Here is a 288,358-nt window from a genome sequence, read left to right on the forward strand (position 1 = left end):
TCATACAGACCAAGTACGGGGTCAGTTGTCAAGAGCTTCTCGCAGCACATTGAAAGAATCTTGTTGAGCACCACCAAAGGTAAGTTTAGCATCGGCTTTTAACAACTCTTTGAGTGGTCTGGCTTTGATACAAAAGTCTTTGATAAAATGATGGTAATAAGAACATAATCCAAGGAAGCTTCTCACATCTCTAATACTTTTAGGAATAGGAAATTCCATTATAGATCTCACCTTTTCTGGGTCTGGCCGCACACCTTCATTTGACACAAGGTATTTTTATTTCTTTTGCTCCAAAGACACACTTTTTTGGATTAAGTTTCAGTCCGCCTTGTTGGAGACACTTAAGAGCAGCCCTCAGTCTTTTTGTGTGTTCATCAAATGTCTCTGAGAACACTATAATGCCATCTAAACAACAAAGACATCGCCTACTTCAGGTGACTTAGAAAATTATCCATCAGCCGATCGAAAGTTGCTGGTGCATTACACAAACCAAACGGCGTTACCTTAAACTCATACAGGCCCTCAGAGGTGATGAATGCAGCTTTCTCATGATCAGCCTCATGTACTTCGATTTGCCAGTATCCCGAGTACATGTCCATAGCTAAGAGAAACTTAGCCCCCTTCAGACAATCTAGTGCAGTGGTCATCAAACTGCGGCCTGCATGCAGCCCAGATCATGTTTTCGTGCAGCTCGCGACACTCCTCGGCTTCGCATGAATAGTTTCAGTTATCTACTTGTCTGATAGTGGTGTTTTGTTTATGGAAACTGCATAGAATTTTGATTAAAGTTGGTGAAGTAATTAGGTAACTGAAAACCATCCACCACTTTCATTTAACGTGCCACTTGCCGGTGTTCCGCAGCGCTAAAGGCGTGAGCAGCCTGCTAGCCAACAATATGAGCCGTGCTTCAAAAGCGATGCGTGCCCACCATCGCTTCTTTTTCGGCAGCGAGCTTGTCCCGCAGCCGCCCCACTGTTAGCATTGTCGTGTCAGTCATGAACTAAGTTTCAGTGCCCCTGAGTGTTCGTCGCGTACTGAGTGTGTTTGTGCTTGTATTTGGTGATATAAATATTAGTGGAATGAATAATGTCTGATGCACCCTCAAGAACAGTGACTAAGAGGAAAATATGTGAAGAGAGAAGAAGTTTCCAAGAAATATGGGAAGAAGAGTTTTGCTTTACAAGTGGACACAAAGAAGGTACTGCTACTTGCTGAATATGCCAGGATACGATTGTGGGACTAAAGAGATACAATTTTTTTTACCACTACACAATTAAGCACAATTCATTTACATTAGCTTTTCCTTTGAATTAAAATGAAAGAAAGGAAAAAATTGCTCATCTAAAATTTACCATTCGTCATCAACAGAACTTTATGTTCGCAGCAGTTGGACAAAGTGAGGCTGTCACAAGATCACCATACAAAGTATATAATATTCTGGTAAAAAATATGAAAGCTTTCACTGATGCTGAATTAGTGAAGGAATGTATGATGATTGTTTCTGAAACCTTGTTTCAAAATTTCTCCAACAGTAAACAAATATCAGCTGAAATAAATAAGCTCACACTTTCAGAATCTACCTGTTGACATCGTATAGAAGATATTTCAAAATATATGTCTGAAGCAGTAATTAATAAAGTCAAACTATGCAAATACTTCAGTCTTGCATGTGATTCCAGTACAGATTTAGCTTTGGTGGCTCAGTTCATTATTTGTGTGTTACTGCTCAAATGATGGGGTAATAGAGGAAGATTTTTTAGCAATTATAACCATGGAAGGTCACACAAAAGGATGTGATTTTGTGGATGCAATTAAGGAATTTGTATAAAAAATGACTTATCTATGAGTAAATTAATATCAGTATGTGCAGATGGTTGTCCATCAATGATGGGCGTCAACAGTGGTTTGATAACGCTGATTAAGAAGGAATGGAATGTGCCAAATTTACTCTCCATTCTCTGTTTACTGCATCAAAGTTTGGCATGTCAAATTTTAAATAACAAATTGAAGAATGTTATGCAAACAGTTACAAGCGTTATAAATTTCATTTGTGCCTGCAAACTTGATCACCGAAAAATTAAAGAACTTCTGCAGGAATTGCAACCTTGTTACAGTGTTGTTCTCCTACACACTGCAGTCAGATCGCTAAGCAAAGGAAAAGTGGTGGAACAGTTTGTCAATTTGAAAAATGAAATTATTTTATTCAATATAATGGAAGGAAACATTCCACGTGGGAAAAATTATATATAAAAACAAAGATGAGGTGACTTACCGAACAAAAGCGCTGGCAGGTCGATAGACACACAAACAAACACAAACATACACACAAAATTCAAGCTTTCGCAACAAACTGTTGCCTCATCAGGAAAGAGGGAAGGAGAGGGGAAGACGAAAGGAAGTGGGTTTTAAAGGAGAGGGTAAGGAGTCATTCCAATCCCGGGAGCGGAAAGACTTACCTTAGGGGGAAAAAAGGACAGGTATACACTCGCACACACGCACATATCCATCCACACATACAGACACAAGCAGACATATTTAAAGACCTCTTTAAATATGTCTGCTTGTGTCTGTATGTGTGGATGGATATGTGCGTGTGTATACCTGTCCTTTTTTCCCCCTAAGGTAAGTCTTTCCGCTCCCGGGATTGGAATGACTCCTTACCCTCTCCTTTAAAACCCACTTCCTTTCGTCTTCCCCTCTCCTTCCCTCTTTCCTGATGAGGCAACAGTTTGTTGCGAAAGCTTGAATTTTGTGTGTATGTTTGTGTTTGTTTGTGTGTCTATCGACCTGCCAGCGCTTTTGTTCGGTAAGTCACCTCATCTTTGTTTTTATATATAAATTATTTTATTCTTATGACAAAGTGGCAAAAATTATCTTGAACTTTATGATGATGTATGGTGGATACTTACAGCTTTTTTTTTGACCGATATTACACAAAAATTCAACACACTTAACTTGGAATGACAAGGACCAAACAAGATAATAGGGCAAATGACTAAATATTTGCATTTGAAGCCAAACTGCAATTATATATAAATGAACTCGAAGTAAAAGATCTGTCTAATTTTCCAAGTGTTTCTATGCTCCGATCAGGCTTAACTATCGCCAAAACTATTTACCAAAACATGAAAGAACATTTGGAAGCCTATTTGGAAGAAGTATAAAACAGATTTGCAGATATTAGAAACATTCGAAGCTGTTTCATTCTCGTAGAGAACCCTAGGCATGTTGGACAAGATGATCTCAAATTATTCTGCCAATTTGGATTTCCTAAAACTAATTTGCTAAATGAAATAATCGAACTTCAGCATGACACACAGCTTAAAGCTCTTTGAAACACAACAGTACACTGAATTTTGGAAATGTCTGTGTAACAATTATAAAAATTTATGAGACTGTGCACAGTTCATTTTAACACTGTTTCCTTCAACTTATCTTTGTGAAGCTTTATTTTCTAAAATGAAGTACCTGAAAAATAAATATCGTAATCGGTTGTTCAGTCATTTAGAAGATACTTCTAGAATGTACTTGAACCGAATATAGAAATTAAAATTTTACAGTTCAGGTTAGTTTCGAACTCACGACCCTCCATGCAACAGTCTAGTATCATAACCACTACACAATAGTGACTGTGCTACTCAGCTTCTTCTGCGACAATACCAACCAACTGTCCATGACAATGAATGGCCACCGCCAAACTGTGACCAAGAGCAGAGTAGACTACCCTGTGGTACAGCATGCAGCTGAACGTAAGACACATTATTTGAATGGCTACTTCCCTACCTCAGCCATCCGAATACTTCCCTCCACCACTGGCTTTTCTCAACTGTGCAGATTGGAGTTATCCTTACAACACATTCTCATCTCCCTTAATTATCCTGTCCTCAATCTACAATAACTACTGCCCCACACCCTCCATCCAACAGCTTCCACCCCCTTTTGTCCAGTCATCTCCTCCCCATTCTCATCTCCCAACCTGTTTATTTGTCACCCTCTGCCAATGCACCCAGCTGTCTTTCCCTGCTCCTCTCTTTTTTTGTTCCTTTACTCCACACCTTACTGTCCCACAAACTTCCTGATGATGCACCTATCGATATTCTAGTCCCTGCACACTCCACCAGACAGAGTTCTTCTCTCTCCCCACCCACATCCCTTCCCCATCCCCCCCCCCAAATTGCTGCTTGCATACCATGTGATAGCTGCATTCCGGCCCGAGACCTGGAGTTGGCAGTCATGTGTGCACGAGGTGTGCTTGCTTGCGTGTGTGAATGGTTGTGTGTGTGTGTGCGTGTGTGTGTGTGTGTGTGTGTGTGTGTGTGTCTGTGTGTGTTTGTGTGTGTTTTGCTGATGAAGGCTGTGGCCGAAAGCTTTATGCTAGTGTCTTTGATTGTGTCTGTCTGCAATTTAATACACTCTTTATGGTAAGAAGCATTCTGTCTTTCCTAGAGTCTCATTTGCTTATTAACATACTATGTACCTTGCTTGACATCTGAGTCACTTCGTGCTGTCTCCAACGACAGAGCCGCTAGTCTGAAATAAATAAAAATCAGTAGAACAAAAACAGTCGACTTGTTATTTGGCCTTAAATAACTAATCAGAGGTTTTTTCAGGCATACCCATCATGTCTGAAAGGTTAATCTCTTATGTGGTGTACATTTGACAAGTGCAGAGTGATAATTTCCAGAACATGAAAGTATTGTTTACTGTATGGTATTGTTAAGTGGAAGAAGGTCCCCTGAGTAGCGCAGATGAAGATCAATAGATACAGTGAGGAGATTGAGAAAAAAATTTAAGCATCTACAGTGATTTAAATCATAAAGTCAATGATTATTTAATAAATTAATTTGAATAGTACTAGATGCCACATTTTTATTCCAGGAAAAGTTCTCTAAGTAATCACTGAAAAGAAAATAGTGCTGTTGTTCCTACCGTATTTACTCGAATCTAAGCCGCACCTGAAATTTGAGACTTGAAATTCAAGGGGAGAGAAAAGTTTTAGGCCGCACCTCCAAATCAAAACAAAGTTGGTCCATTGTAATATGAGACACAATTTAGGTCGAATGAATGACGATACAGCTACAGTAGTTTGGTTCGAGTTGTAAGCTTAACAGTTAAGCTTTACCAGGTAGCCATTGCTATGCGTCAGGTGCTCCGTCCGTATTTATACGGGTACCCTTCCTTTTTCACATGCTTCACCTGGTTTGAATCGATTGCTTATTTTTCTTTGATCTGATAAGTGCCGTTCTCTGTGTTGTAGGTATTTACGTCACTCTAAGATGAAAATGCATTATTGTACTGTGTCATCCATTGTTTGTCGCATTCTGATAATGTGTGTTTATGACCTGTCGCTGCTCGCGGCATGGCTTGCTTTTGTTCGCGCTACTGCCGCTTACAATATAAAAAGAGACGAATTGTCTCATAAGCGAAACAATGGCAAGAGACTGCTATTTGTTGTTACTTACACTGCTGCTTTCTTTAATAATGACCAACAAGAACCAAATAATAGACTGTCTATGATAGAAGATGTTCTGAACGAGAGTTTACCTAAAATATTTCTCCGTTTGAAAATCTTTGCAGACGCCTCTTTAGTACATTACATTCTGCACAGAAATTAGACTCATCTTAGATTTAAAAATCTAGTCAATTGCCGTGCTTCATTTCTGACTGTATCACTATTAGGCATAATAATAATAATAATAATAATAATAATAATACAAACATGGCATGATATGTATATTCTTCCGCGTTTGCTGTTGTCTCACACTAGTTTTGTAGTTTATTAAGCAAACAGGATTTAAATGAGATAGCAGCAAAAGAATACATGGCAAAATGTTTATATTCGTATTATTCTTATGGTGAAGAGAATACTGCACGTCCTTCACAATTCATAAAATTTCCTATCAGCAACCATCTCTTCTCACAGGTAGGAAAAAATTCAGAACATACAGTTGGCCATATTGACAAACACCCCAAACAGTCTTGCCAGTCGGATTTTCGTAGTACATTAAATTCTCCTACATTCGAAGATGAAAAATACGCAATTTGTATTTGCTTCGTTGGACAATGTATGAAAATGCAGTGGTTGAAACTCGGGGCGGAGAAAAAAGCTCATCTTCCACTTTTTTTTTTATTTATTTACTGACGCAGAGGTTTTCGTGCCAGTATTTATCTTTGTGCCTGCAAAGCATGCCTGTGTAGCGCTACATATATTCGATGGCAGAAGTTAGTTGCGGCAGCACCTACCAACATTTTTCAGAACTTCCGCTTACTTTGCGCTCTATTCTAAGCCGCAGGCGGTTTTTTGGATTACAAGTCTATTTGTACATTCAGCTTCACTTACACAACAATAATTAAAACTATAGAAGACACTGAATCTCACACAAGCACAACAAGAAGACTGCCACATGTTGAATCTTTCAGCCAAAGGGCCTTCTTCCAAAATAGGTAACATAAAAAACAAATGCATACAAACACAGCTTCCATACACACATGGCCAGTGTCTTCGGCCGCTACTGTTATTGCATCCTGGTGTTTCCATTGTTTAATGAACAAAAGTACGTGTGTAGTCCACAAGCTTATGAACTAAATGATTGAAAGCATACAGAAATTTGGTCCGTAACTTTAAATCATGAATAAATTTGTAGCCCTAAATTGAAACATTGTAGTGTCTTAACTTTCGAAACAGTTCCACCATGAATTACACCACAGTCACAATACATGGTACAGTATTGTTATGCTATTTTGTTTCAATAAATGATTAATAATTTTATTACATTTTTATTTTATTACGTTTGGACATTTCTCAAATGCTACAAAATATTTTTCTGTCAGTTTCATACACGACATGTAGACTTGATGTCAGTAGAGGGGTGGTTCTGATGCCATTTGCTGATACTGAGATGCTGGAGCAACTTGCATCCGACACTCTACCCATGCACCACAAGAAAGTACTTCCCCATAAGAATAGAAATAAATCAGTATGTTTTATGTTGCAAACATATATTGTTAATTATATCCACTACATCTTCAGCCACATTTCACTGCACACCTGTCTCAAGTAATATAACATATTACGTGGTCAGTAATGGTTCAAATGGCTCTGAGCACTATGGGACTCAACTGCTGTGGTCATAAGTCCCCTAGAACTTAGAACTACTTAAACCTAACTAACCTAAGGACAGCACACAACACCCAGCCATCACGAGGCAGAGAAAATCCCTGACCCCGCCGGGAATCGAACCCGGGAACCCGGGCGTGGGAAGCGAGAACGCTACCGCACGACCACGAGATGCGGGCCGTCAGTAATGTGTGTAGTGCAAATATGCAATTAAAAGTTATGATGTGTTAAACATTATTTAGCCATCCTAAGTTGAAATCTTATTGAAGACTTTTACTTGAAGCTGTCAATAGTTATCTAAAAAGAGAATATTTTTGGAAAGCAGTATAAGACAAGAATTGAAACTTATATGCAAATAATATGGAGAAATACTGCAGTCAAGTGATCTTTGTTCTTCTGGAAGTAAAACTATTGATTTACGTGAAAACTTTTTTCATTAGTTTTGAGCTAAAAATATCTATGAAATAACAGGTTACAAGAAATACAACATTTAATGATTAGTAACTAATTGTGAAAGATAGTTATGCAAAAGTGGAAAAATTAAATACTTTCAGTAACCAAGTTGAGTCCCATAGACAATTATGAGTTACTACTTAGTAGTTAGTGATTATCTCTGAATTTCTTCACTACATAATGAACTACACCTTATGTGTCTTTTACGGAAAATTTTAATTACCAGATATCAAGACTTCAACATGCCATTCATTCGAGAAAATTTTTATCGATTCGATCCTGCAGCTATGCACTTTCCGAAGGCCAACAACAGACGTACCCTCTGCCGCGCACTTCACTGTGGTTTGCAGAGTTTAAATGTGTGTTATGAATATCAGAAGCATCATTAATTCATTTTTTTAAATTATAAATAAAATGTCTGTTTTTAACTTCTAAAAAGAGCTGCAGATCCATTTTGAATGGAACAGTTTCTCTCTCTCTCTCTCTCTCGTACTTCAGTTAGGGTTAGGAAATGGGGAGTAAAGGAGGGAGAGGTTGCCTACATATCGATGAGTTGTAGTTTTGGACCACTGAAACACTCTACCCATGTGAAGAGGACCAATAAGAAAACAGACAACCTTGAAGCAACTAAATGTCACATTTGCATGCACAAGTAAAACCAGTAACACATCTTAGAGATCAGAAATAGCAACACAATAGTGTTTACCTTACTATAGGCAAGTGGCAAGAATAAACAGCCCTTAAAAAATACGTTTGCACCTTTCTAACTGTCCTCACACGATCTCATCTGTTCCATGATAAATTATTTTATGTACCGAGTAATTGCTCCCACACTCAGAAACAGTATCCTGACAATCATACAATAGCTATGCGGAACCCAATTTACTTTTGGAAGCTAAGTATTATCTGTAGCCTCTTCTCTTTGGTAAGGCAACTTAAAAATTGTGATGAAAGTGTTTTCACCAACAGCATCTTATTCAGTTAAATATTTCTCACAAGTTGTGACAGTTTTCTCACATCTTGTTTACTTCACATATTGTCTTGCTTCTGAAGCACACCAGATTTTAGTTCACGAAGATTTTCTGACAAACACACAATGAGCACACTATTAGCCATCAGAGACAGCAGGTAAGTTGTTACCTGGATTGTAACTAGATACAATGAATAGAAAGCAAGAAAGATCACGTCCTACTGGCAACAATTTCATTCAAGATATCGTAAGCTCATACTGGACAAGGTAAAACCTAGCATATCCTTTGCAGAGGAACTACATTGCCATTTGCTGTAAAGCATTTACGGAAAACCTAAATCTGGTTGGCCAGTAGTGAATCTGAGCCCCTGTCCTCCAGAATGATGTCTGAACCACTGTAACACTGCTCTGTTGTAATATATACATCAGTACGACTGACTTTATGTCATTTGGTTGTAACATGATGCTTGAAAGCATAAAAGGAGTGGCAGTCAAATGAAAAACTTCCACCACAACAAGACCAAGGAATGGTTCCATTCAAAAGTAATCACTGCACTCATGAAGACATTCATTCCACTGGGAGACAAGACAATCAATTCTTGTTTCATGCAACATAAGTCTACCACTGATGGATCCACAATCGCACACAATCTCCTTCTTTCTCATCCAACTGCAACTGATGCCCATACATCTTTCTCAAGGTCACCAAAGACATGAAAATCACACAGAGAATGACCAGGGCTTTATGGAGGATGCTGCTGTGTTTCCCAACCGAAATGCTGACACCTAGCCTTTGTCCAATTGGCAGCATGGGGGCAGGCATTACCTTGCAACAGGATGATTCTGTCCAACAGCATTTCTGGTTGTTTTGACTTTATGGCACATCTCAGTTTCTGCAAAGTGTCTCCATACTGCAGCACATGTACTGTGGTCTCATGATTAAGGAATTCTATAGGCAGAGGGCCCCTGCAGTCAAAGGAGGTCATCATGGTCTTACTGGAACTTGTGAGAACAGCTTTGAATTTCTTTGGCAGTGAGATGTAGTAAGTTTCTCATGCTGGCTAGTGTTTGCCCTTAGACTAGAAATGGTGGGATCAAAAAAGATAATATGAGGTCTTTCTTCAACTGCAGGAACGCTCTGCTCATTGAGTTCCTCAGGTGTGGAATCACAACCAATGTGCAGTGCTACGAATACACTTTGCAGAAACTGCTATGTGACAAAACCAAAACACCCAAGAACACTGTTGGGTGGAATCATCCTGTGGCACAATAATATGCACTCCAACACTGCCAGTCACACAAAGGCTATACTTCAGTGATTTGCTTGGAAAACACTGCAACATCCTCTGAACAGCCTAGATCATACTCTGCATGATTTTCATATCTTTTGTTACCTGTAGAAAGACATGCATGGATGTCAGTTTCAGTCATACAAGAAAGTGCAAGAATGGTGCAGTTGTGGACCCATCACTGGCTGACTACATTCTAAAAAGCAGGAACTGATCATCTCTTCTACCAGTGGGATAAATGTCTTAATGCATGTGATGATTACTTCTGAATGGAATCATTCCATGGTCCCTTTGCGGGAAGTGTATAGTTTTCATTTGACTCCCCTTATAGAAAGGCCAACAAACAATTAAGAGTCACAAGGTCACACACACATAAGAGTTATAACAACAAGATCATTTTATTTAGAGTTATTTCATAATGTCACCATATGCGACTAAATTTTTATAACAAAAATAATGTTGATATTTATATCACACACATACATTACATAATGTATCGAGGTATTACAAAAAAAAAAAAAAAAATATGTACAATAGTTACAAATGTTAAAGCTATCCATTTTGACATGAAGTATGATGATTTTCGGCATACCTCCACAATTATTTTACTGTGATTCCACTCTCATAAAAAGGCTCGAGTTTTCACAGAAGTATGTATTGGATGCAACCAATTTAAAATCAACTTCTGCACCACACTGTCACTTTCAGTAATGTTATGTTACATAATCTGCATTGGTTGGAAACAAAGTTCCCAGTGGGAGCATAGAGATAAATACATTTTTGCTTAATGACCAAGAAAACTTGTGTTACGGCTGTGTTGCATTATGTAAGCATTACCAAGAAATCAAATCCCTTTCTCTGAATTAAAAACAATACACCAGAACTACAGAGACAACATTGCACATATTCCCTTCAGTACATTCACTCTGACACCAAACAAAATACCTTTCAAAATCACTGTTCAACTGCATTGAAACACAATAAATACTGCACACAAATACTGTAAGTCTAGCAACTCAACAACAAACTGTACAATATTTTACATGAAAAATAAATATTAAAATTTGAAATCCCACAGAGAGATGAAAATAGCTTAACACAGTATTTAATTATCTATACAAGACAGCATCACCATTTTGTGCAATATATACTTGTGTTATGTGCAACATATTTTACACGTTGGCAAATATTTCAGCAGTCTGCAATAAAAACTTGTACGTTTATTTTCTCACAAAACCTGAAATTGGTGGTGGCCCTAAATTCTTATTTTCTGTCAGTGGAGCTGTTGGGTCCATACCTACAGTTCTCTCAGGCTCATTTTGTTGGGTGGATGGATACATAGGGTGGCTAGAAACTTTTGGCTGAAGTCCATCTGGATGTGAAGGATTTGGAGTACTGAACGAAGTTGAGGTACCACTGGCAGATGAAGCAGATCCTGTTGGTGGTTCTGAGCCATCAAAATATGATAGTTCATTATAAATATCTGGGTCTGTGTTAGTTTTTGGCTCCCTGTCAATCGGTATGTTTTGCTGTATTGAATGGCTGTCAGGTGGTACTCCCATTGTAGCATAGATCTCTTTCAAAATCATAAGTATTGTGTCTTCAGATTCCCTGAAACAAGTAAGAAAACATTGAAACAGTTGATATTACAATATCAAAGATTTCAGAAAATTATTCTCCAAAATTTACATTAAAAGTATTATTTTGGAAATGGTATTGTGGAGTTAGCATTGAAGAATTTCACTTCTGCTCATTTTCCCAAAGCAGAAGCTACATAAAATACCCAATAAACATTAAATAGTCTACTGCTCTCTTTCAGAAAGGTAAAAAACACTCTGTAGATAAAGTAATCACCTGTCAATTTAGTTCAAAGGTTTTCTTAACTGCTTACAACTTGTATTTGAACAGTTGCACATGTTTGTAATATATTTATGAATTTAACAATATTATGAAAAGGAAAGATGCCGCTCACCATATAGTGGAGATACTGAGGTGCAGATAGGCACAACAAAAAGACTGTCACAAATAAATAAATCTTTCGGCCAATAAGGCCTTCATCAAAAACAAATCACACACACACACACACACACACACACACACACACACACACACACACACATGCAAATCCAACTCGCACACACGACTGCAGTCTCAGGCAACTGAAACCACACTGCAGTTGGCATTTGCGTGAGGTGTCCATGTGTGTCTCTGTCGTCTATTTTTGATGAAGGCCTTACTGGCCCAAAGCTTTATTTACTTGGGACAGTCTTTTTGTTATGTCTATCTGCAACACAGCATCTCCACTATATGGTGAGTGCAACTTTCCTTTTCATAATATTGTTACATTCCATCCTGGATTTTCCATTGTTTGATAGTTATGAATTTGTAACTTTTCTTCTACATGCACTGCATTATTCGTGGTCACTGGAGACTAGTCTTTGTAGTCACAACATCCTTACATTATGTGCTGTCTGTTAGCATTCTTTGGTCACTGGTTATTTTATTATATTCATTATGTTTCATCGACACAAATACTTGCCACTGTCAAAAATTACAAAAGCCTCCACGATTGTGTTTAGCACCATTGTAGTTATTGTCTGCGAGAACAATATTTTTTTTTCACATACGAGGGCGGTTCAGAAAGTAACCTCCGATTGGTCACAGTGCGGGTTGTGGGGGGAATAGCGACGCCATCTGTGCGTTCACGCACTCAACAGGTCAGTCGGCATCAAGCCGTGGTCGAGTGAACGTCGTACCTGCGCTAGTTTAGTTTTTGTGGCAGTTTGAAATGTGTGCTGCAATAGAAAACCCCGCCAAATGTGAAGTGCGTGCTGTCATAAGGTTTTTTACAGCCAAAGGATATTCTGCAGCAGCTATTCATCGTGAGCTTTGTGCCATGTACGGACCAAGAGTTATGAGTGAAGGAGTTGTCCGTGAATGGGTACGTTTATTTAAAAGTGGACGAGAAAACGTTCATGATGAAGAGAGGAGTGGTAGACCATCATTGGTGACTGACGAACTCGTTCAGATAGTTGATGCAAAAGTTCGTGAAAATCGACGTTTCTCAATGTCGGAGTTGTCTACTGGTTTTCCACAGATTTCTAAGACTCTCTTGTACGAGATAGTGACAGCAAGATTGGGTTACCGTAAGTTCTGTGCACGATGGGTGCCCAAAATTCTTACCGACCACCACAAAACTCAAAGAAAGGCCTCTGCATTAGACTTTCTGTCACGTTATGAGGACGAAGGAGAACCATTGTTAAACAGAATCGTGACCGGTGACGAAACCTGGATTAAGTACGTGAACCCTGAGACAAAAGAACAATCAAAGATGTGGGCACATTCAAATTCACCTACCAAACCAAGAAAAGCCTCGCAAGATTTTTCTGCCAGAAAACTGATGGCAACGGTGTTTTGGGATGCCAAAGGGGTGTTGTTGGTTGAATTCATGGAACGTGGTGCGACCATTAATCAAGACGTGTACTGTGAAACAATAAAAAAGTTACGACAGGCTATACAGAACAAACGCCGTGGTATGCTGACTTCCGGTATCGTTTTTTTGCACGATAACGCCTGTCCTCACTCTGCTCGCACAACAACGGCCCTTCTTGAGTCCTTCAAGTGGGATGTTATCAACCATCCACCTTACAGCCCAGACCTGGCGCCAAGTGATTATCACCTCGGGTCACAGCGGTTTGATGACGACGAAGAGCTCAAAGATGCGGTCACCGGCTGGCTCCAGGCACAAGCGGGTGATTTTTATGCAGAAGGAATTTCAAAGCTTGTGAAGAGATATGATAAGTGCCTCAATCGCTATGGAGACTATGTAGAAAAATAGTGCAAAGATGTAGTTGTAAGATGTATATATTAAAATATTTTTATTTAACTTGGTGTATTTTTTTAAATCAACCGGAGGTTACTTTCTGAACGGCCCTCGTATTTTACAAGAACAATATTTTTTTTTCACATATTTTACTATCTCCTGTTGGTTTTCACATTTCCAAATTCCAAAATTTCTACATTTAAATTACTCCTGCACAATCTGATTGAAACAGTAGTTGCATCATTCTACATAAAATGTCAATGTGCACAAAGAATTTAATATGAAGGGTACCTCTACCACTGTGAAATATTTTACAAATGCTTTCTGAATACGATTCTACTGAATTACATTCAGTGGAGATGTCTGTCCAGCCTGAAGCTTTTTACGTTAAAAACCAGAATGCTAAATTTTAAGCACAGTAAAATATAAATTCGGTAATTCCACTAACAATAAGATGAAAAGCAACCAATGTTTTCTTATTTTAGCATGTTATGTTAACCTTATGATGTTCACTACTGCAACAATATATTACTGTATATCTTGAACCATTGCGACAAATCTGGTTACCGTCTCTCTGTATTGTACATCTATACTGTTAAATAAATACAAGTCATTGTTCAAAGTTCTTACCAAAAATCTTGGAAAGTGCAATGTACAGATGGAATCAGGCTGCTAATTTTTAATACATACTGTTTATAAATATATGTATATATTTACATAATAGAGGGAAACATTCCATGTGGGAAAAATATATCTAACAAAAAAAGATGATGTGACTTACCAAACGAAAGCACTGGCAGGTCGATAGACAAACAAACAAACAAACACAGACACACACACACACACAAAATTCAAGCTTTCGCAGCCCACGGTTGCTTCGTCAGGAAAGAGGGAAGGAGAGGGAAAGATGAAAGGATGTGGGTTTTAAGGGAGAGGGTAAGGAGTCATTCCAATCCCGGGAGCGGAAAGACTTACCTTCGGGGGAAAAAAGGACAGGTATACACTCGCACACACACCCATATCCAACCGCACATACACAGACACAAGCAGACATTTGTAAAGGCAAGAAGTTTGGGCAGAGATGTCAGTCGAGGTGGAAGTACAGAGGCAAAGATTTTGTTGAAAGACAGGTGAGGTATGAGCGGCGGCAACTTGAAATTAGAGGAGGCTGAGGCCTGGCGGATAACGAGAAGAGAGGATGTACTGAAGGGCAAGTTCCCATCTCCGGAGTTCTGACAGGTTGGTATTAGTGGGAAGTATCCAGATCACCCGGACGGTGTAACACTGTGCCAAGATGTGCTGGCTGTGCACCAAGGCATGTTTAGCCACAGGGTGATCCTCATTACCAACAAACACTGTCTGCCTGTGTCCATTCATGCGAATGGACAGTTTGTTACTGGTCATTCCCACATAGAAAGCTTCACAGTGTAGGCAGGTCAGTTGGTAAATCACGTGGGTGCTTTCACACGTGGCTCTGCCTTTGATCGTGTACACCTTCCGGCTTACAGGACTGGAGTAGGTGGTGGTGGCAGGGTGCATGGGACAGGTTTTACACCGGGGGCGGTTACAAGGGTAGGAGCCAGAGGGTAGGGAAGGTGGTTTGGGGATTTCATAGGGATGAACCAAGAGGTTACGAAGGTTAGGTGGAAGGCGGAAAGACACTCTTGGTGGAGTGGGGAGGATTTCATGAAGGATGGTTCTCATTTCAGGGCAGGATTTGAGGAAGTCGTATCCCTGCTGGAGAGCCACATTCAGAGTCTGATCCAGTCCCGGAAAGTATCCTGTCACAAGTGGGGCACTTTTGGGATTCTTCTGTGGGAGGTTCTGGGTTTGAGGGATGAGGAAGTGGCTCTGGTTATTTGCTTCTGTACCAGGTCGGGAGGCTAGTTGCGGGATGCGAAAGCTGTTTCCAGGTTGTTGGTATAATGGTTGAGGGATTCCGGACTGCAGCAGATTCGTTTGCCACGAAGACCTAGGCTGTAGGGAAGGGACCGTTTGATGTGGAATGGGTGGCAGCTGTCATAATGGAGTTACTGCTGCTTGTTGGTGGGTTTGATGTGGATGGACGTGTGAAGCTGGCCATTGGACAGATGGAGGTCAACGTCAAGGTAATCTGGCTAGGGTGAAGGCATGTTTGGGAAGGGAATGTAAATAAAACGTAATGGGGTCGTTGTGGGGGTGTTGTGAGGGTGACATGGTATTAGAAGGTGGAAAGTGTAACATGAGGCTGAAATGAAAATGAAAATAAAAATATATGGGGAGAGATAAAGGTGAACTAGAAAGCAACTGGAGATCTGGTGTGAAAAAAGGCGAAAAAGTGTTGGTTAAAGCTGGGCTATGTTGATCCTGTGGTGAACTTGGGTTGGTAGACAACGATGTGCACAAAGGTTAGGTGGTTGTGTTGCCGCCAAAACACGTTAAAGGGTGGAGAAATTCGAGAAAATTTCGAAAAAACTGTGTGTAAATGTATTAAAAGGAGTGGTTTTGTGGTGGCAGATTATGAAAATGAGGCTAACAATTGTCTGACGAAGAAATAATGACGATAAAACCTGTGGGAAGCGGCAAAAACTATGTATGTGGCTGAGGGACTGCGTCAGCTTTCAGACAACACCACATACAAAGTTTGCCAAGGTAATCCCATTCCTGATGTCCAGGCGGAGCTTCAAGGAATCCTCAGAACCTTAGGCCCCCTGCAAAACCTTTCACCTGACTCCATCAACCTCCTGACCCCATCGACACCCCGCACCCCTACCTTCTACCTAAAATTCACAAACCCAATCATCCCGGCCTCCCCATTGTAGCTGGTTACCAAGCCCCCACAGAACGTATCTCTGCCTACATAGATCAACACCTTCAACCCATTACATGCAGTCTCCCATCCTTCATCAAAGACACCAACCACTTTCTCGAGCGCATGGAATCCTTACCCAATCTGTTACCCCCCTGGAAACCATCCTTGTAACCATTGATGCCACTTCCTTATACACTAATATTCCGCACATCCAGGGCCTCGCTGCGATGGAGCACTTCCTTTCACGCTGATCACCTGCCACCCAACCTAAAACCTCTTTCCTCATTACCTTAACCAGCTTCATCCTGACCCACAACTTCTTCACTTTTGAAGGCCAGACATACCATCAATTAAAGGGAACAGCCATGGGTACCAGGATGGCACCCTCGTACACAAACCTATTCATGGGTCACTTAGAGGAAGCCTTCTTGGTTACCCAGGCCTGCCAACCCTAAGTTTGGTACAGATTTATTGATGACATCTTCATGATCTGGACTCACAGTGAAGAAGAACTCCAGAATTTCCTCTCCAACCTCAACTCCTTTGGTTTCATCAGATTCACCTGGTCCTACTCCAAATCCCATGCCACTTTCCTTGACGTTGACCTCCATCTGTCCAATGGCCAGCTTCACACGTCCATCCACATCAAACCCACCAACAAGCAGCAGTACCTCCATTATGACAGCTGCCACCCATTCCACATCAAACGGTCCCTTCCCTACAGCCTAGGTCTTTGTGGCAAACGAATCTGCTGCAGTCCGGAATCCCTGAACCATTACACCAACAATCTGAAAACAGCATTCGCATCCCGCAACTAACCTCCCGACCTGGTACAGAAGCAAATAACCAGAGCCACTTCCTCATCCCCTAAAGCCCAGAACCTCCCACAGAAGAACCACAAAAGTGCCCCACTTGTGACAGGATACTTCCCGGGACTGGATCAGACTCTGAATGTGGCTCTCCAGCAGGGATACGACTTCCTCAAATCCTGCCCTGAAATGAGAACCATCCTTCATGAAATCCTCCCCACTCCACCAAGAGTGTCTTTCCGCCGTCCACCTAACCTTCGTAACCTCTTAGTTCATCCCTAAGAAATCCCCAAACCACCTTCCCTACCCTCTGGCTCCTACCCTTGTAACCGCCCCCAGTGTAAAACCTGTCCCATGCACCCTCCCACCACCACCTACTCCAGTCCTGTAACCCGGAAGGTGTACACGATCAAAGGCAGAGCCACGTGTGAAAGCACCCACGTGATTTACCAACTGACCTGCCTACACTGTGAAGCTTTCTATGTGGGAATGACCAGCAACAAACTGTCCATTCGCATGAATGGACACAGGCACATCTTGGCACAGTGTTACACCGTCCGGGTGATCTGGATACTTCCCACTAATACCAACCTGTCAGAACTCCGGAGATGGGAACTTGCCCTTCAGTATATCCTCTCTGCTCGTTATCCACCAGGCCTCAACCTCCGCTAATTTCAAGTTGCCGCCGCTCATACCTCACCTGTCTTTCAACAACATCTTTGCCACTGTACTTCTGCCTCGACTGACATCTCTGCCGAAACTCTTTGCCTTTACAAATGTCTGCTTGTGTCTGTATATGTGTGGTTGGATATGGGTGTGTGTGCGAGTGTATACCTGTCCTTTTTCCCCCTAAGGTAAGTCTTTTTGCTCCCGGGATTGGAATGACTCCTTACCCTCTCCCTTAAAACCCACATCCTTTCAGCTTTCCCTCTCCTTCCCTCTTTCCTGACGAAGCAACCGTGGGTTGCGAAAATCTTAAATTTTGTGTGTATGTCTGTGTTTGTTTGTTTGTCTATCGACCTGCCAGCGCTTTCGTTTGGTGAGTCACATCATCTTTGTTTTTAGGTATATTTTTCCCATGTGGAATGTTCCCATATATATATATATATATATATATATATATATATATATATATATATATATATATATTAATGAAAACATAACACTATAATTGTTCACTAACCACAAACCACACCAACCGCAATTTCCCATGATAGACATTTCGGAAGATGTGTTATCAGTAGTGACACTTGGTGTGGGCCGGAAAATTGAAAAGTATTCTACGATGATGTCATTTTTTTTACACTTATCCTATTTATTTGTATCACTGTTTTAGTTGTCGTGTCCCCAAAGATTTTTTTCAGTCTGTTTTAAAGGTAATTTTCTCCTCTTTCCAATGATATCAACCATAGTTTTGCGACACTAACTACAGCCTGTACACAGGAATTTGTATTGTACATTGTGTACATTTAAAAGTAAAGTAATAGTTCTATTTGAAAGGCCCAAATGACCCTTCATAATGTGATTACAACAAATCTGATACAATATTAGAATTCCACAGGAAAGTATGGGAAATTTCAAATTTAAAATTACTTACTGAAGTCGCGACAGCCATGGATGAAATTTTTTTAGTATTTTATGCTGAAAATCAGGCTGCTCTAGTTTCTCTAGCTTTGAAATAGCTTAAGATAAGAGTTCCAAAATTTTAAACCAGTCATTACATATGCAAATGAACCATGTGTACCAAATTTCATGAAAATCCGAGTCAGTGGGTTGCATACTGTGGTTTGGTTGGTATGGAGTGACCCTTTTATGTATAACAGCAAGGCATTTAAACCATTAGACAAATTGTTTCTCCCATATATATTCGTTTTCCTTCTATATAATTTTAAACATCTCTCCATTTTCAGGATTTTGTCGATTCTGTTTCTCTGGGTGACTCTGAAAAGAGTTTCACTTCTGTATGCCCACTCTAGTTGAACAGCCGTCTTGTAATGTTTTAGTTTAGTTTTCGAACAATGAGAAGTCCAGGATGGAATAGTGACAGTATTATCAAAAGGACAGACTGCTATTCGCCATGCAGCAGAGATGATGAGTCACAGAAAAGCACAACAAAAAGACTACTAAACAAGTCAGCTTTTGGTGGTAAGTCTTTCTTTTGAAACAGATAATATATATAAGCCATTCATGCAAATGCAGTTCACATACATATGACTACTGTCTCTGGCTGTCAGGGCAATTGGGTCTGACCCTGGAAGCCACCAACAGTGGTCATGTATGTGAGCTGCGTTTACATGAATTTGCGTGTATATGTTGTCTATTTTGGAAGAAGGCCTTATGGTCGAAAGCTTACATGTTTAGTCAGCTCTTTGTTGTACCTGTCTGCAACTAAACAACTCCACTATATGGTGAGTAATAAACTATCTTTTTAATTTAGTTTTGATTAATAGATATTTTTATTGGACAAAGACTAAGTTAATTTTTTAGCTTTTATCATTTTGGTAATTCTTTCTTGCCATGCAGATTTCTCATCCAAGATGTATGTTGTAATTTCTCCTAGGTATATAAACTATTTCACTAATTTTACTTTCCAGTTATTTACTGTGATGTGGTTGATTACAAGTGGATCTACTACCATCATCTCAGTCTTTTCAAATCATATCTGGAGTCCCATTTTTTGTGCTATGTAGGCATGGTATTTGATTTCTAGCTTCATGAATGTTATCAGTAAATAATGCTAAGTCATCTGTGAATCCCAAGCAATTCAAGTTCATTTTATGTTAATTGGTCCAGTTATTTTTTTAGGATTTTTCTTGTACCACAGCACAGTTGAAAAGTAATGACAGTAAATCATCTTCCTGTCTTAATCCTGTATTAATCTTAAATTCCTCAGATATTTCTCCTCTGAACTTTACTTTACATCTGGTATTTGTTGGAATTATCATTTTTATTGATTTTAATTACAGACCGAAATTCATTACTCTCTCCATCACTGAAGATCTGTGGATACAACTGTAAGCTCTTTTTTGTGATCTACAAAAGTTATGACTTTTTGTTCTTTTCTCCTTCTTTGGTAACCCATTACTAATTTCAAAGCAATTATCTGTTCTGGGCAGCTTCTCCAGGGCCTAAATCCGTGATATTCTCAAAGGGTTAGTTCCAGTTCAAGTTGAACTTAACAATAACTGTATACAAATCTTGACTTTATATGTGATATCCACAAGAGAAATTCCTCTATAGTTGTCTGGATTTGACTTGTCTCTTTTTGTGGATGGATTATAATGGTAGTCCAATGTTCTGGTAGTAGTTCTTTGTTCCAGGTTTTCAGTATGTTTGAACATCTCCACTTGCTTTAGAGTTTTTGAGTTCTTTCAAAGCTTTGTAGACTTCCTGGACTGCATCTGCTGGTGTCTTAATATAAGTATCTCTCTTCATTTGAAGTAGCTTTGCGGATCTTCACAATTTAGTAATTTGTTTAGCTGAAGTAGCTTTGGGGACCTTCACAATTTAGTAATTTGTTAAATGTTCCTGCTGAAATTTGCGTATTTTTTTTTCTACTGCTACAGGCCATCTTATTATTTTCATCCTTTAACATTAATGTTGAAGGGACACATCTTTGTAGCTGTCTGCTAAATATACTGGGAGGGAAAAAATCGCAACACCAAGAAAGAGTTGTGTGATATAAACCATAAGTTGGTACGTGTGTTTCTACATCTGAAAGATGCCTATTCAAATTCTGCACCAGTTGCATAAAAATGGTGCTATTGGTGCCACTTTGAGGATGCAAATCAGTTTTGGTTTAAATACATGCTGTTGTGGTTATGAGCATTAGTTACCTTTCAGATTGGACGTGGTGAGTTGATGTTAGTCAAGAGTGACAAAGATACCAATATCAAAACCTCACCGAGTTTGAACGTGGTCATGTAACAGGATTACAAAAAGCTGGATGTTTCTCCTGCAATATTGCAGAAACACTTGGCAGGAATGTGGCCACTGTACACAATTACTGGCAGCAGTGGTCACAAGAATGTACAGTGGCAAGACGACCAGGCTCTGGACGGTTGGTTGGTTAAAGGGACCAAAACAAGGCCATTAGTCCCTTTTTCCTCTGAACAGACACTTCTATGATGATGTAGATCAGAGATAACCTACTGTACAAAACACATGCGAAGAAAACCCCAAGGCCTACCAATGTCAGCAAAGCTGAGGTAAAGGACAAACAGAAGACTTGGAGACAGAGGAAGAAAGGCAACCAAGGTGCCTCATTTAGGTAGCAGCTGGAACCCTCTAAAAGCAGAGTGCAAAGAGGGAACATACAATCCCCCATCCCCTGCCACTTCCCAGAGGCACTCTACTCCAAATCTGAGGGCAAGAAAAGCAGAGAGACAAAAGATGAACAAGTCTAACAGACCACACCAGAGGGGGAAGGGGCAAGAAGATTAAAAAAGCAGGTAGGTTGAGGACCAAACTGGACAGCCCAGCCATGGGAGATGCAGCCCAGTCTAGGCAGAGGAGGCAACAAAGAGTTCTGCCAATCCCTCAGCTAAGTGGCCCTCCCTTAAAGAGACTGGTAAGAGCCCACATCACAAATAAAACATAAAACTAAGCCAGCTGCTGGGGCATGTTCTCCTAACATCAAGGAGATTAAGAGTCCACCACAGCTAGGTTGGGGCCGTCCAGTAAAATGTGTCCACCATCAAATGGGAGCCACGACAATGGGGTGGGTCCTCACTACAGAGGAGATCATAAGTCAGCCAAGAAAGGCCAAAGCGGAGTCGCAAAGGATGGTAGAGACCTTGCAAGAGGCCTGCATGGAGGATCTTCACAGATTCGTAGTCTCCTTTATCACCAGCAGTTTGGTGAAAGAGTAAGCCATCCGATATTCCATGCACCCGAAACTCGACAGCGTAATACCGATTGGAGGTCTGTTTCTGGAATACCAATCCCACGAGCCAGTTTACTTGCAGCCAATTTGTCCAGGCCATCAGTGAATTCGTTCTCCAGGATCCCGATATATGTCACTAAGCATCCACACTGTTCAAAGGCCTACAGGGAATCTGGGATATTAACAACCAAGGGATGGCTGGTCGAGAGCTTGCAAATGGCTCGAGGAGTTGCTACAGATGAGAAAGGACCCCACAAGTGCAGGAATGGATATGCTCAAGAGCACAAGAGATGGCTACCAACTCCACAGTGAAAACACTATACCCATCTGGCAAGGAGAGCAGTTCAGTATGTACTGCATGGGTATAAGCAAAGCCTACATGACCAGCAACCATTGAGCTATCAGTGTAGACTACTACTGAATCCTGGGATGTGACAAGGATGGATAAAAACCAGCATCGGTGGGCCTCGGGAAAACCAAGTCTTTCGGACCTTGTTAAACGTCATGATGAAGCTGTGGCCAAGGGATGCATCACAGACTTGTATGTGAGTGGTCCCAGAGGAGACGGTGGAAGAGGAAATAACTGAAGTTCAGAGAGGATAGACTGCATGCGGTTTGAAATCGTAATCCCTGTTCGGGGCCATCATTGCAGGATTAGCATGTTTGGAAAGAGAAAACAGTAGTTTAGATGCTTCAGGGAGCTGCTAATGTGGGTAGCACAATTGACAAGCTGCTGTTGGCACCTGATTGACAATGGAGAAGCCCTAGCCTCCAGGAATTAGCTGTTCACTGGGCTAGTTCAAAAGACTTATATTGCAAGCCTAACCCCACAGTGGCGTACGAGATCCAGTATTCCCAATGCTGAGGGCAATGCCAAAACATATGCCAGACTCCCATAACCCAGGCGGAATTGTGTCAGAGCCTTGTAAAGCTGCAGAAGGGTAGTGCAATCTGCACCCCAGTTGGTGTTACTCAGGCAGCAAAGTGTATTAAGGTGCAACCAACACTTTTGCTTAGGCTGGTGAAAATGGGTAATCCACTTCAACTGAGAATCAAAGACCAGTCCCAAAAAGCAGTAAGTCTCCACCACATTGAACAGTTGGTCATCAACATAAAGTTCTGGTTGTGGCTGAATGATACGAAATCAACAGAAGTGCACAACACCAGTCTTTGCTTTCCGAAAACTCCATCCCACAAACTGACATCCAACAACCTGCAAGCACATTTACATGTTTGCATTCAACATTCTGGTGATTACACTGGTTATTAATGTAACAGCAATTCACATTTGCAATGACTTATCTTGTGCTTACTTTACTGTGCTATCTTGCAATGTTAATCATTTCAATATTTTACCTAGATAAATGTATTCCTGGAATTTCATTACTCTATATTATTTTTTGGTGTTGTGATTTTTTCCTGTCAGTGTACTTTGTAGTAATCCCATTGTTATTTGATTCTATCATTAGCAGTACATCATTTTGAAACTGGTGTTCAACCCTTTTTCCTTTTTTTTCGTTGTTCTGCGGGTTCCAAATTTGAGTCTTCTGTTTTATGACTGATACCCTAACCAGGCTTGGCGTCTATTTACCACTGTTTTATCATGCTCATCATTCCACCATTGGTGGTTTTTTCCTTGGATTTATTGGGCCTACCTGTTCAGCTAGGGTACTATTTCCTCTAGATCATCTGTTATCTTTATATTTCTTATTTATTCTTTGTGTTATTTGTTGCTTTTCAGTTTATGAAGGTCACAGGTTCTCTTCTTTTTGGTGTGAGATTTTGTTCTTTCTCAATGGAATAAATTCAATATTTTTATTTTTTTATCATGCAGTGAACTGATCCAGTATCTGTCCCTTTCAGAACTTTCACACTATAGATTTTTATCCTTACAGACATGATCCAGTTGCCTTCCTCCTTTTCCACAGTCTGGACGTTCTCAAGTTTTGAGCTTATTTGGTCTTCTCTTGAAGTATGTGGACTATGAGATCATGTCATGGTTTCCGGAAAATTCCACTAGTCTCATCTATTCCTTTTTTTTCCCCCTATTACATTTCTGTCTTTCTTTTCTCTTTGTAACTTGGTGTTAAAATTTGCAGTTAAAATTTTGGTGTGATTTTTATTTACATGTGTTACCTGATCTAAAAGCTCCCAAGATCTGTTCATATCTCGTGTGTATTCTTTCTTATTAGTTGGACCACAAGCAAGTATAATTGTATATATTTTATTTGCAGCTTTCATAGTCATTGTTGATAGCCAGTGAAATGGTGAATTAAATTCTATTACAAATTCAAGTATTTTGAGATTTACCACAAATCCCATTCCTAATTGTGGACATTGCTTCATTATTCTTTTTCCTGGTATTCCCTTATAAATTCTATTTCCTTGTGATGCTATTGGCTACTGGTCAATGTTTCTCATTTCTTTAATGGGAAATGTGAATTGACAACTGTAGACTCATTCTGCAGTCAGCTTCAAATGCTGGTACTCTAAATTTTCTCAACAGTGAATGTTGTCTTCCATCCAGGAATTCCCATTCAGAGTTCACGAAGCATCTCTGTAACACAAGAATGATGATTGAATCTCCCAGTAACAAATGTAGCAGCATGTTTCTGAATTGTTTCGATGTCTTCCTTTAATGCAACCCGGTGGGGATCCTTAACACACTAGAAGTACTGAAGAATGTGTCACACTGGTGTTCTATATGTAGTCTCCTTTACAGATGAACCATACTTAACCATTCTCCTTCCCTACTACCATCCTTATATGCTCATTCAATTTTGTATCATTTTGCAACATTACGCCTAGATATTTAACCGATATGACTGTGCCATGCAGGTCACTACTAGTTCTGTATCCAAACATTGCAGGTTTGTTTTTCCTAGTCATTCACATTACATTACATTTTTCTACATTTACACCCATCTGCCATTCGTCACGCCAACTAGAAATTCCATCTAAGTCATCTTATATCCTCCTACAGTCACTCAAAGATGACACCTTCATGTACACTACTGCGTCATCAGCAAACAGCAGCAGATGGCTGCTCACTCTGTCTGTCAGATGATTGGCATATGCAAAGTAAGAGTGGTCCTGTCACACTTCTGTAGGACACTCCTGACGATATCCTCATTTCTGATGAAAACTAGCCATCAAGAACAATGTACTGTGTTCTATTATTTAAGAAGCCTTTGAGCCACTCACATATCTGGAAACTTATTCTGTACACTCATACTATTGTTAACAGTCTGCAGTGGGGCACAGTGTTGAGTACTTTCTGCAAATCTAGGAATATGGACTCTGCTTATTGCCCTTCACCCACAGTTCACAGGACATTGTGTGAAAAGCGCGCGCTGAGTTTTGCACGAGTTGGACACACTCATTTAGGTTACCATTAACATAAACCAGAATGCTTATTCCAACATTCTACGTTAACATCTACATGATACTGAACAAGCCACCAAAGTGTGTGTAGAAGAGGGTGCTACTGGTACCATTAGCCACCAAAGTGTGTGTAGGAGCAGCAGCACCAGTGCATGATGGGAGTGGCGACTGGATGGAGGCAAGGAGGAGGCTGGGGTGGGGAGGGGGAGGGATAGTATGGTGGGATTGGCAGACAGTGAAGTGCTGCAGTTTAGACGGAGGGCATGAGAGAAGGTGGGAGGGAGTGGGAAAGGGGGGGGGGGGGGGGGGGGGGGGTAAGTAGTGGAAAGAAGAAAAATAAAAATAAATTAAAAGACTGAGTGTGGCAGTGAAATGACGGCTGTGTAGTGCTGGAATGGGAATAGGCAGATGGCTGGATGGGTGAGGACAGTGAGTAACAAAGGTTGATACCAGGAGGGTACTGGAACGTAGGATGTATTGTAGAGAAAGTTCCCACCCGTGCAATTCAGAAAAGCTGATGACGGTGGAAAGGATCCCTATGGCACAGGCTGTGAAGCAGTCATTGAGATGAGGGATATCATGTTTGGCAGTGTGTTCAGCAACAGGGTGGTCCACTTGTTTTTTGGCCACAGTTTGTCGGTGGCCATTCATGTGGACAGATAGCTTGTTGGTTGTCATTCCTACATAGAATGCAGCACAGTGGTTGCAACTTAGCTTCTAAATCAAATGACCGGTTTCACAGGTAACCCTGCCTTTGATGGGATAGTTGATGTTAGTGACTGGACTGGAGTAGGTGGTGGTAGGAGGATGTATGGGGCAGGTCTTGCATCTAGGTCTATTACAGGCGGATGGGCTATGAGGTAATGGATTGCGAGCAGGGGTTATATAAGGATGCACGAGTATATCATGTAGGTTCAGTTGACAGCAGAATACCACTGCACGAGGGGTAGTGGACAGGACATTTCTCATTTCAGGGCACGAGGAGAGGTAATTGAAATCCTGGCGGAGAATGTAATTCTGTTGCTCCAGTCCCGGATGATACTGAGTTATGAGGGGAATGCTCCTTTGTGGCCGGACTGTGGGACTTTGGGAGGTTTTGGGAGACTGGAAAGATAAGGCACAGGAGATTTGTTTTTGTAAAAGGTTGGGAGGATAATTAAGGTCAGTGAAGGCTTCAGTGAGACCCTCGGTATATTTTGAGAGGGACTGCTCATCACTGCAGATGTGATGACCACAGGTGGCTAGCTTGTACACAGCCGTCATTTCACCGCCACACCCAGTCTTTTGTTGTTGTTGTTGTTGTTGTTGTTATCTTCAGTCCAGAGACTGGTTTGATGCAGCTCTCCATGCTACTCTATCCTGTGCAAGCTTCTTCATCTCCCAGTACCTACTGCAACCTACATCCTTCTGAATCTGTTTAGTGTACTCATCCCTTGGTCTCCCTCTACGATTTTTACCCTCCACGCTGCCCTTCAACACTAATTTTGTGATCTCTTGATGCCTCAGAATATGTGCTACCAGCCGATCCCTTCTTCTAGTCATGTTGTGCCACAAATTTCCCTTCTTTCCAATTCTATTCAATACCTCCTCATTAGTTATGTGATCTACACATCTAAACTTCAGCATTCTTCTGTAGTACCACATTTCGAAAGCTTCTATTCTCTTCTTGTCTAAACTATTTATCATCCATGTCTCACTTCCATACATGGCTACACTCCATACAAATACTTTCAGAAACGACTTCCTGACATTTAAATCTATACTCGATGTTAACAAATTTCTCTTCTTCAGAAACGCTTTCCTTGCCATTGCCAGCCTACATTTTATATCCTTTCTACTTCGACCATCATCAGTTATTTTGCTCCTCAAATAGCAAAACTCATTTACTACTTTAAGTGCCTCATTTCCTAACCTAATTCCCTCAGCATCACCCGACTTAATTAGACTACATTCCATTATCCTTGTTTTGCTTTTGTTGATGTTCATCTTATATCCTCCTTTCAAGACACTGTCCATTCCATTCACTGCTCTTCCAAGTCCTTTGCTGTCTCTAACAGAATTACAATGTCATCGGCGAACCTCAAAGTTTTTATTTCTTCTCCATGGATTTTAATACCTACTCTGTATTTTTCTTTTGTTTCCTTTACTGCTTGCTCAATATACAGATTGAATAACATCGGGGAGAGGCTACAACCCTGTCTCACTCCCTTCCAAACCACTGCTTCCCTTTCATGCCCCTCGACTCTTGTAACTGCCATCTGGTTTCTGTACAAATTGTAAATAGGCTTTCAATCCCTGTATTTTACCCCTGCCACCTTCAAAATTTTAACGAGAGTATTCCACTCAACATTGTCAAAAGCTTTCTCTAAGTCTACAAATGCTAGAAACGTAGGTTTGTCTTTCCTTAATCTATTTACTAAGATAAGTCGTAGGGTCAGTATTGCCTCACATGTTCCATAATTTCTGCGGAATCCAAATAGATCTTCCCCGAGGTCGGCTTCTAACAGTTTTTCCATTCGTCTGTGAGGAATTCGCGTTGGTATTTTGCAGCTATGACTTATTCAACTGATAGTTCGGTAATTTTCACATCTGCCAACACCTGCTTTCATTGGGATTGGAATTATTATATTCTTCTTGAAGTCTGAGGGTATTTCGTCTGTCTCATACATCTTGCTCACTAAATGGTAGAGTTTTGTTAGGCCTGGCTTTCCCAAGGCTGCCATTAGTTCTAATGGGATGTTGTCTACTCCTAGGGCCTTGTTTCGACTTAGGTCTTTCAGTGCTCTGTCAAACTCTTCACGCAGTATCACATCTCCCATTTTGTCTTCATCTACATTCTCTTCCTTTTCTGTAATAATGTCCTCAGGAACATCGCCCTTGTATAGACCCTCTATCTACTCCTTCCACCTTTCTGCTTTCCCTTCTTTGCTCAGTACTGTTTTTCCATCTGTGCTCTTGATATTCATGCAAGTCGTCCTCTTTTCTCCAAAGGTCTCTGTAATTTTCCTGCAGGCAGTATCTATCTTACCCTTAGTGATATGTGCCTCTACATCCTTACATTTGTCCTCTAGCCATTCCTGCTTAGCCATTTTGCACTTCCTGTCGATCTCATTTTTTTGCCTGCTTCATTTACTGCATTTTTTGTATTTTCTCTTTCACCAATGAAATTCAATATCTCTTCCATTACCTAAGGATTTCTATTAACCTCCTTTTTACCTACTTGATCCTCTGCTGCCTTCACTATTTCATCTCTCAAAGCTACCCATTCTTCTTCTACTGTGTTTCTTTCCCCCATTCTTGTCAATCGTTCCCTAATGGTTTCCCTGAAGCTCTCTACAATCTCTGGTTCTTTCAGTTTATCCAGGTCTCATCTTCTCAATTTCCCATCTTTTTACAATTTCTTCAGTTTTAATCTACAGTTCATAACCAATAGATTGTGGTCAGAGTCCACATCTACCCCTGGAAATGACTTACAATTAAAACCTGTTTCCTAAATCCCTGTCTTACCATTCTATCTGAAATGTTCTAGCATCTCCAGGCCTCTTCCATGTATACAGCCTTCTTTTATGATTCTTGAACCAAGTGTTAGCTATGATTGAGTTATGCTCTGTGCAAAATTCTGCCAGGCGGCTTCCTCTTTCATTTCTTACTCCAATTCCATATTCACCTACTACGTTTCCTTCCCATCCTTTCCTACTATTGAGTTCCAGGCACCCATGACTATTAAATTTTCGTCTCCCTTCACTATCTGAATAAATTCTTTTATCTCATAATACATTTCATCAATCTCTTCATCCTCTGTGGAGCTAGTTGGCATATAAACTTGTATTATTGTGGTAGGCATGGGCTTCGTATCTATCTTGGCCAGATTAATGCGTTCACTGTGCTGTTTGTAGTAGCTTACCTGCACTCATATTTTTTTTATTCATTATTAAACCTACTCCTGCATTACCCCTATTTGAATTTGTATTTATAACCCTGTATTCACCTGACCAGAAGTCTTGTTCCTCCTGCCACCAAACTTCACCAATTTCCACTATATCTAACTTTAACCTATACACTTCCATTTTTAAATTTTCTAACCTACCTGCCCGATTAAGGGATCTGACATTCCACCCTTCCGATCCATTTAACGCCAGTTTTTTCTCTCCTGATAACAACGTCCTCCTGAGTAGTCCCCGCGAGGAGATCTGAATGGGGGACTATTTTACCTCCGGAATATTTTACCCAAGAGGACACCATCATCATTTATCCATACAGTAAAGCTGCATGCCCTCGGGAAAAAATTACGGCCATAGTTTCCCCTTGCCGTTCGCAGTACCAGCACAGCAAGGCCATTTTGGTTAGTGTTACAAGGAAAGATCAGTCGATCATCCAGATTGTTGCCCCTGCAACCACTGAAAAGGCTGCTGCCCCTCTTCAGGAACCACAAGTTTGTCTGATCTGTCAACAGATACCCCTTCGTTGTGGTTGCACCTACGGTATGGCTATCTGTATCACTGAGACAAGCTGGCCTCCCCACCAACAGCAAGGCCCAGTCTTGCCGTTTGCAGTACCAGCACAGCAAGGCCGTTTGGTTAGTGTCCCTCCCCACCTTCTCTCCTGCCCTCCATCTAAACTGCAGAACTTCACTGCCCACCACACCCATCCTACAATCCCTCCCCCTCCCTGCCCCAGCCTCCTCCTTACACTTACACCACCACCACCACCACCACCACCACCACCACCACCACCACCACCACCCAGTCGCCACTCCCATCATACACTGGAGCTGCTGCTAGTAGTATGGTTTCAGCTGTAAGACTGCAGATGTGTGTGCAAGTTGCATTTGCGTGAGTGAGTGTGTGCGTGTGTGTATGTGTGTTTATTGCTGACAAAGGCCTTAATGGCTGGAAGCTGTAACTGTGTGAATCTTTTTGTTGTGCCTATCGTGACTCAGCATCTCCACTATATGGTGAGCAGCAACTGTCCTTCTTTAATATTGTTACATTCCATCCTTGATTTTCCATTGTTTAATTTTTGCCTGACAGCTTTTCTTCGATCCTAATCCTGTGCTGTTTTCCTTTGTTACTACTTTCTTTTGCATTGCTATACTCAATGTGCATCCTTCCTTCTTTTCTTTTCTGTTTTTCTCTTGTTGCCTTACGAACCACACTGCACGATCTACTTACGAGCCACACTGTATCAACCATCTCTGTCGCGTGCAACAGTCTCAATACCACACTGATTGTTGGTGCAACATCTTATGTGCCACACTACTCGCACCGATATAATTAATCCTACACTCTGAAACTGATCACTTTAATGCATCAGTTCCCCTATTTTTGCATGTTATCTCCTGCACCTTTCCGGTGCCACACAATCTTGTATTACGAACCCCCCCCCCCCCCCCAACACACACACACACACACACACACACACACACACACACACACACACACACATTTTCTCCATTCTATCTCTGTTCGCACCCACTAAATCCACCTCATCCTGTCACATCTGCCGTCCCCCTTCCTCACACTTATCCAACCTCCAACCTGTTACCCACAGTAATATACATACGTTTATTAATTATTAGTTATTCTCTACTTTGAGCCTTTTGAATTCGCCAATTTTAGTGAGTTTTCGCCTGCCACTATTGTCGTCTTCCTCAGATTACATCTTGTTTTTTCCCCTTGTGCATCCATTTTGCCCTTTTCATATTTTTTCACACATATTTGGGTGTATTTATGCGTCATTTTTTAAATGTAATTTTATTTTTTACATAATTTTTTTTGCATTTTTTGCGCCACCACAGATCCTTGCTCCTTCCATCTGCGTCAATATAGAAAAAGATTCCTTATCCCTAGCCAGATCCCAGTCCCTGCATTGTTGCTTGGCTCATGAAATCCCCCCTAATGGCCTTACCATCAAATTACCCATCCCTGTTGTCACCCCTTCTTCCACAATGATCTCCACCTGTTCAGATTCCGCCAATCCTTAGCCCTCACCAACATAGTCCTGCAAAACCATAGCAACCAAGCCCAGTCCTCCTTGCAGTACTTCTCTCCATCCGCAAAATTCTCCAGCTATGTAATCCCAAATTCCTGGAACCCTGCAGGAACTTTAGCAACATGCACAATGCCACCTCAAAAAGTTCTCCATCCTGCTCACTTCCTATTCACACCCCTGAGTACCATTGTCCACCACCTCTCCAACAACCTCCAAACCACCGCCCATGTCCCCTCATAGCTGACAAACCCTGTCTTGCAGACCTACTACACTTACCCCACCCTCCAAAACTCCCTCCCACCACCACACAGAACCCAGAACCTAAACAAGACCCGCAACACAGTCATGAACCTTTCATACAGAAGCCTTAATCCCACAGAAATATCAGTCATTTCGAAATGTCTCACCTTTTGCCCCACTCCCAAATTCAATAATGCTGGACTAGTTAAAGACCTTCTCTCCTCCTCGCAGCTCCTACAGTGGAAACATTTTTTCACCACCAACCCAACTAATCTGACTCAACCAAAGAACAATATTGAACCTTGCCTAACTCAGTTCACTCCACTATCCAACCGTGATCCAATCCCACTGCCTTCACACCATCTCCTGTTAATTTTTCAGAATTTCTTAACCTCGAACCTTGCCTCACCATCATTCCCCAAATCCCTCAACATGCAAACTAACCTTACATACGCAGAAAGAACCGTGGCCCACCATGTAAAAACTGATCCCGGCTTTATAATCCCCACCGTTGTTTTGAACCGCATGGATTATGTGGCAGAAGGACTTTGTCAGCTGACGGATACTTCCACCTACAAACCTTACCACAGTGACCTCATTCCAGCATGTTACTACTCAAATCCTTAGGCCCATCCCAGAACCTCTCCCCATCATCCATCTCCCTAATTACCCCTACCACTCCCCACACTCCCAACTTCTACATGGTTCTTGAAGTCCATAAACCCAACCACCCAGGATGCCCCAATTTGGCTGGTTACTGTGCCCCCACTGAGAGAATCTCTGCTCTCATAGACCAACACCTTCAACCTATTGCCTGGAAACTATCCTCCTATATAAAAGATACCAACCATTTCCTCCACTGACTCGCCACAGTTCCTATCCCTTTACCACACAATGCCCTGCTTGTCACTACTGATGCCACCTCCCTGTACACTAACATTCCTAATGCCCATGGCCTTCCTGCTGTCTAACACTACCTTTCCAGACACCCTATGGATTCCAAACCAACAACCTCCTTCCTAGTTGCCATGACCAACTATATCCTCACCCACAATTATTTCTCCTTTGAAGGCATTACCTCCAAACAAATCTAGGGTACAGCTCTGGGCACCCGCATGGCGTCATCGTATGCCAAACTATTCATGGGCCATCTAGAGGAATCCTTCCTAAAAACCCATAATCCTAAACCCATCACCTGGTTCAGATTCACTGATGACATCTTTGCTATCTGGATTGAAGGTGAGGACACCCTATTCACATTCTTCCAGAATCTCAACAACTTCTCCCTCATTTGTTTCACCTGGTCTACTTAACCCTACAAGCCACCTTCCTAGATGTTGACCTCCACCTCAGACATGGCTTTATCAATACGTCCGTCCATAGCAAACCTACTAACCACCAGCAGTACCTCCACTTCGACACCTGCCACCCATTCCATACCAAGAAGTCCCTTCCGTACAGCCTAACCACCCATGGTCGTCACGTCTGCAGTGATGAGCAGTCCCTCTCAAAATATACCGAGGGTCTCACTGAAGCCTTCAATGACTGTAATTATCCTCCCAATCTTGTACAAAAACAAATCTCCCATGCCTATCTTTCCAGTCTCCCACCACCTCCCACAGTCCAACAGTCCTACCACAGAGGAGCATTCCCCTCATAATTCAGTACCGTCCAGGACTGGAGTAGCTGATTTACGTTCTCCGCTAGGGTTTCAATTACCTCTCCTCGTGCTCTGAAATTAGAAATGTCCAGCCCACTATCCTTCCCACCTCTCCTACAGTTGCATTAAGCCGTCCACCAAACCTCACAATATATTTGTCCACCCTTACACAACCCCTGCTCCCAATCCCTTACCTCATGTATCATACCCCTGTAATAGACCTAGATGCAAGACCTGTCCCATACATCCTCCTACCATCTACTCCAGTCCAGTCACTAACATCACCTATCCCATCAAAGGAAGGGCTATCTGTGAAACCAGTCATGTGATTTACAAGCTAAGCTGCAACCACTGTGCTGCATTCTATGTAGGCATGACAACCAACAAGCTAGTTGTCCACACGAATGGCCACCGACAAACTGTGGCTAAAAACTAAGTGGACCAACCTGTTGCTTAACACACTGCCAAACATGATATCCCTCATCTCAATGACTGCTTCACAGCCTGTGCCATATGGATCCTTCCCAACAACACCAACTTTTCTTAATTGAGCAGGTGGGATCTTTCCCTTTCCCTGCAATACATCCTACATTCCCGTAACCCTCCCGGCCTCAACCTTCATTAGTCACTGTCCCCACCCATACAGCCACCTGCCTGTTCCCATTCCAGGACTACACAGCCGTCATTTCACCACGACATCCAGTCTTCTAATCTCTTTTTATTTCTCTCCTATCCGCTACTTAACCTCCCCCCCCCCCTCTCCCCAACTTCTCTCCTGCCCTCCGTCTAAACTGCAGCACTTCACTGCCTACCACCCCCACCATACTATCCCTCCCTCTCCCCTCCCCAGCCTCCTCCTTACCCCCACCCAGTCGCCACTCCCATCATGCACTGGTGCTGCTGCTCGCAGTGTGGTTTCAGATGTCCGAGACTGCAGACGTGTGCAAGTTGTGTTTGAGTTTGCATTTGCACACATGCGCTCGTGTGTGTGTGTGTGTGGGGAGGGGGGGTTTGTGTGTGTCTATTGCTGACAAAGGCCTTAATGCCCGAAAGCTATATTTGTGTGAATCTTTTTGTTGTGCCTATCACTACTCAGCATCTCCACTATATGGTGAGCAGTAACTTTCCTGCTCTAATATCGTTACATTCCATCCTGGATTTTTCATTGTTTGACATACTCTTCCAACATGACAACAGCAGCATTCTCAAAGTTGCATTCATGCATTATTTGTCTGATGACCATCCAAGCACCCTGTCACACTGTCCGCCCACTTAATGACCCAGTTGTGACACCACAGAACATGTCTGGGGCTATTTGGAACAGCAGGTGAAAAGTAGTAATCAACATACCCGCAATTTGGTACTTTACTGAATCTAATCATCAATGACTCACTTTAGCTGGATATGGTACACCTGAAGATGCTTGTGGATGCTCTTCCTCATCAAACTGAGTCCATTATGAAGGCTAGTGGTGGTGTTTTACAGTATTAGTGTGGTGTAACCTGAAGGTGACTAATTTTTTGTTCAGTGTGCTTAGACGGCCAAAACATTCCCATAAACGAATTTTGGCGTCAAATTGACACAAACAACCACGGAAAAATGAGAAGTACCTTTGAATGCTCATGTATCAATTAAATAAGTAAGTGAGGTGGGTGAAATGTGTCAATTTATTGGGAGATTATGTGGAAAAAACTTTAAGATGTAATATTTTATTTTGTAAAACATGGTCAGTGCAAAATTTGTGGACTGGCTTTTATAGGCTCTTTTTGTCAGTATAACATGGGATACAACAAAATAATTTAGGACGAAAGATATAAAGAGAGCTTACCAATAGCAAACATGGCTGCCCATAGCAAAAATATATTCATTGATACTCTCAAAAGGTGCCTCCTGCAGCACATAGTCAACTCTTCTCCCATCATTCAGCCGGCCAATGCATAAATTTGCTGCCTCCGCATCAGCTGCCTGTGAAGCTTCAGTCTCCTTTTTCTTCATCTCCTCTTCTAAGACCTATAAAAAGTGTCAGCAAAAATTTCAGCACCAAATAAACTTAGCGTATACACGTATTACACAAATATAGTGACTGACAACACAGTAAATACCTACTTCAGTATGCAGTTTCTTATTCTTTAGTGGGGAGTACATACTGCACAGATATTGCAGGACAACTTGAAATATTCTGTTAACGGAGACACAAATCAGCCGGTGATCTTGTAACAGAATTCAATCAGAAGAGAACTGCATGTTATACATTCAATCACATTTTACCCCTGTTGAGTACATAGTTTTAACTTACTGATTTGATCAGTTGTACCACGCATCTGCAAAGACTCTCCATAGGGGCAAGCCTCGCATGTCTCGCCTTGCAGGGCACATAAGGTTGGCAGCACATTCAAGTCTCACTTGCACAAGTTCCGAGGGCCTGCTGTGGTAGGGTGGGAGCGGCATGTGTGTGCTGTAGTTGTTAGTTGCGTTATTGCGTAGTTCTTGTATAAGCTGACTCCTAGTGAGAATGCTTCCTGTTGCAGAGAGAGCATTTTTAGTGGAAGAGGTTTTCTGTGCACGAACAAATTTTATGGAGCACATGAGACGGCAATTTGGATTGCCTTTTCCTGCTTTGAGGTGTCCACATCATGACACTGTACGTGATTCAATTTGCAAACTTCAGATGACAGGTTCTGTTCAAGATGCACCACAAAGTGGTAGGCCCACAATTTTAACAGAACGGAAGCTTGACGACATTTTGGACATCATGTTGTGGAGTCCAACAAAATCAGTCCGGAGATTATAGCAAGAGGCAACCATCCCTCGTACGACAACACAGAAGGCCGTAACCAAAGAACTGGGGATGTACCCACACAAAATTAATGCTGTACAACAACTGCATTGTATAGACCATATGAAGCGAAAAGCATGTTGTGAATGGTTTCAGTGATCTGTTAACTGACATGGGAGTTGGTGTTTTAGATAGAAAATCCGCATGCCTTAAAAGGAACACCATTGCATACAGATGAAAGTGCAGTGTGGGTTGCCTTAACATGAGTGGGAATTATAGAGCCAACCTTTTTCAGGACTACCATTATTTTCTATGTATATTGTGCCCATATAACTTATCCATTTATTACCCTGCTGAAAGAAAATAAAATCATTCATTCATTCATTCATTCATTCATTCATTCATTCATTCATCCATTCATTTTCCAACAAGACAATGCTACTCTGCTCATACAGCACATCAGTCCCTTTGGCTTTTAGATGAAATCTTTCTGTTGGGGTGTGGCTAAAACCATTTGTATGTGAAAATAACAATGCCAATACATGAACTGAAGATAGCAATAATTGATTATCTGAATTTGATTACACATAAAACATTGGTAAAGGAGTTTACAAATAAATGTAAATGTGTTGAACTATGGCTTCAAGAAAGAGGAAACATTGCCAGCAACTTCTGTCATATTGGTAAGTACAGTGTATTTAGTTGTAATTAATTTATTTCAATACTTTCATTGTTTTAACTGTAATAATCTCCCAAAGTGAGTGCAGCCATTAGTAGTGAATCCCGCCATATAGCTTATACAGTGACATGAATGTGCTGCCAACCTCACATGCCCCGCAAGCCAAGACACACGGAGCTTGCTGCTACGGAGAGATTTTGGATGCACTGTATTAGTCTGCTGGCTGATGCTCTTTTGAGTCTGGAAATGCACTGCCCTGCAACACAAATCTGAAGTAGAACCAACATCCCACAGCACTATGCACAACGTCTCACCCCCAGTCAATCTGCCCAACTGCATCCCAGTATTGTGTATTCAGCTGGCGAAACATGTTTGATAATCAACAAGTCACTGCTTCTGTTACTTATGAATTGTTTCCTTTACTCCTAAATTAAAAACTATTGTTTGGTATTCACAATACATGGTGACCTTTTGATGGAAGGGCAGACAAGAGTTTTGTTCATTTCTACTCATTGTGTGAATACAATGGTAGAAGTGTTGAATACATGACAAATCATCTCAGTATCTCTCTAAATTGTCAAATACAATCTCTCTTAAGACTTGGTTTCTTTCTGTCCTCCCCACCCTAAAAAAGGGTCTTTTCTGAAGCCTATAACCACTGGTAGTTTATCACTCGTGACAGTGCCTCCCCCATTTAACTTTCCTGCTATTTTCCCAGCCAGTTTACCCTTCCCTTTCCTGTTGAGGTGAAGGCCATGCCTAGTATAATCCCACCTATTGAGAGAATCAACAGGAACCGCACCAATGTGTGAACCTACACCTGACATAAGCAGCCGTTCCAACCCCAAATTAACTCTCTTGACAAAAGAGGATCAAATGAGGTCGGTCATGATGCCCAAGAACAGATACAAACTCAACACTAGTATGCTTCGATACTGATGCAATCTTTGCCAGGTCACACACTCTACGGTACCCGGGATCTCTGTCAATACTATTACCTGGCCCACCCACTATAACCACAGTGTCTTCCTTAGTGAAATCTTTGCAAAGTGATCCTAAATCCTATGTCATCTGCTCCAGACCAGCATTACACTTAAAAAAAAATTGGTGACCTGGTATTCTGATCCTAAGTTCACCCTGCAAAAGTTGGCCAACACCTCTTCCAAGGGAACTACCTAACAACAACACTTTCTTACTCTTTCCTGATTTCCCTACATTCTTAGTTTTCAATTTCTGCTGAAAGTTTCTCGTAACTTGTCAACACCTGCAACTGCTTGAGGCTCACCAGCTTCTAACTGAAGCAACAGGTCAAATCTATTTTCCACATTCACCACAAAGGTGTCAGGCAACTGGAAATAACAATGAGTATTTTCTTCACTTTACATCTGCTCGTTGTTGCCTTTTGAGGCATGGGAACTGTGCCATATGACACTCAGAGCTGTGCCTCTGACTCATAGTAATATTTCAAAACCATGAATCATCTGCTGTTATCAACATCGATCAAAAATGTACTGTAATTTCTATCCAATTCCCCAAGTTTTTCACAAATGAGCACAGAGAAGGTGATTCTGGAACGAATTTTGTGCACACTTTCTTTGTCTGCAATTGTTCAGTCACGATTTAGTGGACAATGGTTTTGGGTATATTCAGAATCTGAGTTATCAGACAAACACTCATTCTGAAGTCTGTTTTTGAAACGTCACACACAAGAGTCACACTGTCATAACCTTTTGACGTTTAAGAGCATTCACACATTGAGTTTCATCATCAGTGTCATACCAGCCATCATGTTCTCAAACAATGATTGAATTTTGGTGAATGACAATGCGCCCCATCACTGGCCCACAACTGTTTGCGATTGGTTTAACGAACATTCTGGACAATTCGAGTGAATGATTTTGGCAACCCAGACAACTGGACATGGATCATATGAAACATTTATGAGATAATCAAAATGACACTTTGTGCACAAAATTCTGGACCAGCAACACTTTTGCAATTATGGACAGGTACAGAGGCAGCATGGCTCGATGTTTCTGCAAGTGACTTCCAACGACTTGTTGGGTCCAGGCCACATCAAGTTGCTGCACTACACTGGGCGAAAGGAGGTCCAATACAATATTAAGAGGTATCCCATGACTTTTGTCACCTCTATGTACTGAACAGTGAACAATTGGAGTACAATTGCAGGGAGGTTATAAACCTAAAAAGGCAGTCATACAAAAATGATAACTGTTGGAAACTTCCTGGTACATTTAAACTGGGTAGCGGACCACGATTCAAACTCATAATCCTGACACATGCAGATAATGCTCATACCTATTAAGCTAGCAACTCATAGCTCACAGCTAAGATGAAAGAACAGACTTAGGTCTGGATAACTCATTAGAAGAGTGCTGGCTGTGAAGGCAAGATTCCTAGTTTGAGATCCAGTCCAGTACACAGTTTTCATCTGCCGATAGGTTTCATAACAGTGCATGCACTGCTGCTAAGTGATGGATTTGTTCTGAATGATACCATTTTTGATGCAACAAAAAGAGTGAAATAAAGGGAGAAATGGAAGAAATATGAAAACATATGTATAAAACAGTATGCCGGTGTTTCAAAAATGAGAAACATAGGGAAACAAGATCAGCAATGTTGAAAGGTTGATTCAAGGAGGCTAAAGACAATCAAGAATAACAGAAAGTTATCACTGCCCTGTATAATAAAACAAGATATCATTATTTTATTGAGAAACACTATATCTAACAAATAATTTTCCTACCACTACAAAAAAAAACTGAAAATTACTTTATTCATCTCCTGCTCCAGGGCTTTGTCATCATTTTTGTGAAACATTGCCAGTTGGTAGACAGTATTCCATGTACTGCGAACAGAGTCTAGCAACATTTGTTTTAAGTCGGCTCCCATGCGGCTCACAGTCTCCTTCAGCTCTAAAGAAAATAAGCACATATAAATGTTAGTTACAATACGCACACACTCTCTCTCTCTCTCTCTCTAATGTACTGGTAACACATGCCAATTATGAAAAAAACTTTTGTAACAGAAATGGTTTCTCTTGGTGTTTTCAGTGTGTTGAATCATAACACAATAACAAAAATACAGCAAGACATTTTTTACAGTTAATGTTTAACATTTAAAAATATGTTTTTACAACTTCAGTTGATCACATTGCACATACTATTTCAAGTTTTTGTTTCTCATGTGCATATGATAGGAGAGCAAGAAAATTTTTAAAAACTGGAGAGAAGAATGTTCTGTGTATGAAACTTATGGAAAAAAAAATGTGCTGACATCTGTACTCAATAAGTTGGACCTAATAAGACAGCTTGTGAAAGTCTTATTCAAATATTAGGAGTGTTTAAAGTATATCTGTGAGAAGTTTCCTTATACAGGGTAATTCAGCTAGCCCTATTGGTTCATTTTACACAACCTGCACTATGCCTGTATCAGGAATGGGATCCAGACAGGCAACAGACCCGTAACAATGTAAGTTCCCTCTCAGAGATTTGGGTGACTGTTAGCAAATAGACTCATACTATAAAAAATACAAGTGAGGATTGGCCATGAGTTATATGGTGTTTTTGACCCAAGACATGCCTTACTTCTGCCATACTGATGAAGTGTCTCCCAACCTGCTTTGTGTAATTAGCATTGTAATCATAGAAGTTTTTGACATCTCTATAAGTTTATTCCATTTACAGCACTTAATCTTTTGTAAATGGTTCAGACACGTTGTCTTATGAAGTATGTGTCATCACAGGAAACAACAAAATTAACTGGAGATGTTAAAATGGGAAGCATGGAAGTAACAACTTTCAGGTAAATAACCCCTGAAATATATATGAAAGGTTAAGTACTATAAATTGAATAAATTTACACAGACATCCAAAACCTGTATGACTACACTGGTAATTACACAAAGTAAGATGGGAAACACTTGGATAAGTATGGCAGAAGTAAGGTATATCTTGGTTCAAAAATACCATGTAACTTGTGGTCAATGCTCACTTTTATTTTTTACAGGTGATTCTGGTTGCTAACAGTCGCCCAAAGTGCTGAGAGGGAACTAATACTGATTATGTGGCTGTCACCTGTCTGCAAACTGTTCCCAATACAACAGTGTGCATTGCATAAAACTAATTGGAAGCAGCAGCTGACTCACCCTGTATATCACATGTGAAACAAAAAAAATAGTCATTTGTTGAACCCAATATTCAAAAATGATGTTCCAGTCCAACTTCGACTAAAAAATGACTGAGTGACAGGGAAGCTTGGGTACGATTCAGGGATAGTATTATTAAGTTCTTAGGCAGCAAAAAAGACCCCATTAAGTTTCTATTGTAGCTAACATGCTGTAAAAGTAAGACAAGTTAGTCTTTTTAATAAGCCTCAAAATTCACTTTCTGAACAGTCATCTTCATTTTTCCCCACCGAAAATTTGAATGATATTATTCAAACCAATGTGCGCACATAAATCAAGACAATGAAGTGATGAAAAGACAGTATCAGGGCAACTGAAATATCAATATCAAAAGTTAGTCATTTGAAGACACTTAATGGGAGAAAAAACTATATTATATGCTTTAAGGAGAAGAGAAAAAGGAAATATAAGCCAACAGATACAAAATTCTTATCTAATAAAAAGAGGTTTTCATCTTATACTTCAATGTTACTATTCATTCAATGGAGCACTTTTTGCCACCTCATATGGAAGACGTGCTTCTTTGTGCTCAGCAATTTCAAATGCTTTGAGTGAGATAAACTGACATTACTGTGTTCATCTTTGGTAGACTAGTGTAAAAGGTATCACTAAATTAGTTAAGCAAAAAATCCATGCACTTCACACCTATATATACATATATACAACAACTGGTATCATTTCTGTTGAATATAAGTGGGATCTGATACAGTCAATCCACTTCAAAAATCTGGATCATATTGTTTTGAGTACAATTTAAAGGTGCTGTTCATATTGTTTCCCCATTATCTTTTAGTGGTTGTATCAAAATTTTTGTTTGTTGTTGCAGAATCTGATAGTGAGATACGGAACCGGTATTCTAGCAAGGACCTGTCTTCGGGAAGAAGTGAATGCATCTGCGTAATCATTTACTCAAACAGCATCAGCCTGTTGTCGAACAATCTGCAGAGTACACACACGACAATGGCAGTGTCCACTGAGCATGTGACACCAGTCCCATAACAATCCTCATCACAGAGGAGGACGCACCTCTTGATCTGCCCCAAATATGGTAAGATTCAGGCAAGTGACTGCTACATACATCAGAGAATGTGGCAACTGCTATACAGGGAGGATCCGTCCCTAGTAACAAAGAACACAGTTTGATAGTTGTCTGAAATGCTGAAATGCTACCCGTGTTGGTCAGTGCCAGGGTGTGGATTTACGATAGTGGGAGAATGTTGACAAAATATCATTACTGAGAAGACAGACATGTTTGCGAGGTTGATGGCAGCTGACTAGCAGAGCTACCTAAGCCAAAGACAGTGACAGGGTTAACTGAGTTAGAGTAACTCCATTCAGTAGTTCTGAGAATATACTTCCATTGAAACTAAGCTACTCTGAGTTTCATTGCCCTCAAGCTTCTTTGAGAATTACATCAGGTTATGTGTTTATGAACATCCTTCTAGCCTGTAGGTGCTATGCAACTGAAGTCCTGCAAGCTGCCCATGTGATAGTGTTTCATAAATTGCATCAATGAAGGTAAGCCCTTGTCAAACTTTTGTGTGTCCTCCTTACTCCATCTCAACAGTTTTCATTAAACATGGACAGGTAACATGTCAAGTGAACAGTTTCAAGACTGAGGGCAGCCACCACCACCACTACCGCCACAGCTGTGTAACCGTGAAAAGAAAGGCAGGTCAGAGGGCTGCCACCAATGCCACCACCGCAGCCATGTAACGGTAACCAAGAGGTAAGGTTACTGAACATGAGTACACCCACTGAGCCTGACAGTGTGGATTCATAACCTGGGAATCGACAATTTTTAAGCTACAGCAAAGCAACTGAATTAGCACTACAAAAGGCTCATTGTGATCAAGAGCAGTTATCTGAATTTATAAATAATTGTGACAATGCTTATGAACTGGTAGATCGTAGCTCTAAGAAAGTATTTTTAGAATTTATAATAGGACAAATCAGAGTGTCAGCTCATAGCAAACTACTAGTCCATTATAATATGGAAACCTGGTCCACAGCGCATGTGATTTTGATTGAAAACTGTGAGAATAAGCGAATGTTAGATTATTATGCTTTAAAATTGTTTGGCAGTGGGCAAGCAGAAGATGAGAGTGTGGCTCAATGGGGTACAAGAATAGACACAACGCAATTCCACTTCATGGAAGTAGTGAAACAAGTAATGAATGAGGAGGATGTTCCTGGAAGTAACGCATTAATCAGAAAACTCAGGTGCGCTGTTTACATTCAGGGACTTTATGAGGACTAAATAAAGATGATCGCTAGAACACAAAGACAATGTCTAACATTATCTGAAGCTATTGATTTTGCTTCAACTGAAGGGACTGCCATAAGCTCTAATCAAAAGGAGTTTAAGGGATCTGTCAATCCAAGGCAAGGCGTGGTGAGGACATGGATCAAGTGCAAAGTATTTTAATTGTGAGAAAGTCACTCGGCATGCAACTGCATAAGCAGGTGTCAAGTATGAAAAATTAATTATACACAAGTACTTCCACCAAGAAAATTGCCTACAACAGAGATCAATGTTCATCACTTCAGAGGGAATAGCCTCAGATCACAATGTCCACTTCCAGTGAGGTGCAGTCAGTGCAACCTAATGGGATATATGTACGCATGTACACAAGTAAAATCAGGAACATGCTTAAAACGTAATCGCTGAGGGCACTATACTAGAAACTGGTTGGAAAGCAGAGGGTTAAATATCCATAAGAGGAATGCTCTGGGAAATGAATGCAAGGCTTAAGGACACAGTCAAATTTAGGCTGTGTCCAGCTTTACACATACTGCGGACTGCACCAGCGAGAATGATTTTATTCAATTACAATGCACCAATTCATGTAAGTCCCAGATAAAGTACTAATAGATAGTTGTGTACATGTGAGTTTAATAAGAGAGAGTGGATTGAAGCTAGGGAAACATTGGGATTCTAGGAGAGCTGACACCATTGACAGTATTGCAAATGAGGAGGTCCAAACTAAAGGTAGAGTGAAGATAGTCTTGTACTAGCTGCAGGGAATGGAATGTGTGAAGAATTTTTGGTTAATACGGGAAAGTATAGACTTACCCTTTGATGGTTTATTATGATGAGACTTCCTAGACCAGTACCACTTAATTATTGAATAAGCATGTGGAAGACTTCAAATATGGGACGAGTAGGCCAAGTTGCAAGAGGCAGACAAATGTGCAACAGTAGCCAAATTGAGAATGGTGACACACACAAGCGCAAACAGAAGATATGCATGATACAAGATGGGAACCAAGAGTTGAGATCCAGTAAAATGGCATCTCAAAGAATTATGAGACCTCAGATGCATGCAAACTCAAAAGCAATAACTCAACACCGGCAGCTGCACACACACTGGCATGAGATGTACCAAGCCAAGTAAACTCAAGCAGAGCTATGCATAAGGGTCCCAGACCAAGGCAACCGCCCCAGGTGTTATAGAGAGCTGCACTTTACCTGTCAGGTGCAATCAGCATAGCAAAGAAAAGAGAATTGTGGGAAAGAATTTTCCCAGAACAAAGCATCGACAGAATGTAGAGGACAAACAGTAGTCGATAGGCAAGATTCCAGCCACATAGGCAACAAGAGGTTAAAACCGAAACTTTGATAGGACTACAAGAATAATTTTTTGTGAAAGTATGACTAACAAGAGTTAACAGGACAAACTGTAATTCCTAGACAAGAAATCTGACAAGGTGTATTCATCCCAGATGCAATAGTCACAGCGGGTGGTGGAACATATATTACCAGCATGATAAATACTCATGAGGAAGAATTGCAAATACCAACACCCAAGGTACTTGCAGAGCCTGTGCTTCCACCAGACATGTGTAAAATCACTTATGTAAGAAGAGAACCAAAGAAATGAACCAAATGCTGTAATTAAATCTAGAAAGAGCCTTTTGCTAGATAACTTGTGAGTAGACCATTTGAGCAAAGAAGAGAAACAATCTATTGAGGAATTGTGCATCACCTATAACAACATGTTCCATTTACGAGGTGATCGTGTGACTCACATGACGATAGTGGAGCATCAGATACCATTAATACCGAGGCAGAAAATACAATCATCAGTCAATGACCATACACGATCCCACATACCCAGCACAATGCACCAAAGAAACATGTCGACAGTATGCTACCTGATAGAATAATACCAGCCAGCAAGAGAGCTTGGAGCTTCCCTTTAACAATGCTGCCAAAAAATCAGATGCTAGTGGACAACATAAGCAAAGAATGGTAGCAGGTTATAGAAAGTTAAATGAGATATCTCTCTCTATAGTGTACCCTCTTCCCCACATAGATGAAATACTAGACAGCTTAGGTAAAGCAAAATACTTTTCAAAGTTGGACCTAGATAAGGGATACTACAAGTACTGACAGATGACAAAATCAGGTGAAAATAGCATTCATCACTCCCAAGGGGCATTCTGAGTACAATAAGATGGCCATGGAGTTAATGGCAGCTCCATCCACATTCGAAAGATCGGCGGTGTTGACTGGAATACAGGGTAACCTAATTTTTACACATTTAGACAATGTCACTGTTGTGGGAGATTTACTCAAGGAGCATAATGCCTGACTCAAAGCAGTGTTAGAACATTAAGACAAAACAATGTAATGATGGACAAGGGTGAGTTTTTGAGAAAGGAAGTCACCTCTTTGGATCATGTGTTGACAGCTAAGGGACTTCAGCCAGATACGTCCGAAGTTGAAGCCATCAGGTGATATCATCAACCGCATACAATGACACAAGTAAAAGTGTGTTTAGGCCTCATCGGATACTACATGTGATTTTTGAGCAACTTCAGTAAGGTTGGCAAACCAGAGTTGTTACGAGTTTCCCCAAGTGAAATTCTCTTGTATTTCCCTGATTTCCTGACAAGTTTTAGCATTATTTCCTGACAAGTTTTAGCATTTTTCCCTGACAAATTTTGAGACTTCAAGAGTGTGTAGAGATACAAGCTGACAAGAAAATGTAGGGACTTCTGTATTTCTAAATGTGTGAGCAAAAACCTTAAGTACTAACATCAACATCTTTTGTAATGAACTGTTTATAGACTTAGAAAGCAAGCCAATGTGTGTGTTTCATGAAGACCGCTGACGTCGTTTTATTTCAACAAAAATACGCATTTTCTTGGAGTCGCAAGATAGATTTAAAATGCCTTTACTGATTTCAGAAATAACCTCAGAAAAAAGTAAACTTCTTGAAAGAAGTGTATAAGGCAGGGAAGAGTTGTGTAAACCAACACTATAGGTGACCACCAATAGAATATTGGTTCTACTATGTTCATTTTGTCAGTTATTACCCACTGTGTTATGCCCATTATTTTAGAAGTATTGTGTAACCGCCTGCTTAGCTGAGTGGTAATGCATTTGGCTAACATGCAGCGGGCCTGGGTTTGATCCCCGGCCAGATTGGAGATTTTCTCCATTCGTGGACTGGATGTTGTGTTATCCTCATCATCATTTCATGATCACTGACACACAAGAAGGCCAATGTGGCATCACCTGAACGAAGAATTGCAACCCGGCAGTCAAACTTCCCTGGATGGGGCCTCATGGCCATCAATGGCACACAATCATTTCATTTTACAGATACTGTGTGCTTTTTCTTTCAAGAAATGTATGAGTACATAGCACACAAACTACCAGCGACTGACACAATTTTCTTCTGTTTATTGTCCATACTTTCTAATATATGAACTACTTTCAAAGTGCCAAAATGTGCTAGAATAATAAAATGTCTATGAAACGCCACACTGTACAATGTACTTGTGGCGAGACAGTTGCAATTCCTGAAATCCATTGACTGTGGGCTCTGGCCTGCTGAGGAGCACTGCATTCCTGGGTCCATGATGAAAATCTGCGGCATTACGCCACACACAAACAGACCCGGCCTGCAGGCAGGTTGGTGAGACTAGATCCTACAGGCAGGACCTGCACATTACTGGGAAACGATGGGCTTCAGATCAGCAGGCCTCTTCCATTAGAGATACCTGCTGAAATGGCCCGTCATTGAAGTAAACTCGTGTCCAGCTGTTCACGAGTCACACACAACATGCTGATGAAATGAAACTGCAGTGACCAATCCAAGCAACAGATAACTTGAGAAAATACTCTGAGAATCAATACTAATGATCACTGAGCTGCTGACAGGCATGTAGAGAAGACAATCACACTCTTACAACTAAATTTTCGGCCATAGCCTTTGTCAGAAAACAAGAGCACACACACTTTCACATAATAACTCTGACAACTCATGCATACATGACCGCTGTCTCCAGTCACTGTGTCAATAATCTCTCAGAATCAGATCCACATAAACCACTCAAAAAGGGAGTTCCTTACAAGTGGGAGCTCAAAAGGAAGAAGCCTTCCAACAACTAAAAGAAAGATACTGACAAATCACAAGCCACTCACATGGTTATGCAATATTTCGGATTTGTCTTCTCGTCCAAAGAAATTAAAATTAAAATTAGAGGAATATGATTAGCAGATTTTATACAAGGAAGGCAAACAGAATAAGACAGAAGATGCATCATCACACTTATGAATGCATGTGAAGTAACATGTCATCCAACAACTAGTGCAACAGGACCGCAGTGTGTGCTGAAGATTATGGTGTAGACACAAGCAGCACAGCTGAGGCAGTAACCAAGGGTGCTCGATATGAACCACAGATAACACTAAGGGACAACAAGGACCTCCTAATGTCAGAAGAGCCATTCGGAAGTCCATTGAAGGAAATGGATAATGTCAAATTAAATAACAAAGAGAAGTTAGCAATTCTGAAGCCACAGCATTCCTCCGATTGGAGGACATCAGGGTATGGGTAGAACATATGGGAGAGTAAAACAATTTTGTAGCTGGCTGGAGATGAAGACAGAGAAGTTTATTTGTGTGAAAGTTGTCAGAAAAATAAGATTACCAAAACTAAAACCGGGCAACACACACCCCAGAGAGCTAACATAACACAGAGCTCACACACCCCAGAATTTATATTCGAGAGTATAATGTCAGTCTCTTATCACAAACCCACACAGGTAACAAATACATTTTGACTTTTCAAGATTCGCTGACGAAATTTGTAGTGGCACAACCGCTAGACAGGCATGATATGAATAACACTGTACGGAAGTTGGTAGAGAACATTATACTGAAATTTGGTTTATTTATGTCACTGCAGATTGGGACATGTGGGTGCTTTTTGCAATCTTCATATGCAACACAACCCCCAGTAGCACAAGAGGGTATACGCGGCTCAGGTTATTCTTTGGCAAAAAATGCAACCTACTGGGACTTCTGCAAAGAAAGCCTGAAACTGTTATTTATAACTAATATGGTTATGACACAGAGATACACCAGATGATGTAACAGTTACATCAAGAGACCAATGTGAACATGCAGGAGAGCAAGGAAAGGAATAAAATTCACTATAGAAGAATGATGAGAGCATAAGAAGGGGCAGACAGAAGTAATTAGACAGTCAGTGTAAAGAACCCTGCCACACAGTCGAAGTGGATAGACCCAGTGTAGTAATTAGGATAAAAGGAGAGAAATGTACCAAAGTACATGCAAACAGTCTGAAAAAAATTCTCTTAATTGCAGATGGCAAGAGTACGGGATTGCTAATCAGCAGTAGTACGGTAACCAGCATAACCAGACATACACAACAAGAGACATACAACAATTCCAATCTGCACCAGGGATTTATCATGAGAATCAAGGAATGGTTAGTCTGTATAGTATTACTTGCTGTATTATAATTTACTTTAATGTGAAGGAATTACAAGGTAACACTGACAAAACCCACCAAGCCAAGAATCAAGCTGTGTTGCACTGCATAGTGAGATTGGATTCAGTAAAGTTGGTCACAGTTGACAGCAAGCACGCACAGCAAGACATAACATGGCATGCAGAAAACATATGTTGGGCTAAAGAATGGATAGGGTAGTTAGCTAGACATGAATCCATTGGACCAAAACTAGGAATTTTGAATTTTAAGATCCAAGTAAAACTCCGTTTGACACACTAGATGAGGATGATGTGTCATTTTTCAAACCTAAGATGGATGTTCTGGAGGAGGAACAAGGAGAGTTATTAAGGCTATAGAGGAAACAAGGGACAATAGTGAAGGCCTCGCTAATGAATTTCAATCAGACGATTAATGCTGTTACGAAGAATGGAAAGATAATCGCTGACAGTACATGCAAGTTAAGTAGACATGTAAAAAGAGTGTGAAAATAGTAGGATCAAGAAGCTGCATTCAGCACTGATTCTGGTAACAGTAACAGAACAGCTGGTGCAGTTGACAGCAATTTTCAATCATATAAACAGAAAGTATGATTTGCTAATCATGGGCACAGTGAATACACAGGAAGGCTTGTTGGTGCCTCGCTTAATAAACCCAGTACAGGTGACATGATACTTGCAGTTGTTCAACAATTGTTTGATTGCAGTTGTTTAAAGATGATATGAAGGACAAAAGGATTCCAATTGAATTCACCAATAACAAGGGATACCAACCACACTGTATTATAGATTTAGATGTCTTCTTTGTCAGTATTATTTTAAGTTATGTTTTAAATGTACAACTAGTGGACAGCAATGAAAGTACAGGGTCATTCCATGTCATGGGGACCAGGGGTCCCCACTCTACCATCTTCAAATCTAATGAAATTTGGTGTGAAGGTTCTACATGGTCTTTGATGCTAATATACCAAATTTCAGTTCAGTATCTTCATTAGTTGAATTTTTTTGGGCTTTTAAATGGAGGCTACTCATCTTCGCATCACTTACAAAGGTGCAAATGTGCCAAGTTTGCTACACTTTTTTAAAAGTTCTAGCACACATTTGGTCATTTGCTTTAATATACGAGGGTCACTCCAAAAGAAATGCACACTTTTTTTTTTAAATACATCTTTTATTCTACAAGTTTGAAAGTTTTACAGTGTGTAGATACACCCTTTAGGAATAATATTTCCATTTGTCCACATAATTTCCACCCCTCTCAACTGCCTTACGCCATCTTGGAACCAGCCCCTGTATACCCGCACCGTAAAATTCTGGACCAACGTGTTGGAGCCATTGCTTGGCAGCATGCACAAGGGAGTCATCATCTTCAAACCTTGTTCCACGAAGAGAGTCTTTCAGTTTCCCCCAAAGAGTTGATAGTCACATGGAGCCAGGTCAGGACTGTAAGGTGGGTGTTTCAATGTTGTCCACCCGAGTTTTGTGATTGCTTCCATGGTTTTTTGACTAACATGTGGCCGCCCATTGTTGTGCAACAGCAAAACGTCCTGCTTTTGCTGATGTGGTCAAACACGACTTAGTCGAGCTTGAAGTTTCTTCAGTGTCATCACATATGCATCAGAATTTATGGTGGTTCCACTTGGCATGATGTCCACAAGCAAGAGTCCTTCGGAATCAAAAAACACTGTAGCCATAACTTTTCCAGCAGAAGGTGTGGTTTTGATTTTTTTTTCCTTGTATGAATTTGCATGATGCCACTCCATTGATTGCCTTTTCGTCTCTGGTGAAAAATGATGGAGACATGTTTCATCACCTGTCACAATTCTTCCAAGAAATTCATCTCCACCATTCTCGTACTGTTCCAAAAGTTCGCTGCATACAGTTTCTTTGTGAGCCACTGTCAACATCCTGAGAACCCACGTGGCACAAACCTTTTTTAATGCCAACACTTTCAGTATTCTGCAAACACTTCCTTCCCCTATCTCAACGCAGCGTGACAATTCATTCACTGTGATGCGTCTGTCAGCAGTCACCAATTCGCAAACTCTCTGCACATTGTCTGGAATGTGTGCAGTATCAGGCCTGCCGCTGTGAGGACAATCCTCAATATTGCCATGCCTGCTTTCATCACGTAACCTGCTTGCCCACCGACTAACTGTACTGCGATCGACAGCAGAATCTCCATATACCTTTTCCCACTGTCTCGTTTTCACAGCACAGGAATTCTGCAACAGCATGTTGCTTCTGACGAACGTCAAGTGTAACAGCTATCTTGAAGACTTGTTGTGACGGCCCCACTCACGGGAATAGGTTGAACTAAGTTTGAAAACAAGTGGGAAGGATGCATCTACACACTGTAAAACTTTCACACATGCAGAATGAAAACTGTATTTTTACAAAAATAGTGTGCATTTCTTTTGGAGTGACCCTCATACACAGAGAACTTTTTATGCTGAATCACACCATGGCAAAAATTTGGGATTTAGTCACACCTAAATATAGTTACAAGCCTCTAAACTGGCTAAAAAATTCGTCATGTTACTCTGAGAGCCAAGATTTGACCGACCACTGCCACTTTTCATATGAACCAATCACACCAAAACATAAGAAGGTTATTCCTATGTATGAGGTCTACATATGGATCAAATTTAACTAACATTGGATGCCTAGAAGGAAAGATCTGCGTCTACAAAGTTGGTCAAAATTTTCTACGTGCAAATTTTAGGGTAGTTTTGGGGGAAATATTTAAACTGTGTCTTGTTCAATCCTCTTTTTCTTGCCACAGCTTGAAAGAGCAGGCTTTAAGCTTTCAAATCTATTTTTTCAATTTCTGGATCCAGCATACTGATGAGTAAGAATACATTTCAAAAGTTCATCGGGTTACCTTCCATTCAGAAAGCGGTTGCACTCAGCGACTGTTATATTTATTATTTATCACTTCGAGAAGATTCAAAAGTGAAATTTTTGTTCATAAAATCTCACAATTTTTTTAGTGTATGAATGAGTTTCAAATGTTAATTTAAGATGTGCCATAAAACAAGTATAATACACAACAGTGTAAATTTGCAAAACAAAAACACTAAATAGTAAGTTCCATTTCTGGTTAAATAGTTTTACAATTTTGTCAAGGTCAGATTGAGGAAAACTATATTGTCTTCCTGATGATGATGGTGCTTCTAAAGTCATGAAAATATGTTGCTCAGGAATTCAACAGGTGTCTTTAGCTGTTGGTCAGTGGAAGGAACGATCAGAACCATGTGGGTGCATAAAGCTGATGAGCACATCATCTTGTTCATGTGAAATACGCTATTAACCTTATCTGAAAGGCATGGACAGCAATGGTATCATGATGGTGACAGTCACTGGTCATACAAATGCTAATATTCTGACATTCTTTGCCATCAAAATAGATAACAAATGGATGTAATGTGGCCAGACTGTTCTCCCAATGAAATCCTTGCACAGCATCTTCAACAACAAATGAATAATTCTCAGCAACATACATGATTAGATTAGGTTTTTGTTCCATAGATCCGTGCTGAGGAGATCCTCTTGGATGTGGAACATGCCAATTTTTTTAAGTTGAAATAACAATACTAATGGTTTGAGTATATACAATACATCATTTGTTTCTATTAAAAAATTCGTCAATGGAGTGGGAGTTGGCCACTAGTAAGTCTTTCAGATTCCTTTTAAACTGATCTTTATTTGTAACTAAATTTTTTGTGTGTGCTGGCAAATTACTAAAGATAAGTGTTCCTGAGCAGCGGACCCCTTTTTGAACTAAAGTAAGTGCTTTTTCCTTGTGCAGATCATTTTTGTTCCTGGCATTGTATGTATTAAGTGAGCTGTTTGTTGGAAAAAGAGATATTATTTAGGACAAATTTCATTAAGGAGTAAATATATCGATATAATTAATTCATTTTCTGCATGATTTCTTTTTAGTTGTTCAAGATATAAACTTTAGTGATTTGCCACAAAGTGATGGTTTCTTAAAACGATAATTTCAAAATCAGTGTCTCCATGAAATCTTCAACAGTTCTGACATGTCCCCAATGTGTATCTGTCAGTATGGACCTTTGTTGGTTTTACACTGTTTCATAGTCTTTAAAAGCATCTTTGAGAAAAGCCTCTAGTTGTATTTTTCCGGGACATTCCTCACAACAATGCAGCATACAATCTTTTGATTCCAAACTCCATACTACTTTTTTCCTCAGAAACCTTGTAGTCATCCTGGATGGATGTTTCTGAAGCCAACATTAATTTGACATTTTGATGAATTGCACACACGCATACTGACTGTGATCCAGAAGCACCAACTGTAGTAAACCATTTCAGTGTGAGCTCACAAACTTTTGAGAAGCTCAGTTGATTTCCATGAACATTTCTTTCTGGTTTCAAAGGAGCAGATGTTTCTGCTTGTGAATCTTTTTCCCATTTATTTTTACTGCGACACAATCCTTTTAGCTTACGCAGAAACAAGAAAACTTATCAGCTCCAAAAAAAAAGTGAGGATATTTTCTTTTACTTCATTGTTGAGCTTTTTCCCTTTTCAGTTTGCATATATTGCCAAAATCCCATCTTCTATCTTTAGTTTCCTAGATTACTACTCCTTTGAGTCGAAACAACAAATTCTTTAGCAGTTTTCTTTTTTCAATAGTCCAGCTATTTGGGGCCAGGGTCAAAATTTGAACTTTACAGCAATTTCTTGAAGCCTGAAGTATAAGTTTTTCAATTAAGATAACCATATCTTCAAATTTTTGGCACTCTTCGATTTGTATTTGAGCATTATTTACTTGGCTCGCACCAGCAGCTGTGGCAATTACCTTAGTAATGCTACCTTGGACCATCAGAACTTTGTGCTTTATGTATCCCATTGAATCCCTTTTGCTGATCCATTGAACCGTTAATGGTAACTCTCCACATAATGATAATGAAATATTAGCAGTACAGCAACCATCAACGACATCCATGTCTTCAGTGGATGGTGATTCTCGCTTATCCTGGTGGGATGATTCTTTTTGGGCCACTCTTGTCTAAATTTGGTACAAATTTTCTGACCAGGTTGAAAAACATTAGTCAATAACTTCAACCTATCAGAAATTGCGTTGGTCACTGCTATTAAAGTCGTCTTGGTTACGTGTTTTTCTTTGCCAAATAGGTTGCAGCATGTCTTCTGTAGGAACTAAAATATTGTCATCAACTAGGCATTATGGTATGGACAAATTTGGGCATCTTGAGTAAAATCAAGCCAGGACCTACATCGTAGAAGCTCCTTGTCCATTGGTGACATTTCCTTAACTGATTGTAATTGACTTATGTCATAACAGAATGGTGATGACTTAGGACAATCAGCTCCATCTGATCCACCAAAGCAGGTGGGTGAAACGGTCTCTTGGTTCATTTTATACAGTAGTTTATTAACCTATAACAAGCAATTTTGAAAGCTTATGAATATCCAGGTTTGATACATAGACGATTCAGTCTTGTTTACATATAAAATATACAGATTAGGCCATCAAAATATATTGTTTTAGTGCTTACCTTCAGCTACGTTAAGACCGCACAATGTCAATAACAAAGGTAACACCTCACAGAAGACTGACACAGAGAAAATTGCCAATAATGAAAGCAAAAGTTAAAAGCGGTATTTCAGCAATGTATCATTGCTGTGAGGATAGAGCCTTAAACTATTGCTGCTTTATAATGTAGATGGAAACTGAGTGACAATGTACACATGCAACATCATGCGTTGTAGGGTTAAAACATTCCAAACATAACATAACATTCCATTCCATTATGATCATCTAGATCTTATGATCTTAAGAGCATTTCCTGTGGTTTTATTACATTTATATTCTATACTGTAAAATAATGTAAAAACACTTATTAGCACAGTTGGATTCCCTGACCTGCCAGCAAATCTTATACTATTAAAAGACACTACAATTACACATTTTTTGATTTACAACTTCAAATTGTATTAATTTTTTGTATTTACCAATAATCCGTCTTCCCTAATTTTGAATAGGTAGTCTTACTCATCAATATGCAAGGTCCGGAAATTAAACAACATAGCTCTGAAAGCTTAAAGCATGCTCTTTCCACCTTTGGTAAGTAAAAGAGGATTGAGCAAGACAGTTGAGATATTGTCCCCCAAAAATACCCTAAAATTTGCATGTAAAAATTTTGGCCAACTTTGCAGATGCATATCTTTTCTTTTAGGCATCCAATGTTTGTTAAATTTGATTCATGTACAGACATCATGGGTGGGAATAACCTTCTGAAGTTTTGGTGTGATTGGTGCATATGAAAAGAAGCAGTGGTCGGTCAAATCTTGGCTCTCAGAATAGCATGGTGGATTTTATACCCACTTTAGAGGTTTGTATCTATATTTAGGTGTGTTAAATCTCAAATTTTTGTCACGATGTAATTCAGCATAAAAAGTTGTCAATGTATGTTAAAGAAAATGACCAAATGTATGTTAAAGAAAATGACCAAATGTATGTTAAAGAAAATGACCAAATGTATGTTAAAGAAAATGACCAAATGTACGTTAAAGAAAATGACGAAACGTATGCTGGAACTTTTAAAAAGAACCTAGCAAATTTGGCATATCTGCATCTTCGTACATGATGCAAAGGTGAGTAGCCTCTCTTTAAAAGACACTAAAAATTCAACCACTGCAGATACTGGACTGAAATTCGGAATATAGCCTTCGAAGACCATATAGAACCCTCACACCAAATTTAATTAGATTTGGCGATGGTCGAGTGGGGACAATTTTTTAATATTGTTCAAAATGGCTCTGAGCACTATGGGACTTAACATCTGTGGTCATCAGTCCCCTAGAACTTAGAACTACTTAAACCTAACTAACCTAAGGACATCACACACATCCATGCCCGAGGCAGGATTCGAACCTGCGACCGTAGCAGTCGTGCGGTTCCGGACTGAGCACCTAGAACCGCATGGCCACCGCGGCCGGCGTTTTAATATTGTATTAGTGTATTTGATGTAGAATGACCTTATATATAAGGTATGGCCATTACCAATGGAAGTTAACGAAACTAGAAGAATGTTTACCTTTATTGCTCCAGTAAGAACTCTTACTAAACGACGAGACCAAAGGGTAGTATACGCAACTGTCCTTTGAACAGTTTACTTATAATAATATTAAGATCAAGCATCAGATATGTACACACAATTTAGTGCTCATGTCTACCTTTAATCATGACAGATGTGTAGCATGAATGCTGCAGACTGCAATGTAAAATACATTGTGTTACATGAAGGTATCTGGATGCAGATATGGGACAATTAATGGTTATTTACCTCCAAAGTATGGGGGATTAACAGTCCTGTGTAATGAGTTATATCCAACTGATATAATAGTATGTAGTACCAGCAAGTTGACATTTTTGGGGAAAATGCAAGGACTATGGAGCCCAGATCAGGTTACAATTGAAACATGTTATACGTACCAATGTAAGTAATGCGGATGTAGTACCAGCGTTAAATATAGAAATAAACTGATGTATCATAGGGGATGAGAAGCATAAAATCCCAGAAATACCTGTAATTTTAGCTTTAAAGCATGCAGTTCACCTGTTGGACAACTTAAAAACCACTGGGCATAAGACTGATAAACTACAAAAGGTCAAGGGATGGTCACTGAGCGAGTATTTCACAAGGGGATACTCAGGATCCGCTATTTTATGTCTACTAATAATCTTATGAATAATGAATAAAAAAATAGGAGTTCGGGTAAGCTACTAAAAACAACATAGTGAATGCATTATTGTGGCCAAGATAGACATGAAGCCCACGCCTACAACAGTAGTATAAGTTTATATGCCAACTAGCTCTGCAGATGACGAAGAAATTGATGAAATGTATGACAAGATAAAAGAAATTATTCAGGTAGTAAAGGGAGACGAAAATTTAATAGTCACGGGTGATTGGAATTCGAGAGTAGGAAAAGGGAGAGAAGGAAACATAGTAGGTGAATATGGATTGGGGCTAAGAAATGAAAGAGGAAGCCGCCTGGTAGAATTTTGCGCAGAGCATAACTTAATCATAGCTGCAAAAAGGTGGGAATTTGAGGAGATGGGACCTGGATAAACTGAAAGAACCAGAGGTTGTAAAGAGTTTCAGGAAGAGCATAAAGGAACAATTGACAAGAATGGGAGAAAGAAATACAGTAGAAGAAGAATGGATAGCTTTGAGGGATGAAGTGGTGAAGGCAGCAGAGGATCAAGTAGGTAAAAAGACGAGGGCTAGTAGAAATTCTTGGGTGACGGAAGAAATACTGAATTTAATTGATGAAAGGAGAAAATGAAGGAGGCAAAAAGGAATACAAACATCTCAAAAATGAGATTGACAGGAAGTACAAAATGGCTAAGCAGGCATGGCTAGAGAGCAAATGTAAGGATGTAGAGGCTTACCTCACTAAGGGTAAGACAGATACTTCCTACAGGAAAATTAAAGAGACCTTTGGAGAAAAGAGAACCACTTGTATGAATATCAAGGGCTCATATGGAAAAACAGTACTGAGCAAAGAAGGGAAAGCAGAAAGGTGGAAAGAGTAGATAGAGGGACTACACAAGGGCGATGTTCTTGAGGACAATATTATGGAAATGGAAGAGGATGTAGATGAAGATGAAATGGGAGATATGATACTGCGTGAAGAATTTTATAGAGCACTGAAAGACCTAAGTCGAAACAAGGCCCCGGGAGTAGACAACATTCCATTAGAACATCTGACAGCCTTGGGAGAGCCAGTCCTGACAAAACTGTACCATCTGGTGAGCAAAATGTACGAGACAGGTGAAATACCCTCAGACTTCAAGAACAATACAATAATTCCAGTCCCAAAGAAAGCAAGCGTTGACAGATGTGAAAATTACCGAACTGTCAGTTTAATAAGTCACGGCTGCAAAATACTAACGCGAATTCTGTACAGACGAATGGAAAAACTGGTAGAAGCCGACCTCGGAAGATCAGTTTGGATTCCGTAGAAATATGGGAACACGTGAGGCAATACTGACCCTACGACTTATATTAGAAGCTAGATTAAGAAAAGGCAAACCTACGTTTCTAGCATTTGTAGACTTGGAGAAAGCTTTTGACAATGTTGGCTGGAATAATCTCTTTCAAATTCTGAAGGTGGCAGGGGTAAAATACAGGGAGCGAAAGGCTATTTACAATTTGTACAGAAACCAGATGGCAGTTATAAGAGTCGAGGGGCATGAAAGAGAAGCAGTGGTTGGGAAGGGAGTGAGACAGGGTTGTAGCCTATCCCCGATGTTATTCAATCTGTATATTGAGCAAGCAGTAAAGGAAACAAAAGAAAAATTCGGAGTAGGTATTAAAATCCATGGAGAAGAAATAAAAACTTTAAGGTTCACCGATGACATTGTAATTCTGTCACAGACAGCAAAGGACTTGGAAGAGCAGTTGAACAGAATGGACAGTGCCTTGAAGGGAGGATATAAGATGAACATCAACAAAAGCAAAACGAGGATAATGGAATGTAGTCGAATTAAGTCAGGCGATGCTGAGGGAATTAGATTAGGAAATGAGACACTTAAAGCAGTAAATGAGTTTTGCTATTTGGGGAGCAAAGTAACTGATGATGGTTGAAGTAGAGAGGATATAAAATGTAGACTGGCAATGGCAAGGAAAGCGTTTCTGAAGAAGAGAAATTTGTTAACATCGAGTATAGATTTAAATGTCAGGAAGTCGTTTCTGAAAGTATTTGTATGGAGTGTAGCCATGTATGGAAGTGAAACGTGGATGATAAATAGTTTAGACAAGAAGAGAATAGAAGCTTTTGAAATGTGGTGCTACAGAAGAATGCTGAAGATTAGATGGGTAGAAAACATAGCTAATGAGGAGGTATTGAATAGAATTGGAAAGAAGGGAAATTTGTGGCACAACACGACTAGAAGGAGGGATCGGCTGGTAGGACATGTTCTGAGGCATCAAGAGATCACCAATATAGTATTGGAGGGCAGCATGGAGGGTAAAAATCGTAGAGGGAGACCAAGAGATGAATAGACTAAACAGATTCAGAAGGATGTAGGCTGCAGTACGTATTGAGAGATGAAGAAGCTTGCATAGGATAGAGTAGCATGGAGAGCTGCATCAAACCAGTCTCAGGACTGAAGACCACAACAACAACAATGATCTTATTGCCTGTGTATATACTGTAAATGTTGACGAAATTGTGGTCACAGAATGTGTCACATAGTGAGTTCAGACCGTTGTGCCAGAATTTGTGTGACAAATGATGTTGTGAATGAACGTGCCCCAAGTACACTTGTTAGATAAACCCTAGCTCACCAAACTGATACAGACTATGGTGAGAAAGAGCTGTGCCATGTATTAATTAAGATCAATAAAGCATTCCCCTATTGATGTCCGGAGACTGCGGAGGACAAAGAGACCTCTACCAAGGAGAACTAGGGACACTGAATCCCTCTCTCCAGTACCACATTCCCCACAATTACGTAATGATAAACAATAAGTTCCCAGCAAGGGCTGGAAAATAATGGAATGTAGTGTTAAACTGGTGATATTTTTGTAAATATATATATGGTTCTTAGACCGAAAAGTATCAGAGTATTAAAATACTAATGAAGTCATATTGGAGACCAAATGTAATGTTGTAAAATTAATATAATTCTGATGGAAATGAAGAATTATGCTAGTCACAATTTTGTGAAGTACCGTAAGATGTAACAGTGTAAAATGAATGTAATGAACAGGAATAATGTTCCAAAGGCACCAATATCTATTGATAGGATGAGAAAATTTTGTACTCTCTGAGGGAAGAGTTCGTGAAATTTTGCCTAGATGATGGGAGATGACGTGGAATCGAATACTGAGAGATGAAAATGGCATTAAATTCCCTTTGTAGCTAGGAGCTGTCTTAAGAAGGCAATGGATGCATTTGCATAATCATTTACTCAAACAGTGTCAGTCTGGTGCCGAACAATCCACAGGCTATACACACATGAGGGGGGGGGGGCAGCATACAAAAGTGCAAGACTCCAGTCCCATAACAGAGACAGTGGAAGATGTGCCTCCTAATCTGCACAAAACATGTAAGGTTCACGCAAGTGACTGCTATGTATGTCAGAGGGAATCTTCCAGAACATGGGAAGTGCCAAAAAGTAGGACCTACTCTGTGTAAGGAAGAACACAGATCGGTGATCATCTGGGACACTACCCCTTTGTTGGTCTTCGGCAGGTTGCGGACCTAGGGTAGTGGGAGAATAGTATCCTCGTTGAGGCGAATGTCCCCCTGTCATTTCAGTGTATGAACTTCCAGCATGCTGGAATAATTGCAGATCAGAAACTTCTGTCAACCAGTGTAACAAAAAAAACAGCCAATGCAAATTTCAATTTTTTTTTATTCACTCAATGACTAGTTTTGGGCCGGGACCCTTTTTCAACTGATACCAGATAGTCAAAATAGTATTTCCAAAAACACAAAACCCATGTCAAAAATATATACATATTATGAAGTGCAAATCAACAGTTACAGTGCACACCATCTATTTGTATGATGATGTAACTATTCATTTGCACTTCATAATAAGTATATACTTTTGACATGGTTTTAGTATTTTTTGAAATATCATTTCGACTGTCTGGCATGATGATCTGAAAATGGTTCTAGCATGAAACTAGTCATCAAGTAAACAAAAACAGCGAAATTTCCAGCTTTGGCAGGTTTTTCATTGTACTGATTTTAGGGTACATCCACATGTATTACATTGTACTGCTGTGACTTTTTTGGGGTTCGAATGTCATATGTAACATTTTCTATGTAATTCTACAAATTTTGGCAGCAGTATCTGTTTCGGATAATCATTTCCACTTAATTGCATCATATGTGCTTATACAAATACTGCAATATTTCCACCTCCTACTGTTTTTTGGAAAGTTCACCCTACGGAAGAGTTTTAAGGTTTACAACTGCAACTGAACATAGCTATATTTTGAAACAATTAGCAACTACCTGCGTAAAAGAAATTTTATTTCCGAACTGCTTTGGGCAATTAGTGCCCTTCTTCAGAAGGTTAAAACTATCACATTATTTCCAAGTGACAACAATAAGATGCATGTGGCATATTGCTATGGTCATGTGGTTTACAGTGCCTGTCCAAAAATGGCATAAAGAAGTCAAACAACAAATGCATACATCATTACAGAACTGAAGCTAATCGGCTCGCCTGATGTTTGACTTTTAACACTGTGACCAAGTCCGCCTGAATGTGGAGTTACTGATTTTTTAATTTCATGTTTGAAGTCAAGATGACAAATGACAAATGAAATACTTTTTGTGTGTGATATAACTACAGAGTAAAAATTTTCAGATTTATTCCTTTACTTGTACCACAAAACCTTACTTCTTGCCAAATTCTATGATTGTAAGTCAACAGGAAGTACCCTTTAAGTCTCAATGAGCAAGTTCACGACTATCATAAATGGCCATACCTATTGATTGCACTGACTTAGAAGCTACTGTTCACTGTATCACCAAAAGACCATAGACCTTAATATGTGAGAAATTTCAATTGGATACATCCACATATTCCTGAGAAACAGGGTTTTTAACAGTTGGAAATACAGACAGACAGACGACAAAGCAACCCTATAAGGAGTCTGTTTTTACCGATAGATGTGTGGCAAATTAAAAAACAGTTGTTCTGCTTCTGAAAGAATAAATTTTTATCTTTCATGTTGTCGCAGAAGAAGCTGAGTAGTAGCACCGTGGTGTAGTGGTTATGATGCTAAACTGTTGCATGGAGGGTCGTGAGCTCAAAACTCACATGAACTGTAAAATTTTAATTTCTATATTCAGTTCGAGTACATTCTAGAAGTACCCACAAATGTCAAGAATCATTGTACTTGAATGTTCTGTAGCTGTACATATATTGTATGTGTTCTGGCCAGAGGCAGTCCACTCCGTGCTCTTGTATGTTCAAGTCTTGAATGAACCTTCATTAAGTGAAGTTAGTGATCACCATTTGTCTAATTACACATTCCTCTACGTGACATTATTCAGGTGGAGGCAATGGATATTGGAACTTTTGATAGCACACATTACTGGCGACACAGTGGCTCCCATCAGGCCACGACAGAGCCACTGTTTACATGGCGAGAAACCCGAATTTGAGCCATATTCAACAGATCGCAATCTATCGGAGACAGAAGAAGAGCAGGACATGACAATGCAGCAATTGTATGCCACCACACGAGATATCCTTCTGGGTTCTCTGGTGATGATGGCCAAGATCCAAAAAAGTGGCTGAAGGTATGTAAGCGTATAGCTAAATTTAACAAACGGGATGCCACCGTGTGTTTGGCTACCACATTTTTCTACTTGGAGGGCCCTGCCAAGCAATGGTATGGGAACAACGAGGAGAAGTTCACAAGCTGGGAAGTATTCCAGGTGGAACTGCGCAAGTATTTCAGTGACACATGACGGCAGAAGTGCAAAGCTGAAGATAAATTGAAGCGCAGGGCACAGTGTCCAGGAGAAACGACAGCATCCTCCATTCAAGACGTGTTGGAGCTGTGTAAAATAGTGGATCCTAGAATGAAGGAGGAAGATAAGGTTGCACATCTCATGAAGGGTGTTGCTGAGGACATGTATCGAGCCCTACTCCTGAAGGAGGTTTCAACAGCATATGACTTCATAAAATGGTGCCAGTGCATCAAAAAAGAATTACACTCAAGCAGTTTGATCGGCTTCCAAACATCGTATCGATGTCTGTGATGGTGGAAGCAACTGATTTCACAAGTGTTCTTCATCAGATAGTGAGAGAGGAAGTTCAGAAGGCACTTACACTGCACAGCGATCAAAAAACCAAGACGCTTCAAGAGGTCATATGGGAGGAAGTGGAACAGACATTGAACCCAATCTCTTGACCTTCATTTCCCTTTAGAATGGTGAAAAAGTCAAGGCCATGAGGAATTACGTTCCTACAATGCCATATGAGGAACCAGTTTGGTCACCAGATCTGATGTCTGGAGGACCCAGGATAACCAACCACTATGTTCCCACTGCGGACGACCGGGACATGTGGTGCGCTATTGTCAAGAAAGGCGGTAGATATTTTATGACGCCTGCACCAGAAGACAGCAGACTGATCTCAGCCGAGACCAACTATGGGAGACGAAGATGAACAAGAAAATTTGTGGACGATGTAGGTCACCATCGCTGCAAGCTAGCCGCTGGAGAGGACGCTACCCAACACGCCAATCCAGGTCTCCATCGCTGTTTAGAAGCTCCAGCCAATCACATAGGCACCGCAACCTGGAAAACTAAAGGGTGCGACCTTCCTTGGAGGTGAGGCCACTGAAGAGAAAAATCCTCTGCCGTCGATCACTACAAAAAGGATAGGAAACTACTTCGATATCCTCATGGATGACCGACCAGCCCAAGCTCTTGTGGACTCTGGAGCATCATATTCAGTCATTTCGGAGAAGTGCCATCACCAGTTGCAGAAAACCGTATTCGTTGGCAACAAAACATCTCTGCTGAAAGTGGCTAATAGGAAATATGTAAAACCTATGGGAAGATGTACCATTTGTGTGGGTGTAAGTGGCCATACACAGCTGTTAGAAGTCATCATCTTACAAGAGTGTAGTCATGACATCTTTCTCGGATGGGACTTTTTGAAAGCTTCTTAGGCAATTATAGATTGTAGTCACTCGAAGATTATGCTAGACGAGATGTGATATTGTGGACAGAAAGATGTGCATCCAAGTGTGTGGAGACTGTGTGCTGGATTAAATGATCATTCCTGCAGTCAGCACCAGATACGTAACTGCAACTTGTCATGTCATGCATCAACCCATGGATCTTTTAGTGGAATGTGAGAGAAGCATACTACTGAAGAATAACTTAGTCATCCCAGGCTCCGTCGTCTCGTTTAAGAATGGATTTGGTGAATTGTAGATAGTTAACTGTTGATGAGAACCGCAGACCCTTTCAAGATGCATGTGTGTGGCAAACGCTGAACCGTTAATTGCAGAACAGCTGAGTGTCATAGAAACCTCCCATGCCGAGTCTGTGTGCGAAATTAGCGCTACCACTACAAGACAGGATTGTATAGCTCGACTATCACCAGATCTCACTAAGAAACAACAGGAGAAGCTACTTGCCATTCATCAAGAGTTGTTCTGAATGTTTCCATCCACTGGTGAAGAGCAAATTAGACAAAATGATGGTGAAGCACCAGATTAGCACTGGAGACCATTAACCAATAAGCCAAAGCGCATATCATGTGTCAGCAATGCAATGCCGAATAATTGGGGATGAAGTAGAGAAAATGATGAAGAACGACATCATTTAGCCTTCGAAGAGCCCATGGTCATCACCAGTGGTCCTTGTCAGGAAGAAGGATGGCAGTTGGTGCTTTTGTGTTGATTATAGGAAGCTTAATGAGATATCTGAAAAGGACATTTACCATCTTCCACAAATTGATGATACACTAGGTTATCTGAAGGGGGCGAAGTTTTTCTCAACCATGGATACGCACTCAGGATACTGGCCAATCGAAGTAGGTGAAGCTGATCGTGAAAAAACTGCATTCATCGCCCCTGAGGGCCTGTAAGAGTTTAAGGTAATTCCGTTTGATTTGTGTAATGCACCAGCAACTTTTGAACAGGTGATGGATAATCTCCTAAATCACCTGAAGTGGACGATGTGTCTTTGTTATTTAGTTGACATTATAGTGTTCTCAGAGATATCTGATGAACACACAAAAAGACTGAGGGCTGCTCTTAAGTGTCTCCAACAAGGCGGACTGAAACTTAATCCAAGAAAGTGACTCTTTGGAGCAAAAGAAATAAAAATACTTGGGCAAAGGTGTGCGGCCAGACCCACAAAAGGTGAGATCTATAATGGAATTTCCTATTCTTAAATGTATTAGAGACGTGAGAAACTTCCTCAGATTATGTTCTTGTTGCCATCATTTTATCAAAGACTTTTGTATCAAAGCCAGACCACTCTAAGAGTTGTTAAAATCTGATGCTAAATTTATCTTGGGTGGTGCCCAACAAGATTCTTTCAATGTTCTGTGAAAAGCTCTGATGACTGACCCTGTACTTGGTCTGTATGATAGAGCACCTACCGAACTACACACAGATGCCAGTGGGTACGGGATCGGTGCTATTCTGGTGCAAATTTCAGATATTTGCAAAAGCCAAGAGAAACTACTAAACTACAGAAAGAGAATGTCTTGCTGTGATCTGGGTCAATGCAAATTTCGACAGTCTCTCTATGGAAGGCCATTAACAGTTGTTACAGACCATCATTCATAACCATGAATTTTATCAACTCAGTGTATATCAAACCTCTTCATGTTATCCCCACAGCTAGCTATCTCATCATGCCCAATCTTATATGTTTAAACAAATGCCCCTTATTACACATTTTATGTACCTCAGACAGCAATAGCTTAAATGAAACTAATGAACTAAAATGTAATGTTATTCGTAAGCATGTTTACTTTGTCATAAGTCATTGCTATCATACTGATAATTTCAATAATATGTTGATCTACCTGATTTCCCCCCCCCCCCCCCCCCCCCCCCTCTCTCTCTCTCTCTCTCTCTCTCTCTCTCTCTCTCTCTCTCTCTCTCTCTCTCTTCCTCCAACTCACTTTTCTTACCTAAGTGCATTCTCTTCCTTCCTTTGTGATGAGGAACCAGCACAGGTTTCTGATTTTCAAATTCTGGATTGATTAATGTCTCTATACGATATGCAACTGGATCAAATGGATGGAATATATTGAAAAATGCTGGGCAAGTTGGAAAATGAAAATCTTCTCCCAGTGCATCTATGCCTCTCACTGTTACAAACATTCCTATAAGAAAAAAGAAATGAGACTGTGTTACATGCTTGAATACTTTTCACTATAAAGTCTTCATTTCATAAACACTTACCAATTGGAGATCCAAGTGCAAAAAATGCCGTTGGGGTAAACTGTAAATGGGGATATGAGATGTATGGTTGCCCTGTACCAGCATTTCCCATAACATAGCTTATTCGTCTACTCAACCTCCTCCGCAGGAGCGAGTGGTTTGATTCTGAGACAGGAGTTGAATTACCTTGTCCTTCAGTATCCTGTAAATTCAATAATTTTATGTTGTAAAATTATATTCATCTAGACTTTAAATATTATAAACTGATAGAATGTATGTCTTTTTTTTCATACTTGTCTTTGTTAGTGATGATAAATGATTTTCTACTGTGAGTCATACCATTTCACTGCAAAAATTAAACGAATATGGGATATGAGGAGTCACCTTAAAACTACTTACTCCTATTTAAAAGACAGGAAATGGTGTGTTAAGCTAACTTATAAAAAGAATGTGCCTGAAGGAAGTACAGTGGGGCCTTTTCTGTTCCTCGTGTATGCTAATGCTTTAACTGAACCTTTAAGACTTCATGGTCATAAGCTATGGAGATGGCTTATCCTCTGTCAGTTGGGGCAGTGATATGCAAACTGCTGCCAACAGCAGTGAAATGAATTACAACAATCTGTTAACTTATATTAATGCAAATAAGCTCCTTCTAAATACACAATAACTATAATCAAAATAACTACACTCAAGACACAAATGTTATTACAGTTACACTGGTACTTAGCTATACACAAACTTTTGGAGATTAATGTGGATAAACATCTGTCATCAAAATAGTACATAGATCATATTTATAAGAAAGTCAATATATTTCAGTTTAATCATCCGCATCTTTGGTATGATATTGAGATCTGGGTTGGGGCACCAGCACTCTATACAGGTAGTCTTTTTGTATCACAAAAATGAGAGAGAGAGAGAGAGAGAGAGAGAGAGAGAGAGAGAGAGAGAGAGAGAGAGAGAGATGATGGGGAGGGGGGAAGGAGATAAGAGAGGGGGATGGGGGGAATGAGAGAGGAAGGGTAGGACACGGTATGATGGGGTAGGACACGGGATGATGGGGTAGGACAGGGAGGGGGAAGAAGAGAGAGGATGGTGAGGAGAGGGTGAGGATGGCGAGGAGCAGGCAAGGATCAGGCGAGGAGTGGGGCTTGGGAGTGGTGGTGGGGACAGGGGGTGGAAGGAGGTCAAGGGGTATGACGAGTGAGGAGAGTATGGGGTAGGAGGGGAAGCACTAATAGTGATAGCTGACGTCAAAAAGATAGAGCATTGTAGAGAAATTTTCAGAAAATATAAAATACTTACATCTACTCTACATACACCTTGCAGGCAATCATGTTTATGAAAGTAAGTTCAGAACATAATTTAATAGACAGTAATGTACATAACTGTAATATATGAGGAAGGGAAAACTTCCACAGAATTACAAGTACCAAACAGACCGCAGACCACAGTTCGCATATGACAGAAACAACTTTTTACAACAGACCTTAAGATAACTGATCTAAATGCCTTAAAGAATAAACTTAAGTATTTATTAATACAGTGATGCTGTTATTCAATAGACTATTTCAAATTGTAAGGTCTCCTTGTAAAAGTGTTAGTATATATAGCCACTGGCTAGTTTTTGCAACAAAACACTGATAAATTCTGATCTTCACTTTTTTATATCACTGTAGGCATTTATCTTTCACTGGTAAGAGAAGTTCAATTAGTACAACCTTCTCTCTCAATGAGTTGTACCTCTATGTATACGTGAACTAAATAGATGACAATGTCTAAAAAGTGACTGTTATACAGATAACAAGCAAGTAAGTAAGTAAGTAAATAAATAAATAAATAAATAAATAGACATCCATGATGATTCAAATATGTCCCTCAAATTACTTTTCCATGTAAATCACAATGTGCAAATACTGCAGCATTAACTTACACAGTTTCTGCCTTCTGATCCTTCCCTTGATTCAGAGTTGGTTTCTTCTGTGTTTTTGCCTGAACGATCCTTTTGGTTGTAAAGAAGATCAAACAATATTACAGTCCCAAGACTATGGCCTCCAACTGAAACTCCACCCTTGAAGTTAGGATTTCTTTCTTGAAATAAATCATACAAACGGTTCAGCTCTTTTCCTACAGTATCCATAATAGTCTGAAATCAAGAATGTAATTCTATTTTACTTGTACTCCTTAGAGAAAGGAGTGTTAAACCTAATTTATTTAATCATTTGAGATAGTGTAATTACCCTGCTACAATCAAATTAACAGCAAACACATTGTTTAACCTATATTTAATGCACTCATTTTACGATCAAGGCATTTTTAATGCTTTGACATACTACAACAATTTATACACGCTGATCCAAAAATATTGCACACAAATTGAAGGAGCTAGCTGATGAGTCAAAAGTCAACAACTTTGGAATAGGAACTTATCATATTGGAAGTAATCCTGAGCCAGTGAAAGCTTTGGAATGTCGGGAATGACGAGGGAAATAAATGAACACACATTTTAAATTCAGCAAAGATAATACACTGTTTGCTCAACAATGTTGTATATTACAGATGGTATTCAAATATTGGCCAGGTAGGGGTAGGACTCAGGTCCTGAGGATTACAAACAGACTTAATTACATATATGACAGTTCATCCATTCCAGTAATCAAGAATCTCAGCAATTTTTGCCTGTTATTGACACTGATACTTGCAAGGTATCATTCCAAGACTTTCAAGAATGTTTTAATTTCAAGTTTGAAGTTGGATAACTAATGACATAAGAAATATTTCTTGTGCATGACATAATTACAAATTAACACTTTTCAGATTTCTTTTCCATTGATTCTACTGCGAAACCTTGCTTCTCACCATTTCACTGTTTTAGGTCATTAGGATGTACCCTATAGGTTTCAACACGTGAGTTTGCAAGTCTCAAATTATGTGATAATAAATGGCCATATTTGTTGGTTGCATCGACTTAGAAGCGTACATTTATTATGCCGCCATGAGACTAAGGACCTTAGTATGCGACATCCTTTTCAACTTGATACGTCTATCTATTCCTTTAAAAAAAAAAAAAAGGAAAAAGTCTTAATAGAAAGATGGGCATTCGGATAACAAATGACCTTTTTTGTGTGATGTAATTACAAATTCACAATTTTTTGATTGTTTCCTTTGCTGTACTTTTAATCCTTACATCTTACTTCTTGACAAATTTCATTATCCTATGTCAATAGAAGTATCTCATAGTTTTTGATGAGCTAGTTTGTAAGTATCAAAATTTGTGACAAAAATGACCGTATCTTTTGGTTGCACTGGGAAGCTTCAATGTTTACAATGCCAAGGCACCATAGATATTAGTATGCAACACTAATTTCAACTTGATACGTGTACCTGTTCCTAAGAAGAAGGGTTTTTAACAGTCTGACAGACTGACACACATACGAAAAACAAATAATCCTATGAGGGTTCCATTTTTACTGATGGAGGTACTGAACCCTAAAAATGGCGACCACCACATTCAATACAGACATAAAATCTTTGTAGAACATTCTTGCACACACTAGCAAGTATATCAGGCATCACAAGAATCTCATAAGACACTGCAAGTACCCTGGAAAAAGTGTTGGTCAGAAACTAGTGTCAGGCACACAAGGTTTGAATGACAAGCAATTATATGAACATAAGAACAGTACATTATCTTTGCTGAACTTATGGCGCACGTGCACCTAGCATTCCAAAGCCTTCCCCGGCTCAGAATTTATTCCAACACAATTAACTCCTATTGCTAAGTCGTCGTGTTTCGATTCCTCCTTCAATTTACATGTAAACTTTTTAATCGTCCCATATATCACTGATATCTGCAATCTTGTAGACACATTTCTGTCAGTGTAAAACAACATGTAACATCAGAAATACCAAAACCTTTCATCAAACAAATTTTCTTGAAAATTAATTTACCATATGCTGAATACAGATAAAGTCTCACAAATGTCCAGAAAAAAAACCTGTATTCAAATAACCACACTTGAATTTAAAAATAATTTTTCTTTAGGCCACATTCAGTTTCAGAAGGGTTACATAGAGAAAAATTAACCAGAAAGACAGCAAATGATGGAAGGGAAGAAGAAAAAATAGGGCTCAGCATACCATCAATGACAGTGTAATTACAAATGAAGCAGTAGCTCAAAATGCAGGAAGATGGGAATTGACAATGTCCTTTTTTTTCAAAGGAACCATGTCAGAATTTGCCTTCAGCGATTGATGGCCACAATATTATCACAATCAATTCTTCTTTAAGGTTATTTAGAGCACAATATCAAGCAAAAGCAGCTGAACAGATATATTTTGTTATAACTGTACTTTCATCAAGACACAGTGAAATATAAGGAGAGAACTTGAAGTCATTTTTTGTTGTTCCTTCACATTTTCCATTGCTTTTAGGATTCTGTCTTTTAATTAGTTTCTAAATAAAGGAATGTCTTCGATACACTCGGATATCTCACTTCTATTTCCAAAATCTTCCAAAAGTCATGGGGCACACACTAACCAGATTTGTTTTAAAAGTTCCCCGGCGCCAAAAGATTTACCATGCCGGGCAATGACATTTGCTGTCAAGAAACTTTTGGCACTGGAATGACACTCCTTGCTAACACACTTAATCATAGATGTCAACTGTCAATTCCCATCTTTAACAGCAGTACATGCAATATAGTCCTTTTGCTATGATTCACTTTTTTGACAAAGAGATTCGTAATTTGTCGTCGTCATGTTGCCTTTTGAGTGTAAGGGCACTCTACAGTGATGTTATCCATGCCCTTACAAATATTAAAAGAAATGAATATGGATGAAAGGACTAAAAACACATTGGAGCAAGCATGCATGTTGACCCACAAAAATCACTCCATATCACATGCTGTAAAACATGGAGAAATAGTGTAAGGTGCAGCACCTGGGATGAAAAAAGAATGAAAAACGATAAAGGAGCTAAAAGAAAGGCACAGGAAAATTTCACTGGCTGACCACTTACAAAAAATCATGGGTGAGCCAAAAAAATCATGGGTGAACCAGTCATCCTGTTACTGTTGACACATTAAGAGCATGTCCTCATAATTTTTAGAAACAAGTTGGATAAATCACAGAACCTTAAAAGTCTCACCACATTTGTTTGAACATCACTTAAAACATAGGGCAGATCTGCCACTGCCCTCTGGTTCAACACATTCTAGTTCAATGTGATCTACAGTGATCTGAACACCACAAGCGCCACACATTGACAACAGAACCTCCTCCTTTCTGTTAGACTTTGCAACTGACCTTGGTCTCCTAACTGCTGAGAACTGCCTCATGTTCCCTACATCTACAGCTACAAGAGGCTCCTCTCCACTCAGCTCTGACATTTGGCCAAATCGATTGCATATATGCAAAGTATAACTGTCTGAATACCACCTCCCCCTAGCTGTCTTCTCGCCAACTGCCAGTTCCCAATCCCCACCACCCTTCACGCTCCTCAACCTATCTAGTTCCTCCTTTGCACACTGTAACTGCACCTGAAGGACAGAGATCTTACACGCCTGCTATTCTATCAACTTAATTCTACTACAGATTCTGCATTCCCAGGAGAAGATCTTGCTAGAATGCCCACTGGCTTCCCCAATACATTCCCCCCCCCCCCCCCCCCCCCAATGAAAATACTTTGAACAAATCCCACACCGTAACCCACTACTCACAAACATACGACAGAGCCCACACTTACCACTCATGGTAAAACTTTACAGTTACTGAAAAAAAAAAAAACTATACATCTACGTCACCTAAGTTCAGTTACACCAGTAGAACTATTTACAGAACTATCAATGGCAGTCTTGAAATTCTCTGCCTACTAAGAAAGCAACTACTTGTATTAATACTACTACACCACAGCTAATACCAATACCAACAAAACTTCACAAAATTATTAGCTAAAACCAAAAATTCAAGCGGCCACTGGAACACTTAACGAAGTTAAAACACTTAGTGAAAATTTCACTCGAAACAATATGAAACATCAGCTGAAAACTAAAGCACGAAATTTACTAAACAACTTCACCATACAGATAACTCTAAAAAAAAACACAGCGAGGGAAGTTTCCAAAAGTTTATTAAATCATTTAATTGCCACAAACAGCACAAAACATTGCTGAAAACTATTAAATTTAATAACTATATAACAGCGCACAAATAACTTTGTCAGTACTTAGCTTTATAACCGTTACAGCTGCAACTGCACGCTTCAAAATGTAAACACACTACTGAGGCGTGAGGCTTGGACGAACGATGTAAACACACTCCAAAGATGAATAAGAGAGACCTTATCCGAACTATGTGGCTGGAAGGAGGTACGCCACAGCTGTGCAGTGGGCTTTACTGGATGCAGTTTATTATCAGTCACTTGCAGCCACTTGACTTCCCACTGACCCAACACACTGCATCTCAACAGCAAGGCAATATTCTGCAGGAGGAGGGCACACTGTCATTAGCTTGGCACACTACTTTGGCGGCCATGTCTGCCCTTTCATTCCCTGCAATATCCATGTGCACTGATACCCAGCAGAAAGACACCTACTTCCTCAGCTGTTGTAGTTGCAAGAGGATGTCCTGGACATTTCTGGACTATTCTACCTGCTGGGTACAAGCATTGCAAGAGTGAAGGGCACTCAGAGAAATGGAACAGACAAGGAATTTTGCACTTTAAGCACATCTCATCTGCTTCAGTGCCCACAAGATTGCATATAATTCCATATCGAAGACAGTGAAGTCTCACGGCAGTCACACCATAAGCACACAATCAGGAAAAACAACAGAGCAACCAATGGAGCCCCTGTTTCGACATATCCGTAATGACATCATAGAATAATGCATTAAAAACATATGCTGGAATTCAATCTCTCTTGTACTGCACCAGATCCAAAACTACTCTGGGCCCTTGCAATAACCATGGTAGCAGGCAGTGAAAACCTTTTATTTGTGGCTGCACATGCTCCATACCAAGTGACTCCAGGACAGGCTGCACACAGATCCCAAATAGTACTGTCACTCGTGTATGATTGGAGAAAAGGTGTTCCAGAGGTGGACGAGCAACAGTATATTCAGGTAAAGTCGAAACTAAGAGGAACTTACACACTTAACACACAATGAGGAGCTGCCGCCGGATAGTGAGTGGTGGTTCCCCAGTGTCTCAGCAGAGATATTGAGTATTGGGCTGGTCCTGTAAGCACCTGTGGCCAGCCTAATCACATCTACATCTACACTCTGCAAACCACTGTGAAGTGCATGGCAGAGAGTATGTCACATTGTACCAGTTATTAGGGTTGCTTCCCATTCCATTCATTCACATATGGAGTGCGCGAATAATGCTCATTTTAATGCATCTGTGTGTGCTGAAATTATTTTAATCTTATATTCTCAGTCCCTATGTGAGCAACATGTAGGGGCTTGTAGTATGTACCTAGAGTGTCGTCATTTAAAGTCAGTTCATGAAACCGTGTTAGAGGACATTCTTGGGATAGTTTACGTCTATCTTCTAGAGTCTGGCAGTTCAGTTTCTTCAGTATCCCTGTGACACTCTCCCACAGATCCAACAAACCTGTGGCCATTTGTGCTGCCCTTCTCTGTATATGCTCAATACCCCTTTTAAGTCCTATATGGTATGAATCCCACACACTTAAGCAATATTCTAGAATCAGTCAGATGAGTGGTTCGTAAGGAATCCCCTCTGTAGACTGACTACACTTCCCAGTATTTTACCAATACACCAACGTCTACAACCTGCTTTACCCACGACTGAGCCTATGTGATCATTCCATTTCATATCCCTACAAGTGTTACACCTAGATATTTGTACAAGTTGGCTGATTCTGACTGTGGCTCATTGATATTATAGTCATAGGATACTACGTTTTCTCATTTTGTGAAATGCACAGCTTTACATTTCTAAATATTTCAAGCAAGTTGCCAGCCTTTGCACCGCTTTGAAATCTGATCAAAATCTTGATAAATATTTATGCACCTTCTTTCTAACTGTACTTCATTACAAATAACCGCATCGTCTGTAAGTCTGAGATTATAATTAAAACTGTATGCAACATCATTAATATACAACATGAAGAGCAGGGATCTCAACACACTTCCCAGCGGCACAACCAAAGTCACTTCTACAAATAACTACGACTCTCCATCCAAGATAACATGCTGCGTCCTCCCTACCAAACTGTCCTTCATCCAGTCAGTCCCAAATTTCACTCAACACCCTGTATGATAGTACTTTTGAAAATAAGCGTAGGTGTTTTACTGTGTCAAATGTTTTTCAGGAATGAAGAAATACTGCATCTACCTGATTGCCTTGAACCAAAGCTTTCAGTCTGTCATGTGAGAAAAATGCAAGTTGGGTTTCACGTGATCAATGTTTTCGAAATCCATGCTGGTTGGCATGGAGGAGGTCATTCTGCTCAAGCTGTTTGAGCTCAGAATATGTTCTATGCTTCCACACCAAATCAATGACAAGGACACTGGACGGTAGTTTGGTGAATCACTTCTACTACCCTTCCTGCAGACAGTGGGCCCTGTGCTTTTTTCAAAGAAGTGGGTATGGTTGGTTTGTTTGTTCGGCAGATCTATGATAGATTATAGTTAGAAGAGGGAATAAATCACTCACAAATTCAGAACAGAATGTGATACAGATTCCACTGCGTACTGAAGCTTTGTTCAATGTTAATGATTTCAGCTGTTTCTTAACACCACTAACACTCACTTCACTCATCTTTTTAGTGGTATGAGGATTAAACTGGGATGAGTCTCCTGGGTTTTCCTTTACACAGGAACATTTGAAAACAGTTCACCACTTCAGCTTTTGCTTTGATACCCTCAATCTCAGTTCCTATCTCATTCAAAAGAGGTTGGACATTGACTAATGTGCCACTAACAGCCTTTACAAATACCCAGAATTTTTTGGGTTTTGTGAAAGATCATTTGACAACATTCTGCCACAGTAGTCACTGAAGGCTTCATGCATTCCTCTCCTTACAGCAAAACATGTCTCATTCAGCATCTCTCCATCTACTACCCTATGCTTTGTTTTACAGTCATCACGTAGTAATCTCTGTTTCTTTAAAAATTTCTGTACAGTGACTGAATACCAAGGACGATATGCATACGCAATTCTACGATCAATCCCTAATAAGCTAGGAGGTGGTATTGCATTATTCTTATCAATTATCCCATTATGAACGGTTTCACTAGGTACGCAACTATCCAGTGCATATCAATTACTCTCTTAAACTTGAGTCATTCTTCCTCTATATGGTCCTGCCCTGTGCTGACAGTTTTATGTTTCTCATTGAGATAGGACACTACAGATTTTTTTGATCTGGTTTACTGTATATATATATATATATAAACAAAGATGATGTGACTTACCAAATGAAAGTGATGAAAGTGCTGGCAGGTCGATAGACACACAAACATACACAGAAAATTCAAGCTTTCGCAACCAACAGTTGCTTTGTCAGGAAAGAGGGAAGGAGAGGGAGAGGGAAAGACGAAAGGATGTGGGTTTTAAGGGAGAGGGTAAGGAGTCATTCCAATCCCAGGAGCGGAAAGACTTACCTTAGGGGGAAAAAAGGACAGGTATACACTCGCGCGCGCACACACACACATATCGATACGCACATACACAGACACAAGCAGACATTTGTAAAGGCAAGAAGTTTGGGCAGAGATGTCAGTCGAGGTGGAAGTACAGAGGCAAAGATGTTGTTGAATGACAGGTGAGGTATGAGTGGGGGCAACTTGAAATTAGTGGAGATTGAGGCCTGGTGGGTAACAAGAAGAGAGGATATACTGAAGGGCAAATTCCCATCTCCGGAGTTCTGACAGGTTGGTGTTAGTGGGAAGTATCCAGATAACCCGGATGGTGTAACACTGTGCCAAGATGTGCTGGCCGTGCACCAGGGTATGTTTAGCCACAGGGTGATCCTCATTACCAACAAACACTGTCTGCCTGTGTCCATTCATGCGAATGGACAGTTTGTTGCTGGTCATTCCCACATAGAAAGCTTCACAGTGTAGGCAGGTCAGTTGGTAAATCACGAGGGTGCTTTCACACGTGGCTCTGCCTTTGATCGTGTACACCTTCCGGGTTATAGGACTGGAGTAGGTGGTCGTGGGAGGGTGCATGGGACAGGTTTTACACCGGGGGCGGTTACAAGGGTAGGAGCCAGAGGGTAGGGAAGGTGGTTTGGGGATTTCATAGGGATGAACCAAGAGGTTACGAAGGTTAGGTGGACGGTGGAAAGACACTCTTGGTGGAGTGGGGACGCAGTCCCTCAGCCACATACTCCCGACGATCAAGTACCACGGCCGTGGAACCCTTGTCCGCCAGAAGAATGACGATGGATCGGTAATCCCATTCATGATGCCCAGGCAGAGCTTCAAGGAATCCTCAGAACCTTAGGCCCCCTACAAAACCTTTCACCTGACTCCATCAACCTCCTGAACCCACCAACATCCCACACCCCTACCTTCTACCTTCTTCCTAAAATCCACAAACCCAATCATCCCGGCTGCCCCATTGTAGCTGGTTACCAAGACCCCATAGAACGTATCTCTGCCTACGTAGATCAACACCTTCAACCCATTACATGCAGTCTCCCATCCTTCATCAAAGACACCAACCACTTTCTCGAGCGCCTGGAATCCTTACCCAATCTGTTACCCCCGGAAACCATCCTTGTTACCATTGATGCCACTTCCTTATACACAAATATTCCGCACGTCCAGGGCCTCAATGCGATGGAGCACTTCCTTTCACGCCAATCACCTGCCACCCTACCTAAAACCTCTTTCCTCATTACCTTAGCCAGCTTCATCCTCACTCACAACTTCTTCACTTTCGAAGGCCAGACATACCAACAATTAAAAGGAACAGCCATGGGTACCAGGATGGCCCCCTCATACGCCAACCTATTCATGGGTCGCTTAGAGAAAGCCTTCTTGGTTACCCAGGCCTGCCAACCCAAAGTGTGGCACAGATTTATTGGCTCTGAGCACTATGGGACTCAACTTCTGAGGTCATTAGTCCCCTAGAACTTAGAACTAGTTAAACCTAACTAACCTAAGGACATCACAAACATCCATGCCCGAGGCAGGATTCGAACCTGCGACCGTAGCAGTCTTGCGGTTCCAGACTGCAGCACCTTTAACCGCACGGCCACTTCGGCCGGCACAGATTTATTGATGACATCTTCATGATCTGGACTCACAGTGAAGAAGAACTCCAGAATTTCCTCTCCAACCTCAACTCCTTTGGTTTCATCAGATTCACCTGGTCCTACTCCAAATCCCATGCCACTTTCCTTGACATCGATCTCCATCTGTCAAATAGCCAGCTTCACACGTCCGTCCACATCAAACCCACCAACAAGCAACAGTACCTCCATTATGACAGCTGCCACCCATTCCACATCAAACGGTCCCTTCCCTACAGCCTAGGTCTTCGTGGCAAACGAATCTGCTCCAGTCCGGAATCCCTCAACCATTATACCAACAACCTGAAAACAGCTTTCGCATCCCGCAACTAGCCTCCCGACCTGGTACAGAAGCAAATAACCAGAGCCACTTCCTCATCACCTCAAACCCAGAACCTCCCACAGAAGAATCCCAAAAGTGTCCCACTTGTGACAGGATACTTTCCGGGACTGGATCAGACTCTGAATGTGGCTCTCCAGCAGGGATACGACTTCCTCAAATCCTGCCCTGAAATGAGAACCATCCTTCATGAAATCCTCCCCACTCCACCAAGAGTGTCTTTCCGCCTTCCACCTAACCTTCGTAACCCCTTGGTTCATCCCTATGATATCCCCAAACCACCTTCCCTATCCTCTGGCTCCTACCCTTGTAACCGCCCCCGGTGTAAAACCTGTCCCATGCACCCTCCCACGACCACCTACTCCAGTCCTATAACCCGGAAGGTGTACACGATCAAAGGCAGAGCCACGTGTGAAAGCACCCTCGTGATTTACCAACTGACCTGCCTACACTGTGAAGCTTTCTATGTGGGAATGACCAGCAACAAACTGTCCATTCGCATGAATGGACACAGGCAGACAGTGTTTGTTGGTAATGAGGATCACCCTGTGGCTAAACATACCCTGGTGCACGGCCAGCACATCTTGGCACAGTGTTACACCATCCGGGTTATCTGGATACTTCCCACTAACACCAACCTGTCAGAACTCCGGAGAAGGGAATTTGCCCTTCAGTATATCCTCTCTTCTTGTTACCCACCAGGCCTCAATCTCCACTAATTTCAAGTTGCCGCCACTCATACCTCACCTGTCATTCAACAACATCTTTGCCTCTGTACTTCCACCTCGACTGACATCTCTGCCCAAACTTCTTGCCTTTACAAATGTCTGCTTGTGTCTGTGTATGTGCGTATCGATATTGTGTGTGTGTGCGCGCGCGCGCGCGCGCGCGAGTGTATACCTGTCCTTTTTTTCCCCCTAAGGTAAGTCTTTCCGCTCCCGGGATTGGAATGACTCCTTACCCTCTCCCTTAAAACCCACATCCTTTCGTCTTTCCCTCTCCTTCCCTCTTTCCTGATGAAGCAACCGTTGGTTGCGAAAGCTTGAATTTTGTGTGCATGTTTGTGTGTCTATCGACATGCCAGCGCTTTCGTTTGGTAAGTCACATCATCTTTGTTTTTAGGACTATTTATTTACACTAGATTCATTATATTTCCATCATGAGTGGGATTCCAAATTACCTGTTGTAGGTAGTTTTCAAAGAATGCATTTAGTAAATTTTTATAGGATGTCTTATCATGCCCACCACTAACAAAACTGTAATCTTCCCAATTAATTGTTGGATAATTAAAGCGTTCACAGACGATTACAGTGTGAATGAGGAACTTATTTAAACGTGAATTGAGGTTTTTGCTGAAGTGTGCAGTTAGGTCAGGAGACGAGTCGGATGAGTGATAGAAGGATCCATTATCTTTTTATGATGACCCCTCATAGTGGTCTTGCCCAAACAATCTCGCATGCAGCTTCAATTTCTATCTCAGTGGATTTGAGTTTCTTGTCTACTGTGACAACCACACCACTTTCACTTCCCATTTGCCTGTTCTTTCAATAGGGATTCAAATTTTCTCCAAAAATCTCACTGCTATCAATTTCAGGTTTGAACCAGATTTTTGTACCTAGTACTATGTGAGCTTCACTGCTTTTCAGGAGTGCTTAAAGCTCTGGCACTTCGTTGTGAAAGCTTTGGCAGCTAACCATTAGGATTTTAATACTCTCATCTGTGAGAGGCATTTCTTTTGATCTTACACTGATATTTCTGGGTTTACTACAGTTATTGTTATCTGGATTGAATGGAGGGTCGCCTAATCTAAAATCACGTCATGTGTACACCACAAACGGTCATATCTGAGTAGCATCCTCTGTTGCGTACTGCACACCCGACCCACTTAGGGGGACCCTAAAGTTCTCATCCGTATGGCAAAAATCCAGAAGTCACAGTCTAGCTTGTTACAGGAGCGTTGAAGGTTTTGGTTCAGTCCTTCTGCTCAACACGGAACCAAAGGGCCATGGTCAGTTTTGGGACAATGCTCCAAATTGTGAGCTTCATCGAAACTCCATGCACAAGCTGGTCTTCTCAACCTTCTCTGCCAGTCACTGGAATGACTCAAATATGGCCTCAGAGCCCAGAAGACAGGCATCATTTGTTCAAACATGCATCACAATCTGCTTTAGGTTGAACCCTGTTCCCTCGCTGGCTGTTGGAATAGCCTCTTCGACATGTTGAAGGAGGCCCCAAGGCATACACAATGAGTGCACCTGGTGTCCTTTTCTGTCCTTGCTGCCATTTTCCCAAGGGGTACCATCATTCACCATATGTTTGAATTGCTGACAATTAACAATTAACAATTAACAGATCCCTATCCTTGTGTGTTTGCTGCCTCCTGGCACCAGACAAAACAGTTTTCCCCCCAAAAGGTGAAGTGAATCCCACCAGATCAGTTTCAGTTTCAGTGAAAGACAATACCTCAAACTTGTTGGTTAGGAGAATCGGTACAACACCCACGCTGTTCAGGACACCTAGCTCTAACTCTGAAACACCACTCACAGTCAGGTGAATGAATAATGACAGATCTCTTACTTTCTGCAGAGCAGACATGAGCCACAGGAGTAGATAATACTTGAGGCACTTTTGGTACTGGTACCATAAGTACACGAGTCTCAGAAGCTCTTCCAACACAATGACATGCACCAGATACCAATCATTTGATAGTGGCCAGGGAAATTTCCAGCTGTATATGACTTAACCAACTCGCTGCTTATGATTGTTAACCAACTCATTCTGTGTTCAAGCATTCACAGTGGGGCTGCATTTTAATTGGTGCAATTTATTACAGGACAGTGAGCAAATAACTTTAAGTCTGCTGATTATCTTTTAATCTCTTGAGCTAGGAAGATAATTTTGCTATAAGAAATGAAGCAAATACACAAAACAAGATTTCTATTACAGAAACAGAAAAACCTGTGGTAAAAATTCTAGTTTCCCAAAAACCTTTGAGGTTAAGCACAATTGTTAGCAAACTCGAAAACAAAGTTAATTTATGGTAAATGTTGATAATATATAGGGCTACACCTCTTTAGGGGAAATCTAGATGTAACACAACATGTCACTCAGCACTTCTGCTACAGTAAGTCACAAACACCGATTTACTACAAATTAGATTATGTACAGGACAATAGCAGCTTCCAAAAATTCTCAAAAATGCACGTTTATCTGCACTGATATACAATGAAATTTAGAGGTGTTCTGTGACCACAAATGCTGATTCACTACAAAGTACTCATACCAGTAACTTACAAAAATATAGGTTTATAATCATCCAAAAATTCTAAAAAAAAAAGATTATTTCTCATGTTATTATACAATGAAATTAGAGAAGATTGTTTTGAACGAGGATAGGCCTACTGTTCTCAAAAATTTTAAAAGAACACAAAAAAGTTCAAGTCCACAACTGATGATGAGAGTAATGTTCAAAAATTCACACTATATCACAATCAATGAAAACTTATGCAGAAGTAGTGAACAGTGAAACATGCAAATCTAGAATTTCAAATCAGCACATGAGTCTCATACATCTGGTCTCCCACAAAACCTAAGTTGGCTATTATTTATAAATAAATGTGCAAACTACATGTTTTTTTTTTTTTTTTTTTTTTTTTTCATTTAGCTGTTTCTGTGCCAGTTTCTATACTGCTGTGCCAAAGAACATCACCACAGTTTGAGTTTGTATTGGTCAAAATCACTGAAGTGTGCAGCACCAACAAAGCATGTTTTCTGCCTGTTTGCAGCTAACAATGTATGTGGATAGTGTCAACAATCTTAAGGAAAAAAGTCCTCAATGACCAGTAGACTGTGCATCCATAGTCTAGCCGTGAACACACAAAACAGCTATAAAACTGGAGCAGACACACCCTTCTACTCCCCAAGACCTGTGACTACGACACTTTATGATATTTAGTGCTTTCTGGGCTTAGGCGTAGTAACCATGACAATTTGGAGTTAAAAATGAGACCCAAAAACGTCACTGAGTATTTTTTTAAATGTAGAAATTAAAAATTTAAAATGTAGAAATTTAAAATTTAAAATATAAAACAAACACACACACACACACACACACACACACACACACACACACACACACACACACACACACACACACTTCTCTAATGACTGATGACTGCAGTGTATGTTGCAACTGACAGGTCGACTCTGCAACACTGGTTGGAGGAACAGAAAACAGCAATGCACCTGACTCCTTACTGCAGACGTGATACTGTTTATGGCTATGGCAAAGAGAGTAACAATTAAAATACTGACCTGAGAAACACAATTCTCCTACTCAAAACGATCTGCCTGCGTGTCAACAACTCGGGACCTAATAAAGCACTTACACCTAGAACAATCTGTTTGAAGATGCGGAGGTTGCCACACTGATGGAGTTAAGCGAGGATACTATGTCTGCAAGCAGTGTCATAAACTTCACTGATATCGAAGAATATACCAACACAGTGATATTTACACAGGAAAGCTTGCTGAATAGCTGCCTGTAATAGGATTAGGTTGTTGACAGTGGATCAAAATCTTCACAATCCACACAGAGAGAGACTAAGAAGTTGCTTGGTCTCAAATGACCAGACCGGATGACGGTTAACCACTTGTTCCAGGGTCTTTCATACACACCTCGTAAAGGTGACACACCACTAACTACTGGGATATGTGCAGTCCTTTCCTGGTTTGAGGAGAGGTATCAAAATTGCCTCTCTTCACAAGTTGGGAAAATAACCTGTTTGCCATATCAAATTAAAACATTTGAGGAGGATTTCCTTTGACACTGCTGGCAAATGTCGAAGCATGCAGTGGTGGATTTGGTTGTGACCGCGTGATGTATCAGGAATTTCAGACAGTGCTGATTTTAGCTCCCACATGGAGAAATGACAGGTGTAAGACTCCGTATTGTGGGCTCAGATTGTGGGATATGAAGTCCAACTTGCCCCTTTCTGCAGTCGCACGGCATTAATCACAGTAAAACGTTCTGCCATCATACGAGCGATGTCTCCAGGCATTCTTCCAGGGTATATACGACCCGGGAGATCCGGGAAAAACCTGGGATGTTTTTCATCCAGGAGAAAACTGGGAAAAACCCGGGAAATCTTTAAACTTCGGGAAATTTTTCATTGTTTTAGTTTTCTGTTAAATTTTTGTAATTTTGACTGGTAAGAACCGATACTCTAACAAAGGATATTACTGTATGCCGCTACTGCAGAATAATACTTAAACAATGAAACATAAACGAGAGAAAAAAAACAAAAATAACTTTAATTGCAAAGGAAATGCGCCGTAAACAACAACGACAACGATACACAGTGCTCATGCAAGCATCTGCCAACAGCAAAATGTGTCAAAGGCTTTAGGAAGACTATGCAACACTTCATAACAACAAATTGCCTCCAATGAGCATGATGTCAACTGTTTACATTAGATTTGTTTTAGCAGCTACGAATGGGCTCATTCGCATGCGCAGTTGCATCTCGTTTGATTAGTAGATTCTCCCGCTTCTGGATGCGGGAATGTGGCCGTTGGCTGTCCAAGCAGTCGCAGCAAACAGCTAGATGCTGCGGGCAAAGGGGGCATCAAATTCATATCCTTGAAGAAAAAAACTTGTTTCACAAAGCGCCTAGCATCCAGCACACGTTGGTCTATCGATTGTTCAGATGATTTTGAAACGCATCCCTGTTGGTTTTTGAACATGAACACATTTTAAGTTTATTTCTGAATGAATCATAAATTGATTTTTGAATGTGTGCATAGTTTACATGATGTCTCTCTCAGGAGAATCCTCGTCACATCTAGAAATAAACTTTCCGCAGACAAAAGAGGACAGGGCTATACTAGCTGAGCGGAGTAAAGCCGAACGGGTGAATCCCAATCACCGTCCGATTATGTGGTTGATTTGGTTTGCGAATGATCAGCGTTGTTATAATTACCAGCAAAATCCAGAGATTCAGACTACCAGAATGGAAATAGATGACAAACAGGAATAACAGGTGACAAAGATTACGTATTATCTTCTCGGTGTATCCAAGAAAATGAAATTTTGACAGAAAATTTTAGGCCAGATCGCTACACTAGTGAGGATCAGTTGTACAGTCCCCGGCTAGCAGCCGCTTAAGTTCTATTCTGGAAGTAACGCGGATAACATGTTGTACGAGCAAGTAACAACGCCTAACAGGAGAATAATCGCGGGATAACTAAACCTGAGATTCTGGCAGGGTTAGTGAGGTTAATTGGTGAACAAATTTTGACAATGGCAGGAATAGCTACAGAATTGGTGATGACAAGATTGTTTGTTAGAACGAGGAAGGAGAAGAAAAGGGGACATCACACAAATTATGGAAGAGTAAGACGATTCCAAATTTATATAAAAATTTCGTAATACTACTTTATCTCATGCTTGAGAAACTGGTGTGTATGAAAGAAATGTGATACTATTTCCTAATATAAAGCTTTTTGCTTGTAGTAGGCCTAATAGGCATTTGATATTGGTACTTCGTGAATTATATTCTGTCGCGTTATACAAAAGGATCATTTGTGCCAAAACAATCTAGTTTATTTGGTGTGTGTTACAAAATTGCTGCAATATTAGAAAGGCCTATGTTGTTTTATCTAGCAGACAGTGACAAAATAATTGTAATCAGATCAAGAAACCACACCAGTCTTGGGTATTATTTGGATTAACAGCTTTTTAAGATTGACATAACGACATTTCGATTTTTCATGTAGCAAAATGTTTGACGAACTTCGATGAGGTAATAGATTCTTTCGCAGAAAGGAAAGCACGCCATGTAAAGCTGTAGCAGGATTACAGAGAAAAAATGCTAGGACCTAAGGATTGAAGAAATGTGTACTTTCTTGCTCGTCTCTCGTCTTTATTAGTTTTATGGAATCCAACATTTAATTTTACATCACACAAAACAGCAAGTTATTAGCTAATAGGTAATAAAGAGTGCAAATTCTCTGAAGAGTTCTTGTTCTCCCGATTACAAATCATCCCATCCACTATTAATTGTGAGATTTTTTTTTTAATTTTTTTAAGAAGGGCAGGTTGTCAAATCGGCCAACTGGGAGCAGGAGGGGCACCACAGCATATTTCAATTTCCACTGTCCTGAATATAGTTTGATGGCATCCATTACAAAATATACATGTTTCAATTCCACAGAGCGAAATACAGTGACGTGGGATAGAAGAATACTGTATGAAGAGGGGTGGCACTGCACTTTGGCACATTTAAGACCAAATAACATGTCTTACATTTCCTCGAACACATATGTTTTCTGTTTCAGATTTTCCAGAAAGATGTGTGCTACAAGATGAACATATTTTGAAAATTCGATTTTTTTTTAGTATTGACCCTGTTAGCAAATATCATAGATCCGGGCCTGACGCGCAGAGCAATAGTGGGTAGTCTCTATGTGAACCATGTTTACATTTAGTGATTTTGCTGTTTCCCCTTCGTTTACTCGCACGTCAAATGAAAAGCACGTCAAATGAAAACAAAATGGATATCTGTGGCCGGGAGTTTTCAAGTGAATAAAATACATGCACATAATTACGGGAAGCTAAAATATGTTGTTAGTTTCAGATTTGATTTTATTTCCACCTTATAGCCTTGCAGAACAATAAAGATATTTTTGTCTGTTTGCTAAAGAAATTTGACTTTTATTAACCTTTTCCACAGAGGCAGTCAATGTATTTAAAACGAAATGTTTAATTCCACAGTACTGGCTAGTTTCAACCGTTCGCTGCATTTCAAGTGCACATTTTCATCTTCTAGCACGTGTGGCATTATGCCATAACAAAGAACCAAACATGAGATAATACAGTACTGGTGCTCCAAGAAAATTTACATCCCCAAAACCACACTGAAAAGCATATCAGGTCGAGGTCTACATCATTGGGAATCTGGACATACAAATGTGCACTTTAAGAATGCATTTTAAATGTGCACAGTTTAGTATGGTTCACGAAATTCCAATGCTCTGTGAGCATCCTCAGATGTCTTGTTTCTTTTATGACACAATGTATGATCTTTCAATGTTTTACATGTACGTACATACGGGCTTCCTACGTCTTGGTCGCTGCGCAAGCGTGGTGTCGCCTGTTATCTGCCATCTCTGGCAACCGCTGAAACAAACCTATTTCTAACAGGTCGCGGGAAAATATTGCGAATGGCAGTTTGAAAAGTGTTACTTTCACAGTAAATATCCTTTTACCTAAGTTGAACTATGTGCAAGAATGTACCATGAATTTCTTAAATCACAATGCATTCGACTTTCACTTAAAAATCAACTCGATGAGCGATTTACAAGAATTTCATCCCAGATCAGACATTTATGTCATTATCAAAAAATTTACTGGCACATTTGTGTGATAGATCTTAAAGTGTAACACACGCAAGAAAGATCAACATTATATGTTAAAGCTTAGCTTCTCTTGCAGCTTATTAACCTTAGAGACCAATATTGTATATGAAAGCTTTGCTTTTGTAGCAACACTATGTATACTAATTTAAACTATTAACTTTCACTGTTTGTGTATTCACGCTACTCAACAGTGATGTTGCTGCTGGCTGACTACATTACGTGTTCTACGCTCTGAATATCCGCTCTCATCGGCTGGCGAAATCACGTGACACGAGCTATGACTTACTTACAAAAGCGCATCGCAATCTTGATTTCAATTATTCAGAAAGTAACATGCGGTGTTTGGTGGAATTCCACTGTATACTTTCATAATACGAAAATATGCAGCTTACAAGTTGCTGCGCATCAAAGATATTTCCAAAACATGTCTTTTTCCCTGAGTTACACTGTCTGAAGTGCTGGGAAATTGTATGCCCATGTATAAAACTATAACCATTCGAAGGATTGATAAGTTTCACAGTTCCAAGGGAAAATACACTGTCACTTAACATGGACAAAGTGTGTTTTCACCCGGGAAAAAGTGTATTTTTAACCAGGAAATTCGGGAATTTTTCTTCCTTGTCCACGTATACACCCTGTGTTTGAAGTCACCCCTGTTTCAGCACTGCTGCTATTGGTAGCAAACCACTGTGTTTACCATAAATACTCCAGGTGGCTTCCTATACTTTTACAAAACAAGTGGAGTGGTTGATGGAGTCCAAGAATGCTTGCCATGACCTTTTCCTACTCTCCTTAATTATGTGTCAAGTCTTGACTCTTGCAACCCAAGAGGCTGTGGGTGAGGTTATCTGGTGCTGGGCAGTACTTAAACCATCGAAGAGCCGATTGCCTGTCCCAGACTGCTGAGTGGCACTCACTGGTCCACCAAGGTACAGACTGCCTCCCAGATGACCTTAGGACATTGGGATGCATATCATAAGTCAACAACATGATTGATCACTCATGTAATGTGGTCCCCCCATTCCTCGACACTGTTGCAGTGTTCAAACACAGCCAGCCAAATGAACAGCATCCAATTAGCCCTGCTGGCCATCTATTGTAGTGACTTCAGTTCAGGTAATTCGAGTCCACGATGGCTGAAAAGCAGAAAGAGAGGTTTATGGCTGAGAATGACCCAGCAGCAGAAGCATAGAAAAGAGTAGAAGTACTTGTGTTTGAGGATACACAGCTTGTGAGACATCATGAGGCTCTCCGAAACCAGACCCCTGAGGGCAAGCAGAGATAAAGTTCCATGAGATATGCTGGGCACCGAAGTCTCCCAGTAAGAAAACTGGTTGGGGGGAGTTGCTCTGGAAGATGAAGCCTCAGAGTATACTGCATCTTGCAGAGGTAAATACAGCGATCCTCTAACACACATGAATTTTAACTGCAACTGCTTGCAACAAGTCAGTAGCCAGTGGGAGAGCAGAGGAGTAGTGCACATTATTTACGAACACAGCAACCCTTCCCTTGGCCATTTCCCCATTCAGGACATCCTTATGACAGAAAGTATAGCTGTGTAGTACAGGGACATCAACACTTTAAAATGTTTCCTGCAAACACAAGCACATGGGGTGTTCCTGAGCTAGGAGTTTCGGCTCCTCCATGTGTCCCAAACCCACTAACATTCCACTGTTGGACGGGATGCATCTATTACAGGGGTAGCACTTTCATGCTGACTTTCTGCCAGGACGGATGGAGGCTCAGTCTTGGGGTGAGGTAATCGCCCCAGTATGACGACAATGCCCATTAACTCTGAAGTAGAGTCTAGAGACACGTCAGAGAGCATGACATCAATATTGTCAGAGTATGTACTTCCCATCTCAGTCAGTGGTTGAGTCTTCACCTTCAGTTTTGATTTTTTTTTTTTTAGCCTGAGGAGGCATTGGAGCTACAACCACAGAAGTGGTAGTGGCACTCCTGGACAGTGGACCAGAATGAATCTTCGGAGGGGGGGGATCCAGCAAGCAATGTCGGCAACCACGGCCTTTTCTGAAGTTCTGGGGGGAGGGGCAAGCTTCGAAACAACTGCAGCAGCACACACGCACTGACAAATGCAGGTACTAGTGCTGACATTAGCAACCACTGTGTAGCGGCGTCTGCTTTCTGCACTGGATGTTTAAGAACAGAAGCAAAGGAGGTAGCAAACATTGTGAATAGCATGACCTTACACATATTTTTGGTCTCACCATATGGGCTGTGCTTCATAGTCTTAAGCTCACATATCTTCCGTTCATCAAGATATACACTGCAGTCCCAACTCCAGACAGGGTGGACCCCAGAGAAATTCACACACTTCAAAGGGGGATTAACAAGCAACACCTTCGTGGAGAGCCTTACCACATTTGCCGCAAGTGACTTCACCGTCATATAACCAAAACAATGCACTGGGTTGGGGACATAAGACAACATGCTTGTGCAAAGGACTTGCCTTAACATGCTCAGGAAGTTTAGTGCTACTGACTGTCAGGACAAAGGAGACAGATTTTATAAGATTTCCATCTGCCCTCTTTATGATGTTTTTCATCTTCTACAGCCCATTCATCCTTCAGTTTCTCCTTTGGAATGTCCACCAAAGCCCTGCGTGTCACAAAACCTTTGTTGTAATTCAAGGTAGTGTGTAGCTCAGTTTTTTGATGGCATGTTCCACGAAGTACTGAGCTTTCTGGATGTTGTTAACTTGTTGGTAACTAGAAGTTTCCACCAACAGTGTCCCATTATGCAATCAATTGACTGATTTTAAATTGCCAGCAATACCCTTTAAGCCTTATTGAATATAGAAATGCTAAACTCTCTCTTTCCTTTTCACTATTAAAAACACACTGATTACCAGCATGAGTTCTGAGATTTTGAGTTCTTTTATTTTCCCAGTAGGATACAAAGCTGGGACTGCAGTGTGACAGGAATACTAGGGTGGAATGGTGGCACTGTTGAGTGAGATGGGTGGGGGGGCAGAGAGGTGGGAGGTAGGAAGGGTGTTGCAGGTGGGTTCTTAGTGGCTTGGGGGAAGACAGCAGGTTTATTTCCCTGCTGGCTAGGACTGTGGGGAGGGAGGGGTGGCAAGTGCACAGGCTAGGCATGTGACATGTGAGTACCAGAGCTGATGGGGTGCGGTGCACGATGAAGGCCATACGCAGACACGCATTGGGTGATTGTGACAGGACAGAGGAAGAGGAAGTAGTTGGGTAGAGTGTGTGGGGACAATGGGTTAATGGAGATTCAGCCTGAAGAGTTACATGAGTGAAGGATGTGTTGAAAGGATAACTCCCATCTGAGTAGTTCAGTTCAGGAAAGTAATGGGTCCAGATGGCCCAGGTTGTGAGGCAGCGTTGAATTCAAGCATGATGCAATTGACTTCAGGTTGTGCCACTGGGTAGTCAACTTTTTTCTTGGCCGAGGTTTGGTAGCGACCATTCGTTGTGGTGGACAGATGGTTAGCGGTCATACCAACATAATAAGCCAAGAAGCATAATAAGCCAAGAAGCATAATAAGCCAAGAAGCATAATAAGCCAAGAAGCATAATAAGTCAAGAAGCATAATAAGCCAAGAAGCATAATAAGCCAAGAAGCATAATAAGCCAAGAAGCATAATAAGCCAAGAAGCATAATAAGCCAAGAAGCATAATAAGCCAAGAATCATAATAAGCCAAGAAGCAATTGCAGCAGAGATGGTATAATATACTTTCACAGGTGGTTCTGCCTCTGATGGGATAGGGTGAGCCAATGATAGGATTGGAGTAGTAAGAGGTGGGTGAGTGGATTGGGCAGGGCTTGCAACTGGGCTTTTCACAGGCCTTCCCCCATCTTACAGTTATTTTCAGTTATCAGCAAATCCTTCAAATATGTTCATACGAGTTAACAGTTGCATACAGTAAAACTACCTGGCAGTAAACAGGACTTGTGTAGAATAACACATCCAATATTGTATCATTCGTAAAATTCCGCAGTTTTGGAATACTTGGTAGAGTGATACTCTTCAACTTTCTGTCAATACCAGTATCTTCACTATGCAGACTTGAATGCCAGGAAACAGGGATTATTTCTATGCGGTTGACAATCCCTTGTTCAGAAGACGATTTAAAATGAGACTGGAGCAGTTGCAAAGCAATACACCGAAAATCATCAACTGTAATCAAAAAAAGCAAAAGTTATATTACAGATTGTAATTGGCTATGCAAACTTAAGCATGGAAAAAGACAAAACAATACATATTTACTCACCAACTTCTACCACAGGTCGGAACCTCAAATCACACACTGATCCTATTCCGTGAACAAGAAACAGAAGATGGTCTATTCTGTCAGGTTCTCCTTCATCAATTTCAAATTCATCGACTCCTCGTTTCACTATGCGAGGTTTTGTTGGTATTTGCTGGAGTGAAAATTTTGATCTTTGTTAAGAGTTCATCATCAGTACAAATGAAAGGAGGTTCCAGAAACAGCACAAAACACAGAAATTTTATACTAACAGGTGTGTTGCCCCAAACATCAGGTGATGTAGCTTGAGGAAACTGAACCATTACATTAGGCCCATGAAAAATAATATACTCTCCATTCGATAATTCCACACGGTGATGCCAGCTGTTTGTCACTGTGGCTACTTTATACTCTTCTTCCAACCTCGCAGAAACATTTTCATCATATGGTATATATCTACTATCAAGAGAGCCCTTCGAAAACCATGAACAACGACGGACTTCTGTGGGGTTTTCTTCCCAGTAAACAGCCATTTTCTGCCGCCTCAAAATGTTGACATCATATCGGCCTCCATCTGTTGATACCACTGTCTCTGGTGAAAGATCAGCTGAAAAAAAGTTGTTATTACTGTGATTGCTATGTCCTTATTCTTTGCATTTAATGAAAAAAGGGTAAAGGGGGTGAAAAAAACACTTTCCTGATTTCTGCAATAATATCCTCAGTTTGCAGAGCATCAACAAATATTCCTTTTTAGTCTTATCAGATTTGGGCAAAGTAACAATGGAGAATTCAATTAGAGCAGCTTTTCAAGACATCTTATTTATAATATACTTTGTGTACACAGTGTGTTTATAAATAAATGGTGTGCTTTTAAAATTAATAATAAATCTATTTATTAATTTATAGGGGCAAATCTTACAGCATTGGAAGTGGCAAATGTCCAAGTTTTTGATACATTAATCACTCTCCTTCAATATGTGCACCCTTGGTCACATGACACACATCTACATGGAAACCAAATTCTTTCTGTACTCAGTGTAGCATGTCCTGCATGATGGTCTGCAATGCATGCTTTATCCGATCACACACTTCCTCAAGGGACACAGACACTGCAGTACATAAATGCAGTCTTCCACAAAGCCCCATATAAAGAAAACACAGGGTTTTAAATCCAGCAAACAGAGTGGTCAGGGTAGAAACTGGTTGTCTGTTGCAGCATGCCCAATCTGCATTGCTGAAGAAAATGACTGGCAAGCTCTTGTATATTCCTGTGAAAATAGGATGGAGCACTGTAAAGTTGCAAAATGTAATTGTCATAACTAGTGTTCAGCTGGACCAACAACCGGGCTTCCAACACATCTTGAAATGAGTTGCTCTTCACCGTTTGATGTCTGTAGAAGAATGGGCCATGCACTCCATCACAGGACACTGCACAGAAAAATTTTCACTTTTTGAGAGTCATGTTGATGCTCTATCAGTGCATATGGTTTATCACTTCATCATCAGATATGGGCACTATGTGTGTTCACCTTGCCACTTACATAGAAAGTGGCTCTATCACAGAAGATGAGCCTTTCTACAAAACTGCCATTCTCCATTTTTAACTGCAGCTCTTCACAAAAGTCATACCTTTTAACTTTATCTGCTGGTGTAATGGCCTGCACTAATCCCACTTTAAAACATAGTGACTTACACAAAACCTCCCACACAATAATATTTGGCATGATCAATTCCCTGCTTGCTTTACTAAGTGACATGTGAGGTATTTTAGTGAAACACCCCAAGCACTCTTTCTACATCTGCATCAGACACACAGTGTTGACCAGGACTTTTCCCCTTACAAAGACATCAAGCTGCCACAAACTGTTGGATCCACCTACCTAAGTTATTCTTGTGTGGTGGGTCTTTCTTAACCCGAGCATGAAACTCACACTAAATTGTAACTACAGATCTGGACACCTCAAAATGGAGTACACAGAAAGCCTTTTGTTCTTGTGATGCTCTCTTGGAAACAGATGCTACGCCTGCGCAGTAAGCATTACAGGCGAACAGTCCGTAACACATCAAAAACTGAAAGTTACCATTGCTCATGCTACAAGGTTTGCCCACATAAATGAATAAATGTATTTACTGTTAATTTTTTAAACTGCACATTTCATTTATAAACACACTATATTTGGGACTGCAGCTGAATTATTGTGGAACATGATGACAAATATTTCCAGCAGCAACTTTGCTCTAACACTTTATTTAAATGGCTGGAGTGAAGTGCACGATCCCATTATCAAATACAACAAAACCTTGAAACCCGTAATTCATCAAACAAAAGCTGAAAGTAAGGTGACATCTAGAAAGATTTTTCACTGTATTTCCATGACCTTACTTATTTATCGTTTCACTTACCTATCCATAAAACGAACTGTACATTATTACTGAAATGACACCATAACCAGTTACAACTGTAAACTTCTCTGTTTATTCTCAGTGTAACTGTAAAAATTTTCTGATGTAAATTATGAATGTGGAACCATCCGTGGCCTTTTCATTGTATACAAATCCATGTCTAAAGCACAGTTTACACAGTTAAAATTGTCAGCTATCACCATTAGTTATGGTTAAATTTACACTTATTTCCACATAACTCGGTGAAAAGGGCATATGGTTACTCACCACATAGAGGAGGCACTGAGTGGCAGACAAGTACACTGACTAAAGACCACTAGATACTATTTAACTATTGGAATAAGTCCTTCATCAGATGTAGACAAAACACGCACACATTCACATACGAGTAGTGGCACGGGATTGAACAACAGCCCAATGCTGAAATCTATGTGCTTGGGACATCTGCTGGTTCAGTTGGCATGTTGGCAGCCCTACAACTAAAACTCAGATGCTGTGGCAATAAATAGCTGTTATATCCTAGCCAGTAATGCCACCCGAGCCCGCTGCCAAAAGGTTGGCAGCATCAAAGTTCGGACGCCGTCCGCATAAGCAGCGCCAGCGAGACAGGAAATCGCCGCAAGTCTGCGCGCACCACCGCTGGCTTCTGGTTTCTTAAGCGCTGGAGTCGCGAGCGCTAGGACAGTTCTGTATTCGCCGCTCAGTTGTATACTCGCCACCGAATTGTGTACTTGCTAGTCAGTTGTGTGTTCATCGCAGCAGAGTTGTTGTTTGTCGTCAGCCGACGCTGACCTAGCCGCTCCGACTCGAACTAGACAGATCTCTGTAGACACGGCGTTCACTACTGTGTTCTGTATCTTCGTTAATAAAGATAAGTACCGACTTTTATTTAATCAGAGTGTTTGGGTTTTCATCTTTCTGTTCACTGTTCCAGCGGACCGGTCGGCCCGCTATGAAAAGTGTGGCGGTGACTTCGTAAGCCGTTTCTACAGCGAATTGCTTGTCGCTACGAACGCCGCCACAAAAATAGCATTTCAAAATATTTTTGCAGCACTCTGAGTGCCATATACACGACCTCAGCCACAAAAAGGCCTACCTTATTGTGTTTAAAAGCTAGCCATGAAGCCTGGAGGACAAGTTGAGAAGGTGGGCTTCAAAATGGTTCAAATGGCTCTGAGCACTGTGGGACTTAACATCTGAGGTCATCAGTCCCCTAGAACTTAGAACTACTTAAACCTAACTAACCTAAGAACGTCACACACATCCATGCCCGAAGCAGGATTCGAACCTGCGACCGTATCGGTCGCGTGGTTCCGGACTGAAGCGCCTAGAACTGCTCGGCCACAAGGCGGGCTTCAAATTGGTGTCTACTGTGTGTTGGTTTCTGCTGTGAGACCACCATGTTCTTCCCCCTTCCCACGAGGACCACCGCTCAGGGATCCTGCCACTGCCAGACTGGCCAAGGGACAAATCATTACCCTCCCAGGCACCAAGCCACTGGGCACCTGCCAGTACCTGGCATTTGCCTCACCTGGGTCTGGCACAACCGCCCACCAACACCAGGCTGCCCCATATGACGCAGCACTATATAGGTATACCTACCTTGCACGGCTTTGGAACTCTGAGGACAGCAGCTACTGTTGTCCTCCTGCCGCTGATGCAAATGCCTGACCAAGTCAGGGAACCAGGGAGACACAAGACAACTGATGGCCACACAACCAGATGAGAATGAGCACCTGTGATAGCTGCTGCTGACAGTAGCTCATAGTAAACAATTTCTGTGAAACCTGATTGTCTTGCTACAGCCACCTTCTCCTCATGCTGGGTTCCCACAGCCCTTGCCAAGCCATCAACACCCCAACACTCAGATCGGAAGAATCCCATTATCTACACAACCAAAAGAATGGCTTTTCCACACTCCATCCCTCTCCCCGTAGCAGTAATTGCACGCCCAACCTACTACATTTGGAGTAAGAAGCAGAACTGACTAAGGTGCTATGGTCGTCAGCAATGCAAGTGAGCAACAGCATGTGCATTTTATAACCAACTGTGGATCACTGAATCTATTGTTCCTGGATTTATACTCTTCCCACTATTCTGTTTTACAATATGTTTGGTATAGACTCAGTGCTAGTACCTGGGAGGGGCCCAAGGAATGAGCCAATGCGACTGGTTGTACATACGCAATGTAACCTACCAGGTCATAAGGCCTCATGCACTAATTCACACTGAATATGTTGAAGGAAAAGGTATTTTAGCAGGCAACATGGAGAAAGCGCATGGTTGAGATGAGAAAGGCATAGGTGCCTGGGAAGTGTAAGTCAGGTAGGTAGGTAGTACGTGACCATAGGCATAGTTTGCTGTAAGTAGAGAAGCAGGAATTTAGCAGTCTGCAGTAGTGTGTGTGATATGTCCATATGTAGTGGAGTGCAAAACGTAAATAAACTTGTGTTTTTTCTTGTTACTTACTGAGGATAGATGTAGATGTACATGTACATTACAGTTATGTTTAAGTTTGTATTGCATTTATAAGAAAGGATTACAAGTAAGTGTAAAAGAGATGAGACAAAAGTTTAAAGGAACTGTGAGACAAAATTTTCTGTTCGCATTGTTGAGTACTGCAATATGTTAATAATTTTGTGAAGTGTGTACCTCTCATGCAAACAGTGATTTGTGTAGAAGTAGTGGTGCAAACTTGCAACAGAGGTAGGTTGTGAGTGAGTGTTGTAAACAGCAAAGAGTGTACGAGGAAATAGAATAGCTATTAGTTGAGGTACAGAAGTGCCCAAAAGTATTTCGAAGAAAGCATTATATACATTTACTAAAAGTAAGTGTTAATAGAAAAAACTACCAGCAGATAACTGAGAAGTATTTAATTGTAATCCATTTAATGCACAACTACATTCAGTTTAAACAGTTATTTGACATCAAAACAAAAAATGACAATTCTTCTGGCTCAAAAGTAATTTTTAGGTCTAAGGACATAAGAAACAAAACTATTTTGGAATATGAGGAACGTATCAGTATTTCATTGTATACCCACTGACATTGCTCACAGCTGCACATGTATCTGGCACTGAATTCACAAGATTCTGTAATAGATTAAGTGGGAAATTTGACATTCATCAAATAGGGCAGCAGGAAACTGATCCTGTTTTGTGAAGCTTCTATGTGAAAGATGTCAATGATGTCAATCCAATGCATCCCAAAGTTATTTAATTGGATTTACACCCAGGCTCTGGCTTGCCCATACCAAAAGGTTTGATTTTTTTTTATCTGAAAAGAATTTTTTTAAATAGCCAAAAGTGTATTTTGAATTAGCATACTGCTGAAATATCCAATTATCTGGCATATGCTTTCTCCCATATGTACCATATTCTTTTCTGAAATGACATTGTACAGGAAACAATCCATTTTTCCTTCTACTTGGACTATAAGATGAAAATAACCCCAAGAAAGACGACCCCACAGCATGATGCTGCCGCCAGCATGCTTAGGGGTCAGTACCTGGTACGTTTTGTTGTACCTTTGGGTTTCTGGTCAACATATATGAAGTAATGAGCACACACTTGAAAGTTGCACACATTAGCAGTGTGTTGTCTTCTGCAAGAGTGTGCCGCGAAAGAGCAATACCATGAACTTCCGACAGAGCCTGCCACAGGCAAGTGCCTATTTAAACCCTGCCGCATTATGCACAAGCTCAGTTATCATGTTATTACAGCTTGTAAACATTTGCCTTATCTTATTGTGTTCAGTGTATTTTATGGTGATTGATGTACATGCCACAGTCTAATAAAGTTGTACTAACATTCTTGGTCATGTTATGTGTCCAAATTACAACAGTATACACTGTACACAATCAGAAGAAAGTATACTAATTTCACTTTTGTTACTCCATAAAATCTGTAGCATTCCAAGTTTGATATTTCTTTGCAAACTCTATCCTGGTTGTTATTTTTTGAATTTACGAGTGGTTTACGTAATGGTTGTCTATCATTTAAATCACCTGCTACTAGGCAACTTTTTCATTAGACACATGTAGGTCCAGTCCATGATGCTATTCGAAACATCCCTAACCTGTTGAGACGATTCTCTCGGATCAGCAGCCTACTGCTTACAACTCATTCTGTTCTCCCTCATCGTCATTTTTTTGAGGGCGACCTGACATTCGCAGAGTTTACTGTACCGTTGACGAGTTCATTAGAGATGGAGCACAAGCTCAGATGACGGAAGGATAGGGAAGGAAATCAGCTGTGCCCTTTCAAAAGAACCATCCCAGCAATTGCCTGAAGCAATTTAGGGGAATCACAGAAAACCTAAATCTGGATGGCTGGACATGGGTTTGAATTGTCATCTTCCCGAATGCACTCCAGTGTGCTAACCACTGCGCCAGCTCAGTGGTTTCCTGTTTTTGCCATTGACACACACACTTATAGTAGTCTTGATAAGCCGAAGTCTCTACCAATGGCAGACGCTGACTTTCCCTCCCACAATGCATGTAAAACAGGTAAGTCTCACATCAGCCAAGAATTCTTTGCTTTGTTGCATGCTTCTAGTTTTACCTACAAACAAACGAACACTGTCTGAATGACTAACTGTGATGCCAGAATATTGAATCGTTAGGGTTTCCAGTCTTTGTGACACTGACTCTAAACAGCAATAGACAGATTCTACATGCATGTGAGATGATTGTCAGACATTACATCATCACTAAACCACTCAAGGTCCTTCAGGATACAGTAAGTGTGACAGCAAAAAATCCACCTACAAAATCTGTCCTAGCTAGAGAAATGACATCATGGGAGAATGCATTGGGTACTAGCAAAATTTTATTGAGGTATCACTGGTGCACTAAGGGCACCAGGAGGACAACTGAAAAGCGACTGTGGCCCAGGAAGTCTGTCAGTGATATCCCGGAGCTCATGGAGTGTGATACACTGGACTACTTTCTCGAGAGGTAATTTTGAGTTGAGATATTGAGGTTTATTATGAAATATTGAGGATTTGATGTGAAAACAATGTGATAGGGTCATGATTATGTTGTATTATGGTAGATAATAAGGTATTGTGCATATTACTGAAGTGTTCTGAGTCTGATGAAGTTATTACATGGAATTGTGATAGTTCTCTAGTCATTATGTCTGAAAATGCAGTCACAGCCATGCTACTACAGACTCTCATCTTTTGTAAACAGTTTGCCTTATTTCAGAGTGATAAGGCAACAGTTGGTATGCATACAGTTCTGTAAGTTCGTACAAGTCTAGAAGCACCTGATTTTGATTTTGAGCATGTAATGCTGTTTGTGTAGGATAATGCAGGGCATGACCCAACAGTACACATGAGAACTTATTCACATTTTTCTTATATATTAGGTGAATGCATTTGCCGTGTATTTATGGAAAGTTAGTAGCATTAGCATATGAGTACTATTACCTGGGAAAGACTAGCAATACAATGCCTCCTAGATTCCTACACCCTTATCCCTATGAGACAGTTTTGCACTGCTGCAAAAATGGACAAGTCACAGCTAAAGATTAAAAGAGGTTTACTGACTCCTCAGTGAGGCAGCTTGATGAGTGCTGCAGAGATCAGCAAGAGGACCACAGAAAGGGATTTAAGTGTGAATAATGGAAATGAGATGCACATAAATCAAGAAGCAAAGACACAGTTGCTGAGCCCAGGTAAGTGGAATGTTGTAAACAGTGTAAATATAAAGAGGGGAATGAAAAGTAAAGGCAAACAGAATTTGTTCTCTTGACTTGTATTTGGATGTAGAGATTGAAAAGTGTAAATTGTACACATAATAGCCCCTCCATTTCAGCCAGACTTTAAGCAGGAATTCCATGGGCCGAGTTATTCCAAGAGGGGACGAGTGTAGTGGAGTGGGATTGAGCCAGGACTCCATTCTGAAATTCAGGCAACTCACGCCATGTCTGCTGTTCTGCAACTACGACAAGGGCACTGCAGCAATAACCAGCATTCTGGGACATTTCGGCAGTGCTCGCCAGGTCATGTGCATGACCTCAACTACAAGACCTGCTTTGTCACGTACAAAAGCTGTCAGTCCGGCCAGGCTAGTTATGTTGCAACTGCTGGGCTTCGAGTCAGGCAGAAGGCCATCAACATTCTTCCGCAAACCCGCAAGGAAGGCCTGCTGTGGGTCTTGCCACTATCGAATGGGCCAAGGGATGAACTGGTGTCCTCCTAGTCACTGAGCACCTGTCAGTGCCCGACACTCACCTCCACTGAGTGCAACACAGCTGCCTGCCAGCAGTGTAACACCTCCAGGTTGCCTCACCTGATGCAGCACTACCTAGTTATGCCTACCTCGCAAGGCCTCGGCACTGTTGGGGCAGCAGCTACTGTCATCCTCATGACACCACTTGCTGCCACCATGGACTGCAAGATCAATGTCTGACTGTGTCAGGCAAGCAGAGGGGCATGGGATGATGCCAGGCTCCGCCAGTGGATGAGAGAATGCACCTGTAACTGCTGTAGCTTGTTGAAGCAATAAAGAGTTTATAGCAAGCATCTGTCTTGCTTCTTCCTGCAGGGATCTTCTTGTCAGAGTAGGCTACCGCAGTTTTTGCCAACCCATCGAACACTCTATGCCCAGAGTGGGAGGCCCCCACCATTTTGACAAAACACTCTCCCCCCCTCCCTCCCTCCCTACACACACACACACACACACACACACACACACACACACACACACACACACACACACACACACACACACACGGAGGTGGGCGGGGGGGGGGGGGGGCGGGAGATGCACATGCAGGATCTATAGTCTCTGGGTGCTATGGGACAGCTCTCTATTCAATGTGCCTGTCCGTCACTTAGTTATTCCATCCCAGGTTTTCCACTGTTTAATATATTCAAACCTTCTGTTCACTACCTGTGGGCTCATGTTTGAAGACAGTTATTTTAAATAATTATTTTATTCTATATATAGTTGTTTTTTATTTCCTTCATCATTACTGGTAGCTACTTTTTAATTAAATAATTTGAGAATTTAAATCCTGTATAACACCTGCTTTATTCTTGTTCATAGGCTTCTCCTCTCCTACAAATAAGGAACTCCTTGTAGTCATCATCTTACTATGAATTAAGCAAACACTTAACAACAGCAGGGTAAAAGCTTTTCCTGTTCTACTAAGGTAAAGTTGTCCATGACGCAGTACTTACATGAAGTAAAAGCTTCCTCCAATGCAAGAGAATCTGCCATGCTGAAAGGTTTCCATACAACTTTTGTCTCAACTTCCTTTTTGAAAAACCAGTGATGATAAACTTGTCTATAGACTGAACCTGCATTCATCTAAACATGGATAAAATGTTTTTTTTAAAAAATGTGCCATCAATGTAGATAAGTGACTGCAGAGCATTAAATGAAATAATAATTGAAAGCATTTATTGCACCATGAATTAAATTATTAACAAATCTACCCAATTTGCAGTGAGTTTCATTGCAATGAAAAAGCATCTCATAAACTGTATTAATCCACAACAAGACTGCATGAAACGTTAATGAAAACTTTGATTTGGTACAGTGACATTTCTTACTTGCTGCTTCATTTTAAAATTAGTTACTTGCTTGACCCTTTTATCAAACCAGATTTATTACTGTCACTGAAAAAGAACATTGTATGACAATGGACAAAATGTATTACTTCCTGTTTACAGGTGAAGCAACAGTTTTGGTTCATTTCTCACTGTAAATTTACTTTCACAGTCTATTGTTCTATTGTTGTTCCCATAGTAGTTTAAGGCACAAAGTATTGACGAAGAAGTATCAGTAGAAAGATAAACAAAATAACTATATTCAAGTTACATACTTGTCCAGTAAATGACTGTGGTGAAACAGTAGGTGCTCCAGAACCGTTAGTAATTGGAGACTGATACTGAACAGATCCAACAGAGGCTGCAACCGGCTGAGGTTCGTTTGGAGTAGCCATTTTCTCATGTATATGAATAGGCTGAAATATTTGAGCTGAATGTGTGACTGACTGTGTAAGTGGCGGTAATGGTGAAGTATTTGCAGTCACAGGAGGTGCAGAAACCGGAGACCATGAAAGTCCGGGTGGTTGAGCATACACTGGTCTCTTCTGATGACCTAGGCGAAATGTATTTGTCCCAGCTGAAACAACAGAAATATGCCAATGCTAAGAATTCACAGTTAAAAATCCCCAAGCAAGACCAGTTCATTATTACTAGTATTATTGACACACTAGATATATAAATGGGCATAAGTGGAGGAGGAAGAGGACAGAATGTTGCTCAATACTGCCCTCACATCAACATCATAATTTTCTTAAAAATGAAAAGAAATTAATGCACTGAAATTAAAATAATAGCCTCTTACTGTGATTACATGCAACTTTAGCAGTACAGGAGAAACTAACAATAAAAAGATATGCACACCAGAAATCTTAGTAACGTTAAAATTATCAGTTCCAGACCAGAAACTTTAAAGCAAGTAATCCAGACACAATTCACAAAACATAAAACATCTGATTACCACTCACCTTACTGGGAACAAAGTGAGATGGAATGAAAATTATTTTTCTTGGTCCATTTTACACAGAAAATAAAATTTATGCATAATAATAAGTAAAGAACTAAGCCTGTTATGTAGGGTTATGAGAAGTTCACAGCATAAATGACACATTTAACAGTTGCGGGGGGAGGGGTGTCTATAATTATTCAGTACTAATAAATCTCAAGGCTGCTTCAGTAATTTAGAAGCAAATACAAGTAAGTTCATTCATGAGAATACAAGAAAACATATGAATGTTTAAAGAGTGACTACATTATTATTGTTTCGAAAACCTCTGGCAAAGAATTGACAAAGCTGAGTGACAAACATAAAAAAAACTCCTCTGGTTTTTCAGATGGAATCTAATACTTTGTTTCAGAAACAAAATACACACTAGTGATAGACAAGCAAAAAATAAATTACTTAGCTTAGTAACAAATTACACAAATGCTTTCAATAATAAATGTCTGATAATGTTGTGGAGACACTCATTAGTGCACCATTTACCCATCAGTGCAACACGTTCAGCCTTTCCCCATGTACCTCTCATTAAAATTAACTTTCTACTTCCACTCTTGACCAATTTAAAAAAGTCTCATTTGCCTTTCAGTTTCTTTGTGAGGAGAACCTCTTCATGTGCATGTGTGTGCACATGCTCTAATGTTTAGAAACCAAGTGTCCTCTAATCCCTCCCCCTGCAGTTTATAGGGACTGTGGTCCAGAAACAACGAATGCTTCAAATTTTTCTACATATCTACATGTATTATTACTTTTAATAATCAAAATTATTTTCCACTGCCCAAATGAAATCTCTCTCCACAACAGTGCCTCATCCAACAATTTCCCCATAATCTGAAAGTATACTCTGTCGAAATGAGGATGTTTTTCTTCCAGAGAAAAAGTAACACTTGTGTGGTCTAGAGTTCTGGTGACTGTAATTGGATCATTGGATGTAAAAGCAAAAACATTCCAAATCACTCACAAAATGTTATATTTGTGGATGGCAATTTATTTCAGAGGTGCAGCTTCAACTAATGTTGGAAATTTCAGAGTATGGCCTGTCAGATCAGTTTTCAGAAATGTGATTTCACAGCTACAAAAGTACAACTTTTACAGCTAATATTATGTGAAAATCAAATACATTATATGTGAACATAATCTATAATAATGACCCCCACTAACCTTAGTAAGGAAAGGCGAACCGACATCTACAGTATTTGCAAATTGGGAGAAAGCTTTTGATAAAGTACCAAGTATAAAATATTGGGAGTGAAAAGCTATTTAGAACTTTTACATCAATCTTACTGCAGTTATAGGAGTCAAAGACATGAAAGAGAAGCACAGTTGAGAAAGGAGTGAAACTGGGTTGCTGCCTATCTCCAATGTTATTCAATCTGTACAATGCACAAGCACCAATGAAAATCCCGAAAGAAAAAAAAAAAAATTGAGGTTCAAACGGAAGAATTAAACCTTGCCTGTCAGAAAGAGCAAAGAACATGGAAGTGAAATGGGTAGCATCTTGAAAAGAGGTTATAGGATGAACATCAACAAAAGTAAAACAGGGGTAATTCTAATTAAATTGTGACTCTGAGGGAATTCGATTAGGAAATGAGATAACAAAAACAGATGGGTTTTGATATTTAGTTGCCAAAACAAATGTCAATGGTCAAAGTAGAGAGCATATATAGTGACCGATAATGGCAAGAAGAGCTCATCAGAAGAAGGGAAATTTGTTAACATAGAATATAAATCTAAATGGTATAAAGACTTTTCTGCAGGTATTTGCCTTGAGTGTAGCCTTGTACAGAAGTGAAACATGGATGATAAACAGTACAGACAAAAAGAGAACTGAAAACTGAAGCCGATGAAATGTGATTCCACAGAAGAATGCTGAAGACTGGACAGGAAGATAAGGTAAATAATGAAGATGCACAGAATGAAATCAAGGAAGAACAAAATTTATGGCATAATTTGACTAACTAACTAAGAGTGAGAGAGAGAGAGAGAGAGAGAGAGAGAGAGAGAGAGAGAGAGAGAGAGAGAGTGCGTACAGACAGACTGAAGATGATGACACCAAGTTGCATACTACTTTTCTCCATACAAACTATTTTCCTGAGACTCTCCATGCAAATGTCATGAGCATTTATCTATGACTGATTCATAAATCAGACAGTGACTAGTGACATAATGATATGGAGAAGAGGACAAAATGAAAGTGAGAGGAAGGACTGTGAATGGCATGGCTAACATCCTTGGGTTTGGCAGGCTGGACAGTGCAGCCCAAGTCCAGACACAGATAGGCACATTTGCTATAATGTAGAGTGATTGAAATTTTACACTGGAGCAATTGGCAGGATGGACCAACTATGAAGTAAACTGCTGCTGTCAGAAGGTCAGCGAATAATATGAAAGGCTGCAACTGTATGTTGTTACCCCAAAGTGAATGAACATTGCCATGATGGATACTCAAAGGTCGCAATAAAACCAGTACCAAGAAAGCTACACAGTAGATCACAGAATCATGTGAAAATTAAAAATGAGGTGAAGAAGCATTTTAAAACTCACCCTGGCACTGAGATTGTGTTTATCGATGTCTGGCAGCATGCGTATTCATGCTTACCTTCAGTTTCTCATCATGGGGCATGTTCACATTCACACACCTCTAAAAACTTACATTTCAATATGCCACAGGTATCAGCATGTAAGCACTGGTTATTGGGTACTTGAATCAATTCTTCCATTCACTGGACAAAAAATATATTTATTTTAATAGAATGGTTTAATATCATCTATTGTAAGCAGTGTCCTTTGACAGCTACAATCTTTTCACTTTTCAGAAAACAAATGGAAACTGTAATAAAAAATGGCAGGTTCTGTTGAGGTGACAAGACTCATAGAACCAGTTTTGGAGATAGCTAAAAGAGTATTCAAGTCTAGTTCAAAAAGGACCAAAATGAACAGTAATCACAAGGAGCCATGTGAGAGTTAGTCTTTAAGTGCATGGGTAATTGTGCTTCAACGCATTCCTGAAGAGGATGCAGCTCGATTTTCAGTAGTTGCAAGGGCAACAGTTTGGGTCATTGAGTGATCTGGACTGCTAACATCAACCAAAATGACCTCACTTTGCTGGTACACAAACAATTAATGTAGGTTAATCCTTACAAAGAAGAAGACAGCAACCATCCACTATTAATACGGCTATTTATTTAGGTAAATAATGTCGTTACCGGTTTTGAACTGGCAGGTTCATCATCAGACAGCTGTTCACATGATTTTCAAGATACAATTTACATTATCATCAGCTTTCGATTTTTATTCTTCCACTATGGTGAAATATTTTTGGTGACAAATTCTTTTTGGTGTGTGTGTGTGTGTGTGTGTGTGTGTGTGTGTGTGTGTGTGTGTGTGTGTGTGTATGTGTGTGTGTGTCCTGCAACTTCGCAACAAAATAGCGCAGAATTTTCGACGGCACCAACGCACCAAAAATATTTTGCCACAGTGGAAGAATAAAAATCACAAACTGACAATAATGTAAATTGTATCTTGCAAATCATGTGAACAGCCGTCTGATGATGAACCTGCCAGTTCGAAATAGGTCTCACCATGTCAATTTTAGACAAAATAGCACATGGCGCACAAACAGTTTAAAGGAAAGGGAAACTACTGCTGTACTTTTTCTCGAGAGCATGCAGCTCTACTCTATGGATAAATGATGGCATTCTCTTGGGTAAAATAGGCCACGGTAAAATAGGCCAGGGTAAAATAGGCCAGGGTAAAATAGGCCAGGGTAAAATAGGCCAGGGTAAAATAGGCCAGGGTAAAATAGGCCAGGGTAAAATAGGCCAGGGTAAAATAGGCCAGGGTAAAATAGGCCAGGGTAAAATAGGCCAGGGTAAAATAGGCCAGGGTAAAATAGGCCAGGGTAAAATAGTCCAGGGTAAAATAGTCCAGGGTAAAATAGTCCCCATTTCGATCTTTGTGCGGGGACTACTTCATAGGGAGAAACGAAACTGGGATTCTATGGGTCAGAGCGTGGAATGTTAAATCCCTTGATCTGGCAGGTAGTTAGAAAATTTAAAAAGGGAAATGGGTAGGCTGAAGCTTAATATGGTGAGAACTGATGAAGTTCAGTGGCAGGACAAATAGGACTTCTGCTGAAGTGAATACAGGGTTGTAGACACAAAATAGTGTAAGGGTTTAATAATGAGTAAGAAAATTGGAATGCTGGTAAGCTTCTATGAACAACATAGTGAACCCATTATTGCAGCGAAGTCAGATCTTAAGCCAAAAACCCATCACAGTAGTACAAGTTCATATGCCAACTAGCTCTGTAGATGATGAAGAGACTGAAAAAATGTTCAATGAAGTAAAAAAATTTATCAGATAGGTAAGGTTGACAAAAATTTAATTGTAATGGAAGACTGGAATTTGATAGCAGGAAAAGGAAGAGAAGGAAAAATAATAGGTGAATTTGGACTGGGGGAACGGAGTGAAAGTAGAATCCACCTGTTAAAATTTCGCACAGAGGATAATTTGATCATCACTGACATTAGGTTTAATAATCATGAAAGAAAGCTGAATACATAGAAGAGACCTGGAAACACCAGAAGGTTTCACATTGATTACAAAATAGTAAGATACAAGGGTGGTTTGAAAAGTTCTCTGAACAAAACAGAAAAAGGTACTTCCGTCACTGAAACTATTTTTTTTATTTCTCAATGTAGTCTCCTTGTAGATTAATGCACTTGGTCCAACGATGTTCCAGTGCCTTGATCCCATCTCGAAAATGAGTTTCCTCCAGACCTGCAAAATAGTTGTCAACTCCGGCTATCAATTCTTTGTTTGAACGTTTGAAGTGATCTTAGTCCACCAAGAAAAACTTTGTTTTGGAAAGAGAGGAAAGCCTGACAGAGTCTATCAGGTGAATAAGGCGGGTGTGGCAACAATACATACCTTAGTTGGTTTAATTTTGCCATGACAATGGCACATGAATGCAGGTGCGCACTGTCTGACCTTTTTTCACTTATTTTTTGTTGCAATTAGTCCAGGAGGTTAGCATAGTATTCTCCAGTAATTGTTTGCCCAGTGGGGAGATCTATAAACAGAATCCCCTTGCATCCCAGAACACTGATGCCATGACCTTTCCCGCCAAAGGAATTGTCTTTGCTTTCTTTGGTGGCAGAGAATCAGCATGTTTCCACTGCTTTGACTTTTGTTTCCGAGGTATAGGAGGAGATTAGTGTTTAACGTTCCGTCGACAACGAGGTCATTAGAGACGGAGTGCAAGCCCGAATGAGGGAAGGATGGGGAAAGAAATTGGCCATGCCCTTTCAAAGGAACCATCCCGGCATTTACCTGAAACGATTTAGGGAAATCACGGAAAACCTCAATCAGGATGGTCGGAGATGGGATTGAACCGTCATCCTCCCGAATGCTAGTCCAGTGTGCTAACCACTGCGCCACCTCGCTCGGTTTTCTGAGGTATAGTAGTGAACCCAAGTTTCATCTGTGGCCACAAACTGGTGCAAAAAAAAAAAAATCTTGTTCGTTTCTCCTAAAACGGACCAAACATTGTTCCCATTCTCACGCGTTTTTGATCCAGCATCAAGAGTCGTGGCACCCCATCTTGCAGATAACTTTTTCACTTCCAATTCTTCAGTTAAAATGTAATATACACTTTCAGATGACATCTAGCAAGTGTGAGCAATTTCACGCACTTGCTATCGGTGATCCTCCATGACTATTTTGTGCACTTGTGCAATGATTTCTGGAGTAGTGACACGTCTTGGGCGACCACTGAGCGGATCATCATCTAAGCTCTCCTGACCAAATTGAAATTCATTTATCCATTTGGCAACAGCTGAATATGAAGGAACAGAGTCCCCCAGTCTACTCTGGAAATCAGAAGGAATGTCCTTTGCTTTCATACCTTTCTTTACGAAGTACTTAATCACTGCTCACATCTCGATTTTTTCCATCTTTGCAAATAGCTACATGGGAACAACAACAGAACCCCGTCACCACCACAGCTCTCTGGGCCAATGAATATCATTTACTGGTTCTGAAGTGTGGATTAAAACTGAAGTAATTGCAAAAGGTTAGGAAATTAAGTAGATGGAGCCTAGATATGTTGAAAGGGTGACAGGTTGTTGAGAGTTTCAGAAAGACCATTAGGCAATGACTGACTACCACAGGGGAAAGAAACACAGTATGGGTAGCTTTGAGAGATGAATTAGTGAAGGCAGCAGATGATCAAATACATAAAAAGACAAGGCCTCAAAGAAATCCTTGGATATCACTGGAGATACTGAATTTAAATGATGGAAGGAGAAAATATAAAAATACAGCAAAAGAAGAAGATGAAAGGGAAAACAAACATCTAAAAATAAGATTAATATGAAGCATAAAATTACTAAGCAGGAATGGCTCGAAGACTATATAAGGATTTAGAATCACACTTCACTATGGGAAAGATATACATGAAAAAAAAAAAAGCCTTTGGAGAACAGAGAAGCAGCTGCATGAATATCTAGAGCTCAGATGGAAAAGTATTAAGCAAATAAGGCAAAGCTGAAAGGTGGAAGGAGTATACAGAATGTCCATACAGGGGCCATGAACTTAAAGCAATATTATAGAAAGGGTAGAGAATGTAAATGAAGATGAGATGGGAGACATGAGATACAGCAAAAATAATTTGACAGAGCAATCAATGACATAACTCAAAACAAGACCCCTGGAGTAGGAGACATTCCATCATAACTACTGATAATTTAGGGAGAGACAGGCAAGACAAAACTCTTCCATCTGGTGCACAAGATGTATGAGACAGGCGAAATATCTCCAGACTTCAGGAAGAATGTAGTATTTCCAACTGCAAAGCAAGCAGCTGCTGACAGGTGTGGATATTACAGAACTATCAGTTTAATGAGTCACAGTTGCAAAATGGTAACACGAATTCTTTACAGAAGATTGGAGAAACTGATACAAGCCAACCCCAGGGAAGATCAGTTTGGATTCTGGAAAAAAGCAGGAAGATGCAAGGTGTTACTGAACCTACAACTTCTCTTAGAAGATAGGTTAAAGAAAGGCAAACCTATGTTTATAGGTAAAGAAATATTTTGACAATGTTGACTGGAACACTCTCGTTGAAATTCTGAAGGTAGCAGGAGTAAAACACATGGATCAAAAGGCTATTTACAATTTATACAGAAACTAGATGACATTTATAAAAGTCAAAGGCCATTAAAGGGTAGCAGTGGTTGGGACAGAGTTGTAACATAACCCCAATGTTCTCCAATCTGTATACTGAACAGCAAGCAGTAAGTGAAACTAAAGAAAAATTTGGAGTTGGAATTAAAGCTTAGAGAGTAGAAACTAAAACTTTGAGGTTTGCCGATGACACTGTAATTCTGTGACAGAAAGCGAAGTGTCTGCAGGAGCAGTTGAACAGAATGGACAGTGTACTGAAAGGAGGCTATAAGATGAACCTCAATAAAAGCAAAACAAGGATAATGGAATGCAGTTGAATTAAATCAGGTGATGCTGAGAGAATTAGATCAGGTAATGAGACATTTAAAGTAGTAGTTGAGTTTTGTTATTTGGGCAGAAAAATAATGGCTGATGGCCAAAGTCAGCAGGATGTAAAATATAGACTGGCAATGGCAAGCAGAGAGTTTCTGAAGTAAAGAAATTTTTTAACATCAAATATAGATTTAAGTGTTAGGAGCTCTTTTCTGAAGGCATTTGTCTAAAGTGCAGCCATGTACAGAAGTGAAACATGAATGTTATTAGACAAGAAGAGAAAAGAAGCTTTTCAAATGTAGTGCTACAGAAGATTAGATGGGTAGATCATGTAACTAATGAGGAAGTACTGAAGAAAACTGCGGAGACAAGAAACTAGTGGCACAACTTTATCAAAAGAAGGTGTCATATGGAACACATTCTGAGACATCAAGGGATCACAAATTTAGTGTTGGAGGTACATATGAGTGGTAAAAACCATAGAGAGAGATCAAGAGAGAAAAACAGTAAGCAGATTCAAAAAGATGTAGGTTGCAATTATTTGGAGATGAAGTGGCTTGCACAGGATAGAGCAGCATGGAGAGATGAATCAAACCAGTCTTCAGATTGAAGGTTAGAAGAACACAACAACATTCAGTATTCACCATCTGACCAGGTTGCAGCAGCAGCTTGTAGCGACAGCAACCAGTACTGCACAGTTCAGTCAGCACAGTACTACACTCCGCTGGAAAAGTTGCAAACTTACAGTGTAGGCCAAAAGATGTCACTGCCAGAAAAGTCTAACTGAGAGCTTTTAGCATCGGTCACCATGTGGTGTTGCAAGTATGTGGATATGCCAGCCCACATAAAAACATAATGGGACCCCAATGACAGAGGCTGCAAATTTGATGTCCAATTTATTTCAACAGCATTTTTGTCCCACTGTGTGCCCATTTTAAAGGGGTCCAGCAGGATTGCAGACCAGAGGTTTCAGATGTGTCTCCACTGCTACAGTTTTATTAGACCTGCATATAATGGGTACTAACATGGTCCCAAGACAGAGTGTAGTGGTTTGTTGCGTGTGCTGCGATGGTGTAATGATTTCACTGGTCACTTGTGGGATGGGATTTGTTGCAATTTCAGTGGCCACCTGAGTGACATTGTTTGCTTATGCAACAGTACATGCTGTGGTTTCAGTGGTTATCTGGGCAACAGGTTGTGTTTAGCATTAGTGGTCACTTGTTTGACAGGATATATCAGGAGAGCAGCCATCACCTGAGCAATGGATTGTCCACTGTATTCTTCAGTGTACTCTCCTGCGATGGGCCCTTTACAGTGGCTAAGTGGTCACCCCTGTCATAGGTGTTTCCAGTTACTTGTACCAATATTTGTAAACTTAGTGAGCAATTCTATCTTTTGTGCTAGAACATCTCTGTTTCACTTCCTCTATAAATTATCCTGAAGTGGTGACACATGACTGGCAAAGACCAATTGGACCGCTTGTTGACGTACATCATAATTAGCTCCAACTAAGTGATTCCCACTTACTGCACCACCACTGCTGACATTGTTGGCTCATCAATGTCCAGCGAGCTGCCACCCATGGTCTCCCACATTGCCGTCTCAGTACTACCTTTCTCGCCTACACGACCAGCCCACTAGTTCAAGTGGGTCGAGGCCAGCTTCCATTGCACTTGGCATCGATGTGCCACCAACCATGAGGCTTTCCAGCACCTCAAGAGGGAGCTCGTATGCTGCCTCTCTGTGGCCCCAGCTATGAGAGTACATTAGCTGATTACTGGCAATGACACTGACATCAGTATTCTGTCACAGTTCCTGTGCCACCTTCGCAGTACAGTCGAGATTGGCAAAGTTATAGACAAGCTGCTGTGTGTGCTTTGCCTGAACCGACTGCCTGACCAGGCACATGCCATCCTCGCAATTCAGCAGACACTTTCACTGCAGTAACTAGTGACCCTCGCTGACACCGTGGTCAAAACACTCACTGCGGCCCCATGTTCTGGCCCAGCTCATGTTGCTGCTACCAGCCTAACCAACTCTGCCTCTGACAAATTAGCTACACCATTCACCACACAGTGGAATGCAACACACTGGCACCCACTTTGTACCCAGCCAGCTGCTATTTCCACACCGCCACACACCCTTACCAGCACACTTCTTGAATGTTGCTGCACCAAAGTCAAATTCACTATGTGCTGGAATCACTTCACATTTGGAGAGCAAGCTTCCCATTGTCACCCAACATGCAACCAATCAAATGCCGATGGCATATGCCAGTGAGCAAACATGGTTGTCATGGTGCATCTACATGCCTGTCGATCTCATGTAGATAGTCTGGCCAGCATTTCCTTATTGACACCCTCTAATCTGGATGTCTACCCTGGTGCACAGATCCCTGGGCGTTGTAATGTAATGAACTGTCGGAGATAAAGTTTATCTCATGCGAAAAGTACTATGCCCACAGTAAATAGTTAAGATAATTTCATTATGATGCCAGAAAATGTGTTTAATTTATTTAATTATGAATATTTTCTTTTATGATAAATAATGGACTCGTTTAAGATGTTAAATGCTGTATATTTATATATATTTATTTATATGTATCTTTGGAGTTTATTAAGGTCAGTAGACGAAAGAATCCAGAATGCCTGAATGTCTGTAACTTCTGGGCACATGATGGCTTGCCTGCCACTTCTTTGTCTGTACTGGAGGGAGATGGACATGTTTATGCGACAAGTGCAGTATAATGGATTTAGAGTATCAATGTTCATAGTGAAAATGGTGCAGTTACTAACAAAAAGTACGAATAAATATAACTCTTAGCTGAAAGTATTTCAGATCCGGTGGTGTTTATTTCAAACAAGAAGAAAAACCCAGGCCACACTTGCTGGAATGATTATTTTGCTGACAAAACTTCGAGAACCCCCTAGACAAACGAGATCTGCTGTGTGTAATCTTTCAGCAGCTACTAAAAAATAAGGCTTGCTGAAATTATGCTGGAACTAGTCGTATTATTCTCATTCAAAAACACGTGGCGAGAGTGTGGTCCTACCACAATATCCCACTTAAGATTCCACAATTTTTCAGTTATCTAAGAAATGAGATAGATAACAACCAGTACAGTGTCAACCAGCAACACCATTTCGGCTCTCAGCTGCCAACAACTTCTCCATCACCATCTATGGTGTCTACCCAATACAACTGGACCTAGGTCTGCACCACACCTTCACCATCACAGACATCACAGAACCAATCTTCGGTGCCAATTTCTTAGCACGTTTCTGCAATTTCTTTGCACATTTCTGCCTTCTCCATGACAGTGCCAGTTCTCATCTCATCAACAAGGTTTTCTGTCGTTCAGCTGTTGAATTCCGTCATGTTGCGCAAAACTTTGCGCTGAAGCTCACCCATGCCATTGACACATGGCAGTACCAGGAACTTCTCACGTATTTTGTAGCCATCCCACAAACACACCTGGGACCTAGGAAGTGCAGCACAGCACAGTCCATCACATCTGCACCATGCCTTGTCCTCCAGCTTTCAGAAAACCATGACTCCTCGCAATGGAGTGACCTGCTGCTAAAGCTGAACTTTGGGTCATGCTTCAAGTTGGCACCATTGCCATTTGGACAGCCCCTGGTCCTCTCCTCTCCAGCTTGTACCAGAGAAGGGTGCCACCTGGTGACCATGAGGTGACTATTGTGCTCTTAATGCATGCACCATTCTGGACAGATATCAGGTTCCAAACCTTCACAACATCAATCATGCCCTCAGCAGCATTTTAGTATTCACCATCCTTGACTGCATGAAGGCATATATGCAGATACCATTGGCATGGAAGACATTCCAAACGCAACCATCAGCATGCCCTTTGGATTCTTTGATCACTTGACACGACATCTGGTCTCCGAAATGCTGCACAGATAAGGCAGCAATTCATAGAGAGTGAGCTACATGACCTACCCTTTTGCTTCGCCTATCTTGATAACATACTGGTTTTTTTCTCTTCACTGCAGCAACAGCATGAACATGTCAGAAGCGTTTCAATAGCTAAATGATTTTGGGGCCATCATTAATCACTCCAAATGCATCTTGTTGCCTCCCACAAGACCTTCCAGGGCCACCACATTTGTGCAGAGGGTATCTCTCCATGAAAACTTTCAGGCTATTCAGGAAATTCAGTGTCCATGAACTTTCTGAAACTCAGAATAATGAACTTCTACCATTGTCATCTCCCCAGTAGAGCCTCCATTCAAGAGCCACTAACAGGTGCTCTTCCTGATCCTAAGACTAAGGGCAACAATTTGGTTCCTTGGACAAACCAAATGGATGCCACCTTCACTGCTGCCAAAAACAGTTTTGCTGATGCTGCATTTCTGTCTCATCCAGCACATGATGCCCACTTGGTACCGGTGTTCAATCCCAACCAGCATACTTGAGGTGCAGCCTTGCAGCAACACTTCAGTAGTTCCCGGCAACCTTGACCTCCTTTTCAAGGAGACTTACACCTACACAATGCCAATGGAGCGCTTTGACAGGAGGCTGCTTGCCATCTATGAGGCGATCCGTTACTCTGGAGGCCAGAACCATGCATAAGTGATGCAAATTACCATAACAGGAAAACCTGGACTATGGAACGACAGAAGAATGTCATTTGGTCAGTTGAATCTTGTTTCACATTGTTTCCAACTTCTGGCCGAGTTTATGCCCCAATAATGAAACATAGCAGGGGTTTGATGGTGGTTTTGGTACCCATACTGAGGTACTCCATGAACCAGATGGTTACTCTGCAAGGTCACATTACTGCCACGCATTATGTGACTCTTTTGGCTGATCATGTCCACCCAACAGTAAAATGTTTCTTCCCCAGTGGAGATGCCATGTTCAAAGATAACATTCTGAGGTGACTGGAAATGTTCTGAATGCCAACTGTTTTCTTACACCGTACTGTCAGTCCCTTCCTATCTCTGACAGCAGCGGTATCTTTTAAATATTGTCAATCTTTTCACTTGCTAGTCAGAGGTGAAACCTATTCCTGACATATCAGCTGAAACTGTGGCACAAGCATTTGTGAGTAAATGGATTGTTCGTTCTGGACTTCCACTCCACAGCATCATGGATCGCAGATTGCAATTTGAGTCCCAGCTATTCAGTGAGCTAGCCCGATTCTGTGGCACTCTTTGTCACTACACCACCACACGCCAGACTGTCAGCAATGGTATGATCGAGTGATAGCATTGCACTCTGAAAGCAGCTCTACTTTGCCACAACACAACATGGACTACTCAATCCCCATCATCATCCTCAGTCTCCACACCAGTTTCAAGATGGACCTCAATGCCTTAGGAGCTGAGGTGGTCTAAAATCAGCCCCTTGAGATACCTGTCCCAGTATATCACATATTAAATTCCTAATAAAACACATTGAATACCCACAAAATTTTACTAATATTTGATTGTTGGATTGGGAACATAATTCATCAGCAGTCAATGTTAATGCCAACTGTTTCAATTAAGCTAAATAGTTAGCATAAACAGAGCATAATTTTTTTAAAAGAAAGTAAAATGTTTTGTGAAATGATTTGCTTAAACATAATAAATATTCAAAGCCCCGTCAAACATTTCTCTAATCTATTTTACTTCTTTTAGGCAAATCATTTCACAAAACATTTGACCATTTTTAAATTTTTTTTTTCTTATTTTCAAGCTTTACTCAGAAAGCGTGATCTTACTGCCACCTCAGGGTCTTCCTAGCGCGTAATGTTCTCAAAATGTCCCAAACTGAGTACTTGATTCGAAGGAAGCCTTTTTGACAAATATCACACCAATATATCTTTTTATGCATAAAATAGCTATGCCTTGAAGAGATGAACTTTTTGAAACTTCACTTACAATAAACGACCAGCAACTGTTCACAAAATATTTGTTTTCCCTCAACTCACATATTTTCCTTAATTGCCCAATTACATTCAAACAATTAAATATTTGTTTGCAAAGCTAGACTTCACGGAGCTTGATTTGTGTAGCATTAGTCTACTTCTCACTCTTCATTTGGCTATGAAAATTCGAATAAAAACCCATTGTGTAATTTATGGGGAGTCTTGTTTTCAACGAGCTCAAACATTTGACCAAAACCTTTTAAGTGTTAATCATATGACGAAGTATTTGCATACTGTCATTTGCAAAGAAACTAGTTTTGATATCTTGAGCCGTTTCTAAAGTATGACAATTTTTACAACCACCTGCTTCTCTATGTGCATAGAAGGAATTGGCATGCCACACATATCCAGTATGCTGAGAATAAAAACCAATATCCAGAGAAAGAAATGACATATCATTCTGCTCTCAACTTTAAATGCAATTTCAATATGTTTGCTACATTTTATATGCATTAATGTATGGCCTAAAATCAACTATAAACACCTTCTACACAATGCATTTTTACCTCTGAAAACAAAAATTTTGTGCAGCCATTTACTTACTTTCATGCACCACAGCAACTATGACTAACAACAAAAAGAAATTCAGTCCCTTATCGAGCAAAGGTATCAAGCTGAAAAGATGCGAAAGAATCAAATTTTTTCGCCAAATAGTTTTCTTAAAACTAGATGTTAAGTTCTTCATAGCAGCCAGCACATCAGCTCCAGCACTTCACTGAGAAGACATAACTGTTGCCATCCATCGCGTGTGCTGCAGCAATGAGATTCAAACACTTTGAATTCAAATGTCGCCAGTTAGAATGGATAACCAGCAGTGGCACGGACGTTGTCAACCTAGGCCACTTCCTTAGCTGTAGCTGTGGTAGCGTTCTCTCTCTCCTGAAGCTGTTGTGTGCTGTCAACACTACGCCCTACATAAGCAACGGAAGTGACTAACAGCGCAGGACAGACTTGATTCTTTTGCCTCTAAGAAACTGATACGCTGCTTGATTAAGGACTGTATTTCCTCTTGTTATAGATCATAGTTACTGTGTTACATGAAACTACGTATAAGACAGCATGAAATTTTTAAGAGTTTGTAGAGGTAAAAACACATTACATAGATTTTGCATACAGTTCATTTCAGGTCATAAATTTCTGCTTATGGAATGCACTCAACATATCAAAATTGTATCTGAAGTTGCTTCTGTCACTCACATAGGAAATGGGCATAGTGAATGCAGTGGTCGGTCAGAGGTGGACTGTTTACTGCGTTTTTAAGCAGTTGCCCCAGCGATGGGTGCTGCGTGACATTGTAATCATTTCTATGATTAGTTTCTTGTACCAACAGTGCTGTTAATAAATGTTAACTTTGTGAGCAACTGTGTCCCTTATGTGATAGAACATACCCATTGTTCTTCCTGTGTAAATTATACCAAATCTCATGGTACATCACACCTACTAGGACACATTCTGTCACTCACCTCTAAATCATTCTTTGATACATCAAGACCAATACCTGCATGTAGTTTCTAACAGTATCTTATCCATGTGTTCCACTAGCAAAAGGTGGCTTTCTGCAGCAGATTTTTTTAGATGAAAGAGGAAGAATAATGCCTCCCACACATCCTGTTTAGTAGGTAAAAAACCCAACACGTTCAAGGCAGTAAATAGGTACATTTTTTCCTCTCCACTCTGAAGTTACACACAGATCTGCGAGTCTGGCGTTTCTACAGCGAAGTAAGTCCCATATCACTGTCCACTATGCAGCATTAAAAACATAAAATGTTTGGACATGCAGTTTTAGTTACAACATGAATATGCATTTTTGTGAATTTTGAAATGTCAGATGGTAGCTTTTTGGCCTGGGGCTGTTGGTTGTACAAGCTCGTTGAGGAAGGACGTATGCGGATGTGTGGCATGTCAGTTGTGGCCAAAATTATTTGAAATTTTCATGTAACAGGAATATAAGCTTACAAAATTTCTCTACAGGTTTATGGGTTTAGTAAAGTTTTCCACAGTTGATTTCGTAGGATTCAAGTCTGAAGAGCACCTTGAGTTTCAGGATTTAATAAATTCATTACCACGTTAGTGGGCCAATCTTTATCAGTACTCATGGCATTAAGCAAGGGTGAAAAAAACATTTTTTTTGTTTACTAAACAAGACTGCTGTGTTAAGGGCATTTTTATTTCATTACCAATATCCTGCCTAAAATTTAGTAAATTACCATGACTCAGAACAGTTACTGGAAACTGCAACGAGTGTGAGGTCATCCCCTAGACCCTCATGTAGTCAATAAACTTCAAAATTGGTCACGTACTTCATTAAGCTCTTTTACATGAATTGTGAGTATAGAGAGAGGGTAACAACATATGAAGGTGTCTTCATAAATAATTAGAGTAACTAAGGCAATAGCCTTATATGTATTGGCACATTAAGTGGCAAAACATAAATACTTACTGTAAAGTGGTGTACTCTGAGGTGGACGATCAGGAATATGTACTTCTTGCTGAGGTGGGCTGGTCAACTGAAATGGTGCCACAGGTGCAGGAAACGATGTCTGAGTAGCAGGCTGCACAAGAGAATGTGCTGGCGGACCTCCAGAAGGAAGACCAACTGTTTCCAGAGGCTGTGGTGCAGGTATTGCTTGAGGCAGATCCTTCACGACAGTTATACTTCCCTCAGTTTGCTGTGCTGGAGGTGAAGGAGGCTTCAGAGGTATGTTTTGCAGTCCAGGGGATGTTCTGCTACTGTCAATGCTTGTTGTACCTATCAGGTGAAAACTACCTGAGGGAGCATTTTGTTGCTGATTGTTCAGTGGTGAGAATAGTTTTGGGACACTGATGTTAGGTACTCGTGGCAGCCCAGTTGCAGATGTCTGTGGTTCTTGCCCAATGAAACTATCAGCTTCAATATCTGCAACATTTAAAACAGAATCAGAATTTTATTGTCTCATAATGTACCAGTTAAATCATTGATTTTATGTACAGGAGACTCATCAGATGTTATATATTACTGCAAAGTACATTGGTTAAGTCAGGGGGCAGGCCTAAAATGATTTTTTTGGATTTAAGACTGATAATGTTGAATTCTGATGGGGAAAGGAAAGCAGGAACAATAATCTGAAGATCCGAGACCTCACATTTTTAGTGGACTTAATTTGCACACTTGAATGCCCATTGAAACATGAAAATCAACTTACTTATTATTTGATGGGGAAAATGTAAGCACTTTATAAGAAAATTGCATTGTAGCAGGGACAACTTCTGACAAAGAACAATGCCTATTTCTCTAGTCCACCTGGTGATAAGGAAAATGTGAATTTTGACTAGTTCATTGCAATGTTGAAAGAATTACAATGACAGTTCTCTAAACATTTTCATGATACTAACAGTCTCACGTTTGTGTTTGACCCTTTGCCGTCTCATTTAAAAGCACCCCTGTGCATTTGCAGATGGAGCTGAATGATCTGCAATTTATGCATCTCATTTAAAAGACAAGTTATTTTATGTCGAACTTCCCCGGAATTCTAGGAAATTTTCCTCAGGACGCTTTCCAAATCTCCCTAATGGGACTTCAAAAACGGTAACAGTGTTTTGATCACTGTATGTAGCAAAGTGGTTTCTCCCCCCCCCCCCCCCTTAATGAACCTAAGTATGCCACATTTACTGGCAACCTGAGTTACAAGAAAAACAGAGAACCTGTTTGTACCTGTCTGTGTGCTTGCAGTTTGGGCCAGAAGTAAATTTCATTATATCTTCAGCGAACCAGAAATAACACTGAGAATTGTTCTTATTTGTGTCAAATGTTGCCGGGAAATGTAGCCATTGGAATGTTGGCAGAGCAATTCTAGACGATAAAATTTGATTCTCCCTACAGGTGGAAGAAACGTTTACTCCGCCTTTAATGGCGTTCTATAGAGACTATTTGTTCTTCCTTTCTTTCAGTATTTAAGCTTAAAGGTTTTAAGAATTTTACAGGGAACGATGTGGCATGCACAGTATTGCTGAGGTAATGTGGTTGTAATCCAGCTCTTCTCTGTCTCTTCCCCCCCCCCCCTCTCCCTCCTCCTTTCTGCACTTGCCTTAAATATTCCTGATCTTAACATATTTTCTGTTATATGCAAGAATGGTTGACCTGTTCCCTAAACTCCTACTCTCATGTTACATTCACAAAGAAAGATACATTATTTTAAATAATTCCCCCTCTTCATTATGTAGAGTTAGTTTACTCTAACTCTTGAATATGAAAAGGTTCGCAAATACTGCTACCAGTCACAAAATTTGCTGATACTAAATTACTCATTTAGTGACATGTTCCAAGGTGATACCTTCTCATGAGGCTATAATGGCATTACAGAAACATTTAACATAATTGTATACAGATATTCGAGGTTCTTTACATGACTGCTGTGATTGTCTTGCGAGAGAGAGAGAGAGAGAGAGAGAGAGAGAGAGAGAGAGAGAGAGAGAGAGAGAGAGAGTGTGTGTGTGTGTGTGTGTGTGTGTGTGTGTGTGTGTGTGTGTGTGTGTGTGTGTAACCTAGCAATGACACTTTGTATATTGATCTGCTCTTCATACAAAATTTTTTATAAAACCATTAGTTACTTGACAGTTCAATAAAAATTTTGAAGTGAACAGCAGACCAATATACAAAGTGACATTGCCTCTTACTAGGTTATCCTTTCCCTTCTCCTCAGAATGATCACAGCAGCCATGTAAAGAAACTTTAATGTCTTTATACATTTATGCTGAATGTTTTTGTAATGCCACTATAGCCTGATAATGAGGTATCACCTCAAAACATGTCACTAAATAAATTATTTACTAGACAACAAATGTCATGAGTAGTGTTGGTATCTGAAAACCTTTTCATATTTTTGAAACAATCATGGGTGATTAATGGACAATATAGCTTCCACTTACTCGAACTCTTGCCATGTCATTCAATCTTTGACACTCACAGAAGAGAGAAATCTTCATTATCCCCAGACACTGTTCACCATGAAGCTGTTGTGACCTACTGTCTGCATTTATATGTTACAAGCTCAATAACTGAAATACATTGTAGTTGCTTGTACAACACTATTATATTAAGCAGCATTCTGAATACCACCGAACAAACGTAACAATTATGTAGTTACCCCCATCCAAAAATAAACGTGGGCAATTACATAAGCATGAATCACACATGATTAGCTGTTGCTACTCAAAGTTCTAAAATCATGCTGCTGGGAGTATAGTGGAGAGATTTACTCAAGAAAAGTCACAGCCTTAAAATACTGGTGTGTGTAGTTACTAGAAATCAACCTGGCATTGCAAGATACTGGAAGACTGGATCATTAACAGAAAGTAATGTAAACAAATATGACTAACAACCTACAAAACATTGCTACAGATATTCTCAGTACCTTAGTTTAGTTCTCAATAATATTTTGCTGTCACCAGTCTATCTGCTAATGATTACAATAATGACCAACTCAAAAGTGGAAAAAAGCTATTTATTAACAACTGTTGACCTGTTACATAGATCTGCTGATAAACACATTCAACCATTATATTTGAAATGTGAAATTACACATTTACATCTAAAGGGAACAGAAACACACTGATGTCAACTAAGCTTGTCCACATCCTTACTGACAGTATGCACCATAGTTAGGAGAGAGTTCTACTGCTGTTACGAGTGATCATTTTAATTTCCTCAGCAGAATGTGATTCATTCAACTCTTGCATTAACCTCTTTTGTATAGATTGAAGAATACTATTATGAAGAAAAAATGGTTTGTTATTTGCAACAATAGTTTTGTATTCTTTAATAATTATTCTGTTAGTAGTTAAACAGTGGTCCTGTGGCTAGGCAGATCACTGAGACTACAAATCCAAAAGCTTAAGGTTCAATACTCAGTGTGAGATCTTTTCCCTTTTCTATTACTTATTTCACCTCTGGCAAATGTTTAGTTCAGAGGCCCTTACAACTGGTGAGTAATGTGTGTGCGTGTGTGCGTGCGTGTGTGTGTGTGTGTGTGTGTGTGTGTGTGTGTGTGTGTGTGTGTGTGTGTGTGTCATGCCTAAACATGAAACATATTGTTTGCAACATTCTTACTCTAATGCAAAACCAATTAAGTACATTACAGATTTTTTTTGTTGTTGTATCAAATGTTTAAAAAAAAATGCTAGAGAGATTTCAGTTTAGTTGTTGACTTCATCATTAATATAACACTATTCTTCTGCGATTTATTACCAGCTCTTAAAAAAAGGAAATATATTTTATTCTAATTTTAGACATAGGATATTCCAAGGACACCACATCTAAATGCTAAAAGATGTGAAGAACAACCAGTCCTGTTAAACATACAACTATTGGTGTAAACCGTCATATCAAGTAGGTTACACATACTAAAATTACCTTTATACTACAAATAAAACACATGACAACAAGCAAACAATCAGGATTACAGATTTGTACATAATCTCTGGCTTTGAGAATGCTGTATAGTGTGAAATACCCATACCCGGCAAATCCATGTAACACTGTAGCTTAGAATCACAATAACAGACGCAAAAATAATTTTCATGTGAATTTTCCCTTTATGTGCATGGCTCGGAATGTAGTTATGTACTCTGGTGTTGAAATATTCAACAAGCTACCATCTAACATCAAGTGAGAAACTGTGAGTCCCTACCAATACCACATTAACCACTCTTTCTACAAATTATCTGAATATCTAGATTCATAGATTAAAAAGTTCTGTTATTACATGTCATGTAGTAGGGTTTGTTATTAAACTGTATGACTAATAGTAACGTGCTGTGAATAGGACACAGAGCTTAAACAGCAGATACAGAGTAAATCTGAGGAGGTAGCAGCTTTTTTTTCCTAATACACCAGCTTTCTTAATAATTTACTCAATTAAATTTAAATGGCAGAAGTGTTAACAGCATTAAGCAGTATAGTGATAGACTACTGTTAAAACAGTAAACAGGTCAAGTTTTAATATTATTGTCTTATGTTAATGAATATCTCGACTCTCTCTGCATCACTGAAGATTCTCCTTCTTGATGGGATCCACGGAACATAGTGAATGAACAAACAAACAAACAAACAAAAATTGGCATAGATATGTCCAATGAGAATCTCTCTTCACTCTGTTTGCACACAAATTCAAGAAGCATCAACACTGGTTGCTGGAGCACAGTAACAATAGCTTGCCAATCAACCACATCCCAGACATGTTTGAAGGAACACACATCAGACAAATCGCAGACTATTAAGGCAAGGGTACTTCTTCAAAGAATGCTTACTCATTCCCTTTAATTTTTGGCTGGGCAATGTTCTGCTAAATACTGTGAGTGGAGTTGCCTGAAGAAGGGTACCCTGGACTTAAAATGTCCCTGATGCAGCAGTTGCTGTTCACATTCTTCTCATTATGTAAGGACTGGTATTACTTGTATCCCATGACACATGGGACTGCCAAACTTGGTGAGCGTCCAGTTAGCTAGTCAACAACGCAGGCTATTCACTTGTTATCAGCGTCTTGGCATCTAAAATACATGCAGTCATTACTGTAGCATATGTTTAAGACAGCTCATCCAAAGACAGTATGTTTATCCACTCAGCCTGTCACCAATAAATTTCATATGGCCAATTCTGTGAAGTATTTATGGTTTGCCAGAAATGGAAGCTGATGCAACACCACACATGCCACCACTCCAGCCCTCAGTAAAAGGTGTAAAATAATTGGCACAGAGAGACGAACAACTGGTACAACACTCCAGCACTGAAACAAGACTTGGGACAAACATGAAGAGCATATTACATGCACAAGGATAAGATGGCAGCACCTTATGTCATCATCACATTGCATAATGCAGTAATCACTTCCTGGTGTGTACAACCCTATTTACCACTGGTGATCGAAAGCATCATCATCATTTAAAAAAATTTAAAAAATGGTATAATGAACTAATTCTCTGAAGACTAGTTATTCAGTAATGTATGAATTAATTTCTGTACTGAAACTGTGCCCTTTGATGTTCACTAGGAATACTGACACTTGCTATCACCTATCCGCTTTGTTTAGTGGCTATTAGATGACTGATCTTTTTGTAACTTTGACATTTCCATTTACACAAGATAGACTGCTGTTGTATCTATTTGTATGAAATTGCTCTGCTATCTTAATCGCTCCCTACTATTCTACACTTTCTCCAAGTTTGCATTCATTCAAGCCATTCTCCCTGAGTGTTAAATGTAGTAGAGGCCACAAATTCAGGCTATATTACACAGCTGTGAGACTTGTGGTGAAATTTCAGTTAAGACAATGAAACTGTTGGTAAAGTGTAAGTTTTAGTACCGTAATATTCATTCACATGAAATTCCTCAGCATATTCATACAACCAAGGTAGCTGACGAACACCATTGAACAGCTTTGCAGACCTTAAGCGGTTTATGTATTCATAGCCAGAATTTGTGAAGATGCCACTCATACAGAAGAGAGATGCATAGCATTAAGGGTGTCTGAGAAAATTCATATATATCTTCAGACACAAATCTAAGAATATGCTACTCTATCTTACATGTATTATATCTCAAGGACCACAAGTCTTTGTAGTCACCCCCACACTTCTGGAGGAATATGTTTACGACAAAAAGTGTCAAAAACTGCATTCGCTAATGCTGTCACAGACGAACTGCTCCAAACGAGTTTCTTCATCATGATGTATTTCGCAAATACGGTACAGTAAGTGCCTACTGCTCTGTTTCCAAGCACAATCATTGATCAATTTGTCGATTCATGTCTGCTCTCTTAGACTGTATCTGATGAAAAAAATGATACCTGTATCTGAGGGAGCACACTTGACTGAAGTAAGGAAACTACAATCAAGTTGATGGCGACTCTCTGAAATAAAGCATAGCGAGCTTGTCTGAAATAAATATTTACTGTAGATTAAGAAAAGCGTAGATTTGTAAGAAAACAGAAAACATCATAAACAAAATTTTCATAAAATTGTGGCTACGGTTTTCTGCCAATAAAAACAAATAAGCACTAATCTCAAACTGACCAGTAGTCCAGTATTCCTTGGAATCATGACTGTAACAGAGGCGTGTGTGCCGTGATACGGATAAAGAAGAAGGCAGTTATTCTAAGAGCAATATTATGAAATCCGAGATGTTCACAGCGCGAAATCTCTGCACGCTAACGTCACACCATGTGCGCCATGTTTCCCATATTTCGAAATTCCTGAAAATTTTACGGAATTGTTACATGAAATCCGATAATCCGATAGCTTGACTTTGAATAAAAGACAGCGAGAGGAATGTTTATTCTCATCATTCTAAAATTCTCAAGTGGAAGAAGAGTATTTGCATAAGAGTATGTCGAAGAAATTGACATCTATGGCGTCCTCTAAATTAGGGGTGTACAAAATTGCACATTCGCGAAAAAACGCCCTAATTTGTTCACATCACTTACCTCACAAACGTTCTCATTATTTAACAAATATAGTCAAAACGATGTTTTGTAAAAGTACTATGTTCTACAAGGGCCGCCCTTTGCTTTCGCAGGGAACCAAAGACGAGTAAAAGAACAGCTAAAGGTTAGTGGTGGATCGGTATCAGATAAATAGCGAGCCGTACCCTGCGCATCGCTGTTCTAACACAACATGCAAATCTCTTCCGCAAAATGTTACGTTAAAACACACGAAGGATAGAGGCGAAAGAAAAAGGTCTGACTGCACAGTGCAAAGAATGTTCGGAATAAAACCGAATAAGTCGGCCTACCAAGTGTAACGAATGAGATGACACGAAGGAAACGGCGTTTTAAGCATTGGGTCGTCGCTACTTATCACATGCCTGTATTTCCTAGTTTATATGCTGGTCTACGCCGCCATACTTATCTCGCCAGCAAGTACCACGATAAGCTTATAACCACTAAGAAATTGGTTTTCATTTACGGTATTGTTAATCAATTAGCTGCGTCTAGAACAGCGATCGTATGACGATTTGGCATCAGTTGTCTGTTTCTCAAAACTAAAAGTCCCAGATATCACCGTTTTGAAAATGTTTCGGATTTGTGTGTCTTGAGTCCCTTTTCTCTACATCTTTTTCGGTGTTCACGAACCAGGATATTATCCTCTTTCGAATCTGTTGAAGGTCCGTTTCAGCCATCTGGAGTCATTCATTCTTCGTAAGTGACCATAAAGCCGTCTGCGTGTTCAGTCCACCTAGTAAAAACTATCAAGTGATTGCACTTCCACCCACCTGAAACTCCTATCTGTACTGCGGAGCTATTGGCCAAATGGGAGGCAATTTTGTTATGGAACCAATTCGTTTATGCTCATATTGTTACTTATCTCTCCCAAAGCGTTATGCAGAAATCACAAAATCCAAAATCTGACGAGCAGACTAACAGATATATTTTCGGATATATTGGAGTAACACAGAAGCACGGAAAAATGACATAGATGTCCATTTGCAATGGGTAAGAGGATCTCATGGAATTTTTTACAACGAAAGAGTCTACCACCTAGTAAAGAGGAGCATTAATGAAGGAAAGTTCCGTCTAAAACCAATCCCTCATACTGATTTCGAACAACGATCAGTAAAGCTGCTTACCATGATCGGAACCGCGAATGTCATGTGACTCAGCAATATAAGGGCCGACATCTTAGGTACCATACAACTGGACATCTCTCCTCGACCGTGTTTCGACTATGTGACATCCACCATTCGTACGAGGCTGGGATCCGGATATTCCTCCTCCGTCACCACCACCACCCAAATATATGTCGAATAAAAATTTTAGTTTCTGAAAGTTATGATCAGGACCGAACTGACGTGAACGATCTGGATCACGTAATACTGGCACGTACGAAGTACTGCACAGGAAGCTTTGTGAAAGGAGTTTTCCCCTACCTACAAGCGTTACCTCCCTACCCTACTGATTCGATTTAAGAAAAAAAAGTTTGATAGCGGAATACATGAAAGGCGCTAATACATCGATTTAAACTTGGTATTGTAAGTCCGCGTGGCTCAATCTTATGGAGACTGTTCCAATACACTAAGGTGTTGAACCTTTATGTATATCTATTTAACTTACGAACTTATATTTGCCTACTCCACAAAATTAGTCCAGAAGTTTGTGACAGAATTAAACGATATGACACATTTTACACCAAGCAAAATCGTAAAGAACAGCGAGAGATAGGGATGTTGATAGGGGACGAGAGAGGGGTGTTGAGGGTTGTGAGTGCTGGGGAGAGGGGGGGGGGGGGGGGGGGAGAAAAAAGCTTCAAGTCGCAGCTTATATTTTTGTGTCCAATTCAAGGGCATATTTTTGAAATTACTTAAAAGTCTTAAACTTTATTTTGAATCATATAATTCACGGCGAAAAGGTCCAGAATTAATTTTAACGTTTCATAACTGGAGCAATTGTCCCAGGCACAGACATTGCAAACTCAACCATTTTAGAAATATTGCAAATGAAATACCAACCTTCTGCAGCGCCTCAAACAGCTGCTGAAACTCTTGTCTTCAATAGTGTGTGATATTTTTTCAGAATCTGAATCACAAACACTGGATTAATACAGCTCCTATGTTCAACTGTTTTCACGTGGTCTGTAATGTCGTCCTTTGCTTTATGTACAACAGAGTTCTACAATTCGTAGTGTGCAATTAACACTTTCGCTGTTACTGTCATTAGGCAATTTAAAAAAATTGGTATTCCTTTTGCAGGGTAATACAGACTTGCTTTTGGTAAACGTTGAGCAATGAGACAAAATACGAAAAGAGGTAAAATGATCCAAAAGTGTCGACGAGTTACTTAGCACACGAAAACAACATAACCGCACTGTCCCTGTTGTGTTGTCAAAAGGCTAACAGAGAGTGAAAAACTGTGACGGAACCAGCAGCCACGCCTCCCCACCGTCGTCAGCGCTTGATCTACGATCGGCTAAGGTCCCTAACATACGTCTAAAATTTTAAAAAATCTTGCCCAGTCTTAAAATTCTCAAACCTCTAGCATATTTTGCAAACCCAGGAGATTACACAGGACAGCACTAAAAAACCAGAACTGTCCGGGATAATCCCTGACATATAGCAGCCAAAGTACTCGTATATCCCAATCAACAAAGCCAGGTGCTCAAAATGAGTGAGTCACATCGGACAGTTACGTACTATTATCGGGATGAGGCTCAGCTCGCGAGAATGTTTCCTGCCGAAAGGAGGCCACGTAAAGGAGGTGATGACGTGTCTGGACGCACACCCTCTAAACTAAACACGGGAACCTCTTCCCCGGAATGACCTGATTACCAAGACGTTCACCGCCCTTTTCGGTACCGATAAGAAAGGCTGCATGTGTCTCATTAAATGGCAGTCGCTCGATCGTCTGTGGAGGAAGAGAGAAGAGATCTGTAGTTCCGTTTGCGAGACTCCAAGCAACGCGAGAAATGACGGTATGCTGTATGAACACCCTAACGTTCATTCTCGGCGCTCTTGTATGGGCATCTTGTGGGGCAATTGCCATACCTACCGACGATGCAGCATGGAGAAGAATCAATTTACCTTCCGTAATGTCTGAGGAACTGCAAGGCATCGACGAACATCTGACTGGGCGCTTGACGGCAGAGATGATCCCAGGTAGGGTTACAAATACTTTCGGTTCGTGTATTTTAATTTTCTCGTAAGTTTCTTTTGAGGTTAGGTATTAGCGAATAAGTTGCATACCGGACATTTGTGTTACATCTTTCACTTCGGTCAATAACGCGGCACCCTCGCCCACGACAAAAATTTTTGCCCTCTGTCGTTCCGGCAGATTTATGAGTTTGGCAGGAGCATTGTTTCACATGGCACAACCATTTTGGCCACCGGATGTAGCGATGGATTCCCTCTGCTGAGACACAGGATGCAATGTGTTCTCTTCGTTGGTCACGCTTTAACACGTGGGTCACGAACCAACGAATCCGTCGTCAATGAACTGAGAGTGCAAGTGTTTTCGTATAAAAAATGAGAGCAGAATTGAAAGTGTAAAGTGCTAATTATGCTGGTGTAGGAAAGACCAGTCGTGAGAGATGGTGCACCTGAATATTAAGGAGCGTCAGATCAAATTCTTTGATAGTTCACTTAAATTACACATAGTCCATTAATACACCGGGCGATCTTATTTGGCTAAGTGAATTTATACTGCCAGTTTTCGCAGAATCTTCACTTCGTATTGCTTCTGAATGAGTCGGGTATGTCTTAGTTCTGACTGTTAGGCCACATTTATAATCGTAATGGCACGCACTAGACTCAAGTCATTAACGTAGCATTCGTAAAGTTGTCCTGTCACCCAAAAGTCTGACGAAAACCCACCATTTATCGTCCATTATTCCACGTGCACATTGTACTAATACCCTTGCTCTAAACACGTAACATAGCAAACGATTACTCCAGGCCGTTTCTCTTACGAAAATTTCTCTCTGGGAAAAGATATTCACAGTGTGTTCTCTCTCTGGTTCACACTTTAACACATCCGTCCGTTCACAAACTAACGTGCCTCGTTGTCAATCAAATGCGTCTGGGCAACAGAGAGCGAACTGCGTATTTACGAATAAAAATGGCAGTAGAACTAAAAGTCACTTTTATGGAAGTATGAACAATCACGTAGGATAATACAACTGAATATTCAAGAGTATCAGATCGCCAGTTTCACTGCTTGTGTACTTTAACTACACGCAGCGCATTTTCACTCGGCAGAAGAAAATAATGTTATGTCTTTTTGTCGTGAACATAGAGCCTACAAATAAATTCGCGCCTATTTTGTCGTTTTGAATTAAATCAATTGCTACCCTCTTCGAATCCATCAACGTTAAGAGTTCAAAAAGGTTCCTCGTGCATGTATTTTCAATATTTCTGCTTGATAGTTATCGTAAGTGTATCAAAGTGTTCTGCTGTTGTCTAAGGCCTTATTTCACGCACTTAACTACACTACTGTTTCAAGATAGCGCAGAATTTAATATATTACAGCCTATTTAGTGTTACTAGATATAAGCTTGGCTGAACGGGCATTTGAATCGCCGTTTTCAAATACGAGTCCACTTCCTAACCACTGAGGCGCCACCGTCGGTGTCAAAATGCGAATCCATTACCTAACCACAACGACAACGCGCTCAGTGAAAGTGGCCACAAAGATACGATTTTAAAGTTATTCTGATAATCCATGGATCGCTTTAATGGTTCTTGTTTAAAGACATGCCATCAGCGTTTTATAGCATATTAAGTTGTAATACCGACGGAAAAGGTTGAAAATAAGTAATAATCTTGGAATGCTTCCATCAGCGAAAAATTAACACAACAAGCAAAGGCTGATAAGGCACTAGACAGAAAAGATTGCACAACATGCAACAGCCAGCAAGTGGATACAAAAAAAGGAATTACGTTCTTCAGATCTTACACCCCAGGTGGTGTCGTAATTAAAACGGCGTTTATGTTCATAATAACAAAAAATTACCAATAATTGTTTTCTAAGTAGTAGTAGTAGTAGTAGTAACGAATTTATGTACTTCTCGTTAATTAACAACAACTTGGCTCACACAGTGTTCTGCTGGAGTTTCTGGGATCCCTACCTGGTCGGGTTAGACGAATGCATCGAAAAAATTCAGGGGCATGCTGCTGGGTTTGTCACTGGTAGGTTCAATCAACGCGCGAGTATTACAGAAACTAAAATGCGAACCCCTGGAGGGAAGACAAATCTTTTTTCGCGAAACACTATGAAATACAGACTGCAAAACGATCCTGCAGCTATCTACACATACGTCGCTTAACGATCGCGAAGGCTAGACAAGAAAACCAGGGCTCCTACGGAAGTATATCGAGAGTAGTTCTTTCCTCGCTCCTTTGTGAGTGGAAAGGAGAGTGACTGGCAATGATACAATGTATCCTCTACCATGCACCGTATGGTGGCTTGTATGTATGTATGTATGTATGTATATGTGAGTGCTCATTCTGAATGAACGGTATTCAAATCCCCGTACGCCCATACAGAGTTAGGTTATTCATGGTTCACTTAAATCAGTGAAAGCGAATGCCTGGATGGTTTCCGTGAAAAGTTGTGAGATTTCACGCTGTGTTCTTGTCAAATCCGAGTTGTTGCACGTCTCTAATGACCATAAACCAACTTTTCCTCCTTTATTTTCAGTTAATACGCCAAATCCAGTAGGGTCCAATTAATGATCGATTTTACATCTTCATTAACGTCGGCAACAAATTTGCATGAAGTCGTGCCGTGCTAACCTCCTACTGAACTTGAAAAGTATTATACGGCGCTGTTGATGCAGGTTCATTTGAAAATCGTGCAGAAGATGCGACGTGATAAATTACGATACCTTTAGCACCTCCACCTCTAGACCCCCTACCTCCCTCTTTCTCCGTGTGGGTTAAATTTAGTCTCCAAGACGAAGCCAAACTGTCAGCTGATTTGCTAAATTCGAACCTGTTCCGACGCGAAGAGATTCTTCGCTGACGCAAGTCGAGTTCCGCCATGACGGTGCAGGTGTTCCTGCTAGCGAAGGACATACTTCTCATCAAGGATCTCTCAAAACTTGACACAGTTTTCTCATGTAATCCGAAGTGATTACAGATAACGAAGATGCGAAATTGTCTACAGTTTTTTAATCGCTGACGAATCACAAAATTAATATATTTAATAAAATATTCAACTCCCATTATGGAATAATACGGAGAAATTCATGATCACCAATTAACGATTCTTTAGGCTCGTTTTCGGCTTGTCCCTTCGTTAATTCTGAGTCGTAGAAACACAAGCGCTTTTTCCTCTGAGCACCTGAGAATCACACGTTTATATCATCTATGGAAGCAATGCAAGCTATTTTTTAAGAACCCAATGCTTTAACCAGAGCACAATTTTAGGCGGTAAGGAGGAATGAGTTAGGAAGTTTCGGCGGTAGTACGGCAAAAATTCACTTCAAGAATGCGCTTATACAATTCGACCTAGATGAGAGCGGGAATATTTAGTATTTCTAAACATTTAGCCTTTTACACTTTCCTTTTTTATATTTATAGTTCCTCCACCTACTGTCAAGCTGTAGCGATTTTCTCGAACCTTCCACACGCATATAATAGTGCAACGTACAACTGTCCAAATTTCGCCTTTGGACTTGTGTTTGAGGAGATACTAACCAGACCTATTTTATAATTGTGGTGCTCCCACTCTAACTTTCCTACAAGTTGAACAGCTCATTTAGTCACCCCCCCCCCCTCCCCCCATAATATCCCAGAATTAAGCACGCTGCACGCGTCTTGGCATGTTTTACGAAATCCGAAATAGCTGTTTATTACTTTTCAATTAACTTCAGCATGGGCTGTGTATTACCCTTACCGTCTTGGCAGATTTTGAACTGTGTTGAAACATTTGTGGGTGTTTCTTCTTTAATGTTTTATCTTAATTTTCTCTCTCCCTCTCACACACACACACACACACACACACACACACACACACACAGTCGCTTACACATGGACGTGACGTAACATGAGCGGCAATAACAAATGGTTCAAATGGCTCTGAGCACTATGGGACTGAACTGCTGGGGTCACCATCAGTCCCCTAGAACTTAGAACTACTTAAACCTAACTAACCTAAGGACATCACACACATCCATGCCCGAGGCCGAGGCAGGATTCGAGCCTGCGACCGTAGCAGTCGCGCGGTTCCAGACTGTAGCGCCTAGAACCGCTCGGCCACTCTGGCCGGCAGCGGCAATTACAAATTTCTTTATGGGTAATATACAAAAATCCCGGAGACCAAATGAACATTCATGTGAAACACTGGAGCCGATGTCTGTGTCGTGTAAAACTTGGGCACTGAAGGAGACGGAAATGAAACAACCATAAGCCTTTGAGCTATGATGTTGCAAGGCTGTTGATGAGATGGATTGATCTAGTAAGAAAAGCAAGCCAGCGACGAGCCAACGAGAAAAATTGCTAACAAGTAATATAAAGAATTGAAGAGAGGGACTGGATGGGCACATATTAGGGCAAGAGACGATTCTAAAAAGTGGATCTGAAGAAAGAATCACAGGGATAAGCCAAGCCTAGACTAAATGTGAGTGCATATGGTAGATCTTGGAGGTAGTGGGATACTTTAGTTATGCTGGAATGAAATGAGATTGGAGAAGAGCATCAAATTAGTTTTAGTGTTGATGACGAAAACAACAATTGGGGGCCAAATGTAACTGGCAGACACTTTTAGACACTTTGAAAGTCTACTCACAAAGTTTCAATAACCAGCTAACCAGCTATAAGTAAGGAATCTACGTACCGCTGCCATACTGATAGCAAAGACAAAGTTCCACCGCGCACAGAGGCGTTTAAGCAATCATTTGTTCCGCTCACCATACGTCAATGGGACGGGAGAAATTAATAATTGGTATAATGGGAAATACCCTCTGCCACGCGCTTCATAATAGTTTGCCGAGTACGAAAGTAGACGTAAATTCTTGCACATGAAACAGAACGTCAGCGTTTCCATTTAACTTCTGTCCGCTATGGCTTCCAACTGGTTGCTTCAACCATGTGCGCAGTGCAAGTCACGCCGCAACGAAGTTCAGCGGGCCAAAAAAGCTCTAGCGGCCTTGGCAGCTAGCTGGTGACTCAGCGTGTAATAACTAGTCGGCGAGACGAGCTGACAATGAACAGCAGAAGCAAACCAGAAAGTTTGCAACCTTGTATGAGAATCCTTCCCGATACAATCAGCCGCAGTATTTTGAGACCGCAGTGTTTTGAGACAAACTGGCAGTAACAGTTCTCTTTCTAGTGAATTACGCAATACCGATCGACCGCCAGACGTCACTAACAAATGAGTGTGCGCTGCGTTTATGTCGGAGAAAAGAAAACGGACGACGCCCTATCATAATGTTTGATCAGCCACGGGCGTACGAAAACTTTGGATGTTTCTGAAACCTCACAATCTTAGCCAAACATGAAATATCTATGGCGAAAGGGCGTTGCGTGTTTAGCTTCCGGCTCCACCGATACACGTCTGATTTCACTCGTTCAGTGTTTCCGCTGGTGTGCCGTTATTTCAGTGTCCTTCGTGGAACCCAAACCAACTGTGCTTCAGTCCTCCTGAAGCGCTGATACGTATTAATTACGGACAAGCAAAACAGGAATTTATTAACGTTCGCACTCCACACCAAATAAAATTTTCGTTTCCTTTCAGACAACTAGAGCGCCAGTCTCGCCGCTTTTCAAATACGTGGATCAGATAAGTGTGCCGTCATGTCTTTTCAATCAATGTCTTATTTGTTTCTACCCTGACACCCAGTTTTAATGCACAAGGAAGAAACTTAACAATTTAACGTTCCGTCGACGTTTAAGTCATCTGAGATGCGACTCATGCTCAACAGCACAAGAATTGGGGCAAGAGTCTTCGCTCCATGGATTACATCGCGGCACTAACCTGTAGCAGAGAGAGAGAGAGAGAGAGAGAGAGAGAGAGAGAGAGAGAGAGGGTGGGCGGGGGGAGGGGGGGGGCGTGGGAGGGGTGGGGATCTTCAAGTGCGACTCCTCGTATTGAGAATCAGCACATGCTAATTGCAAATCTGAGTTTCTCCACGCTCTGACGCCCTTATGAGTTCAGACTGAGGCACAACATTACTTCTCAGCACTGATGCCATTCAGCGCTGTTCCAATGCACCCCATTATCATTCATATAATAATTTTCAGATAACGTGCTATTAATAGCGTTCAGTGTGACTGCAATAGGCCGCAGGTCGTTCCTATTTTTAAGAAAGGTCTGTATGATAGCGCCGTTACTACTACTATCGTAAGCTCGCAAATGGTACGAGGGCAGCATTTTCATACGATGGTTATGTATGAAGCAACGGTGTAATCAAATTGCGAATTTCGTTTTTTTCACTGTTCGTGGCGATTGTGTTACCTCTATTGCCTAACTGATTTGCCGCTGTAGTCCATGTGTAAGCTGCAGTGCAGCTAAACTCGAAAAGTGAGATCCAAACGGTCTTTTCGATCCCCAATTTCAGACACAAAACGAAAAATAACGGCAACGCTCTTCTGATATGGTAAAAACGTTGACCGAGGAAATAGTGGCGAATAGTGTCGATAGCTTGAAGAGGTAAACCGTGATGGTTTGTAAGGGGAAAAGAGGAGGGAAGATATCCTTATTCAGAGCTGAAAATATTGAAGAATAAATCAATTGAATTAGCAACGAACTTACTTGAAAATGCTCAGAAATATCAACGATTGTTCTCCATGAAACTATTAGACAATTTAGGTTATCGTAAGCGCTACGGGTGCACAGATCATAAATATTAAATGAAATTCTCACGAATTAGTAAAGGGAGGAATTTTTTGGTTGCAAAGTGAAGGGCGATGAGACACACTAGTCCACCAAACGCCTGTGAATGCGCGATAATCGATGGGAAGTCCGAACCCGCCCCCGCCCTCTCTCTCCCTCCCTCCGTCCCCCCCCCCCCCTACACACACACACACACACACACACACACCTACCTTTTTCCTCTTTTTCTTCTTCTTGAAATACATCACGGACTTTGCCGACGTGAGGAGGCATGCGTGCTTCAGAGATACAAATAGCCGTACTGTAGGTGCAACCATAAAGGAGTGGTATCTGTGGAAAGGCCAAGCTAAATTTTTTTTGCTAAAAGTAGTCATACGGCAGTAGTTGCAGTGGCATCAGTCTGATCGGATCTTGTAAAATTATCCAAGATGACCTTGCAGTGCTGGCACTGCGAACGACTGAAAGCAAATGGTAACTTCTCTCTCTCTCTCTCTCTCCCCTCCTCCCTCCCCCCTTTTTTCGACGGCAAGCAGCTGTTCTGGCATCCTCTTGGGTAAAATATTCCAGAGGTAAGACAGTCCCCTTTTTGGAACACTGGTCGGTGACTACTCAGAAGCATCTCGTCAAGAAAAGCAAACAGGCATTCTGCGTGCCAAGTGTGGAATGTGTGATCTCTTAATCGGATAGCTAAGTTCCAGAATTTAAAAAGGGAAACGGATACTTTTCAGTTAGAGACACAATGGGAATTAGTGAAGTGCGACGGCAGGAAGGAACCGATTGCTGATCAGCTTAATACAGAGTTATCAACACAAAATAAAATACGGTAAATGCAATACTACTATTGCACACAGGTAAGTTACTATGAACATTATACTGAAGGAGTTATCGTAGCCAAGATATATACGAAGGTAACGCCTACCACAGCAGTGTAAGTTGGTACACCAATTCGCTCTGCAGATGAAGAGATTGGAAGAACGATGACACAAAGGAAATTATTCAGATAGTTAAGGGAAACGAAAACTTAATTGTGACTGGTAACTAGCATTGGGTAATAGAAAAAGGACGAGGAGGATAAACAGTACAATATGGATTAGGGGAAATGAATGAAAGGGGAACCCGCCTGGTAGAACTTTGCACGGAGCATAACTCAATCATTGCTCCACTTGGTTTAAGAACCAAAGTAAGAATGATGTACATGTGGAAGAGCCGTTGAGACACTGGAAGGTGGGTATATAATGGCAAGAAGGGATTTCGGAACCGCATTTTAAACAGTTCGAGTTGCAGTGGGGGCATTAAGCAGCGTCGGACTGAAACGGGGGGAATATGATAGACGGCGAATGGATAGCTTTGAGAGATGAAATAGGAAAGGCAACAGAGGATCAAATAGGTAAAAAGGCAATCTTTGGATAATACAGGAGATAATTAAACTGACGAAAGGGAGAAAAGAAGGAAATGCAACAAATGAAGCAGGCGTAAGGGAATACAGAAGTCAATTCTAAAGAAGGCAGGTGCAGAAAAGTGTTAATACTACAAAACCATCAGTCATGGTTGCAAAATATTGACACGAGTTATTTACAGAAGAATGGAAAAACAAGTAGAAGCTGTCCCCGAGAACCAGGCTGCAGTTTCGAGTGTGGTAGGACATGAAAGGGAAGCAGCAGTCAAGAAACGAGCGAGACCGAAGTGTAGCATAACCCCCCCGTGATGTTATTCAATGTGTACAATGAGCAAGTAGTGTGAGGAGCCAAGAAGTAATTTTGAAGGGGAATTAAAATTCATGGAAAAGAAATAAAAACTTCGAAGTTTTCCTATGACATTGTAATTCTGTCAGACGGCAAAGGATACAGAAAAACAGCTGAACGGAATGGATAGTCTTGAAATGAGCTTGTAAGATGAACATCGACGAACAGTATAACAGGCTAATGGAGTGTAATCGAATTAAAATAGGTAAGACAAGCGTTTCTGAAAACACAACAAGACAAGCGTTTCTGAAAACGGGTAATTTATTTACAACTAACATCAACTTAAGAGCTATATTCTTTTCTAAACGTATTTTGGATAGTAGCCTTTACGGAAGTGAAACGTGGACGTAAGCAGCACAGACATGAACAGAATAAAAGTTTTTGAAATATGGTGCTACCCAAGAATGCTGAAGATTAGATAGGTAGGCCAAATAACAAATGAGGTAGTACTGAATCGAACTGGTAAAAACAGAAATTTATGGCAGAACTTGACTAAACGAAGGGATTGATTGAAGGGACATATGACGAAACATCAAGAAATTGTCAATTTGATAAGGAAAGGAAGTGTGGAGAATAAAAATTGTACAGGTAGGTCTAAGTCTGTCTACAGTAAGTAGCTTCAAATGGATGTGCGTTGAGGTAGTTATGCAGAGATGAACTAGCCTGCACAGGATATGCTAACATGGGCAGCTTCAACAAACCAGGCTTTGGACTCAAGAATACAACAACAAGCCATCACTGGCGATGTCCATCGTAAGACGTTGCAGAAAATGCGTCATACTGTTTACAACAAATGCTGCTACATCGAACTATTTCAATACACTGTGTGGAAAGTTTTGATGATTCCGTTCTACCGTCTAGGTCTCATAAGGATGTTAGTGTAATATATTTACAATCTTGGTCAAGTATCTTGGCATAAAAACTTCTGCAGATGAGGTTGAAGAGTGTGTTATACTGCGATTAAAGATTAGGCAAATAACGCATGTCAACTCATTCGCATAGAATATTTAAGTGTAACGTCAGCAGAGGCTGAATGAGCACGTAAGTCAACTCGCCAAGAAAACAAATGGCCAATGGAGCGTAGCTACATGAAATACTAGCAAATTTAATCAATTTTGGAGTATTCTTTCCATTTCTTGCATCCTTACAAACGAATGTTCGGAGACGAGCTGCGCGCATTGTTTAGTCAGAGCGACACTGCCATTGATCAGAATCTACTTTTGTATTTGTTGCAGTGGGAGTCAGAACGAAGATGTGTATCGTGAAAGACAATATAAATAAGAATTCGGGTCCGTCCAGAAGTAGTGCTCCTCTCGCATTTTTGTGTGAGTTACGTAAAGTCACAGAAGACCGTCAAGACAATTTTTGAAACTTCGCCTAGTTTTCAAATTACCTGGCAGTAAACTGATTCGTTTGACGTGTTTCTCGGACTGTATTTGACGAACGTATCGACTAGCAGCTGATTTGCCGAACAACTTGGACGGTTTAAGCATGCGTTTGCCAAACAGTTAGTAGTTGCTTGCTGGACTATCATCTATAACTGAAATATCTGCAACTGGAGCGGATTTCGAAGATTTAAAGTTTATATCCTGCACTGCACCTCGTACATTGCCCACAAGTGTCAAAATACTTAGCGACACGATACCCACTGCCTAATATCTTCTTCAGTAGAGCGGTTGAGTTTGAGAAACTTCGTTAGTTGTTTGAGAAACCCGTGGATAGCAAACAACGAATCTGATAAACTAGTCTGATCGTTTACAGGGGCCTTAGGAGGGAGGATAATGGAAAATCAGTCCGCGATGTGTCTTTTGCAACACAACGTTCAGTATGCCTCTTTTATACTGGTGAGTGGTAGGGTGGGGGAGGCAGCGTGCATCCAGATGGACAGAACAGAAGCAATTCCAATTACACTGAACCTTACGCGCCCTTTCACACGGGAGACGTGTATAGCTCTGCCTTCGGCTCATTGTAGTCGTCGTATAGGGTAGTCTACTACATAGTGAATCGCCGCTGCAGTGTGTCGCTTGCCGTTCGTTGAGTGCCCCACTGATAATCTGTTTTAATATGCGGTTTCAGCACACACTGCCAATAAAACAACTTCTTTTTGATCACTACTGATAAGTAATATATCGTATGATAAAGGTATTTTGCACTTGTCTGACACAGTGAAATCGGCGACTGTATTCGATGTAGTGAGTCTCATTGCGAAAGTGTAGAGGATGACAGTAATGGGGAGGGGAGGCTGTTCCAGACCAGCCGACTCAATCGAAGCTTGGCATAAAAGAAGTAGAATATATTTAAAAAAAAGGGGTTTACCGCTTTGTCTCCACAGTAGAACAAAATCACAGAAGAACAAAGTCATCCGATTCCTCCCCTTTCGCTCTCAGACACGGGAAACAGCACTTCAATTTTCCTCTCAAGCCACTCCAAAAATCCTACAACGCATCAGTTCATTGCTGTTGAAAAAAATTATTTTCCCATGTTGCTGATACAATACTTCGATAGCCAGAAAAGTTTTGTGAACTCAATCAATCGACATACTTGTATTCACAGAAAACTGACCATGACCGCCGTTGCAGCGATGAAGCGCTGCGCTAGATTTGTCAAACTAAGACCGAGTAGCAGCTCTGCCTCAGAGATGTAGCGTTTTCCAGGTTCTGCTGTAGATACTCCACTTTGTATTATTTGAGTATAAATGATCCTTCAATTTGTCCCACAGATAAAAATGCAAGGAGGAGGGATCAGAGCGGCCACGAGATTGCATTACCTCTGCTGACAGTCCTCCCCTCACCGAAAACCTCTGCACTCGGGACAAAGTTTCCAGAGAGGCGTGTGCTGTTGTCCGTCTTGCTGAAAACATCAGTACTGTAATTCATCTTCTGAGTTGATCCACAACAGTTGATGAACAAATGGGTTAACCTCCACACTTTGGTGAAATAAACCTGTTTCAATGAGGACATCAGAAATTTTCGCACCAAACACCAATCTTGAAATTATACAAAGGCTCTTCAAAGTACTGGCGGGGAATTTCTGACGCATGATTGTGTGTTCATACACGCTGACAAGCTAATCCAGGCCTCATCAGAAGAAATGAAAACCTGAGGATCCGAAAGCCCTGACTTCACTCAGAAACCACCGGCAGAACACTACACGTGAAAGTTCATCTGGATGCTTTAATATACGCACAACAAATTTATAACGATGCAGAGGCAGGTCCTCTTTAATGAAGTTTCCACACGACGATTTCGCAATTCCCACTGCTATATACAAACGGCACTGAGACTTCGTCGGACTTTGTTCCAGGCTTCCATTCATTCGAGCTATGTTTTCTGATGTTCGGCCTCTTTTCTCATAGTTACAGTTTTTTTTGTTTGTTTTTTTTTCCTCGCTACGAAGCCCGTTTCGCACCACTTTACCTATAAGTTTTGCACTGCCGGAAGTTTTGCCAAAACACATTCAGTTTTAAAAAATTGCGGAAACAGTTACGCACATGTTTTCCACGGATTGTGCTTCACGTAACATTCAAGAACGCACTTGCGATTTTTAGAGTGAAATAATTTTGTGTTGCATTCAATTGGTAATTAATGACACCTGTGGAGCTTGAGTACCGCTTCAGCTTTACAGTTGCTGATACGTCAGACACTGTTTAATCTGAATTTAGCGATACAACAAGAAACGTTTGCTGTTGTACTTCACATGTTCCAATACCAGATTTCTGCTCCGTGACATAATGCCATAATGAATCTAGAGTTGTGTAGTGACTGACCCACCTTTGGTGACTGGACTTAAATTGTTTTCTTTGCAGTAGTGTTCGTCAGAGGCGTTCAGTTATAAATCTTGGTAATTTAGTCGCGTGCCAAATTTCAAAAACGTCTGCCACTAAAGGAGTACAAATGTGGAATCCTCACGATTTTGCGTGTCATCTCTGAGCATAGGACCATGCTAATGTTCTCTGTATCGTTCCAGTTTCATTATATTTACAGCCGAAGCGAATATCACAACTAGACAACGTTTCAAATGGTCGATCAGTTACTTCACAAATTCCAAACAGGCTCTCATACTGAACTTGTGCATTGTGGACAATGGCGCAGTCACAGGCGGAGGTATTCTTTGCATTCTAGAACTTGCTTTCTTTAGCAGCAAACGAAATACAATTCATAAAATTCTGGTCGGGCGACTCCAACCCAGGTAAGACCAGTTGTGGAATTATTTCAATGATTAGGTCTATTAGCGTGTATGCATGTAAGTAGCCAATGTCTTCTATACTATCTACGCTTATACTGTTATTCGGATAGTAATAAAAGCGGTCTTCGCTGTATCACTGTATGTGCCAACGGACAGTGGCATTTCATCGCAGATAATTAGACTAAAAATCACAGTGAATGTTCAAATAAAGTCATGAGCACACTGGCGTTATAGAGCTGAAGCAGAAGACTTGAGTTGGAGCTATCGGTGACCCTTTACTTAATATTTGCCCGACCCTACCGGGCGTCTCTATCAACACGCGTGTGCCCCTTCACAGTTGTGCAAAAGTATCGGAACGAAGTTCAAGTTCACTCTGCTGAAACAGTACCGATTTAATACTGATGTTCTTATAGAACGGATGCTCTTGTATAAACACAGCTTCATAGTTTCTGAATACAGACATTCTGTAAGGACAAGAGCAACGTTCATTAATTAATACAGTTAACATTGCTGATAACGTGCTGTATGAGAAAAGCACAAAAGACTATCAATGCGATAAAAAAAATAGAAAAACTTGTCCATTGTTCCTCTTTCAGTGCCACTTTAGCCCCAAGTAGCTTAGCCAAAAGTTTCCTCGGACGTTCGTCATTTTCTATCCGCAAACCTCTGGCGGATGAAGTTTCACAGCTTGCGTGATCCAAACTGATTAACGAAAGTTTGCGGAAGGGTGACACGTCACACGAACAAACCCTTACTGGCCCAGTGGTCGTTAATCCCATCATCGTGGCTTGCTCTTTGTGATACAATTTCGTTGTAAAATGCTTTCTTTACCGATACGACACATATTTCTGCGACAGAAGCAACAAACGAGGGCTATAGTCACTTGATCTGGCGTTGCTTCGGGTAGCTTTTATGTAACACGAGTTCACAGCGGGGTTTACCTGGTCATATAAATTAACAGCATTCTTCATTTTTTTCCGAATAACTAATGAAGCTACTGTTAACGAGTTACGCCTGCAGCCTAAACCGGGAAAGCGGGGAGGAGGGGGGGGGGGGTGTTCAACTGATAATCTTGAATTTCCAGCGCACAGCTCCTTGACAGAACTACTTGCTTAGAGACAGATGCCGGTATTACAATACGTAACTATATCTTTAGGCTTTCAGGCCCATTAACTGAACGTGAGTTATTTCGCTAATATCGATTCCTTCCTCAATGCTTAAATGCATTGATGTCAACAGCGCATCATCAAACTTCGGCTACAAATGGTTACAATATTAACAGTATCTTACTGCTCATTCACATGAAGAATAAAATGCTTATTACAATAACTGTAAGGACAACAGGCATAATCTGCGCCTTCGACTCATCAGAGAACAATCTATTTCGCTCTGCTATTTGAAAATTATCAACCGCAATTTAATAAACTGTTTCAGTATGGCATGTGTGTCTAACAATAGACTCACGCTCGAACGACTTTCGAAATTTATGAAGTCTTTCGAAATTTAAAGTATGAACATTTATTAAAATAGAACTATTTGGAATTATTAACAGCTAAGGCCATTAACAAATTTTATGCGTGAATCAGACGCATATACAGCTGACAAAAAACCACATTTGCACGCAAAATACGGAAAGCAATTGTGAAATTCAAACAGCTTTTGGCGTGTTGTACAGCAGCTCGTAACTCATCGTTCCGTTGGCAGTTTCATCCAAAAACATGAAAATACAAAATATATCGAGCCACATTAAAATTCCAACTTTGGTACTCTCAGTATGTCAATGTGCAACAGTAATCAGCAACATTTCAGACTTTCTGATACGAAATAATCTAAGAATTTTTTCGTGAACGCAGGTGTCACCTGCATTTGCGCCAGCGATTAAATGCAAATTCTCGCAGGAACATGTCAACAGCATGCCACCGCTGAACATCGCATTATTACAGTCAGAAGAAAGCTTCTAGGGGAAAAAATGTTCCGCTCCGTCAAGTAAATCCTTTTGATGTAACATTTCACATTACGTAACTAGACGAGACGGGTTAGTCGAACTGTATATAGTCCCTCTGATATACGGAAAATTCACTGCTTCCGCCGGTCTGCTGTTACGCAGACGATAAAAAAGGGCTCTTGTCCACATGGAAGATATGTATCGCGTTAGCTTCTTCAGCGGCTGAGCCAATAAAGCATCGTGGCGCAACATGCAGTGCAGTCATCCGCGTCTTAGTTCACAACCGAAATTAGAGCGTTACTGCTGGAAAAGAAGCCTCTAATCTCTCTGCACACTCGAAAACACACAGTTCTTGAATATTTGACAGTTTCACTAACAGCGTAAAACTGGAGTACATGCAACCCTACGGCTGATACTAAAATAGAACACGTAGATACAACAACCCTGACCCCTTCCACAAGCACTATTTCGTCAGACGGAGCACGGGGTACACATATACAAACAAAACTAGTGGCAACATGACAATAACAATCCAATGGTGGGGTAGGAAAAGTAGTGTTAGTTCAACGACTACTGGCACTATTTAGGCAAGCTATGGAAAGACTCTTAACCAATGTGTCATCACTCGAAACTTACGGTTACTGACAAGGGAATCTACACTATAGAAGTCACACAGCAGAGGCAGAAAGCATCATTCCACCAATCTCGCCTCTGATCATCTGGGGAAACCCACACTATGTTCGCAAAAATCAAGCGCGGTCTGATATTCTTTTGTAAATAAATGGACGTAGTTTGGAAGCCAATACTTCGTTCTATGCGCAATTCATACAGCTCCCGCTTTTTGGGTCCCTAAATATTCGCCTGCAACAAGAGATCCAAATCTGTGTGTGACAACCAATATGGAACAACTACACAACAGACTCTGTTAAGGCAAGCTAATTCCCGATACGGTCAATTTCAAACGCGCGGTTTTTCGTCGTCGTCCTCCACGCTCTCCGTATAGATAATAAATTTACTAAATGCGTTAAACAACGATTATGTTGTCTATCACGACATAAATGAATAAGACATCGAAATACTTACTTAGTTAATTGGAATAATGACGTAAATTCAGCGACGTAACCACCAAGTCGTGTTAACACACGCGCACTTAGAAACACACACGTCACGAAAAACGCTGAACTACACGGAGTCGTGAGTACCAAACATCGGGCTGGAGCCGCGTACACACGACGAGCATAGCGCGGCTCAATACCCACAGCTCGGCCTTCCAAGTCAAGCGCTGCCAACTGCTGCGCGCTTCCCCCGACAACCCAGCCAAATGACCCGAGGCCCATCTTCAAGACGGGCGAGAAACAAAATCCTCCCGCTTCGTACACACCGCACAAGCAAAACTACTTCTACACATCCAGCACTGTTCGAAATGCATGTTTCACATGTGTACTACTATTTCCAATCTGAAAACAGACGCAAGCGGAACTACAAACAGGCTAGCCACAATTATATTCCCCCATCCTGCTGCTGTTGATGTGAATAAGTAAAACGTCCGGTGACAAGCAATGAGTATGTCGGTATTTAGTTTGTATCAGTAATGTTAAAATAACTACCATTAAAAAATTATACATTTTCAAAGCAGACACCAATATCTTTCGAACCTTTATACTTTCAGTGTTGGCTACACTGTAACACGAAACATTTGTGACACTTCTCACGTTACAAATTCATGCCATCGAGCTTAGTGGCATGGCACTCCAGAAACGCCAAACAGATGTAATGCTGCTAGATCTCTTCTTCAAACATCTTACTTTCGCACTTTGTATGCTTAATATTCCAAGACTAGTCCTGAGATATGCCCGAGAATATGTGGTAGTAGTCCATGTAAATAACATTTCTCTGACAAAACTTTTTCAGTTGTCAGTTGCAAATATATTTTTAATACGCCTTAACAGTTTTGACAAATTAATTTGTCGTATTCAGAAGTCAACAAAATTTTATAAATCTTTAGATCTTGACTATACATATATGTGAAGTATAAAAAGTATATTACAGAAACGTACTTAGTATTAGTTTAGCAGATGTCAATATCTTCTTCATAGAAGCATAATGCCATAATATGTCCAGAAATGTACATATTGTTTGAAATTATTGTAAACACAGAATGACTATTTACAGTAACTGAATTACATCTATGTATATGTCAAGCTTTTGTGCTAGCAGCAGGGAGTATATAAAAAGCATATAAAAATATAACCAAGGTATATAAAGAAGTTATGCATAATACATTTGAAACAACATGGCACAGGGTATTACGTAAAAGGAATGGGGCCATGTCCTATCAAATGTATTATATATAACTTCTTTATATGCCTTGGTTTTTTTATATGCATTTATATATTTCCTTGCTGCTAGCACAGCAGCTTAACGTATCCATAGATGTGATTCAATTACTGTAAACTGTCAATCTGTGTTTTACAATAATCACATACAATACGTACATTTCTGAACATGTCATGGGATTATGCTTCCATGAAGAAGATATTGACATCTGCTAAAGTAATACCAAGTGAATTTGTGAATTTATGTGATATACTTCTTACACACACACACACACACACACACACACACACACACACACACACACACACACATTTAAATTTATAATATCCCTAATTCTGCACGCTTCTGAAGACGACTATTTGATTTGTCGAAAACGGTAAAGCGAATTAAAAATATATCTGCATCTGACGACTGAATTTTATTCTGAGAAATATATTAAACAATTCCTGAAAATTATAGCCATGAATAAAATAATACTGTATCTGCCACAATTAAGAAACGCGTGGGTTTGTTCGAAGTCAAATGTGGGCGCTCAGACAGGAAAATGTTACCCAAATGCGGCTGAAATCAGATTTCGTAGTCTAGCGAGCGAGCCACGCTTTTTTCCTTATTTGTCCGTCAGTGGCTGCTATCTGCTTTAGCGAACAAACTGTAACTAATAGTCACACAGCACACTAATTTACGAGAAGTGAGCTTTCAGCTTAATAAAGCAATGATCATTACAGTTCAAGGCCAGATTAGTATGTAGTGTGCACGTCGGCCACCAAACTGTACCTCATTGTTTCCACGTGGGAAAGCATAACCATCAAGAACAGCAAGGCTATATCATCAGATTTGAATCCGAGCAAGTTGTGAAAATTCTCGACGTGTGTGAGCAGTATGACTGCGTCTGAATACATGAAATTATAATTCGAACAACAATAATTCTGACTGTAATATAACCAAACAAAGGATTATGTTGTTGGAAAACATCATCTTCCTCGGCTAGAGTCAATGCCTCGCAATAGATATTAGGAAATGTCTATAGACCGGATTTATCGGAAAAGAACGGTCAATAAGAAGCGTTGTGGGTGTTCCTCGTAATTCTCATCCAAAGACGACCGTGTTTAACATGACTGACGCTTTATGGAAAAATGTATTCTTTTCAAAGTTTTTTGCCCGTTGGTACTACGTCTTTCACTGATATGCTCTCTTTAGTAAAATGATACCCTATAACATGAAGACAACTTAAATATCCTCTATACTCAGTCCGAGGCGACCCATCTGCTTGTGATTGGCTTCTCATCTGGAAATTACAGGACCGTACATTTTCACCACGAGCTTACAACCAACCATGATTATACAAAAAAATGTTCAGCATGACTACACCCTGTACCTAATTAAGTGACCAGCCCTGCGGTACCACCGTTTTCGTTAATGTCGATCTGCAGCACATTCGCGAGTGAACACCGTGAAAATGTAGCGTAAGAATCAACAAGCGCTGAGGACTAACTTAACGACACTTTCACACTTCTGCTGTCCTTACCTGTTCGTGTTTTTTTCGAGGACAGAGTGTAGGTCGGCACAATTCACAGCCACTGCTCGTGATAAATGACAGTAGTGCGATATACACTACAGAACGAACATACACAACCCTTCCACACGTTGCTGCTGAGAGACTGCAAGAAACGTAAATGAAACTGGCATTGAAACTAGTCTTGAAAACTGACCAATGTTGTGGTTTCGTTGTGCAGGATGCGAGTAAGAATTGCGCACACGGAACGTCACTGGCGTAATTGCAACGGCATGCTATCCGTACTCGAGATGACGCACGCACACCGCCGAAAACAAAAATGCAGTCTAAGGTCACCCAAGAACGATAATAGTCTATCAAAATACTGGTGTTTATTCAGCTTCCGGTATATTAAAAAATAAAGCAGAAATTTACTTTGAACTTGTTTCACAACTCGTGACAACAGTAGTCGCGCTGACCAACTTGCATCACAAAGAAGTACATCAGATCGGTTTTTTGTTAGAAGAAAAGAAGGGTTTTTATCCATTTATCGGCGCAACACCACCATTCTTTAGTCGCAGTTGTTGGATGCAATCCGACAGGCAAGCGAGAACGAGGGGGCTTTGAAGTATACCGTTTCTGCGTCTGTGTCCTGACTCAAATTCTACATATTTTCACAAGAAAAGAGAGACGGCCTTAATGGAGTCTGATTTCTCCCGCTCCCTCCCCTCCTAGACAAAAAGTTACCTCTCCTCTACTTTTGTTACATACGGGTCCACAACACAAATACGACGGTGCGACGCACAAAGATTCATTTCGGTTCTTCGCGTATAACGTGTTAAGTGAGAAGATGACTATCTTACACGATCACATCAAAAAAAATTTTTTACAAAATCAACACATAGTTCATTAGTAAATTGTGACTTCTCATTCGAGAATAGTCGAATCGAAACTGGGTCTCATGGACCTGAATAAAAATCCTGCACACCAGGGAAAATTATGCGATAATAATCAAATAAAAAAAGAACAATGCCACTCGTATAACAACAAATATTAAACGTTCCTCAGTTTAGAAATAGTTGCGGTTGTTTTATCAAATTAACTATTCCTTCATGCCTCAGGACCAAGTGATCCCTAGTTTTCGTCACGTTTAATCATAAAGATATTTTCTCTCCAATTCCATTCGATACCGAGCGAAGTGGTGCAGTAGTTAGCACATTGGACTCGCAATCGGGAGGTCGACGGTTCAAACCCGCATCTGGCCATCCTGATTTAGGTTTTCCGTGATTTCTCTAAATCGCTTCTGGCAAATGCCGGCATGGTTCCTCTCAAAGGGCACGGTCAACTTCCTTCTCCATCCTTCCCTGATACGATGGGACCGATGACCCAGCTGCTTGATCTCCAAACAGGTACTTCCCGAAATGACTTGGTAACACTTAGATTTAAATTCTCTTTTTCAGTACAGTTTTTCGTGTTATTGACAGTCTACATTTTATATCCTCTTCACTTATGTTGTAGCCAGTTCTTTTGTTGCTCAAATAACAAAATTCGTCTATTACTTTTAGTGTCTCCTTTCCTAATTTCATTCCCTCAACACCGCCTCGTTTTATTCCACTACACACCGCTATTATTGATTGACTTTTATTCATGTTCGTCTCATAACCTCTCTTTAAGAAAATACGCATTCCATTAAATAGATCTTCTAAGTGAACTACCGTCTCTGACACAATTACAGTGTTATCTGCGACCTTAAGATTTAAATTTCTTCGCCTCGAACTTTAGGAAAAGTGTATCGGCTTTTATCAAAATCAATAGCAAAGAGATGAACATATTCCATGAGGATGCCAAATACACATATTTTAATAATAGGTGATTTTTCTGTAATATATCTGCAAGCTTTAACATCAATTCGTAGCAGGATGTACCCTGGTTTCAGCGACGCCAGAGGAGACGTGAGTATGGAATAGAATCGCAAACGCGAATTTAAATTTCGCGCGTGCATAAAATCTAAGGGGCCGTGCAGAAAAGCAATGCTTCTGATTTTTTTATTCAGTTCTCAATATCGGTTGAGGTATTACATGTCAAACACATTTATCAGTCGACTTTCCCACTTCGATGGAGAAAGTTGCAACCCTCTGCAGCGAGGGAGTTCAGAACTGTTGCGTGTAACATGGCGGTATGTGTGTAACTATGTCGGTGCGTGAGAAACAGCGTGCAGTAATCGAGTTTCTAAATGCTCAAAACGTGTTTCCAATTGAAATCCATCTCCTTGGGCATGACAATAGAAGACTACGACTTCAGCAACAATCCGACACACTGGGTCCACTGACATCTATAATCCTCCATACAGTCGCGACTTGGCCACATCTGATTTTCACCTATTTCCAAATCTTGAAGATACCTTCGAGGTTTTCACTTTGATAGTTATGACGTGGTGCAAGCAGAGGTGAAGTAGTGGCTCCATCAACAAAGTCTAACATTCTACTGTGACAATATCAACAAACTTGTATTTCGTTGGGAAAAATGTGTTGCCAGGGTGACTATGTTGAGAGATAAATATGTAGATACAAAGAATAAAGCCCCCCCCCCCCCCAATGAACCATGGACCCTGCCGTTGGTGGGGAGGCTTGCGTGCCTCAGCCATACAGATAGCCGTACCGTAGGTGCAACCACAACGAAGGGGTATCTGTTGAGAGGCCAGACAAACGTGTGGTCCCTGAAGAGGGGCAGCAGCCTTTTTAGTAGTTGCAGAGGCAACAGTCTGGATGATTGACGGATCTGGCCTTGTAACACTAACCAAAACGGCCTTGCTGTGCTGGTACTGCGAACGGCTGAAAGCAAGGGGAAACAACAGCCGTAATTTTTCCCATGCAGCTTTACTGTACGGTTAAATGATGATGGCGTCCTCTTGGGTAAAATATTCCGGAGGTAAAATAGTCCCCAATTCGGATCTCTGGGCGGGGACTACTCAGGAGGACGTTGTTATCAGGAGAAAGAAAACGCGTTCTACGGATCGGAGCGTGGAATGTCAGATCCCTTAATCGGGCAGGTCGGTTACAAAATTTAAAAAGGGAAATGGGTAGGTTAAAGTTAGATATAGTGGGAATTAGCGAAGTTCAGTGGCAGGAGGAACAGGACTTATGGGCAGGTGAATACAGGGTTATGAATACAAAATCAAATAGGAGTAATGCAGGAGTAGGTTTTGCAGGAGTAGGTTTAATAATGAATAGGAAAATAGGAATGCGGGTAAGCTACTACAAAAGGCATAGTGAACGCATTATTGTGGCCCCATGCCTACCACAGTAGCACAAGCTTATATGCCAACTAGCTCCGCAGATGACGAAGAGATTGATGAAATGTATGATAAGATAAAAGAAATTATTCAGATAATGAAGGGAGACGAAAATTTAATAGTCATGGGTGACTGGAACTCGATAGTAGGAAAAGGAAGAGAAGGAAACGTAGTAGGTGAATATGGAACGGGAGTAAGGAATGAAAGAGGAAGCCGCCTGGTAGAAGTTTTGCACAGAGCATAACTTAATCATAGCTAACACTTCGTTCAAAAATCATGAAAGAAGGTTGTATACATGGAAGAAGCCTGGAGATACTGGAAGGTCTCAGATAGATTATATAATGATAAGACAGAGATTCAGGAACCAGGTTTTAAATTGTAAGACATTTCCAGGAGTATATGTGGACTCTGACCACAATCTATTGGTTGTGAACTGTAGATTAAAACTGAAGAAACTACAAAAAAGTGGGAATTTGAGGAGATGGGACCTGGATAAACTGAAAGAAGGTTTTAGAGAGTTTCTGGGGGAGCATTAGGGAAGGATTGACGAGAATGGTGGAAAGAAATACGTTATAAGAATGGGTAGCTTTGAGAGATGAAATAGTGAAGGTAGCAGAGGATCAAGTACGTAAAAACACGATGGCTGATAGAAATACTTGGGTAAGAGAAGAGATACTGAATTTAATTGATGAAAGGAGAAAATACAAAAATGCAGTAAATGAAGCAGGCAAAAAGGATTACAAAATTCTCAAAAATGAGATCGACAGTAAGTGCAAAATGGCTAAGCGGGGATGGCTAGAGGACAAATGTAAGGATGTAGCGGCGCATATCACTAGGGGGTGAGACAGATACTGCCTAAAGGAAAATTAAAGAGACCTTTGGAGACAAGAGAACCACTTGCATGAATATCAAGAACTCAGATGGAACCCAGTTCTAAGCAAAGAAGGGAAAGCAGAAAGGAGGAATGGAGTATATACACTCCTGGAAATGGAAAAAAGAACACATTGACACCGGTGTGTCAGACCCACCATACTTGCTTCGGACACTGCGAGAGGGCTGTACAAGCAATGATCACACGCACGGCACAGCGGACACACCAGGAACCGCGGTGTTGGCCGTCGAATGGCGCTAGCTGCGCAGCATTTGTGCACCGCCGCCGCCAGTGTCAGCCAGTTTGCCGTGGCATACGGAGCTCCATCGCAGTCTTTAACACTGGTAGCATGCCGCGACAGCGTGGACGTGAACCGTATGTGCAGTTGACGGACTTTGAGCGAGGGCGTATAGTGGGCATGCGGGAGGCCGGGTGGACGTACCGCCGAATTGCTCAACACGTGAGGCGTGAGGTCTCCACAGTACATCGATGTTGTCGCCAGTGGTCGGCGGAAGGTGCACGTGCCCGTCGACCTGGGACCGGACCGCAGCGACGCACGGATGCACGCCAAGACCGTAGGATCCTACGCAGTGCCGTAGGGGACCGCACCGCCACTTCCCAGCAAATTAGGGACACTGTTGCTCCTGGGGTATCGGCGAGGACCATTCGCAACCGTCTCCATGAAGCTGGGCTACGGTCCCGCACACCGTTAGGCCGTCTTCCGCTCACGCCCCAACATCGTGCAGCCCGCCTCCAGTGGTGTCGCGACAGGCGTGAATGGAGGGACGAATGGAGACGTGTCGTCTTCAGCGATGAGAGTCGCTTCTGCCTTGGTGCCAATGATGGTCGTAGGCGTGTTTGGCGCCGTGCTGGTGAGCGCCACAATCAGGACTGCATACGACCGAGGCACACAGGGCCAACACCCGGCATCATGGTGTGGGGAGCGATCTCCTACACTGGCCGTACACCACTGGTGATCGTCGAGGGGACACTGAATAGTGCACGGTAAATCCAAATCGTCATCGAACCCATCGTTCTACCATTCCTAGACCGGCAAGGGAACTTGCTGTTCCAACAGGACAATGCACGTCCGCATGTATCCCGTGCCACCCAACGTGCTCTAGAAGGTGTAAGTCAACCACCCTGGCCAGCAAGATCTCCCGATCTGTCCCCCATTGAGCATGTTTGGGACTGGATGAAGCGTCGTCTCACGCGGTCTGCACGTCCAGCACGAACGCTGGTCCAACTGAGGCGCCAGGAGGAAATGGCATGGCAAGCCGTTCCACAGGACTACATCCAGCATCTCTACGATCGTCTCCATGGGAGAATAGCAGCCTGCATTGCTTCGAAAGGTGGATATACACTGTACTAGTGCCGACATTGTGCATGCTCTGTTTCCTGTGTCTATGTGCCTGTGGTTCTGTCAGTGAGATCATGTGATGTATCTGACCCCAGGAATGTGTCAATAAAGTTTCCCCTTCCTGGAACAATGAATTCACGGTGTTCTTATTTCAATTTCCAGGAGTGTAGAGGGACGACGTTCTTGAGGACAATATTATGGAAATGGAAGAGAATGTAGATGAAGATGAAATGGGAGATATGATACTGCGTGAAGAGTTTCACAGAGCACTGAAAGACCTAAGTCGAAACAAGGCCCCGGGAGTAGACAACATTCCATTAGAACTACTGACGCCCGTGGGAGAGTCAGGCCTAACAAAACTCTACCATCTGGTGAGCAAGATGTGTGAGACAAGCTGAATACCCTCAGATTTCAAGAGGAATATAATAATTCCAATACCAAAGAAGGAAGGCGTTGACAGGTGTGAAAATTATCGAACTATCAGTTTAATAAGTCACGGCTGCAAAATACTAACACGCTTTACAGACGAATGGAAAAACTGGTAGAAGCCGACCTCGGACAAGATCAGTTTGGATTCCGTATAAATGGTGGAACACGCGAGGCAATGCTGACCCTACGACTTATCTTAGAAAATAGATTAAGGAAAGGCAAACCTACGTTTCTAGCATTTGTAGACTTGGAGAAAGCTTTTGACAATGTTGACTGGAATACTCTCTTTCAAATTCTGAAGGTGGCAGGGGTAAAATACAGGGAGTGGAAGGCTATTTACAATTTGTACAGAAACCAGATGGCAGTTATAGGAGTCGAGGGGCATGAAAGGGAAGCAGCGGTTGGGAAGGGAGTGAGACAGGGTTGTAGCCTGTCCCCGATGTTATTCAATCTGTATATTGAGCAAGCAGTAAAGGAAACAAAAGAAAAATTCGGAGTAGGTATAAAAATCCATGGAGAAGAAACAAAAACTTTGAGGTTCGCCGATGACACTGTTATTCTGTCAGAGACAGCAAAGGACTTGGAAGAGCAGTTGAACGGAATGGACAGTGTCTTGAAAGGAGGATATAAGATGAACATCAACACAAGCAAAACGAGGATAATGGAATGTAGTCGAATTAAATCGGGTGATGCTGCGGGAATTATATTAGGAAGTGAGACGCTTAAAGTAGTAAATGAGTTTTGCTATTTGGGGAGCAAAGTAACTGATGATGGTCGAAGAAGAGAGGATATAAAATGTAGACTGGCAATGGCAAGGAAAGAATTTCTGAAGAAGAGAGTATAGATTTAGGTGTCAGAAAGTCGTTTCTGAAAGTATTTGTATGGAGTGTAGCCATGTATGGAAGCGAAACGTGGACGATAAATAGTTTAGACAAGAAGAAAATAGAAGCTTTCGAAATGTGGTGCTACAGAAGAATGCTGAAGGTTAGATGGGTAGATCACATAACTAATGAGGAGGTATTGAACAGAATTGGAGAGATGAGAAATTTGAGGCACAACTTGACTAGAAGAAGGGATCGGTTGGTAGGGCATATTCTGAGGCATCAAGGGATCACCAATTTAGTATTGCAGGTCATCGTGGAGGGTAAAAAATCGTAGAGGGAGACCAAGAGATGAATACACTGAACATATTCAGAAGGATGTAGGTTACAATGAAGAAACTTGCACAGGATAGAGTAGCATGGAGAGCTGCATCAAACCAGTCTCTGGACTGAAGACCGCAACAACACATCTAACAATAAAGATGTATAATTGTTAATAAAGTTTGTATTATTTCAAAATATTTCAGAGTTGTCACATAAAAAACTCGGATGCATTACTTTCCAGCACGCCCTCGTTTACAGCAAGAATGTTAGGGTGTTCAAAATCACATCTTCGTCGAAGGTGACAACGGCGAACCGAAACGGGACTGGACGAGGATGGCGTTAGGAATCGATCGTTTCTTCACTGAAGGAATTCATCTGCAGCAACTTAGGTGAATCACTGGAGGGGGAGGAGGCCGGAGAATACGCGATCAGTAGCCACACAGGTACACTGCACACTTCGAGCAACTATATTTTATGTACGCACAAACAAAATTTTACATCGAAGAGGCTTTCAATTTTTTGTTTGGGTCATATTGTGCCAGAATTTAACTAAACAGTGTCCACGCCCGGTTCTCACCATAGTTTTCGTGGTTTTCCTTGTTAGCAAGGCAAATGCAGCGAATGGAAATTCGGTCCCAAATATTTCCAACTAGTTCTCTCTCCTTCACTACTTAAGTCCTCCACTATCCGATGGGTTGTTACTCGAACAGCCAATTCCACCTTTTGGGGCAGGAAATGAAAAGTACACACTCAATAAAAATGATGCACCATGAAGGAATTGTCCGAATAGGGAGTAAATCGGTAGTGTGACGTGGATGTGCAGATAAACAAATTATTACAATTCCAGAAAAAAATTGGATGATTCAGAAGAAAGAGCTTCGCAAACTGAGCAGGTCAATAATTCGTTGGTCCACCTCTGGCTCTTACGCAAGCAGTTATTCGGCTTGGCATTGACTGACTGAGATGTTGGATGTCATTCTGAGGGATATCGTGTCAAATTCTGTCCAACTGGCGCGTTAGATGGTCAGAATCCCGAGCTGGTTGGATGGCCCGATGCGGCGACCTTGCTCGCCAAGGTAGGATTTGGCAAGCACGAAGACAAGCAGCAGAGACTCTCACCGTGTGCAGGCGAGCATTATCTTACTGAAATGTAAGCCCAGGATGGCTTGCCATTAAGGGCAAAAAATAAATAAAATAAAAAACAAAAGCGAATGACACCCAAAGAGGTCCTGCTATGAAAAGAAATGGCACCCCAGACCATCACTCCTGGTTGCTGGTTGTCGGGTCGTGTGGCGGACGACAGTCACGTTGGTATTCCATCGCTGCCCAGGGCGTCTCAATACACGTCTTCAGCCTGGAAACTCACTGACTGGAGTAGTCTTCAGCAACGAATCCCGCTTCGAACTGATCCCTGATGACTAGGGAAGACGTGTCTGGAGATGTCCCTATTTTACGTTTCTGCAAGATAAATGCCGCCCACACACGGCGGGAGTATCTACTGCTTGTCTTCGTACTTACGGTACCTAATCCTACTTCGGTCAGCAAGGTTGCCCGATGTCTCCCCAATTAAGAACGTCTGGAGCACTGTGGGCTGAGCCCTCCACGCGGCTTGGGTTCTTGACGATCTAAAGCGCCATTTAGACAGAATTTTTGCACGATATCCCTTAGGAGGGCATCCGCCAACTCTATCAATCAATTTCGAGCCGAGTAACTGGTTGGATAAGGGCCAGAGGTGGACTAACGCGTTACAGACTTTCTCAATTCTAAGGCTCTTTCTCTTGAATAAATCATCCAGTTTTTTCTGAAATTGTAATAATATGTGTGTGTACATGTACACTACATCTACCGATTTCCATTCCATTCAGATGTTCTATCTTTTTTTGTCTTAGGGTGTGTTTTAACAAAATGGGGATCTGCACTCTATCAGTACTAAGAGTCCAGTGTCTTAACAATGAGCAACCTAGCTTCATTTCGTAACAATACATTAATTCTTGAAAAAATCAATCTACCATGTATAAAACAGCTCCGAACGTCTGATTACAAACGAATTAATTAGTTAAATATTTGACATTAAGCACGTAAGCGAGATAATGTTTACAAAGATTTGAAATAAGTGTTCTCGTTAAAAAACATGAGATTAGTATAGTCTGGGTAATTTGCGCTCAGTTTTAAGAAAAACATATCTCAATATTTATGACTGCGTATGTCTTGAACTCTAGATTAGATCAACTACTTGTTCAATGCATCATGAATACGATACTCAGTTATGATGTGGAACGTGTTAGATTAACAAAAGGTTTCTTGACATGAAATAATTAATTTTTTTTCGATATAGTTTTACAGGTACCGGTGCACTCGGTCGTATATGTGGATGCAGTGTGCAAAATGTGTTGCGCAAGAGGTAATGAATTAAAGCGTCACGCATGAAGCTGAAGTTCTACTGCATGAACAGCTAAAATGCAGTAAGCTATGAACTTTTTCCTTTTATTATTTTGTGAATGTCAAATACTGGGTGAATATAGTCCTACTTATTGTGTTAAACACAAGTTAACCGAAAAACCATACGTCGCATTCTCATTACGAGTCTTATCAAGTCTTTAAGTTAGTTCACCGCGCAGGAAATGGCCGCCGTGCTCTAGGAAGAGACGATGAGATTGCTTACGAGAGATAACGCTGTGCTTAAGGCGTCTGTCTCTACAAAAGCAGAAATACAAGGAGTAAACGGTCGATGAATTGTTCTATGCGTCCGAGTTTGATGTAATTTTATTTTTTGATATGTTAGACCCACATTAAACGCAATGTCGTCTACTAGTTGGAGTCTGTGGCGACCGAGAAAGAATCAATACCGGCCAAATGAATTCGATCTCTATCGATTCAATTACTTGCGTCAGCTACCTAGCCGAGTATTCTGGCGCATGTACAGCAAAGATGATTTCCCTCTGTCTCCTTCCGACTTTTCCTGAAGTGTAAAATGTGTATCTAAGTCGTGTGCATGACTGTGATAAGTGAAGGAGAGAGGGAAACCGGGTGTCTACTACGGTCATCTTTACGATATTGCAGCTCTTCGTGTTTTCTGTGCTTGTGCAGAAAAACTGAAGAGAATTTCCGCCTTATGCAAGGCATAGTTTACTTCTTTAGCAAATCACTAACAATAATTTAATGAATATTAAGTTAAATAAGCAATCTGAGTCTTGCATTCGACGGCGATATTCTCGGACATAGATTACGCTTCTCGAACAGCGCCAAGAGCTTACCGTCCCCGAACGGAGGGACGGATAATAAGCAACTGTTAAGTTTCCTGCCGGATTGAAACTATACACACACCTGGGAATAGTACACAGAAACTTGCCTTCCGCGAACTTTTCTCTCAACCGCTGAGCTATCAAGGCACGTCCCACACGTCCTCGCAAATTAATTTCTGCCAAAGCCTCTCCCCAACTTTGACAGATGTTTCCCCCACACTGTATTGATTTTAATCTGCCAGGAAGGTTCCGAAAAGCGCACGCTTCACTACATATTGAACCATTCATTTTCTCTAATCAGCAACAATGTCACCTGCTCTTAAATACGCGTGACAAAGCGTATACTTGTGCAAAGGTTTGTGATCAAGAACTTTACGCCACTATTTTCCCTCCTCTTGCCGGCGAAATACTATCGGCGAATATTTCTTCCACCATCGGGATACGAACCGAGTACTTGAAGAGTCGAGCGTCACGGCCCAAGTGTGCGCTACCGATCAGGGCTACAGAGGTAAGTATACACTAACGGGGGGAAATCACAGAACCACGAAATAATCAACAGAGAGTAATGAAATTTCTGGAATACACTTATCTCGGTAACATATTTAAGTGATTAACGTTGCAAGTTCAGAGGGTAATGTAATCGACAGAAAAGTCTTTGCAAATGTGGAATGCTGGTACACTAGTAACAGGTGTGACCGCTAGAATGTTGAATGCAAGCACGCAAACGTGCATGCATTGTGGAATACCGGTGTCGGTGTCAGTTTGTGCGACGGAGTTCCATGCCTGTTGCTCTTGGTAGGTCAATACAGGGACGGTTAATGCTGGATGCGGATGAAACTAGAGTTGTCGTCCGATGATGCCCCATGCATGATCGATTGGAGACAGATCTGTCCACCGAGTAGGCCAAGGTAATATATCGACACTTTGTAGCGCATGTTGGGTTACAACAGCGGTATGTGGGCGAGCGTTGTCCTGTTGGAAAACACCCACTGGAATGCCGTTCACGAATCGCAGCACAACAGGTCGGGAGAACACCCACTGGAAGTTGTTCATGAATAGCAGCACACGTCGAAATGACCAGACTGACGAACAAAGTTGCAGTCAGAGAGCGTGGATAACCACAAGAGTGTTCCTGCTGTCATAGGAAATCGTAATCCCAGACCATAACTCTAGGTGTAGGTCAAGTGTGTCTTGGCCCCAGACAGGTAGGTTGCAGGTGCTCAGCGGGCTTATACCTAACCCCACAGCAACATCCTAGGCACCAAGGCAGAACCGGTTTTCATCAGAAAACGCAACGGACTTCCGCTCTGCCCTCCCGCTGAGCTCTCGTTGACACCACCGAAGTCGCAAATGGTGGTGGTTTATGGGCAGTGGAATGCACGCTACTGGGCGTCTGCCTTGTAACAGTTCGTTGTGCCACTGTGGTGCCAACATATGCTCAAATTGTTGCTGCAGGTGCAGTGCGATGCTCGAGAGTCGTATGACGAACACGATGGTCTTCCCTCTCGGTAGTGCCACGTGGCGGTCAGGAGCCCGATCTTCTTGCAACCGTACCTTCTGGCGACCACCGCTGCCAGCAATCGAGTACAGTGGCTACATTTCTGCGAAGTCTTCCTGCAGTACCGCATAAGAAACTTCCAGCTACTCGTAGCCCTATTACACGACCTCGTCCAAACTCAATGAAGTGTTGTTAATGGTGTCGCCATCTTTACTGACATCAACTCAGTACGTCCAATCTCAAAAATAACTAATGCTCACGACCGTTACAGCGCGTAGTGAAAGCAAACCTGATGTACAGTCATAGTGGCGCTACTAGCGCCGCTATTATGCGACTGGTACGAAATTTGAATAGACGACGTCATTCAGATGTAAAAACACACTACAAACTTTCGTTTATCTTGTGTTGGGACTTTTTTCCCTCAGTGCCTACAGTGAACATACTGAAACTTTTGTTTTCATTAACCGAGAACGGCCTTGCTTGGAGAGTAATGGGCTTGCTTTCGAACATCGTCCACGAGGAAGAATAAGCGCGAAAAACAAGTTGGTCCAATAAACACAGTATAATTCGAATGGGTTCGTAAAGACAACGTAATCGAGTGTATTGCTGTGTAAATAATCCACATGTTTATCCACATATTTACGTGACACAGGCTCAAATGGCTCTGAGCACTATGGGACTTAACTGCTGAGGTCATCAGTCCCCCTAGAACTTAGAACTACTTAAACCTAACTAACCTAAGGACATCACACACATCCATGCCCGAGGCAGGATGCGAACCTGCGACCGTAGCGGTCGCGCAGTTCCAGACTGTAGCGCCTAGAACCGCTCGGCCACTCCGGCCGGCACGTGACAAAGGAAGGCAATTTATCGGGAGTATCATGATTAGACTGTTATGACGCCATAGTAAACGCGAAGCGTATTCGAACGTGCCACGCCCCTGCACCGCCAACCTCCTCAGACATTACCTGCGATTACTAGCTCTAACATAATGGGGCATTTGACTTTTAACAACATAAAACTGCCCACACTTTTACCCACGCGGAAATGCTTACCTCAACATCGTTCTTCCGCAACAAGGGACACAAGAAAAGGATCTGAATGTCTCCCGCATTCTCCGGATTCAGCACTACTCTATGCTACCTCTATACTACTACCTCTGTAACACTGGAACCCTAAAGCACAAACGATAAACGTGTTACACTGACAGGGCTCGGGGGATAAACAGAAAATGCAGTAACACTTTCAGGAATGTCTCTCAGGCAAAAATTCGTCACAAGAAGGTCTACCTGCACGTTTCCGACAGCCATTTTGGGGAAGGACGGTAAATTTGTCTTACTTATCAATTTAGCATCATGTTTATAAAGCACCTGGGGATCCTTGCGAAACTTTCGTACTTTTATAATTTTAAATAATGACACTATTTGGAATACGTGTAGTCGTTGGGATAAGGGTAGTTGTGGAAATGAAGAAAATATGGGGAGAGGAGGAGCTGCCATAATTGTCAGAAATGGTTTTCATTTCAAGAATATTGGTGTCAATAAATTTTGCTCAGAACAGCACTTAGAAGCTTGTACAACAGAAGTGAAATTTCATAATAAATTCTTTATACTCAAGTGTATACAGAGCACCTTTAGAAAACTTTAACATCTTCAAAAACAATCTGGCCGTTCTTTTAGCCCATCTCAAAGTAAAGAACAAGGAAATAGTGGTTGCTGGTGACTTTAATGTGGATTTATTCAAAAACTCTGTCAGAGAACAATTATCGCAACCAGTAACACTGTCATTCAATTTAATTCCGACTGTGAACTTTGCAACTAGGGTATGTAAATGCTCTGAGACTGCTGTTGATAATATCTTTGTAGAAAAATCTAGGGGGAAAAGTCATATCACAAAGCCAATAGTAAACGGGCTATCCAGTAATGACGTGCAGCATCTTATGTTAAATATTGAAACTTGTCAGGATATAAAATCTATTACTGATCAGAGGATGGTAATAAATCAGTCAAAAGTTGAGAACTTTAGGAGAGTGCTCAAGGACATGGACTGGACAGATGTTTACAATACTTCTGTTTCAAATGGAAAATACAAAGCATTTATTTAATAAAGTTACTGCCTCATTTGAAAATCGTTTTCCCCTAAAGGTAACCTAAAGTAAACAGAAGTCGAAAAATAAACAATGGATTTCACAACGAATAAAGGTATCATGTGGGATAAAAAGGAAAGTGTATCTATTATCTAGGAACAGCTCTGATGTTAGCATTGTAATATATTACAAAGAATATTGTAAAATATTAAAGCAAGTAATCAGAAATCTATGTAGCTTCATTATGAGAAAAAGATAATTACATCCGGTAACAAAATAAAAACAATAAGGGAAACAGTTAAAATAGACAGGTGTGACCAGAAAGGAAGAGGAACAACTAGCTATGAAAATAAATTAGACATTGATAACAAGTGCATGTAGTGTTGCAAACCTCTTAAACAAGTACTTTGTTTCTGTCACTGACAGCTTGAGGTTATCAGGTTCGGGAGTATCTGAGACCAGTCTTTACACATAACTTCAGTAAAATGGAAATGACACTCACTCCTCCCAGGCAAGTAGCATCCATCATAAAATACTTAAAAATCAGAGTACTCCAGAGTTTATGATAACATATCAACGAAGTTAAGCAAAGACGAGTTGAATTCTATCTTAAGTTATTTGTGTAATCAATCTCTTATCAGTGGAACATTTCCAGACTGACTAAAACATGCCGAATCTAAGGCTCTTTACAAGAAGGGGGCGGGAGGGGGGGGGGGGGTAAAGATATACCGTCAAGCTATTGACCAGTTTCACTTTTCCCAGCTTTTCCAAAATATTTGAAAAGGTTGTGGTCAAGCATCTGACTGCAAATAATTTATTGTCCGCCGGCCGGTGTGGCCAAACGGTTCTAGGCGCTTCAGTCTGGAACTGCGCGACCGCTACGGTCGCAGGTTCGAATCCTGCCTCGGGCATGGATGTGTGTGATGTCCTGCGGTTAGTTAGGTTTAAGTAGTTCTAAGTTCTAGGGGACTGATGACCTCAGAAGTTAAGTCCCATAGTGCTCAGAGCCATTTGAGCCAATTTATTGTCCAAGCCACAGTTTAGGTTTCTTAAAGGTTCTGACAGAGAGAAAGCTATTTACACATACTTTGAGAATGTATTTAATTCATTAGATAACAAATTGGAGGCTACTGGCATTTTCCGTGATGTATCAAACGCCTTTCTCCGTGTGATCACAGCTTTCTCTAAAGTAAATTGGAATATTATGGTGTCACTGGCAGTGCTCCAAAATGCTTCAAGTTTCATTTAACGAACAGGAAACAAAGAGTGCCTTTGTGAAATACCTATGGAGTAAGTAATCAGTCTTCATCTGATTGGGAATTAATTACATATGGTTTTCTTCAAGGTTACATCTTGGGTCCACTGCTTTTTCTTGTGTAGATTAATGACCTCTGGTCTGATACGTTGCCAGATGTTAAATTAGACATAATGCAAACACTGTAATAAATAGCAAATCAAGATTTAGAAATGGCTGCTGATCAAATTTCACTGACATTAATAATGGTTTAAAGCTAATTCACTGTCATTAATCTTTGGAAAGACCCATTACATGCAGTTCGGAACCTGTACAAGATTTCCTTCCAGCACGTGTATAACATATAAAGACAAGGAGATAGAAGAGATTGACAGTGTTACAGTTCTGGGGTTACAACTCGATAGTAAATTCAGTTGGGAACTGCATGCCACAGAACTCCTTAAGCGGTTAAACAAGTCTGTACTTGCAATGTGAATGACAGCAAATGTAGGAGATATAAATATAAAAAACCTTACATACTTTCATTCTATTACGTAATATGGGCTCACACTTCAGGGTACCTTGTCAAACTGAGCAAAAGTTTCTATAGTCCAAAAGCGTGTAATAAGACTCATTTGTGGTGTAAATTCAAGATCATCATACAGAAAACTTTTCAAGGAACTGGGTATTCTAACCACTACTTCTCAGTATATTAATTTCTTAATGAAATTTGTTGTAAATAATACGTCTCTGTTTCCAACTAATAACTCAATACACAGTGTCAATAGCAGGGGTAAGAACAATCTACATAAAGACCTAAAATCACTTACCTTGGTCCAAAATGGGGTCCAATACTCAGGAACACACATTTTCAACAAACTGCCAGCAGCCATTAAAAACTTGGTTTCAGATAAAGCACAGTTTAAATAGAGTTTGAAAGACTTTTTGGTAGGCAACTCCTTCTACTCTATAAGTGAATATCTTAACTGGAAGTTTAGGCCAGCTTAAGTAAAAAATGTCTGTTAGATTTCAGTTTTGACTGCACTTGATCACAACAGTCAAGGTTAGGTATTTTGCGTATGATAAAATTTATTATAAATGCATACTAGGTTTCATTCTGTCAATATATTAATTCTGTAGATATTAGAATTTCCAGTTTACTGTAGTGCACTCACATATCTTGACAATCTCCTGACAAATAATCAAAGAAGTGAGTATTACATTCAAATGTCATACTTTCATGTTCCAAACCCACGAAAATCATCTCATTTCTGGGTCTATGTAACGAAAACTGGTTCTAATCTAATGAACCGAACGAAGTGAAATAATAATCAAGAATTTATGATAGTTACCTAGTATATCACCAAGGCCACTAAAACCTCCAACTTTTTTTTTGTATTTTAATTGCACTTCGTACTTTGGGGAAGCACGTTAGGCCGTAGTAGCAATATGTAAATCACAATTCAAGGCGACAATGACAAATATGTTTGTCGTTTCGGAAAATAAATTCGTTTATAAAAGTCAACTTGGACAGCGGGTAGAGATAATGAACCAGCGCAGTGGTCACGGTTATTATCTACGGCAATTCTGTATACAAATTATTAAGTTAGTAAGTACCCTTTAAAACAAATAAAATGGTATTTGTAATAATATGAAAAGGGAGTCTCTTATTCGTGATTAATAAGTTATCCACGTAAAATATACGTATAAAGCTGGGCACCGATGATGCCCTTTTGCCTATGACAGTTAAAAGTCAGTCTTATGTTGTAGCGACCGAGCCACACTTCTCTATCAGTGTAGTGTCAGTTATGTTGTGCGCGATCGTGTGTTTATTAACGTAACGATGCAGTTGTCACACCGCTTTCCGCGCCAGCCGCCAGGGGTGCTGGCATCGACAACGGATTACTCCGATCCTTCACGAAATTTTTATATTGATATATTTATTCTCTAGTGTATTCTTTTCTACCATTAAATAGTTTAGAGCTGAAAGATATGTTTTGTTTTTTGAGTAAATTGTGTTTCACCAAGCTATTTACTACACTTTTCGACAAGGCATTCCAGTCCGTACAGAACATAACGATAAGACAGTTTACAACTGCGAATATTCGGTTTCACGCACCTCAGACTAGACGACACATCGTCGGCGACAATTAACTCAGTACGATCACTATGTTAAAATTTTCCACAAATAGTAAGTTGTAGTGCAAAATCGGTAAGCAAGCTAAGAAGCCGTTTAAAAAACCTTTCTAACGACACTTTATTTATCCCTGTACTATAGTATGTGTTGAGAAAAAAAGGATGTTTATTTGAGAAACAATATACTGCATACTGTCATTCTCTACTGAAGCGTGTACGCCATTTTAGCACCCTCTGCATACACTAGAATGACTCTTTCAACAGTCACTTCTTGGAAAATCTCTTACAAAGTCTGAGGTCTCAAACTTAGCTGGCACCGTGCGGTCACAGAAACCAAACACCACATTCCTATCTCCATTATGTAAATGGTTCATAGTTCACGTTCAAAAGTAAAAACTTATGTGAATCAGTCAACGAATGAAGTCTTGCAAAAAAGTTTCTGGCATTAGTTATTCAAATTAGCTATTACTCTCATTTTTAAATGTTATGGAGAGGTTCTATTGATCTATGTCAATATTAATGACACTGAACAATGAATAAAGTATCCACGTCCTTCACCAACTTCGCTATTTCCTGGTGCACGCGGAGAAACGTTGGCACTGAAACACGCCTTAGCCCACGGCCTATTGCTCAAAACAGTAGTCACCAAGGATATAAATCCCGGCCACGAAAGCTCGTATTCTGCGGTCAATGTTCGTAGTGTTGGCTGGTTAACAGATGAAGCAAGTTCCGCAATGACGCACACCAGACAGCTACTAGGCGCTTTTCAGTATCACTATCTCTGGTCAGACGCAACGACATACGACAGATATGAGTAGATGTGCGCGCGTAGGCTACTTTCAATGGATATTTTGACGTTGCATGGCCATAGGCTATCTACGCGTAGACGCTATCATCTTTGCCTAATGTTAAGGCGGAAAGAATCTAACGGCTCTGAATTTATGACAGTATTTGGACTAGTACGCAGAAACTTCATGGACCCACGTGCCAGAATGAGTAATTAAAAAACGAATACATAAATACGTTTCCTTGATGACAAATCCTCTGGCGAAAATCGCTGGCTTACTCAAATTCAATCGGTCATTGCAACTTCCAGGCATTGCCAGTTGATGAATGTTGTTCCATTTCTGCTGATCAATCCAAGGTCGAAAGAAAGAAATAAGGCATCTTGAACATAGTGACCACAAACTGGTGAAAAATCTGAACACATTTTTTTACGGAAAAGAATTGCCCGCGTTTTGTATTTCAATCAAGTCGCAGCAGGCGCCAGGTATGAAATTAGTCTCGGAACTTTTTTGACGGACACTGTACCTGTGAATGTTGTGACCTATGTCGGTCCTTGGTTGAATCTTCCATCGACGCCATCATACAATGGTGGGCATCCCAGCCACTTTCCCTAACCGTCACGACACCAAATGCCACCCAATTATTAAAAATTCAGTTGTCTTCTTCGTTCCCATGTCGCAAGCGGATTGCTGCGTTAGCAGCTACCTACGTGATGGTTTTGTGCAACGTTAATACGTTGTTTTGAGAAGTAATCGCTGCTTTCGTGATTTCTGGTTAAATTATAAAAAAGTACAGCGTGACAATCACTGAACTATATGAAAAAAACGTAAAGTAGTTACCAACTACGGCGTGCACATACTTTATTCAACAAGTAAACGTCATTACAGATATTCGGATTTAGGTTATGACATGTTCGATATGTCTTCCATTATTGGCGATGGTGTGGCGCAGACGAATAGCGCAATTTTACTTGACCAGCTTTAGTGTCGGAACATCGATTCTGTGAAGACCTTCTGAAAGGCTGTATTCATCTCCAATGGTTTTGGGGTTATTGCTGTACACATTATCTTTAATACAGCCCCGCAAAAAAGGAGTCGCACGTGTTCAGATTCGGAGAATATGGCGGCCCATGCCAGTGGCCTCTGTGTACGTCAGAGCCAGAATGCGATCCCCCAAGTGTTCCTACAGGACATCAAACACTCTCCTGCTTCGATGGGGTCGAGCTCCATCTTGCATGAACCACATCTTGTGGAAATCAGGGTGTCTTTGGATAATGAGGATGAAACCATCTTCCAAAACCTTCACGGACCGTTCGGTAGTCAACGTGCTATCAAGGAATATCGCATCAATTATTCCGTGACTGGACATTGCACACCACACATTTTCCCGTTAGGGTTAAGAGATTTCGCGATCGCGAAATGCAGAGTCTCAGTCCCTCAAATATGCCAATTTTGCTTGTTGACGAACCCATTCAAATGAAAGTGGGCTTCGTCGCTAAACTAAACCATGCAAGCGGATACTAATTCCCATCCTGTCCCGCGGCCAACCATGCAGTTTGAACGCCCTAATGCAAACCGTTCAGAAGTTATGACTATTTTATTTCATATGGTTCGAAACTGTCACCCTGTAATTATAAGTTTAAATTTCCCGGCAGGATAAAACTGCGTGCCGGATCGCGACTCGATGCTTGCCTCTCGTAGGTAATATTCTTACCGACTGAGCTATCCAGACGCAATCACGACCAGCTCAGCCTCTGCCTCTGCCCATCTGGTATTTATTTAAGAAACTATAAACGCGGGAGAAACATTAAGAGAAATGCACTTCAACGATAGAGAATGTACCAAAGAAAAATGAAGTGACGTGATCCGGAAATATTACCGTAGACATTAGTCTGGAAAAGCGTTCGACAATGTAAAATGATGCAAGATGTTCAAAGTTCTGGGAAAAATAGCAGTAAGCTTTAGGGAGAGACGGAAAATAGACATGTACAAGAACCAAGAGAGGGCAATACGTACGGAAGACCAAGACTGAAGTGCTCGGATTACAAATGGTGTAAGGCATGGACGCTGCATTTCGCCCTTAATGTTGAATCTATATATCGAAGAAGCAATGAAGGAAATAAAGGAAAGGTTCAGGAGTGGGATTAAAATTCAGCGTGAAAGGATACCATTGATAAGATTCGCTGATGATCATGCTATGCCAAAGTCAAGAAGAATTACAGGGCGTGTTGAATGGAATTAAGTCTAATGAGCACAACATATGAATTCAAATGTTTAGCAGAAATGAGATTAGCGATCAACTTAAAGTGAAGATTGGGGAAACAGATGAAGTTAAGGGATTCTGCTACCTACGTAGCAAACTAGCGTATGACGGACGAAGCAAGGGAGGCATAAAACACAGACTTAACAATGGCAAAGAGGGCATCCCTGGCGAAAAACACTGGCCTCAATTTGAGGGATGAAATGAAATGTCGTATGGCTAGGGCCTCCCGTCGGGTAGACCGTTCGCCTGGTGCAGGTCTTTCGAGTTGACGCCACTTCGGCGACCTGCGCGTCGATGGGGATGAAATGATGATGATTAGGACAACACAACACCCAGTCCCTGAGCGGAGAAAATCTCCGACCCAGCCGGGAATCGAACCCGGGCCCTTAGGATTTACAGTCTGTCACGCTGACCACTCAGCTACCAGGGGCGGACAATTTGAGGTACAAAACTGTGAGAATATAAGTCTGGGTCAAAGTACTACATGGAAGTGAATCGCGGACTGTGGGGGAAACGGAGAAGACGAGAATCGACGCATCTGAGATGATGTGCGCCAGAAGGACGCTGAAAATTAGATGGACTTGTAAGGTAAGAAATGAGGCGGTGCTCAGCAGAATCGGCGAGGACAGAGATATGAGGAAAACATTGGCACGAAGTTGGGGCAGGATGACATGACCTGTTAAGACATCAGCAAATAACTTCCATGGTTTCAGAGGGAGCTTCAGAAGGTAAAGATTGTAGGGAAAGACCGAGATTGGAATACATCCAACAAATAGTTGAGAGCGTTGGGAGTAAGTGCTACTCTGAAATGGTCACCAAAGGGGAGAAAGTCGTGGCGCGCCCCGTCAAACCACAGAACAAACACAACGGATTACAGTGTTTGAAAAAAGGAAGGAAAATTAGAGCTTAACGTCCCGCCGATGATGAGATCATTAGTGACGTATCACAAGTACGGATTGGAGAATAAATGGGCAAGGAACGTCGGATGTTGACCATTTAAAGGAACCTTCCCCACATTCCACATAAACGAATTCATGCCGCACTGCGATTTGAACTGCCAACTTCCCGATCACAAATCCAGTCTCTTACACGTGCGCCAACTAGCTCGGTATCGCTTTTGATTCGTGACTGATTTGGCAGGTTCCCGCTTGCTTTTTAGAATGTCTGTGAATGTGGACGAAATGATCTCAGTGGAGTGGAGGAAAAGGAATGGTAATACTGCGAATTACCGGGAAACTTTTCATTTATGTAAATGATATGAGGAGGAGGGCATATTTATACGAGACTTGTCCAGAAAGTAAGTTCCGATCAGTCGCGAAATGGAAACTACATTGAAAATCAGAAACGTTTTATTTGGGACAGATGGCTCCACCTTCCAGCTACTTCTCTACATAGTCGCCGTTCCAGCTACGACACCTGTCGCATCGTTATACTAACTTTCCCATACCCTCGCCATAGAAGGCAGCCGCCTCTGCTTCCCGCCAATTCTCTGCGCTCATCTATGGCTCGTTGTCTGTGCGAAAATGTTGCCTTCGTAGCCAGTAGTTAATGTGAGCAGAGGTCAAACACAAAGGGAGCCAATTACCGGCAGTAGTGCGGGTGATGAAACACTTCTAATCGAAAAGGCTGCAGGAGCATATTCATTGCCCCTGCTTATTGCGACCGAGAATTGTCACGGAGGAGGAACCGTATGACAGTTCTGTAATGTGGGTTGCATAACATCAGGCGAAATCTCTCACCAGGTCCTCATAGTTGGTGGAGACACTATTCTATACGCATTTTTATGTGCTCACCATGCGCCCAGAACCGAAAAGAGCCAAGTGATGCAACTAACAGGGATACTAGAGACACTGTCAAACACACATGCGCCAAGCTTTATTAAATTTTCGCTATAGTTTCCATTTCTTGACCAATCAGAACTTAGTTTCCGAATACCCCTCGTATTTACTCGATGGAAAGAGATAGAAAAATACTGATATAATTGCTACATTATTTAAAGCACACAAGCTGGTAACAAGACATTCACTGATTCTGTGCATGCTGTATAGGAATTGGTACATATCTTTTCTCATCCAGCAGGCTTCAAGTCATTTTGAGTCTGCCAAATGCTAGATCAGAATAACATTCCATCGGTGATTTTTTTCGCACTTTCCAAGCACGTGCGAGTTCTAGCTGAGTGTAGTAAAACACTTTTGCACCCATTAATTGACGTGTATACGGTTTTCAAAAATTTCTTCCGTATATTATTCCCAACCGCCGTACAAGTTTGAAGTCATCTGTAACGGAATCGAGCTCCACCTTTATTTATTTATGGTTCAGCTAATTAAGCCTCTACAAGCTGTAGCCTCTCTCATCTTAAGGTAAGGAATACGCCTCTCTGTCTTCTGCTGTCCTCTGGCAGTTGAAGCCTGCGACTTTTTTATGTTATTGTCTCAGCGGTTGGGTGGCTTCCTTATGGTCTTCACCTTTCTCTAGGATTCACACTAGTACTCCCTTTGTCTATGCACCGTCAATTTTTGGTGCAGTACGCTCTGTCAAGTTCTATTTTAGAGACTCTGCCCTTTCTACGACATCCTGAACTATTGTTACTGCTTTCATGTCTTCGATTCTTTTCCGATCTTTCTTCGTGGGAGTTAGGAGTCACCTTTCCGTACCTCCCTGAGCTGTTAGAAGTTTTCTTTTGAAAAACTCGTTTAAAATCTAGGTTCACAGCCATATGTTGCTACAGCAAGAACACAATGTCCGAAAACTACCTTTAAGTTTGTTGGGATATTAGGTATAAAAACGGTTGCGTTTCTACCATAAGCTCTCCAACTTGCATCTTATCTGCGCGTAGCCGTAGTAACTGTTCGTAGGAAGGAGTGACAAACCGAAAAAAAAACTAAGATCACAAATGCATTGCACACAAGCGTTCATCGCCATTTACGGACAACGTGAGCCTTCATATTAAATATGATCAGTAATTAGGAGAACTAGCGGTTCTACGAGTTTCTTTTTGAGCTCAAGAAGCGACACAGAATCGTTGACATCTCCTTACAGACTGCAATAGTGCGTTCAGTCCTGGCTTGCGATGGCTCAGAATTGTCACCAAATTCCTTGCAGAGAAAGAAAAAGTTAGTTCTGCGCTGTTCAGGATAATAGCAGAGACTGATTCTCTGAACTGAACAAGAAGTAATTTGAAATCGACTAAAACTGCTTGCATTTTAGGTGTAATAAGTTTCAAACTTCTATTTTGGGCCCCTTGCGATAAGTCGATTAACTGCGCGTTTATATGCTGGGTATCCGTGGACTGATTTGTTGACTTGCATCTACATATAATTTAAACTCGTCAGCACATAGGTGACACATGCAGTGGAAGAGAACAGTTGAAATATCAGTAACATATAAAGAGAAAACTAATGGATCTTTCGCATCCCATGGCGTACTTCATACTGATTACATCCTCTTCGCCTGAAGAATCGTCTTCTGTCCACTGTTTCGATTCTTGTTTTTATACTGGTATATAGTGCTGAATCCAACTTTGACAAGAGATATGTTACTGTACACCATGAACTGCACGTAAAAATATGACTGCAAGGCCGGTTTTTCGTAGATAGAGACCATCCATCATCAACTGCGTATATTCTGTACGTTTGTATAAAATGACGTTTGTATCAAATATGAAATCTTTGTGATTTAAACATTATGTGGATCAATGTGCTGCACAGGTAGTCATGCGTACGTGTTAGAGCTGTAAAACACTAAACGGCCACACTTTGTGGTCGTGCAGGACAATACTGTCACGGAGTTAAAACACAGAACTGGAAATTGGAAACTTGTGGTAAGGTCTTATGGAACCAAACTGCAGAGGTCATCGGTCCCTAATCTAACTTAAACTAACTTACGCTAAGGACAACACACTCACCCATGCCCGAGGGAGGACTCGAACCTCCGACGGGAGGAGCCGCACGGATCTTGACAAGGCGCCCTAGACCGCGAGGCTACCCCGTGCGGCCATGGAACTGATAATTGATACATACGTCATTTGATACAGACGTATACAATACTGGGTTTTCAGAATGAATGTCGGTGTTTTGGGGATTTTTAGCATTTACTACATTTAACTTACAACCACAAACAATACATCAAATGAAAGAGCCACTCAAATAATTTTTATTGCAAGTATTCAATGTGAGCACCATTCATCACACGGTGCACATGGAGTCGATAAGTGAGTTCTTACCAAACTTTGATCAGTGTGTCTGGAGTATTTGTTGCAACAACTGCCTTAATCTGGTTTCTTAAATTGGGTAGATCAGCTGGCAGCGGAGGCAAACACACGTTATCCTTTATGAACGCTCCAAAGGTAAAAATCGCATGGCAACAGATCGAGTGAACGTGGAGGTCAATTGCGGACAATGCAACAGTCGAGTATAACGTCGTGTAACCAATTACGCACTGAGTTATACCAGTGAGACAGCGCACCATCTTATGCCAAATAAAGGTCTCTGGTTCAACTTCTTCCAACTGAAGAAAGAGCCATAGCTCTAGCGCATCAAGATAAGAAACACCAGTTACAGTTGCTTCATCGAAAAAGAAAGCTTTCCGCCGGGATATGGCGCTAAACACGTCCAATTTAGGGGATCTGACGCCATGCGGCTTTTAGCTTTGGGGTCTTCACAAAGGATCATGTGTGTGTGCCTCCTCTACCACCCGATATACCAGACTTAAGAAACAGGACTGAAGCTGTTGTTGTAACAATTACTCCACACCCAATGATCAAGGGTTGGGAAGAATTCGCCTATCGACTCGATGTGTACCGTGTGACGACTGCTGCTCACATTAATGCTTGCAAGGAAAACTGTTTGAATTTCTCTTTCATTTGATGTATTATTTACAATTGTAAGTTGAATGTAATAAATACTAAAAAACCTTAAAATAACAATATTCATTTTGAAACAGCCTGCATATGCCACTGATGATGTGCTGTATGTCCAAACAGCGGTCTGGCAATTACTAATTTTTACATACAGCTCATAGCGAAAGAGCACAGTGTCTTTTAAAGAATTCTTACGCGCTGCACAGCATCAAACATACAAGATTTCGAATCCAAGTTTCATCCACGCTCACATAGCGATGCAGAAAATCACTTCCGTTTCTATGAAAACGCGCCACATCAGAAATCGTCTTGCGAATTGGATTTGATGCATTGTGAGCAGACGTGGCATCCGTCTTGCACAAAGTTTTATAATGTGTAGTTCTCCAACAACACAGTGATCCTACAAGGGTTACATTTTCCCGTTTGTGGTACGGTCCCTGACAACAACATTTCTAAGATTTTGTTTACTTTTAAAGGTCTTACCAAGAGCACAAGGCAAGACGATTGTGAGGAGGAGGGGCCAAATGATACGTGACTTGGGTGGCACAATGCAGTTCGTCGCCTAGTGCTTAGCACTGATGCTTCTCGATTCCCGGCCGAATCGGAGATTCATCTACTCGGGGACTGGGTGATTGTGTTGTCCTCTTCATTCCATCCCATCTCCTTCGGCGGGCTAGCCACCCAGACGGGAGTTTCCCGGCCAATAATGCCATACGGGCATTTCACTGCAGAAAAATTTTCTGGAACAGGCCCTGATATGCCCAAGCACTACAAGAACAAACTTGTGTAAAGAAGTTATGCCTGAGCTACAAATATATTTTTTTTAACATGACAAATTTAACTGTCGCCAAGTCAGGGGATACAGCTCACATCTCCACTAATGAAATACCAACACCATGACAAAACAATTCATTCACAGAAGCAGAATAACCTTCATCGTTACTGGCGGAATCACTTGGGAAATACTGTCATCTTGCACTTATTTACAGATCTAATGATGTTACTGACACTTGAATAGTCCTCAGAAGCATAAAGACATTCATTCGCACAGTCAGCCGGATGTTCATTCTCACAAGCAAAATCTCAATAATCAGCAAGAACCTACGAAACTATTTCAGATTCTTCACTTTTGTGAACAGGATAGTCTCTAAAAGAAGGAAGAACTTCAAGACGAAAACATTAAGTTTTAAATATCAAAATACAATCAAAATTCTAAATATGCGAAATGCACATGAAGAGAATCAAATCTGATACATTGACCGATGGCGTAAACACCGAAGCAGTTAAAATATCAAGCATGTCCAGGAATAAGTAACGTTTTGGTAAGAAACTCATAAAAACATCTTTTTCGCACCAAAATTTACTCTTACAAGAAAGAGCACTTCTTAAGCTGGTTTGCTACGCAGTTACATCACTGCTCAGACATTTGTAATAGCGGGAAAACAACTCCCTTTTTATGCCATCAAACCAAATTTTCTATGCCCTCTTCACAGAAAAGGCCATCAGTGAAGACAGTCACTGCTAACCGCTGTTTTTTACGTCATCTTCGCAGTCAAAGCGCCTTCCTGAAAAATCACGCTTCAAGTTCAGCGTGCGAGATCGGCGCTGTACGGGACGGATGATCGAACTGCTCCCGGCCGAATTGTTGAATAAGGTTTAAACTGACACCAGCAGAATGGAGACGTGGTTGTCATGAAGCAACACAATGTCTTGACTAAACATTCCAAGCCTTCTGTTTCGAACTGCGCGCCGAAGTTTTCTCACTATTTCATTATAACGAACGGCACTGAAGATTTCGTCTCTGCGAAGCAACTCAACAAGCAGAATGTCCTGTCTGGCCCACAACACAGTGCATACGGTTTTTTTTTATGCTGATAGCGATGTTTCGATTTTTATTTTTTGGGGGGTGGGTGGGGGGCCGTGAGTGCCTCCACTCCGTCGACTGTTGTTTTGACTCTGGAGTGACATGACGAACCCAAGTTTCATCACTGGTCACAATTCTGTTTAAGAATTCATCTCCCTCACCACTGTATTGGGATCGGGAAAGCAATGTCAAAGTACTCCACAGTCGCTTCGTTTTGTGGACACCCGTAAGCGATTTGGGAACCCAACGGGACTGGAACAGAAGGGAGAATTGACAGAGGTACTCAAAGTACCCTCCGCCACACACCGTCAGGTGGCTTGTGGAGTACGGATGTAGATGTAGATGTAGATGTAGCTGTGGATGTAGAGAACACAATTTGCGAAAATTTGAGCGACTTGTGACAATCTCTGGTAAAACAGTTTTGAAATTTTGGAAAACTCATCACATAGTATTCTTATTGTGAGCCGTCTGACTTCACGAATTTTCTCATTCACTTTCTGAACTACACAATCATTGACAAGAGAAGGCCGCCCATTCCGTACTTCTCCAGGAACACTGGTCCGTCCATCATTGAACTGTCTCATCCACTTTCTCACCATTCCATCAGTCAATATCTTTTCACCATAAATCTGTACAAGTTGGCGATCAATTTTAGCTGGCTTAAAATTATTTGCGTTCAAAAAATTTACTACACAATGCACTTCACAGCCGGTGGGCTCAGAGACTGTCTTAAACTTTTTGAACGATCACTAACAAATATAATAACAACACAATCGGGCTGTAATGGCGTCGGTGCAAAGACGACGAACCAGAGAGACGACTGCGAGCGTGCGGAACTGCGACTCTAGCGCAGCGGTGGCGGTAGAACGAAACGCTACTCACTTTTCAGACACGCCTCGTAAATCACACCAGATGGCATCTACAGACAGCGTGTAGAAGACACGAGCTATTTTGAGGTCCGTCCGTAGTGGCGCACGAAACAACAGTAAACTCGGGATACGTCCGCAATGTGTTAAGGAAAGGTGCGTAGCTCCTTTGCCGGTTGGAGTCTGGTATTGTGACTTACGGTAACAGCAACATGCCAAGAACCGCCCGACACTTCGCTTGGTGAATCTTAACAGTTCCTGTTCTTGTCACAGAGTCACGATCGAAGAGAGAGCAACGCCAGCAGTGGCAGGAGGAGCTTGTCACTGTCGAACTGGACGACACGTCCTCACTGAGAGCTCTGCCCGGAGAGACGGCCCAGGTCCGGCTGCGCTTCATCAACCAGAGGAGCGTCGCCGTCGCGCTCTACCTCACAATCGCGGATACGCACAACTTCATTACAGCCGGTGTGAGACGGTAAGCAAGAAAAACCTATCCTGCAGTATCAATTTTAGCTCTTGAGGTGACAAAAGTCATGGGATGCCTCCTTTTGCCCGATGCAGTGCAGCAACTCCACTTAGCATGGACTCAACAAGTCGTTGGAAGTCCCCTGCAGAAATACTGAGCCGTGCTGCCTCAACAGTAGTCCGTAATTGAGAGACTGTTGCCGGTGCACGATTCTGTGCACGAACTGACCTCTCGATGATGTCCCATAAATGTTCGATGGCATTCATGTGGGCGATTTGGGTGACCAAACATTCGCTCGAATCGTCCAGCTTGTTCTTCAAATCAATAGCGAACAATTATGGCCCAGTGACATGGCGCATTGTCGCGCACAAAAAGTATATCGTTGTTTGGAAACATGAATGGCTGCAAGTGGTCTCCAAATGACCGAACATGACCATTTCCAATCAATGATCGGCTCAATTGCACAGTGGACCCAGTCCACTCCATGTAAACACAGTCCATACAATTACTGAGCCACCATCAGCTTGCGCAGTGCCTTGTTCACAACTTGGGTCCATTGCTTCGTGGAGTCTGCGCCACACACTAACCCTTCCATCAGTTCTTACCAACTGAAATCGGGACTCATCTAACCATACCACGGTTTTCCAGTCGTCTAGGCTCCAACCTATATGCTGACGAGCCCAGGTGAGGCGCTGCGGACGAGTAGTAATGTTGGCAAAAGCACTTGCGTCGATGTCTGCAGCCATAGCCCACTAACGCCAAAATTTGCCGCAATGTTCTAACGGATACGTTCGCCTTACGCCCAACATTGATTTCTACGGTTATTTCGCGTAGTGTTGCTTGTCTGTTAGCACTGACAAAACTACGCAAACGCTGCTGCTCTCGGTCGTTAATTGAAGGCCGTCCTCTCACTACGTTGTCCCTGGTGAGAGATGATACCTGAAATTTGGTATTCTCGGCACACTCGTGACAATGTGGATCTCGGAATATTAAATTCCCTAATGTTTCCCGAAACGGAATGCCCGATGAGTCTAGCTCCAACTATCATTCCGCATTCAAAGTCTGTTAATTCCCGTCGTGCGGCCATAACCACGCCGGAATTCTTTTCACATGAATCACCTGAGTACAAATTATAACTCCGTCAATGCACTCCCTCTTATACTTCATGTACGCGATACTACCGCAATCTGTATGTGTGCATATGGCTATCCCACGACTTTTGTCACCTCAATGTAGCAATTTTTGTACTATATAAAGGGTTCAATAAATGATTCACTCACTTTCTAAGCTCAATATTTTCCAAAATATTACATGTAGAAGCATGACTGATGCATTAATAGAATCATGAACTCACCAAGTTTGCATTTTGCACTCTTCAATTTTTTGTAAGTGCCCCTCTGGTCGTAATACACACGTTCAACCGGTAGTCAAGTTCATTCCATACCTTATGTAGCAACATCCTGTCAATGGTCATCACAGCAGCACTGACGCGTTCTCTGAACTGTTCCTGTGTCCTTGGCAGTGGGCGTGCGTAAACACGGTTCTTATTGTACCACCAAAGGAGACAGAAGGCGTTAGGTAAGGCGACCTTTTGGGGAGGGGAGAGGCAAAGGAACTGAGCCACGTCGTCTTCACCGCTACGCTCAATCGAGCAATGCAGAAATTCGTCATTTAGATTCCAATGAGTGGGTGCCCCGTCTTGTTGGAAGATGAAATTCTCGGTATCAGCAGTCAGTTGTGGAAACAAAGCTGCAACTTACCACAGTAAGAGATACACGTCACAGTCTTCTCGCAGAAGTAGTACGGTCCGTACAGCTTCGTCTGTGACAGTGTTCAAAAAATAATAACCATCGGCGAATCTCATCCATGCGCCACAAGTTCATGAGGATTTTCAGAGCCCCACCTCTCACATTGCGGCGGTTAACCCTTCCAGGCAAATAGAAGGTTGCTTTTTCACTGAACATCAGCTTAGGGGCGAAATGTTCATCCTGAAGTGAGTCCTGCATTGCGATGCAAAACTGAAAGCGCACGCCTTATTTTTCCAGTTTTATTTATGGCACGAGCTGCAGATGATACGACCTAAAATGTAACTGCCGTCGCAAAATTTTCCACACAGTTTGCTACGGAATTCCAAGTTCGTGGCTTGCGCGGACCAAAAATGGTTCAAATGGCTCTGAGCACTACGGGACTTAACAGCTATGGTCATCAGTCTCCTAGAACTTAGAACTACTTAAACCTAACTAACCTAAGGACATCACACAACACCCAGTCATCACGAGGCAGAGAAAATCCCTGACCCCGTCGGGAATCGAATCCGGGAACCCGGGTTGCGCGGACCGTTCATTATTTTAGTCTGATTACGATACTTTCCCTCACCTTCTCCACGATAGCATGACACACAAGGTCGCCCCGTACTTTTCCATTTACAAAGGCAACCAGTATTCCTAAACTGTCGACACCAACATGTATTTTTTCTGTTTACGTGGGGGTTCTTTTCCATAATTCCTTCTGAATGCATGCTGCATTGTTTTAACAGATAAACATCTCGCGTATTCCAACACACAAAATCTCCTTTCTCCCTTTGTCGCCATTTCATCCAAGTACTGCTCTCATAACGCCAATTGAAGGGCACAATTTCAAGTCCGTGAGTTACGGTTCTATTCTTGCATCAGTCATATTTTTACATGTAATGCTTTGGAAAACATAGAACTTTGAAAACGAAAGAATCATCATTATAGCTCTCTATAATTGAAGGGTATGACCATAACCTGTTTTTCTATCATAATGTCAAGTATCACATTAACACGTTACTAACATAAAGACAAACTTTATTATGTGAGAAATCTGACAATCAACTTTTCTGTTTCCAGAGTTTATGTTGGCCAACAAGACGTTGAAACGTTATCAATTACTGTTACTATACCAGGAGACACGCCTCTGAGAACACTAGACTTAATAACCATCAGCTCAGCAGAAACACAAAACTTCAAAGCAATAAATGCAACCGTCTATTTTTACGTCACGGAAGAGGTAATACATATGACCATGTATAGCTATATTATACATGAAATGCGTTTGAACCACTGCCACAGCATTCTAAAGGAGTACGACTTCTAGTCGCCCGCATGAAAGGTGACCAGTTAACTGTAGCCAGAGGCCAACCAGACTACCATACTACTTAGCATGCTGCACAACGCAACAAGATTGACTTCAACAGCTCTTTCAGAGCAAAAGTCAGTTGGATTCTCCTCATCACCACAAGAGTTCTCAGCTGCACAAGTAGGAATGCATCCTGCAATGTATGCTTAGACCTCAGTTCCTGTCAGCAACCCCTGATTCCCCTATGGTCTCATCATACTCTTACCACCCCCTCCCCCAATTATTTTTTTCCCTCTATTTCACCCCAAGTCTTTCTTGAAACCTTCCCCTACATGTTTTCACTATTCTGCAACCCTCCTGCCCCCCCCCCCCCCCCCACTCTCACTCTCTCACTCACTCTCTCTCGCTCTTTCGTGTGTGTGTGTGTGTGTGTGTGTGTGTGTGTGTGTGTGTGAGAGAGAGAGAGAGAGAGAGAGAGAGAGAGAGAGAGAGCACATACTTGCATTCCCCTTCAACATTTCTAGCTCTGAGGAAGCACTTGTCCAAAAACACTTTTCCCCCTTTTTAGTGTTCTGTACCTTAATCTGTGAAAATGGAACCCTTATATGGTCACTTTGTTGTCTGTCTAACTGTAATGACCCCTTTTTCTCATAAATGGATAGAGATATCAAGTTGAAAGTAATGTGACACACTAAGGCGTAAGGTCGCTTGGCAGTGTAAACAGTTTAAGCTTGTAAGTCAACAAAATCAAAAGAAATGGTCATTTTTCTCAGATATTTTGATACTTGCAAACTCACCCATCAAAACCTATAGGATACTCCTCATTCACCTAGAATCATAAAATTTGGCAAGAAGCAACGTTTCACAGTACAAGTAAAGGAAAAAAATTGAAAATGGTTAACTTGTGAGTATATAATTTTTTTTTTAATTTGTTGTCTGTCCATCCTCTGACTGACTGACTGACTGACAGACAGACAGAGAAACAGTCAGCTGGTCGGTCAGTCAGTCAGTCTGTCAATCTGCCTGTTTGTCTACCTGTCTGGCTGTCAAGACCCCTTCTTCTCAGGAATGGGGTAGAGATATGAAGTTGAAATTTATGTCAAATGCTAAGCTCTATGGTCTCTTGGCTGTGTAAATAATTTAAGCTTCTAAGTTAATGCAATCAAAAGACATGGCCGTATATTTCACATAGTTTGATCCTCACAAACTCACTCATCAAAACCTATAGATGAAATATCGATATACATGTCGATCCTGAAGGTGTAGTGATAAAGTGTGTTCTTGTAAACAACAAGGTCATGGGATCAAATTTCCGTTGGCTGATGGGTTTTTTCCTGTTTGTTTAAACCTAGCCTTCGCCTCTCAGCAATATGAAGAGTCATTAGAAACCACATGCAGTTCAGACTCCATGTTAAACTGTGCGTCCAATTTCCTCCGTTGGATAACTGGCATTAGTTGGGAAAACACAGGTCACCAAAGTTGTGTCCATCAGAAAGACATGAACCAGGCAATCTGAGCCACACTAAATTATTATTATTATTAACTACATACATAATTAAGTTTGTACGGAACCCTCTGAGTGCAAGTCCTACTTGTCCTTATCCAGTTTTTTCATATCTGTTCACTCCTTACTGCCTCCCCTATTTGACAAGTAGTGATTTATGCTCTCATACATACTCTTTTCACAATCTCTTATATCATTAATGTGTAAGTATGCATTTCATTGAATATGTTAGCCTGCACAAACTGCTACATATTGGTATGCATTAGTTTTGTACTATCTGTGATGGTGTCATGGATCTACATGATATTTATGCTATAGACTAATACGTCTAAATTACATAACTTCATAGCATACTCTTGATCCTTTGGTTGCAGGCACATTGAAAGAAGCTCGCATAAACTTGATTTTTGTATCAGTTCTGCACTGTAAACTTGCCATTAAATATTTCTGTTGAACCATAAATGCAATAAAATATCCCACTTCTCTTTCTTTCACATATGCTTTTTGCGAGATAAATAACTTACGTAGAAACAATCTGAATTAGAGAATTTAAAGTGTCCTGTTTTCTCCTCAGTTACAAGTTACTTTTGAGAACTGTAACTTTTCAGGAACTATTAGTCTTACAATTCCCCCACCCCCTTTTCCCATGAACCATGATCCTTTCCTTTAGTGGGTAGGCTTGATGTGCTTCAGCGATACAGATAGCCATACAGTAGGGGCAACCACAACAGAGGGGTACCAACTGGGATGCAGACAAAAGTGTGGTTTCTGAAGAGGGGCAGCAGCCTTTTCAGCAATTCCAGCAATAGACTGGATGATTGACTGATCTGGCCTTGAAACATCAGCCAAAACTGCCTTACTGTGCTGGTACTGCAAATGCCTGAAAGCAAATGGAAAACTACAGCCACCGTTTTTTCCCCCGAGGGTATGAAGCTCTACTGTATGGTTAAATGATGATGGCATCCTCTTAGGTAAAATATTCCAGAGGTAAAACAGTCCTCCATTTGGATCTCCATGCACGGACTACTGAGGAGGACGTCGTTATCAGGAGACACAAAACTAATATACTACTGATCCACATGTGGAATGTCAGATCCCTTAATCAGGCAGGTAGGTTAGAAAAATTAAAAATTAAAAAAGAATAGGTTAAAGTTAGATATAGTGGGAATTAGTGAAGTTCGGTAGCAGGAGGAATAGGACTTCTGGTCAGTTATATAAATGATTATAAATACAAAATCAAATAGGGGTAATGCAGAAGTAGGTTTAATAACGTGTAAAAACATAGAAAGTGGTTAAGCTACTATGAACAACATAGTGAATGCATTATTGTAGCCAATGATGCTAATTTCTTAATTCACAAGTATTTCTATTAGCCAACAATGTCCACAGTCTTACTGTTGATTCAGTTACTGCTGTACCATCAAAGATACTGCATGACACCTTAACTGTCTCCAATGTCATTTACATCTTTGGACTGTTGAAAGATGCATTAGAAGGGAAGCATTTCTAATCCAATGAAGAGTGAATGGGGGCATCAGTGAGTGAGTAACTACAGTTGCAACTGGTTTCAAAATCCTACCACACTTGTACTATGTATATTTGGGATTATGAATATTTTCATTTACAGGGCCATTAAACATTTTGAGCATTTTTCAATCTATGCAATTGCATTTTTCATTTAGGAAATATGACTTTACTGTCTTTCACTGATATGACAGTGTAATGACTGCTGTGCACAACCCTACAGTACACTCTCGTTGTTGTGGTGTTCAGTCCAAAGACTGGTTTAATGCAGCTCTCCATGCTACTCTATCCTGTGCAAGTCCCTTTATCTCCAAGTAACTACTGCAACCTTCATCCCCCTGAATCTGCTTATTGTGTTCACCTCTCGGTTTCACTCTAAAATTTTTCTATGATTTTTACTGCCCCCTTGCCTCCAGTACTTAAACTGGGGACCCCTTAATGCATGAAAAGGTGACCTATCAACCAATCCCTTCCTTTTGTCAAGTTGTACCACAAATTTCCCTTCTCCCCAATTCTATTCACCACCTCCTCATTCATTACATGATCTACCCATCTAATCTTCAGCATTTTTTGTTGTACAACGTTTCTTCTTGTCTAAACTGTTTATCGTCCATGTTTCACTGCTATACATGGCTACACTCCATACAAAAACTTTCAGAAAGGACTTTCTGACACTTAACTCTGCACTCGATGTTAACAAATTTCTCTTCTTCTGAAAAGCTCTTCTTGCCATTGCCAGGCTACATTTTATATCCTCCCTACTTTGACCATCATCAGTTACTTTGCTTCCCAAATAGCACAACTCATTTACTACTTTAAGTGTCTCACTTCCTAATCTAATTCCCTCAGCATCGCCTGATTTAATGTGACTACATTCCATTAGCCTTGTTTTGCCTTTGCTGATGATTAGTTTATATCCTCCTTTCAAGATACTGTCCATTCCGTTCAACTGCTCTTCTAAGTCCTCTGCTGTCTCTGACAGAATTACAATGTCATAGGCAAACCTCAATGTTTTTGTTTCTTCTCCCTGTACTTTAACTCTTACTCCAAATTTTTCTTTTGTGTCCTTAATTGATTGGTCAATATACAAATTGAATAACATCAGGGACAGGCTACAATGCTGTCTCACTCTCTTCTCAACCACTGCTTCCCTTTTGTGCCCCTCGACTCTTATAACCGCCATCTAGTTTCTGTACAAATTGTAAATAACCATTCACTCACTATATTTTATCCTTGCCACATTTAGAACTTGAAAGAAAATATACCAGTTAACATTATCAAAAGCTTTTTCTAAGTCTACAAATGCTGGAAACATAGGTTTGTCTTTCCATAACCTATCTTCTGTGTGAAGTCATAAGGTCTGTATCACCTTGCATGTTCATACATTTCTCCGGAATCCATACTGATCGTCCCTGAGGTCGGCTTTTACCAGTTTTTCCATTCTTCTGTAAAGGATTGATGTTAGTATTTTCGAGCTGTGACTTATTAAACTCATAGCTCGGTAATATTCACACCTGCCAGCACCTGCTTTCTTTGGAACTGGGACTATTACAGTCCTCTTGAAATATGGGGGTATTTCATGTGTTTCATACATCTTGCTCAACAGATGGAAGAGTTTTGTCATGGCTGGCTCTCCCAAAGGCTATTAGTAGCTCTAATGGAACGTTGTGTACTCCTGGGGCCTTGTTTCAACTTAAGTCTTTCAGTGCTTTGTCAAATTCTTCATGCAGTATCATATCTCCCATCTCATCTTCATCTATGCCCTCTTCCATTTCCATAATATTGCCCTCATTAACATCTCCCTTGTATCAATCCTCTGTATGCTCCTTCGATCTTTCTGCTTTCCCGTCTTTGCTTAGGACTGGTTTTCCATCTGAGTTCTTTATATTCATACAGGTGATCTCTTTAATTTTTTGTAGGCAGTATCTCTATTACACCTAGCATTTTTAGACATTTGTATTCTCTTTTGCCTGCTTCATTTACTGCATTTTTATATTTTCTCCTTTCATCAATTAAACTTAATATCTCTTGTGTTACCAAGGATTTCTACTAGCCTTCATCTTTTTACCTACTTTATCCTCAGCTGCCTTCACTATTTCATGTCTCAAAGCTGCCCATTCTTCTTCTACTCTATTCCTTTCCCCCATTCTTGTCAATAATTCTCTAATGCTTCCTCTGAAACCTTCTACAAGCTCTGGTTCTTTAAGTTTATCCATTTCCCATCTCCTTAAATTCCTGCCTTTTTGCAGTTTCTTCAGTTTAAATCTACAGTTCATAACCAATAAATTGTGGTCAGAGCCCACATCTGCCCTTCTTTCATTCCTTTCCCCCTGTCCATATTCACCTATTACTTTTCCTTCTTTTCCTTTTCCTACTATTGAATTCCAGTCCTCCATGACCATCAAATTTTCAGCTCCCTTAACTATCTGAATAATTTCTTTTATCTCATCATACATTTTCTCAATCTCCTCCTCACCTGCAGAGCTAGTTGATACATAAACTTGTGCTATTGTGGTGGGTGTGGGCTTCATGCCTGTCTTTGCTACAATAATGCGTCCACTATGCTGTTTGTAGTAGCTTAACTGTGTTCCCATTTTTTTACTCATTATTAAACCTTCTCCTGAATTACCCCTAGTTGATTTTGTATTTATAATCCTGTATTCACCTGACCAGAAGTGCTGTTCCTCCTGCCACTGAACTTTACTAATTCCCACCATATCTAACTTTAACCTATCCACTTCCATTTTTAAATTTTCTAACCTACCCGCCCGATTAAGGGATCTCACATTCCACACTCCAATCTGTAGAATGCCAATTTCATTTCTCCTGATAACAAAGTCCTCCTGAGTAGTCCTTGCCCACAGATCCATATGGGGGACTATTTTACCCATGGAATATTTTACCCAGGAGGATGTCATCATCACTTAACCATACAGTAGAGCTGCATGCCCTCGGGAAAAATTACAGCTGTAGTTTCCCCTCACTTTCAGCCATTCAGAGTATCAGCACAGCAAAGTAGTTTTGATTGATGTTACAAGGCTAACTCAGTCAATCATCCAGACTGTTGCCCCTGAAACTACTGAAATGCTGCAGCTCCTCTTCAGGAACCACACACTTGTCAGGCCTCTCAACAGATACCCCTCCGTCGTGGTTGCACCTACTGTATTAGCTATCTGTATCGCTGAGGGATGCAAGCCTCCCCACCAACAGCACGGTTCTTATATATACTATATAATATAAAAGTTGTATCAAAGTTTATGGTTTGCAGGTTGTAGACACAACTCAGCCATCTGTAAGTCACAGAATCACCAAAAACTGTGATGGAGCACTAGAACCTACTACATGCTCTTACAGAAATTGGACTTTTGAAGCTACAGTGAAGGATGACAGTTCTGGTAAGGATGAACAATGTAATTTATTATTTCTTTCACTAAATAAAACGTCCTGTTTATGCAATGTGACATTTAAATTTACCATCATCTTCTACAGTTTCCAGCCCTTGGCTGAGACTATTTAGAACATAAGCTTCGCAATTCTTTCCCTGTCCTCCCACCATGTTTATCTCTCCAATCCATCCCAATCTTCTCCCCTCTCTTCATGAAACATTCCTTCACTCCAACAATCCATCTGTCTCTTGGTCTTCCCCTAGGTCTCTTGCCTCCTATCATCATTTCGTGGGCACATCTCAGTATCCTGCCAACTCCTATTCTTTTAACATTCTCATACTGTCTTAAGCTTGTCTTTTCTACGACCTCTTGCAGGGGCTTCTCTTTCACTATTTCTCTCACTGTCTCATTTCCTACTGTATCCAGTATTCTAAGCCCTTAAGTCCTACATTTGAAATATCATTTCACAAACATGTATCCTGCTCGCCTGTCTCTTCTTTATTACCCACATTTCTGATGCAAGTAACCTTGGCTTGCCTTTCCCTTACATTAACCTTACTACTATTCCTCCCGTTGTCTTTTTATTATGCTCCACACGTACTTGAAGCTTTCTGCTTTCTTCAGTACTTTTGCTCCAATACTTATCTCCACTGCTACTCTCCTCTTATTCCTCATTGTTGCCATCACTTCACATTTCTTTGGATTAAATTTTCAATTCACACTGTCCCACATTTTTCTCCTATGTACTGATTTAGTCTTTCTTCCACCCTCCTCTTCCATTTTCTCAGACCACTAAATCATCTGCAAACATCATATTTTCATCTCCTATTCATGATTCCACTCCTGTCATTACCTCATCCATAATAGTGATGAAAAGTATAGGGGATTCTGCATGTCCTTGCTTTAGTCCATCTTTATGTTCAAACCATTGTCTTATCTTCTCCTACTTTTACACAATTCACACTTACTTGATAAATTTCCTTTATTCTTCTCATCATCAACCTCAAAATTTCTCTTTTCTGAAGGGTCTCCAAGTCCTTGCTTCTATTTACACTATCACACGCCTTCTCAGCATCCAATAATACCATTACTATATTCTTACAATATTCGTAGTTTCTCTCTTAGAGCAGCCTTACCCTAAAAATGTCAACTTTCCTGGACAGAAAACAACATTGTTCCTCTCTCAGTGATCCCCCCCCCCCCCCACAACACTATATTCTATATTTTCTTTTCCTGGATCTTCTCAAGTACCTTGACAGCATGACAGAAAAAAAAATTCCACAATAATTTTAACAGTTTACTACAACCCGTCTTAGAAATTTTCACTATGGTTCTCTTTTTCCAGTCTTCAGGTATCTTCTTTCTTTTGATACTGTTCCCATATCCCAACAGAGCCACTGCTCTTCAACAATGCCAACTACTCTCATCATCTTCACACTTATTTCAGGTAGTCCATGTGCTTTCCCTCCTTTCATGGTTTTATCACTTCCCAGTTACGTACATCTCAGCATCCACTACATTCCCTCGCTCCTCATTTTCCTCTTCCATATTTCCACTGGGGCTCAGTAACTCTTCAATTTATTCACTTCACGTCTCCTTAACAATGTATACATTCCCAACTTCTTGTTCTTCTTTACTAATCATCCTGACATTTTCCATCTAGCTTCTCTTCTTAGCCTTAACCATTCCATAGTGGATGTTCTTACTTCCCTCACTGCCCTCTTTAATCATTTTTGTCCACTCTTCCATCCATTTCCTCTTCTCTCCTGCGACTGTTCTCTTAGCCACTTTCTTCTCAGTGTATTCATTTCTTGCTTCCTCTGTTCTCTCCCGATGCCATATACTACACGCACAAACTAAGTTGATACGTGAAGCGGTGGCTGATGGGAGTGACCGTAAGACATCTTCCATTTACAGTCACTCACATCAGCCCCCACACCAAGTGTCAGCTTGGTTTGCATAGACAGTACAAAATGTTTTGTTTTTCTTAGCAACATCCTCCCTGAGTCTATTATTCCACAAGAGTGCTTCGTTCCACTTTTTCTTATCACTGATTCTTTCGTGCACTTTTCCTGCTGCTTCCACAATAGTAGTTTTGTTTTGAACTTCCCCATTCCTCCTCTGCCGACTGCATTTCGTAACTCAGTAGATTGCCATTTACTATTTTATGAAATAATTCTTTACATTTCTCTTCTTATAACTTTCACACTCTTGTCCTTCTTTCCAGTCTTTCTGGCTCCTTTGCCTTTTTAATCCCTCTAATCGTCACTGCCTAAAGACAATGATTATTATATAGGGCTTTGGGTGGTATTAATTTGATATCTGTGACTGTTACCTTTGTGACACAGTCACATATTATGTAGTTCACAACATATTTGCTCAATAAATCATAGCTGTACCATGTTACCTTATGACCTTCCTTCTTTGTAAGCCTGGTATTGCCTACTGCTAGCTTGCTCATTTTACAAAAGTGTAACAATTTTCATCATCCATGTTTCTCTTTCCCCAACCTTCCTTTCTTCCCCTGAATATTTTACTATTTCCTTCTTTCTTAGACAAACTAAAGTATTACTTCTGTAAAACAAGGTTTATTTGTAGTTATCTTCTTGGTGTCTATATTTGTCTGTCCAGCTTCTGTTACTGCACTTCTGCTACTGATGAAATTGGAACAGTTAATTTCTCTGATGAATGGGTAGTAAGGAACTATTGTTGTTAAGCAGCATTTACTACCCAGGAGCATACATTTTGTATCAAAAGAGAAATGGTAACTTGTACTAAAAAGTTCCTGCAGAGCAGCTAATTTTGAAAAATCTGAGGCTATGTCAGCTTAAACAAAGGCCCTCACATTCTTCACACTGTCTACTTCTCCAGTTACTTCCATCCGTTAATTTCTGTGCTTCCTGAATATGAAGGAATTCAGTGTTGAAGAGCTGATTAAAATAAGCTTCCCAAATTTCCTGCATTTGGCATTTGCCCTGTGGTATTTTGCCATCCTTTTACTTTACGCTCCTGTAATGTTTAGTGTTTTAGGCAGTTCTTATCTATGCATTGACCAACCAATTTGTTTCCTTATACCCATCTGGCATTTCAAGTGGATCATATAATTCCTGATAAGGTTCTCTCTTTGGGGGTCTAACAGTTCTATTAGCTTTCCTTTTGATTGTCACACGTCTCACAATTTTCATCTAACACAACGGCTTCCCATTTCTTTAGGGCTGTATTCTTCTCTTGTGCTATCATCGTTCTTGTCCACAGTCTTATGTCCTTGTCAACATGTCACAGTCTAGGTTTTATGACAACAAGAGTTTCCCTGTCTGTGGTGGTAATGCTGTACCCAAATGCTAATCAGGTAGATTAATTTGTGGTAGTACAGATATATGAATTGCAATTTTACACTAAAATGCTGCTCCCTCGTCTCTTAGTTGTCACTATTTGGTTTTCTCTGGGCTGCTGATACCACTGTATTGCTTACTTCCGTTTCCCATAAAGTATGCTAGGAAAACCTATCTCACTGGTATTTCCACAACTGCTGCAGCTGATGAGGAGGCTGGTATGCTTCTTCATATAAGTACAAGGATTCTTATTGCACAGCCATTTCACCACCTACAATTTGATTTCCCTGGTAATCATGCCCAACCTACAATCTCCCATCATGTCTATTAAGGCACCTTCAAAGCAGTAAGACATCTTCAGGACAAGCAGATGGTTTTTTTTTCTAAAAGTCATGTTTTCTAAAGTCCTATCTAGGAGGCATAAACAGATCACATGTGGAGCTGGTGAATGGAGGTATGAATGGTGACATATGCTAGACAGAGAATTTTTTGACGTAAGAGTAGTTTCTCACACATAACATGTGCTAAATGTTTCACAGTAAATTATATTTGCAATTATCTCCAATTTCCCAGGATTTCTAGCCCTTTAATATGTCTTCTGTAAACAATTATTCGATGAAATTTGGGGCACTGTACAATTCACAACTACACCCACTCTGTGTTCTAATGCTGAGGCTTGGCACTTATATTAGTGGTGGCTTCTTTTGAGCTATCTAACTTAACTAATTTCACTCCAGCGCTGGTAGCCCTGCATACTTCTCATGTCGGCTCGGCAATACTAGTGCGAGTTACCTATAGTAGATAACCTATCATCTCACACACTCATTCCATTGATATCTTACATACTACAAGTAAATCAACAACTGGTTTGTCACCCCAGGTTGGCATCAACGTCTATGTTCACAGCTTCATCATCCAAAAGAAACTCCGCACATCTGTAAATGTTGGGTCTCTTACGGATTACTTCCCACTGCTTGATACCTTGTGTTCACTTTTACAGCTGTCACTAATCTACTATATTCCTGACACACAAGAGGGATAAGGGACTTTCTGCAGAAATCTGTCTACACAACTAAACATATTTTTGCCCACCTGTCAATAGACACTTTAAATGAAAACCTGTCATTTCACTGCTGATCTCATTTACTTATCAAAATAATTTACAAAATCAGTGATTACATGTGACACAGATGACAATTTTAAGACACAACAAAAGTTATCTTTACTTTATTTGTGATATTATTTTGTTATTATTTTGTGTGTGTGTGTGTGTGTGTGTGTGTGTGTGTGTGTGTGTGTGTGTCTGTGTGTGTTCACTGAATATTTGCATTTTTTTTTTTTTTACCAGGAATACGCAAAATAACAACACAGCCTGTTCAACTACAAACATCAGACCACTTAGTGATGGGCATCAGAGGCACAATAACATACCAATATAGTGTTAGTTGCTGCATTAATGAAGTTGAGATATTAGTCACTGACGTAGCTGGAAATTTTGTGAGATACAAAATAAATGTTTTGGGTAAGACAATTGGTTGAAATTATACAATACTATATTATGCATTTTTGTATTCTCACACTTTTTTCTCGGTTTTATTACAGGATTTACTCTTGGAACTGGTGAAATTATAGCTATTGTGTTGGCTGTTATAATTATTATATTGTTAATCGTTTTAATAATTGTTTGTGTACACCAAAAGAAGAAATCTCATAGTTTTCCCATGTCAAGAGACTGAACAGAATCACAAAGACTTTTCTAAGAAAGAAACTTAAATAGGATTATGTGAACTTTTTACACATATGAGACTCAAAAAATTTCTAGAATCTTCACAGTGCAGCAGCTGTCTATTGCGTACATTAATGTATTTTTGACAGACTAATTTTCTGTAAACATTTTTCATTTAATTTCAGTTTGCTGATTTGTACATGGTCCTCTACACCTACAACAATGGGCAGGACTTGTTTGATTGTGCAAAAGAAGATAAAATTTTTTTAACTTATACTAATTGTAACATGATTTAGCTGCTTTCTTCATCATCATTATTATTATTATTATTATTATATGTACCATTAGATATTATTCAATTTGTATGATGTATTAACATCAACAGTGTGCAAAATGTTTGAAGATGAAATAAATAAATAAAAAGAAAATGCACTGCTAATCCCCCATTCACTCATCCCTGACATCCCCTAACATATGACTCACACCATTTCTCATTTCCTTTAAAAATCCACCATCGCAAAACCTTATTCCAGTATCTGCCCCCCCCCCCCCCCCAATCCTGAGGAAAAGTTATGATAACAACACCACACACACACACACACACACACACACACACACACATTTTGGCAACCTGAGACACTTACACAGAAAATACTAGCAACGATAATGTGCATTATGAAGCATCTGAAGAAAAGAATGTGCGTGAAGCAAACAGTTGTAAAGGAAATGACTTAAATCATTTTATCATGTGAACTGACATAATGACAGCCAACAATGAAAGAAGAATGGATATGAAATCTAACATTGCAAAAGGAAAAGAAGATCAGCAGAAGTCATTAAGAGCATGGGTAGAACTAAAATGCAGGAAAAGAAATGGTGTGAATGATGGGTTAAGAAAAGAAGATGTGTGAGAGATGACTGCATAAGTTATGTGTAAACTTGCTTACAGATACCTAAAAACCTGTCTACAACCTATAAAATTAGAATTTATTTTGATTAACATGCATCTGAAAATTAACTTTCCCTTCAGGGATGTTTAAAGATGAACTTTCCCTTTCTTGTCCTTGTGCGCAGATTTTATGCTGGCCCCACTCTCTTTAATATATGTATTTTCACAGTATTTTATATAAGTTATCAATATCTGAATAATTGCAATGAGTGTATTACTGCTATCCACACTTCACAATTCAAAATTCATGGATGAAAGAACCACCTGTGAGACAGTTCATTATATACAACACGAGTTGCAGAAGATTTTAACAACTAAAGATGTCGAAACAGTGATTTGGCAAATGATAGTAGCACCATTTTCAGAATAGCATGTAATTTTGTTGTCTGGTTGCTATTCTTAGCTATTGTATCAGCTGAGATACTAAAGCTAATATATTTTAATGAAATGATACACATTTTATAAGAGGATCTGAAAACTCTTATAAAACTGATTACAATGATTTTGCACAAAACTATCCAAGAAATATGTTAAAATTGAAAGGCAAGACAGCCAAAACCTGTTACTGCAGTGTAAACACTGTCCAATTATTGTAGTGTAAACATTGCCAAGTTTGATTCTCATAACTAGTTCCAATATTACATTAAGCCTTTTGACCCTTCACTTGTTTCCATAAAATCTGTTCACTTGAACAGAAGTATGCACATTTGAAATAGTTTTGATGAGCACCTAGAAATGCGCAAACATTGTCAAGCAACCGTACGTTGGGAAAGTACTGTTTTTGGAACTATGGCCACAGAGTGCCTGGCAGTTGGTGATGAGAATGTAGAACTTTGTACAGTAAGCATAACAGCTTGAGTGTTTTCAGTAGTGTTGTGCTGTCAGGCAAAGCTACTGTTGTGTTGTGCTGTGCTGTATGACAGAGTCTTGGCATCATGTGCTGTGTAATGCCAGAGTCAAAAAACGTCTCACATATTGTAACAGACCCTGCATATGAATTTAGAACAGCTGCAGCTCTCACTTATCAACTTAAGGAGTTAACATGTGATAGTTTAATATGTGTCTGCACTGAACAGGTACTAACTGGGGAAATTTGGGATAAAAGTACGCATCTACATGCTTGCCACAGATTGGTTGTCCTGTTGTTTTGGTCTTCAGTCCAGAGACTGGTTTGATGCAGCTCACCATGCTACTCTATCCTTTGCAACCCTCTTCATCTCTGAGTAACTGCTGCAACATACATCCTTTCAACTCTGCTTAGTGTATTCATCTCTTGATCTCCCTCTAAATTTTACCTTCCACACTTCCCTCCAAAAATAAATTGGCAACCTCATGATGCCTCAGAAAGTATCCTACCAACTGATCCCTTTTTCTAGTCAAGTTGTGCCACAAATTACCTCTTCACCAAATTCTACTCAGTATCTCCTCATTAGTTCCATGATCTACCCATTTAATCTTCAGCATTATTCTGTAACACCACATTTTGAAAGCTTTTATTCTCTTCATGTCTGAACTATTTAATGTCCATGTTTCACTTCCATAAATGGCTACACTCCATACAAATACTGTCAGAAAAGACTTTCTGACACTTAAATCTACACTCGATGTTAACAAATTTCTCTTCTTCAGAAATACTTTCCTTCCAATAGCCAGTCTCCATTTTATATCATCTCTACTTCAACCATCATCACTTATTTTGCTCCCCAAATAGCAAAACTCATCTACTACTTTAAGTGTCTCATTTCCTAATCTAATCCCCTCATCATCACCTGGTTTAATTCAATTACATTTCGTTATCCTCATTTTGCTTTTGTCGTTGTTTATCTTACATCATCCTTTCAAGACACTGTTCACTCCATTCAACTGCTCTTCCAGGTGCTTTGCTGTCACTGACAGAATACAATGTTGTCAGCAAACCTCACAGTTTTTATTGCTTCTCTATGGATTTTAATTCCTACTCCAAATTTTTCTTTTGTTTTCTTTACTGCTTGTTCAATATACAGATTGAATAACAAGAAGGAAACGCTACAACTCTGCCCATTCCCTTCCCAACCGCTGCTTCCCTTTTGTGCCCCTCAACCCTTATAACTGCCATCTGGTTTCTGTACAAATTGTTAATAGCCATCTGCTCCCTATATTTTACCCCTGCCACCTTCAGAATTTGAAAGAGTATTCCAATTAACATTGTCAAAAGCTTTCTCTAAGTCTACAAATGCTAGAAATGTAGGTTTGCCTTTCCTTAACCTATGTTCTATGATAAGCTGTAGGGTCAGTATTGCCTCACTTGCTCCAATATTTCTAGGGAATACAAACTGATCTTGTCCAGGGTCGGCTTCTACAGATTTTCCATTCATCCATAAAGAATTCATGTTAGTATTTTGCAACTTTGACTTATGAAAGTGATAGTTCAGTACTTTTTCACACCTGTCAACACCTGATTTCTTTGGGATTGGAGCCTGTCTCATACATCTTGCTCACCAGATGGAAGAGTTTTGTCACGAGAGGCTCTCCCACAGCTATCAGTAGTTCTTGCAGAATGTTGCCTACTTCTAGAGCCTTGTTTCAACTTAGGTCTTTCAGTGCTCTGTCAAATTCTTCACACAGTATCATATCTCCCATTCCATTTTCATCTACGTCCTCTTCCATTTTATGCTATTGCCCTCAAGTACATTGCCTTTGTATAGACCCTCTATATACTCCTTCCATCTTCCTGCTTTCCCTTCTTTGCTTAGGGCTGGTTTTCCATCTGAACTCTTGATGATCTCCAAAGGTCTCTCTAAATTTCTTGTAGACAGTATCCATCTTACCCCTATTTACATATGCTGCTACATCCTTACGTTGTTCTTTAGCCCTCTCTGCTCAACCATTTTGCACTTCTTGTCAATCTCATTTTTGAGACATTTGTATTCCTTTTCATCTGGTTCATTCACTACATTTTTATATTTTCTCCTTTCATCAATTAAATTCAATATCTATTCCATTACACCAGGATTTCTACTAGCCCTTGACTTTTTACCTACTTGATCCTTCACTGTTTCATCTCTCAAAGCTACCCACCCTTCTTTTACTGTATTTCTTTCCCCCTCTTGTCAATCATTACCTAATGTTCTCTCTGAAAGTCTCTACAACCTCTGGTTCTTTCAGAACACCAGTATTGGTTCTCTTTTTAATGATGTCCTCCTGAGTAGTTGCCACCCGGAGGTCCGAATGGGGGCTATTTTACCTCCGGAATATTTTACCCAAGACGATGCCATCACCATTTAAGCATACAGTAAAGCTCTTCTACTGTGACCATAATTCTGTAAAAGTGGATTTTTGAGGTGTTTTGTTCAATTAATCTCCTCCCCCTCTTACCCTCCTCTGATCTGAATATTTATTCCTCCCATACCCTAGCATGACTTCACATTAATATTCCCCCCCCCCCCCCCTTCTTCTGGCACTAAATATTCAATGAAGTAGTAAGTGCAGACAATATTATGAAAAAAGTGCCTGCAAATTTATTCCTCATTCTGTTCTGGTACACTAACTTGTAATTCAGAATAAACGGGTACAGAAAACAGTCTACACTGACAACAAGCAGTTATATACTACTAAGCATGTTTAACAACTTGTGAAACTTGTTTCATACAAAGACCATTTGCATCTCCTCCAAACAGCAATGCTGTTGTGTTCTAGAAATGAAAATTGGCCCATGGTACTTGTTTGACTCTTGCCATCCACGTGATTCTCCTGAAATTATCTAACTTTCATTCACTTTCTTCAGTTGTTCTCTGTCTTTCACCCATCTCCAATGGTATCTGTCATACTTTTTGAATCATCACATTCTATTTTTTGTATAGTTTCTCTTATATTATGTCAGTAATCAGTAACCGTGTCATTATACTTTCCCTATTAGTTCCTTCTATCCTCTGCTCCCTCAGCCATTTCTAGTTTTCTTTGTTTTTTACTGCTGGCTTCACTTTGATGTTTCTTCGACATTTTATCATTACAGATCCAAAAACATCCTGTACCTTGGAGTAGTTGTTCTCAAGTTTGAAACCTATCTGTTGTGGTTCACTATTAACTCCTCCTCTCTGTAACATGTTCTGGTGTATGGAGAAGCTTTTCCTTTCTTCCATTACAGTAACTTCCACCATTACGTTTGCAAAATATGACTGTGCCAAAATATAAGTATCACTGCTACTACAAATATGAAAAAAACTTCCATAAAGTGTTATCTTTGAAGTATAAATTGATAATGGAAAGACATTGGTAGAATATAAATAATTTAAGAAGTAAATGTAACAACTCATGAATAGTTGAAGCACTGAGTAATCAGTGGCACATAAACAAGACTGAGAATGCAGCTAGCTTTCACAAGAATCCCTCTTCAGAGCTGTAGAGTACCCTTATGTCATATGAAAATGAGATAGATGGACAAAATGTAAGTAAACTGTTTATCGCTTCAAAATTAACCTATATAACAGTTAATACATTTATTCGAATGTGAGATACGAAGATTAGAGGTGCACTACAGACCTCGAACTATGCCTGCCCTGAACCAATGTCTTCTGCCTCTTCCACCATTGGGATGCTATTACCATCCTCTTCCACCATTTGGACAATTGATATCTGGTTCAATAGAGACTGAAACTGAATGGCTCCCTCAGGCCTTGAACCAAATAGAAAACAGAAACATAGGCACAACTGTCCCCAAGTGTGCAGCTCTTCATCCGAAGCAAATCAAGGGGCATGGATGTCTTTCTTCAGGGCTCCAAAATCGTATTGGGGGAGATCAGGGCACTACGTAGAATTTTTAAGGGCTTCCCAGCAAAAATTCTGCAGCAGGTTCACATGTTGTCAAGGTTGTTTTGACTATGCTGCATGATTATGATTTTTGCTGGGAAGTCTTTATACATCCTCCAAATAGTCCCTATCGTTCCCCATGTGATTTCCATATTTCTGGAGCCCTGAAGAAGGGCATTCGTGGCCATATATTTGCTTCAGACAAAGACGTGTTTGCCTGGGTACAATCATGGCCCTGTATCCAACCACAAACATTTTTCCATGAAGGAATTGACTGTCTTGTCTCACAGTGGGATAAATGTATTAACATTTATGGCAATTACATTTGAAATAATCAACAGATTACTGATTTTTCTCCACCTGTTTCATTTTCATTTGATTGCCCCTGACAAAAACACATTTGGCTGCACAGGTACAATGTCCCGGCTGACTATATTGTCCTGACTACATTGCCCCAGCACTATTAGTCCACTGGGTTAAAAATACATAGATACACTCTGCCCAGCAAACACTCATCAAAGAGGACTAACCAATATTACTAAGCAAAGGGCATCTCAAAAGGACATTTCCTTGTGAGTGTAGTCTTGAATTACATTATGCTTTTCAAGGGTGCAATTGTCACTTTGCTAATATTTTGCCACAATGGAGTTACATCTATGTAACATACCTATTTAACAAGGATATCTTTCTACATTCCACACTTTTTGTATTTTCTTCAAAAAATAAAATAAATCAAATCTGAATTTCATAATGTAATGGCATCCAACCTCAAAAGGATAATAGCATTTGGGTCAGTGCTGGCAACATCCGCTGTGGCTGAAAATTCCCACTCAAGAGCGGCAGTTCCCATGCAGTTATACCAACCAACTCTGTCCACATCTACCGACTGCACCACTGTCGGTGGCTCAGACAGACATGGAATGCCCACCCTTGCCAATCCCCCAACCCCGCATGAGTACAACTTGCTGCCCAGGTCACCAGAGGCAGATCCACTGGATGCGGGCATGAAGGTGGAGTCCTCACTGCTTCCATCCAGTCAACGGCCTTTAGTGCCACGACTCTTCCTATTCTGCCAGTTCGCCTTCCCAAGCATTGTCCTGGGCTCTTCCAGTCCTAAGTGCCCATTTCAGGTAGGAAGGATCAGATATTCCAGCCCGGAGAGTTTGAAAGCCTGCTGTAAGGTGCGGACCTTGATGATGGCTACTAGACCACACTACATTAATCCAACAGCACTTCTGTCAAAACTGCAGTGCTGTCTATGAAGACACGCCCATCCTGCTGACTTGTCAGCACCCATGGCCAATCTTTAAAGCACGCAGTGCAGCCACTCAGTCAGTCAGTTGTAACTTCTCTGCAATATTATACTGATCTCGCAATGTACCGTTGTCTTGGTTCTAAATTCGCTATGTCTTAGGTTTAAATCTTGGTTAACTCACAGGACTTGTTATTCTGTCATGTCATCTCCAGTGTCTGTCTTTCCCTTATTGTTGTCCATCTGTCTATTCTCTGGCAGCTCACTGTTGACACCCATGGCCAGTCAGCCCCTCACTGCAGGCTCTCAAGTCGTTTCCAGTTACCTTTAATTCCGGCCACTGTAGTGCACTGATTCTTCTTCTTTTGCACTGCCTTATGTTACTGCCACTTACTTGTATCAGACATCATCTGTATTTTTTTTTTCCTCTCTCTACAGCCTACTCTTGATTTTTTTACCCCAGCAGCATCACATTGCAAGGCCCAAGGGTCTTATCTACTAGAGCAGACATCAATGCTTCAGATGGTGGAAGAGGATGTTACACAGCATTCCAATGGTTGAAGAAGCAGAAGACATCACTTCAGGGCAGGCAGGGCACAAAGCTTATAGTGCAACTCCAGGACACAAAAGTGTAGTTTCCTATGACTACAGGATTACTGAGGGCAACTATTAAGTCATATCACACACATATTTGGGCATAACCATGGTTAGATATTAAGGAAACAATCACATCACAGGTAAAGGCAGTCTATCTACAAAAGAGATTGCATTCAAAATGCTATGGCCCATACTGGATACTGCTCAAGCATATGAGACCCAGAACGGAAGAATATTCAGGAGATGTAGTCCATTAATAAAGGCGGTATCTTACAAAACTCTCATTCAATCAATATTTGATAATTGCTCATCAGTCTGGGATCCACACAAGATAGGATTGATAGAGGAAATAGAGTCGTCAAAATGACAGCATCATGTTTTGTTACAGGTCTCTGAGATTCTTAGCCAACTAAAGTGGGCGATCTGCAAGATAGGCATTCTGCATCATGATGTGGTTTACTGTTCACTACCAAATCACATACTTTTCTGGAAGAGTCAACCAATGTGTAGTTTCCCACTCCATATTTAACAAAAAGACCATGTAGATAAAATCAGAAAAATCTGAACCCACTTAGGGGCTCACACCAGCAATCATTCTTCCCACGAACTATTCACAACTGGAACAGGAAAAGGGATAAGTACTTTCTGCCACACACCATAAGTGTCTTGCAGAATGTATAAAGACATCAGAGGACTAGCAGAAGACATGAAGCATATACAAAGAATAGTGGCATAGTTGGTCACAGACTTTTTCGATTGGCATGAAAGTTTAACACGTTAACACCCTGAGTGATACTACACATTTCACAATTTTAACATTCCTAAACATCTAACTTGCAGATATCAAGCCAATACAATTAGACAAGTAACAGTTCACACTGAGGCATATAAGCAGTCACTTCTCCCAGGCTCCAGCCTTGAATGGAATGCAAACGAATCATTTACCAAGACCTATAGTGCATGATAGTAATGTGTTGTCATTTTCCCAAGTTCAACATCTATACCAGTCTGGAGGCAGTTTTCCAAGGAGACTGGAGTTATTGCAAGGGGCATAGCACATTTTCTCGGTTCAGGAGTTAGCAGTGTGTTTTCAAGAGTGTACAGCAATGAAGAGCAAAACTATATTATGTACTATATTATTATTATGAATATAATAGAGGGAAACATTCCACATGGGAAAAATATATCTAAAAACAAAGATGATGAGACTTACCAAACAAAAGCGATGGCAGGTTGATAGACACACAAACAAACACACAAAGTTCAAGCTTTCGCAACAAACGGTTGCTTCATCAGGAAAGAGGGAAGGAGAGGGAAAGACGAAAGGATGTGGGTTTTAAGGGAGAGGTAAGTCCTTCCGCTCCCGGGATTGGAATGACTCCTTACCCTCTCCCTTAAAACCCACATCCTTTCGTCTTTCCCTCTCCTTCCCTCTTTCGTGATGAAGCAACCATTTGTTGCGAAAGCTTGAATTTTGTGTGTATGTTTGTGTTTGTTTGTATGTCTATCGACCTGCCAGCACTTATATTATTATTATTATTATTGTTATTATAAGTTATCTGAATCAACCTGTGTATAAATCAAAGAACGCCGTACAAGGACTATCCAAAGGATGCACTGCAGTTGCTAAGACACTGACCTCATATCGGGAGAATGGAGTTTACTCTGTTAGATCACAAGTTTTCTCCATTCAGCCATTCTGATTTAGATTTTCCATGTTTCCTAAAGCATTTCAGGCAGATAGGCAGATGCCAAGATACTTCCTTCATCAAGTCTTCAGCTGATCATCAATTCTATCCTCACAAAAGCATAGTTATGTATTCTGTGCGTATACATGTTACTGAAATATTTATTTTTATTTTATTGCAGTGATGAACCCTGTATCATTGTCACATGATCCTTAGGTGAAAAAATAAAACAAACACAAAGAAATAAAATGATAGAAAATATCCTACGCCATGAAGCTCACAGTGACTCAAAGAAGATGTATATACAGGACTCTTCCCACACTTTTCTTATAATGCTATTGCTTCTGATACGCATTCACAATCCAAAATAAAATACTTGGTTAAAATCAGTCAGAGTTGCGCGTGCAGCTCACCAAAAATCCATTAAGGCAATCCGCATCTGCAAAGATATTCCATATTCTCATGTGTTTGCAACTGATTTTCAGTGTGGTATGGTTTTTGCTTTCTATGTGCAGCTTCATACACATCTACACATATTTTCTGCTACCTTCTTTAACGGTGTGTGGCAGGATACTTCATATACCACCTCTCTTTTCTATAGATATATTATATGTCTTAGTCTATAGTTGCAGTTTTTTTTTTTTTTACCTACTAGCTACCAGCTTTGGGACATAATACTATCCTTTCAGGAATAGTGTGCACAAAGAACAACTATACATAAACCTCCGTATCAGTCCAAATATATTTGATTTTACTGTCATGTTTTTTTACAAATGTATGTCTATGTCTTGAACCATGGACCTTGCCATTGGTGAGGAGGCTTGTGGGCCTCAATGATACAGATAGTCGTAGCATAGGTGCAACCACAACGGAGGGGTATCTGTTGAGAGGCCAGACAAACGTGTGGTTCCTGAAGAGGGGCAGCAGCCTTTTCGGTAGTTACAGGAGCAACAGTCTGGATGATTGACTGATCTGGCCTTGTAACACTAACCAAAACGGCCTTGCTGAGCTGCTACTGCGAATGGCTGTAAGCAAGGGGAAACTACAGCCATCATTTTTCCCAAGGGCATGCAGCTTTACTGTATGGTTAAATGATGATGGCGTCCTCTTGGGTAAAATATTCCGGAGGTAAAATAGTCCTCCATTCGGATCTCTGGGCGGAGACTACTCAAGAGGACGTCGTTACCAGGAGAAACACAAATGGCGTTCTATGGATCAGAGCGTGGAACGTCAGATCCCTTAATCGGGCAGGTAGGTTACAAAATTTAAAAAGGGAAATGGATAGGTTACAGTTCGATATGTTGGGAATTAGTGAAGTCTGGAGGCAGGAGGAACAAGACTTTTGGTCAGGTGAATACAGGGTTATAAATACAAAATCAAATAGGGGGAATGCAAGAGTAGGTTTAATAATGAATAAAAAATAGGAGTATGGGTAAGCTACTACAAACAGCATAGTGAACGCATTTTTGTGGCCAAGATAGACAAGAAGCCCACGCCTACTACAGTAGTACAAGTTTATATGCCAACTAGCTCTGCAGATGAGAAAGAAATTCATGAAATGTATGATGAGATAAAAGAAATTATTCAGGTAGTGAAGGGAGACGAAAATTTAATAGTTATGGGTGACTGGAATTCGAGAGTAGGAAAAGGAAGAGAAGGAAACGTAGTAGGTGAATATGGATTGGGGCTAAGAACTGAAAGAGGAAGCCCCCTGGTAGAATTTTGCGCAGAGCATAACTTAATCATAGCTAACACTTGGTTCAAGAATCATGAAAGAGGGTTGTATACATGGAAGAACCCTGGAGATACTAAAAGGTATCAGATAGATTATATAATGGTAAGACAGAGATTTAGGAACCAGGCTTTAAACTGTAAGGCATTTCCAGTGAAAGATATGGACTCTGACCACAATCTATTGGTTATGAACTGTAGATTAAAACTGAAGAAACTGCAAAAAGGTGGGAATTTAAGGAGATGGGGCCTGGATAAACTGAAAGAACTACAGGTTGTACAGAGTTTCAGGGAGAGCATAAGGGAACAATTGACAGGAATGGGGGAAAGAAATACAGTAGAAAAAGAATGGGTAGCTTTGAGGGATGAAATAGTGAAGGCAGCAGAGGATCAAATAGGTAAGAAGACGAGGGCTAGTAGAAACCCTTGGGTAACAGAAGAAATACTGAATTTAATTGATGAAAGGAGAAAATATAAAAATGCAGTAAATGATGCAGGCAAAAAGGAATACAAACGTCTTAAAAATGATATCGACAGGAAGTGCAAAATGGCTAAGCAGGGATGGCTAGAGGACAAATGTAAGGATGTAGAGGCTTATCTTACTAGGGGTAAGATAGATACTGCCTACAGGAAAATTAAAGAGACCTTTGGAGAAAGGAGAACCACTTGCATGAATATCAAGAGCTTTGATGGAAACCCAGTTCTAAGCAAAGAGGGGAAAGCAGAAAGGTGGAAGGAGTATATAGAGTGTCTATACAAGCGCGATGTACTTGACGACAATATTATGGAAATGAAAGAGGATGTAGATGAAGATGAAATGGGAGATATGATACTGCGTGAAGAGTTTGACAGAGTTGACAGAGCACTGAAAAACCTGAGTCGAAACAAGGCCCCGGGAGTAGACAACATTCCACTAGAACTACTGACAGCCTTGGGAGAGCCAGCCCTGACAACGCTCTACCATATTGTGAACAAGATGTATGAGGCAGGCGAAATACCGTCAGACTTCAAGAAGAATATAATAATTCCAATCCCAAAGAAAGCAGGTGTTGGCAGATGTGAAAATTACGGAATTGTCAGTTTAATAAGTCACAGCTGCAAAATACTAACGTGAATTCTTTACAGACGAATGGAAAAACTGATAGAAGCCGACCTCAGACAGGATCAGTTTGGATTCCGTATAAATGTTGGAACACATGAGGCAATACTGACCCTATGACTTATCTTGGAAGAAAGATTAAGGAAAGGCAAACCTACGTTTCTAGCATTTGTAGAATTAGAGAAAGCCTTTCACAATGTTGACTGGAATAGTCTCTTTCAAATTCTGAAGGTGGCAGGGGTAAAATACAGGGAGCGAAAGGCTATTTACAATTTGAACAGAAAGCAGATGGCAGTTACAAGAGTCGTGGGGCATGAAAGGGAAGCAGTGGTTGGGAAGGGAGTGAGACAGGGTTGTAGCCTATCCCCGATGTTATTCAATCTGTATATTGAGCAAGCAATAAAGGAAACAAAAGAAAAGTTCGGAGTAGGAATTAAAATCCACGGAGAAGAAATAAAAACTTTGAGGTTCGCCAATGACATTGTAATTCTGTCAGAGACAGCAAAGGACTTGGAAGAGCAGCTGAACGGAATGGACAATGTCTTGAAAGGAGGGTATAAGATGAACATCAACAAAAGCAAAACGAAGATAATGGAATGTAGTCGAATTAAATCGGGAGATGCTGAGGGAATTAGATTAGGAAATGAGATGCTTAAAATAGTAAAGGAGTTTTGCTATTTGGGGAGCAAAATGACTGATGATGGTCGAAGTAGAGAGGACATAAAATGTAGAAGGGCAATGGCAAGGAAAGCGTTTCTGAAGAAGAAAAATTTGTTAACATCGAGTATAGATTTAAATGTCAGGAAGTCGTTTCTGAAAGTATTTGTATGGAATGTAGCCATGTATGGAAGTGAAACGTGGATGATAAATAGTTTAGACAAGAAGAGAATAGAGGCTTTCGAAATGTGGTGCTACAGAAGAATGCTGAAGATTAGATGGGTAGATCACATAACTAATGAGGAGGTATTGAATAGAATTGGTGAGAAGAGAAGCTTGTGACACAACTTGACTAGAATTAATGGTTGAACTGTGTAAGCATTCACTTGAGCCCGAACAACTGCTACAATTCCGCACTGCATTGATAATGACCTGACACAGGTCGAAATCTGATCTGTGTTGTGACAATAAATGTCATATTAATGGAACTTAATTCTACAACTGACTGCTGCTCTATCTAACACAATAAATCCATTTTTCATCGCCAGTAACAATTTGATGCAAAACTGATTTTCTTTCATGTCTTTGAAGCAAAATTTGACAAATGGTTTTTCAGTTTTCCATCTGTCTTTCATTCAATTCATGTGGAACCCATTTTCCACACTTTTGGATCTTTCCCATAGCTTTCAAACGGTCAGAAATTGTTTGTTGTGTAACATTTAGCATTGCTGCCATTTGCTTCTGACTCAAAGTATCATCTTCATCCAATATTGCTTGCAATTCGGCGTCTTGGAACTTTTTTGGTGGTCTTCCACATTCTTCATTTCTTACATCAAAATCATTATTTCTGAACTGTTCAAACCATCTTTTGCACGTTGCTTCTGATAGAGCATTATCACCATATGCCTCGACAAGCATTCGATGCGACTCTGCAGCACCTTTCTTTTATTTATTTATTTTTTTTTTCAAATGAAAACAAAAAATTAATGCTTTCCGCAAATCATCACTATCTGGTACAAAATTCGACATTGTTAACACGATGAAAACATACGATGTTGTTTGTTCCATGACTTGATGTATACTAAATATCTTTGACAGATGTCATACCAACCAAACAAAAAAAAACTAAGGCTCGTTCACAACAAATGTTCCGTATCGACACATTTGTATCTTACTGCTCATTTCATACCAGTACACCTGGTATTTCAAGGGTAAATTGCTAGTACTAGCAGCAAGTTTCACTTCTCTGCAGGTCTTCCTGTTACAATATTCTTCACCTCTACATCCATGGGAAGAAAAAAAAAAAAAAACTACAAGTAGTCCTACGGAACTTTCAATGTCAGATCATTTATGTACATTATGAACAGCAATAGTCTTAGATCACTCCCTCAGGTTATAATTGCAGATTTTTGCCTCCCCTTGTTTTCAAAACAGGTGTATCCACCTCATCCCAGGTGCAGATTGATGTGTTCCTCTCATCCCGTAGACCAAGTCACGTGCTCTACCTTTAAACCTTCCAACCAATTTCTCTCTCCTCCTCAAGGAAAGAATCAGTAGTTCTGAAAGCTAGGATACTGTTATGTATTTTTATATGTGTATCAGTAGTACTGAATATTTCATCTCCTGAAGGTAAGCCAGTATGTTTAATTGTCTCTGCAGCCTTTGTTCAATTTACATGTTCAGGTTTATTGCGAAAATTATCTATGGAACATGGAACAAACAAACTAGTCAAAGAAGCCACAATATTGACTAGAACTTCTGTCTTCCACCCAACCAATGAATTTCAAGAATTCTGTCTGCTCCACACCACTCTATCCTGCTTCACTTGGCTGACAAATGTATGCATTTTTCTGTGTAACAAATAAGTTCAGTTAACTTTAAATTGGAAAATCCAGTTGAAATACTGACAATATAATGAAAATAATAGAGGGAAACATTCCACGTGGGAAAAATATATCTAAAAACAAAGATGCTGTAACTTACCAAACGAAAGCGTTGGTATGTTGATAAAGACAAAAAACACACAAACACGCACACAAATTACAAGCTTTCGCAACCCATGGTTGCTTCATCAGGAAAGAGGGAAGGAGAGGGAAAGATGAAAGGATGTGGTTTTTAAGGGAGAGTGTAAGGAGTCATTCCAATCCCGGGAGCGGAAAGACTTACCTTAGGGAAGGAAAGACGAAAGGATGTGGGTTTTAAGGGAGAGGGTAAGGAGTCATTCCAATCCCGGGAGCAGAAAGACTTACCTTCCCTAAGGTCTTACCTTCTCCCTTAAAACCTACATCCTTTCGTCTTTCCCTCTCCTTCCCTCTTTCCTAATGAAGCAACCGTGGGTTGCGAAAGCTTGTAATTTGTGTGCATGTTTTTTGTCTCTATCAACATACCAACGCTTTCGTTTGGTAAGTTACAGCATCTTTGTTTTTAGATATATGACAATATAATGAAACGGATAGACTGCTTCTCACTGTACAGATGACACACTGAGTTGCAGACAGGCACAACAAAAACACTGTTACACATAAGCCTTTGGCCAAAGCCTTGTTCGGAAAGGAAACACACATGCATTCACACAAGCAAGCACACCTCATGCACACATGACCACTATCTCCAGCTGCTATGGCCTTAACTTTAAATCATAATGTAGAGAATTTGATCATTTTCATTTTCTGCATAGGCCTACTTCAGAAAAATGTGAATGTAAAACAATGGACATAGTGCTGCCCTTCATATTACATAAAGGATATCAATGGTGACTGGCACTACAGAGACACTGAGAAAGAAATAAAATTGCTAAAATCAAGAAAGGACCTTGGGACCAATATAATCCCTGTCGTCATTCTATACACAACGCAAAGTTAACCAGTATCTTAACCTTAATACACCACAGATCTCTTGAACAAAACCTATGCACAGTGCTTGGAAAATTGTGCAAGTCACTTGTGTGTGTCTACGAGATGCACACCAGAAATGATACACAAAATTATTGTTCACTGTAACTGATAGCTTTGTGTTGTAGATCCTTAGAATACATTCTGAGCTCAAATATAATGAAGTATATTGAAAAGCATTACCTCCTAAATACCATCCAGCACAGATTCCAAAAACATCAGTAATGTGAAATTCAGGTGGATCTTGACTTCTGAAAAGTAAGTAAGATGGTAAAGTTCTGCAATCTGTACCTAGAAGGGCCAACTAGATCCGACCAACCACCATATCATTCTCTGCCAGTGGCATCACTGGATGCAGTAGGGAGGGGCATGTGGTCAGCACACTGCTCTCCCAGTTGCCATTGGGTTTCTTGACCTTGGTACTGCTACTAATCAGTCAAGTAGCTCCTCAATTGGCCTCTAGGCTGAATGCACCCTGTACCACTCCTCCCACATAGAAAAAAATCCTTTGCTACAGAGGGAATCAAACTCGCAGTCTCCAGATGGCAGTCAGTTGCGCTGATCTGTCTGCTATGGAGGTGGAAAAAATAGGCACCAAGGGGCTGAATGGAACCCAGTCCATCCTCCCACCACAGACAAATCCCTGGCAGAACCGAAAATCGAACCCAGGTCTGCCGCATGGGGGCACTTGGCTTCAGCGGCAGACTTCTGAAAAGTATCTACATACATATACCGCAAGCCACTGTACGGTGCATGGCAGAGGGTACCTTATACCACCACTAGCTATTTCCTTACCTGTTCCACTCATAAATGGAGCGAGGGAAAAAAACTACCATCTACATGCCTCCATAAGAGCACTAATTTCTCTTATCTTATCTTTCTGGTCCTTGTGTGAAATGTACACCAGTGGCAGCAGAACTGTTCTGCAAGCAGCCTCAAATGACTTTTTTTTTTTTTTTTTTTTTGAGCCTCACAGAAAGAACATCTTGCCTCCAGAGACGAGATTACCATCTCAGTTCATAAAGCATTTCTGTAATACTTGCATGCTGATCAAATGAACCAGTAACAAATCTAGCAGCATGCATGCCTCTGAATCACTTCGATGTCTTCCTGTAATCCAAGTTGGTGGGGATTTCACACCCTCGAGCAATATTCAAGAACGGATCGCAGTAGTGTGCTACATACTTTCTCCTCTATAAATGAACTACACTTCCCCGAAATTCTCGCAATAAAATGAAATCAACCATTCATCTTGAATACTACCATACTACATGCTCATCCCATTCATGTCACTTTGCAATGTTACACCTAGACATTTAATCAATACAACTGTGCCCATCAACACACAACTGTGGTGTATTAGAACAAGGATTTTTTCACCTACTCATCTGCATTAACTTTCATTTTTCTGCATTTAGAGCAAGCTGCCATTATTCGCACCAACTAGAAATTTTGTCTGAGTCCTCCTGGATCCTCCTACAATCATTCGACAACAATACATTCTTGTACACTACAACATCATCAGAAAACAGCCAGAGACTATTGCTCCCCTGCCCATCAGGGCATGATCATATTGAGAATTACTGAAAGGCAAGATGTAAAATGTTTTCTTGGATAGAGAACTAAAGAGGAGTACAGAACAACAGTAGTAGTTACATAGTGCCCCAAATCTCTGAATTTTTCACAGATTATGTGTGATGGGACCTATATGTATGCAGCATCAACCAAAGTACTCACTGGATACTTGTCTATTACCTAATACAAATTTTCTGAATGTAGCTTGCAGTTTTAGTTTTGTGACTAAAAGTGGGTTATATACAGCAAAGAGCAGTTGACTACATATAGTGTGAACATAGATAACCGGATCCCTACAGATCATTCTGTCACCGACATCAATATTTCAATCAAAATATCCACAGGTGTACTGCCGGTCTACAGTGTCCAACGGGCACAATATTTCAGCAATCATACATGTCGCCATCATCAGGTGAACTGACGGACTGAGCTCCTGTGACTGTGCCGGCACGGAGATCCGTACGCTATGGCTGCTCAGAGGGAACTGGGTTCGGTCACGGCGGCAGCCCGTTGGACACTGTGGACCGGCAGTACACCCGTGGATATTTTGATTATCAAATATGCCAGGAGAAATTCAAGAATCACATCAACATTTCGGGTGCTGGTCACTATCACACTCAAGCTCGAATAACCTCAGGCATGTCTCGGAGATGCGTTGGAACTCTTGTTGTTCAAGCTGTATTTTAATGACTTGGTAGACAATATTAATGTAACCTCAAACTGATTTTCTTGATGATGTAGATATCTACTCATATCTGAATAACATTCTACAAGTATCCAGGAAGAACCTGGTATGTTTTCAAAGTCGCAAAGACTAGTAACTTTTCCCCTACAATATTAATGACCAACATTTGGAATTACGCAAATCCTACCAATATCTGGATAAAACAATTTGTGGAGATACGAAACGGAATGATCACATCGACTTAATTGGAGGTAAAGTAGGTGGCAGACTTCGATTCTACAGTTGTGCTTACAAATCACTTATATATCCCATCCTAGAACACTGAAGGATAGAACTAAACAGGGATGCTGCATGTAGGCCTATATAAAAAAGGGCAGAACAATGCCACCTAACTGCAAAAACCTACTAACAAGACTTTGAGAAACAATGTTAAGTGTTGGATATGTGAAAATACTACAGCCCCCAATGTATTTTTTCTGCAGGATTGGTACTATCTGTACAAATACAGTTTATACTCAGCACAGTGGCTGATGGGAGCAACCTTAAACAGGAACTGCCTTTAGAGTTACTTCCATCAGCAATTGCACCGAGTGTCAACTTGGTTTGCGTGGACAGTAAAGACAAACAAAGACTAATTACAGCTTGCGCAGAGTCATATAAGAAATCTTTCTTCCTTTGCTACGTATATGAATGGAATAGGAAGAAAATTTAATATGTGGTACAATGGGGTACATAGCATAGATGCAGGTGATGTTGAGAGGCACAGCCTGGGCCTCGTGTAAAGCAGTTTCTTCTACTCAAACAAGTCTGATAGTCACATTTTAATCTTGAAATCTGTAGAAATAGGTAAGTAAAATAAGTGATGATACAGGTTTACAGAATTAATGAATTTCTTAAAACAAATTTTATATTTTGGGTTCTTATTGATAAAATGGAAATAACAGTACTGGATTCTGCAGATAGTAATCCACATTAAATGGAATTGTTAATGCTTACAGACTAACTGGTGATTCTATCTCCTTTCAACCCTGAGGAGAAGTGCCAATCTGAAACTGTTAATTTTCTTACAAAAATTTTAAAAAATGTTGAAACACTTGGATCCTGCTGTACAATTTCATTCAAGTCAAGTGGCAGCACTTCACCGAAACTGAAGCAGTCTCTACTCCTGTTGATCTATGACTATGGTGTGACATATCAGCTGAAACCATTTGTCCCTACATTCTCAAACAATTTAGCAGGACAGTTTTTAAGCATTGCAACACCATGGTTCATACAAGTGTTAGATCTTCAGTAAAACTCATATTATCCAAGTTTCTTCTGACTAAACATGAGGAGGGGTGTGTAAGAATACAGTAATGCATGAACAGCCTGGCAAAAGTGCAAAATTACAAGGCATTCTAAATTGCCTATTGGAAAATTCCCCACAGTTAATAAACATTTTTAGGGGTGTACATACTGACCTGGTGGATCCTCTACCATCCTCCATAGATTTACTTACTGCTTAACACATATTGGTACATTTATCAACTGGATAGAAGTTGTACCCTTTTGAAACATTGAAACAGAGACAGTAGCAACAGCATTTTCAAATCCTGGATTACAACTTCATGGGAATACCACAACAATTACAGATCAAGGAACACAGTTTCAATCTAACACATTCTGAGCCTTATCAAATATCTGTGGCAGTAAAATGACTAGAATGGCTGCATACTACCCACAAGCTAATGGAAAAATTAAAAGGCTTTGCTGTACACTGAAGAGTCCACAACTAAATGCTGTAATATGTTGCCCACAATATTACTGGGCTAAGGTTACACATTCTGGAATGCAAGCAATTCTGCGGTGGTGGTGGTTAGTGTTTAACGTCCCGTCGACAACAAGGTCATTAGAGACGGAGCGCAAGCTCGGGTTAGGGAAGGATTGGGAAGGTAATCGGCCGTGCCCTTTCAAAGGAACCATCTCGGCATTCGCCTGAAACGATTTAGGGAAATCACGGAAAACCTAAATCAGGATGGCCGGAGACGGGATTGAACCATCGTCCTCCCGAATGCGAGTCCAGTGTGCTAACCACTGCGCCACCTCGCTCGGTAGCAATTCTGCAGTGGCAGAAATGTTGTAAAGTAGTACACTGAAATTACAAGGAGAATTCTTCTGGGAACTTCATATTACAATGGACATTGATCTCCCAAGTTTCATAATTGAACTGAAGGAAAGAATAAATCACATGAAACCTACAGAGAATTCCCACAAGGCCAAAGAAACTCATTTCATCCACAAGGTTCTTGAAAGTACAAGTCATGTGTCCTTGTTGCAATTGATAAGTTAAAGAGTGGGCAGACACATCACACACCACCAGAGGGCACCATGAAACACATCAAGATGATATTTACAAACACAACCAACTCATAAACACTGTGCTTCAATAACATCATACACCACAACACCCTTATGTCACAGGTCAAAGCAGACAGGTGAAATCGGGCACTTCCATTGACCCAGAATGAGGACTGTAAACAAATATGAGAAATGACTTGTGAAATAAAAAGTGTTGCTACAACTGAAATAACTGTTTGGTTTCATCTGATTTTGTATCAAACATAAGTGATATGAACCTTCAGGATTCGGCTTAATTAGAATTCCTACTAAACATAAGAGATAAGACCCCATAGTTACGCATTTCTGGCCTTTTCCATAAAATGATCTATGCTTATTGTCAAAAGTACAATCAAACAGGCTATCAACTGAAATTTGTGACTGGACTGAGGACTTTTTGGTACGGAGGATACATGTTATCTTGGATGGAAAGTCATCGTCAGATGTAGAAGTAACTTTAGGTGTGTGTGTGTGTGTGTGTGTCAGGGAAGTGTGTTTGGACCGTTGCTGTTCACGTTGTTTATTATGACCTTGCAGACAACATTAACAGTAACCTCAGATATTTTGCAGATGATACAGTTATCCATAATGAAGTACTATCTGAAAGAAGCTGCCATAAATATTCAATCATATTTCGACAAGATTTCAAAGTGTTGCAAAGATTGGGAACTTACTTTAAATGTTCAAAAATGTAAAATTTTGTATTTCACAAAAATGTAGTGTCCTATGACTGCAATAATGCACCATTGTTGGAATCAGCCAACTCATACAAATACCAGGATGCCTTGTAAGGTTATGAAATGGAAAGATCACAAAGGCTCAGTCGTGGATAAAACAGGTGGTAGACATTAGTTTATTGGTAGAATACTAGGGAAGTGGTATCATCTACAAAGAGACTGCTTACAAATCACTCATGTGTCCGGTTCTAGAGTAGTGCTGAAGTGTGTGGGGCAAATACCAAATAGGACCAACTGGGGATGCTGAATGTATACGGAGAGTGGCAGCATGAATGGTCACAGGTTTGTCTGATCCATAGGAGAGTGTCACAGAGATATGAAGGAAATGAACTGGCGGGTCTAGTGTAGCAGGGGATACAACCCAGCGGCTTTGGACAATGACGTCACAAGTCGCCAGATAGCAGTTTACAATTTTCGCTTTTGCTGTTATGTTTCAGTTTCGTTTTTTTTACTGATTGCTTAATAAAGTGGATCTGTTTATTCTATCTAGTGAGATTTTTTTAAAAAAAGCCAAAAAACACTTATCAGCCACTGAAGGGAGCTACAACACTAAGAAGAATCGCTTCTCGATTGGCGACTTGTGACGTCAATGTCCAAAGCCAACGGGTTGTATCCCCTGCTACACTAGTCCCGAACTGGCAGACTCTAGAAGACAGATGTAAACTATCCCACAAAAGTCTATCAACAGTGTTTCAAGAACTGGCTTTGCATGATGGTTCTAGGAATGTACTATAATCACCTACATATCGCTCACATAGGGACCATGAGAATAAAATTAGAACAATTACTGCATACACAGAAGCAATCAAATAATCATTCTTACCGCACTCCATGTGTGAATAGAGTGGAAAGAAACCCTATGAACTGGTAAGTGGGACGTACCCTCTGACATGCACCTCACAGTGGTTTGCAGAGTGTGGATGCAGATGTAGTTACAGGATGAATGACGCACACTATAACAGCATCATTTGAAGGATCTTTGAGATGTACAAATGAGACTAAAGTAAAACATCATTTAGATTTTGTTTATTATTTATGGTGGTTATGTGTTGACAACCGATAATATTGTAATAAGCTTGACAATCCTGTAACGACCAACTCATAAAAAATCGTCGCACATAAGATTGTAAAAGGATACATACGAAATAGGTTGACAGTAGAAAAGCTTTTGTTTACTAACTTCTTGCTTCAATTGTTAACATACTTTCAAAATACCTGAAAGTAATTCTAGCAATTTCATCTACCCACATAAACTAGTTTCGCTACAGCTACCACCTGTGAAGTAAAAGAATCAGTTTTAAAAAACTTAACATACCATCTGGCAATACAGGATCCGCTTGAGAGACAGGCACTAGAAGAGGATTTTCCGAAAAGTTTTCGAATGGAAAGCCACTCCCAGCAGCAAATAACAAAGGGTTATTTACGACTTTTGGGTTGTCACGTCTCGCTCTATCGCCCATTTCCAAACAAAAATACCTAACCAAATCTTCTCAGTCAAAACAACTGTATAAACATGTCCGATTCCGGAACATCTAAGATTACAATTTAAAGATATTCCTAATCAACAGTATCAAATGGACTAAGTGATTTCGAAGACTCGAACCACCTCTGACTGTCCCGTGAGAGACCTTTACTTATTTAATAATTTATTCTCAGTTATCACAAATTAGAAGATTTTACAAATACATGAAAATAATATTTGACCACCATCATAGATACTTTTAGGGCACATACAGGTAGAAGCACAATATCGGCCATACAGAGACACCGACTATGACAATGTTCATAAAAGCGCTACTTGAAACTTTTGACAAGGATGACTGTGTCCAGGTAGACTTCTACAAGGTTTTTGACAATGATGAGTTTTGACCACGAAATAGCACTAAACACGTTGGAAGCACTAGGCGTTAGAGGAATAGCAAACGAGTGACTTTAGTCTTACCTGATAAGCAGGAATCAGAAAGCAGAGATAGTTCCCACGTCAGACAATGACAAATTTTTAGTAAAGCAGTTGTCAGACAGGAAACATGTAACCTGAATGTTCCTCATGGTAGCGTATTGGGTCCAGTTAATGTTTGTTGGAGACCTTCCAAATAACATAATGGCCGATTCGCACGGAACGGGACGTCAAATCATGTCACGTCAACATCATAGTGTATTAACACTCGATGGAACGTCACGTCAATTAGCTTAGCTTAGTACCAGATGGTGAAACTAGTAAACATAAAGCAGTAAGGATGATTAAAAGCCTCAAATGAAAAATGTCGGCAGGTGTAGATGAAGTGCCACTGTCACTTATAATCCTTACTCCTTCACAACTTGCAAAGTACTTGCCTCACATTGTTAGTTTATCAAACACTAAGGGAGTATTCCCCTATAGATTAAAAATATGAGAGTGGTACTTTTATTCAAGAGTGGTAATAATGATAAAGTTGAAAATTATCAAGCTCCTCCCAGCATTCTCTAAAATAGCAGCCGGCAAATATTTTTGCTCGAGAGCCTGTACTGACACTGTGGGTGGCACCTGGAGCTGCATACATAACGATCTTATTATTAATTCGTAAACACTTAAATTAGTGTGTTGCGAACCCCAATAGCGTAGCTATAGCAAAAGCACAATAGTTTGGTTGCTGGACCCCAAGTACCGATAGCTAAAAATCGGCACCATTCTGAACACTTCATGTCAACTGTTCTTTGTTTCAGATTGCTGCCATCCTCAGCAGTTCCAAAGCTGAGATATTGTAATTGCCTGCTGAAGTGTTGTTGTTTTATCTACATAAACAAATAATTAATTGGTTAATAACAGTAATTGCAATTATATTCGAATGCTTTATGCAATGTAAGACATGATCACAATTGTTTACTAAATATTTTAATGTCATTTTTCTTCTAGTGTTGTATTACAACAGCCTTAATTTAGTTTCGTATTACTTGCTACAAACGTTTACTGCATTTTAAAATGACAGTCTCTGTAATGCATGTTCACAAATCTATATTACTTCTGTCTCAAAATTTATACTGGCATAGCAGCTAAGTTCTACTAGTCATGCATGCCCCTAAGTTGCCATTACTGAAAGGCAAACAATAAAACATTCTCTAACCTCAAAGTGGCCACACTACTTACCCATCTGCACCTTAGGTAAGCAGCAACTATATTTAGCTCACAGCCAAATTCACCAGCATCAGTTAGCATTGAGCATATCCTAAAACATTATTGTCTCTTAAAGTATTTTTGTTTGTTGCTAGGAGGGAAAACTACGTTCTTCAGAAAGCTGTAACGAGAGCTGAAGTTTTTGGATTTGTCTGTTAGTTGCTAGTTGTATATGGCTGAGGAACTGCAAATCATATGAATATTTGATTTTAGCTGCATGCTGCCATGGCCTGCAGTTCGACAACCACTGCTCCAAAGTAATTGAGAAATTAATGAATAAACGAATCACCAAGTTCATAAATGACCACAGTCTACTTAATAATAATCAGCATGGCTTTTGAAAACGTACAGGAACAGAAACAGTGATAATGGACTACACCAGTGACATATTGAGCATCTTGGATAATAATAGTGGTGCTGTAGGAGTTACTTTAGATGTTCATAAAGCTTTTGGTATTGTTAGTCGTGAAATTCCTTTAGATATGTTGGGATCAGTAGGGATAAAAGGGATATAAACAAATAGTATGAATCATACTTGCAAAACCGATCACAGGCTGTGGAGCTCACATCATCTCAGATTAGTATCTGATTGAATGAACATCGAAATAGATGTAGCCCAGGGTAGTGTGTTAGCCCCCCTTCTGTTCCTTTTTTATATGACATACACACCTCAGAAACTACAGCCAAGACCATGTTGTAGCAGATGACACTGATGTATTAGTGAGTGACGTTAGGGAATCTCTGCCTACAACAACTGATCAAGTCCTCATGTCATTGCAGTCATGGTTCAGTGTCATTTGGCTTGCTCTTAATGTGAAGAAAACAAATAATATTCAATTTGGAGAGATGAATGAAAACCAAGGTCTCTATCTGATACTGTATGGAAATGAGTTAGAAAGGGTATGATGCAAAAAACCTTTATGGAATGTACGTTTATCATGACTTAAACTAGAAAGGCGATTTCTCTAAACTCTCCCAGTTACTCAAGTTTTGCATGTTTTTCTCAGAATTATTTCTAATGTTTGCTCCTCGGGTAATGCTAGAACGGCTTATTTTGATTACATCCTGTCCCTTGTAGCATATGGAATAGTTCACTGGTGTAAAATTAATAGGTACTAAAATGAAATTTTTTATTGCAGGAAAGGGTTATTTCTAGTTAGCCACATAGCTCTTCTAGCACTCAAAGCAAGCCCCTATGTAAAAAGTCCTTTTTACTAACTGTACCCTCCTTGTATACGTAAAAATGTGTGTTGCTGACAAGAGCCAGATTAGGTGACCTGCAAATCAACACCAGTTACCACAGCTGTAAATAGTACTCACAATTGTAGATCCCTATGTATAGAACAAGTTACAACAACTTGTACTCAGAGACATGTGAACCATTTTGATACAATTCTTTATAACACACTATCGACTTACATAAAGAGGTAGGAGAAGGAAACGGCTATTAGAGCACAGTTAAATACATTTCTTCTTGAGAAATATTCCTGTAATGTAACTGATTATGTTAGTTTACAGGAATACTGCATCCTTGTTTATTGTTGAGTTCTTTTGATTCTGATGTACCACCTATGCTGTGTTTGTGTTTGCAAAAGAATTTTTCTGCTGTAAGTTTTCTGTTTGCTCTTTCATATACAGTGCAGTACCTCCACTGAGAAGGAATCTGGCGTTAGACTGGTAGTGATGGAAATAGTATCACCAGGTTATCATATGTTTGTGCACTACACTTTTCAGCAGTGTTCCATAATGAATTTTTATTTTTCACAGGTTTTTTATATCAGAGTTTCATGTTTTAGTTATATGACTGATATACTCTTTAAGTATGTTGCACTTTTCAGAAGTCTTATGTAATGTATTCATGTCTTTTCACTTTTTGAGTAGTGTTTTTATTATCAACAATTCATGTTCTAGTTGTGTCACTGACATACCTCTTGAACATGCTGCAATTGCAGTCTGTGTTGATGACAAGACCTACACTAATCCACGGGCTCTGTTGCTAAGCCACCTGCGGATCCCTGTAGTAGAGAATTTAAAAATATTTACAAGGCTTGGAATGTTTATCAGAAGGACAGATTGTATGCCATAGGAGGAGGAATGTTCATTGCTGCCAACAAAAATATTGTGTCTATTGAAGTCGAAAGTCAGTCTGACTGTGAGTTATCTGGAACCAGTAGCAAGGCTAGGTGTATTAAAATTAATTATTGGATGTTTGTACCAGCCACCTGATTAAATGATAACAGTTGTCAAATCATTCGAAGAGAGTCCACACTCAGCAGTGCAGAAATACCCTGATCATACAATATTATTTGGAGGCGACTTTACTGAGTATTGACTGGATTCATTGCATAAGGTAAGGACAGATAGTTTGATGAAGTACTTTTGAACATGTTTTCTGAAAACTGTCTTGAACAGCTAGTTAGACAACTCACATGCAATGAAAATATTTTAGAGTTTGTAGCTACAAACATGTAACATCATCAGAGTGATAGTGTTTGCTAAAGTTAATAAATTCATCAAGAAGGCTAGGGGACATTTATCCCAGAAAGAGCAGATAAGCAGTTATTAGCATCCCATTTAGACAATGAATGGGCATCATTTAGTTCCAATACGATGGACATAGAGTAATTATGGGAAAATTTAAACTGGTTGTAAATCATGGCAGGGGCAAGTATGTGCTCAGTAAATGGATTAAGGATGGAAAAGATCTACCATTATTTAATAAGAAAATTCTGAAAATTCTGAGAATGGCCAAAAGAATAATGTATAGATGTCAGTAGTGGAACAAGGCCAGCATCACCACACATTGTGGGTGCCTATATCAGGGGCAAATATACATTCAGGGGCAAACCATTGTTCACTTTTGATTGACAGGTCCTTAACTTATTTTTGTGCTAAGAGTATTATGATCCCCTGGGGATAATCCATAGTTTGGATTGGCAGGCCCTTAAGCTACTGTTCAATAAGTGATTTTCGAAGAAACCCCATCCCTCTCCTCTTCTCTCACCCCCTTGTCATCGCCCATAACTCTGGAAACTCCCTTGCCGATACAAGCGTCTTTTGATATCAATTTGATTGACTAATTTATTAAATCTATAGGTTAATTTACCCCCCCCCCCCCCCTGTGGGAAAGCACAACCCTCCCCTCCCCACCTGTAAATTGGTGGGAGTAAGACTCAGCTGATACGCTGTTCGGCGGGAAATTGATTGTATGCAATATTATTTAAACAATTTAGACACTGTATGGACTATTGTTTATTAATACAATTTATAGGGTGCTAGGCAGTGTGCTGACGCTGACGCTATACAAACGGGCCTAGTCCTTGGCCCGAGGTTTGGAGTCTAAGCTGTGGATAGCTGTTCCTCCAAGACCCTTATGGGTTGGAATAGTTGTGCCTATTGGGATGCTGGCAGTGACGTTGGCTGTTGACGTTGTACTAGTTCTTCTTCCCCTTGCGCGCAATGTTGTTCAGTGCAAACTCCAGCTCAGGTGAGAGCTTCCTCTCTCCATCTCGGACCTCTTTCTTCAGCCGCGCGACCGCATGCTCCAAGATGAAGCCCCAGTCGCGCGGCGTGAAGACTGGGTTCGAGTTGATGGCGTGAAAGTCCTTCTTCGTGACGAATTCGAGCATAATTGTCCGATATCCGCTACGAAGCTCGAACGGCCGGTGTGGAAGTGGTGGCTTCCGTTTCCCTTCCGCTTGCACGAAAAGGTAAGGGTTTCTTTGGACGTTGTACCGCCCATGTCGCAGCATGGTAGCGATCTTCTTGAGTATCGCTGGTAGGTTCGTGTCGTCCGGGAAAGGTATGGATTCAGAGCGCATCCCTCCTCCCCCTTGATCTTGTTTCTCTTGCTGCGTCTTCTTCTCCACATCCGGCGGTGGCGGCGGCGGCGGTACAGGCTGCACCACGTTCCTGGGCGTCTCCCCGGTTTCCTGTATTGCTACAGGTTCCGGGGCGACGTCCGTTTGTGCAGACACGTCCACCCCAGCTTGTCGTACCACCGTGGGGGTGGCATCGGGGCGGGTGTCTTCTTTTGCAGCGTCCTGAGTTCTTCCCGCAACTCTTGCACCAGCCGGTGGAGACCGACGATCTCCTTCTGCATTGCCGCCCTCGCTGCCGCCATCGCGGCTTTGAGGGTGGCCACGGCGTCGTCGGTGGTGTGCTGGGCGAGATTGCGGCCTCCCCGTTTCCCCCTTTGTGAGGGGGTGGCGGGACGGCTGCCTCTTCTCCAAGCACCACTTTCTTGGTGGTTGATGTCCGCTGCTTCAAGCATGGAGGTAAAAATAAGAGGAGTTGTCATGACGTCACAAACTTGAAGTCGACCCAAGTGAAGATCCGCCATGTTAGCTACCCCAAAACATTCGCTTCTGGTAGTTTGATTCCGTGTAGTCGTGAAGTGTTTTGATAAAAAAATGCCGGCTTGCGTCGCTTACTGGCGGACTAATGGTTCTGATTGTAGACTAAAGTTTAAACAAATCACATTTCATTGGTAAGTGGACTTATTTAAGCGCTATTTTCTTATATTACTCGAAATTCTGATGCACTGTAAAATTTTACAGTATGGTTTTATTTTTGTGATTTGACTTTAGATTTCCTATCAATCCAACGCGAAGAGCTCTCTAGAGGTGAGCAATACACTTGGTTTTCATTGTTTGGTTATTCACGAGTAACTGAAAAGTCCTGGCAAGAAATATACTGGAAATGGGGACTAATGTTTTAAAATACGATAATTTTATATGTAAGTAATGTAACTATATGTAGTTAATTAAATCTTCAGTAAAATGTGTGGAACACCTGTTACAATGGTTAAAATATAAGTACTTAAAGGGTTACATATTTGTTAAAGCAAAGTTCCCTGTCTATGTCCAGGTTATTTAGATCATTACATTAATCACGGTGTTGTCGTGTTACCCTGTAAACTGCTGTTATTTGCCACACTGAATGTCACTTTGTAGGTACAATTTAAAAACAAAGCAGATGTGTGAACTACAATGGGTCTGACAATCTTAAATTCTGTTCTTTTCCTTTGTAATTTAACGAATCTTTCACTTTGTTGACATGACAGCTGGCTTGTTTATATCATCCCTGCATACATCTATGGGACACCAAAGGAAATAAGGCAAGTTTCTTGCAAACTTGAACATTTAAAATTTGCATTTGACTTGAAAATGCAACGAATACAAATCGGTGCCTCTAAACTATCAATCATTGCTTTTGAAGTTCTGGCTTTAGCAATTATCGACACAAACACAATGAAAGTGAATAGAAATGAATTATGAAAGCACGCTTTTCATAGCACATACTTCTCTGCTCGGTAATTCGAAGTACATAAACAAAAAGGAATTGCATATTTTCGTGTCGTATTACTGTATCGAATACGCATTTAAAACCAGAAAAACGTTTGAAGTTTCGTTCCTTATGCTGTGTTGTACACTAAAACAGCGTAGCATTTACTATATAAAATAAATATCGCGTGCACACGACAGAAATAACGAACAAGAAGGAATTGTAAACACCTGTCTGCTAATGTTTTGGGGGATCCAAGATGGCGGCAGGCGCCGCCCATTGGCTTCAAAACAACGTACGCCGTAAGTCTGTAGCGCCATCTCCCCTTATTATACCTCCATGGCTTCAAGAATGTGCAGCTGCGTGCGTTTGCAGCGTGCGTGCCGCCGCAGTTCACGCACGTTGGCGCGACGTGTGGTGGCTTGTCGCAATCCCGTGTGTCATGTGACCTGGCACATTTCAAACACGCGACTGCCTCCCTACACGTCCTGGCGACGTGTCCTATCTTCTGGCAGCGGTAGCACTGCCTCTTGTGCTGCGGTCGGCTGCGCTTCTTCTTGTTGCTGCCACGGCCATCTCCTGCCAGCGTGAGCAGAAGCTTGGCCACAGCAGCAAGTCTGCCTCCCTTTCCGCGTCCGGACACGGTAACGAAGTGAGCCGCAGCGAGTCGAGCAGCGGAGTGCGTGTGCCTCGTGGGTGCGCATGCGTCGCGTCGCGTCGCTATGCAGTGTATGGAATACAGCTTATTTATTTATTTAAAGAATTTGGTGGGAAATCCGTTGCATTGTATGGACTTCTGTTTAAACAATTTCTGGTACACCAGGCAATATGTGGAATATCGTTTATTTAAAGAATTGATGGGATACAAGGCAGTGTTTGGAATATATTTTATTTATTTAGTTAAAGAATCGGTCGGGAAGTTGATGCAGTGTTGTTGTTGTTGTTGTTGTGGTCTTCAGTCCTGAGACTGGTTTGATGCAGCTCTCCATGCTACTCTATCCTGTGCAAGCTTCTTCATCTCCCAGTACCTACTGCAACCTACATCCTTCTGAATCTGCTTAGTGTTTGATCTCTTGGTCTCCCTCTACGATTTTTACCCTCCACGCTGCCCTCCAATGCTAAATTTGTGATCCCTTGATGCCTCAAAACATGTCCTACCAACCGATCCCTTCTTCTAGTCAAGTTGTGCCACAAACTTCTCTTCTCCCCAATCCTATTCAATACCTCCTCATTAGTTACGTGATCTACCCATCTTATCTTCAGCATTCTTCTGTAGCACCACATTTCGAAAGCTTCTATTCTCTTCTTGTCCAAACTGGTTATCGTCCATGTTTTACTTCCATACATGGCTACACTCCATACAAATACTTTCAGAAACGACTTCCTGACACTTAAATCTATACTCGATGTTAACAAATTTCTCTTCTTCAGAAACGATTTCCTTGCCATTGCCAGTCTACATTTTATATCCTCTCTACTTCGACCATCATCAGTTATTTTACTCCCTAAATAGCAAAACTCCTTTACTACTTTAAGTGTCTCGTTTCCTAATCTAATCCCCCCAGCATCACCCGATTTAATTTGACTTCATTCCATTATCCTCGTTTTGCTTTTGTTGATGTTCATCTTATATCCTCCTTTCAAGACACTGTCCATTCCGTTCAACTGCTCTTCCAAGTCCTTTGCTGTCTCTGACAGAATTACAATGTCATCGGCAAACCTCAAAGTTTTTACTTCTTCTCCATGAATTTTAATACCTACTACTGATGCAGTGTATGGAATACATTTTATTTAAACAATTTGTGGGTGACAAGGCAATATGGAATAGTTTAACATTTGCAGCGCTTTTTTATTCTGATCATTCATGGAAAGGCTGAGTGGGGTTAGCTTATATCTGCTGCCAGAGTGAGGGATATTGAGGCTCCTGTTTGTCCTCCACTTTTTAAGGCACACTTGTGTCTAAGCACAGATGGGAAAATCAGAACAATTAAATACCCAAAAGTTCATGACATATTTCGAAACCCACCGCCACTTCCTGCAGATGAACTAATTGCTAGATTCTCAGCGGCAAACTACTTTGTACAGATCGAGAAACATACAGCAGACATTTAAACCCTGCAAAAGTGGTCCACAGATGGTGAATGGAAAGAAGTACGGTATAGTATCCATCGTTTGGGTACTCCTATGCGTGTCTATCGTCAGGGCGCCGCCACGAAGGTCAAAACTGCCCAATGTCCCAATTACGGATCACGTTACTAAAGACCACCGACTATGGACCACAAACTGGCCTCCTTTGATCTCGCAGCACCCAAATAAGCATCAAGTGGTGGCATTTTGCTGATCAGGAAATTCCACATTTCGCTTCCAGTCTCTGTCTTTCACAAGACGCCAGTGCCTGTTTGTCTGTGTGAACCTACATCTAGAAACATGCAGATGGAGTTTTTCATCTCTTCTCAGACTACAGTGTTCCTATTGGCTAATGCCGCAGACAAAAGGAAAACTGACGCAATTTCGATATCAGAAATAGAGTGAAATAATCCATTTGCACTACCTTATCAAATTAATTGTTTAACCGATTACAGGAGTCAAATAGATCGCCTAGAACACTCACTCCACCTTTCGATGATCCTTCTTTGTAATAAAACATATTTTCAATGTTTGAGTACCACACACAAACATTATGCAAACAAGTAACGAAATTTCCACAACAAATAGGTCATAATGCCAAATATATCTGAGATCTTGTATGCACTGAGGTTTGAGAGTACAAACAGCCACCTCCACTACAACATTTCCACTAAACATATCTGGTGAAAAAATAAATCCTACCGATCACACAAACTAGCGATGGCAGGGCGTGTGCTGTCTGCTGACTACAGGGTACCCCCATCTGTACAGGCCAGGAGAGAGACTCACAGGCATGCCTGCCTGTACTGAATGCATGCATGTTCACAATACAACTATCGGAAACAATAAATTGAACAGTCGGGAATCTGCCGTTGCGATTGGGTTTTTAAAGCATTATAGAATTCCTAAGTTGGTCCTTTCTGCTACATTCAGAAGGAGGAGGAAGGGTCTACCACGTGATGGTATAGTAACAACAACAAATACCTCTGCATGACAGAGTCCACTGCCACGAACTGAGAAGCACTAAATGCGACACATTAAACTTTGAGCCAGTACCCAGTAATGAGTTGTCATGGCTAGGTGTCAGAGATTCCTATCAATCAGGAATTTGGGCCGTGACTGCGTTTTTAAAGCACTATGGGATTTCTAAACTGGTTCTCCCCATTACTTTCAGAAGGAGGGAGAGTCAACTGCGTGATAGGATAGAGACAACAGCAAATACCACTGCAAGACAGAGTTCATTGCAATGTATGGAGAAGCACTAAACGTGAGACACTTAAACCACTATCCAGTTTGTGGCAGTTGTTGTCGTGGCTAGATGTCGGAGATCGCTGAAACATTCACACATCCCACACATTCATATCCCGATGTCCATACACAATGTTCCCCCGGTGCCAACACTCAGAGGTCGGCGAACACTGCCACCTTTAGAATAATAAATTTATATACGTCGGCTCACAAGTCCTGGTGTGACCCCAAAGTTATCGGCAACCGCCTTACACTTTTTTATAGTGTCCTTAGCTAAAGAGTGTTGTATTACCAGCTGGGGATACTGAAATATACAACTATAGAACGAATCGTGTGTTGGAATCTGTGCAGGACTTTTTAAGTGTTTTAAACGTTAAAAATCAATATTTACAATGTACTTCTCTCTACTCTGCACAAATCACACGCATGACGTGTCAGCTAACAAACACCTTACAAACTATTGTAATTTTTTGTAACAACGTTCTACTGTATGCCTTCCGAGTTAATAGTGATACACGCAAGTTGACTACTGTCTTTGATGCTTTCCTGAAGAGTGAGCCATCAGCCTCTAAATTGACATACAGGTAGATCTGTATTAAAGGACGAGACAAAGTAGATGGAGCGATCGGTTGAGAGGGTTTGGAACGAAATATAATTTAATGGTAGACTGATGATGCATTCTGGAGAAAGAGATATGTTGCAGGTCTTTCATCAAGTATTTATCATTCTTTTCCGTTGTTCTATCAGGGTGTATCAGTTGTGTGGTATAACCTGCGATCGACTCGTATAAAATTGCATATTCTATGTGTGACATGGAGCACCATCTACTTGCGATCGTTAACAGCAAACCTCTCCATACCACAGTCATCAGAGGACTTCCAACTCATGTGTGATGACGAAACATGTTCATCGATGGAAAACCTGTTTCGGTATCCTCCTCTAAAACGAATGAAGATGCATGCAAAGTACTCCATCTCCCTGTCAAACCTTGGACATAAAGCGAGACTTAAGTTTCATATAGGTATGGAGCGACTGTTACTATACTTTTCATGTTCATCCTATCCAAAATGCATGGATGTGGATCATTGGGGAGAGAGCAAGTCTTTGGATTTTTTAGTAGGTTGATGTATAAGATGCGCAAATATTCTTGTAGAAAATCAAACAGCACATGGGTATGTCAGCAATTTGACCATACACATACGGAAAACTGGAAAAAATGTTGTTGTTGTGGTCTCCTGTCCCGAGACTGGTTTGATGCAGCTCTCCATGCTACTCTATCCTGTGCAAGCTTCTTCATCTCCCAGCACTTACTGCAACCTACATCCTTCTGAATCTGCTTAGTGTATTCATCTCTTGGTCTCCCTCTACAATTTTTATCCTCCATGCTGCCCTCCAATGCTAAATTTGTGATCCCTTGATGCCTCAGAACATGTCCTACCAACCAGTTCCTTCTTCTAGTCAAGTTGTGCCACAAACTACTCTTCTCCCCAATTTTTTTCAGTACCTCCATTACTTATGTGATCTACCCATCTAATCTTCAGCATTATTCTGTAGCAGCACATTTCAAAAGCTTCTATTCTCTTCTTGTCCAAACAATTTATCGTCCATGTTTCACTTCCATACAAATATTTTCAGAAACGACTTCCTGATACTTAAATCTATACTCAATGTTAACAAATTTCTCTTCTTCAGAAATGCTTTCCTTGCCATTGCCAGTCTACATTTTATATCCTCTCTACTTCGACCATCATCAGTTATTTTGCTTCTCAAATAGCGAAACTCCTTTACTACTTTAAGTGTCTCATTTCCTAATCTAGTTCTCTCAGCATCACCCTGTAGTCAGCAGACAGCACATGCCCTGCCATCGCTAGTTTGTGTGATCGGTAGGATTTCTTTTTTCACCATATATGTTTAGTGGAAATGTTGTAGTAGAGGAGGCTGTACTCTCAAATCCCAGTGCATACAAGACCTCAGATATATTTAGCACTACGACCTATTTGTTGTGGAAATTTCATTATTTTATTTGCATAATGTTTGCGTGTGATACTCAAACATTGAAAATATGTTTTATTACAAAGAAGGATAATCGAAAGGTGGAGTGAGTGTTCTAAGAGATCTATTTGACTCCTGTAATCTGTTAAACAATTAATTTGATAAGGTAGTGCAAATGGATTATTTCACTCTATTTCTGATATCGAAATTGCGTCAGTTCGTTCTTTGTCTCCAGCATTAGCCAATAGGAACACTGTAATCTGAGAAGAGATGAAAAACTCCGTCTACATGTTTCGAGACGTGGGCTCACACAGACAAACAGTGAGTGGCCTGTTAAGAAAGACAGAGAAAGGAAGCGAATCTGGAATTTCCCGATCAACAAAATGCCACTACTTGATGCTTATTTGGAGGCCACGAGATCAAAAGAGGCTGATATGCGGTCCGTAGTCGTTGGTATTTAATACTGTGATCTGTAACTAGGACTCTGTGCCGTTTTGATTCGTGGCGGCGCCCTGACGATAGACCTCAAAGATGGCTACTGTACGGCACTGCATTCCATTCATGATATGTAGACCACTTTTGCAGAGTTAAACTGTCGGTGCAATATGACTGCTGTATGTTACTCTATCTGTACCAAATAATTTGCCACTGAGATCCAAGTAGTTTGATCGTTTGCGGAAAGTGGCGGTGGGTTTCGAAATACGTCATGAACTTTTAGATTCGTAATTGTTCTGATTTTCCCATCTGTCCTTCGACACCAGTGTGCCTCAAAAAGTGAGAAAAAAATAAGAGCGCGATCAGAATAAAAAAGCGCCCCAGTTGTTTAAATATTCCATACTGCCTTGTCACTAACAAATTGTTTAAATAAACACTATTCCATACACTGCAGTGATTTTCCCGACAAATTCTTTAACTAAAAAAATAAACTATATCCCAAATACTGCGTTTTTCCCATCAACTAGTAAAATAAACAATGTTCCGCGCTGTGCCTTGTATACCAGAGATTGTTTAAACAAAATTCCATACACTGCAATCTATTTCCCCCCCAAATTCTGTAAATAAATAAATAAACTATATTTCATACATTGCCTTGTATCCCTTAAATTGTTTAAACAAACAATAGTCTGTACAGTGTCTAAATTGTTTAAAAAATATTCCATACATTGCAATCGATTTCGCACCAAATGACCAATCAGCTGAGTCTCTTTCGCGCCAAATTCCAGTGGGAAGGGTATGGCTGGGGGTTTCTCCAGAGGGGGAGGGGCCAATTAATTGATCGATTTAATTAATTAGCCAATCAAATTGATATAAAAAATATGCTTGTATCAGCAAGGGCAGTTCCCAGAGGGATAGGGGAGGAGGGGGAGGAGGAGGGAGAGGGAGAGGAGAGGGAGTTCCTTGGAAAACCACTTTTTTTTGGTCATCAGTCTTCTGACTGGTTTGATGCGCCCGCCACGAATTCCTCTGCTGTGCTAACCTCTTCATCTCAGAGTAGCACTTGCAACCTACGTCCTCAATTATTTGCTGGATGTATTCCAGTCTCTGTCTTCCTCTACAGTTTTTGTCCTCTACGGCTCCCTCATGTCTTAACAATTGTCCTATCATCCTGTCCCTTCTCCTTATAAGTGTTTTCCACATAATCCTTTCCCCTCCTATTCTACATAGAACCCCCTAATTCCTTACATTATCAGTCCACCTAATCTTCAACATTCATCTGTAGCACCACATTTCAAATGCTTCGATTCTCTTCTGTTCCGGTTTTCCCACAGTCCATGTTTCACTACCATACAATGCTGTACTCCAGACGAACATTTTCGGAAATTTCTTCCTCAAATTAAGGCTGATATTTGATATTAGTAGACTTTTCTTGGCCAGGAATGACTTTTTTGCCATAGCTAGTCCGTTTTTGATGTCCTCCTTGCTACTTCCGTCATTCGTTACGTTACTGCCTAGGTAGCAGAATTCCTTCACTTCATCTACTTCGTGACCATCAATCCTCATGTTAAGTTTCTCGCTGTTCTCATTTCTACTGCTTCTCATTACCTTCGTCTTTCTTTGATTTACTCTCAGCGCATACTTTGTACTCATTAGACTGTTCATTCCGTTCAGCAGGTCAAGTAATTCTTCTTCACTTTTACTCAGGATAGCAATGTCATCAGCGAATCGTATCATTGATATCCTTTCGCCTTGAATTTTAATTCCACTCCTGAACCTTTCTTTTATTTCCATCATTGCTTCCTCGATGTACAGATTGAGCAGCAGGGGCGAAAGGCTACACTCTTGTCTTACACCCTTTTCAATACGAGCACTTTGTTCTTGGTTGTCCACTGTTATTATTCCCTCTTGGTTGTTGTACATATGGTATATGACCCGTCTCTCCCTGTAACTTACCCCTACTTTTTTCAGAATTTCGAACTTCTTGCATCATTTTCATTTTCGAACGCTTTTTCCAGATCGACAAATCCTATGAACGTATCTTGATGTTTCTTTAGTCTTGCTCCCATTATTAACCACAAAGTCAGAATTGCCTCTCTTTCCTAAAGCCAAACTAATCGTCATCTAGCGTATCCTCAATTTTCTTTTCCATTCTTCCGTATATTATTCTTGCAAGCAATTTGGATGCATCAGCTGTTAAGCTGATTGTGCGAAAATTCTGGTACTTGTCAGCTCTCGCCGTCTTCGGAATTGTGTGGATGATATTTTTCCGAAAATCAGATGGTATGTTGCCAGACTCTACATTCTACAAACCAATGTGAATAGTCGTTTTGTTACCACTTCCCCCAACGATTTTAGAAATTGTGATGGATTGTTATCGATACCTTCTGCCTTATTTGACCTTAAGTCCTCCAAAGCTCATTTAAATTCTGATTCTAATACTGGATCGCCTGTCTCTTCTAAATCGACTCCTCTTACTTCTTTTATCACATGAGACAAATCTTGCCCCTCGTAGAGGCTTTCAATGTATTCTTTCCACCTATCCGCTCTCTCCTCTGCATTTTACTGTGGAATTCCCGTTGCACTCTTCATGTTACCACCCTTGCTTTTAATGTCACCGAAAGTTGTTTTGACTTTCCTGTATGCTGAATCTGGCCTTCCAACAATGATTTCTTTTTCGATGTCTTCACATTTTTCTCTGCAGCCATTTCATCTTAGCTTCCCTGCACTTCCTTTTTATTTCATTCCTCAGCGACTTCTATTTCTGTATTCCTGAGTTTCCCGGAGCATTTCTGTAGCCGGCCAGTGTGGCCGAGTGGTTCTAGGCGCTTCGATCTGGAACCGCGCGACCGCTGCGGTCGCAGGTCCGAATCTGCCTCGGGCATGGATTTGTGTGATGTACTTATGTTAGTTAGGTTTAAGTAGTTCTAAGTTCTAGGGGACTGATGACCTCAGAAGTTAAGTCCCATAGTGCTCAGAGCCATTTTTGAACATTTCTGTACTTCCTCCTTTCATCAATCGACTGAAGTATTTCTTCTGTTACCCATGGTTTCTTTGCAGTTACCTTTTTTGTACCTATGTTTTCCTTCCCAACTTATGTGATGGCCATTTTTACAGACGTCCATTCTTCTTCAACTGTACTGCCTACTGAGCTATTCCTTATTGCTGTATCTATAGCTTTAGAGAACTTCAAGCGTATCTCGTCATTTCTTAGGACTTCTGTATCCCACGTCTTTGTGTACTAATTCTTCCTAACGAATATCTTAAACTTCAGCCTATTCTTCATCACTACTATATTGTGATCTGAGTCTGTATCTGCTCCTGGGTATGACTTACAATCCATATTCGATTTCGAAATCTGTCTGACCACGATGTAATCTAACTGAAATCTTCCCATATCACCTGGCTTTTTCCAAGTATACCTCCTTCTCCTGTGATTCTTGAACAGAGTATTCGTTATTACTAGAAACTTGTTACAGAACTCAATTAGTCTTTATCCTCTCTCATTCCTTGTCCGAAGCCCATATTCTTTTGTAACCCTCTCTTCTACTCCTTCCCCTACAACTGCATTCCAGTCCCTCATGACTATTAGATTTTCATCCCCCTTTACACACTGTATTACCCTTTCAATATCCTCATACACTTTCTCTGTCTCTTCCTCTTCAGTTTGCGACATCGACATGTATACCTGAACTAACGTTGTCTGTGTTGGTTTGCTGTCGATTCTAATAAGAACGACCCTGTCACTGAACTATTCACAGAACCCATTCTCTGCCCTACCTTGGTATTCATAACGAATCCTACTCCTGTTACACCACTTTCTGCTGCTGTGGATATTACCCTATATTGATCTGAGCAGAAAACCACTTAACTGGACAATAATTTAAGGACCTGTCAGTCAAAAGGACAGTTGATCTCCAGAGAGTCATAATCCTCTTAAGAGAACAATAGGTTAATGACCTGTCAATCAAAAGATTACACTAGGTTTGCCCCGGAATGTATACTTGTCCCTGGCGTAGACAACCTGGGATGTATGGTGATGCCAGCCTTGTCCCACTACTAGTTGGAAGGCAAACATTAGTAGAAATTTGTGCGTCTGTGCAAAGACCAATCCACGAAGCATACAACTTCCACTATCGTTCCTTAGCCAAAGGTCTTGCTGAGAACCTGGGAAAATTCTGGTCCCATGAGAAATCGCTAAGAGGATCGAAAGCTCCACCCAGTCACTCCAAGATCAGATTTGTGTGGCAAAAGAAGACTGCAAAAGTAAAGCTGAAGTTTCAAATTTCCCATTCTAAAAATCATTCATGCAGGAGGATCGCAGAAGCATATCATCGTTTGACTGTCGTACAGACTCCCTTATGGAGGACATAGCAATAGGCGTCGCGCGAATATAGATGGAATACCAGTTCGGTTTGACTGACATAATATAGAACTTGTCAAAAGTGGGTATTAAATCTCGAGTTTGTAGCCGGGAAGTTTCTTCAACAGCCTAGGTTTCTTGCAATGTCACTGTTTCCTTTCGTGATACGAATTTTGTTACTTTCCGTTGACGAATTCTGTGCCTTTGTTTAAATCTCTCCACCCATCGACTAGAAGCTTTAAGTTCAAAGTTTTCATATTGTGCGGCTGCTGCTAAAGCCTATTGTTGCAGATTTCGAGTGGTAACTTGATGGTAATTGTGCCTAGCTTCGACAAAACGATCGTTAAGTCCACGAATCTATCGCTGTGTATTTGTCAAATACAGATCCACCCTTTTTAATTTCGTCTTCCCATCGTGATAAATCTTCCTTTTTTTTTTAACGATTACATCCTTTACTTTTCAGCGCCTGCAGACTCCACCGAGGATGTGCTTTCGCAATGTTGACCATTGGGTTTTGTATTCTAGGCTCTTTGGATTTTTTCCCTGGGGGTTCATACTCGTCCAAAGAATCGTCTATTGTAACCTCTTCGAATTCTACATCTTCACCACCTTCCTTCTCGTGAAGTAACTCTTCATCAACCGCGATAGTGTTTTCACTCAAGAAATCTATCACAGTGTTGTACAGCTTCTGTGCCATCAGCATATCTTCGTGTGGAATTGACGGGGAACCTTCTGACACTAGTAAATCGTTTTCAACCAGCAGTGCACTGCATCTTCAATCAGCAACTTCGATTTCTCGCTGTGTAGGGAATCGTCGGTAATATCTTCTACAAGTCCCTCAGAACTCGCGATGTGTTCACTTCGAAGCACTGTAACCACAAAACGTTAGCAACAGGAAAAACTTTCACACGCGTGTACTCGTTCCAAGGGCGCAAAAGCAACTGATAGGTTCTTCTTCCCTGTTTGTAGTTGCAGGGAGCGCGGATGCGTGGCTATCCGTTCGCTCTCCAAGTTTGTCAAATGCCCCTTTGTGAGGACCATCGTTGATAGCGGTCTCATGACATTGTAGTCGATCGTGTACCTGAACTAGTCGGATAGAAGCCGTACGCTCCTGTTCGACGATTGTTATGTATAATAATCATGATAGAAGTGAAATATTACAAAATTGTTAAGGCTTTCGTGGCCACAACTGCCTATTGGCTCCTGTCTCGGATTCTTCGGCCGACGTTCATCTAATGATTTTACTGACGTTTCAGCAGCGCAAGTGGCTGGCATTGTCAAAGCTTCATCCTCCATTGCCTCCCGTCTCCGGCCATCCTGATTTAGGTTTTCCGTGATTTCCCTAAATCGCTTCAGGCAAATGCCGGGATGGTTCTTTGAAAGGGCACGGCCGATTTCCTTCCCCATCCTTCCCTAACACGAGCTTGCGCTCCGTCTCTAATGTCCTCGTTGTCGACGGGACGTTAAACACTAATATCCTCCTCCTCCTCCATTGCCGCTGGTGAACTGGAGCCGAGCTCGCGGCCGCAGACTATATGTACCTGGCGCGCCAACGTCCGAGGGCTTCTCCGCAGTCATTTCCGGTGCGGTTCTCCTCTTGCTACCTGCGACGGTCGTTAGCTGCAATACGAGAAGCCAGGATTCGTTTACCTTAAGGCTTTCCTCTTTCTTGTTGAAACTGTTCGCGTGTTTTTGTATTTCTACAGCTTCTCTGAACAAGCACGTGTAATAGTGCTTCTCTACAGACAGAACTTCCGTGTCGGCGAATTTTATTACGTGGTCGGTCTCATTCAGTGCGTGCTCTGCCACGGCCGATTTCTCCACCTGCCCCAACCTGCAATGTCGCTTATGCTCTTTGATCCTGGTGTTAATTGATCGTCCAGTCATTCCGACATAAACTTTTCCACATGTGCATGGTATACCGTATATTCCCGACATTGCAAGTGGGTCCCTTTTCTCCTTTGCCGATCTAAGACACTCTTTGATCTTCCTTGTCGGTTTGAAAATCGTCTTTACGCCATGTTTGCGCAATATACGGCCGATTCTGTCCGTCACTCTGGGAATGTATGGCAGAAATGCCGTCCCCGACATTTCTTTTTCTGATTCCTTACTCGCCGAGTGTTTGGCTCTGTTACGCTTCTAATATAATTTGTGGAGTACCCATTGCTCCTCAGAACGCTTTCCAGGTGTTGCATTTCTCGTTTGAGGTGCTGCGGCTCACATATTCGTCGTGCTCTCGTTACGAGCGTACTAATCATGCCTATTTTCTGGCTCGGTTGGTGGTTTGATAGTTTGTGCAGGTATCGGTCCATGTGTGTCGGTTTTCGATACACGCTGTGTCCCAGGGTTTCGCCGTCCCTTGTGACCAGCACATCTAGAAATGGCAGTTTCTTGTCCTTTTCTACTTCCATGGTAAATGTTATGTTGGCATGGAGGCTGTTCAAGTGTCTTAGGAAGTCACCGAGCTGTTCTTCACCATGGCTCCACACCACGAAAGTATCATCGACGTACCTGTACCACACCTTAGGTTTGCAAGTCGCCGAGTCCAGTGCCTGTGCTTCGAATTGTTCCATGAAGAAGTTGGTCACTACTGGACTAAGAGGACTACCCATGGCGACGCCTTCCAGCTGTTCGTAGAAATCGCCATTCCACGTGAAATAGCTCGTGGTGAGACATGCATTGTACCGACGCCTTGACGAACGATGGAAGAAGAAAGCGCGATTGATGTCCTCTCTCGCCTTTCTGTCACGGCGCCGAAATGAATGTGCTACACCGGAGTTCTTGAGATGTAAGCGCCTATTCACCACCGCCCAAGCACATTGTATCTTCGACAGAATGGAACGAGCTTTCTTCGTGAGCGAATTCATACAACACGGAGAGACTTGGAAAGAACGGATCAGTAACAGAATGCATCGAGACGATTGGGGCAAGATCGACAGCATCACTCACAGGAGGATGCAGGACGAACTCGAGCGCTGCACCGAGCGACAGAAGAAAAAGTTTGAAAGATACTGGGAGCAGACCGACAAGGCGATTCCCGACATGTCACACAAAGTGATCAACCTCACTGAACGACAAACCGAAGACGAAGTGTCTGTTCTTCAAAAAGGAGGGAATTTCGCTATCATCCCGAAAACTATACCTATGGAGGACATCATTGCCAACACCGAAGCAGCCATTCGGAGCCTTCCTTGTGAAAGCGCAGAGGAAATACACACTGGAACAGCCAGGATACTGCGCCGAGCAAAACTACCAGCTTGCAACCTGTAGAAAGAAGAGGTACAAGCCATTAAGAATCTCAACGCCGACAAGAGTATATTGGTACTGCCTGGCGATAAGGGGAATGCAACCGTCGTAATGAAGACCGAAGATTATGAGCGAAAGATCCGAGACCTGTTAGATCCGACGACGTACCGAAAACTAAGCGCAGATCCGACGCAGCGTATCACACGGAATACGAATCGATTAATCAGGGCATCTTCTCTGCCGGCGAACATACAGAGAAACCTGCGCAACACAGAAACCCTACTACCTCGGCTGTATGGATTACTCAAGATCCATAAGAACAACGTTTCACTGAGACCGATCGTTAGCGCTCCTGGCTCACCGACGTATAAACTGGCAAAACACTTGGCCTCTCTTCTCCAGCCGCACCTGGGGAAGACCGACACATACATAAAGGACCCAGGACATTTCATTGAGAAGCTGAAGAAACTGAACCTTGCACCTGGTCAGCTCTGATGTTGTTTCGTTGTTTACGAAAGTGCCACTCAGTGACACTCTGCAGCACATCGGTTCCATTTTCCCACAAGACATCAAAAAGCTCTTCCACACATGTGTCACCACGAGCTATTTCACGTGGGATGGCGATTTCTACGAACAGCTGGAAGGCGTCGCCATGGGTAGTCCTCTTAGTCCAGTAGTGGCCAACTTCTTCATGGAACAATTCGAAGCACAGGCACTGGACTTGGCGACTTGCAAACCTAAGGTGTGGTACAGGTACGTCGATGATACTTTCGTGGTGTGGAACCATGGTGAAGAACAGCTCGGTGACTTCCTAAGACACTTGAACAGCCTCCATGCCAACATAACATTTACCATGGAAGTAGAAAAGGACAAGAAACTGCCATTTCTAGATGTGCTGGTCACAAGGGACGGCGAAACCCTGGGACACAGCGTGTATCGAAAACCGACACACATGGACCGATACCTGCACAAACTATCAAACCACCAACCGAGCCAGAAAACAGGCATGATTAGTACGCTCGTAACGAGACCACGACGAATATGTGAGCCGCAGCACCTCAAACGAGAAATGCAACACCTGGAAACTGTTCTGAGGAGCAATGGGTACTCCACAAATTATATTAGAAGTGTAATAGAGCCAAACACTCGGCGAAGTAAGGAACCAGAAAAAGAAATGTCGGGTACGGCCTTTCTGTCATACATTCCCAGAGTGACGGACAGAATCGGCCGTATATTGCGCAAACATGGCGTAAGGACGATTTTCAAACCGACAAGGAAGATCAAAGAGTGTATTAGATCGGCGAAGGAGAAAAGGGACCCACTTGCAATGTCGGAAATATACCGTATACCATGCACATGCGGAAAAGTTTATGTCGGAATGACTGGACGATCAATTAACACCAGGATCAAAGAGCATAAGCGACATTGCAGGTTGGAGCAGGTGGAGAAATCGGCCGTGGCAGAGCACCAACTGAGTGAGACCAACCACGTAATAAAATTCGCCGACACGGAAGTTCTGTCTGTAGAGAAGCACTATCACACGCGCTTGTTTAGAGAAGCTGTAGAAATACAAAAACACGCGAACAGTTTCAACAAGAAAGAGGAAAGCCTTAAGGTAAACGGATCCTGGCTTCCCGTACTGCAGCGAACGACCGTCGCAGGTAGCAAGAGGAGAACCGCACCGGAAATGACCGCGGATAAGCCCTCGGACGTTGGCGCGCCAGGTACATATAGTCTGCGGCCGCGGGAGGTAATCCACAAACTCACCACAAGACTATACAGAAACTCCAGACATTCGCAGAACCCGTTTATTCTGAATCTGGGGAACTACGACCACAACCATAGATGGAAACATAAAAGACCAAAAGACATACTTGTAAGGACATAACATCTATGGCCAAGCATACGCAAACATAACGGCACAGGCGAGCCCCTGTTAATCAGACCCATTACTGGACATCCAGCTGGAATACACTGCCGAATAACTGGCACCACACAGGGAAGCCGTACCGTACACTGCATGCAAACAAGCTCCACACATCCCCCACACAGTGAGATGATCTATGGCCGACCTCCCACTACTGTATAACGATCTTGATTGTTCCAGGAATGCAGCAGCAGCAACAACTGGGACACATCGCCATCGCTTGCCACGGTAATGATGCATGATACCTATACTAACAAATCCAACCTTGCATGAACTATCGCAGCTAGTAAGCCACTACTGCTCTTACTACCCATCCCACTGTCGCAGAGGTTTTTTTCCCACGGCACGAGCCATGGCACTTTTTTTCCTCTGCTCTTCAAATCGCTACCATCACTCGCGTTTCGTCCACTATCTATCACCTGATGGACCGTGTTAATGCGTAGCCTTACCCAGACGCACGGACAACATCACAGCCCAGCATCCTGTGATCCACCTACTAGATAACTAACATGTTTACGGAGGTGACAGTAGAACTTTTGGTTTGGTCACCACGTTGGTGCGGGCGTGGAGGGGCCCCATCTCTTTAGCTCAGCTCCAGTTCACCAGCGGTAATGGAGAACGAAGCTTTGACAATGCCAGCCACTTGTGCTGGCAAAACGTCAGTAAAATCATTAGATGAACGTCGGCCGAAGAACCCGAGACAGAAGCCAATAGGCAGTTTGTCAAATGAAATATTGTCAGTATAAAATAGGAACGAATATTTGAAGGAAATAATTTGGTTGGAAAAGTGGAAAATGTTGAAAGAACACAGCTTTCAATTTGAACGTCATTGTATCTTTTTTTTCAATAAGGAAAAGCAAATAGATACTTTGAAAATACGAAGCACGAATTGTGACCAGTATTGCATCGGCCACCGTACTACTCGGTAAAGTGAGCAGACGCATGGGTATTACATACTGTGGGACTGAAAATTCCGTAGGGTTTTTCTCGTGAACGGCTGGCCATCTGGCCATATGATTGAGGCATTGTAACACTATGGGGTAGTGTTGCAAACACGCGCCGTCCCACTCCGAACTTCATTTCCCAACCCTGGCACTCTACACTGTGGCATTAGCCCCTTATTTACGGGTATCTTGCTTCATATACCACGAACTTCTTGCCCAGTGCACACTCCGAACCGACTGGAAAAAAGGCCAGGTGACACCCATATGTAAGCTGGTAAAGGAATCGGCCTACATAATTACAGACGGATATCCTTAACACCAGACTACTGCAGTATTCTTGAACATATTCTGAGTTAGAATATAATAAATTTCCTTGATGCAGAAACTCTTTTGTCCAAAAATCAACACAGATTTAGAAGGCGCTGTTCGGCAGAAACTCAGCATACTCTTTTCTATGAGACCTTGAGAACCATGGATGAAGGACAACAGCCAGACTGCGTATTCTCAGATTTCTGGAAAGTGTTTGACATATTGTTCCAATGAAACCTATTAACGAAGGTGCGAGCATATGGAGAGGTTCCCAGATATGTGAGTGGCTAAAAGGCTTCTTAGGTGATAGAATCCAGTGCGTTGTTCCCAGCAGTGAGTGTTTATCAGAGACAAGGGTGTCATCAGGAGTACTCCAAGTATGACAGGACTGCTCTTATTCGATCAATGAGTAACGCAACACATTTTACTCTCCGGAAATTTCGGATGAAAAACTGCGGTATTTGTTGTGGGACATCGTGGATTATTCTCGCATCAGCCCCTATAGTTTCATGAAGTTCCAATAGGTGGCGGCTCTATAATAGCCTTCGAAATGGCATCTGTAATGGAGGTGCGTTCCAAGCAAAGGGCTGCCATTGAGTTTCTTTTAGCGACAAACCAGGGCATCACAGATACTCTAAGACCCTTGCACAAAAGTCTACTGAGACCTGGCGGTGAAGAAAAGCACAGGCGAGGCGTCTTGTCATCACAGCAATAAGAGCGCGAAAATCTGTACGATCTCTTGAATGCTGGCTGGCCCTTTAGGAAATTGAAGAAACGACTTCAGCCAGTGCCTCGTCACAAAAATGCAAACGAACTCCTCCTTCCCCAAAACGAGATCGTTTAGGTGGTAAGAGGGCGTTACGCAGATGTTAAACAAGCTCCACTGGCAGAAGTTACAAGAGAGACGTTGTGCATCACAGAGAGATTTACTACTGAAATTTCAGGACAGCACTTTTCAGGAGGAGTCAAACAACATATTACTACCCCCAGATACATCTCGCATATTGACCCCGAGGAGAAAATTCGAGAAATTAGAGCCAATACAGAGGCTTACCGACAATCATTCTTCCCACGCACTATTCACGAGTGGAACAGGGTTGGAGGGATCAGATAGTGATATCAAAAGTACCCTCCGCCACTCACCTATAGGTGTCTTACGGAGTATGATGTAGATGTAGATTCAAGGCTCACACATGCCTGCTCAACCTAGAGGAGCTCACGAAACTTCATTAGACAGTTCTTCCTCATTCACGCTACAGCTCAGATCTCGCACCTTCCGGCTTCCGTCTGTTTGGCCTAATGAAGGATGCACTTCCTGGGAATCAGAAAGTGGATGATGGGGTGGTTATTGTTGGCTCCGACATCGACCAGTAGAGTGGTACTAAGGCCCTCCCAGTAAGGTAGCATAAGGCCCTCCCATTGAGCAGAGATTACGTTGAAAAACTGGATTTGTAGCCAAAAGAGTAAGGAATAATGTGGCGCATTGGAATCTTGAATAAAACGAACCTGCTCTCAGGTAAAAATTGTTGCATTACTTGTTGAACGCCCTTGTATACGATCTGACTGACAGGGTGAGCAGCAGACTGTAGCTGTTTCCTGATGATGCTGTGGTTGTACAGGAAGGTATAGTCATCGAGTGACTTTAGGAGGATGCAGTATTTCTAGCTTGCTATCAAGGTAGAAAAATAAAAGCTAATGCAGATGATTATGAAAAACAGTCCCATAAAGTTCAAATATAGCATTAGTAGTGTGCTGCATGGTACAGTCACTTCTACGTGGAAGGTTGCAGAGCTATATGAAATGGGAGGTGCACGTAAGGGTGATAGTATGGAAAGCGAATGGTCGATTTGGTTTATTGGGAGAATTTTAGGAAAGTGTAGCTCATCTACACAGGAGACAGCATACAGAAACACTAATGTGACACATTCTTCAGTAGTGCTTGAGTGCGTGGGATATCGAACAGGTCGGATTAAAGGAAGACATCAAAGCAGTACAAATGTGTGCTGCAAGATTTATCACTGGTAGATGCGAACATGCTTCCTGAGCTCAAATGGGAATCCCTGAATGGTAGACGGCGTTCTTTTAGCAGAACGCTACTGAGCAAATTTGGAGAACCGGCAACTGAAGCTGACTGCGTAACAGTTCTGTTGCCACCAATGTATATTTCCCGTAAGGACCACGAACATATGATTACAGAAATTACGGCTAGTACAGAGGCATAAAGACATTCGTTTCCCCTCGCTATATCTGACGTGCCAGAGTGGAGCAGCAAAGGATATGCCTAGTAGTAGTAGTAAAGAGTACCCTCTGACACGCTCTATACAGCGGCTTGCAGATGATGTTTGTATGCAATGTGGATATAGACGTAGACTACGTATTTGTGATTCTCTTTCCCATCATGTAACGAGTCAGGTAGTGTGGTGTAACGACGTATTAAATTTTCGTTTGATATATGACCATGTGCAGACTTCGTCACCTACGTCAGTTACAACCCACTTCAAAAATGATTCATATTCTTTTTAAATTGTCATAGAATGGTTCTTGAACGAAACTGTAAAACATCAGTTGAGTCGTGTGCAAAGAATTACATCACTTGGGCCAATTGGTTTTCGTAACTTTTTCGAATTTAAAGTTCGTTTGTTTCTCCTCAGACAATTATATCGACACACGTTATCTTGATCTAATCGATATCAGAATCACACATTAAATAAACTTTTTAGATTCAAAGTTCAGCCAACGCTGTCTGAATCAATAATCTTGTCAAATATATTATTAATCCGTTCACCTAACTCTTCATAAATAAATCTTCAAGACACGTGTTTCAACTTTAGTAGCATACACTATTTTATTAGCTTCCTACACATACAGATGTGAACTTGAGCGTTGACAGACAGTGACTAACATCTCAATAAGATTAAGTTCTATTTGATGTCATTGTTGTACAAAAAGAGTATAAAAATTCATTTTTAATTTTTTAGAAACACGACGCAACAACTCGGTTCCAGGATCTTCTGTTGCTCCTTGGCTGTCGACCCGCGACGTATAGCGGCCAGCAATTTCCTCTCTGGTCGCGGCAACGAAGATGCTGTCCCCGTTCGTTGCGCCGATCTCTCCGTACATGAAACACATAAAAAAAATACAAAACTTTTAGATAATTCACATTTATTACAAATAATAAGAAAACACATAAACAAAACTAAATTAAACTTATAGTCACCTGCAAACTGGGCTGACTTGGTGGATGGGTGACGTTTAATTTCGTCCCACTACATACCCCACCCACAAGCTCAGTTTGTCAGGTTTTAACCGAAATTAAACTTTTCAACATACAATACTTAACTGTTAATACATTTTTCTCACATTTTACGTAACCTAGAGTCCTTGCTATTAGATAGATTTAATCCTTTTAATACGATATTGTTGTGACTATTTTTCATTTACTCTTAATTGTGCTATTATGGTAATTCGTAGCCGAATATAGGGAGATTGCTCCTCTTCAGTTAATAGTTGCTAATAAATACTAATTTAGTACGTTCTTTAACGTTGTACATTAGGACAGAGCATTCAAATTGTGATAGATTAGTTATAGTTTCATTTATTTACTAGAGTTATTCTTTCCAAGAATGTATATTACTAATACGTTTCTCACAATAACTAATAGTACTATTTACTTTACGTCATTCTTTTCCCTAATGCCTTATTTATGCCTGAGGTCAAGAAGAAATCAAGCAAAACTTTCTTTAGAATCTCGGCACGGCTTTCTTTACCTTCGGACACCTTGTTGGGTAATGGCAATTTATTTAGGAGAAACAAGCGAGAGAGCCCCGTTTGGTGTGTTCTATATTAACACTATTACAAACCTCTATTAAAAGCACTCTGCTATGTTCTCGTGAGCCATATAGCTCTGGACGCCCATGGTCCCTAAAACTATTAACCATCCCCTTTGGTTCCTACTATCCGAGTAAATTTAAAATATGCAAAATTCCTTTTGACCTAAGAGCAACATTTCTTCCATCTAAATCCCCCTTTTGGTTATCTTTCTCTTTTTGAAGTACCAGTAGATTATTGTAGAACACTTGTTTAAGCTTTCTGTTTCATTCTTTAAAATAATACGTAACTATCACGAAAACTTCACATGAATAAACTATGAACGCTCTTCCGTGTGTAACATATACTAAATATTAACTTATTTAGGAATGAAGGGTTTCATTTGATCAACACTATATAATCCTTTAATTACACCTGATGAAGGTTCCATAAGAAGTAATGCTTTGGGATGTACAATCTTATGTACAACGTATGGACCTTCAAAGACCAAGAAGAATTTTCTACATTCCTTACCGATCTTAGAACTTTTAGGATGAGATCGTACTAACACAAGATCTCCTACCTGAAATGAGGGTTCTACAGCCTGTCGATTATAACTTTTAATTCTCCGTTCGGCATTTTTTACAATCTGTTCACAAACTTTTTCGTCTGGAATATCTTGTTGTATCTCATTTACTGGTGGCCAAGGTAAAGCAGCTAGTAAAGGCTCACCTATAATTCGTTTGCCTAAAATTTCTATAGGTGATAATCCCGTCGTTAGGTGAGGCAATTCATTTAATATCTTTTCGAACTCAGGCATTAGTTTGGCCCACCGAGTATGTTTATGTGCACAATAAGTTCTACATAATCGTCCTAATTCTTTCATGACTCTTTCTACTAAATTACTTTGAGAGTGATATTTCGAAATTAAGATATGTTTGATTCCATATTGTCTTATCATATCTTGAAATCTTTGACTAATAAAGGCACTACCGTTGTCAGACATAAGTCGTTTAGGAATGCCCCAGTTAACAAAGTAATTTCGGGTGAGGCAGCGTATAACGCTTGCTGTATTCGCTCGTTTCAAAGTATAAAGTTTCACATGTTTGGACCAACATTCCATTACAACAAACACATATGTTAATCCTCCTGAACTCCGAGGCAGAGGGCCGAAAAAATCTAATGATAGTAGATCCCACAAACCTCGAGGAATTACAGCATATAATTTATAACGCTTGGATTTGTTATTAACTTTAACCTTTTGACAGGTTTCACAAGCCCTAATAATACTTCTCACAATACGTGACATATTTTTGAAATAATAATACTTCATTAGATGTTTAATACATTTATGAATTCCAAAATGCCCGTAACCTTCATGAATATAAGTAATTAACTCGTCCACAACAGTTTTCGGAATGCAGATTTTCCATCTCTGGTGTTCCCTCTGTGCTTTCCAATACAACAAGTCGTTAAAATATAACCACACACCCCGGGTGTTAACTGTTTCGTCCCCATTATTAAGGTTTTGTATAAGGTCCCTATATTGATCGTCATTTCTTTGATTGCATCTAACAGCAGTTACTATCCGTTTAACCTTACGTTCGTTCTCCTTAGTCAAAAGGAAATAAACATGATAATTTGTTCCTGGTTCTTCTGCAATATCAATATTCTCCATTCCTACGGGAAGCCTTGACAAAGCATCTGAAACTACATTCTGAGATCCTTTTATATACCTAATCTCGTACTGAAATTCTTGCAAGTATAATACCCAACGTAATAGCCGACGGTGAAGTAACCGGCAATTGTTCAAAAAGATTAAAGCCTGATGATCAGTATATACAATTGTTTTTCTTCCCATTAATAATCCTCTAAATCGTTGAAAACCCCATACCACTGCGAGAGCTTCCTTCTCGGATACAAAATAATTTCTTTCATGTTTATTTAAAGTTCGACTAGCGAATCCAATAGGCCGATATAATCCCTCTTCATTGGTCAGATCACCTTGGAATATTACACACGACACACCATAATCAGAGGCATCCGTACACATACCAAAGTCCTGATCGAAATCTGGGTGGTATAACATTTTGGCTTTGGTTAACGCTCCTTTTATCTTATTAAAAACTTCCTCTTCCTTTTGTCCCCAGAGCCATACTGACTTCTCTTTCAATAAATCTAGTAATGTAGGATTAACAATATCCTGCCCTGGAAGAAATCTTCTCAGAAATCCTACCATTCCTAAGAATGATTTCAATTGTTTCCGATTTCTAGGACTCGGGCATCGAGCAATAGCTTCAATACGTGCTGGGTCTGGCCTAATACCTTTACTGTCCACTATATGCCCCAAAAATCTCACTTCCTCCTTTCCGAAGTAAGACTTAGATAATTTTAAAGTAATTCCTCTGTCAATTAAACGGTTAAACAATTCCCGTAATATCGTTACGTGTTCTTCCCACGTTTTAGTAGCTACCAAAATATCATCTACATATAAAATAATCTTTTGTAACAATTGCTGACCCAAAGCAGAATCTAATGCCCTAATGAAAGTTGACACTGATATATTAAGTCCAAAAGGTAAAACTTGGAACTGATATGATCTGCCTTCAAAAAGAAAAGCCGTATATTGCCGTGAATCCGGGTGTAATGTTACTTGATGGTAGCCAGAGGTTAGATCCATTGTACTCATATAACGAGAACCAGCGATCTTAAGAAGTACGTCCTCCATAGGAATAGGTCTGTCTCTTTCCATCTCTATAATTTTATTTAATTCACGGGCATCCAGAACCAGTCGTACCCCACCAGTAGCTTTCTTAACTACCCACAACGGACTGTTAAAAGCGCTACCTGATCGTTCGATAATGTTTTGTTCTAGCATCTTATTTATTTCTCTACTAGCCGCTTCTTTGAATTGTACTGGAATAGGATAAGGTTTCTTAAAGAATGGTTTCTTATCTTTAATCTTAAGTTTACAAACGTAATCTTTAATTCTCCCCGGTTCATCTGAGAAGACGGCTCTAAATTCTGACATCAAAGATTCCAACTCTTCCTTTTCTTGCTCGGATAGACAATTCGTAGATAAACATTTTTCTTTCACTTCGGTTTCGATACTATTACTAGCCTGACATTGGTATACTGCATACCCAAGATCACTAAAATCTGTTAATAGATTCATGGTCGGTGCGTACTTAATCTGTAAGGACTCGTAGCAATTTTCAGGTACTTGACTGTTAGAGAACCTCACCTTAAAAGTACATGCCTCCTTATGGATGGTTAAGGAAGAATCTTTAAAATCTAATATAGCTTTATATTTACACAGCCAATCTATACCTAAAATTATGGCCACATTTAAGTTGGCTACGACGAGTACAGAGTGAGCAATTAATTGTTTAGCAATTTCAAAAGTTACATAAACTTCCTCAGTAATATTTTGACTTCTTTTACCAGTAACTCCTATAATTTTCACCCCAGTTACAGGTAAAGTCGGGAAATTCCAATATTTTCTTTTAAGCTGAAATAATTCTTTGGATAAAATACTTACTTCGCTACCCGAATCAACTATAATATTTACTTCGGTATCTTTAATATAACCTTTAATAACGGGTTTATATGTTACATTCTCCCTTATCTGATTGTCTTCCTGAAGTAAATCTTGTTGCCAGTCATCGTCCTTTTGGCAGCTTAATGATAAATTGCAATTGGGTCTTGGATAATCTTGACCAATAGTTCCCTTTAGTTGACCCGTACTAAAGGACTTTACTAGTTTTCCGAACGTTCTATGATGACGTCACCTACCACTTGACCTTCATTAATTACTGGAGGATGATTTATCTCATGATCGTTATTGTGTAATTTCTGCACTTTAGAGTTATTACCACGATTTTGTTGGCTCTCTTTATCTTTAGATTGACGTTTTATATAACAGAACCGACTATGATTGTTGTTATTAGCTTTTCGTGGTTCTGAATCATTATTATTATTTCGAGGATTGTCATTTCTACCAAATCTAAACTTCTCGTCTTCCCTTTCTCTATTAAGTATATCTAACTGCTCTAAATATCCTAACAATTCGCACGGCTGTGACCATTCTCTTTCTATCATTCTTTCCTTTACGTAATACGGTAACCTACTAATTAGGACTCGTATTAAATGACTTTCAATAATTGGTTCTTCAATTAATTTAGCACGGTTTAAATGCCATTCAAAATAATTCCTATAACCTCCCCACCGTTTAGAATATGGAGGAGGGTCTAACAACTCTAAAGTTAAGTGTTGTTGTTTTCCTCTTGACCAATAATTTTGTTTAAACTGCTTAACAAAATCATCCCAATCCCTGAATTCAGTTCTATGCAGTACTGCCCACTCCGCAGCTTCTGCTTCTAAATGTCCTATTACAAATTGAATGCGTTTTTCATTACTCCATTTAGGAGATAATGATGTTTCAAAAGCTTTTATAAAGATTATAGGGTGCAGTTCGCCTCCTGGTTTGAATACAGGAAATCGACTTGCTACATTTGAATTTGTCGTTATGTCATCCAGACATTCTGCGAGAGAAATAGTCGGATTTTGTTTAGCTTGCAGAGACGGAGTTGCATCGGATTGGCTTGCCGTGATTGCCTTATTCATATTGTTGTCGTCCGTGCTAGCAAATTCGATGCGACTGTTGTCTCTGATTATGTTATTACCTCTGCTACTTGAAATGTTCTCGTTATTATCTAATTCCGATAATCGTTTCGTAATTTCCTGTATCCGCATTTCTGTATTGGATACGCGATTAGCTAATATCGATTCTTCACTGTGTTCACGATGTGAACGCTCTGTACCTTCGTCAATATTATTATCTTTGGCAGTCTCAAGATTACTGCATATTTCAGTAATTAAAAATTTCGATTTCGGTATGGTCCTTTTCTACTTGATGAGTTAATGTCTCTAATTCTACATTATCTATTGAAGAAATCTCTACAGGTTTGGTAGAGACCTCTTTAATAGATTTCAATAATTCTCTGCGAACAGTTTCTGTTTGCATAGAAAATTCATCTCGTAACATATCGTTATTTTTCTGTATTTCATTTACAACTAAGATATTGACACTATCTAACCTCTCGGATAAGTCAGTAATATCGTGTCGCATGCGAGCTTTTTCCTCGCGCGATTCCTGGATATGTTCTTCTAACCTTTTACAATTATCAGCAATCTTATTACTAAGTCCTACTAATTTTTCCTGCATTTCAACTTTAGAAGACTCTATTTTATCACTTAATTCTCGACTGGTTTCATTAAGATATTCCTGCAACCTGTCTGTTGATTTTATTAGCTCCCCTTTAAGTCTAGCAGTAGATTCCTCGTTAGACTGTTTTAATCTAGCCATAGATTCTTCGTTAGACTGTTTTAATTCCTGTTTTAGTTCCTCTTTTAATCTAGCAGTAGATTCCTCGTTAGATTGTCTTAATTCCTGTTTTAGTTCCTGTTTCAATCTAGCAGTAGATTCCTCGTTAGATTGTCTTAATTCCTGTTTTAGTTCCTGTTTCAATCTAGCAGTAGATTCCTCGTTAGCCTGTTTTAATTCCTCTTTTAATCTAGCAGTAGATTCTTCGTTAGATTGTTTCAATTTAGCGATCGCCCTAAAAAGGGATCTCACGCTCCTATCGGACATAGATTGCTCTTCGTCTGACATTTCACTTCCCGACATTATTGTAAGATATTAACTATTCACACACGCAAACTTGTAATCAACAATCCTGTAAAAGCACACTTCCTATGTACAACACTCCACTTCCAACTTGAAACAAACTCACCGGACACTAATATTGTAATTTGTAGTTCTCGATGATCAGCGTGCTGCTATGGGCTGCAGATGTAACAGCCGTCGATGCAGCCGCTGAGATGCTGCGACCCCGCTTCCGCAACCGGCAGGACGCTGAGTCGAACACCGAAAACGTCGCTGGCTGCAACCACGCCCGGCACCGCCGTAGACAGGCGAAGCCCTCAGCAACACCTCTAATACCAGCCGGAGGAACGCCCCGCAGCTGACGTACTGGGCCTATTAGTTTAGGGAGAAAAAAGGTTGTCGGGGTTTGCAGCGTTCAGCTGCTGCCCAACAGATGCGCCTTCTCGTGGAACAACTGCGTGACCGTACTGCTTGGCTGCACTCCGTCAGATGCCCACACCCGCGAAGTCGCCGCTGGCTGGTGAAGGCTCCACGAAAACTCGCATTGACTTCCGAAGGACTCTTGATGTTTCGTTTCGTACCTGTGTGCCTTAGTTGCACACAAGTCCTGTTTCTAAGGTCGCCACGGTGTGGTGTAACGACGTATTAAATTTTCGTTTGATATATGACCATGTGCAGACTTCGTCACCTACGTCAGTTACAACCCACTTCAAAAATGATTCATATTCTTTTTAAATTGTCATAGAATGGTTCTTGAACGAAACTGTAAAACATCAGTTGAGTCGTGTGCAAAGAATTACATCACTTGGGCCAATTGGTTTTCGTAACTTTTTCGAATTTAAAGTTCGTTTGTTTCTCCTCAGACAATTATATCGACACACGTTATCTTGATCTAATCGATATCAGAATCACACATTAAATAAACTTTTTAGATTCAAAGTTCAGCCAACGCTGTCTGAATCAATAATCTTGTCAAATATATTATTAATCCGTTCACCTAACTCTTCATAAATAAATCTTCAAGACACGTGTTTCAACTTTAGTAGCATACACTATTTTATTAGCTTCCTACACATACAGATGTGAACTTGAGCGTTGACAGACAGTGACTAACATCTCAATAAGATTAAGTTCTATTTGATGTCATTGTTGTACAAAAAGAGTATAAAAATTCATTTTTAATTTTTTAGAAACACGACGCAACAACTCGGTTCCAGGATCTTCTGTTGCTCCTTGGCTGTCGACCCGCGACGTATAGCGGCCAGCAATTTCCTCTCTGGTCGCGGCAACGAAGATGCTGTCCCCGTTCGTTGCGCCGATCTCTCCGTACATGAAACACATAAAAAAATACAAAACTTTTAGATAATTCACATTTATTACAAATAATAAGAAAACACATAAACAAAACTAAATTAAACTTATAGTCACCTGCAAACTGGGCTGACTTGGTGGATGGGTGACGTTTAATTTCGTCCCACTACAGTAGCTATGCCAGTCTTGATGCGCGGGACTGACGTTCAGGAGGAACGGAGCCTACAAACCATATGGGTATCCTGACTTGGGTTTTCTATGGTTTTCCCAAGCTGCTAACGTTAATGTTGGGATGGTTCCTTTGACTAGGCCATGGCCGATTTTCTGCCCTGCCCGTGTCTAATCCTAACCTACTTTGTTAATGTTTTATATGAGTATATATTATTTCTCCAGAATAAGTAGTGAAGACATTGCCAAAAGCCGGTCTGCTGTTTGTATTCGAAATGTCAGCTATTCTGTTTTTCTATGAGATTAGTGTAACAAAATATAAGTGCAACATGTCTTCAGTGTGTTCAGCATTCAACTGCACGAATCGAAACTACAAAACAACATACACTCCTGGAAATGGAAAAAAGAACACATTGACACCGGTGTGTCAGACCCACCATACTTGCTCCGGACACTGCGAGAGGGCTGTACAAGCAATGGTCATTCGCACGGCACAGCGGACACACCAGGAACCGCGGTGTTGGCCGTCGAATGGCGCTAGCTGCGCAGCATTTGTGCACCGCCGCCGTCAGTGTCAGCCAGTTTGCCGTGGCATACGGAGCTCCATCGCAGTCTTTTATATTATTTCTGTATTGTATCTAACATGTCCAATACTGATGTAGTGAGTATACCAATAAATAAATAAATAAAGTGACGTCTGAGATACAATGTGTGATACAAGAAGTCGTAGTACGATATCGGAACTGAGTAACGAAGTAAAATTTCATAGAGTAGCTAAGACACTAGTTACAGCATTCCTTGCAGCAACCTGTACCAACTTGGACGCTATGTTTCTCGTAGTGAAGACATTGCCAAAAGCCGGTCTGCTGTTTGTATTCGAAATGTCAGCTGTTCTGTTTTTCTATGAGATTAGTGTAACAAAATATAAGTGCAACATGTCTTCAGTGTGTTCAGCATTCAACTGCACGAATCGAAACTACAAAACAACATACACTCCTGGAAATGGAAAAAAGAACACATTGACACCGGTGTGTCAGACCCACCATACTTGCTCCGGACACTGCGAGAGGGCTGTACAAGCAATGGTCACACGCACGGCACAGCGGACACACCAGGAACCGCGGTGTTGGCCGTCGAATGGCGCTAGCTGCGCAGCATTTGTGCACCGCCGCCGTCAGTGTCAGCCAGTTTGCCGTGGCATACGGAGCTCCATCGCAGTCTTTAACGCTGGTAGCATGCCGCGACAGCGTGGACGTGAACCGTATGTGCAGTTGACGGACTTTGAGCGAGGGCGTATAGTGGGCATGCGGGAGGCCGGGTGGACGTACCGCCGAATTGCTCAACACGTGGGGCGTGAGGTCTCCACAGTACATCGATGTTGTCGCCAGTGGTCGGCGGAAGGTGCACGTGCCCGTCGACCTGGGACCGGACCGCAGCGACGCACGGATGCACGCCAAGACCGTAGGATCCTACGCAGTGCCGTAGGGGACCGCACCGCCACTTCCCAGCAAATTAGGGACACTGTTGCTCCTGGGGTATCGGCGAGGACCATTCGCAACCGTCTCCATGAAGCTGGGCTACGGTCCTGCACACCGTTAGGCCGTCTTCCGCTAACGCCCCAACATCGTGCAGCCCGCCTCCAGTGGTGTCGCGACAGGCGTGAATGGAGGGACGAATGGAGACGTGTCGTCTTCAGCGATGAGAGTCGCTTCTGCCTTGGAGCCAATGATGGTCGTACGCGTGTTTGGCGCCGTGCAGGTGAGCGCCACAATCAGGACTGCATACGACCGAGGCACACATGGCCAACACCCGGCATCATGGTGTGGGGAGCGATCTCCTACACTGGCCGTACACCACTGGTGATCGTCGAGGGGACACTGAATAGTGCACGGTACATCCAAACCGTCATCGAACCCATCGTTCTACCATTCCTAGACCGGCAAGGGAACTTGCTGTTCCAACAGGACAATGCACGTCCGCATGTATCCCGTGCCACCCAACGTGCTCTAGAAGGTGTAAGTCAACTACCCTGGCCAGCAAGATCTCCGGATCTGTCCCCCATTGAGCATGTATGGGACTGGATGAAGCCTCGTCTCACGCGGTCTGCACGTCCAGCACGAACGCTGGTCCAACTGAGGCGCCAGGTGGAAATGACATGGCAAGCCGTTCCACAGGACTACATCCAGCATCTCTACGATCGTCTCCATGGGAGAATAGCAGCCTGCATTGCTGCGAAAGGTGGATATACACTGTACTAGTGCCGACATTGTGCATGCTCTGTTGCCTGTGTCTATGTGCCTGTGGTTCTGTCAGTGTGATCATGTGATGTATCTGACCCCAGGAATGTGTCAATAAAGTTTCCCCTTCCTGGGACAATGAATTCACGGTGTTCTTATTTCCATTTCCAGGAGTGTATATTTCACGTTACTAGTAAGTGTATTAACATAACTAATGTTTATTAAAGAGTCAGTGACTGTTCTGCAATTATGTAGGAAAGCAACTAGGTTTTCAATAATTACAGGTTTCCGTAGACATCTAACAAAATGACTGGTTGTAAATATGAAACGAGATAACTGTTTTCTGACTACAGCCAGTTACCTCCGCTCAATCATTCTGAAGAGAAATATGTGTATCAAACAAACGACCTGAGACGCCTTTAGTGAGCTTTCGCTAGTTTTCAAGACAATGTTATTAATTATTTCTTTTCAGTTATAGATTTACTACATTAGTATCCAAAATTAAAAGCAACAAATCACTATTTCTCCGTCCTGTGTCTGATTCACGATGTAATCATACGAGCTGTCAATCATATGTCTGTACGATCGTCTTCTGCACGGAAGATGGCATTCCAGTCAACGGACGACCATGCCAACGATGACGTCAGGGCACCTATGAGACGAGATAGTGTTTGCCAGGTGACATCACGTTCACAATCGCTGTGTACACAGTCACAGAGGGTGTGGTATGGCACAGAGAAGATGCCTGCCAGACTCTCTGGGGTGGAAGGCCATGGAAAGAAAGCAGGACAGTCGCAAACTGATTTGGCGCAATAGCTTAATGTGAATCGGTCTGTTGTTTCTCGGATGTGGCGACTGTTTACAGAGACTGAAACTGTATCCAGAAGATCAGGGCAGGGCCAACCACGTGTGACTTCAGAAGAGAGGACCGTTACTTGGCTGTAAATGCACATGTGAGTTCGTAGCATCCACTGCACGTGTTGTATCAAGGCAAACGGTGTGCAGAAGGTTTCAGTAGAGTGGCCTTTATTGTTGGAGATGTGCTGTGTGTATACCTCTTCACAGAAGGGAACGTTTAGAGTGGAGTCAGTAACATGCCACGTGGATGGCGGAACAGTGGGCCAATGTTGTTTTCACATATGAGTCCCGATTTAGTCCATAGAATGATTCTCGATGGATTCGCGTCTGTACGGAACGTGGAAAACGATTTCGGGACCCAATCATTGTGGAAAGAGATCGAGATCGAGGATGATCCGTAATGGTGTGGGCAGGGATTATGTTTGCCACTCGATCTCTTCTTCATGATATTGTACAGGTGAATTGGCAAGGTTTAACTGCTGTCAGGTATCGTGACGAGATCTTGAAACCTCATTTGCGGTTGTAGCGAGATGCTGTGGACCAGACGTCGTACTGATCGACGATAACGCTCGACCTTATAGAGCACAAGTGGTTGATGTTTTCTTGGACATGGAAGATATTGCACAAATGGGTGACCCGCTCGTTCTCCCGATTTGAATCCCGTAGAGCATGTCTGAGATGCACGAGGCAGACGGCTTGCTTCATGTCAGCACCCACAAACCACTATCCAAGACTGCGAGCAACTCTGCAGGAAGAATGGGGGTTACTGCTTCAACATGAGACTGATGACACCATTCACAGAATGCCCCGTCGTTGTCAGGCCTGTATTGTTGCCAGAGGTGGTCACACCCCATACTGAGCACATTAACCAGTTGTAAAAATGTGTGTGCAAACCAGTTAACTGGGCTCGCTGTATACTTTAGATTGTTTCTATTTTACTATATCGCCTATTTATACTGTTTTGTGGCACAATAAACGAAGCCTTGCAAAATTTCCTTTCGTTGCTTCAATTTTGGACAACAATGTATGTGCTACTGACGTTGCACATAGTAACTATAATTTAACTGTACTCCATGTTCTACCAATAATGATGTCAATAAATTCTATTTTTTATGCTATAAAATTACTATTCTAATTATTTGGTGGAATGTCAGGCCCAAGCTGTCGCCTGGCACACACCTCCAGGGCGTTAATTTACGTATTTAGCTGTTGTTGTTGTTGTGGTCTTCAGTCTTGAGACAGGTTTGACGCAGCTCTCCATGCTACTCTATCCTGTGCAAGCTACTTCATCTCCCAGTATCTACTGCAGCCTACATCCTTCTGAATCTGCTTAGTGTATTCATCTCTTGGTCTCCCTCTACGATTTCTGCCCTCCACGCTGGCCTCCAGTACTAAATTGGTGATCCCTTGATGCCTCATAACATGTTCTACCAACCGATCCCTTCTTCTGGCCAAGTTGTGCCACAAAGTACTCTTCTCCCCAATTCTATTCAATACCTCCTCATTAGTTATGTGATCTACCCACCCAATCTTCAGCATTCTTTTGTAGCATCACATTTCGAAAGCTTCTATTATCTTCTTGTCTAAACTATTTATCGTCCATGTTTCACTTACATATATGGCTACACTCCATACAAATACTTTCAAAAACGACTTCCTGACACTTAAATCTATACTCGATATTAACAAATTTCTCTTCTTCAGAAACGCTTTCCTTGCCATTGCCATTCTACATTTTATATCCTCTCTACTTCGACCATCATCAGTTATTTTGCTCCCCAAATAGCAAAACTCCTTTACTACTTTAAGTGTCTCATTTCCTAATCTAATTCCCTCAGCATCACCTGGCTTGATTCGACTACATTCTATTATCCTTGTTTTGCTTTTGTTGATGTTCATCTTATACCCTCCTTTCAAAACACTGTCCATTCCCTTCAACAGCTCTTCCAAGCCTTTGCTGTCTCTGACCGAATTACGATGTCATCGGCGAACCTCAAAGTTTTTATTTCTTCTCCATGGATTTTTATGCCTACTCCTAACTTTTATTTTGTTTTATTTAGCTATTCTGTGTTTTCTTAGAGCGTGTTTTTCTGTTTAAGAGGTGTAATCTCGCGTTTTCGTAACTGTAAGTATAAATTCAGACTGTCTGTAGTGCACTAGTTATTCATTTTTTGTTTTGAAGAGCCAGATACCGTTCGTTTCAGCCTAGAAAGCCAGTCAATCAGGACCCAACTAAGAGGTGTAATCTTCTATTTTTGTAAAGGTAAAGTGTAGAGTTAGGTAGTCTGTAGCACAGCTGTGATTTTTTCTGAACAGCTAGCCACACAGCTCATAAGGCGTCAGCCTCCATTGGTGACACAACAGGAGTGTAACAAGTTGCATATCTTGGTTCCTGTTTGAGCTTTTATTGTCAATCCTTTAGTTAGCAATAATTGGGGAATAGGATGTGTGCACGCTGTGTGCGCGGACACAGGAGGAGGAGCTAGCCGCAGTTCGTGAACAGCTGAATGTGCTTCATTTTGTGGTCAGTCATCCTCAGGCTGCTGCCCCAGAGTATAGCGGTGACAGAGAATCTGGTGCGACACATCGGGCACCTCAGATATCGCTTATTTCTCCCATGGGCTCTGATCAAAGGCATCTCCTAGTGTATCTAGCGTGGCGAATGTGCCCTCACGGCAGGAAGACCGACGCACAGATAGCGAAACCAAACCGAGTTCGGAGTAGCGACACTTCGAATGCCAAAATTTTGGCAGTAAATCATCGAAGAGTTCATAAGAGAGTTCCTGAATTTACTGTCCTCCAGATAATTTCTCGTGGTGAAATTATTCTGAGGATAGAGACCTGACTGAAGCCTAAATTGCCCTCTCTGTTTATTGATTGGATAGCCACTGAATTGCTATTTATTTATTTAATGGGATAATAATAATTATTAAAAGGTGGCAATTTTATTTAAGCACTGTTTTTACTCTTTTGATTGTTGCGAGTCAGCGATAGTGCAATGCTGCTCGCTTTGGAGAATACACATTTTATAAGAATTATTTGGTCCAGGAAACACGGTTGCGATTTAGACGGTATTCGCGTAATTGTACTGATTAAAAGTTATCGTTTCCGAAAGACGCAGGTGCGATTAAAGCTGTGTGCACTTTTGCGCGTATAATGAAAATATTCATAACACGTCGCGTAACAAAAAGAAACATGCGAATCACAACCGTGATCAAACGAAGAAAATATATGATAACATAAATGTTCTTCGCTGTTATTCAGGACAGGCTCAGATTAGACCTTGCAATTTTTAGTTATAGGAAATCACAAGACGTTACACTTTAGAGATATTTGTTTTGAATAACTTGTATTTACCTTCTCTCTCTCTCCTTTTTACAGCCTTTATACCTTCACATCGATTAAGAAACTTTTCCTTCTCTACCGACCAGTACGAGAACAAAATTCAGACCCAACAAAATGTCTTGCATCGAATTCGTATATGCTTAACCCTTAACAATCATGTATAGTTTCGTAGTACAAACAATGCAAATTTCTTCCGTGCACAAGAAACTCTTAGATACACTGAGCACAAAAATGAAAATAATAAAATTATAATTACATTTTTAATATCATGAATACTTCTTTAAATCATGAAAATAAGATTTGACATCGTCGTAATATTAATTTTCATCGTTGTAGCACTACAAGCCCGAAGCAGAAAACTCTGGAATATTTAACGATTCGTGGAGAATATACCGAAAAAACAGATTAGATGCCACAGGAGAGAGAGTATTCATTGCAACTGACAAAATTAATGTCTCTGCTGAGATCGAATTTGAGTGTGACAATTAAATATTTCATAATCATAAAAGAAGGTTGTATACATGGAGGAATCCCAGAGATACTAAAAGGTATCAGATAGATTATATAATGGTAAGACAGAGATTTAGGAACCAGATTTTAAACTGTAAGACATTTCCAAGGGCAGATGTGGACTCTGACCACAAATGAAGAAACTGCAAAAAAGTGGGAATTTAAGGAGATGGGACCTGGATAAGCTGACTAAACCAGAGGTTGTACAGAGTTTCAGGGAGAGCATAAGGGAACAATTGACAGTAGTGGGGGAAAGAAGTACAGTAGAAGAAGAATGGGTAGCTCTGAAGGATGAAGTAGTGAAGGCAGCAGAGGATCATTTAGGTAAAAAGACGAGGGCTAGTAGAAATCCTTGGGTAACAGGAGAGATATTGAATTTAATTGATGAAAGGAGAAAATATAAAAATGCAGTAAATGAAGCAGGCAAAAAGGAATACAAACGTCTCAAAAATGAGGTCGACAGGAAGTGCAAAATGGCTAAGCAGGGATGGCTAGAGGACAAATGTAAGGAGGTAGAGGCTTATCTCACTAGGGGTAAGATAGATACCGCCTACAGGAAAATTAAAGAGACCTTTGGAGAAAAGAGAACCACTTGTATGAATATCAAGAGTTCAGATGGAAAACCACTTCTAACCAAAGAAGGGAAAGCAGAAAGATGGAAGGAGTATATAGAGGGTCTATACAAGGGCGAAGTACTTGAGGACAATATTATAGAAATGGAAGAGAATGTAAATGAACATGAAATGGGAGATGCGGTACTGCCTGAAGAGTTTGACAGAGCATTGAAAGACCTGAGCCGAAACAAGGCCCCGGGAGTAGACAACATTCCATTAGAACTATTGACGGCCTTGGGAGAGCCAGTCCTGACAAAACTCTACCATCTGGTGAGCAAGATGTATGAGACAGGTGAAATACCGTCAGACTTCAAGAAGAATATAATAATTCCAATCCCAAAGAAAGCAGGTGTTGACATATGTGAAAATTACCGAACTATCAGTTGAATAACTCACGGCTGCAAATTACTATCACGAATTCTTTACAGACGAATGGAAAAACTGGTAGAAGCCGACCTCGGGGAAGATCAGTTTGGATTCCGTAGAAATATTGGAACACGTGAGGCAATACTGACCTTATGACTTATCTTAGAAGAAAGATTAAGGAAAGGCAAACCTACGTTTCTAACATTTGTAGACTTAGAGAAAGCTTTTGACAATGTTGACTGGAATACTCTATTCCAAATTCTAAAGGTGGCAGGGGTAAAATACAGGGAGCGAAAGTCTATTTACAATTTGTACAGAAAGCAGATGGCAGTTATAAGAGTCGAGGGGCATGAAAGGGAAGCAGTGGTTGGGAAGGGAGTGAGACACGGTTGTAGCCTATTCCTGATGTTATTCAATCTGTATATTGAGCAAGCAGTAAAGGAAACAAAAGAAAAATTCGGAGTAGGTATTAAAATCCATGGAGAAGGAATAAAAACTATGAGGTTCGCCGATGACATTGTAATTCTGTCAGAGACAGCAAAGGACTTGGAAGAGCAGTTGAACGGAATGGACATTGTCTTGAAAGGAGGATATAAGATGAATATTAACAAAAGCAAAACGAAGATCATGGAATGTAGTCGAATTAAGTCGGGTGATGCTGAGGGAATTAGATTAGGAAATGAGACACTTAAAGTAGTAAAGGAGTTTTGCTATTTGGGAGCAAAATAACTGATGATGGTCGAAGTAGAGAGGATATAAAATGTAGACTGGCAATGGCAAGGAAAGCGTTTCTGAAGAAGAGAAATTTGTTAACATCGAGTATAGATTTAAGTGTAAGGAAGTCGTTTCTGAAAGTATTTGTATGGAGTGTAGCCATGTATGGAAGTGAAACATGGACGATAAATAGTTTGGACAGGAAGAGAATAGAAGCTTTCGAAATGTGGTGCTACAAAAGAATGCTGAAGATTAGATGGGTAGATCACATAACTAATGAGGAGGTATTGAATAGAATTGGGGAGAAGAGGAGTTTGTGGCACAACTTGACGAGAAGAAGGGATCGGTTGGTAGGACATGTTCTGAGGCATCAAGGGATCACAAGGCAGCGTGGAGCGTAAAAATCGTAGAGGGAGACCAAGAGATGAATACACTAAGCAGATTCAGAAGGATGTAGGTTGCAGTAGGTATTGGGAGATGAAGAAACTTGCACAGGATAGGGTAGCATGGAAAGCTGCATCAAACCAGTCTCAGGACTGGAGACCACAACAACAACAACAATTAAATATCTCGTCACGCATAAGAGATCTAGGTGAAATGATTCCACTGCGTCAGTTGTAGAGTCATTCAAAGAAAGACTACCGTCGGTAAAGTGTAATTACCCAGATCATGCAGTGTTAGTTGGAGGCGGTTTTAACAAACTGAGTGCTGTATTCCTAACAAAAATAATTGGTGGACTCATCTAAAGAAGAACTCGTATGTTGGAGAACCGGTCACACTGCTGCACCTGTATACTCCGTTCATCATAAAAATAAACCTGATGTAAACAAACACAAACGCGATGATTGGTCAGAAGTCGTAGCACACGGACGCTGGTGTTGTTACGCTCTTGAAAGTAGGTCCTACTTATGTTTAGATATATTATTACTAAGCTACGTTAAATGAAACTTTAAGATATTCAAATCTATTAACAGTCATCAGCGTTTTTCTTAATCACGCTTTAGTTATGTAGTTTTTATTTCAAAAATGGGGTATAGTCACAGACTCTGCGGTGTTGTGCTCTGATTGTCGCGTTGTTCAGACGTAGTATGAAAATGGCTGAGGCTGCTTCCTGTTCTGTAGTGAAGCACGAATGTGGAACACGGTTCAAAATGCCGAGAAATAGGTTACTCCTAATGTTCCTCATATATTTAGAGAGATAATCGGCTTTGAAGTTTTCCGAGCGGCTATATTAGATATAGTTGATACTGTACAGCGGAATCGGTAGCATAGTAACTTGATGTAGTACATGTCGTTGGTTCAAGTCTCGCCTGTCCGGTTTTTTTCCTGGCTCAATTTGAAATACCTGCATCTCGTAATAGTAAAATTAATCATCATTTTTGATGAGTAATGCACGTCTTTAGTTACAATATGACACGCGAAATTACTATTTTCGTTTCAAATATAAATTATCAATTATCGATATTTTATGAAAGACTGTTAATAAAGGTTGCTTCAATTAAGAAAACATAACAGTTTAATTTTGAAAGCATAAATGAAAAACTAAATATTCTTTTATTTGGACTTAGTCCATTGTTTTATACCTCAGATGTAGATATGTGTTGTAGAAACATGAAAAACAACCGTTTCCATAACATCGAGCACACCATACAAATGCCACATTTTTACGTTTGCCACTGTACCATTACAATATGGAGCCAAAAGAACTGATCTGGAGCCAAGTTGAGGGATTTGGCCCGAGAAATTACAAGACTGTTAAGCTTCCAGGCGTACTGGAACTAATCCACGCAGCTTTTTCACATGCCACTGTCAACTTTGGCGGGATTTAGAATAATACGTCATTAAAAGAAGAGGAGAAAATGCGACGCCTGGGTGGCTTCGTGGCTTCTGTAGTTTGTCGACTCGTTATCAAAGTAGCAGCTGACAGGTCCAGTACTGAAATGTATTTTGCGGTTCGGATAAGAATAGAGCTAAGAGATTACCAGACGACTGACTGTAATTAATACCTTCAGTGGCTTCAGTATTCAAGAGCTCGGTGAAATCCCTGCAGTATGCTTTTGCATCACATATAGCTCACTCAGAAAAATTACCCTGTGTTTAAATTCGGAATTTCCATTACTCTTGTTTGTGATTAGGATAACATGTCAGGTGATAACGATAACATTTTAGCTTAAGATGCTGGTCACCTAAGAAGCGCGCGGTAGTGCTGGTGTTTTGCCGAATATTATTGCAGTCTCTTTAAAATTAAATGACATTCGAAGCAATATTGTTTCTTTGCCCGTCTCTTTTTACATCTGCGCTGCTACTGCTCACACTATCGCAGGCTAATTGGGCCGCTGGTTGGTCAGTGCTGTCCATGTTTAATGCGCCCGTAAAGCTATTGTCCCGCACATTATCACTCAGTCTACGTTCGTGTAACACAGCATAAAAGTATCCTTTTGATAGTGCTTGACTGGACTGGTCACGGCTTGCGCTCCACGTGAAACGAAATCCAGCCTTCTTGCATTCGTTGCCCTCGACATGCTTGTCGGTTTTTATCCATACTTTGATGTAATCCCTGAGGTTCCAAAGATGCAGCGGAGGCCCCGCAAATGAAATAAACATTAAGGATGAGAGATGACAAACAGAAAGCTAATTCCGCAGTGTTTTCATTACTAAGTTCATTGTGCTGAAGCCTCTTTCACGTCCGATGTGCTGACAGTGAGTGTATCAACACAAACAAAAACTGTCTTCATGTTTTCAGGAATGTCCTCTCCCTTAGAGGTAAGAATAATCCTCTATCTTCCCTCCACTCGTTTCTATACAGTTTCTGAAACCTTCTCTTACATTTGGATAGCAAGGAAGGACACGGGCAACATTTTTCTTGATTGTCTTTCGCTTCTAACCATGGGCTCACAGTGGCATAGGGCCATTTTTTACTGACCAAAATATCGATCTCTTTCTGGAAGGAATTGAATTCTTCACTGTCATTCGAAATTAGCCTTTGTCTCAAATCTCGCTAAGGCTCTGACAGAACTGTTTCTTGTTATTTTGGGTAGCCATTCTGCTTGATTCTCGTCTGGGAACCAGCGAAACGTCTTTGAAGCACCCTTTAGAAATAGCTTTCTCTGCTTCATTCATGCAAGCAGCTGGCATTTCCTTCAGTTGTTCAATGGCTCTTATTGACCTCCTAATTGCTATATACACTCCCGGAAATGGAAAAAAGAACACATTGACACCGGTGTGTCAGACCCACCATACTTGCTCCGGACACTGCGAGAGGGCTGTACAAGCAATGATCACACGCATGGCACAGCGGACACACCAGGAACCGCGGTGTTGGCCGTCGAATGGCGCTAGCTGCGCAGCATTTGTGCACCGCCGCCGTCAGTGTCAGCCAGTTTGCCGTGGCATACGGAGCTCCATCGCAGTCTTTAACACTGGTAGCATGCCGCGACAGCGTGGACGTGAACCGTATGTGCAGTTGACGGACCTTGAGCGAGGGCGTATAGTGGGCATGCGGGAGGCCGGGTGGACGTACCGCCGAATTGCTCAACACGTGGGGCGTGAGGTCTCCACAGTACATCGATGTTGTCGCCAGTGGTCGGCGGAAGGTGCACGTGCCCGTCGACCTGGGACCGGACCGCAGCGACGCACGGATGCACGCCAAGACCGTAGGATCCTACGCAGTGCCGTAGGGGACCGCACCGCCACTTCCCAGCAAATTAGGGACACTGTTGCTCCTGGGGTATCGGCGAGGACCATTCGCAACCGTCTCCATGAAGCTGGGCTACGGTCCCGCACACCGTTAGGCCGTCTTTCGCTTACGCCCCAACATCGTGCAGCCCGCCTCCAGTGGTGTCGCGACAGGCGTGAATGGAGGGACGAATGGAGACGTGTCGTCTTCAGCGATGAGAGTCGCTTCTGCCTTGGTGCCAATGATGGTCGTATGCGTGTTTGGCGCCGTGCAGGTGAGCGCCACAATCAGGACTGCATACGACCGAGGCACACAGGGCCAACACCCGGCATCATGGTGTGGGGAGCGATCTCCTACACTGGCCGTACACCACTGGTGATCGTCGAGGGGACACTGAATAGTGCACGGTACATCCAAACCGTCATCGAACCCATCGTTCTACCATTTCTAGACCGGCAAGGGAACTTGCTGTTCCAACAGGACAATGCACGTCCGCATGTATCCCGTGTCACCCAACGTGCTCTAGAAGGTGTAAGTCAACTACCCTGGCCAGCAATATCTCCGGATCTGTCCCCCATTGAGCATGTTTGGGACTGGATGAAGCGTCGTCTCACGCGGTCTTCACGTCCAGCACGAACGCTGGTCCAACTGAGGCGCCAGGTGGAAATGGCATGCCAAGCCGTTCCACAGGACTACATCCAGCATCTCTACGATCGTCTCCATGGGAGAATAGCAGCCTGCATTGCTGCGAAAGGTGGATATACACTGTACTAGTGCCGACATTGTGCATGCTCTGTTGCCTGTGTCTATGTGCCTGTGGTTCTGTCAGTGTGATCATGTGATGTATCTGACCCCAAGAATGTGTCAATAAAGTTTCCCCTTCCTGGGACAATGAATTCACGGTGTTCTTATTTCAATTTCCAGGAGTGTATGATGAGGGAATAGGAACACTGTCCATTTGGAGGCGCTGTGAGGTGGTTCAAGAACATCATAAAACAGTGCAATGTTGCTCGCAAACTCAGGGCTCGATAATGTTTTCTGCAGTCCCTTGAACTCTTCCCTTTCAATTATTGATTTTCTGGTCATGTCATTCGAACACGAATTGAAATGAGGATTCAGAGCCTGTTAGGACTTCCATACTGCTTGCACTGCTCTAAAACTTGAGGCCACTCATCGCATTGAGAATACTTCAGATATCTTCTTAAGTTCTGCAACTAAGTCGTGTGCAACAGCTGACACTTTATGCAGATTCTTTGGGAATTGATGATATAATGCATACAACTTGTTAAAAAGAATGATAATATGATTCACACCAGGAACCTCTTCGATTGCATTAGCAACCACGGAAACACGAACAATGCCGTTTGAATAGTTTGTTATATTTGTTCTCAAGTCGTTCTAAAATACCTGAATTCCTACCTAGCATTACACTAGCACTAGCACTGCATGCTCATATCAAATTGTCATTCAAACAACTTGAAGAAAAATCATGCTGCGAGAGATGTTTTAGAACTTCTGCTTCTACGGTTTCTGCATCTGTTCTTTTAAGTTCAATAATATCCACGAAGAAGATATTTACAAAAAAATCACTGATTTCAGACCTTAAATACACTATCAAAACTGATTGTGAAGCAGCAGATGTAGACTCATCAATGAGTTCAGAGACCTTGGAATTCCTCGACGTTATGGATGAATAGAGCCGTGTCGCAGTGGTAACACTGGTTCCCGTCAGATCACCGAAGTTTAGGGTTGTCGGGCTTGGCTAGCACTTGGATGGGTCATCATCATCTGGGCCAGCGGAGTGCTGTTGGCAAGTGGAATGCACTCAGCTCTTGTGAGGCCAATTGAGGAACTATTTGACCGAAAAGTAGCGACATCGGTCACGAAAACTGACAGTGGCAGGGAGAGTAGTGTGCTGACCATAAGCCCTTCAGTATTCGCATCTGGTGACGCCTAGCGCCTGAGGATGATGCGGCGGCTGGGCGGTACCATTGGACCTTCACGGCCTGTTTATTGGTTTTTTTATGGATGAACGGAGCTTCTTCCTCATAGTGTCCACAATGCAGTCTACGATGTTGCACAACTGAGTTTACTAAAAAATGGTTCGAATGGCTCTGTGCACTATGCCACTGAACTTCTGAGGCCATCAGTCGCCTAGAACTTAGAACTAGTTAAACCTAACTAACCTAAGGACATCACAAACATCCATGCCCGAGGCAGGATTCGAACCTGCGACCGTAGCGGTCGCTCGGTTCCAGACTGTAGCCTCTAGAACCGCACGGCCACTCCGGCCGGCTGAGTTTACTATGCAGTGTTTTGCCCTTTTGAAGACCATTTCTAATTTTCAAATCCATAAGCTTATGAAATTCTAAAAATGGTTTGCTGTTCTTTGCTGCAAAATATGCTGTGTGAAACACTTTCCTTGTGCTTTCAAAAATGTCTTTCTGCTGTTCAACTATAAGATCTTCTAGAACATTGTCTTGCCTTTCTTTTCGTTGTCTGCATACAGTTAAATCAGATTCGAAATTCCGATGTTTACGACTTTTTTTTTTCCTCAATAATGGTAACTGAGCTTGTTTACTTTCACAATCTGGACCCTCCGAAATACTACATCATACTTTAGAAATGTACCTCCCTGTGATTTACTCACTCCAGTATTCCGTACATCTTTACACAGTGAGCAACTTGCCTTTCCTACACAATAACCACTCACATTTCGTCTTAAATCCTCTCCTTGTACTGTCGTTCCTACGAAAAGGATAATTAGATACGTTTTGGTTATTCCAAATAACAAGGATTTACTTCACATGATCGACTTTTATCTTCAACAAAGTCTGTTCCGGTGCAACTATTCCTATATGAAGTAGTTAGGCCATTATCATTTTCACACTGTCTCGAAACAAATGGACCATTTTCTTTAGTTGAAACCCCAGAACTGAATAATCTACTGTCTGCGTTTCATACTGAAAAATTGTACCTTTCAATTACTAGCGCAGTTTATAAACTTTTCACTTGAAACTGTAAGATGCTAGCCTTTAAAACGGCAAAGCAATACGTATAACTTCACTGTAAAGAAAGCTGAACGACAATACTCGTGCCGGTTGTGTAGTGGTTATCGATTAATGCTGTTAACAGTCGGACTGTAGACGCACAAACGAAAGGCACGGCAATGAGTCGAAATAATAAGTAAGTTGCTGTAATAACATCAAGCAGAGGATCAAGTCCAGAGCCGACATTCGATATTGTCATTGGATAACTGAAGATTGCAATATCAGCACAAGGAAGCAGAAATGTTTTTATTTTACTTATATCTTATCTTACAGATTAGGTTTCAGATAGGAGTCAGGTTTTGTTGCATTATTAACCTCCAGATGCTCGCACGGAGGTATTCACACCGCCACGAATTAGTTTTCGGTTTCGAATGCCCATTCATTATTTCATCGGGCAATAGCGTCAAATCAATCAGCGTCAAGGTCACGCGCCATAAGGCGAACCGACAGATTACCCGAGAATCAAGCACGTAAATGGATACATGTTCAAGAGGCGGTGTAAATACCGTCCACACGGGAGCCCAAAGATTAAAGAACGCAGCATCAGCGTGCCGAAGATCAGACTTGATTGTTTTCAAACATTATTACACGTCACTCGATGTAAGCAGGTACAGGCGAGTCGACATCAGATGTGCCAACTCCGCGCATAGCCGATCAGGCCGGCACAGAGCAGCCCAAGAACTGCCAAGACGCCCAGAACTGCCAAGAATGGAGGAATTTCTTTGTTCGGAAAACGAGAAATCCCGTCCAAACAGTGCGCGCATTTCCTTTGACGTTCCGACAACGCACAGAACTTTCCGTTGTTGTGCAGAGCGGCACGGTTTGACGTCCATACCGACCACGCTGCACCGAACATTCTTCTCGGCTTTGCGCGGATGCTCGACCCCACGCGCCAGATGTTCATTCTTCAGTTTTATTGCCTTGTTTTGAGATATTTATCAATGCTCAGTTGACTTCACAGCTAATATGTTCTATTAGTTATAACCCAGAATTGAGGACATTTAATTCATAGAGACGATGAAAGAGAATTACTGCAATAAGAAAATATTCTCCACCTAAAACAGTAAGGGGAAGGTGTATTACTCGAAAAAAAAAAAAAATGTGGAGACGTCGTCCAGCCGCGTTCCCCCTCCAATACAACCCTGGACTGGAACGTCTAGGGATTCATTTCAGGAGGTACAGACAGACAGTCTTGCGATGTACTTTTCAGTAAAGTTCCTGAAATCTGTCTTGAGCACTTAGATTACCCACTTCCAATGGAAATATTTTAGACCTTGTAGCTACAAACAGATCTGACCTTATTGATGGCGACAATAAAGAGGCAGGGATTAGTAACCATGATGTTACCACAGTGATTATGGTTACAAAAGTGTTCAAATCAGTCAAGTAACTAGATGAGTTTTCTGCTAGAAAAAGCCGATAAGCAGTTGTTAGCATCCCACTTACACAATAATTATACATAATTTATTTCCTGTATGATGGCTCTAGTTGAATTACAGGCAAAGCTTAAACGGATTGTAAATCATGCTGTGGAGAAGTATATGCTGAGTAAGAGTGTTCAGGACGGAAAAACCTACCGTTGTTTAAAAACGAAATTCGGAAAACGCTAAGGAAGTAAAGGCTGTTGTACTCTCAGTTCAAAAGAGAACGCCCAAATGACGACAGGCAAAACTTATTGTTAGTAGAAATTCGTGAGTCTATACAAAGATCGATGCGCTAAGTATGTAACAACTACCACCGTCATACCTTAACAGAAGATATTGCTGAGAACACGAGAAAATTCTGGTTCTACATAAAAGCATTAAGCGGGTCTAAGGCTTCTATCAAGTCACTCGTTGACCAGTCTGGTGTGACTGTGGATGACAGCAAAAGAAAAGCGAAAAGTCTAAACTTAGCATTTCAGAAATCGTTCGTGAAGGAGATCGCACAAACATGTCATTGTTTGATCATCGTGCGAACACGTAATAAGCATCTGATCATTGTGCAGACATGTAATAAGCATCCCCGACGTAAACTAGCAACTGAAAGAGTTGAAAGCAAATACTTCGGCAGCTCCAGATAGAATCACAATTCGGTTTTTGCATCTATCACGAATCTCTCGCCCATACCAAAGTCCCACGCAACTGGAAAAAAGCGCAAGTGACTCCTTTATATAAGAAGAGTAAAAGAATGGACCAGCATAATTACATACCAATATCCTTAACATCGGTTTGTTGCAGAATTCTTGAACATATTCTCAGTCTGAATATAAGAAATTTCGTTGATACAGAAAAGCTTATGCCCACGAATTATCAGAGTTTTGGAAGCATCTTGTGAGAAACTCGGCTTGCCCTTTTCTCACGTGATATTCTGAGAACTATGGATGAACAGGAACAGGCATACTTGCGAAAAGCGTTTGACATGGTGTGCCATTGCAGACTGTCAGTGAAGGTACGATTATATGGGATAGGTTCTCAGATAATGTGAGTGTCTCAGAGGCTTCTTAAGTAAAAGAACCCAGTATGTTGTCCTCGACGGCGAGTGTTCGTCAGAGACAAAATAATCGCTACGAGTGCCCCTTGAAAGTCTGATAAGAGCGTTTTTATTTTCTGTATTCATAAATGAACTGGTGAACTGTGTGAGCAGCAATCTGCAGCTATTTTTTGCTGATGATGCTGTGGTGTATTGGAAGGTGTCGTTGTTAAGTGAGTGAAGAAGGATACATTACGACTAAAACAAAATTTCTAGTCGGTTTGATGAACGGCAGCTAACTCAAAATATACAAAAATATAAATTAATGCAGATGAATAAGAAAAAGAACCGCCTAATGTTCGAATACAGCATTAGTAGAGTGTTGCTTGACACAGACTCGTCGGTTAAATATCTAGGGATAATGAAAGCTATATGAAATGGAACGTGCCTGTCAGGACTGTTGTAGGGAAGGTGAATGGTCGACTTCGGTTTCTTCGGACATTTTAGGAAACTTTTTGTATGTCCATCCTTTTAGCAGGACGTCTCTGGGACGACAGCCGTTTACTATCGTGACCAAAAGTAAAATCACCTTCAGCCGTCTTTAAGATTTTGTTTATTTTGTCGCTACCAGTTTCGACGCTTCATTGCGTCATCTTCAGCCTGTTTTGATGCGGTACAGGTTGGTACGATCCCCTTCCATAACCCATCAGTTGCCAGCATTACTGGATTCCCAGATAATCTGAAACTTACGTGTCAGCCGAGTAAAGAATGTTCAGGACAGAAAATACCTACCGTGGTTTAAAAACGAAATTCGGAAAATACCGAGGAAGCAGATTATCTGCGAATCCAGTAATGCTCACAACTGATGGGTTATGGAAGGGGATCGTACCAACCTGCACCGCATCAAAACAGCCTGAAGATGACGCAATGAAGCGTCAAAACTGGTAACGACGAAACAAAATCTTAAGGATGGCTGTAGGTATTTTTACTTTTTGTCACAATTTTAGGAAAGTGTGGTTCTTCTGTAAAGTTGACCGCGTATAGGACACTAATGCGACCCATTCTTGAGTACTTCTCGAGTGTTTGGGATCCACAGCAGATCGGATTGAAGGAAGACATCGAACCGGCTCAGAGCTGGGCACCTAGATTTATTACCGGTAGGGTCGAACAATACCAAAGTATTAGGGAGACGCTTCAGGAATTCATATAGGAATCCCTGGAAGAAAGGTAACGTTCTTTCCGAGGAACACTACTGAGAAAATTTTGCGAGTGGAATAGGAACGGAAATGACTAGTAGTGGCACATGGTAACCTCCACCATGCACCATACGTTGGCCTGCGGAGTATGTATGTAGACGTGGATGTACATTCTTTCAGTATCTAGTACATGTTTATGATGACCTCATTTATTGTCTTCCAATTACGATAAGGTGAAGGCACAATGTGTCAATGTACAAGCAGAGATAGTGCCACACAAAAGAAGTATAGTGAACTTAGAAACTTCAGTAAGAGGTTTCAGTTAAGAGTATGTACTTCAGTTTCTTATATGTTTCACGTTAAAAATGTAATGGATCTATTGAAGGTGCTTGTGGGAATTTAAGCTAGTGGTAAAGTGTCACAATGTTCTCAGCAAATAAGGAAATCTGATCTCACCCTACACTTTTACCTGCTAAGGCATATAGCAACTAACAAAAGTTCATGAATTGTAAGTTCTTATTTATAAACAGTGACCATCTTTTCACAGCTGAATTTTGGGAAGAAACCTATTATGTGAAACTTGCAGAACTGCTCCTCAAGCGTTATTTTATCTACAGAATAAATCATTACAGAAATCTAAATCTTTTGAGCAGAGAGGTAAAGTTGTAAAACAACTATATAGTAAGCATTTTTTGTTTAAAGCCAGTAAAAAGGTGCAAAAATGTTACACCTGAGTCTGTACACTAATTGTTAGCAATAACATTTCCATTATTGGGAGTGTAGTGGAACTGATATTGAGATCATTGTCTGACTACATCACTGCCTGTACTGCTGCACTCTTCTGAACCTTGCAGGCTGTAGGTTCAACACCAAATTCCTAAAACACTCACAGAGCATCCTTGTGCAACTGTGGTAGGAAGGTAGATCAGAACCAATCTCACACATGTCAGACCCTCAACAGTAATTTCTCTCATTTTCGTAAGGTCTTTATACACGTTCTATAACATGAGTTCTCTATATACAAGTATACATTTCAACAAAGTTATTTTGTTAGTGTACATTTTATCTCACCATAATCTACCTATCTACCCATTTTGATTATTCGTGTACTGCAAAAGAGTTTGCCTTGGGGTAGAGGAATCGGCTCAGCTCATATTTAACTTATTCTGTAACGTGTAACCCATTAATACACCCCATACAAAACAACTTACTAAGTGAGTTAAAGTGCTGAAATTGTGCTGTTTCTGCAGGGAGGAATCGCGATTCATGCTGCCAATCAGTTTGCACGCAACGTGATGCACTCCTGAAAGAAGTTTGTGATCTGATCAGTCTGCAACTTCATCAAACAGCCTTGAGAGAAGGAAACTAAACACATGTAGGGGTCAGGCTACAGTTACAGCAACTCAACTAAAAGGATTTACATAGAGTAAATTTTATAAGTGAAGTGAAACACATTAATACTACAGTAAAAGGATGGATCAAGCCATTAAACTAAAATATACAGCACAACTATGGCTTCTCACCGTATCTCCATTTTTTTCAAATTAGTCTGAACTTGAAACTTCCTGGCAGATTAAAACTGTGTGCTGGACCCTTTTTTTTTAACCTATATAGACTTTTATTTACAAAATAACAATTTCGTTTTACAAATACAGTTTACATTTTACTTGTAAAGACGAGTCAATCCATTCTTTGCTTTTATTTTTCTGTTACTGTACTGTCCAGGTAATCATTTCATTTGGTGCTTTTTTTTTAATTTTTTCGAGAGTCTGTCAGTCAGAGTTTGTTAGTTGTTTCTTTCACCGTTTATTGTTGTAGTTTAGCAGTTTAGCTTTTCTGAGTCTTTGTACGCTACATTTGTACGTTTGGCAGAGTGAATTTGGAATAAGCATTGATTGTACGATCTAGTTATTTACAGAGAATAATTAGTATAAAAAAGTTATTTTATGGAATTTTACTTATCACTAGTTATGGTATTATTATTTTTGTAGATATTTTGAGTTGTGGATGTGCTCTATTCATTTTAAAATAATGTTGAGTTATTACTATCTTCTTATTAAATCTTGTGTTAGAAAACAAGGGGGAGGCATTTTACGTTGGGTCTTGAAAACTAGACCTTAGTTGGACATGCACTAGGCATGAAAACAGTTTGAGAGAAATATTAACGAGTGTATCAGTTGTCAGCTATTGTTTGATGAGTAAAGTGGTATCCAAAGGGGAAACACTCATGAAAAACTATCTTAACATATTAAATAAACCATGACAAAAGAAAAAGTACATTACTATTTTAGCGAATTATTAAACCTATTTTTTTTCGATTGAGCAAAGAGCAATACACTAGGAAGCATTATATAGTGCAATTTTAGAGCTAGTTAATTATAGGTGGTGCGTGAGAGTAATGAAGACTGAAAGGAGGAAACTATTCGTGGTGGAAAGACAGACATATATAAGCATTTGAATCACTAGTTTGTTGTACTGATAGACCTGTAATAGTTTTGTGGTACTCACAGTTACGCACACCTCTCGATTGCACACGATGGAGGGTAGAAAACAAAAAAAAGCACAAAAACACAAAAAACAAAAAGACACTCGGAGCTATGGTTATATTGACACTATATTGGAAACTTTTACGTGTTCGATCACTTTTCACTGTCACATTTTTTTTTTTTTTTTTTAGAAAAACACTTTAGCACTTTAACACACGTATCACTGTTGGTGCTTTTGGGATGTGGGAGGACATCTGCGACTGCGACAATGGCGTGGGGGGTTTGTGGCGGTGGGCGGCGGCGATGGCAGCGGCAGCGGCGGCGGCGGCGACGGCAACGGCGGTGGTGGACACGTCACGTGGCGGCAGACAGTGCGTCCCTGAAGGCGGCGGTCAGCGGGATCTCCAGGAAGTTGTGGAAGGTCTCACGGTATTTGGCGTGTTGTTTTGCCTTCTTGTGCTCTTCCCACAAGTCCGTGAGGAACTGCACGTTGTCTGACTCCTTTTTGGTAATGACTGCGTGTGCAGTCATAGCGAGTATCCACATCGTGGCCGTTCGTTTTGGCCTAGGGAACGGATTCGCATCAGGGACGGTGAGAGCCGTGACTTGGATGTTTCTTGGGTCGTTTCTGTTTATGTGGGCTATTATCTTCTTGCTTGTCTCCCATATGTTGCTGGTTGCCCTGCATAGGAAACGGTGCTCTACAGTGTCCTTTTCGTTGCAGGTTTCACAATTGGGCGATTCTTTTATACGGATTCGCGCCAGCTTCTCGTTGGTCGGTACGGTGTTGTGCACTACTTTGTACCACGTAGATCTGGCGTGCTCCGGTATTGCTTTTTCTGAGATATTTCTCCAGACGACTGGCCAGTCGTGGTCTGGAGATTTTATCTCGATTCTTGTTCTGTGTGTTTGCCCTCTTAGTGCGCCGTAGATGTAAAATGGTTCAAATGGCTCTGAGCACTATGGGACTTAACATCTGAGGTCATCAGTCCCCTAGAACTTAGAACTACTTAAACCTAACTAACCTAAGGACATCACACACATCCATGCCCGAGGCAGGATTCGAACCTGCGACCGTAGCGGTCGCGCGGTTCCAGACAGAAGCGCCTAGAACCGCTCGGCCACTCCGGCCGGCCGTAGATGTATTTCGCCGTCCTTAGTTGCGGGTTTGTTACGATGGGCAGTGCGTATTATCGAGGATCAGTTGTCTGATATGTCGCATCTTAAACGGTATGTGACTGGTGTCTACCGGCGCTTCTTTTGATCGTGGCCTGTAGATGTTTATTAGGCAGGCCGTGATGCTGTCTTTGTTCTTGCCCTCCATTTGGATTGCTCTGTGGAGGAGCAGCGCAGCACACTTTGTCCTGACGTCCACCAGCCCCAGCCCTCCTTCCTCCTTCTTCAGTGAGCACGTCGCTTGCAATGCTTTGAATATTTCCCGCCTCCACAGCAGGTAGTAGACGGCTCCTTGTATCGCTCGTGCGATTTCTGTTGGTGCACTCAGTATCTGTGCCACGTACCAGGCTTTCGACAGGATCGTTGTGTTGATCAATTCTACTCTTTGTCCTAGCGTTAGGTGTCTACTCGAGTGAGTCCTGGCGAGCCCTCGTATTTTATGTATGGTTGTTCGCCAGTTTTGTGTCGCCATCTTTCGTGGGCATTTTTGGATCAGTATCCCTAGTGTTTTGTGGGTCTCGGTTACTCTATACCACTCCCTGTTGATGGTCAGACTTCCGTTGCCAATGGGGAGCAGCACAGTTTTTCTGGGATTGACCCTTGCTCCCTATGCGTTTTGAAATGTTTTGATTATTGGTTCTATTTCGTCTATCTCCTGCTCGTTGTTGACAAAGATTCCCACATCGTCGGCGTAAGCCATGCATGTGACCTTCTGTTGCCCGATTTGGTAACCATGCATGCTTGCAGCCAGTTTACGTAGCAGTGGGTCAAGCGCTGCCGCGAAGAGGTCCATGGACATCGGGCAGCCTTGCCTTACTGACTTGCCTAGTTGTAGCCTTTTTGTTGTCCGTCCATTTACAGTTATTATCGATGTGGCGTTCTTTAGAAAGTTTCTTATAATGTCGGTGAATTTTTGTCCGAATCTGAGTTTGGTTAACGTTTGCAGGAGATATCGGTGTCTGATCCTGTCGAAAGCCTTGTGGAAGTCAATAGAAATTATTGCTCTGGTCGTTCTGCTGGTGGCGGCGTGCGCAATCACGTCTCTGTATGCGCAGGCGGCGTCGAATATGCCCCTGCCGAGCACTGCACACGTTTGCCACGGGCTGATCGCCTTCACTAACGCAGTCTTGATGTTATTTGCGAGGCATTTCGCGGCAATCTTGTAATCTGCATTCAGCAAAGTTATGGACCTGAACTCTTCGATGTGTTTCGCTGCCAGTGTTTTTGGGAGAAGGATTACCGCCCCTTCCAGAAAGGAGGCCGGTACTGCTGTCCCATTTAGGATTTCGTTCACCATTTCTGTCAGATGTCTTCCTACTAGGTTCCAGAGCTGGCTGTAGAATTCCTTGGGGATGCCGTCGGCTCCTGGTGCCCTGCCGTTTGCGCTGTCTTTGAGGATGGCTCTCACCTCATCCTCCGTCACGTATTCGGTCAGTAGCGCCCGATCTTGATTGGTCAAGAGCCGACGTGTCTCCAGCAGGATGTCTGCCGTTTCGGCATCGTCCGTCTCTTCGCTTCTGAAGAGCTAGACTCGAACTCGGGACCTTTGCCTTTCGCGGGCAAGTGCTCTACCGACTGTGCTACCCAAGCACGACTCACGCCCCGTCTTCACAGCTTTACTTCTGCCAGTACCTCGTCTCCTACCTTCCAAACTTTATAGAAGCTCTCCTGCAATGCTTGGGTAGCTCAGTCGGTAGAGCACTTGCCCGCGAAAGGCAAAGGTCCCGAGTTCGAGTCTCGGTCCGGCACACAGTTTTAATCTGCCAGGAAGTTTCATATCAGCGCACACTCTGCTGTAGAGTGAAAATTTCATTCTAGTAGTCTGAACTTGTTGGTAGTCCAGGTGTATCTATTTTATTCACATTTGTATTCCATTAGAGTGATCATTCTAAATTACTTATAGCTTTCCTTCTAAATTTGATTCCAGGAATATATAGGCCTATATATATATACATACAAAAGTTCTTATCAAGTGATATCAGTTACACAGGATGATTCAGCTGTCCCTACTGCTGTCGCTTTATGCAACCTGCAATGTTATAACTTCGCTTCATAAACCATGTGTGGGAATTTCATATTTTCTTGCTTGCTACGCGCAAACTATTAGTCCTCCAGAAAAAATGAGCAGGACCTTTTTGTCGGAAACTGGTTATAGTTAAATTTGTACTGGGATATGTTTTTGCTAGAGGTCGCAGTTTTCAAGGTAATCAAGAAAAATGTACAAAAGTGACATTCAAATTTACCCCTACTGCCACACTCAGCTACCACTGGTCAGGATTTCTAGTATGTAGTTCATGGCAGTTCCTCCTACCACTGTACAAATATTTGTGACTGCATGAATTATTTCCCACATTCGATCTTTTTTAGCCCTTATTGACTGGTCTTATATCGCCATCAGCTTAGTCGAGCACTAAACTAACAATATTGTGAATTCTAACAGCACAAAATAAACAATTAAACCATTGCATTTGTCAGGCCGCATGACTATGAAACTACTGTGCTTGTAAGGGCTATATTTAGATCGAACTGTAAAAGTGATTAGTTTTAGCGTAACGTTTACAAAAGGCGTTTTTTGTTCATTACCTTCATGGGTACCTTTACCCCTCGAGTGGGCTCGCCTATTTTCGTTAACACGAGCGGGCATGCGGCGTACTTTGTACACATGTAGAGAACAGCTGTGTTTATGTTACAAAGGTAAGCACGTACGAGTAAAATCACTGTTTAATCTCATTTTAACTAAACATCAATAAAATTAATTCATGTTGTATGAGATAAGCCGATTTTAGTTAAACAGTAATAAAATTAACTTTTATTTGTATCACTACGTTGTTGTGTGCAACTGTTGCCTCACAGTAATGATCCACTCTGAGCATTACACAGCATAGTTGTATCATAAGGCAATGCCAGAACCAAAAGAATGTGTTTTGATTATCCTGAATTAACTGTTCATAAACTTTATATGGGCTTTAGGCAACATTTTTATGAGTTACATGGGAAACCCCTTAAAATCAAGTAGAGTACTTACCGCAGATATTGGAAGGAACAAAATCAATATTCCTTTAGGCAACCAAGATCAGATAGGTGTGATTTTTGTGCAGAGTGTGATGTGCTTTTGGCAAAACATCCTGATGACCAATGTAAAGTTAACTATAACTCACATCAATCTTTGAAGGCAGATTTAATGAAAGAAATTACATCTATCTCTGACAGTAGGATTCTTTTTCTACAATTTGATTATGTCTAGAACTTGCCTATATCTAAATTAAATGTAACATCACAGTTTTATGAACGACTTCTTTGGTTGTATAACTTTAATATTGATTGCCATAATGATGGTACCCACTCTTTCTACTATTTCTTGGAAACAGAAGCAATAAAAAACCCACAGTCTGTCTGTTCATGATTGTATGATTTTATTCAGAAAATGTTGGACATTTATATGAATGTGAAGAAAATTGTGTTTTTATCTGATTCGTGTGGTGGAAAGAACAAAAATATTATGGTTCTTATGTTTTTATCATGGATGGCCCACCATCTTAAGATTGAAACTGAACGTATCTTCCCTGTTAGGGGTCATTCCTACAGCAAATGTGACCAAAATTTTGGAAAATTTGGTATGCTGGTAAAGAGGGTTGAAGATATTGAAGTTCCTATTGAAAATGCGAAAATGATGGAAGAATGTAGAGTGTAACCCAAACCATTAAATGTCATTAATGCTGCTTCCCTGATAAAAGGCTGGTCAAAGCCTCCTGCTCCAATGTTTTTTTAAGTCACTACATGCCAACAGTTACAGATTCAGAAATATTGTCATCTACACTACTATCCAAAGGGTGTGGTATCAGGATATCGACCATTTACTATTTTCGATCATAGTTCCTGTGGTGTCACCACCAGACACCACACTTGCTAGGTGGTAGTTTAAATCGGCCGCGGTCCATTTAGTACATGTTGGACCCGCGTGTCGCCACTGTGTGATCGCAGACCGAGCGCCACCACAAGGCAGGTCTGGAGATACGGGATATCACTCGCCCCAGTTGTACGGACGACATTGCTAGCGACTACACTGACGAGCCTTTCTCTCATTTGCCGAGAGACAGAATAGCCTTCAGCTAAGTCCATGGCTACGACCTAGCATGGCGCCATTAACCGTATCTGAAGATAGTCTTATTTGTATTATCAAGAGCGATGTACCAAAGAACTATATAAAAGTTAAGTATAGCAGCTACGTACTTTTCTTGCTACCATTCACTACTTATCCTGTTCCAGAATTCACGCCCGTCTGCGTTAGATAGCGTGCCTATCGGCCCCCTCAAAATAACACGGTGTCAGCACTTCTGTCGACACATCATTGGCGACGAGACAACGGAAAGGGTCTTGTTCTTTCTAATTGCTTACATTTACTTGTGTCATGGCTTCGCCAGATGTACTGTCCGAATTTTATCGCTTGCAGAATCAGCAGACGCAGGCGTTATTGGATGCCCTTGGACAGCTCGTCCAGGGTCAACGTGCCATTCAAACCGATGCGGCAGCCGCCGCTTCATCGCTCCCGCAGCCACAACGTGCAGTTGCACCGCCTTTTAGGCCCTACGACCCTGACGTGGAATCGTGGACCGAATGGTCCCGCCAGTTTGGATTTCATCTCGCCGCCTACAGAATTCAAGGTAACGAGCGGCAGCCTCATTTATTGTCGTGTGTAGGGGTGCAAACGTACCGTGTGATAGTGAAATTGTTTCCCCGATGCGACGTAGCAGCTCTGTCGTACGAAGAAATTTTGTCGGCATTGGACGCCTATTTCAAAGAAACAGTTAATGTAGTTGCAAAAAGGTATACTTTCTTTCGTACAAAACATACGGCCGGTCAAACTAATAGGGAGTGGGTTGCAACTTTGCAAGGCCTTACTAGGGATTGTGCGTTTGAATGTGACTGTGGCCTTTCTTATTCAGATGCAATGGCACGTGATGCAATTGCACAGAACGTTTCTGATGTTCGCATACGGGAGCAAATTTTGAAACTAGTTAATCCCTCCCTTCAACAAGTGATAGACATATTGGATAGGCAAGACACACTTGACTGTGCTCAGGCATCATTTGCAACTTCGCCAGCCGTGTGTAACATTAACCGGCCCACTGGGCGCGCGGCACGGCCCGGTAAACTGCCCTCGCGCACGTCCGCAAAGCTGCCGCCACGCTCTAAACCAGGTGTGCCGCGCCAGCACACAAATGCAGTGAAATCATGCCCGCGGTGTGCTACTAGACATTCGCGTGAACATTGCCTGTCACGCCAAGCTATTTGCTTTTTCTGTAATAAGAAAGGACATGTTCAAAGTGTTTGCCAGAAAAAGCTCAGATCAGACAATCACAATCATTCCAGGCCCTTTGCTTCGCACCGGAATCGAACCAAGGACGCTCAGACTCGTGAACCTTCGCCCATGGACATTCATGTAGTTAATTCCGCTTTCTCCAGTGCCACTTTCTCTACCAGTGACTGTGTTCGTCCCACAAAAAGTGTGCGTCGACGTTGCCGGAAATCACGTCAAGTCGCAAGTGATGCTGTACCTGTATCAGTTCAAATTGCACAAAACAATCGCTCTTGTCGTCGGCAGGACAATAAACTTTTTGTAGATTTGAACTTTAATGGCAAGGTCATACCATTCCAGCTCGATACCGGAGCTGCAGTTTCACTGCTCAATCACGACACGTACAAACAACTGGGCAAACCTCCGTTGCGTGCCGCAAATGTTCAGTTAAAAAGTTATTCAGGACAGCAGATCCCTGTGTTAGGACAGTGCACTCTTCTTGCAACATACAAGGGACAAACAAAACTTGTGTCATTTTACGTTCTTCGTTCTTCTACTGCAGTGAACTTGTTTGGTTTAGATTTATTTCAGTTGTTTAACATGTCTATTGTAAATCAGGTCCTATCAGTGAATCAGACTGTGCCTTCAGACAGTGTTTCTCGTTTGTGTGAAGAATTTGCAGACATTTTTGCACCGGGCCTTGGTTGTGCTAAGAACTATGAAGCACATTTGGAACTGAAAGTAAACGCGCAACCGAAATTTTTCAGAGCGCGCAATGTTCCCCACGCATTGCGTGATGAGGTCGCAAGAACATTAAACGATCTAGAATCACAGGGTGTAATTGAACGTGTGCAAGCTTCTCTCTGGGCCTCACCCTTAGTAATTTTGCCAAAACCTTCCGGAAAACTGAGACTTTGTGTGGACTTCAAGGCAACAGTGAATCCACAACTAGTGACTGCAACTTTTCCCTTACCCCGCCCGGAAGATCTTTTTGATAGACTGTGCCCGGGTAAATACTTTTCCAAGTTGGACCTAGCAGATGCGTACTTGCAAATCCCAGTGGACGCCAAATCCCAGCGCGTCTTGGTGGTTAACACGCATCTTCGTTTGTACCGATTCAAACGACTGCCATTCGGGTGTGCATCCGCCCCTGCATTGTTTCAGCAATATTTACAAACTGTTTGTGCGTCGGTCCCTACTGTTGCGAACTATCTGGACGATATTGTGATCTCCGTAAAGACAGCCGACGAGCATTTAGCACACCTACGTACATTATTTCAGGTATTGCGACAAAATGGTCTTCGCTTGCGGAAGGACAAATGTGTGTTTTTTGCTCGTGACTTACCATACCTGGGACATGTCATCAATGCCCAAGGCATACATACGAGTCCGGAGCACCTCCGTGCCATACAAGATTTGTCTTCCCCACAAAATGTGAAGCAGCTACAGAGTGTGTTGGGTAAAATTAACTATTATCATCGCTTTCTGCGCAATGCCTCTTCCATTTCAGCTCCGCTTCATAGCTTACGCCGTAAGGATGTTCCGTTCGTCTGGACGACGGAATGCGAACGCGCCTTTCGCCAGTTGAAATCGGCGTTGCTTTCAAATACTTGTCTTACGCCATTCGATCCCCAGAAACCCCTTTTGTTGATGGTCGATGCATCGGATTTCGGGATCGGTGCTGTGCTTGCGCACAAAGTTGGCTCGCATGATCGCCCTATTGCCTTTGCGTCAAAATTGCTCTCGTCTGCGCAACGAAATTACTCACAGATAGAGAAAGAAGCTTTGGCTCTCGTCTTTGGTGTTACAAAGTTCCATGATTTCTTGTATGGTCGTCACTTTACCATCATCACAGACCACAAACCTTTGACGTCGCTTTTTCATCCGAACAAGCCTGTACCTCCGCGTACAGCGCAGAAATTCATTCGCTGGTCTATTTTCCTCTCGCAGTACCGCTACGATATCTTGTATCGGTCTACCGCTAAGCACGGAAACGCCGATGCGTTGTCCCGTTTGCCTGTTGCTGAGGATAAAGCATTCGATTCTTCCGAACTTGCTTGCATGTTCATTGATGCGGAAACCGATGAAGTGGTCGAATCGTTTCCGATTGATTTTCGTCATGTAGCTACAGCCACAGCTGCTGACCCTGTCCTTGCTACCGTTTTGCGTTTTGTTGCTACACAATGGCCTTTGTCAAAGTCTCGGATCGAGGATCCGTTGGTTCGCCGATTTTTTGCTCATAAGGAGAGACTTTTTGTTCGACGTGGTGTTTGGTTGTTGCGTTCTGATACTGCTCAGTCCAGAGTCGTGGTCCCACGTTCGTTACATTCCTCTGTTTTACGGCTTCTTCACCAAGGACATTGGGGTATAGTGCGAACGAAACAACTTGCTCGTCAGCACTGTACTTGGTTCGGAATCGATGCTGCGATTACGAATATGTGTTCTTCTTGCATGGCGTGTGCCGAACAACAATCCGCGCCGCCGCGGAAAGTCTTTGCTTGGCCAAAAGCCACTTCCCCTTGGCAACGCTTGCACATCGATTTTGCTGGTCCATTCTGGAATGCAAGATGGTTGGTTCTGGTAGATGCCTTCAGTAATTTTCTTTTTGTTGTCCGGATGTCTTCCACGACGTCCTCTGCCACCATCCAAGCGTTGTCTGCTATTTTTTGCATTGAAGGTCTTCCGCAGACTATTGTTTCCGATAATGGCCCACAATTCATGTCCGCTGAATTTCAGTCATTCTGCCAGGCCAACGGTATTCAAAATCTGACATCCGCGCCGTTTTCGCCTCAGTCAAACGGTGCCGCTGAACGATTGGTCCGGACTTTCAAGTCACAGATGTTGAAATTGAAAGAGTCGCATTTTCGGGAGGACGCGTTGTTGCTCTTTTTGTCTTCGTATCGCTCTCAGCCCCGAGATGGTCGCTCGCCAGCTGAGTTGCTCCACGGTCGTCCTCATCGAACCTTGATGTCTTTGCTGCATCCGCCGCATCAGGTTCCTGTGCAGCGGCAGACTCCTGCTTTTGCTCCAGGCGACGTTGTATTCTATCGCAATTATCGAGGTTCACGGCGTTGGCTCGCAGGGCGCATTCTTCGCTGCCTCGGCCGCGCGATGTATTTGGTTTTGGGGGCCTCTGGTGAGGTGCGTCGGCATCTCAATCAGCTGCGCCTCTGTCGTCGCACGGGTTCTGCCGCTCCCCGTCTGCTTTCAGCGACGGTGCCGTCCGGTCAGCGCCCTGGGGACCCATCTGCTGGCTCGCCTCATCCCCAGGTGTTACCGACGATGCCTTCCATTTTGCCCCATGGCGACGCGCCGCCGCAGCCGCCGCCGCCGCCGCCTGTCCTCCAGCCGGCGCCGCCCGCATTCGACGCTTCGCGGCAGCCGCCGAGCGCCTCCCTGGATCACGCGCCGCCGATCGCTTCCCGTGACCAGCTGTCCTCCGCCATGGAACTCTTGCCCGCTCCGGACCACATGACGTCATCGCGCGTCGGGTACCCCGACGCAATGGACGTCGACCCTTCGGCCCCTCCTGTCTCTTTACGGGCGCCTACACTGCATGTTGACGTGCACCCTGGACTAGGTTTCGGGCGTTTCCTAGCTCCCCTCGGACCGAATGGCCGGGTGCGGGTGGCACAGCCTCGCCTATTGTTAGGCTCCCCACCTCATCGCATACGTCAATGTGGGGTCATCCCCACGGCGGGCGGAAGCCTTATAACACGACCGTTCGCCGATTTGCGGGGGAGGAATGTGGTGTCACCGCCAGACACCACACTTGCTAGATGGTAGTTTAAATCGGCCGCGGTCCATTTAGTACATGTCGGACCCGCATGTCGCCACTGTGTGATCGCAGACCGAGCGCCACCACAAGGCAGGTCTGGAGATACGGGATATCACTCGCCCCAGTTGTACGGACGACATTGCTAGCGACTACACTGACGAGCCTTTCTGTCATTCGCCGAGAGACAGTTAGAATAGCCTTCAGCTAAGTCCATGGCTACGACCTAGCAAGGCGCCATTAACCGTATCTGAAGATAGTCTTATTTGTATTATCAAGAGAGATGTACCAAAGAACTATATAAAAGTTAAGTATAGCAGCTACGTACTTTTCTTGCTACCATTCACTACTTATCCTGTTCCAGAATTCACGCCCGTCTGCGTTAGATAGCGTGCCTATCGGCCCCCTCAAAATAACACTGTGTCGGCACTTCTGTCGACACATCAGTTCCCCTTTCCTAAGTTCCACCGAACTTAATTTGAGAAATGAGTCTAAACCAGGGGTAAATGTTATGAAAAAAAGAGATGTATTATCATTATGTAAAGTTTTGAAACCACAAAATGCTGAGTGGCTTGCTTGTGTCCTAAACATGGAATGTGTGATTAATGATGCCACAAATGACATGTAATATGTTCAATCAGAATCTGAGGATTAAAGATTGTGAAGTAACCCTAAAAATATTAGAGCTAGAACATTTTTTAAAAAAAGAAGCTGAACAGTATACATTCTATGCAATAAAAGCGTTAATTGAGATCCTATAAATGTCAATATTTATATCTGTAGCATATATTATTGTATGTTATGCCAAAACATTAGAAATTTGCATATTGTTGATAATAAAACTGTCTCTCAGTGCATTAGTGTCATATTAAATGATTCCTACACTTTCAAAACTTCGAGGCCATTTATCTCAATATGGCTTTTTCCACTAACACTCGTGTTGCACCCAGGTACTCAATTTTGTGATTGTTTCCACTCAGAATGAACGCTACAGTGATAGGTGTTTGGACATTCCCTTGGTATTTGTAATAGATACTTTATTTCCTTTTGTGAAACATAGATACAAATTTTTAAGATAGACCAAGTCTGTGCACAATTTTTACAGTACTGTACTTTACCAACAAAACTTCCTGTGAAAGTTACAGATTTGTTAATGGTGACTGTGATAAGACAACCTGTGAAACATTGCTAAATACCTTCTCTGAAAACTACCTGGAACAGATAGTTAGGAACCCCACTCATGGTGGAAATATATTGGATCTAATGGTAACAAATAGATGCGATCTCTTTGAGAACATCCATACAGAAAATGGAATTGGTGACCATGATGTGGTTGTGACGACAATGATTACCAAAGTGCAAAGGACAACTGAAACAAGCAGAAAGATATACATGTTGAGTAAACTAGATAAAAAAGCAGTAGTGTCACACTCCAGTGAGGAACTTGAAACCCTCATCACAGTGCAGGAGCATATAGTGGGACTATGGCTCAAGTTTAAAAGAGTAGTTAACCATGCACTGGGCAGATATATACCCAATAGAACAGTTCATAATGGTAGGGAACCTCCACAGTATACAGTCACTCTAAGGAAACTTCTGAAGAAACATAGATTACTGCTTGACAGGTACAAAAAAACGTAGGGCTGTAGATAGAGAGATGCTGAATGAAACATATTTGGCTGTCAAGCGAGTAAAACATGATGCCTTCAGTGTCTGCTGCACCAGAGGACTGTCAAACGACATTCCACAAAACCCAAAGAAATTCTGGTCATATGTAAAGGCTGTTAGTGGCACCAAAGTTATTGTCCAGTTCCTAGCGAATAAGACAGGAACTAAAATTGAGGATAACAAAGTAAAAGCTCAAATGCTTAATTCCGTTTTCAAATATCCCTTTGCAAAAGAAAACCCAAAAGAATCGCCCCAATATAATCCTTGTTCCACTAAAAAGATGAATGAAATAAGTATTAGTCTCAGTGGTGTTGAGAAACAGGGCCTGATGGAATCTATGCCGAATTCTATATTAAATTTGCGGCTGAGGTAGGCCTTTTTCTAGCTATAATCTAGTGCAGATCCCTTGAAGAAAAAATCATGCACAGTTCTTGGAAAAAAGCTCAGGTCACACCTGTCTGCAAAAAGGATAGCAGATGTTATCCACAAAACAACTGTCCAATATCCTTGACATCGATTTGTTGTAGAATCTTGGAACATATTCTGAGGTCAAATATAATGAGGTATCTTGAACAGAATGGCCTCCTCAATTCCAACCAGCATGGATTCCGAAGCCATCGACAATATGAAACCCAGCTCTCGCTTTTCTCGCATGAAGTAGTGAAAGCCTTGGATCAAGGTAGTCAGGTAGATGCCATTCTTTTTCATTTCTGAAAAGCATTTGACTCAGAATCACTTGTACACTTATTGTGGAAAGTATGATCATACTGAGTATCAAGCGAAACTTGTGACTGGATTGAGGACTTTTTTGTAGGGAGGACACAGCATGTTATTTTGGATGGATAGTCATCGTCAGATGTGGAAGTAATTTCAAGTGTGCCGCAGGGAAGTGTCTTGGGGCCCTTGCTGTTTATGTTGTATATTAATGACCTTGCAGACACTATTAATAGTAACCTCAGATTTTTGGCAGATGATGCAATTATCTGCAATGAAGCACTACCTGCAAATATATTCAGTCAAATCTCGATAAAATTTCAAAATGGTGCAAAGGATCACTACTTGCTTTAAATGTTCAGAAATGTAAAACTGTGGACTTAACAAAATGAAAAAACGTAGACTATAATATCAGTATCAAGACTGTATAATAATATCAAGACTATAATATCAATGTGTCAGTGTTGACATCCGCCAAGTCACACAGATACCAGGGTGTAACACTTGGTAGGTATATGAAATGGAAAGATCACGTAGTCCCATGAGTGGGTAGAGCAGGTGGTAGACTTCAGTTTATAGGTAACTAACGGGGAAGTGCAATCAGTCTACAAAGGAGATCACTTTCAAAACACTCGAGTGACCAGTTGTAGAATATTGCTCAAGTGTTTGGGACCCATACCAAATTCAGGTAATATGGAATGTATACAGAGAAGGGCAGCACAAATGGTCAAAGGTTTGTTTGATCCGTGGGGAGTGTCACAGAGATACTGAGGGAACTAAACTGGAAGACTTTTGAAGATAGACATAAACTACCCCGAGGAATTCCATTAACAAAGTTTCAAAAACCAGCTTTAAATGATGATTCTCAGAATATACTACATCCTTCTATGTTTCATTCGCATAGGGATCATGAGGGTAAGATTAGAATAATTACTGCAGAACAATCATTCTTCTCGTATAGCATATGCAAATGGAATGGGAAGACGCACTAATAACCATTACAGGGGCACATACCCTCTGCCATGCACCTGGCAATGCTTTGCAGAGTATAGAGGTAGATGGAGATGTAGAGAAGACACTTTTTCGGCATCGCCAGAAATGAAGACTCTTGTAACCTCACTTCACTATTTGCATTGGAAATTCCATTTCCAACACAGTATTTGCACTTCTCACACACATCATATCACCTCTGCTGTCACCTTAGGGTGGTGTGGATCAGCTGTTGTCGTCTGTGTCGTGTTTACTTCCTCTGGAAAACACTGTTCCTTCTTTATCACAGCCTTCAGATGGAATACTCACTTGTCAAAGATGACTGCTCTTCTCCGAAGGATTTGTCTCTGCCCAAGGCTCCACAGGAGATATCCTTTTGAGTCTGCTTCTATTGCAAGATAAACACATTCTACTAGTCCTTCCCCGAGTTTGTCAGATGCCAGTGTGCTTGTCCAGGCCCTGTAGCCAAACACTTTGAGTATTTTCAATTTTCTTTAACAAGTTCTTTCTGCTTCCAGACTTCATATGAGACTTTCACACCAAAAGTTTTTGTTGAGCATCTATTTCTAATGTAGAAGGCCAAAAGCAGAGCTCCCCCCCCCCCCCCCCCCAAATCTGTTGAACAAAGCACAGTGGCTGGAGAGAGTAAACTGTGCTGTTCCAATGTAACATGCCCTCTACCTTGAAAAACCTTGCAGATTTGCTGTTGATGCACACAGTCCCATTTTACGATTGGATTCCCTGTCTCACACTCTGCACATACCTTGAACTCCGCAACAACTCAAACACGTCATTTTTCTGATTTAGCACTTTCGCTACCGAATATCTTGAGTGAACATCCAGGTAAATTGCGTAGTACTCGTAACATGCTCCACCCTAGGAGGTCTGTCTAATATAGTCTACATCACTTTCACCAATTCCAGAACATTTTAAGTAGTAGTTTGTCTTTATTCGGAAGAGAGTATTTTTATTTTTCCGTGTACATACACTTCACATTTTTCTGAATAGCTCCTCGTACTTTGGGTACTTTTGTCCAAGACAAAAGTTCGGCCTGTCTGGCTGTTGCTTCATTTTCCACTCGTTGATGTGTTTTGTTGTTGTGGGGCATCACTGTACTATCATACACTTTGCAAAAGACATCACTTCTTGGTGGTCTTCCTCTAAGCACTTCCCTCTCACCGACAGACAGAATAACATCATTATTTTTAACTCTAATGCAGATTCCTTTCTTGTCCATTCTTTTAATAGACAACAAGTTCCCCCCAGTTCTTTCCCTAGAAGCACCTCTGTTAAGTGGATTGACTTACCACAGCATGATTTTATTGCTTTCATGATAATGCTTCCCTTACCAGTCTCTTTAGTAACTTTCCTATCAGCCAATGCCCCTTCTCCAAAATTACTTATCTGTAAGTCCTGTAGTATCTCTTGGTGTCTAGTCATATGATGTGATGCTCTTGAATCCAGAAGTCACAGCTTTCCATCAGCACCTCCTCCACCTTTAGTCACTGTTATAGCCTCTATTTCATCATCCTTCTTTGTATTTGCACTTTTTGAGTCTTTGCTCTCTGTGTAACATTTAGCACTGTTAAGCTCACACCCAGTCGCATTTGTATGCTGATTTCTTGGGAATATTTTGCTTGCTCAGTGCACCACCTGCTGGCTTTTCATGGCAATGTGAATGTGGGCATTCCCTGGTGATATATCCTACTTCATCACAGAAGAAACAGTCTATTTCAGCTGAATGTGTTTTCCACTATCTTGGTTTTGTTGATGATGTTTGTATTGGCTCTGGGCGAACTTGTTCTTTTTCTGACCTCTGCCTTGTGCTGCATATGCTTTGGCTTCTTCTCGACTCTTGATGGACATGGAACCTAGTTCTAACGTGTTGAAGACAATGACTGTGGTCAATCTGTCTTCATCTCTTTCTAGACTTCTAATGAGGCTTTCATACTTCTCCATAGGCAGCCCAAGAATCATGAAGCCTGAAAATGTATTGTCATCAAAGGTGAAGTCTCATTGCTTCACTAATCTATTATCAGCCAGTATCTTCGTCATATGTAGACATATCGTTTTCTCTCTTGATATTGACCAAGTCTCTCTCTCATCTTGGATATGGTGTTAATTAGTGTATTTCCTCGAGCTTCTCCCACACCTCTTTTTATAGTTTAAGATTACCAATCACCTCTAGGTGGTGGTCATCGACAAATATTAGAATGATGGAAATACGCTCTCATTTTTCTTCTTTCTCTCCAATTCCAATTCATCAGAATGTGTTCCAAAGCAGGTTTCTATGGCATCTCATACCTTGTGATGCTTAATCAGTGAATGAACATGAATAGCCCAGGCGAAATAATTATTGCTGAACAGGTGGTTCCATCATTCTGAATTGTTTTCTTCGATGTCGACTACTGTAGATCATCAGATACGTCGTCTTCATCAGTTCTTGAACCTCGTGTTCTTTGTTCTTGTCAAACTCACACACACACACTAACTTCACTCATACTCTGAGCCCATAACCTGCTTTAATTTTAAAGTGTGCGACGTTATTGAAAAGTAGACGAGGATAGGTAGTTGAATTACAACTTAGACATCATCACTGTTTCTAAATGTATTCCAGATAAAGACACTCATACACTTGTACAGAACAGCACTACCATCACATTATAGGACATACACAGAGATGGTTTTGGCGAGAATTCCACAGCTAGCCCAAAGAGCGCATAGAGAAAAGAGAAACCTAAGCTAGAAATCCCTTTGATTTCCGAGTACACTGGAAATGGCGCGGAATCAAAATGATGGCCACTGCATTAACGAGATGTAATTATGAAACCTTCACAGTACTGATTGGTCAGTAACTATATGAACCTCAACAAGTTCACACTCTCAGTTACAATATTTTTTAATCCATTTCATCACTTCAAACGATACTTTGTTTCTCCAGTACAAATAAGATATTATGAGAAGTTGCTGAGTGCTAGAATGATATTCCAATTGCACTGTTTAAGAACATGTTGTACCACTTTAGAAAATATTTATTTACTTAGTCCAAGATTGAACACATTATTCTGTTATGAGGCTACCTTTCCTCGTAAATAAACAAGCAGTTATAGATGTGTGCTGGTGAATGAACCAGAGCAGAATGAGATCAGATCCATCTATTGGTAGTTGCTGAAGCTCGCCGGCGATGGTGAGGGAAGCAAGAGTGTACAAGAAAATTAAGAGACTTTTAAATTTTTTAACTTATGCATAAGTTGTTATGACAGTGTGCAACTAGAGTGTTTTCTGTGGAGCTATGCCAATAGAAGTTGTCATGATGTCATGAACTTGAAGTGGACATCCTACATGAGTAGCAAGAATCAGGAGGTTCTGCCTCAGTTTTTGTGAGCTAGCTCACTCTATCATTTCACTCGTTCATTCAATAACTCACAAAAACGTACCTACAACCTACTGAATATTGCTATGATAGTCCACGTTTTTAGGTATAACTCACTTATTTTCATTAAAAAACGTTTGTTTCATAATAAATTACTTAGAAAATTAAGAATAATAAATATTTTTCCTTATCATGCTCATTCATTACAAAAAATCATTTTTTCTCACAAAAGTTTAATATAAGAAAAAAATTTAATATTTTTATTATAAAAGGTTTACATAAGAAAAAAATTTAATGCATTCTTACAAAGAATAATTCATATTAAAATTTTCCTGCCACACAAGTCCAGTGTATTTTATTATAAAAAGTTAATGTAAAAAAATAACTCCAGTAGATTTTTTCTCTATTTTATCACCAACTTGATAAGCATACATTTTTAATCTGAAACCACAGAATTTTTCTGTTCATTCATGTTTCATTTTTCACGAAACTTTCCTTTTTACTTGTGGAAATCCATAAATGTTATCTATTGAATAATTACTTGTATCAAAGGAATCAATCATCGATTTCGTATCTTTATAAGAATGTGGAGTTTTTATATTGTAAATGTAACTGTCTGTAACTTGATAATGCAACTTATTGTTTCCTTCATATTACGGTTTCATTATTTTACAGTGACAATCATGCATCAGTTCTTGAAATAAATCAAGTATACTCATATGAACATAGATGGGTTTATTGAACACAATTTTTGTTTCTTCATATGAATATCAACAATATTTTCATTTCATATAGTTGATCCTTTAAAGTTTGATTTAGCTATAAGTTGAAACTTCCTGGCCGATTAAAACTGTGTGCCCGACCGAGACTCGAACTCGGGACCTTTGCCTTTCGCGGGCAAGTGCTCTACCATCTGAGCTACCGAAGCACGACTCACGCCCGGTACTCACAGCTTTACTTCTGCCAGTACCTCGTCTCCTACCTTCCAAACTTTACAGAAGCTCTCCTGCAAACCTTGCAGAACTAGCACTCCTGAAAGAAAGGATATTGCGGAGACATGGCTTAGCCACAGCCTGGGGAATGTTTCCAGAATGAGATTTTCACTGTGCAGCGGAGTGTGCGCTGATATGAAACTTCCTGGCAGATTAAAACTGTGTGCCCGACCGAGACTCGAACTCGAGACCTTTGCCTTTCGCGGGCAAGTGCAGAGTGAAAATCTCATTCTGGAAACATTCCCCAGGCTGTGGCTAAGCCATGTCTCCGCAATATCCTTTCTTTCAGGAGTGCTAGTTCTGCAAGGTTTGCAGGAGAGCTTCTGTAAAGTTTGGAAGGTAGGAGACGAGGTATTGCCCGCGAAAGGCAAAGGTCCCGAGTTCGAGTCTCGGTCGGGCACACAGTTTTAATCTGCCAGGAAGTTTCATATCAGCGCACACTCCGCTGCAGAGTGAAAATCTCATTCTGGAAACATTCCCCAGGCTGTGGCTAAGCCATGTCTCCGCAATATCCTTTCTTTCAGGAGTGCTAGTTCTGCAAGGTTCGCAGGAGAGCTTCTGTAAAGTTTGGAAGGTAGGAGACGAGGTACTGGCAGTAGTAAAGCTGTGAGTACCGGCCGTGAGTCGTGCTTCGGTAGCTCAGATGGTAGAGCACTTGCCCGCGAAAGGCAAAGGTCCCGAGTTCGAGTCTCGGTCGGGCACACAGTTTTAATCTGCCAGGAAGTTTCATATCAGCGCACACTCCGTTGCAGAGTGAAAATCTCATTCTAGCTATAAGTTTCTTGCACTTTTTCCATCTGAAACTAATTTTATAACCAGTCTATTTCTGACATTTTCCATCGTTTTTCCGAATACTGACTTATTCCTCAATTAGTAGATCTTTTTCAAAATAATTTTTGACTTTAGTTCTCGTATGTATTTAAGTCTATATATTTCTTCAATCAAACTGATTAACTGAATTTTAAGAGTCTATGTATTTTTATTTTTTTCATTCCAAGAGACAGATAGTGTTTAAGATTTCTATAGTGAACTACAAAGTATGTTTGTCTTTCAGAGTAGTCAACAACTTGCTTTCTTTAGTTCCTGGTACTACACTCCTGGAAATGGAAAAAAGAACACATTGACACCGGTGTGTAGACCCACCATACTTGCTCCGGACACTGCGACAGGGCTGTACAAGCAATGATCACACGCACGGCACAGCGGACACACCAGGAACCGCGGTGTTGGCCGTCGAATGGCGCTAGCTGCGCAGCATTTGTGCACCGCCGCCGTCAGTGTCAGCCAGTTTGCCGTGGCATACGGAGCTCCATCGCAGTCTTTAACACTGGTAGCATGCCGCGATAGCGTGGACGTGAACCGTATGTGCAGTTGACGGACTTTGAGCGAGGGCGTATAGTGGGCATGCGGGAGGCCGGGTGGACGTACCGCCGAATTGCTCAACACGTGGGGCGTGAGGTCTCCACAGTACATCGATGTTGTCGCCAGTGGTCGGCGGAAGGTGCACGTGCCCGTCGACCTGGGACCGGACTGCAGCGACGCACGGATGCACGCCAAGACCGTAGGATCCTACGCAGTGCCGTAGGGGACCGCACCTCCACTTCCCAGCAAATTAGGGACACTGTTGCTCCTGGGGTATCGGCGAGGACCATTCGCAACTGTCTCCATGAAGCTGGGCTACGGTCCCGCACACCGTTAGGCCGTCTTCCGCTCACGCCCCAACATCGTGCAGCCCGCCTCCAGTGGTGTCGCGACAGGCGTGAATGGAGGGACGAATGGAGACGTGTCGTCTTCAGCGATGAGAGTCGCTTCTGCCTTGGTGCCAATGATGGTCGCATGCGTGTTTGGCGCCGTGCAGGTGAGCGCCACAATCAGGACTGCATACGACCGAGGCACACAGGGCCAACACCCGGCATCATGGTGTGGGGAGCGATCTCCTACACTGGCCGTGCACCACTGGTGATCGTCGAGGGGACACTGAATAGTGCACGGTACATCCAAACCGTCATCGAACCCATCGTTCTACCATTCCTAGACCGGCAAGGGAACTTGCTGTTCCAACAGGAAAATGCACCTCCGCATGTATCCCGTGCCACCCAACGTGCTCTAGAAGGTGTAAGTCAACTACCCTGGCCAGCAAGATCTCCGGATCTGTCCCCCATTGAGCATGTTTGGGACTGGATGAAGCGTCGTCTCACGCGGTCTGCACGTTCAGCACGAACGCTGGTCCAACTGAGGCGCCAGGTGAAAATGGCATGGCAAGCCGTTCCACAGGACTATATCCAGCATCTCTACGATCGTTTCCATGGGAGAATAGCAGCCTGCATTGCTGCGAAAGGTGGATATACACTGTACTAGTGCCGACATTGTGCATGCTCTGTTGCCTGTGTCTATGTGCCTGTGGTTCTGTCAGTGTGATCATGTGATGTATCTGACCCCAGGAATGTGTCAATAAAGTTTCCCCTTCCTGGGACAATGAATTCACGGTGTTCTTATTTCAATTTCCAGGAGTGTATTTTATTTTCAGGAACTAATAGTGAATCTTTATGCAAATCACATAATACTTCTGGATATTCTAGATCTACTTCAAATATATATCCAAATTAAGCAGTATCTGAAATTTCAATTATTTTTGCACAATCGGAGTTATTTGGTTCATCCCATTCAAATCCAGAATATGGTAAATAGTGACTCACAGCATAACCATATAAATTATTTGTATCTAAATAAGGCAGTTAATTAGATAACATATTTTTATCAAAATGCTTCATATATTTATTTTTCATATATTTAGTATTTGACATATCTCCTACAACACTGAGATATAACACTTCTTATTCCTTTTTCTACCATTAAAATCGTATCATAAGTGCGTTATAATTGTAGTTGTTGTTTACTCATTTTCAACATTGCATCCCAAGACAAACCAGGTGCAGTAAAATGCCAAGAGGGGTCTAAATGAAATGCTTTAATACAAGTTTTTCTAAAAATTTAAAACATTTCATCTAATAACAATGCATTAGTTTTAAGATACAGATCATGATATTCACCAAGATTTTTCGTATTAAATTTTTCCCAAACTAATTTTGCATGTTTATAATCTTCATCATATATTTCACAGTCATTCAGTTCATATGTAAAACTTTTCTTTTGGTGTTTCTTCGAATTTATTTCAAGAATGCATATAATCATATGGATATACATCTTTTCTGATCACTAGAACGAAAAATTCTTCTGAGAAATTTTTTTTAATGTTTTTATTTGACCCTTTTTTAAATTTGATACAAGCCATACATGTAAATGTATCAATAAATCTCATTTTCAAACTTTCTATCCTCTTACCAGAACTAATATATCTATCTTCATTATTTGGTATTAAATCTATTTTTTTATCATAGCCAAGTTCTTTCACAAACAGATGTGAATCATCTCCTGCTAAATTA

The 288,358-nt window shown here is 41.1% G+C and overlaps 2 protein-coding genes and 1 non-coding gene across 3 annotated transcripts; 1 reads left to right on the plus strand and 2 right to left on the minus strand.

Annotated features, from left to right (window-relative positions):
• Window positions 1-10,327: 10,327 nt before the first annotated feature.
• LOC124612903 (phospholipase DDHD2) lies at window positions 10,328-210,970 on the minus strand. Its single transcript, XM_047141375.1, has 13 exons — window positions 210,762-210,970; window positions 116,903-117,358; window positions 100,303-100,604; window positions 99,656-99,785; window positions 90,334-90,668; window positions 90,086-90,236; window positions 89,747-89,991; window positions 67,729-67,941; window positions 65,817-65,997; window positions 65,543-65,737; window positions 39,661-39,803; window positions 35,241-35,422; window positions 10,328-11,440 (listed from the first exon to the last, which is right to left on the minus strand). The coding sequence occupies exons 1-13, from the start codon at window positions 210,904-210,906 to the stop codon at window positions 11,050-11,052; spliced, it is 3,069 nt and encodes a 1,022-aa protein (XP_046997331.1). The 5' UTR covers window positions 210,907-210,970; the 3' UTR covers window positions 10,328-11,049.
• LOC124612904 lies at window positions 126,990-188,748 on the plus strand. The gene is made up of 6 exons (XM_047141376.1): window positions 126,990-127,081; window positions 173,661-173,862; window positions 176,724-176,883; window positions 183,249-183,375; window positions 188,047-188,220; window positions 188,301-188,748. Exons 1-6 carry the CDS (start codon window positions 127,015-127,017, stop codon window positions 188,432-188,434), a joined length of 864 nt encoding a protein of 287 aa, XP_046997332.1. The 5' UTR covers window positions 126,990-127,014; the 3' UTR covers window positions 188,435-188,748.
• On the minus strand, window positions 139,388-139,493 carry LOC124614515. The gene has a single exon (XR_006979741.1). It is a non-coding gene; the product is annotated as a U6 spliceosomal RNA (small nuclear RNA).
• Window positions 210,971-288,358: the final 77,388 nt, after the last annotated feature.

The sequence above is a fragment of the Schistocerca americana genome, chromosome 4, assembly GCF_021461395.2.
Source record: "Schistocerca americana isolate TAMUIC-IGC-003095 chromosome 4, iqSchAmer2.1, whole genome shotgun sequence".
NCBI classification, from domain to species: domain Eukaryota; kingdom Metazoa; phylum Arthropoda; class Insecta; order Orthoptera; family Acrididae; genus Schistocerca; species Schistocerca americana.

Excerpts from the sequence above, each read along its gene's own strand:
- LOC124612904 (XM_047141376.1), top strand. The coding sequence starts at position 127,015 with ATGTCTGAGGAACTGCAAGGCATCGACGAACATCTGACTGGGCGCTTG. Across the intron at positions 176,884-183,248 it reads ATTTTTACGTCACGGAAGAG|GTTGTAGACACAACTCAGCC; the intron begins GTAATACATATG and ends TATGGTTTGCAG. Across the intron at positions 188,221-188,300 it reads ATACAAAATAAATGTTTTGG|GATTTACTCTTGGAACTGGT; the intron begins GTAAGACAATTG and ends GTTTTATTACAG.
- LOC124612903 (XM_047141375.1), bottom strand. The coding sequence starts at position 210,906 with ATGGGCGATAGAGCGAGACGTGACAACCCAAAAGTCGTAAATAACCCT. Across the intron at positions 100,605-116,902 it reads TCAGAGTACACCACTTTACA|CTGGGACAAATACATTTCGC; the intron begins GTAAGTATTTAT and ends CTGTTGTTTCAG. Across the intron at positions 67,942-89,746 it reads CAAGTCCTGTTTACTGCCAG|ACTATTATGGATACTGTAGG; the intron begins GTAGTTTTACTG and ends TCTTGATTTCAG.